Source organism: Trematomus bernacchii, unplaced genomic scaffold (assembly GCF_902827165.1).
Source record: "Trematomus bernacchii unplaced genomic scaffold, fTreBer1.1, whole genome shotgun sequence".
NCBI lineage: Eukaryota > Metazoa > Chordata > Actinopteri > Perciformes > Nototheniidae > Trematomus > Trematomus bernacchii.
The window spans coordinates 1440662-1709590 of record NW_022987803.1 but is presented as its reverse complement, the minus strand read 5'-3'; the positions used below and the strand labels follow the sequence as shown (position 1 = coordinate 1709590).

Sequence of the window (268929 nt, the reverse complement as noted above, 5' to 3'; positions counted from 1 at the left end):
CAAACATCATTCACCATGAGCCTCATTCTGTACTTACATGAAGCTGAGCTGGATCCTGTGTGTGTGTGTGTGTGTGTGTGTGTGTGTGTGTGTGTGTGTGTGTGTGTGTGTGTGTGTGTGTGTGTGTGTGTGTGTGTGTGTGTGTGTGTGTGTGTGTGTGTGTGTGTGTGTGTGTGTGAGCTGCTCTTATTACTCACAGGAGGAAGTAACTGCTCGTTGCTGAGAAAAACCAGCAACCTTCCGACCAGCAGCGAAGAGAACTGTGTGCATTAGTGATTTCTACTTCCTCATCAGGATCCTCAGGGATCTGTTTCTCCCCATGTGCTGTGCTGAAGTAAAGCTGTGATAAAGCTGTACACTTTTATTAGTCATTCACACATTTTATTTCAATTCTCATTTGTAGTTCATGTGTTCACTGGGACACATCCGTTACTGTAATTATTTCCAAGCCTAAGTTGTTGTACAGGTGCAACAAACAAGACCTAACATGTAAAGGGAGCTTCAGTGAAGATGGTTACAACTCCACTTAAACTATCTCTGCCATCTAAAGCTCCAGGCGGTTAAACTGATCACCTGTGTGTGTGTGTGTGTGTGTGTGTGTGTGTGTGTGTGTGTGTGTGTGTGTGTGTGTGTGTGTGTGTGTGTGTGTGTGTGTGTGTGTGTGTGTGTGTGTGTGTGTGTGTGTGTGTGTATTATTTAAATTGTTTGATGATGTACAACTTCACCATTAGACCACAAGTAAACACATTTCTGTGTTTTTCAGGAAGGACAAGGGAAAGTTTGATATGAAAGAACAAGGAAATAATTAAATGTGCATGATGTCATTGGAGATGAAGACATTTTCCACAATATAAAAAAGCAAATACGTTCCCTTTAACAGAACTTCTTAAAAATGGTCAATATGATGATTTGTAATGATCTACTAACGATACACACATGTATCCCTTATAAAACAGTATTCTGCAGCACTCATCCAGATAAGATGTGACTGTTAACTCGTTTTGCAAAGATAGCAGCAGAAATGTCATTGCTGCATGTGCAGGGATATTTAGACTTTAACATGCCGCTTGGTCATTCATTTTGGTCTCGGCTATTAGGAATCCTCTATTCAAACATAATATTCAGTGTCCATCGACATGAAAATAACAAAAAAGTTAATGCTGGACTCAAACCCGAGTCCCTGCGCATTATGAGTGCGCCACAGATCAATACGACATAGTGGCTCATTGTGTTAAAACAATTTCCCAATTTGGGATCAATAAAGTACGATCTATCTATCTATCTATCTCACCACAGCTCATTTTGTTACATTAACATTGTTAAAAAGTTCCAGAAAAATGCAACCCGACCATCATTTATAATGTGAGCGAATGTATGTACACTTTAAGCCATATAATATATAATGTAAATATTATAGGCATTTGCTTAGAAATAGTATACGGACTGAGGTCTGTATCAAGCCTCATTAAGACCCACCGAGATCAGATACCCTAGTTGATCAGCCTGCGAGTGCGAGCCCACATTATGTTGTGATAAGTGGTCATTTTACATATTACATTACATTACATGTCACTTGTTAGGTGCTTTTATCCAAAGCGACTTACATACTAAATACTGTGGACAATCCCCACAGGAGCAATTTGTGGTGAAGTGTCTCAGGGACACAACGACATGCTGACTGCAGTGGGGTTTGAACCTGTGACCCCCTGACCCCCATACCAAGGCTCTATCCACTGCGCCACACGCCCCCCCGTGTAAATGTATTCTAGTGCACACATAAAGTTCCAATATGCAAATCAGGCCATGTGTTTCGTTATGTAGTAGCTAGGTATAATCATCACCGACAGATGGAAAGAGAACAATAACAAGAACTTCATATTAATATATATATTACCAAGTTACACAGAAATAGATACAAAAAATATAAGAACAAAGACCACAAAGATAAAAGCATAAACGTTAAGATAGAAACGAAAACATGTTCACAGCAGTGTAAAAAATATGAATGTGTTTGTAGTTCTCAACGTATGTGAGTATCCTCGTCATTCGGTTTGTGTCGCTGTATCGATGCATAACCAAAGTAAATAGTCACATCTTATCTGAATAAGCAGGGCCGGCCCGTAGCACTGGCGTTATAGATGTTCGCCTAGGGCGCCAGATCTGGGGGGGCGCTGCGCTGGCAGCTCTGGTTGTGCTCATCCTAATTTTCAGCCTTGATGTAACAATATTCATAATTAAGTAAATGTAACACCCTTTTCACCCCGGTTACACTTTCCATTTGCCCTGTAGGCTTAGGCTACGGAAGTTGATTTGTCTGCGCCATCTTGAGTAGCGTCCCAATGGCCTTATTTGTGCCGGAGGACCGAGGAGCGAGGAGCGAGGAGCGATAATGGAGGAGCTATAATCGAGGAACCACCAGACCATCCTTCGATGAAATCCTCAGACACTCCTGCTCTCGGGGTTCAAGAATATCTAACAAATTGCATACACGCTATATCGCCCACTTGACAGTGAAACGCCACGCGTGAGGTTTAGATTATTTCCCTGTCTCAATCCAAATTGAACTGTATGAAATAAAAAGGCACATTTGTCTTGTAGTAAATAAAAAGGGCGACCTGGAGCCAATCCTGCAATTTCCCCACAGGTGAAAGAGTTGACATGCTGAAAACCCAACCCCTGCAGGGGGGTCTGGGGGGATTCTCCTCCAGGAGATTTTTTGAAATACTAACATAAAATACACATTCTGGTACCCTCTTGAGAAGAAAAAAAAAATCTATTACTACACGACATATTAATGCCATTTTTGTGTTTTGTTACTTTGTTCTGAAAGCTGAACCTGCTGCTCCTCACAGATGCCCCTTTCACACCGGCGCTTTTCCCGCCGGTTTTTCCTGTTCACACCGCAGCGGCGGCGCGTCATAGCTCCGGAATGCGGTTCACTTCCAGCTCCAAAAAGTTGTCGGTCCAGAGGCAAGAGCTTTGGAGCTATGACGCGGCGTCGCTTACGTCGAGGCGTGCAGGAAACCTTACTTTGACCATCCGTTCGCTGTTATTGATCATTGTGGAGAGCAGGCAGACGTTTTGTTTGTTATTATAGCAGCTATCGGATGGAATCAATACATGGGCTGTACAGGTTGTCATGTCCGACTATCACAAGTAGAATCATAATGAAAAATACGCCGGTAAAATGTGCCTGTAGAAAACGGCTTAGCAAGTAGTCAGTTTAGCTTCGGTTGCTATGCTAACATCACCCATGTTATACCAGAGAAACTTTCATAACAGCGTTGTGATGCCAAACAGCGTCAATTCAGACTGACACACATTCACTTAAGGGGAACTGGGGATATGTATCAGCTGCTTGTGTGACAGTCAGACAGTGAATACTTTAGAGCCGTGTGAGCTAACGGGAGAATAAACCCCCGTGGAAGTGCAGCCAGCACTGCAGCGGTCGGTAAATGCCGCTGAAACACATTAATAAACAATGAACCACGGCACTCTGGAGAAAAGTATAAGGTTGGAGAAGTCGTTATTTAATTTAATCTGGCTTCGTATGATTAAAAGCAACACGATCGTCGACCCGACGCAGTCCCCGGCCCGTTGTTGTTGTGGGAGAAAATCTCTCGGCAGCTCTGGGCGGTGTGAACAGAGCGGGAGCTGAAAAGGGAAACCGGAGCTGAACCAGAAAAGCGCTGGTGTGAAAGCCGCAAGAGAGAAGAGGAGAGAGGAGAGAGGAGAGAGGAGAGAGTCTGTGTGAATTACTTTACTTTGTTCTGAAAGCTGAACCTGCTGCTCCTCACAGAGAGAAGAGGAGAGGAGAGGAGAGGAGGGAAGAGGCTGTGTGAATTACTTTACATTGTGGATAAAGGTGGATAGCCCCCATTGTTCGCACACACACACCTATCAATCATCAAACCGTGGGGTCTTATTTCACGATAATGTTGTATCCATGGATATATAAAGAGAAGTTCTACCGCAAAAGTATTCTCCGTCGGGACTTCCTGCAACAACACCACGCCGTTATCGTGATTCTGATTGGCCAGAAGACATTAGCAAAGATGTTTTATTGAGAAGACGATCACTCCGTGACAAAAGTTTTCAAACCCGTTTCTAGTCTTCTGCATTTCCAGACAAGTGGCTACTGAAATCAATCTTACTAGCTGCTGTTTGTGCAATTTACTCCGCGCGAGTTGGCGGACTTTTTTTTGCTTACTTTAACATACATTTTCATGGTGGGGCTAAGCCATTTCTTGGTATGGCTGTAGCCTACCCCAGCCATACCATTTTATTTATATTGTGCACTCTAATCAATATTAATCAAACTATTGTTCGTTTATACATACAAAACATTGGGGGCTCCAAATAAGTGGGCCGGCGGGGGGACAGCGATCCCCCGCGTCCAACGACCACTACACCACTGGCCGTGTAATAAGCGGGATAATGTGCAGCGAGGCCGTCATTATGGGGAAAAGAACACCCGACAGGCTGATCAGGGAACCCGACCCGAAGCGGAGTGATCTTGATGAGCCTGAAGGGAAACACCCGGTTTACTAATCTACCCGCACAATTTTTCTCTGGTGTCGGAATCTCTCGCGATGTTGGAAAATTGTTAAAAAACAAAACACCAAAAAAATGTGTTGTAACTGCGTTACTGAGAATTGTAACGGGTAGTAATATTACCCAAATGTCATTAGTAATACATTACATTACTTCGTTACAGCAAAAAGTAATACATTACTGTAACTCCGTTACTTTTGTAACGCGTTACACCCAACACTGCTTAAGACATATATATAACTGCAACGAAAGTAACAAACACAATGTTTTCACATCCTTTTCAATTTCAAAGAACACAAATTGGGTTATATACAGTAACAAATAACTATAAAACAACAATACTGTAGAATAACAAAATGAATGCCTTGAATAAACCGAAATACACGTGTTGAAGCTTGCGCCGCGCTCGCCGAATATTCGCTGCAGATTACTACCGAATATTGGGGATTTTACAATAATGAGTGGTTTGCCCCACCAGCTTGCCATGCCCCTCGTTCAACCAAAAGACTTTGGACTAAACACGTCAACAATCAAGGATCTCCCATATTCTGCCTCCAACTACATGAGACTTGGTCTAGCCAACAGCATGAATCAAAGCATACAATTTAGCTTGGTACTTTTTATCTTCTTCCTGTACCAACCTCCTCCTGTGTCCTTATGCATTAGATATAATAGTTGTTCATGCATTCATTGTATTTTCATTTGAATCCTGCAATCTTCAAGTGCAAAGTATAAAGCCATGCTAGAGTTCATTCAACTGCTCCTCAAGGGCCTTAAGAAGGAACGTCCTCCACGCAATGATAAAGACTGCCTCTTACTATTTCACAGGTGCGTAAATTGATGTAATTTCAGGCAAGCTTGTTTTCACTATACATTGATGAATGTCAAAGGCACCGTCCCTCCCCGGGTGCCTTTGGGCAGCAGCTGAGGATGTGCAAATCTGGCACGCCAGGAATCTCAGGCAAAACACTGGCTTGTACGTTTTTCGCCTGGCTGGATAAAGGACTTTGTTGACACTGTTCATTGCCAGCCTGCTAGCCTCCAGACTGCTGGCCCCCAGATTGGTGGCCCCCTCTGGCTGACTCCTGCTCCCATTATTTCTACATTAGAAAGATTTTAGCACAACATTTGAAAATGACATTTTAGAAATAAATGTGTATTTAAATACACATAGTGCAGTAAAAATATTTTGTCACCGATGAATAGTCATAAATAATTGTGATCTCAATACTGATGAAAATAATCATTATTGTCATTTGACGGCTGCTTCATCTGCATCATGGCCCCCATCGCCTTTACTGTTTACTTCCTGTCTGTAGCCCATACTGTGTTCCTGTTAGTGTTTACTTCCTGTCTGTAGCCCATACTGTGTTCCTGTTAGTGTTTACTTCCTGTCTGTAGCCCATACTCAGAGCCGTATAATAGAAGAGTTACGACATCTCCGTTCACTCCAATGGACCAGTTTTTTTATAGCAATGGCGGATCGTGGAGCCGTCAATAGTTCCCCGGAAGTTAGCTTGCCGCTGACTTCCGGGGAACTATTGACTCGAGAGGCTCCACGATCTGCGGCAGAGTTGCAGCGTTCGTGATGGACTTTTAAAGGTAAGAAAACGTTTAAAGATTTATATTGCGGATATTATCAGCACATCTGAGTCAAATTAACATGTGTATTAAAGGATGTTAGTGGATTATCCCATAATCTACTGATTTAGGGAACGTTTACAGATAACAGATTAGGCTAGGATACCGGATAAAGTTAGCAACACACGTGAATCATGAACAGCTATTAATCCGTTCTCCTAATGTTATTTCATCCAACGTTGTGGAATTAGAGAAAAAGGGCTTCTAAACGTGATTTTTTTGTGGGGTGGAGGAATATAATATTAGTTAAATATAACATTGGGGCACGTGTGATTGTAATGAGTGGAGGTGGAGAAATTACGATTTCCATTTTGGAGTGGGCCTACAAGCTAGTATAATAAAGTTAACGTTACACAATAATAAGGAAGAGAGCTATTTGATATTAATTTAGAGTGCATATTTGAGACTTCCAAACAGTAAACAAAAACGTAACTCATGGGTGAGTGTTTTTAGTGTATTCTGTTGATTATTACCTGTCTGTATTATGTTGCAGCTCAGCTGATTTTGAAATGATGGCAAAGGGAGAGGGACCTAAGTGAGAGTGAAAACACAAGGTAAGTTTAATACTACTGTTGTATATAAGTAAGCATACTAAACATGTATTTCTATCACTGTAATCTTGTTAGTGTATATTAGTAACCTACTGTATGGCAGGTGGAGGGGCAGTGATGTTACAGGTGGAGGGGCAGTGATGTTACAGGTGGAGGGGCAGTGATGTTACAGGTGGAGGAGCAGGGATGTTACAGGTGGAGGGGCAGTGATGTTACAGGTGGAGGGGCAGTGATGTTACAGGTGGAGGAGCAGGGATGTTACAGGTGGAGGAGCAGGGATGTTACAGGTGGAGGAGCAGGGATGTTACAGGTGGAGGAGCAGGGATGTTGGCTGGGTGCTGGCAGGTGGAGGGGCAGTGATGTTACAGGTGGAGGGGCAGTGATGTTACAGGTGGAGGAGCAGGGATGTTACAGGTGGAGGAGCAGGGATGTTGGCTGGGTGCTGGCAGGTGGAGGGGCAGTGATGTTACAGGTGGAGGGGCAGTGATGTTACAGGTGGAGGAGCAGGGATGTTACAGGTGGAGGGGCAGTGAATACCTCACATATTTTGTTGCGGCTGTCTGTTTTGATTGTTAAATTGCTCCTGCTGACTTGAGCTAGCCATTTTTTCCTCCTCTCTGTGTCAGTGGGGAAGCCGTACATTCTGATTCTAACTCCTTTTTCGGAAAGATTGGAGCATCCCCAGGCAGCACAGCAAACCATGATGAAGACTATATGCCAGGACAACACGGAGGAAAAGGCACAGACAAACTGCATGACATGCTATTCAATGTTTATTGAATTCCATGTATTTACAATGGATGTTCCTAAAACAACACTTTTAACGTCATAATCATGTTGCTGCTAGTCCATTGATAGTCACCTGTTGGTCTCCTGTCCTTTCTGAAAGTCATAAAGAGTACATTAGTCATTTAGATCAGTGGTTCTCAACTGGTGGGTCGCGACCCAAAAGTGGGTCGCGGACCCGTTTCGAGTGGGTCGCGGATGTGTGAGTGAAGAAAAAAAAGTTGAAAAAAAAAATTTGAATCTTTTTTTTTTTTTTTGGGGGGAAAAACTCAAACTTTTATTTTGAAGGCCCGATTTTCTTCTCAGAGTGTACAAGAATGCGTAGTTTATGTTAGTATTTCTAAAAATCTCCTGGGGGAGAATCCCCCAGACCCCCCTGCTGGGGTTGGGTTTCAGCATGTGTGCCTTTTTATATAGTTCAGCTTTGATTCCATCATCTCATTAAACCTTTTTTAAAAGCATACTTTAGTTCTGTGAAGGGATATAAGGGATATATGCACTGTACTTCACTTTTATTAATATTGTATGCTCAAAAGCGTATATATTACAGCACGATATTTTGTTGAATAGATTTGAGTGCTTCAAAATGTTGGGTCGCGATGTATTGACCAAGTAAAAAGTGGGTCCCGAGGCCTGACCAGTTGAGAACCACTGATTTAGATTACTTATGTCCTCAAGTACCATGGGATTACTGAAACCACCATGAATTAAAAAAATGGTAGAAATTAATCTAATCTAAATTTTGAAGCATTCCTTGCCATCCCCTCCCTCTAAATATATCAATAAACATTAGGAAGTGATGCTCCTGACTACCATACCATGTTTAAGAAGATAATATTGGTTTTAAATAATTCAAAGCAATACACAACAGCAACAGGCTCTTTAACCAAGGCAACAGCCTAACATGTATGTTAACAAGTAAACTAGCTGTTCACACTATTCCTAATATTATCCATAAATATTAGCAGATTCTATTTTATTTTTAAAACATATTGATGTAAATACATACACATATCGGTATGTTGTATAAATATTGCAAATCAAAACCTTTATTCACTACTTATTACCAAAAATCGTAGTTCTATCTCCGGTAATCATGCATTCAAATGTCCCGCCACGAACTTCTGGGGAACTATTGACTCTCCCTGAACCACGTGACGATCAAGCATTTTGGACTTCCGCTGTCGTAACTCTTCTATCTATATGGCGCTGCCCATACTGTGTTCCTGTTAGTGTTTACTTCCTGTCTGTAGCCCATACCTGGGGCCTTTCTTATTTCTCTAATTTCCCCTCCTCAACTCCTCGACTCCTTGGTCCTCCGGTAGTGACCCGGAAATGGTTTTCGGCGCACCATGTTGAAGGACATCTCATTTCTCTCAATGCACATCGAGGACCGAGGTTCGAGCGTCGAGGAGGCTCTCTGGAGGAGCTATGATCGAGGATACACTGATGGATCCTCCGCGTATGCATTTCCGGCAACAGTGATGTTTAAAAGAGTCGTGACGCACGGCCGGACTTATCTCAGCCAATGACAGCTCTGCATGCATCCCCTGGATATTATTTTATTAACTGCTTTCATCGCAACGCGATGTTTACACATAGACTGTATATATAGTGTTTACAGTGAGAATAGCTGTGAGGTCCGTGCAAAAAGCAGAGCAGTGTGTATAATCAGTGGCGGCGCCAGGGTATGGCTGGGGTAGGCTACAGCCATACCAAGAAATGGCTTAGCCCCACCTTAGCCCCACCATGAAAAATGACGTTAAAGTAAGCAAAATAAAGTCCGCCAACTCGCGCGGAGTAAATTGCACAGACAGCAGTTAGTAAGTAAGATTGATTTCAGTAGCCCCTTGTCTGGAAATACCGAAGACTAGAAACGAAAACTTTGTTCTCGTAGTGATCGTCTTCTCAATAGAACATCTTTGCTAATGTCTTCTGGCCAATCAGAATCACGATAACGGCATGGTGTTGTTCCAGGAAGTCCTGACGGAGAATACTTTTGCTGTAGTACATCTCTATACATCGATACAACATTACGTGTTGATAGAAATCAACACGTAATGAAATAAGACCCCACGGTTTGATGATTGATAGGTGTGTGGGCTGTCTTTCATTTTGACACACAGAACAATGGGGGCTATCCACCCTTATCCACAATGTAAAGTAATTCAGCCTCTTCCCTCTTCTCTCTGTGAAGAGCAGCAGGTTCAGCTTTCAGAACAAAGTAACAAAAAACTAAAATGGCATTAATTTTTTTAAATGTGTAGTATGTAGTGCCGAGAGAAGGGAGACGGAGGCGGTGCATCGGAGGTGCAAATCTCTCTTTATTGGGGAGCAGAAATCGACATGCTGTCGGGTTGCAGGATGAGATGATAAGAGAAAGTGAAAGGGGGAACACACAGTAGGTACACAGTAGGTACCGTCAACACATGTGTCCGTGCGGAAACAATACCCCCAACCTGTAGTTCCTGGATTGAATTATGTAACCCCAGTGTATGAATCAGTGATCACTACAAGTAATAGATTTATTTATTTTTCTTCTCAAGAGAGTACCAGAATGTGTATTTTATGTTAGTATTTCAAAAAATCGACCTGCAGGGGTCGGGTTTTCAGCATGTCAACTCTTTCACCTGTGGGGAAATTGCAGGATTGGCTCCAGGTCGCCCTTTTTATTTACTACAAGACAAATGTGCCTTTTTTTGCAGTTCCATTTTGATTGAGACAGGGAAATAATCTAAACCTCACGCGTGGCGTTTCACTGTCAAGGGGGGCGATATAGCGTGTATGTAATTACATTGCAAATACTGACTTGAGCACCACCACTGTATGGGTTAGCCCTACCATAGATTACCCAACAAAAATACTCTGGAGCCGCCACTGTGTATAATATATATCACTCAGTATAACTGGCCTACATTACTCTCTTTATTTGCTTTAGTTGAGTAGATATCTACAAACAAAGAGTCGATATTTGTCTAAAACCATTTAGTGCTTCACATAATAAAATACACAACGGCTGTAGCCTGATATTATGCTTTAGGAGCTGTAGGTGCGTGTTGTACTGTGTGTGTGTGTGTGTGTGTGTGTGTGTGTGTGTGTGTGTGTGTGTGTGTGTGTGTGTGTGTGTGTGTGTGTGTGTGTGTGTGTGGATGCGGCGGACAGACAGGTCTCAGTTGGTTTGGTGTCCTATGCTTACTTGTAATACTTGTAAATAAAACTTTTGGCACGTAATTTCATTTCCTCATTGTAGCGACCGGAGAGGGGGGGGGATATATCCAGTCTCTGATAGTGTTACGTTATTATGCTGTGAGTGCTCTCATACTTGTTTGATTCTGAAATTGTATATATTTATATAAATATATATATATACCTATATATATATATTTATATATGTGTGTGTATATGTCCGCATCTGTAGCCTGTTATTGTCTCATTATACCGCACTGTGAATGAATTCAAAGTAAATATATAAGTCATCATGAACACATCTGTCCATCAGACAGAGGGCTGCTGTGCCTCCTGTCATCATTAATGGACGTCTCTTTCAAATGACCGCTCAGAGGAGAGGAGTTCTCATTTCTCTAACCGCCTGCTGCTTCCCCTCCTCTCTCATCGGTTCCCCTCCTCGGCTCCTCGGCTCGCATCTCCTGTGGGCGGGACTAAGACACGAGGATAGGAGTCGAGGAAGGGAAATTAGTGAAATGAGAAAGGCCCCTTGTTCCTGTTAGTGTTTACTTCCTGTCTGTCTTCTTCTGGTGATTTATCTGACGTCCAGCGCTCCATCTTTTAACCTCTTTACCTTTCTCTCCCTTGAACCTCCTTCAGCGTAATGAAGTTTAATTAAATGCAGTTGACCTCTGACTTCTTTGATGAGGCCTCTCAGAGTAAAGAAGCTTTTGCTTTCAGTGGGTGTTTCTCAATGTCGAGTAAAGCTGCTCCAGAGCCACTATTTCAAGCATACTACGTCATCGAGTGCCGCCGAAGTGCTGTTCCAATCTCCAGCATACTTGGAATTCTACCGAGCCCGGCGTACTCCGTTTGGAGAAATATCGAGGCTGCACATGAGTAGACTCCGCGGTCTTAAAATCCCCACAATGCTTTGCGCACGGACCAATTTCCCCAAATCTGTGGCGGAAGATGTAAGGCGGGGGCTCTCATATGACGCACACCTGCACACTTGCTAGCCTGTTCCACTCTTTGTTTTCCGAATGCCAGGAAGTATTCTTGCCTCGCTTCTGAAGCAAGATGCTCGGCAGACATGTGCTACCAAGCAAGCGTACTCGCGATTGAGAAACACCCTGTGTCTGTCCTCTCAAACTTCTGTTCATGGCTCTTTTGCACCACCTAGTGTTTATTTTGGCATCTTGCAGTTGCTGAATGTGTAGGCTATAGTATACATTGGAATGATTTCAAACCTGTTTTTATTTATCCTAATAATTATAAAGGTGTGCCTTAGAAATATTTGTTTACATAAATTGTGACCAAACCGTTTGAGACCCACTGAGATAACTTAGACTAAAGTGAACTATTTAAACACTCAGAGTCCTTTACCTCACTGAGCCTCTCAGGGGAAATGGAAAATGTAACCGGGGTGAAAAGGGTGTTATCTTTACTTAATTATGAATGTTGTTACGTCAAGGCCGAAAATTTGTTTTTTTTGTATTATATTTGTATTATATTTCCATTAATCTTGTGGACGTGCAGATTCCCTGTCCTCCATCAGGGGGTGCTGCAGCACCCTCAGCACCCCTACTTCCCATGTTCCGCTGTTCATTACAAAAACAGTGTCACTACCCGATTGGTCCACCTGCCCGTACTGCGCATGTGGATGGAGAAATGAATTTAACTTCTGTTAGACAGCTATATGCCATACATTGTTGCATACATTCAGAGTAAATATTTATTCAGTATGATAGCTGTCTAACAGAAGTTAAATCCATGTCTCACTTATTCTGACAATGTACTTAACCCCAAATAAAAGAACCCAATAAAAAGAGTTGTTAAATAATAGTGAAGTGACGTTGTAATAACAATAACTCATCTTTATCAGTTCTTTTTCTGCTTTGCCAAAAGCCACTGTGTCATCCACAAGCAGAGATTTGAGATCCACAAGCAGAAATGTGAGATCCACAAGCGCATTTTTGGTTGACAAATACAAAATGGATTCACAAATGCCTGATCGAAAGTTGTAAATGTTAAAGAGATATTCAAAGATATTTTTTTTATTTGTAAAAATATTTTGCGCATTTGCAGATCCGTTTTACATTTGCAAATGTATTTGTGAGTTTGCAAATCTTTTAAATGCATTTGTGGATGGTGTTTTACATTTACAAATCACATATTTACACACAAATTATTTTTCGGTTCACACAAATAATTATGAGACATATCTATGCCCATAAAAGTGACACTTGCACACTTTTGGCTGTCTGTGGAGACCGAGTTCCCCCACCTCGCCAAAAAGGCTGCTCATTCCCTTCACCTCCACCTACCTGTGTGAGTGCGGGTTTTCCGCATTGACTTTGATCAAAAGCAAGTGCCGGTCAAGGCTGCAGCCAGAGGATGATCTGCGTTTATGTGTGCATCAAAGACGCAGACTCATTGTTCCCACTAAAGTAGGGGTGAGTGTAATAAGGAGGCAAAGTTGACGTTCAGTGTGTTGCCGGGAGCATATAAGGATTTTATCCACGATGTTGAAAATGTAAAAAATGTTTGAAAACTGTCCTCTGTAAGAAGGTGTCGGCGACTGACATGCAAGGAAGAACGGCTGTCCACAGGCTGTTCCAACTTTAACAACTTTATTAACTTCCAGGGTAGTGAATTGAACATGCTATTGTAATTGGGTGTGTGGTATATTTTCGTGCATGGACACTGTTAGTTATTCTTGAACCCCGAGAGCAGGAGAGACTGAAAAGAGTCAAGGCAAGCTTATAAAAGTTAACAGCATTTCATTACACAAAAGATGCGGTGGTTTACAAATGAAATTGCAAGCGGGGGCACAGCCCCACCTAGTGTCAGCAGAAAGTATTACAAATAATGATTACAAAAATGCAAAAAAAAAAATAAAAAAATATATAAAATATATTTTAAGATCATGTATAATCATCTGATTCGTCTGTACATTGCTGTTTTAGTCTGTGTTCTTCTAATTAGTGTGTCTACAGTCACAGTGTGTGCCTATTGAGCTGTTTAGAGCCATGTGAGACAAAACCTGATTATGCCCCTTCCTCTCGCTGTGAAGTGAACGGTGACTGTAAAAACTTCACTGCGCATGCTCAGAGTATTTTGTAATGTAATGTGTGTGGCAAAAAAATAATGACCAGAGGGGCACGGAGCTACCATCCCCACCATACGTCATCTCAAATCATTCAGAGCTGATTGGCTGTAAGTACGTGTGCCGCGAAAAGTGTGGTGCTTGAAGAGGAGACGAGAGAGCTGCAGTGGCGCGTCCTAAAACCAGGAAGTAAGCACAAAAAAGCAATGAGATTTCTCCAGAGGATTTTAGAAAATAGCTCGAAATAAGATCTGTGGGAAACGTACCTGTTAGATAAATGCACGTTTTGATTAGCCGGATAACATCCACATGTCTACCCTACTTTTATAATTTTTTTATCATAAATCTATGGATTAGATTTATGATAGACTTTTGAAACTACAAGAAGATAAGGAGGACTTTTACAAAAAAGTAATAGAAATGTTTGTCCAGAAGGATAGGCAAATGGACTTCATCTTCAAGTCAAGGTAAGACCGCCATTTTATTGAAAATGGGATCTTACTAAGAGAGAACAATTCAATATTTAAATGATAAAATTACATTTTTTGGGTATCCTTTTGTTGAACTGTCTGTTTAAAATTAATCGAAGCATCAGACAAAAAAAGCTTTTGAAAATAATATTATATTTTGGTTTAGGTCAAAATATAATATTTGTAAACCTGAAGAGTCAGTGCCAGTGCCTCACCAGCCATGAACCTCACTGCACGTCACTGCAGAAGCTTATATATAGACATCTAAGTTTTTTGTGCCCCACCACTTTTGTACATATAAAAACGCCACTGTGTACAGTGCATTTGGTTCTCTTTTATTTACCAGTCAACAGACACAATTACAATAGTGCAGACCCACCTTAGTGCAAAGATTAAATGTCAGTATCAAAACAGTACTCATACTGTATATTTGTATATTAATGAGTATATTATGTTAAATGTGTGTTAAAGACAATGGGATGAGGTTGAAAGCTCTTTAAAAACGTTTGTATACATACATGTTAACATACATGTTAAGCATGCACACCTGAAGAACTACGTTACACACACACAGGTTAGTCTGTGTACCGCTGCACTGCTGCTGGTTTAAACAAAGACAGTCATGATGCTAGTGCCGTGCATGTAGGTTCTCTTTTATTTATCAGCAGCAGATCAATAAGTGTCAGTAGTATCAAAACAATATAATAACAGTGGCAATATATATATATATATATATATATATATATATAATAACAATAGGTAGGCTCAGCAGCAGACACACCTTTGTGCAAAGTTAGGTGTCAGTATTAATAACAGTGGCATATATATATAATCACAATAATACAAAATTAACTGTCACAGGTGTAGGCAATTTGGGGTGAAGTGTCTTGCCCAGGGACACAACGACATCCTGACTGCAGTGGGGTTTAAACCTGTGCTCCCCTGATCCGAACACCAACGCACCAGACCACTGCACCACACGCCTCCCAACAAGTCATTGTACAGTTTATCACCGACAAGTTTTTCTTAATTTTTGTATTGAAGGCCTGTTGGATTTAATCAGCTCGCTTAGCACTGCCAGAAGCCCAGCCTGAAAGGTATTTTGTTGCTCCACCTCGATTCCTGGGCCTTGTGTGAATGCAGCAGCCGTTCGTCGTGCATCTCCTTGGCACGCAGGTCCTCATTCTCCTTGCTGACCATGGCACGGCGGGCCATCGCCATGATGGTGTCAAGGAAGCTGTCATCGCGTGCCCACTTTCCTAAGGTGAAATATGCAAGATACAAGATCAGTTTAATCGCAACAACGACACAACATTGTCCAAATCTGTCTCTGCAGGCACACAACAGGAGGAACACAGGGAACACCTTTGATTTGACTATTAACATTTTAAATGGTGAAGGCACTAGCAATTGGGGGATGGAGGGCTCTCAGGACATGATAGGGAGGCGTCTGGCGCAGTGGATAAGTGCATTGGTGTTCGGATCAGGGGAGCACAGGTTCAAACCCCACTGCAGTCAGCATGTCGTTGTGTCCCTGAGACACTTCACCCCAAAGTGCTCCTGTGGGGATTGCCCACAGTATTGAGTATGTAAGCTTTGGATAAAAGCGTCTAACAAGTGACATGTAATGATTCAAAAAGCTTTTGAATATTGAATAACAAACTAATGTGGTTTACTTGTTATCCACAGTTTAGCTGCTAAATGTTTTTTAGCAATGCTTTTCTTTGTGCTCCACATATCTAAATGTATAAAGTGTGTTTTCACCTCCGTTCCCTCCTGTTTGCTGCAGTATGGCAGCAGCGGTCAGGATGGTAGTCCTGAGGGTGTGGAGCTGCCTACTCTCAGCGGGGGGGGAACTGAACATGGAAACTGTGTTTCTCTGAGGGATCCTCCATGTAGTCTGAGAAGCCTTTTGAGGAAACAAGGTCAAACTATTTAGGATAATACAAGGAACAATGTTTAGGCAGTAAATAGAATTTCAATTACATTTCTACTTAAATGTGCAAAAATATTAGAACATCAGTCTTTGTGGCATGCAGGTAATCAACTGTTTAAGCTTTTACCATTAACATGTAGAATGAATGTCGCAAATTACTTGAAATTATAGCAACTACAATCTATTGTTTACCTCAGTGTAGCCACAGAGGTCCAGCTAGCATGCTAATTGCTAACGTTATATTATCGTTTTATCCCGGAGGGGAAAACTAGTTTCTAATCCTGAGAGAAACACCTCGCCTGAAACACACGATTAGTGCCATGAGTTAGTGAAGCAAATTACAGAACATTGCACACTTATTCACAAGTCAATACGTGTTTATAGCGGGCACGGCTGAGAATAGCTAGCTAGCTAGATGTTGTTAGCCAGCTTGGACCTAACGTTAGCAAGTTCTAGCATGGCTAGCTCGATCTACTGAGCAAATAAAAGTACATCTAAGACCAGTATTGTGCAGATTAAAACAGTGCAGTGCATGTATTTTATTTTACCTTCGTAGTCGTCACGACATGACTTTGCCAGGTCTGCTAACTTTGCTGATCCACTGAAACTGCATGCAGTAGAAGCTTCTGAATGCCGCACTTCGCGTCCTCAGAGTAAATCGACAGAAGCGCCGAGACATCCTCATCAATTCCACCGCTCCGATGATTTATTTAGTGTTGCTATAATAACTGCTTTCACAAAAGTAATCTCTTCGGGTAAACGAGCAAATACAATGGCCGCTTCCAAAAAAAAAATCAGAGTCAAACGGGCGTGGTTTGCATTCCGCACAGCCAATCAGACGTACGAACTGTTTTCTCCCACAACAGTCCCTGCTCTGTAGCAGGGGCTGAAAAGCGGGTCGGACGAACTCATTTGAGCTACTTTAGTTCCTGGGGCTTTTTGGTGTGAACGCAAATATATCGTAGTTCTGATGAACTATTGTGGGAAAAGTACACCAAAGTACTCCGGTGTGAACGCACCTATTAAGTACAGTCCGCGGCACTGTGAGTGCAGACGTCGATGTGTCCCATTATCATTCATATCATATCACATCATAATGTATCATATATTTCCTTATCTGAGTCAGCTTCTTGAGCCGTATCTGGCCGTGCAACACTCACAGTGTCACATACTGTATGCAGAAGTATTATTTTAAGCAACACATTAAGTTGACGAAACACTCGAGTCAAATGTAATTAAAGTCAGATCCACTCGTGTCTTGGACGGGGCAGTGATTTCATAAACCTGTTAATGTACGCATTCAAACACTTTTTCTTTTACCAGCTGTATTCACCTTGCAGGTGCAGCTATGTGGCTTTTATCCTGGATAAAGTGTTTAAGTCATGGATGTTTAAAGTTTAACTTCTTCATATGTCTAATATTAAAGTTCACTTTTCATTCAGGAAGTATGACGCTGCGCTGTCAGTACGCTTGTCCGTGTTTGAGATTGGTCGAATGCTCCAAATACCACCCCTTTCATGTGAACGCGCACCTAACTAGATAGGACACGGCTGGCTTGAGCGATCCACTTGATAACCAGCGTCGTAGTACAGTTTAGCCAGAGCGCGTATGTTTTGGATTGGGCCAACCGGCTAACTCAAACATATCCAGGTTAGGTTGAACCAGCTTCGTAGTACAGGCCTCAGGTCAGGAGGAGCAGCTTGCTTCACGATTCTTGGCTTGGTCTTCCTGTTGTCATCTGAGGTCTTCTCCTATTGGCCAGCGTCGTCGGGGGGCGGGTCCAATGCAATTCCTGCCTTTTTTGTTGCTAAATTACATCCTTCTGGTGTCTGTGGTTATTTAAACATTCTCTGATAAACGTTATTCAGCGTCAATAAATGAGTGCTAATCCCAGTGTGTTTAGTGTACAACAGGGGTGCCCAACCTTTTTTGAACCGAGAGCTACTTTTAAAGTTGCCAGTCTGACGAGATCTACCAGTCCAAATAGAGAGGCGTAGCCATTACTGACAGCCTACTACCAGGTAAATACACACTTCTACTTGTATAAAACTGACCTTTGTACGATTAATACTTCATAAAATACTGCAGATCCTTTATCTTACCTCTTTCTAATCTACACACATACAAGTATTTAAAGTGGACCTATCATGCTATATTTAAATGATATATTGTAGGGCCATACCTATATAAGGTATATGTATACGTTTCTGTTTTCAAAATACCAAACAGATCATGCATTTTAGCCATGCCTCATTTCGCTCTATGTGCTGTTTGCTGTCTACGGGGCTGATTCTGTGAGCTGCGGCTGACCACGCCCCCCTGCAGGAGAGGGGAGCCGTGCTCTGATCAAGTCAAGAGGGGGAGAAAAAAATATCTCCGTCCTCCGTGTTTTATTATATAGAGTCGTTATTCATTTGTTTTAAAGCTCAATAAATAACAGGGAGGGAGAAAAAAAGCCACAGCGGAGAATAAACAGAAGGGTAACCATGGTAACTATGGGCGGGAAGTCTTCTTCGCTGCTTTTGTGGCAGACTACAGCGCCACTTACAGGCCTGGCATATGTACTACAGCGTCTCCAGCGCTTTCGAGCGGCAATGGCCGGCCGTGGCCCAACCCCACATTCCCCTGATAGGTGGAGAGTTGGCCCAATAGCCGTAGCGCCACTTTCCTGACGTCAGTAAAGTGTTCAAATCTGGATCAGTTTTTATCAGATCCGTTGCAGCCCCTTTTTTAGAGATTTGGGTATGGAGGAAAATAGAGAGGGTTGTGTTTTCTGACACTTGGTGAGTTCCCTGGAACACCGGGGACACATATTCATGTATAAAAGACGTACAAAAGTGCATTTTGCATGATAGGTCCCCTTTAACTGAAGTTACACAACAGTGTTGTTGATACAGAGTAGGAGTTTATTCACACGTCACAAACTACAGTGGGTCATGTTTTGAAGAAACATTGAACAGTGCTGCCACATATGACACAGGAAAAAAAGAAAAGACTCTGAACCCTTTCTTTGCCATTATATAAAAATAGTGTTGCTACAAAAGTATAAATTAGGCTTACTAATAAGACAACTCAGATCTGAAGCTACACAGGAATCTGCTGCCAAAGTGCAATAAAAAAGACAAAATTAATAGAATCAAACCCTTTTGTTGTTGCATTTTAGTAGAGTATAAAAAGAAATGCCTTTAAAATAGGATGCAAGCAACACTAGTTTCTTAACTTGAATTGATAATAGACTATAAACAATTTAAGTTTGCATTCTTATACCATTTTGTACAATAATTATAATGAATAAGTTCAAACAAACTAAAACTTACAGATGATTAATAACGGTATCTAACTTGAGTTTTTATTATATCAAAAACCTGTTGAAATGCTACTGTTATTTTTACTGTCAGCCAAAAAGTGCGTCGGCAGCCTCCAGGAATGCTTCTTTCACAACTTCGCCGTCTTTGAAAGACTTCATGTGTTTCGCAAGAACGTGCCTGACACGATAAGATGCTATGGTAGCAGCCTTCCTCTTGTTGTTGGGCCTGGTGAAGATGGACTGCTGTGCATTTAGCTGTCCTTTCAGGTCCCTCACCTTTTGGGAGCGTAGGGCAGAATTAGGAGGGAATTCCGTCTCGTAGCGTTTGTGCACTGTTTTGAAATGCCGCTCCTAAATTACCCTTCTTCGATAAAGCCACGCTCGCATTGCAGATGAGACAGATGGACTTTGAATTGGAATAGATCAAAAAATAATCATCCTCCCACTCGGAGTGAAAATTATATATTTTGGGCTTTTTTGCTTCTGCCATAATTGCGGTCTTGTGTGTGTGCGGACTGTGGGTGTTTCTCAATCGCGAGTAAAGCTGCTTCAGAGCCACTATTTCAAGCATACTACGTCATCGAGTGCCGCCGAAGTACTGTTCCAATCTCCAGCATACTTGGAAATCTACCGAGCCCGGCGTACTCCGTTTGGAGAAATATCGAGGCTGCACATGAGTAGACTCCGCGGTCTTAAAATCCCCACAATGCTTTGCGCACGGACCAATTTCCCCAAATCTGTGGCGGAAGATGTAAGGCGGGGCCTCTCATATGACGCACACTTGCACACTTGCTAGCGTGTTCCACACTTCGTTTTCCGAATGCCAGGAAGTATTTTTGCCTCGCTTCTGAAGCAAGATGCTCGGCAGACATGTGCTACCAAGCGTACTCGCGATTGAGAAACACCCTGTCACTCCTCTTGACACGGACAACGTCAGCTAACTAGTGCCCACTGCCCACCAGCCACGCCCCGACACATGGGGTCACGCCAATCACAAAGCTTTGATGCGTTCAAGTGCATTATTCTGGCACAGGAAGATTATGTTATAGGACATTAATGATAAAACAGAATATTGTTGTTCTATTTTTAGACACATCTCGCGATCGACTGGGAATCTCCCCGTCGATCGCGATCGACTGGTTGGGCACCCCTGCACTAGACAAAGAAACGCTCCAGAATATTTAATGGAGTATCAGTGTAAGGCTGATTGTAATGATGAAGGTGAAAATGTAGATTATTTCTACAGAGTTGCTTGTGACGTACCCAAATCATACATGCAGGCTGTAGGCTCTAAGAAATAAAAAAATGTGGGCTGATGCAATGAAAGAGGAGATTAACTCTTTAACAGAGAATGAGACCTTCAGTCTGACCACACTGCCAAAAGGCAAGCAAGCAGTGGGAGGTCGTTGGGTATATGCAGTAAAGGAAAGCCCAGATGGATCTGAGATTTTTAAAGCCAGATATGTAGCTAAAGGCTATAGTCAAGTAGAGGGAATTGATTACAAGGAAACTTTTTCACCGACAGCAAATATGACTTCTGTACGTACATTGATGCAGGTGGCTATACAGGATGATCTTATCCTACACCAAATGGATGTGAAGACAGCTTACCTCCATGCACCAATAGACTGCGAGTTATATATGGAACAGCCCGAAGGTTTTGAGGCAAAATCTAAAACAGGGGAACACTTAGTGTGCAAACTCAACAAGTCATTGTATGGTTTAAAGCAATCCGGGCGGAACTGGAACAAGTTACTGCATGATCATCTTACAGAGAATGGGTTTGTGCAAAATGATGCTGATCATTGTGTCTACAGAAAAGAGTCTGAGAACGAAAGAGTTATTCTGTTGATATGGGTAGATGACCTACTCATAGCAGCCAATAACAACGGCTCACTCGGTGATGTCAAAGAGATGTTGAAGAGGAAGTTTAAAATGAAAGATTTGGGTGAACTTAAACACTTCCTAGGTATCGACTTTACACAGAGTGAGGGGGAGATCAAAATGAGCCAAAAGAGACACATAGCAAAGATGCTAGAGAGGTTTGGCATGTCAGAGTGCAAACCAAGGTCAACTCCATGCGAGCAAAAGTTACATTTTGACACTGAGGGTGAAGTTATCGATTCAACAGGATACAGAGAGATAGTAGGTAGCTTGATATACATTATGACATGTACTAGACCTGATCTGAGCTGGATTGTGAGTAAACTATCACAACACTTAGCAGAACCAAAACAACAACATTGGGCTGCAGCAAAACAACTGTTGAGGTATCTAAAGGGTACTATAGACCAAGAGCTACATTACAAGAAAAGTGAGGAAAGCCTAAAGCTTGAGGGATACAGTGATGCTGATTGGGCAGCCGATCAAAATGATAGGAGAAGCACAACTGGATATTGTTTCAGCTTAACTGAAAATGGTCCAGTTATATCCTGGAAAAGTAGGAAGCAGCCAACAGTGGCGCTATCGACCTGTGAGGCCGAGTACATGGCATTAGCGGCTACTACTCAAGAGAGCATGTACCTTGTACAGTTATTAAAAGGGGTAGACCTTAATAGCCCACATGTACCAGTGAAGATATATGAGGACAACCAGGGAGCAATAGCTCTATCCAAAAACCCTGTATCCAGACAGAGAAGCAAGCATGTAGACATCAAATACCATTTTGTACGATCTGCACATGCTGAGGGGAAGATATCTATTACATATTGTCCTACTGCAGATATGGTAGCTGATGTCCTAACCAAGCCGTTGACAAAGGCTACATTTGACAAGTTCAAAAGGTATTTGTTTGGAGAGTAATGTGAATTGCAGGTGTACAAATTGAACACTGCTAGAGAAGTTTTTGTTTTGTTTATTTGGATTCTGTGTACCACTGTAGAGAGTTATTAACATGTCTTTGAGTGGGAGTGTTAAGCATATTTGTATAAGAACAAAGTCATGTTTCAGTTCATGTGTATGACATCATCAGAATGTGCCTGAAACGTGGTGATGCTAATGAGCATGTGCAGATGTAATAAACGGTCCGTACTCCAGGCCAAACTCAGTGCGATGTGGTCGTGTGTTTTTTCTGTCCGTTAGCATACTTACAAACTACTTTGGTTGACTGCAAACGTGGAGACTTTAAATGCGAAGTTAAATGCATCAATCTGGTGCACTTTGAAAGCAAAATGAAGAGATCTATGGATAGCCTACATCTCTCAATATCCATATGAAACAGAACTGTAAACAGATGTACTATTTCTTTATGGATATTTTACAAATCACTCACCTTTTTAAACTTTATTCTTTTTTTACTGGCATATAGTATTTCATACCTGTTTTTCATGTATTCTCAAAAAAATCTATAACTATAATGATCATATAAACGTGTGCCTCGGAAATAATTGTTTACATTAATCATGACCAAAACGTTTGAGACCTGGCCACTAGCCCGCTAGCACCAGAAGCTAATAACAACGATCTCCGGTACCGGTACGCTCTCTCTCTCTCTCTCTCTCTCTCGCTCGCGCACGCACACGCACACAAAATGGCTCGTTCCACACACACAGAGCCGAGCTTGAATGAAACACAGAGGCCCAGACGTACTTGTACTGTACTGTCTCATATTATTTTCGAATCAATACTTTTTCAAATTATGATTTTTTTTTTTTTTTTTAAAACAATTTTTCCTCCTGGTCTGTCATGTATGACAAAAATAGTTTGTCATACTTTTTCCTTACAATAGTATGTAAAATATCATAGTATAGCATCTCAAAAAGGTTGTCAATACAAATAATTGATAATATAGTACGTCATAAAAAACTCAGTAGTAAAGTATACCATAAAAAAGACAATTTAGTATATAATTTAAGAGTCCCTTAATAGTGCACCACAAAAAGGCCTTTATTACAGCCCCTGCCTAACCTCTGATATCAGGAATGCCTTTGCCTGTTACTATTCTCCGTTTGTCCTTAGAGGTATCACAGGAGCTGCAGATCAGAGCGCCTGGCCCGAGTCTCAGCTCCACTCTGACCTTTGTTGTTGTTACTGATGGACATACTGATAATCTGTGGCTTTAACAGCATTTTTTGTGTCTTCCTTACTTGGCACAATACATAAATCATCATATTACATTTCATCAGGGGCAGAATAACTATATTTCATGTTATAATATATAAGTGACCACAAGTGATTAAAAACATTTGTAGAGATTGTCTTGAAGTCTGATTGCTGCAATATTCATCACTGAAGATATTGATTCCAATTGTTTTCTACAAATATATTACTACCTTATCTTTCCTGCTGCAGGATGTGTGTTGAACTACAGTATATGCAAAGTAATATTATGTAAACACAATCAAATGAAAACGTTCTCATCATTTATCTCTATAGTATTGCTGTTAGCTTAGGGCGATTTCAGCTCTATGTTATGTTGTAGGCACATCACCTTAATTGAAATACATACACCTTTTGCCTGAATTTGCTTTATAACTTTCACTTTCTTTGGTTCAATACTTTTAGTTTTTGTTGAAATGAGTAGGTAAACCCACCAGAGGGCGCCATTCCCTCTCCTTGCTGCTGACCTGGTGGGTGTTTACTTCCTGTAGAGCACTTTTTATCACGCGTCAGCTGACTCAAGAGGAAGATAGAAAGAAATAGAGAGGTGTCACTCTGCTCTGCGTCGAGGGGTGCGTCTCACTTCGGCTGCGTTTCACTTCGGTTAAATGGATTCCTTGCGTCCCTCACTTGCGTCGATTCCCTGCGACTAGTCCCTCCCACCAGGGAAGCATGGAGAGACGCAAGGAAACCACGAGAAGCAGGGAAATGAGTTTTAAGAGCAATGGGACGTCCTTTCCTCCGGAGCGTCACGTGAAGCGACGTCCGTTTGTGATGACGCTGCACAGCTGTTCGTCTGACAGCAGCTCTGTCCCCGTTATTTTCACAAACACCCCCGCCTCTGCACATTTACTGACACAAACATTTGTATCATCTGTTGTAGACCCAAATAAATTAAATCAAATAAGAACTCATTCTCAAAAAAGATAAACGCCATTCTTAAAATGTATAAACGAACAATAGTTTGATTCATATTGATTAGAGTGCACACACAGTGGCGGCGCCAGGGTATTTTTGTTGGGTAATCTATGGTAGGGCTAACCCATACAGTGGTGGTGCTCAAGTCAGTATTTGCAATTGAATTACATACACGCTATATCGCCCCCCGTGAAACAGTGAAATGCCACAAGTGAGGTTTAGATTATTTCCCTTTCTCAATCAAAATGGAACTGTATGAAATAAAACGGCACATCTGTAAATAAAAAGGGATCACTGTGAACGTGACGTATGATAGTACACGTTGAAGATCCAATAGGGATACTGAATGGCGGTTTCGATTGATCTCAATCAGTAAGGCATGACGCAGACAACGTTGAATTGCTCTGATTGGCTCTAGGTCTATTCAAATTGCATTCGGAGGCATTTTGATCTGACCGCGGCCGCACTTAACGCCAGAGAATTTCCACACCTTTAGTGTTTAAAACTCCCCCACTACTTAGACTATTCCTTGCACCCCTCTTCTATAAGCCCGAATGGTCTCAACCATATTGCATCAGTAACGTCGTGCACTTGTTGTTACAGCAGGATCAGTTTGTGTGTTGTGGACACGACCCGTATATTTTCGCAATCCGTGTTCTCAACATTTTGCATTTTGCTTGTTATTTAATTGAATTTGCTTAATTTAACATCACTTTTCATGGTGGGGCTAAGGTGGGGCTAAGCCATTTCTTGGTATGGCTGTAGCCTACCCCAGCCATACCCTGGCGCCGCCACTGTCTGTTGCAGACCCAAATACATTAAATAAAATAAGAACTCATTCTCAAAAAAGATAAACGCCATTCTTAAAATGTATAAACGAACAATAGTTAGATTAATATTGATTAGAGTGCACAATAGAAATAAAATAATTGAGAGAAGAAAAAGAGATATGTTATCTATCAAAACCCAGTTAGATTAACATTCATTGGATTGCACACTTTGTTTGTTTGAGTGGATATGTAGCAAATTAACATTTTAAATAGCACTTAATGACTGACTGAATGGAAATGACAATAAATGAACATGTAAAACGAAAAAGCGATCATGAAAATGTTTCCAATAAATGAATAAAATAATTTTTGACCACTTTGTTGTTCAGATATATCACATATTTGTAACTGAATGATACATTAATTGAAACAAAACACAGCATAAACTAAGGAGTGAGTCCCGTGAGTTTCATGTGTTTTCTTCACTCCGCTGGGAAACTGCTCTCATGTCAAGAAGCATCAGATCAGTGCATGCGCTGCATCGTCCAATCAGTGAGCGATACACAGTAAGGGGGCGGGGCGAGTGTCTGAGGATTTCATCAAGGATGGTCTGGTGGTTCCTCGATTATAGCTCCTCCATTATCGCTCCTCCGGCAAAAATAAGGCCATTGGGACGCTACTCAAGATGGCGCAGACAAATCAACTTCCGGTGAGACCGAGACCGAGGAGCGAGGAAATGAAAAATAAGAGAAGTAAAACGCAGCCCCAGTGGCCTTATTTGTGCCGGAGGACCGAGGATCGAGGATCGAGGAGAGATAACGGTGGAGCGATAATCGAGGAACCACCAGACCATCCTCTGGTGAAATCCTCAGACACTCGCCCCGCCCCCTTACTGTGTATCGCTCACTGATTGGACGATGCAGCGCATGCACTGATCTGTTGCTTCTTGACATGAGAGCAGTTTACCAGCGGAGTGAAGAAAACACATGAAACTCACGGGACTCACTCCTCAGTTTATACTGTGTTTTGTTTCAATTAAAGGGGACCTATCATGCAAAATGCACTTTTGTACGTCTTTTATACATGAATATGTGTCCCCGGTGTTCCAGGGAACTCACCAAGTGTCAGAAAACACAACCCTCTCTATTTTCTTCCATACCCAAATCTTTAAAAAAGGGGCTGCAACGGATCTGATAAAAACTGATCCAGATTTGAACACTGTCCTGACGTCAGGACGGTGGCGCTACGGCTATTGGGCCAACTCTCCACCTATCAGGGGAATGTGGGGTTGGGCCACGGCCGGCCATTGCCGCTCGAAAGCGCTGGAGACGCTGTAGTACATATGCCAGGCCTGTAAGTGGCGCTGTAGTCTGCCACAAAAGCAGCGAAGAAGACTTCCCGCCCATAGTTACCATGGTTACCCTTCTGTTTATTCTCCGCTGTGGCTTTTTTTCTCCCTCCCAGAGGCAAGCGTTTGCTCCCGCTGCAAACGCTTGCCTCGTTCCCCTCGTTCCTTGGAAGAGGCGGAGAGGTGGGTGTTTGTCATCTGCTGGTGGACTAACCGGAGAGAATTAGGCCCCGGCTCCACGGGAACGCATACGGCAAAACGCATAGGAGTAACGCAAACGCAAACGCCAAAAAGCTTCCGCCCACACGCAATATACACCGGATTGTGTCAAGCTACACGAGACAGCTCCGTTTAGCTCCAACCGCTGGAAAAGCTGCAGTACATATGCCGAGCCTGTACGTGGCGCTGTAACTTCCTCCACAAAAGCAGCAACTTCCTCCACAAAAGCAGCGAAGAAGAATGGTTGTCATGGCTGCACTTCTGTTTATTCTCCGCGGTGGGGGCCGAGGGATCCGGGCAGAGTTTTTCGCCGGTCAACGTGTGTTAAAGTTTAAATCTTCCGGACAAAATTATAAAAGTGCCGGTCAAAGGTCTTCTTTGTTATTTATTGAGCTTTAAAACAAATGAATAACGACGATATAATGATATATAATAATAAAATACACGGAGGCTGTCTCTTTTTCCTCCCTCTCTTCTGACAGCGTCAGTGTCTGTCTCATGCAGCAGCTGATCCAGTAATGATGACTCGACAGTAAAAATAAACATATTTATAACTAGTTTAGGTAGTTTGAGAGGTAATTAAAATAGCTAAGGGTGATGATCTGACTTGAAGTGTGTGTTTTGCTCTCGCTGCATCACAGCGGGAGGAGCTGCGTGTCTCCGTCCTGTCAGATTAGACTTCACTCGCGTTTATGTCCATATCGAGATAAAGATAAATAATCTGAATTCAGTGTGCAGTGTACTTTGACGCGGGGGTGAGCAGCAGAGGCGGGGAGAGGCGGGGCTATTGCGTCATCATTATCAGAAACGGATGACCGTATAGGCTACCACACGGCCCCGTTGGACCCCCCAGAGCGCTCCGTTCCCAGATCTATCCACCTTTGGACCCGTTGTCGTTTGCAGGGTCCGTTTCTACCGTTCCGTTACGGCGTCGTCTAGCTTAAAGGGCTATACGCAAGAGAAATATGCGGATTCAACCCGTTTTCGTTCCCGTGGAGCCTGGGCCTTACAGTGCTTGCCTCGACGGGGAGGGATTGCATTGAGCAGGTCCCCTCTTCCAAGGAACGAGGGGACCGTGCGGCAGAGTTTCAGTTTCAGTTACTTTCGCCGGTCAAGATGTCCGTTAAAGTTTAAATCTTCCGGACAAAATTAGAAAAGTGCCGGTCAAAGGTCTTCTTTGTTATTTATTGAGCTTTAAAACAAATGAATATATAATAAAACACGGAGGACGGAGATCTCTTTTTCTCCCCCTCTTCTGACAGCCCAGCAGCTGATCAGAGCACGTCTCCCCTCTCCTGCAGGGGGGCGTGGTCAGCAGAATCAGACCCGTAGACAGCAAACAGCACATAGAGCGAAATGAGGCATGGCTAAAATGCATGATCTGTTTGGTATTTTGAAAACAGAAACGTATAAATATACCTTATATAGGTATGGCCCTACAATATATCATTCAAATATAGCATGATAGGTCCACTTTAATGTATCATTTAGTTACATATGTGATATATCTGAACAACAAAGTGGTCAAAAATCATTTTATTCATTTATTGGAAACATTTTCATGATCGCTTTTTTCGTTTTACATTTTCATTTATTGTCATTTCCATTCAGTCAGTCATTAAGTGCTATTTAAAATGTTAATTTGCTACATATCCACACAAACAAACAAAGTGTGCAATCCAATGAATGTTAATCTAACTGGGTTTTGATAGATAACATATCTCTTTTTCTTCTCTCAATTATTTTATTTCTATTGTGCACTCTAATCAATATTAATCTAACTATTGTTCGTTTATACATTTTAAGAATGGCGTTTATCTTTTTTGAGAATGAGTTCTTATTTTATTTATTTGGGTCTACAACAGATGATACAAATGTTTATGTCAGTAAATGTGTGGCGGGGGTGTTTGTGAAAATAACGGGGACAGAGCTGCTGTCAGACGATCAGCTGTGCGGCGTCATCACAAACGGACGTCGCTTCACGTGACGCTCCGGAGGAAAGGACGTCCCATTGCTCTAAAAAACTCATTTCCCTGCTTCTCGTGGTTTCCTTGCGTCTCTCCATGCTTCCCTGGTGGGAGGGACTAGTCGCAGGGAAACAACGCAAGTGAGGGACGCAAGGAATCCATTTAACCGAAGTGAGATGCAGCCTAGGGTAGGGAAAGCCTGCTGGCTCCTGTGGCCTGTACTACGAAGCCAGTCCAACAGACTCTGGATATCTTTGAGTTATCTAGCTTAACTAACCCAAACAAACACGATCTCGCTAAGCGGTCCTAACGATGGTTAGTGCTAGACATGGATGTATAACAAGAACTGGATACAGCATGGGAGGCGGGGTCTCGTTCTTTCCTATGAGAGCTGCTCATTGGCGCATGAAGACAAAATGGCCCAACTTTTGAGAGAGCGAAACGTCACAGATTACCCGTCATGCCTGGCTGTCAGAGCAGAAGAACCCGTATGTGCAGTCACAGAGCATGCGCCCCTTAAAGGGGACCTATCATGCAAAATGCACTTTTGTACGTCTTTTATACATGAATATGTGTCCCCGGTGTTCCAGGGAACTCACCAAGTGTCAGAAAACACAACCCTCTCTATTTTCCTCCATACCCAAATCTCTAAAAACGGGGCTGCAACGGAGCTGATACAGATTTGAATTTCTCTGACGTCAGAAAAGGGGTGCTCCGCCTATATGGGCAACTCTCCACCAGTGACGTGCGGTGAGGTTCATGGCTGGTGAGGCACTGACTCACTGAGTCAGATTTACAAATATTATATTTTGACCTTAATCGAAATATTCGGTTATTTTCAAAAGCTTTTTTAGTCTGATGCTTCGATTCATTTTAAACAGACCGTTCAACAAAAGGATACCCAAAATCTAAATATTGGATTGTTCTTTCTTAGTAAGATCCCATTTTCATTACAAATGTGGTCTTACCTTGACTTGAAGATGAAGTCCATGCTATCCTTCTGGACAACAATCTCTATTACTTTTTTGTAAAAGTCCTCCTTATCTTCCTGTAGTTTCAAAAGTCTAGTTTGTTGTTACGTCTACCGTCTCTGCGTAGAATTACAGTAGCAACAAGAACCTGTGGGCTCACGTGCGCCCCCTTCAGTGCGGCAGAGGTTATGGCTGCCTCCCCTGGTGCTTTTTTCATTGCCGTTGAGACCAGCGAGCCTAAATATCATATATACGTGAAATAAGTTATTTAGAGACTATGGATGGCGAGGATAAATGTAATAAAGGGATCTACATACATTACATTGGTGACCTACAGTGAGATGGTAACAGGCATGCGCTTAGGGCCCGCTTTCCAGCCAGTTTCTGTGGGGTGACGCATTCTGAGGTGAGGCAGATCTCATCTGTGCCTCACCTCACCCCACAGTAACTGGCTTAAGCGCGCTCACAAAATAAGTGCCCGCGCTAAATTAGTGCCCGTGCTCCAGCAAGTTACTGTGGGCTTACGTGAGGCAGAGCACGTCCCTGCCTCACTTGTCATCGCAGGTGAGGCTCTGCCTCCCCTGCCTCCACTGACTGCACGTCGCTGCTCTCCACCTATCAGGGGGATGAGAGGTTGGGCCACGGCCACGGCCATTGCCCAACCTCTCATTCGCATTTACAGTAGGCTGTCGGAAAGCTAAATCTCCCCCAGTCACATCTGTGGTTTTGCCTGCTCTTGCCAGGATGTCTAAGGGAGTTAAACGTTGTGCTGTTGTTGGCTGCAAGAATCGGGACAAGGGACTACATTAGGGCTGCAACAAACGACTCATTTGATAATCGATTAATCTATCGATTATTTATCTTATTTAGATTTAGCTTGAGGTTGTTTTAGGCATTTGGAAACTAACAATGAAGACAATTAAGATGAATACTTGATTCAAAAATACATATTTTATTAAACTTTCTGCTGAAAGATTAATCAAAAATCTGTCAGTCAACATTTTAAACCAAGGATAGCAGATCAGATCAGATAAAAGATAACCTTTTTCACATTGTCAAGTAGGGATGGGTATCGTTAAGGTTTTAACAGTTCTACTACTTTTATCGATACCGCTTATCGATCCGGTCTTTTAACGGTACTCTTAACGGTTCTTTTGAAAAAAAAGGTAAATGATATAAACAAATTGTGAACAAAATGAACATTGCTTTTTATTTAAATTAAATAAATAATATTTCACATCAAAAGAAACAACAATGTTTTAACAAATCGTATTAAATAATGTGACGACAGAACTGTAAACAGAATAGCTGAAACTTTAACAAAATAAATAACTCAGTTACCTCTAATCATTAGCCCATGTTTGAATAATTGAGTTAGCTCCGTGTGTTGCTGCTAGCATACATAACACCTGACGTGGGAAAGTTACTCGTGGATGGGGCTACAGAGCTACTAGAAAGACAGTCGAAAAGGGTGCATTTCTCCGTCTGAATGTGGTGCACTTTTGCTAAATGTTTAGACAAATTGCTCGTGTTACCGCCCTTACATGCTAAACTCTTATTGCACTTTTGGCAACGAGCATCGTCCACCTCAAGACGGGTAACATTTAACCACACCTTGGAGCGCTTCTCTCCGCCATCTCCACCGTGTGTGTGTTGCATGCATGTAGCAGTCGTGTGTGTGTGTGTGTGTGTGTGTGTGTGTGTGTGTGTGTGTGTGTGTGTGTGTGTGTGTGTGTGTGTTGCATGCATGTAGTAGCCGTGTGTGTGTGTGTTGCATGCATGTAGTAACCGTGTGTGTGTGTGTTGCATGCATGTAGTAGCCGTGTGTGTGTGTGTGTGTTGCATGCATATAGCAGCCGCCCCCTCGCACACAGACGGGGGAGAAAGATCTCTCGTCTGGATTGGAAAGATCGAAAATACATTATAGACGCATTTTGGAGTCTTATTGCATATTTGAAACGGAGTTGGCGACACTAAGACTGCGATATAATGTTTATGTAGACATATGACATAATGTTTTAAATGTCTCCAGTACCGATAAAAAGACAGATAACGTTGGAGCTTAACGGCTCGTAAAACACACGTTATGACGTCACCAACACTGAAAAAACTGATTCTGACCCCTTTTAGATGTTACATGTTTTAATCTAGCCTTTTTTAATAGATTTGAATGTGTTATAGCATCCTTCTTATCTTTTTTAATTAATCTTAACATATTTTGTCACTGTTTAAAACAAGTTCATTTCATTCATTTAAAAATAATTAGAAAAAATTATGTACCATTTAATTACCACATAATACTGTCCTGTCTGCGCATGTGCATACACAAGCAGACCGCCACTTTTCCCTCCATTTTCCATTCGGAATCGGAAGGACAGGACTGCCTGTGTATAGCTCCGCTGTCGTGAGGTGAACATTCTCCACGGCTCTCCGTTTTAAGTAAGTAGGCTAGCTAATTTATAGCATTGGGTGTATTATATTATACTTAAATAGGTAGCTTTTTGATAGATTAACATTAGCAAACGTTAACGTAGGCCTACAGCAGCTAGCTAACTGTTAGCCTAGCTTAGTTGTGTAGTAATGTTTAAGTAATTTAAATGAAGTGTAACATGCATCATTAACATTATAAGATAACTTAATACTGCTCTCAAGTTAAATACGTGTTAAATTCAATCTTTGTCTTGTTAGACTTTATTATTAGTTGTTGGCTAATACAAGTTGAATGTTAAACTGCCTGTTCCTATGGCTTTTTTTTTTTGTAGCTTCAACTTCCCCGCTGCCCAGCTTGTATACTGGCCATGCTGTCTTCCTGACCGACTGTAAGTATGTTTTATTTTATTCTTATCACTGTGGTAATATTAGGACACAACTAAACATATGAAATCACATTGGTAAGGGTGCTTTTGGTAACGTTACTCTCTGGCGGCAAGGGGTTAATGTTACCGCGGCTAACGTTCATATCTTGGTCTTATAAGCGCTTTCACACCGGACCGGAGTACTTTCCCCCCGAACTAGGGGGGAGGGGGGGTAGTCTTAGTTTCGCCAACACCGTATATAATATGCTATAAGACAAAATGCGTCTATGATGTATTTTCGATCTTTCCAATCCAGACGAGAGATCTTTCTCTCCCCCGTGCCCCGTCTGTGTTCGAGGGGGCGGGGCAGTTTACACACAGGCGGCTGCTACATGCATTCAACACACGGCGGAGAGAGAACTAACCGCTCCGAGGTGTGTTTAAATGTTACCCGTCTTGAGGTGGACTCTTTGCCAAAAGTGAGAAATAATTGATAGGTTTTGGCTATGGAATAGAATATTGTAACGACCCGGTATAGGGTGCTGTGTGGGTCACTCAAGCATCCCCCGGCTCTCTGCCAAGCACAGAGCGGCACAGTAATGCTGGTCGGCGTGCGGGCCTGTGGTTGGGGGAGCAAAGGGGTGTGTGTGTGTGTGTGTGTGTGTGTGTGTGTGTGTGTGTGTGTGTGTGTGTGTGTGTGTGTGTGTGTGTGTGTGTGTGTGTGTGTGTGTGTGTGTGTGTGTGTGTGTGGGTGTGTGTGTGTGTGTGTGTGTGTGTGTGTGTGTGTGTGTGTGTGTGTGTGTGTGTGTGTGTGTGTGTGTGTGTGTGTGTGTGTGTGTGTGTGTGTGTGTGTGTGTGTGTGTGTGTGTGTGTGTGTGTGGGGCCTGTTTCCGACTCCTATTGTGGAACGTTACAATATAATCATTTAATGTCATTATACATGTACAATGAAAGAAAAGCTTCTCCCTTTTTAAAAGGTGCCATCAAGTGCAATAACAGTTTAGCATGTAAGGGTGGTAACACAGGCAATTTGTCTAAACATTTAGCAAAAGTGCACCACATCCAGTAATATTTAGGCTCTATTTAAAAAGAAAAACGTAACATTGTTTGTCACAAAGAATTTTGTAGGATTTTGAGTCATTGGCCTAACACAAGTTAGTAATCATTAGCAATCAATTACCTTTTTTCATTTACCATTATTATTTTTCATTTCTGCTCATCTTTATTTTTATTGCAGGTTTTTCTATCTGATGTTGGTGTGATGTAGAACAGAACCTTACTCTTTGGGGACCGCATGTTGTTTTGGTAAGTCAATTTATCAAACAAATTCCTTACTCTTCAAGTTTTGAGCAAACTATTAGGATTTTCGTTTAGTTCACTCTGCTTAGAGATCCAAATTATTTGTAGATCACCATGACCCAAAGGTGACTGTGAAACACCATCACTAATGTTTGATTCCCCCCCCCCCCCTTTTCTCTCTTTGGTGTTTGTCTAGTTTATGTGGCAGTGTAAAGACTGTGGCGCTGAAGTGTCTAAGCGATCACAAATTCTCAAACATTACAGACTAAAACATAGTCATTTTGGGCGTGGCCATCATATTAAGTGTATATATCCTGATTGTCCATGCATTTTTAAGGCTTGGAATACTCTTTTGGTACACTTGTCAAGGAATCACACCAATACCTCAAAGCCCTCTGCTGACATATTTACTACATTTTCCTGTCATCTATGTGGCTGTAGTGAACTCGGAACAGAACGTGATTATTTTGTGCACATAAGCCATCATCTGAGAAACAATGAGACAGTCACTTGTATGTTTAAAGGCTGTGCATACAAATCCAACATATACAGCACCTTCAAGTCACACAAAAGACGGAAGCACAGCTTGCATTCATTGGTAGATTTTAAGGACGGTGTTGTACAAGGAACTTGTGTAGGTGAAACTGGAGAGCCTGGTGTTTCAAACAATGAGGACATTTGCGATGAAAGTCAGTTTGATGATGTTGATTTAGATACGTCGAAGGATCAGCCAGAAATAGAGCAAAAAATTGCGGCAGTGTTATTAAAGCTGGAAAATATTTTTCATGTGCCAAGTGCTGCAGTTGATGAATTGCTGGAAGAATTTCAATATTTGTTGAGCACAGCATCTTTGTGTAGTACAAGAAATGTGATCCATGACACACTAAATAGTTACAATCTACAAGTTGACCAGTCGGTCATTGAAGAACTTGCATCTGCTCTGTGTACATCTAATCCTGTGTACAAGGCTATTGGTAAAGGTTGTCCTTTGGCAACATCCTTTAAACGCAAGCAATACTATAAACACAATTTTAAAGTTGTGGAACCCATAGAATATATCTTGGATGAGAAAGATAAAAGAACGCTACAGTATGTTCCACTATTAAAGTTTTTGCAGCAGCTTTTCACTGATGGTCACATTCTTAACAAAGCATTAGACAGTCAACTCATATCAGAGGATAGAGGAGAAGAAGTGGTATACAAGTCTTTTCGAGATGGTTTGTTTTTCAAGGATAACCATTTTTTGTCAGGAGGTGAATTGCGAGTGTTACTGAATTTGTATGTCGATGACTTTGAGATTTGTAATCCGCTTGGCACATCTCGTAAAAAGCACAAGATCTGTGGCGTTTATTGGACTCTCAGCAATTTACCACCAGGTTGCCATTCTTCGTTATCTTCTATTTATTTGGCCTTACTCTGCAGGTCTGACGATGTGCGAACATATGGCTATGAAAGGGTCCTAGAGCCCTTGTTGAGGGATCTTGTCATTTTGGAAAGTCAAGGTATTTTTATTGCACAGCTTGGAGATTGTGTTAAGGGCACAATACAGTGTGTCATAGCTGACAATTTGGGAGCACATGGAGTAGCTGGATTTCTTGAGAGTTTTTCAGGTGGGTACATTTGCCGTTTTTGTGTGGCACAAAAGTCTGAAATTCAGGAGAGGGAAGTGAGTTCAGGTGCATTTACTCTCCGAAGCAAGGAGATGCATGAAACGCATGTCAGATCAGCACAGGAAAATCAAAAACATTGTTATGGTGTTAAAAGAAGTTGTGTTTTCTCTGCACATCTTTCTCATTTCAATGTCTGTACTGGCTACCCTCCAGATATTGCACATGACATCTTTGAAGGCATATTACCAGTCGAGTTGGCACACTGCCTCAATTTGTTCATTTCCAAAAGATATTTCACCCTTGAAAATCTCAATGAGTCCATTAAGAAATTCCCTTACAAGTGGACAGACAAGAGTAACCGTCCTCATGCTATTCCCAGGGCATTCACGGTGAAGAAAACTATTGGAGGAAATGCTCACGAAAATTGGAGTCTTTTGCGATTGCTTCCATTTTTGGTTGGACAGTTGGTGCCCCCAGATGAGCCAGCCTGGCAGGTCATTTTGGACCTTAAAGATATCGTCGAACTAGTTGTTGCACCAGTGCACACGACACAATCCATTGCTTTCCTTGAAGCCAAGATTTGTGACCATAGACATAGGTTACAAGAGGTGTTTCCGGGTATAAAGATCTTGCCCAAACATCATTTTGTGGAACATTATCCACAGATGATCCGGTCTTTTGGCCCACTAGTTGGGATGTGGACAATGAGGTTTGAGGCGAAACACAGTTTTTTTAAGCAGGTAGTCCGCCACACACGCTGCTTTAAAAACATACTCTTGTCCCTGGCGGTGAAGCATCAGTTCATGATGGCATATCATTTGGAGTCAGCCACAACCGAAAAGTCTAGCCTGACTGTCTCAGCTGTTTCAACGGTCTCTGTTGATATTTTGCATCAGGATGTACAGAAGGTCCTACAGCTGAGAGACCCTGATATTGCTCACATTCAGCTCACAAAGAATGCATCTGTTAATGGAGTGAACTACAGGGAGGGTATGGTTATTTCTCATGGCTCTGCTGGTGGCTTGCCAGAGTTTGCAGAAGTTATCCAGATGGTTGTTGTGGAACAGAGCTTGAGCTTTATTGTTAAAGAGCTGAGTGCTTGGTATAGGGAGCATTTTAGGGCATTTGAGTTATGTCCCACGTCACAAGTCTCTCTCATTCAACTTGGCGCCTTGGTAGACCAGTACCCCTTGGCAGATTACAGGATTGGAGGACGGCGAATGGTGACACTTAAACGATTCATACACATAAAAGGTTAGGACAGTCATTTGTGTTGTGTTCATGTGTTGCATGAGTTGACATTAAGACACTAAATATGGTAACAAGAGGGTTGCTTTACAGGAGGATTCATTTCGTTTTTAGTCAAATTGAAACTATAATCCTTGTGGGAATTTTTTTATGGAAGGTATCCAGTCCTCTGACGTCTTCCTTAGCTAAATTACCCTCATGTTGCCATGTATTATAGAAATGTGCATGTTAATTAAACTTACCTACTCTAACTTTGTTCATAATAAAAGTGTATACTTAAGTAACAACATTGTCAAATATTTATTTAACAACATGTTGTTTTGTGTCTTTTAACAATTAGATTGAAGAATGGCACGACATCTGAAGTTGAGGGTCATTGTGGACACGGATGACTGTAGAAGACTTGATCTCCATTCAGGAATGCCAAAAACTCTGACAGAGTTACACGATACAATTTGCCAAGCATTTGGAATTGAAAGAGACTTTCGTATTCAGTTCATGGATCCTGACTTCAATAATGATTTCATGAATGTTACATCAGTACAAGACATACAGGACCGAAGTACGATCAAGGTGGTGTACATACTTGATGATGTGGGTTCGAGTCCATCTTCTTCAGTGCAGAATGCTCCCAGCACTCCTGGATCATCTGGAGCACCAGTAAGCAGGCAAACATCTTCCAGTGTGTCGTCATTATCCTCAACAAACTCGGATAGCACCATTATTCTGCCACGTACAGACACTGAACTGAGAACACGTGCATGGCCACGCAAATTCCCCATTCCTCTCTTTCCATACAATGTAGAGGTGCAGCTTCAACGTGGAAATGAGAGCTTCAGAGAAACTGGCACTCGACTGCAGATCACACCAGGGCTGAAATCGGACATCTTGGAGAAGCTAGCCGAGGACATTTTCCAGTATACGGCATATCCACAAAATCTCCAAATAGAGGAGGTAGCAGGGGCACTCGTCCAAAAATGTCCCTGTTTGAAAGAACCATCTGCCACTGGTTACTATGGCTGGATGATTAGCCTAAAATATAAAATGGCTAATTACAGGACAAAGATGCGAAACCTTGGCTGTCCAGAAGTGACTGTAAATGCTTTGAAAAACAAATCAAGTGATGAATGCATCCCAGCCAAAAATGTAAAGAAACCTAAAAAGGCTGAAGTCAACTATTGTCCTTCACACCCTGCTGGCGAAACAGATGAAAGCCTAGAAAATCTGAGACTTGAACTATTGAATGATGTCAGACAAAGAAGCAATGCACCGTGTGTAAAACAGAAGATGTCCAAAACATTCTCCTACAGAAGAAAAGAGGTGGTGCAGGGAAATCTATCTGCTGGAGAGTTCAAAGCCAGGTGGCCTGCACTTTTCCATATTGATGAGGTAAGTTATATATTTCACATGGTGAATGTATGGTGAAATGTCTATTTATCGTACACATTGAGCTGATACAGAGCAACATGATCATACATTTGAAATGGTGTTTCTGTCCATCTGATAAGTCCAATATTCACTATCTTTTAGCTCTGTTTTTGCTCTCCACCAACTCCTTAGTAAAGTATTTGGCTCTTTAGCTGCTCAATGTTCCGCTTTCCTCACCATCTATTCTCTAACTGTATCTGTCTGCTGTTTGATTGTCTGAAGAAAACAGCTGCTGCTGGAATTGGGGTTTTCACTTTATACCTCAACATTTTACCCATTGTCAATTAAAAAAAGTATTAGCAAGGTTTAAACAACCATACAGCTTACAGGTCTAGTTTTAATTCCTTGCAATTACCTTAGATTAATAGAAATACTTTGGTTAGAACACACTGTACACCAATACACATCTCATCAAGGACTTGGTTAAAGAGGTCAAAATGAGAATCTATCCTTTAATTATATAGTAGATACAAAATATCATTACACCAATGGCTGAATGTGCTCTTTGTCGTTTTGTTTTTGCATAACAGATACATGCTGAATTCCAGCGCATAACAACTATCCCACTTGAAACGGCCTTCATGGCGCAGTTGGACAGCCATCTACCTCAGCTGACATCTGTCTTCCAGAAGAAGGGAGGAGTTGTTGGCCAGAAACTAGCCAAACATCTGGCGATTTTGCAAAAGGTAAATGTGTGTATACACTGTTTTATACAAATTGTCATATACTCTGTGGAGCAATTTTATGAAATGTACCTGTCTAGTACCGTATAGAGCCCCATTTGCCTAACAACAGCCTGGATTACTTGCCAGGTGCAAGAATGCAAGACACTTTTCTAAGGAAATCTGATCTTAATAATGCAATAGTGGCATACTGGTTAGAGAAGCAGGCTTGTGACTGTAAAGGTGCAAGTTCAATCCCCAGGTGGGGAAAGTGAAAAAGCAGAACCTGCCTTGAGCAAGTCACTTAATCCTCAGTGGCCAACAGATCAGACTGTGTTTGTACTTGGCAGATTCCAGGTGTGAACTGTGAAGAACAGAGCATTGCTCTTGGTGAAAAGTCCCTGGATGAGTAGAATTAGTAAACAGTGCTATCGCCCTAACACATTCAGACCTCTGACATTGTAATACATTTAAGTCACAATTCTTTAACATACTTTAGGCAGTCCATTTACATGTATAATGAAGTCATTGCAATATTGTTATTATTGATGTATTTAGAAATATTTTAATTGTAATTTTTTTACACAGGCAACAAGTGATGTTAACCTTAAAAGGGAAGCAATCCTCAAGGCACTTTGCATCCACCTTGGTGAGGATGATGGACATCTCATTCGGGAGTATATGGTGAGTCATTGTAATTGCATTTGCCAGTCACATGTAGTGTTTTAAGATCCTAGTGTCAGGCATCAATTTTAGATAATTATTTTTTACCTTATAAGAAGCATGAAGGTTGAGCATATTTATATGTATGAATGTTGATATTCATCAACAGACTAAAGCATTTCAAACCATCACCTTGTTTCTTTATACGATGAGGTTGGCTTTATTCATTGTTTTTCTTATTGTCCAATGGAAAGACCATAATCAACAATGTCTTAGTCCACCTGTCAATCCTCTCTGACTTCTGACACTCATCACCAAGCTTATTGGGTCGTACGTAAATCTTTAAAAACACCTCACACATATTTAGTTTGATTCAGAAATATATACAGTATGACCAGCTTTGTTTTAAGGGATTAATAGGTATGTGAGCAATATTACAAAAAATGTATAAGATAAAGTATGTCATTAAAATTACATATATTGAATGAATACATGTTTTTTCTTTAAATATACAGGACATCGGAGGAGATGACATCACCAGAGACCTGCAGAAATCTACCATGGGCGTATACGTCATCAACAAGGATGGTGGAGAACCTGGACATTATGACGACGTTGGGATTTTTGTTGAAGGACTAATCATTCTGGACAACATTGGATCTGTAGCCCGAGCTTGTGCCATCATGCTGGGAGTCATCTATACACTGAACATGGCTTACCCCAAAGAGCTAAGGTACTACTATGAATTCATTCAGAAAGTGCTCTTGCAAATGGATGGTGAAAGGCTTTCCCCCAAAGTCCTTGGACTGAAGAACAAGATACATGCTGGACTGTAGGATTTCTTCAGCCGCTCTTGTGAACCGATGCCACTAAAGCATTACAAAAACACCAGTCAAACCTCAAAGGTTGGGAGAAGAATGTGGAAATGTTGATGGACTTAGAAGACATGTATTACATGTATTAATGTGTAGGTTATATTCTCCTCAGCTGTGTAAGTCACATGCTTCATGTTACGTCAGGATTTATTCTCTGTCTGTTTCCACTGCACTTTGTTGCATTTCGTTTTGATCGAAACGGCAACTTTTTCTACCTTAGCCAAGCGTAAAACATTTTATTTTTTATATTGGCAATTTACATCTAGTTCTGGAGAAGAATGGGAAAATATTACATGTATTAATGTGTAGGTTATATTCTCCTCAGCTGTGTAAGTCACATGCTTCATGTTACGTCAGGATTTATTCTCTGTCTGTTTCCACTGCACTTTGTTGCTGTCATGGCCTCCACCTCTGCCTAGTCTGTCTCTCCCCATGCGTGTGTGTGTGTCCACAATCCAATCACCTCTGCTATAAGACTCCGGCCCTGACTCCTCCACTTCGCCATATCGTAGACTCTGTAACCACAGTCAGTCACGTCTCCTGTGCCTGCAGCTTCAAGCCAGCCTGACTCCTATCCTGTCTCCAGACCACCTCCAACGTTGGACCCTGTCCCGCTCCTCCAGGCTCTTCTCCCTGCACTCTCCAACCTGGTCAGACCTCCGTTCCCTTGGACTCCGTCTAGCTTCCCTGGCTCAGACCCCCCTGCCCAGTAATATTCAATAAACGTTATTATTGTGTTTGAAACTCCTGCCTCCTGTCTCTGCTCAGCTCCTGGGTTCCCTGCTAGCCTTAACAGTGGCCAGATTGTACTGTTAAGGCTAACAGGGAACCCAGGAGCAGAGAGTTTCAAGCAAAATAATAACGTTTATTGAATATTACTGGGCAGTAGGCAGGGGGGTCTGGGCCAGGGAAGCTAGACTGAGTCCAAGGGAGAGGGGACCGGAGGTCTGACCAAGTTGGAGAGTGCAGGGAGAAGAGCCTGGAGGAGCGGGACAGGGTCCAACGTTAGAGGTGGTCTGGAGACAGGATAGGAGTCAGGCTGGCTTGAAGCTGTGGTTACAGAGTCTACGATATGGCGAAGTGGAGGAGTCAGGGCCGGAGTCTTATAGCAGAGGTGATTGGATTGTGGACACACTCACACACGGTGGAGGCCATGACAGTTGCATGTTTTATTCGAATCAGAAGATGTTTTGTGTAAGACACATGCTTCATGTTACGTCATTTTGTACAAGATAATAAAGTAAGAGTATGTATCAAATATGATGTTTGTTTTTTATTTTAATATATTGAAAGTTAACATAGTAATAATGGCTGAAAATGTTTAATTAAATTCAACTTAATTTTTGTATGTAGAAATTAAACTATTGAATTGATCTGAATGTACAAAAAGAAAAAAGGTTACTGTTACATAATCCATTTTAGTATACTTAACATGGGTTTAGTGAGTACATTTTACTCGGAATAGTTGAGGTGAAAATTATCAGTATAATTAAATTGAAATTACTCAAAATAGTTTAACTGAAAATTATCAGTATAATTAAGTTGAAATTACTCAAAAATAATAAGTACAGTGAACTTAAAAAATAAATCTGGATTTAGATAACTTTGTTTTGTGCATCCACTTACCTTAATAAAATTAAGTAAATTCAACATAACAATTTTTTCAGTGAACGAATCGACGACTGAATTACTACATGCAATGCCATCCCTAGAAAAAGACAAGAATCTGTGGCTAGACTTCATTTTCAAGCGACATGTGCCAGAAGACTCCGGCAGATTTCTGCTTGTGTGTTCTAAACATTTTACCTCGGAGATATTTATGAACTAGATTTTTTTTCGCCAGACAACATGTCCGTTAAAGTTTAAATCTTCCGGACAAAATTAGAAAAGTGCCGGTCAAAGGTCTTCTTTGTTATTTATTGAGCTTTAAAACAAATGAATAACGACTCTATATAATAATATAAGAATAATACACGGGGACTCTCTCTTTTCCTCCCCCTCTTCTGACAGCCCAGCAGCTGATCAGAGCACGCTCCCCTCTCCTGCAGGGGGGCGTGGTCAGCTGCAGCTCATTTGCATTAAAGATACGTCACAGAATCAGCCCTTGCAAAAACAGGGCTGAGGGGGGGGGGGGTGGCAGGAGCTCCAACAAGCCGTTTAGGACAGAGAGTGAATACACATACTATACAGAGATGCTGTATGAGAAACCAATGTTATATAATAACTACCGTTACTGTAGTGCTATCAGGAAGCATCGACACCTGTGCAAGCACTTAGTTTAGAACTCGGATATATGAGATTTTCTGCAAACCTTTATGATCTAGTGTTTTCTGCATTCTGACCTGCAGCCACAAAGCCTTAAATACGAATAATATGAATGAGCTCCCTATCAGTCAGCAGTAGGTCTATTGTAATGTGCAGGAAGTGTCATTATATCCAGTCACCTGGAGTGAACCTGCAGTATCCTGCACTGACAGGACAAACTACATGCATAACCTGCTCTTCAACCAGGTTATCGGAAAACCTTCAGCATACACCAGTTTGTGTAGTTCTGGAATGTTCCATCCTGCATTAGAAACCAATGTGAGTTTGGAAAATTGCCCAATATAAATCTATTTTAGTAGACCTCAACAATGGAATTATGATCAGTGGAAATGGCCATGACATGGGACCTTTAACTTCATCAGGTCAGGGATATCGTGAGATGTTCTGTATGGGTGAAAGGATGTTATGTAGTAACAATTAAAACGAATATATGTTTTTCTGACAACCAGTTGAACGAGAAATTATTATATAATCAGTCAGACCATCATTCAAACAGCCCTCAAAACCCTTCAAACTTGCCTTCTCTTACTAAACCCCCTGCCCATTCCGCCAGGTTATAATGCGCTCTGTTCTTTAGTTTGTTTGTAGGCCTATTTTGTTTTATTTTTCCTACAAATTAAACGTATTATTTTTTTTGTATAAATATTATTATTATTGTTTTCTTTATGTTTTTGCAGAAGATGGAGCACGCGTTTTCACCGAGTGAGACTCCGTATGATTATACGATCTTTGCAGCCTGTGGGTCTGTGTTGGTGATGGTCGGCGGGTCTGCGGCGGCCTCCTCCGCACCATGCAGCCGTTTAAACCACAGGCTACGGTCTAAACATGACCGACCTCGTTTGAACGAGTCGACAAACTGCAAACAGGCAGAAAATCCACCAAAGCTCCGTTATCCGCCGCCGTTTCCGCTGTGTACTCCTGTTACAGCGTTCTGACATCATCATCGTCAGCACTGTCAAACTGACAGGTATGTCTTCGTCCGCCTCACAAGACACCGTCGTTAAAAAGAAGCACGTTCGTTTCGCCAGTATGGAGGACGACGAGGACACCCTGTTTGACAAGAGGAAGGACACCGGCAGAGGGCTGAAGAGCGCGTTGAAGGCAGGCTTGAGGACCAGCACCCTGAGGTGCGACGGCCGGGTGGAGGTGGTCGGCGGGAGGAGGAGGAGGGGCGCGTGCGGCCGCTGGACAGTCACCCTCGCGCTCTGTGCAGCTTTCCTGGGCCTGGTACATTTATTTCATAATTAAACCTGTATGGTTCTATAGAAAAATATTATTCAATGGAGACCTCATCCAGCCTTCTCTTCATTTACTAGCATACAACTGTGGCTCAAGTAGCCTCCCATATATCTTGTTATCTTGGTTATATAATAACTACCGTTACTGTAGTGCTATCAAGAAGCATCGACACCTGTGCAAGCACTTAGTTTAGAACTCGGATATATGAGATTTTCTGCAAACCTTTATGATCTAGTGTTTTCTGCATTCTGACCTGCAGCCACAAAGCCTTAAATACGAATAATATGAATGAGCTCCCTATCAGTCAGCAGTAGGTCTATTGTAATGTGCAGGAAGTGTCATTATATCCAGTCACCTGGAGTGAACCTGCAGTATCCTGCACTGACAGGACAAACTACATGCATAACCTGCTCTTCAACCAGGTTATCGGAAAACCTTCAGCATACACCAGTTTGTGTAGTTCTGGAATGTTCCATCCTGCATTAACGCAGCAAACACTTCCTGCAGCAACAATGAAGCAGCTGGCCCATCACTGTGCTCTATGGTTTAAGAAACAATTGGATTAAATATTAAAGGGATAGTTGAGATTGGTACTTCTACAAGTGTCAGGGTATCAGCTACAGGAGATGCAGCTGGAGGAACAGACAGGAAGCATAGTAACTACTGCTTTATACAGCCAGACGCGTGCATGCATTTGAGAAGTTATTCTGTGCATTGTTCTTTAGCGTGCAGCACACCTGTCACTCACAGTGACTCTTTGTAACTCCTGATCTCTTGTTGCTCCAGGGGATGAGTATCTCTGTTATCGGCCCCACGTTCGAGGACCTTGCTGTGAATGTGAACAAGAACATCAGCAACCTTTCTTACATCTTCGTGGGCCGCTCTGCGGGCTACATTGGGGGTTCCCTGTTCGGAGGCCTTCTCTTTGACTGCATGAGCCCCCACCTGCTGCTGGGTAACGCTCAGGCTCATGGCTTATATGTTGTACACATTTTTTGACATACCAAACTATACGTTTTTTTAAAACATTATTTTATGATGGACGACTATTATTACGACAATTTTGTGTGTGTGTGGGGGGGGGGGGGGGGGGGGGTGTTAAAATACAGGTCCAATGGGGGCAGGGGGAGAGAGTTCAGCATCCTTGTGGTAAAGCTGTTTTTGACGTACTATACATATTTTGACTTTTAAACATTGAAATCCCATGCTCTACTATTTTTACATACTTTATTTGGAGGATATATTATGCTATAGTATTTTTGGAATACAGTTTTTAATACATACTATTCTGTGACGAACTTTCATTACATTTGATCAAACAACGAGAGTAAAGGTTCTTCAAAGTTACGCAAGGATTGTGTCCTCTCCACTCTCCACTCGTCACATGGTTGTGCTCTGGTTGTCCTCAGGCTGCTCTCTGCTGGTCACCTCAGTGGGAATGTGTGCCATCCCGTTCTGTAGGCAGGCCCTGCTGCTCACCGGCCTCATGTCCAGCATCGGGGTGACCACAGGGATTCTGGATACAGGTGAGACCATTTATAGCTCGCAGTACAGAGTCAAAGGCATTCATAATGTGACACACACACACACACACACACACACACACACACACACACACACACACACACACACACACACACACACACACACACACACACACACACACACACACACACACACACACACACACACACACACACACACACACACACACACACACACACACACACACACACACACACGTGGTTATTCAAGTGTGTGTTTGTTTCTCTTGTGGTTGATGAGCTGTTTGACACTTGAATGAGTTTAATTCATGTTTTTGCTCTGTTCGACATCTTGCTCCTTTATGATTTTTAATAGATAGTTTCTTGCACATTGTGAGCTGTGGGTGTAGCTGTTAACATGCTAACATCTGAACACTGTCGTGGCGTATCCTAGATGAATCTGACCTCTGTTAGGTACTTTTAAACTTCAGTGTAATACTTAAAAAAAGAAAAGAAAAGAAGTTATGATGTAGCAACTGAGTTTGTGTTTTGCTGTGTTGAAAGGGAGCCTTTCAGAAATACCGAAAATGTGTATCAGAAATGTGTTAATGATGGTTTTACTGTCCCCAGTTGGTAATGTCCTCATACTGAACACGTGGGGGGAGCAGGCGGGCCCCCACCTGCAGGCTCTGCACTTCAGCTTTGCAGCCGGGGCCTTCGTGTCTCCCATCATCGCCAAGCTGCTGTTTGGGTCTGACAGCAACAGCAGTGCAGGAGTCCTAGCAGCAGACTCACTTCCTGTCCCCGCCGAGCAGGTCACCAGAGCGCCTGACGCCCACACACTGATCCGCTACGTCCACAGCAGCAGTAGCACCCTCAAATCCATGTGGGCCTACATCGTCATTGGCTCCTTCATCTTCCTCATCTCCTTCCTCTTCTTCATCCTCTACTGTCGCAGCAGCTCGTCACGTGAAAAAGCACGCAAGACATCGGGGGAGCCCCTGGTGGCCAAACATCACACGGCTCTCATAGCCCTGCTCTTCTTCTTCTTCTTCGCCTATGTAGGTGCTGAGGTAGCGTACGGCTCCTTCATCTTCACCTTCGCCAAGGACTACGCCCACATGCATCAGTCCCAGGCGGCTGGGCTCAATTCTCTGTTCTGGGCTGCGTTCGCTGCCTGCAGGGGGCTGGCTATCTTCTTTGCGGCCTGCATGTACCCGGGCACCATGATCCTGCTCAGCCTGGTGGGCTCCACCCTGTCCTCCCTGCTGCTCTGCCTCTTCAGCAGGGAGCAGGTGGCGGTGTGGGCCTGCACCGGTCTGTACGGCGCCTCCATGGCCACCATCTTTCCCAGCGGCATCTCCTGGTTGGAGCAGTACACCACAGTGACAGGCAACACGGCCGCAGTCTTCGTGGTGGGGGCCGCGTTGGGGGAGATGGTGCTTCCTGCTATTGTAGGCTTCCTGCTGGGACAGTTCCCGGAGCAGCCCCTGCTCATGTACCTGTCGCTCATCACCGCCACATTCACCTCCATCCTCTTCCCCGTCATGTACAAGCTGGCCTCAGCCCCCAGCAGCCAGAGCAGGAAACCCCGCGTCAGGGGCCGGCCTGATGCAGATGACAGCGAATATCGTCAGGCGCTGCTGGACTCAGGAGCCAATGAGGAGGAGGAGGAGGAGGAGGAGGAAGAGGAGAACGAGGCTGATCAGTGGAATGATGCAGACTTTGAGGTGATTGAAATGGATGACACAGCGAGTCTCATCAGTTCCCCCAGCAAGGCTCCCTCTCCCCCCGACATCACGGCTCTAACAGAGAGCGGCCCCCTGACGGAGGTGGCAGGTGGAGCCTCTTTCTCCAGCTCAATCTCCCTGGGTGGAGAGTCCCCCAGACGCAAACTACTGCTCTCCATGGACAGAGAGAAGAGAGACTGAGGGACTCTAGCCCTTACTAAACAAAAAGGATTAGCATTCAATGCAACACTCACTGCAGACCGGAACCTGTGTAGCTTAGAAAGCATCCTCAGCACCTCTGAAGCTCGCGGGCCATCAGGAGTGTTTTTCTCCTCAAGGTTTGAAAATAAACACAACATGGATTCTCTTCAGGGAGTCTGTGTCGGCCTGCTCCCTCCAGAGAGGTCAGAGGACCCAGGACTCGTATTGCAATTCAGTGCCTTGCTCAAGGACACACAACTACAATAATGAAAAGTATGTTTCAAATGTTTTGCACTACTGCAGTGTTGTCATTAACAGCAGGACATGATGTGATGATAGTTGTAAGATTTGAATGAAGTGGATTTTGTCTTTGTAAAGAATGTGTTGTTGTCATGTTCTGTAATGTGCTGTGCTGTATGGATCTCTACATCCTGTGTCGTCACTGCCAATATTTTTTTATAACTGAATCATTGACAGAAGACATTTGATTACATTGACTTTTTATTATATCAATCTCAAACCTCCACCTACAGCAATGTCCATTAAAAACAAACAAAAAACACCTCCTTCATTCATATTTTTTACATTTATACAAATACACAGATCCTGTATGGCTGTTTGAAGAATTGAAGATTGGATCTCAACATGGTTTAATTCTTTTGCGCAGAAAATGGAAAATGTTCACTTAACCACATGTGCACAAGGAAACCATAAACTCTTTATGACATCAATTATCAAAATACAGTATTGCAACAGTCCCAGATTCGTAGAAAAACCAAAATAGTTTCCAGTTCCTACACTGTAGTGTACAAAGTGTCATATCTGCCAAAATGAACATCAGTACAATCATGAACAATGGCATCCTTAAACAGAATGCACAATAACAGTATTGATTGCATTCATGGAGCTTTATGAGATTAGAGACAGAGCTCGACAGGAACTACCAACAGAGAGACTGCAGTCCATACAATATGAAGGGGAATCTATTAGTGGTCTGAATGTAGTGAATTCTGGAGATTTGTGAGGAGCTCCTTCACATTGCTACGAGACACAACAGGTCATTGTGCATCAGATCCAGGATCAGCTTCACTCGCAGCAGCTTATGCAGATACACAGTCAAACGAACAACAGTCACAAGACACATGAAGACCCACCAGGGTTCAATGAAACCTTTACAACTGAGTGGACAATTAAACACTGATATGGGGAAGGGGTGGGGCACCAAATAGCACCAAATGAGCAGGGAGCCGGGAGGTTCAGGAGCCAATCAGAACTGCTCCAGCAGCTGCCGCAGGTAGGGGGCCTTGGAGATCTGTCTGTTGACCCGGGACAGCTTGTAGAGGACAGGGCAGTCCAGGGACACACAGGACACCTGCCGCTCAGCACTGCCAGTGCAGTTCCTACACACCTGGACACACACACACACACACACACACACACACACACACACACACACACACACACACACACACACACACACACACACACACACACACACACACACACACACACACACACACACACACACTGTAGAAGCTCTCAAAGCAATCTGATAATAGCCTCACCCAGCCATCAAGCTAACCGTCTTATCACAGTTATGATCAAAGGTCACTTCAAACAGACTTGTACAAATGTAATTTGTTTTATATCAAAACACACAAACTCTCAACATTAATACATTCATTGTTTGAAATGTTACATGAAAGAAAAAGAGGAGCCATTACTTTAAGAAAACTTAGGTCATTATTTTTAATTAATAGTACTTTTTCTTATAAAAAACACATTGGACAAATGATTACTCCCTGTGTTTTTGCTGGGCGGGGGTCTCACCTTCAGCAGCTGCTCCTGCTGTCTCTCCCATTGTCTCATGTCCTGGTGGAGTGTGACTGCGACGCGCTGCGGCTCGGCGCGGCACCGCGAACACACACCGAGCTGGGTCAGCTCGTCACACACGGGGCAGTGAAGCGTGGTGAAGTACTGCGAGATGGTCCCCTTCCTCCCAACCTCATCTCCCCCCACCACCGAGAAGCAGGAAGCCTTCTGGATCTGTGTGCAGACAATCAGACATGAGTGTTGTGTTTATGGAAGACAACACAACATTAGAAAGAAGATAACAGAGAATTACAAGTAAGATCATACTGTAAATAGTTAAATGCAATCAATGGTCATGAATCATTTTCCTTAGCTATGCTTCACCAGCAGAGGGCGTGTGTGCTCCGTCAGGACGCAGACTGCAGCTTGATGAGTCTCACTTAACACATTCTCTTCCTCCTTTGTTCTCTCTGCACTAAATACACTGAATGGACTGGAAACAGCATCCGGAAGAATGCTTTTATTTTGAAGGAGAGAAGCAACAGACCAAAAATCATCTGTGTGCCCCTGGCATGCTCATCAGTCATTTATTCGTCAAAAACAGCCAATCATATTCCAAACTCAGCTGTGTGTCTTCCCTCCATGCCATTTCTTCTTCTATACGTTGATGTGGCTTCTCTAGCATCATCACTCATTTGCACTGCTCCTATGTTGCAGAGGTCAGATCAAAAAACATTTTGGATTCTCATTTCCCGCCGTCTCACCCTGGGCAGCTCCTGGTACCAGCTGAACACGTCCACTCCGATCAGCTGGAACATGCGGGCCAGTGGGGGCAGGATCTGCTTGGTGATGTAGTAGGTGGCATTGAGGCGGAGGCCGGGGTCCTGCAGCACCTCCACCGGCCGGCGCACCAGCTGGATGAGGGGCAGGCCGGGCATCCCGTACACGATGACGTAGGGAACGCGCTCACTCACACGGGGCTCCAGGCGCCGGTCGTACGCCATCATGCGCCTGAGACAGATGGAGACAGATGGAGACAGATGGAGACAGATGGAGACAGATGGAGACAGATGGAGACACAAACACTTGACAAACCATATCAGAACTTTTAGTCTGCCCTGTGTCTGCCGGGAAATATGACACTAAATAAATCATCTGTAAAACATTCAGCATCATCTAGAATCCACCTAGCTGATAAACAGGAGATAAACTAGAGCTCATGACTGACGCTGGATACTTCCTCTTACCATGCCTTCTTTGGAATCTGATTTTTCTCACCCATTAAGAGATGGGTTGCCTAGCAACAGACTCAGGTACTGTACATACAGGCCAGTGCAGCCAGACAATGAGCACTGTAGGGGGTGGGGGAGTAATTGGATTCACACTGACTCTGTAACTGTAGCTTACAGCAAGCTCTGCAGCATGCACCCCCCCCCCCCCCCCCACACACACACACACACACTTTCTCTGTCTTTTGGTGAGACATTTGTCTGCAATGTTCACTCACAATGTGCTGTCCCTCACACACACTGACACACACCTGCTGAGCTCCAGGGCGGGGACGCAGGCTCCGGGCCGGTACGAGCTGCTGCCCCGGTACTCCTTGGCGAAGGTCAGGTCCTGCATGCTGGCCCGGCCGTCCAGAACCTTCATGCACTGATGCTGCACAAACCGCTTCACCTGGCTGATGTCCCGGCTCTCAAACAGCAGCTTGATGGAACGCTCCAGAACCTGGATCACACAATCATGACAGGACGAGTGAAGAGAGTAAACATGAGAGCGGTTAATGCAAACACTCAACACCCCCCAGCCTGACTGACACGTGTGCAGCAGTCTGAGTGAACAAGAGCGGGAAGAAATCTGGCAAGGCTGTGATTGGTGTAGAGGCCAGTGAGGAGGTTTGCCTGTCACCTTGGAAACAGCAGGGCAGCCGTCGCGGCGCACTGTCTCGATCCCTTTGGCATCAAACACAGGCTCCTTTTGGTCCAGGCTTTCATACATGTAGCCCACATAACGCTTCTTTGTCTGCAACACGCAGGGAAGGTACACCTGGGAACACACGCACACACAAACAGATCAATATATATGTCTACAAGTGCACATTGTGGCTGTGTGTGTATGTGGCTGTGTGTGTGCACTACCTTCTCAAACTTGAGCTTGACAGGCTTGGGGTTGGTTGCGGTCACTGCCTCAGCGATCTCGTTGCCAATCTTGAAAGCCTGCTCTTTGGTGGCTCCCTTCAGCAGAACAAACAGGCTGCGAGACAGACACACACACATAGAGGTTCACTACGGTCCACTGCATGTCCCGTCACACACACACGCTTCCTGTCAGAGGTCACGCCGTTTGTGAATGACACTTACATCTCTGGCAACAATTACAAACAACCATGAGACTTCATAAAGAAAGGAAACAACAATGTGACAGAGTGCTGCTCAGAGAACATCTTCGGTGGGAGAAGTACTCAGATCTTGCACTTAAGTAAAAGTAGAAGTACCAGAGTGTGGGAATAGGAATAGAGTTTTGTAAATGTCCCTGCTGTGGGACTAGTAAAGGATTTCTGATTCTGATACTCTGTTACAGTAAAAGTCCTGCATTCAAAATGTTCCTCAAGTAAAAGTACAAAAGTATTCTCATCAAAATCGTGCAGAGTGGTCCATTTCAGAATAATATATATGATATGTTTTATAATGATTGATCATGAAAGTGTTCTCAAAGCTGGTAAAGGTGCAGCTAGTTTGAATGACTTTGTATACTGCAGGGTAGCTTGTGAATTTACTCCAGGTGGAACTAAAGTCTGATTTAACACTTGATTATATTTCACATCATTCATCCACATCTGTGAAGTAACTAAAGGTATCAAATACATGTAGTGGAGGAAAAGTACACCATTTACCTATGAACTGTAGTGGTATAGAAGTACAGAGTAGCAACACATTGAAATACTCAAGAAAAGTACAAGTATCTCAAAGTTGTAATTACATTACATTACATTACATGTTACTTGTTAGACGCTTTTATCCAAAGCGACTTACATACTCAATACTGTGGAGAATCCCCACAGGAGCAATTTGGGGTGAAGTGTCTCAGGGACACAACGACATGCTGACTGCAGTGGGGTTTGAACCTGTGACCACCTGATCCGAACACCAATGCACAACCCACTGCACCACACGCCTAAGCACAGTACTTGAGTAAATGTACTTAGTTACTTTACACCACTGAACATCAGACTCCTCGACATGAGCAACCTCAGGGAAGCAAACCTCCCAGCGGTGAATACAGCTAGAAGATGATGGGTACTTGTGGTACTAGTGGTGAGGGGCCTGCGTACAGCCCGAAGGATATTAACATGCGCTCATTCTTCTCACATGCATGTGACTGAACCACAGTGCTTCTATTTGATCAATACAGTGTCTACATGTGCATGGAGGGGGGGGGGGTCAGCCTGAACATCTGACTGAAACTTCAAAGTTGCCCGTAAGTTTTATGATAGAAATATATAGTAGGGGTCCCCAGCACATAGAAACTGCCGGATGCTAACCATTGGGCATTTTGCACAATTTGCATAAATTGAATTTATTATTAGCATTAATGGCATTATATATGTGGAAAATAGTCAAAAAATGGCATGGCCGATTTGGAAAATGTTGGAGTGGTTTTGGGGGTTATTGAGGATGCTGAGCCCATTCATAACCTTTTCAGGACCAACAATAACAGTTTTAACCAGGAAATTGCCATATTTGTACTCTTGGTTGTAAATTATAGGGTACTCAAAATGTCCGGGTTCACAATATGAATCTATGGGCTGGCCACTAGACTAATAAATGAAACACTACAGGAACAAAAATTCCAAATCAATGCGTTCTTTGTTAATACTGAAAGTGAATTAGAAGCTTCAAGATAGTTGTCAAAACAAAATAAAAGTAGTTTGATTGTAGAAAACGTTTGCAGTGCAGCTGGCACCACCGCAGTTAGCCTGACGCCATCTGAGCTGTGCTCCTGCTGCGCAGCTAGAATGATGTTTACCTGTCCGTGTCTCCGTACACAACACGCGCGCCCCATTTCTTGGTGTCATTGACCATCTTGATGGCTCTCTCCAGGGTCTCTCTGGCTTTGTGGACGATACTGTCTCCCACCTGGAAAAAGACAGGAGAGACGTTGATACATACTGCAGCACAAGCTTGAATAAACGTTGATGCAATGGTTCTGTAGGAATGTTTGTCTTTCACTCCAGACCAGGAAACCACTGCACAGATCAGCAGAGATTTGCAAAAACACTAGAAATAGTTCTCATAGAAATATGTGCTACTACATGTATTTCACATCTTTAGAAGGACTACAGCTGGCTTTAAATATGATGACACTATGATGACCCCCCCCCCCCCCCCCATCTGGTCCCAGTGCGGACAGCCGACTGTCAGCTTCATTAAGCTTACCTCCACGCAGGGCATGCGTCCAGAGTAGTTGGCGGCGGCATATCCGAAGGTCACGTTGGCGATGAGCTTGAGGCCCAGCTGGCGGGCGTGCAGCAGCTTCATCAGGGCTTTGTCCTGCTTGTACGTCTTCATGGACTGCTTCACCATGATCCTGGTGTTCAGGATTTCCTCCAGCATGCTGGGCATGATGCCTCTACGCACTGAGGACTACACACACACACACACACACACACACACACACACACACACACACCAAGGCCTGATCAGGAGCAGGAAGTCTACATTCACATGGAGTGCATTAGGTCCAATCAACAAGCTTTCATGTGGTCAGGTCAGTATGGCTGACATCTTTGCCAACTACTCTGTCATATTTGCCGTGGTCTTCATCAGGCTCGTGCAGAGGATGTTAGAGGGCCAGGGACCCACATTCAAAAAAGGAACACGCTGGCGATTTTGGTTACTTTCACATAAATCTATTCCTGGAATAACTACTTTTGTGAAAGGAGACATGTCATGCTTTTCCGGTTATTACCCGTCCCCTTGTGTGTTATGAAGGTTTTTATGCATGTAAACGGTGTGCAGAGTCACAACCCTCAAAGTACACCCTGTAGCGAGTAAAACTCTAACACAGAAAATACCTCCGCAAAACGCCTCGTCATTGTCCATTTGATTCTTCCGGGTACGACATGATGTCATGCCGTACCCGGAACGAAATGGACCAATCCGTGGAGCCGTTACGTTAAGCCCCCGCTGATTGGTCCAAATTGACCAATCCACGGACTTCCTCACACACACATCTGTGTGCAGGGAGCAGGCAGCTCAGCTGATTTCTCCTCCCTGGCTGCAGGCTGATAACAGACAGTTGGGATTCTCTCTGCAGACCCATTCTCACAGCGTTTATCAACCTTTTTCTTACTCAATATCAAGACACACTTATTGTTTTTACTTCGGCTGTGAGTTTGTGTGTGCTCAGGATGTGTTTGGATGTGTTTCACTATGTATCCTAAACAAGGAAACAACACCTCCACGGAGCTCAGCGCGATTCACAACGTCCCGACCAATCAGAGCACACTGTGCTCACAGGGAGGGTGGGGGCTGGAGCTATTGGAGCTACAACGAGCCGTTAAAGGCAGAGAGTGAAATTCAGTGAATACACGTAGTTTACAGAGATGCTGTATGAGAAACCAATGTGAGTTTGGAAAATTGCACAATATAAATCTATTCTAGTAGACCTCAACAATGGAATTATGATCAGTGGAAATGGCCATGACACCTCTCCTTTAAGGGATATTAAAATGTATGTATGTATTTAAATATACTATTACTATGTGCCAAAAAATGTGTTAAAAGTCATTCACATATCATGTCATAATTAGGCACAACATTATTAAAGCAAAACATAAGCTTTGGCCCCTAATGTATTTGTTGTTTTGTTTGTCTGACTGTCTGTCTGACTGTTTGTCTGACTGTTGTTTTTGTTTTACTCCTGTTTCTTCTGTAAAGCGACCGTGGGTCCCCTGAAAGGAGCTATATAAATGTAAGTTATTATTATAATGATTAATGTGTATTAGCTACAGTTTCTTTTTGTTGCTTTATGTTAGACAATGCCTGCACACACTGATTTTTAAATTAAAAAAAGAGGGCAAAAGGGCAGGTGCCCAAGCCACCCTTGAGGTGTATCTGTGCATGTGCCTGCTCTCTATAGTCATTATGGAGGTTGTATATTTATGGTGCTAACACATTGAGTGGTGTTAATATTTAGTCTACAGTTATTGATATAAATAGTGTGGACACACAAGCAAATAAATGTATCTTTTGGCTGTATGAACTAACGAGGATACCCCTTGCAGCTGAACAGATCCAACTGTGTCCTGACCTCAGACCTTTGTTTAGGCAGGTTTTCATATGCAGTTGGTTCACAGTTGAAAATGAACTGAATTACATTATTCTTCAAATTTAGCAGCAACACTCCAAAGTCAGTTTGACATTCAACATTATTATTGCATTGTTTCATTTGTGAGTATATCAAGTATACTGAGTTCCTGTGCAGTGTAGTATAAAGATTCATTTAGAATACATGCATGTACAGTTAGTGTGCAGTTTATAGAAAATGAATAGCGAGATGCTTGGCCTCGGCAGCAGCTCAAGTGCATTTCCAGAACAACCTTGAGTGACAGGTCCTCAGAGGGGCGGGTACCTTGATGAAGACGATGCCGTTGGGGGACACGGTGATGTCATTGCGCAGCTGGTAGAGGAGGTCAGGGGGAACTCGCAGGGAGGTGCAGCCAAACTTGAACTCATCGGGCCTGAAACAGAAGCACACAGGTGTAAGAGGAACAGAGAAAGTATATACACATATTTGGGCTGTCAATCATTTGGAAAATGTAATCGCGTTAATCTCAATAAATATACTGTGATTAATTATGAATAATGAACGATCACAAGTATAAAATACTAGTATCTACTTGTATTTTGGGGAGATATAAAAGAAATACATGTGTGGTGTTGTCATAAAGAAATGCATGAGACACTCCTGTGACACTGCAAAGACCTGCACATAGTGTTGGTAACAATCTTCTCTTTTCCTCTGGGTCATATAAAGGGTTGGGTATCGTCTAGATTTGAACGATTCCGGTTCTGCTTCTCGATTCCGGTTATTTTCAGTTCTTGATTTAGTTTCTTTGAGAGGGTAAAAATAAGTCCCACACCAATTTCACTGGGACAAAATGTATTTATGAAAACATTTAGTCAAATCAGTATTCATATTTACATATCACTCCATACTTTTTAGTTTGGTTGCTGTTATTGAATACAATTATATTCTGCATTGTTCTTGCATTCACAAGTTAGTTAATTCACGGTTTCCCAGTCTCCTCTGATGTTACGCTGCAACCTGCCTGTGGGACAGAGTCCAACCACACAGTCTGTGTCCAACAAATGTCCTGCAATACATCTGCTACAGTATTTTCATTTAAAAGATGTGCTTTCTAAACCCTGCTTCATAAACAAAACTGACTTCCCTGTGTTCCTCCGAGTCTGGAGGTAGAAGGAGAGAGAGACGCTGAGCACCGTGCAGTGATCAGCTGATCCGGAGCAGAGAGACCTGTGGTCCGTGGGGTTCCGCCACCTTTCCTCACAGCTCTTATTAATCCCGGTACCGGAAAATTGTTATTTGTTCTTACTCGTTGCTTCCCAACCCTGCCACTGTGCTCGCTATATTTCCCGCCCCTGCCCCGTCTAACAGTAGAAAAAGCAGCAAGATGCATTTCCTTAGGAATCGATAAGCAGAACTGAAATTAACATTTCTAAACGATACCGATGGAATCAAAATGTTGGTACCCAACCCTATATATATATATATATATATATATATACACACAAATGCTTGCAAATGTAATAAAAAAAAATCCAGCATAATGTGATGTGCTGAAGTTGAACCTCAAACCTCTTTCTACTGAGAATACAAATCATAAAGGTCTGTGTGTCTGGCATTGCTTTTTTTTATACCTTGGAGTAGTACAAATATGATGTAGAAAATGTTCATGTCTCCTGCTGTTGCTATGCAACTACAGTTGGTAGGTGAAAAAAAAAGAAATATAATGGAAGTTCTCTCTGAGCTGTGAACACCACACAGTCTGATCCATGAAAAAATAATGAGGCAGGTAAGGCAGACATGCAGCCTAAGCCAAGTGTGTGTGTGTGTGTGTGTGTGTGTGTGTGTGTGTGCACGCTTGTCATGTGCTTACGTTCCCAGGCTGTCCACGTGGCCCAGGCAGGTGGAGTAGCAGTAGTTGTACGCTATGACGATGGAAGGATAGAGAGACTGGAAGTCCAGCACCACCACTGAGTTGCTGTAGAAGCGCGACTCGGGCTCCATCACCAGGGGGATGCACTGAGGGGCCCTCTGCTGGGCCCGCTGCTGGACACTGGGGGTCACAGGGATGTAGTTCAAGGGCTTGGCCACACGGAGCATCATGGACTCAACACGGTACTGAAAGAGCAAAACAGAAGGACATAGAATAGTTTAGTATTGTAGTTATTACAGAATGTTAGTGGATATCCATAGCTGTTGAGGTATGACAGAGTGTGGGTTAAGTGTGACGTTTGTGTTGGTCCTGCACCTGAGATCCTCGGGTCAGAACGTGTAAGAACTGAATCCCAAACACCCGGGCCAGCTCGCTGGTTCTGCCGATGACATCCTGCTGCTGGAGGAGCTGCATGGTGCCCCGGACCCGGCTCACATAGTGGTCCACCGCCTTCCACCTGCCATACACACATGTTGATAGAGAAATGAAAACATTCAAACAATAAAACATGTCCACAGTTGGGGTGAAGTGTGTGTTGTTGGCACAGACCTGTAGAGGTGTGTGTTGTGGTCGAACCAATCGGACAGTGTGCGGGGGGTGTACAGGGGGAAGCGCTGGTGGAGGAAATGGAAGGCCACGTTCTCAAAAGTGTAGTTGTTCAACGCCGCCTGAAGGACGGAAATAAAAAAATCGATCATTATTCTTTCAGAGAGACTTTCAGTCAGGCTTTGATTCCTTTGCTGATGTTGTTGCAGCTCAACGTGTATGTGTGTGTCAGGGTTTCCGTTAGCCGGTAATTACCGGTTTTTAGCTGGTAACATTTATTAAAAACCGGTAAATTCAAAACCTGCTGGTCAAAATGTCCGGTAATAATTAGGGATGCTCCGATCGATCGGCTGCCGGTCATTATCGGCCGATATTCACTCCTAATAGTTTGATCGGTGCTCTCTATAAAGGCCGATCAGGAGAGCTGGATCTGATCCATATGGACATGAACGTGAGTGAAGTATAACCGGACGAGAGAGATCAGATCAGCTGCTGAGTCTGACGGAGACACGCAGCTCTGCATGATCACCTGAAGCCCCGCCCACTGTTTAGCCGGGTCACGCTGTCAGGAGAGAGAGAGAGAGAGAGAGAGAGAGAGAGAGAGAGAGAGAGAGAGAGAGAGAGAGAGAGAGCTAGAGATGGATATGAGAGAGATATAGAGAGAGAGAGAGAGAGAGAGAGAGAGATTGAAGACCAGAGAGCCCGAGGATGAGGAAGGGAGAAGGTTATGGCAGAGAGAGAGTTCTTTTTCTCTCTCCTTCCCTCTTAGTCCCTTTCTTTCTCCTTCTTCTTTCTGTCTTTCTTTCTTTAGGGAGAGGGGGGGGAGAGAGTTCTTCTTTCTGGGGAGTCCGAGGAGATCCGTTTCTCCCGTGTTATTATCCAAAGTTAATGTAAACTCTTGAATAATGTTCTTCATCTACAAGTAGTTTGTTTGAATGTAATAATGATGTTTGTTGAATCATGTATTGAAAAATGAATCTGAATTTTCAATCTGTTACGATTATAAACTAAGCAATATAAAAATGACTCCCATGAAGTGAGTTTTAAACATCATCATATCCGCTCCACTCAGAGTCCGGTGATTACCTGCTAACGGAAACTCTGCTACACAATTCTTATTATTATTGAAACATGACCCGGTAAGTTTCACATTTGTCCGGTAAAATAAATTCTGTGCGGACATTTGACCGGCGAGAAGAAATCCTAGCAGAAACCCTGGTGTGTGTGAGAGGTGATGAAGAACACCTGCCTCAGTCTTCATCACCCTCCACAGGTTGAGGGTGATGCGTCCGATGATGTTGATCTCAGTCATGGTGTCGGCTCCATACTCATCTCTCTCTGCAGCAAAGCGGTTCTCCTTGGAGTCACCTGAGGAAACGCAGACACACACAATTACAGGAGGACTCAACTGCCACACAATCACCCACGAGGAGGGGACACCATTCACCCACGAGGAGGGGGGGTCCTACCTGGCACTCGGGACAGCTGCTGACACAGATTGACTCCGAGCGCTGCGGCCCGCTGCAGGAGGTAGCCCCAGGAGCGCATCTGCACCTCGTAGCCCACCAGGACGTCCGGGTCAAACCTGAGGAGAAGAGGAGACATCTCTCTTATTTATTGAAAATATATGGAGCAATAGAAGAAGGAGCTGTGCTAACACCCACACACACACCTCCTGAAGACGGTGATGAGCTCCTGAAACAGCACCTTCTCATCTGTGGCGTATTTCACCTGCAGCCCAGAGACCCCCGACCTGACCAGCAGGGGCGCCGTCGCTCTGTGACCTGCGGAAGCATTTGAACACACCATCAGCCTGCTTCACATTTGAACATCTTGTACAAATGTCCTCATTCAGAGTAGGGCTGTGACAGTGAGCGCTACCTGGGTCACAGCTCTCATGGTCTCTGTCCACCACGATGGCTCCCGTCAGCTGGCTGCTGTCTACATTTGGCAGGGGAGCATCCGAACTGAGGCAGTAGAATAAGGCACATATGGGGTCAAACTCGGGGTCAGGCTCAAGGTCCCGCCGAGTTCTTGCATGGAGCTCCATGCCCATCAGTGTCAGGTGCTGGACCTGAGGGAGGAGTACAAGAAACAAAGGACAAGTTTTGATCACTGAAAAAAAAGCAATCATCACCCCCTCATGTTCCCCCTCATGTTCCCCCTCATGTTCCCCCTCATGTTCCCCCTCATGTTCCCCCTCATGTTTTATTCTTCTCTCTTCTGATCTGATATTTTTTAAGTCAACTTTAATGTCAATCTTTCAGTTTGTGTGTACAGACAGAGAGATCGAAATAACGCTTCCAACAATCCCGAATACAAAAATACAATAATACAAATATATATACAAATATATATACAAATATGTATATCCTACACAATCAACAGACACATTTACACATATGCACACATTAAGATAAAAACACAACAACTATCAATATATACAAAATAACAGTCACTTCAATATCTTTGGGAATATACATTAGTGCAAGGATGTCCATAGCAGCGTGAAAAGGGTCTGGGGCTGGAATAGAGTGTCTGAGTGTGTGGGGGAGTTATAGTCCAGTGGAGGCAGGGGGGAGAGGGGGGAGAGAGGGGAGGGAGGGAGGGGAGAGGGGAGAGAGGGGAGAGAGGGGAGAGAGGGGAGGAGGGGGAGAGAATTCAGCCTCCTGACAGCCTGGTGGACGAAGGTGTTTTTCGGTTGTGCTCGACCTCAGGCTGCGGAACCTCCTCGCTGAAGGCAGGAGGGTGAAGGGGCAGGTGGAGGGATGGGTGGGGTCACCCACCATGCTGAGTGAGGTGGGTGTTGTAGAGGTCAAGGAGTGACGGGAGTGAGGCACTGATGATCCTCTCAGCAGTGTTCACAATGCGCTGCAGGGTCTTGCGGTTGGATGCTGTGCAGCTTCCGAACCACACCGTGATGTAGCTGCTGAGGATGCTCTCGATGGCGCCTCGGTAGAAGGAGAGCATGATGGGGGGGGGGCTCCTGCTCTCTTCAGTTTGTGGACGAAGTAGAGGCGCTGCTGGGCTTTCTTGGCGAGTGCCGTGGTGTTGTTGCTCCAGAAGAGGTCCTCAGTGATGTGCACCCCCAGGAATTTGGTGCAGCTCACCTGCTCTACTGCAGTACCACCAATGGTCAGGGGGTGGGGGTGTTGGGTTGAGGTTCTCGACAACAATCTCCTTTGTTTTCTCCACATTGAGAAAGAGATTGTTGTCTATGCACCACGTGGCCAGCTGGTTCACCTCCCTCCTGTAGTGGGTCTCACCGTTGTTGCTGATGAGACCCACCACGGTTGTGTCATCCACAAACTTGATGAAGAGGTTGGAGCTGTGGCTGGGTGTGCAGTCGTGGGTCAGCAGGGTGAAGAGCAGGGGGCTGAGCACACATCCTCGGGGGGCCCCCGTACTGAGTGTGATGGTGCCTGATGTGTTGTTGCCGACCCGTACAGATTAGGGTCTGGCAGTGAGGAAGTCCAGCAGCCAGTTGCAGAGAAAGGGGCTGAGGCCCAGGTTTGTTAGTTTACAAACCAGCTGCTGGGGGATGATGGTGTTGAACGCTGAGCTAAAGTCTATGAACAGCATCCTAACATAAGAGTTTTTAGTGTCCAGGTGGGTGAGGGCTGGGTGGAGAGCAGAGGAGATGGCATCCTCAGTGGACCGCTTCGCTCGATATGCAAACTGCACGGATCCAGGGAGGGAGGGAGGGTGGATTTGATTTGCTTCATGACTAGCCGCTCAAAGCACTTCATGATGGTGGAGGTCAGCGCTACGGGGCGGTAGTCGTTGAAGCAGGAAGGTGATGACTTCTTCTGCACAGGTATGATGGTGGATACCTTGAAGCACGAGAGAACAACAGCCTGGCTCAGGGAGATGTTGATGATGTCTGTGAGGACATCTGTGTGCTCAGCTGTGCAGTCCTTTAGCACACAACCAGGAATGTTGTCAGGCCCAGAAGCTTTCCGGGTGTTAATCCATAACAGTGTGCTCCTCACACTGCCTGGGGACAGACAGATAGCCTGGTCGTTGGGTGGAGGCGTTGTTTTCTGCGCAGGTGTGCTGTTCTGTGCTTCAAAGCGTGCGAAGAGGCCGTTGAGGTTGTTCAGCAGAGAGGTGTCACTGTCTGTGGTGGAGGTTTGTAGTCCGTGATGGTCCTGATACCCTGCCACAGGCTCCGTGTGTCTCTGCTGTCACTGAAGTGTGCTGTAATCTTCCGGGTGTACTGTCGTTTGGCTTTACGGATGCCACAGGATAGGTCGGCCCTGGCTGCTCTGAGACCAGTTGGATTGCCCTCTCTGAAGGCGATGTTGCGGGCCAGTGTTAATTTTGGCAGCTGTTTTTGATTTAGTCTTAGTCTTAGTCTTTAGACGAAAATGGTTATTAGTTTTAGTCACATTTTAGTCATTTCTATCCTTCAGAGTTTTAGTCTAGTTTTAGTCGACGAAAACTCAAAACGTTTTAGTCTACTTTTAGTCGATGAAAAATTACATTTTAGTCAACTTTTAGTCAAAATGTTTTCTCTCTTTAAACTAATTCAGTTAGGCAAATACAGGTATCTGAAATTGGAATCAAGGTGACAGCATCAAGTGTTGAAATTCGTAAAGCAACATTTCACTCTCTTAACACTTTACTTGTGTAATATCTAGGGATGGGTATCGTTAAGGTTTTCTACGGTACTACTAGTCTTATCAATACTGCTTATCAATCCAGTACTTTAACGGTATTCTTGTAGGTACTTTTTGTTATTTTTTAAAGGAAAAAACTAACAAATTGTTAACCGAATTAATTGCTTTATTTAAATTATAATTATGTTAAAATATTGTACTGTACTTGAGTAAAATGTTGAGGTACTTGTACTTTACTGGAGTATTTAAATGTTTTGCTACTGTGTACTTCTACTCCACTACAGTTCAGAGGTAAATGGTGTACTTCTACTCCACTACATGTATTTAATACCTTTAGTTACTTCACAGATCTGGATGAATGATGTGAAATATAATCAAGTGTTAAATCAGACTTTAGTTCCACCTGGAGTAAATTCACAAGCTACCCTGCAGTATACAAAGTCATTCAAACTAGCTGCACCTTTACCAGCTTTGAGAACACTTTCATGATCAATCATTATAAAACATATCATATATATTATTCTGAAATGGACCAATCTGCACAATGACTACTTTTACTGTCGCTACTTTAAATATATTTTGATGATCATACTTTTACTTGAGGAACTCTTCCTACACTATGGTCTTTTTTTACTTAGCTACAAGATCTGAGTACTTCTCCCACCTCTGCACACCTGATGTGATAACGTTACTCGTAATTGGGGCAACAGAGCTACGAGTTAAGGAAGTCGAAAATTGTGCATTTCTCCGACTGAATATGACGCCTTTTGGCCGGCTGTCTGGACATACTACTCTACTCGTGTCAACGCGCTAACGCGAAAACATGGCAAACGAGCTTTGTCCACATCGAGTCTTGTAGAGTGTCTCTATACTCTCTGAACGCTCCGTCCCCGGCAGATCTCTGTGTGCCGCTGCAGCGTGTCTGTTAGGCCCTGCCCCCCGCACACAGAGAGAGAGTTAGGCCCCGCCCCCCGCACACAGAGAGACACAGGGAGATCGCTCTTCTGGAGTGAAGAGAGCGGAAATAATGATATTGCAAGTTAGAAATGTAAGATGCATTTTGACAGACAAGACGGACACTTGGGGGGAAATACCCTGCATTTTGAATGTCCGATAGTCCACCATTAACACCTTAGTCTCGTCTCGTCTCGTCACCGAAAAAAAGGTCGTTGACGAACATTTTTCGTCATAGTTTTCGTTGACGAAATTAACACTGTTGCGGGCCCTCAGCAGCCCGTGGACCTCCCCTGTCAGCCATGGCTTCTGGTTGGCCCTGATGGTGATCAGGTGTGGGTCACATCAATGCATTTGGTGATGTAGCCTGTAACAGTTTCTGTATATTCCTGGATGGTGGTGTTGATGTATTTCTAAGAGACAGATTTTAGAGACAATCCTAATGGCTGTGCAGACTCCATGGAAACACAGCTACAGCTCCCATAGTTCAACACAGCTCTTCAACTTCACAATAAATGTTAACAAAAAGTCATGTTGGGATTTTCCGTTTAAAAGAAAACATGGCTGTGGTTTACTTGTGCTCATTTGCATACATTCTCATAACAGAAATGTGAACATTGATAAAGCCAGGTTCCCAATTCTTATTCTTTTGGTTGACAGTAGAGTCAAAGGTTTTAACAGTTTTGGAAATATATGCGTATCAGCCCATAGATTGGAATGACTGTCAACAGCCATAATCTTCTGCACATTTTTAGTAATAACGTGTGTATGGATATATATTTTGGAAACAGAAGTTCCGTTAGTGTTATGGAAGCAAAATAGCCCAAAACCTCAAAACTGACCTGAGCATGAAAAACATGTTTAAGCATGGCGGTTCTCTCCCTCTTTGTTTGGTACAGATCCTCACAAACTAATCACATAGTGATCTTTTGAATCTAATTTCCATTACATTTTGAACATTGATGCAAAAATGAGCATTCCTCCTATTGCGGTTCCAATGTAATCAAAACAATCCCAATTACATAGTTTACATTCAAAATCATTCAGCCATGATAGAGCTCTTTATCATTTCAGTTCAACTGGAAAATTCACTGGCCACAAATTGTTACTTTGACGACCAACAGATTTCATTCCACAGCGAGCTCTCACAGCTAAGGCAGAACTGCACATTAAATAATGTGGACGATTAACAAATGTTTGTTGCCACTAAAGACGATACAAAACTCATTACATCGAACAGTTCACTGAAGAATTCTTCAGAATAAGATCAATCTAAAATATGCTTTCTAACCGCAGCCCTGACTAGCAAAGGCCACTCACCTCGTGCAGAGCTTTGGCCTCCTGGAGGTTCTGCATGCTGATTTTGAAGCCGTACGAGTTGGCTATGCTGGGTCCTTCAATCTGAGAGGTATCTTTCTTTGGCACATTCAAAGCAGCAAACTGATTCTGTGGAAGACAAGGAATGCATGATAAATCACATGAAGTCAAACTTCTGAAGTGGAACGGGGACACACTTTATTCACAAGCTGGAGGAATACTGTGGGCCGCATGTACAGGTCTACACTGCTGTTAAAGATGTTCAGGTTGCTTCCCTACTGTGCTATTAGATGAGGTGAGGTCTTCCCTACTGTGCTATTAGATGAGGTGAGGTCTTCCCTACTGTGCTATTAGATGAGGTGAGGTCTTCCCTACTGTGCTATGAGATGAGGTGAGGTCTTCCCTACTGTGCTATTAGATGAGGTGAGGTCTTCCCTACTGTGCTATTAGATGAGGTGAGGTCTTCCCTACTGTGCTATGAGATGAGGTGAGGTCTTCCCTACTGTGCTATTAGATGAGGTGAGGTCTTCCCTACTGTGCTATTAGATGAGGTGAGGTCTTCCCTACTGTGCTATTAGATGAGGTGAGGTCTTCCCTACTGTGCTATGAGATGAGGTGAGGTCTTCCCTACTGTGCTATGAGATGAGGTGAGGTCTTCCCTACTGTGCTATTAGATGAGGTGAGGTCTTCCCTACTGTGCTATTAGATGAGGTGAGGTCTTCCCTACTGTGCTATTAGATGAGGTGAGGTCTTCCCTACTGTGCTATTAGATGAGGTGAGGTCTTCCCTACTGTGCTATGAGATGAGGTGAGGTCTTCCCTACTGTGCTATTAGATGAGGTGAGGTCTTCCCTACTGTGCTATTAGATGAGTTGAGGTCTTCCCTACTGTGGTATTAGATGAGGTGAGGTCTTCTCTACTGTGCTATGAGATGAGGTGAGGTCTTCTCTACTGTGCTATGAGATGAGGTGAGGTCTTCTCTACTGTGCTATGAGATGAGGTGAGGTCTTCCCTACTGTGCTATTAGATGAGGTGAGGTCTTCCCTACTGTGCTATTAGATGAGGTGAGGTCTAAAGAAATTCAAATGTGTGGTCTGACCTTCATCTGTGTGGTCAGAAGCACTCTTTTCAGAGGGTCTGCATGACTTCTCCTTCGCTGCTGGAGTCTCTGAGAAACGGGGTCCTCTGCAGCAGGAATACAACAGTAAGAGCAGAAATGGACAATTCATCAAACAGCAGTGCATGCAGCTGGTCTGCCTCCATTCTATATGGATGAACACATTAGAAAGCTGGAACACATTGTGGGCACACTAGCACACATGACATTAGGGTGAAACAGCAGCTTTCTTACCCTCAGATTTGGGCGTGCTGCAAATTGGCTCCAGGTCCTCCTTGCTTCTCCGCCTCCGTCTTAAAAATGGGGTGCTGTGAAGGAGGTGGGTACTCCCCTCTTCTCTGTTACTGAGATTCTCCATGGAGTTACAGAGCCTTGGTGACAGTGCTTCCAGACAGTCTTCACTGAGCTGGTGTGGCCCTAAGGGGCTGGGCTGAGCAGACTGCTGCCAGGGATGCAGCTCTGGGGATTCTAGACACGTGCTTTTATCATCATCGTCAGCATTTCTTTGGCTGACCTCCTGATCAATATCCACTTCATGTGAAACTAGACTTAACTCTGATGATTCACAGTGAATGCCTTTATTCTTCATGGGTGCTATGATTAAGGACAGGTTGCAGTTCTTTCTCCTTGGAGTCCTGACCTTCTCTGCTGGACAGCTGGTAGCTGGGTTTCCCTCCACACCCAGCTCAGTCCTCCCATTCTTCAGCAGCCCTATTTGTAAACTCTCATACTGTTTTCTGGCTTCCAGCCACAGTTGCACACGCTCTCTGCTTGGTGGGTTTCTGCAGGGCAGGAGGATGACCTTTTTGTTGCTGCCGGAGGACAGGTCATACTTGGCCTGCTCTTTACTCGTGTCTGAGGCCTCAGATCCCTGGGCATGGGGAGATGAAGTGACATTGATGTGGGGGTGCGCCATGGCTGAGAAGACTGTCTTCCAGAAATGGAGGCCCTCCAAAGAAAGATCTCCACAGAACTCTGCTAGCTCCTTAGCCAGCCTAGTGCGCACCGTTAGCTTACGGCCGCCGACCTCCCTAAAGAGGAGACAGGGGAATGTGATTAATTAACTTTCATTTCATTAACTGCAATTAATTACACCTTCAGAAGTGGAGAACTATGTCAAACGGAGTGATATTAAATAATGCCCTGTAGATAATAATTATTAGTGCCAGACAGATATAGGATTTTGCGGCAGTCACTGATTGATATTTTGATTTTTCTTTTGTATTTTTAAAAAGGGACAACCTAATTTTGGTTACTTAAAACTTCCTTTAAGATCTTTAGCATTGTCATACTGCAAGTTCTGTTCTCTCAAAATGTACAAAGCTACTTTTCATATTGTTTTTAAACCTTGATTGTTTACAACCATGTTGACTATCTTGCAGTCTTCTCCTTCAGTGCTTCTCTAGTTTCTCTTTGGGCACCAACTGTATATGCATTCTTGCAGGTTTACATGTGCACAATTTAAGCAAAATGTACTTGTCACAATACTACAACTACTACAAAATGTACTTGTTACATTAATAGTGGTCAAAAACTCCACAGGGTACCTTTCAGTAATAATTTACTCATCTGCCAAAAGATATGAAACAATATCTTTGAGATGCTAAAATCTGCACAATCTATGATGCTGGTGTAACACTCAGATTACATTTTTTTATATTAAAAGCCTTCCAGATACAATTTAATGCATGTACATTTAGTCCACAATGTTCATTCAAAGGCCTATGCAAGATACCTTAAAATAATTATTACTTCAACATGTGGCCTTTGGTATATATAGTCTTACATTGGTTTCCCTGGCGCATCAGAGGGGTCGCTGCAGAAGGGCTCCTGGAAGGTGGCCTCCGACATCTCCAGGTTCAGCAGAGTACTGACGATCTCCTCCCGGTTTGGAGGGGACATGAGGGGCTTTAGAATGTGTGCTCCCCCTCCTGCTCCCCGCAGCAGCTGGCCCGCCCTGCCCTGGGATACAGAGCTGATGGAGCTCGGAGAGCTGCTGGGGGTGGTGGACGGCAGGCCATCACTGCCCTCCAAAAGCTCCCCGGTTGGAGAGCCCTCATGATCAACGAATGAGGCAGAGCTTAAAGGCAGAGGTAGGACAGGGTCGAAGACGGAGAACAGCAGTTCTTTTCTTTCACAGTGAAAGTCTTGAAAGGGGCTGAGCGTATTGGCTTTACCTAAATACAAGTCCCACTCCCTGCTCTTATGTTTCTCAGAGTCGAGGAATGTGAGGTGATTTGATACAGACTCCCTGTTCTCAGTTCTATCAAAGAGGTCAGGGCTGACGGGCCTTGCTTCGTGCCATTCGGAACCCTTTTGAAGCTCCTCCCCAGATGCAAACAGTCTATCAGGTTTCTTCTCAAATCCCAGTCCTTGAGTAGACACTGCTTCCTGGCTGACATCACTCAGAAACGTAACTGGTAAATGTTTATCAGTCAGCACAAACTGACTGCCGCTGTATGGGCTGGAGAACTCCGTCTGATCAATGGCATTTATATCAAAGGTATAGTTTTGTGGGAGCTCTGGTGACAAACTGTCCTCTATGAAATTGCATCTGTCCATGCCTGGGTCTGACAGGAAGAGGGGGCAATCATCTGACATGTTGCCATCCAGCTTCGTTGAGAGATTTGGCTGCGTGCTGCTTGCCTTGCCTTTCCTGATTCTGGGTTTTTTATCCTTGGGAGTGGTAGATTTTGGGGCCCTGGGTTTCCGTGGAGTTGTGGTGGGAGCTTTCCTGGGTTTGGCTGGTTTAGCTGAGGGATCTAGAAGTGCTGTGGCCTGAGCCATGGCAGTGGGGTTACTGTCTGCACCAACCACCTGAATGGGAAGAGCCTGCCCCAGCTGCCTTCTCTGGAGAAGCTGCTTGAGGACAGCCAAGCCAGAGGGTGTCTCAGAAAGAGGGGGGATCGTGCCATTCTTAGGGCTTGAGTGGGGGGTAGCTGGCGAAAGCTGGGAGTCTTTACTGTCTTCTAGTAAAGGACTCCCAGCCAGAGGAGGTGGAGGAGCCATGCTCTCCTCTTGTGAAGCCTCTGCCTTTACCACAGTGGTCTGGCAGCCTTGCTGCTTCAGCTGAGCCGGGGCTGGAATGCTTTGGTTGATCTCCATGATGGAAGTCTCGCAGTCTTCAACCTTTGGTTCTATAGACTGGCCTGCAGAGTTAGGGTCTGTTATTGATGTTGGGTGAGACGTGCCCTGAATGTTGCCATCTGTGCTTACTGGCTGCTGAAAGGAAGGGACTTCTTGAGATGAACTCTCAGAAGGAGGTAGCTCATCTTTTGGAAAAAGCACATGGGAGCTGTCTTTACTTGAGTCATGGCTTTTGGGTTCCTCCATCTTCTTTTTGCGAGACTTTGTAGGTCTTGTGGTGTTTGTAGAACTGCCAACAGTGCCTTCAGCTGTGTCTTTAGTTTGCTTCCTCTGCTTTGGAGCAGCAGTACTCCTTTGTCTGGATTTTTTGGGTTCCTCCTGAGGCTTGGTTACAAACTTGCTTACTTTGCTTTTAGTGTGCACAGATTTCTTAGGTTTGGCAGTTTGAAACTTTTGTTGTGCTCCTTTGGTTGAAGATACTGTGTGTGGCTTGGGAAAAGCCAAACTAAGACATGGGTCAATGAGTGGGTTTATCAGATGTTCAGAACTCCTGTTGTCCATTAGAGGGTCACTAGGGGACCAACAACGAGGGGGTGTAACGTTTGTAGGGCTTGGGGATCTATCAGATAGGTACCCTAACTCTACCATGACGTCATTATACCTCATTTCCTGGTCATCTACTAGCTCAGAGTAACATGGCTGAGGCGGCGGTAGAGAGGGTAGAATTGGACCTCTCTTATAGCCTTTAGTCCTTTTGACCCTTTCACCCTGTTTGACCAAAGGCTTGGAGGAGTGAGGACTGAGGACTGATTTCTTGTTTGTGGAGTTGCCCTTTGCTTTTCTTTTGGGTAGTTTTTTGGCCTTTTGCTCAGTGACAGGAAACTTGATGGCAGTGGATTCTGGCACCTTGGGCCAGAAATCCTTAAGAGGGGCTAGTTTATTGTACTGCTCCAGCTTGTCTGGCGTAAGCAAAACCAACTGCTCCTCTGCCTTCACTTTGGACATCTTCACCAGCATGTTCTTCAGTCCTTTGAACCTGTTGATAATAATGTACTTGATGATGATAGGGGGTTCCTTCTTAGGTCGTTTCTGGTGTCTTACCTCTTGCCCATCAGGGACATTGTCCTTGATCCGTTCTTTGACGGAGGCTGGATTTTTAGAACGAGGGGCACCGGAATATTCTCCATCTTCGCCGTCAAAGATCATCTTCCGCTTGGTCCTTAGGGTGTATTTACTACCAGGCAGTGCTGAAGATTTAGTACAGGTGATCATCGCTGATAAATTGTGCAATGGGCTGAACCTGTTCTCTTCTGAGTTTTTAGCTTCTTCAGAAAAACTGGAAACAGTGGTGGCATGGGATTCTGAAAATGGTTGCGATTGTTCATTTACTGATCTCTCCCCACTTTCTGGCTCCTCCCTTGTGATTGGCTCCACCTTTGTGACTAGCCCATCTTTAATTGGCTCAGGCTTTTGTATTGACTTATCCTCCAAAACTGGCATCTCTGTGTCCGATGTCACCGGACAAGCAGGTGTGGTTGGGGTGAGGGCAGTGCTAACCTCGCTGTCTGAGGAAGTGTTTTCAGAGGCTTCAACTATGTTTAATATATTTCTCTGTGCTGCCATTCCTAACCTTTTTTTATACACTTTAAGCTTAGATCTGCGAGGCTCGGCCTGTTCAAGCATGCTACAGGGATCGGCCATCTTTTTGCTCCCAGCTTTTTTCCTACTGAGGCAGTTGGAGAGGATGACACTGGGGAAGAACTTGTAGTGAGCTTCCTGCTGGGCTACTATAGTCCTCTCAGTCTTATTTTCTTGATAGTCCTCGTACCTGATTTTGAGTTCACCAACATCTCCTTCCTCACTGTCCTGGCACATTTCTTCCCCCTGAGGGCCAAGAAACTCCTCTTCTACCAAAGGTAAAGGGGTTGAAGAGATGTTCCTCAGGACTGGGCTTTTACCGTCCTTCTGGCTCAGTTCTAGCTCTGTCTTAGTTGAGCAGTTTCTCAGCTCTGAGTAACAGAGAGAGAAGGTCCTGTGGTTCTGAAGAATGGACAGGCAGTTTGTTTCTACATTCTTTATGCTGCCATACATCTTCCCATTTTTGGTGACCTTTCCGTTACCATACGGGAAACTTTCTAGGTCCGTCTTATCCAAAGCTAAGGAGGTTTTCTTGTCATAGGTGTATAGTGGTAGCATGTCCTGTTTGTCTAGGAAGATGGGAGACACCTCAGGGTTATTGGGTAACTTGCAGGGGATGGGATGTTTGACTGGCAGGATGTAGGGTATTTCTTTATTAAACTTGAATCCTGTTGAACATTCACTGATGCTGTCCTGGGTGCTTTTTGATTGAAAGTGCTTATCAAGTGGTTGCTCTGTGTCCAGCACAAGAATTGGTCTGTGCTCGGGGTGCTTGCACTCAAGAAGGATCTTAGCTGAAGAAGGTGGCTCCAGGCAACCCTTATCCCCAGAGAAGGGATTCCTTTTCCCCAGCATATTCTCTGTGACGATATGAGAAGACTGAGTCCTGGAGCCGCTGTCCGTTAGAGAGGAATCTATGGACACAAAAGGAGACACTTGAATAAGAGTCACCAGTAGCTGAGTGTCAGTCATTACATTAACACATCTTTGTTTTCTTGGTTAAAGAGTAATTCACAAAATATTTAGAACTAAAAGTAGCTCTAGAGTATGATAGTGACTAAGGAGTTCTGTCTTCTCTCTTCCAAGACCTACTCACAGTCTGTAATGTGTGGGTATGCATCTCATAGTGTGAAGTGAACTTTATAAACCATACTTTGAAAGTGGCAATAAAATAAAGATTCAATCATCTCACTAACAAATCCAACCAATCGATTAACACTGGAGATGTTGCTCAGTTTGCAGCGGTGCTGATCTCAGCCTCAGTTGTCGGACACCATTACTCATCAAACCAACAACAAAACATTCTTCCCAACCCAGGTTGTTTCTTAGTTCATTAAGTGAACATTAAATAATCCCCAACTGCAATAATACATACATAAAGATGATTGTATGGTCATCACTGGTCAATACCTTTTTTAATTAAATCTATCTTATCCATATCAATATATTGCATATTTAATTTGTTTCTAACAATACTGAGTATTGATTAAGAGTGTCTGTGTCATGGCGAATACAGTCGCTGCTTTATTTATGTCTGTAGGCCGTTGTTGTGAGTGTGGACGGTCGGAGCATATACAACGTTAGCTTAGCCGATCTCCATTTAGAAAACACGCATTTTAAAAGGTTTTTCCCCTGCCGTCTGTCTGCAGACTTGTCAAAGCATTAATTCATGGTTTTTACTAACCGGTATCAGTATGTTGTTACTTCGGCATTATTTTGAAACGTGTATTACAATCAAATCACGGTCAAATATGTTCATGTTGTTGTAGTTGTAGCCCCCTTGCCAGCGATTCTCTCACTAGTTTAGCATACTCAGCCCGGTTGTTGGCCCGGAAAGAACCTGGATTTTGTAGAGCCAGAAAAACTGTGAAACAGTACCCGTTAGCCGGAACTACCCCGGGTTTGGCACGGCACGCTTAAACCGTGCTCCGCGCTGCAGTGGAAATGCGCCATAAGTATGACAGTTCACTTCGTCTATTTCCAGGTCTGACATTTAAAGCAGACGATGGTACATACTCTCTCGTACTCTCATACTTTATGTTAGAGGCATCATGTACCTGCTGTTCAATAGATAGATAGATTCAAAGATTTGTAATGTCATATACACAGCTACAGTGTAGTTCTGTAATGAAAACTTGTGTCACAGGTTCCTCAAACAGACATTTAACAAATATTAAAAATAATCTCTTCATGTGGAGTTTATACATGTTGACAGTTGTTTTTTGAGTTGGTGACACCTGCAGCTCATCAGACAAAAGCCTGATGTGATGATTAATAACTACTTCCAATTGCACACAAACATTAATACACAGGTCTACTTAGGATGTCACTTAACCTGTTAAGCCCTGAGCCTGTTTTTCAGGTCTCAGGCTCGAAAATGACATTCCCAGAACAAATGACCATATCTTCCCTTCTAAAAGGGTTAAATTAATAATCTTTTTTCTCAAAGTAACGATAAACCTGTGAGTTGGATGTAGAAAAGTCAGAATCAATATAGATGTTTTTTATTTGAAAGAAAATTCAGATTTTACATAGTAAAAAACTGTAAATTATAGTGTCCGTCCAAAAATTATTTTGTACTTATAGTAAAAACCACCCTTGGATGATGGTAAGGTAGACTAAAAGCTTTAGGAATCCAAAGTACAACATATAATAAGTACCCTGTATCAAGAGTGATGCAAAACAAGTGACATTTGACCTTTTTAGAGAGATTTAGCAAAAAGAAACCACTTCTGGGGTCATTTGGGTGGATTTTCCATATCTCTGGCCCCCCTTGCTCAATTTTGATGGTTGACACCTCTTTCTGACAGTTAGAGCCAATAGAATCGAAGGGGGAGTCCCCCACACACACACGTTGTGAAGAGAAAAGGTGGGGGCTTCGCGCATGTAATTTTGCATCAGAGTGAACCTATCTCTAGCTTTGATATCTGGAAACGGAAAAGCAGTTTTAATGCTTATGGATTATCAGAAATCATTTCAAAGGGACACAGACACATTAGATTAACCTATGGATTAACTTCAGCAGCGTTTTTATCGTTTTAATGCCATTGAAGACCACTTTGGAGAGACTACAGAGCCAAGGTAAAAATGTTAGCATTTTTAGCTACCTAGCGTCACCTGTTTTGATGTCTGTTTTTGCTTATAACGTCGCCATTTCGTATAATTCAGTGATAATGTGAGTACCCATCGATTCTGTGTCACCTCACGATGTCATGGATGTAGAGAAGAGATAAATAATAAGGTTTTGTGAGTGATTTTCGGTGCAGTAAGGTGTTAGCATTTTTCGCTCGTTGCTAATTCAGAGGCTCAGTGTTAGCATTGTGGGTTTTATTTAATTTTTTTTTAAAAAAAAGATCAGTTCGATGAGTTTCTTCCCGTTACATGGATATAAAACATTCATAGTTTATTAAATGAACATGCCCTCAGACACTGTTTCCTGCAAGATGTTGCGGCAGTCCCCCGGTACCGGGGTCTCTCGGGAAGTATTAAGCATTAATACTACATATTACCGTTATAATGATCCTCATAATGATATCAGATTGTACAGCCAAAAGACTTCCCTCAGACTTCTATTGATCTGTATTGTGATCTCTTTGATGGTTCATCAGCAGTGGATACAAGATAAGCATTATCTAAGTGGTGTCTCAGCATGACATGACTCACCGCTGCTCTCGTCTGCGGCCCCGTCCAGCTGGGGGATGGACAGGTTGGCGAACAGGGAATTGTTCCCGCTCCAGTCCATGTCTTCATCAGAGGACTCGTGCTGCTCGTCACTGAAGCCCTCCTCTGGCTCCCTCACTCCGTGTCTTTACACAGGGAAGACAGGGAGGCAGATTAAACAATGCACCGGCATATTCTTTATATCACTGCTAATGTTTGTCCTGCTTGTGAATTATATTACTCTTTCTTGGTGGATGGGCAGTAATCCACTAAAGACCTATAGTGGATGACGAGTACTGATATTAGCCGGGCAGTGCATACCAAATTGATGGCCTGCCTACAGATATGTGCATCTTTTTCGTTTGTATTAAGGGTTGTTTATAGAAAATGTCAATAAAGTGTATGACAACATTATAAAGAAAATGTAAAGAAAGCAACCATATCTCCAATGTGTAACGAGCAGCCGTTAAAGAAAAATAAAGGGTTAGATTGGCAAAACACTTCTCAAATTGAAATCTGATTTGATCTGATCTGAAATTAACAGAATTGCTCATCTGAGCAGTCATTTCATGCCAGTTTTTATTCTTTACAATTAACAATAATGCTACAATTACATTTCTGTTGGTCACCCATTATTACATTATTACTGTTTGGCCATCATTTGCTATTAAATTGATTTGTATCCAAAAAAACGGGAAAAGTTTATTAGATGAATGCATTTCAGTGGAGACAGACACACTTGCCTTGGTGTGGGAGAGTGGTCGGGAGGCTCGTTGTCCCACCGCTGGGACATTATCACGCTGAGCTCGGCCTCGTCCTTCTCCATCTCAGGCTCTGCCTCCTCTTCATCACTGTTGCAGTCGTAGCTTCTGGCACCAGGGAGTGACTGGGACTGGGGGTTCTGTCTGACGGGGGTCCTGCAGAAGCCGTCGTTCTCCAGTCCTGCCAGCAGCTCGATGAAGGCTTGGTCCTGGCTGCTGTCTGCATGGACAACAAGGACAGGACATCACTAAGCGGCGAGCAATGACTTTAAATGTGGCTCCAAATGAATCAATTAAATAGAAGCTATAAAAGTTATCCTTTTTGAACCCTAGACTTCTTCACTTTTTTATTCACTTTATTTGCAGGATTTAGCATTGTCACCACATGTTAGGCAGCCATGCACAATCAGTCAGCCATGTCAGTGGGACACACAAAATCCCAAAGTCCCTATGGACTCAGGAGTAAACGAGGTTTGGGCTTCACCTGTTCTGTCATTTATTTACTTTTTGGCGAATATACACCATAAGAAGTGACGTTGAAATCGATTGAAGCATCTAATGTTTGCACTGTGACCATGATAACAATAACCTTGTTTTTTTTGGAGTATAACAACTTATATGTGCAGCTTTTTCTCCCTGTCTGTAAGCGATCAATTGAAGAAGCACAACATTTATGATTTAAATCAGATGTACTGAGCTGCTGTAGTACAGTCACAGTACCTGTTTCACCAGTCCCTATAACAATGCACTGTTATTGTTGTGTTCATGGCTCCTAGTAAGTGAAATGTTATTTAGCTTTTTGGTCAATAAAATGTCAATGCAATTATTTCGAGGGAGGCTGTGGCTCAGTGGATAGTGTGCTGGACTTCGAATCAGGGGATAGCAAGTTTGAGTCCCACTGTAGTCAGCATGTCGTTGTGGGCCCTGGGCAAGACACTTCACCCCAAATTGCTCCTGTGGGGATTGTCCACAGTACTGAATGTATGTAAGTCGCTTTGGATAAAAGCGTCTAACAAGTGACATGTAATGTAATGTAATGTAATTTCAAGAGAATTCTTAATCGAGAGGTGTAGACTGTAGTTACAGTCCACATTTTGCGTGAGATATAACACTAACTAATTATGTTATCATTTTATAAAAAATGTTGAGAAAGTAGAAGATCATGGACAAAATAGCATTTAAAAAACGAATAAACACAGATTAATGAACAATAAACGTATTTATGATAACAGCTTCAAGTTTCAATTACATTTTTAACCTTTTTGTTTACCTAACAGGGGCGAGTGGCTGGATGTCTGGGAGAGCGGGAGGAAGGTCTGGCTGTTCTCCAGCAGACTCAGGATAGCCTCCTCGTCCACCACCGCCTCCTCCGGGACCTTACTGCTGCTCCTCACAGGCTCTGAAACGCCACATTAATACGTCAGCAGGACCTCCATTGAGAGAAGCCAGGTCAATCAACACACACACTTTCCTTAGAGAAATAATAATAACTAGAGAATGCAATTCCTGAAGAAATTGCTAGTGGGAATGCTTTATGCTTAAAATCTGACGCTAAACTGCTATGCTGAAATGTAATGTGTAAGAAGAAAGTGAAGAATTTAGATTGAAATGATACATGAACACTGGGGGCTTGAATGTGTGATGAGAGAAGAAAAGAGAGTAAAAAGGCTTGGAAAAGCAGCAGAATATTTGAACTGCAAACCTTTGAACTAACTTGATGGTGAATGATCTGTCGCCATGCCAACGGCATTTGATGACATCCCATAATAAGATTAGATACGTTGATGGCTGCATCATTACCAAACCTGTGAAGTTTTGGGCCATTTGGAGCATTTTCACTGAAGTTATGAGAAAACCGTGTTTCATGGCGGGCATTGTGTTGCCATGGCAACGGCATGTCCCGTAGATGTCTTCACGGCTGGACTGTTAGCACACATGTGAAGTTTGAGCACTTTTTGAACATTTTCATAGGAGTTATAGCGACATCGTCTTTTATGGCGAGGGATGCGTTTCCATGGAAACGGCATATGGTGAGATCTCAGATTTGGCGTAGAGCTGTTGAGGCATGGACCGGTGATATACAAGTGAAGATTGGGGGACGATCGGACCGTGTCCATTGGACTTAAAGCGACATCGTGCTTCATGGCAAGTGGTCTGTCGCCATGGCAACGGCATTTGATGACACCCCATAATACGGTTAGATGCGTTGATGGCTGCATCGTTACCAAACCTGTGAAGTTCATGGTTCAAGATTCAAGGTTCAAGGTTCTTTATTGTCAAACTAACATAGCTAGAGTAATTATGTCGTTGAAAATCTTATGTCACAGGCTTCTCCAACAATGCAACATAATAATAATACAGATAGTAAAAGTAATACAAAAAGAAAAATAGTTCTAAAATAAAGTGAGTATGTGGAATAGTGCAGTACGAGTCTATATACAAGTTATTGGAATGATATATATTAGATAGTAGATATATATTACTAAGTAGCAGATGAATGTTTTGAAATTGTTTCAGCAGTTCAATTGTTAACAGTCTCACTGCCCGCGGGAAGAAACTGTCTCCGAATCTTTTTGTTTTTGCCAGGATGCTGCGGTAACGTCTGCCAGACGGCAACAGAAAGAACAGTTTGTGGCTGGGGTGATGGGGGTCTTTGATAATACGTAGGGATTTCTTCCTGAGCCGCTGGGAGTAAAGGTCCTCCATGGATGGCAGCTCCGTCCTGGTGATGTTCTGTGCAGTTTTCACCACCCTCTGTAAAGCCTTACGATTGAGGGCAGTGCAGCTGCCGTACCAGGCCGTGAAGCAGCCAGTCAGGATGCTCTCTATGGTGCACCTGTAGAAGGTCAGGATTCTCTCTATGGTGCACCTGTAGAAGTTGCAGAGTATCCTGGAATCCATTTTGAACCTCCTCAGCCTGCAGAGGAAGAAGAGCCGCTGTCGAGCTTTCTTGGTGATGGTGGTGGTGTGAAGAGACCATGTCAGGTCCTCGGTGATGTGGACCCCAAGGAACCTGAAGCTGCTGACTCTCTCCACCGTAGTCCCATTGATGGCGATGGGGGCGTGTCCCTCTCCCTGCTGCTTCCTGTAATCCACAATCAGCTCCTTTGTTTTGCTGATGTTGAGATGGAGGTTGTTATCCTGGCACCAAGATGTCCATTTTTCGACCTCCTCTCTGTACGCCGTCTCGTCGCCGTCTGTGATCTGGCCGATGACGGTCGTGTCATCAGCAAACTTCACGATGGTGTTGGAGCTGTGTGTGGCCACACAGTCGTGAGTGAACAGGGAGTAGAGGAGAGGGCTGAGCACGCAGCCTTGAGGGGCACCGGTGTTGAGAATCAGGGTGGAGGATGTGATGTTTCCCACCCGCACTGCCTGGGGTCTGCCCGTCAAGAAGTTCAGGATCCAGTCACAGAGGGCGCTGTTGAGCCCGAGCTCTCTGAGCTTGATGGCCAGCTTGGAGGGCACAATGGTATTGAATGCTGAACTGTAGTCAATGAACAGCATTCTCACATATGTGTTCCTGTTCTTCGGGTCCAGGTGTGAGAGGGCAGTGTGGATGGTGAGGGCTATGGCGTCGTCTGTGGACCTGTTTGCTCTGTAGGCAAACTGCAGGGGGTCCAGAGAGTCCGGGAGGGAGGAGGTGATGAATGATTTGACTAACCACTCAAAGCACTTCATTATGATGGAGGTGAGTGCTACTGGGCGGTAGTCGTTGGGGCAGGTGATTATTGTCTTTTTGGGGACAGGAACGATAGTGGAGTGTTTGAAGCATGTGGGCACTACAGACTGCAACAGGGACCTGTTGAAGTTTTGGGCTGTTTGGAGCATTTTCCCTGAAGTTATGAGAAAACCGTGTTTCATGGCGAGCGTTGTGTTACCATGGCAACGGCATTTGAAGAAACCACATAATTGACGTAGAGCTGTTGAGGGCTGGACCGGTGATATACAAGCGAAGTTTGGGGGACGATCGGACCGTGTCCATTGGACTTACAGCGACATCGTGCTTCATGGCGAGTGGTCTGTCGCCATGGCAACGGCATTTGATGACACCCCATAATACGCTTAGATGCGTTGATGGCTGCATCGTTACCAAACCTGTCAATGTGACATCATCGTGTTCCATGACACAGGTGTTTATATTTGAGCTAACGACGACAGCTGTGTGTCACCAATAATGTATAAAATAGGTGGAACATGTTGAAGTCAGTATGAAGTCTCCATCAGACAGAAAAGAATAGGCTCATACAGTCTGTTAAACTCCAGTGACCACGTCGTTCGCTCAAACACGAACACCTGTGTGTTATGACATCATCGTGTTCCATGACACAGGTGTTTATATTTGAGCTAACGAGGTGTGCAGAGATCAAAAGTTTAAAGTTAAAGTTAAGTTAAGTTAAGTTAAAGTTAAGTTAAGTTAAAGCCTTTTATTGTCATTGTACACAGAGTACAACGAGATTCAGAGTGCAAAAATACAAACACATACAGAACACTAAAAAACACGGCCATAGGACAGACACCATAAACAATCATACGGGGGAATAAATAGTTAAAAATATTGATATAAAAATAGTATATAAAGTGCATTAAAAGTGAAAACGTGAAGCATGTCAAGGAAGTTGAGTATCTGAAGTGTAATTTTTGTGTACTTTCGGGTTAATAATGTGGCCTTTTTGGCAGTTTAACTAAAAGGTGTGCGGTTGCTGCTGTGAGGAAATATCAGCCTGAAATTACAATGGGTTTTAATGGAGACATGTTGAACGTTTTTGTCACTTCATGCCCTCGAGAGGCATTTTGTTTAATTATTTTGCTTAATTATTTGTCATTTTTCAAGCTACGAGATGTTTTCCTACGTTTGTCATGAAAAATTATGTCTCAGGAATGTAGGGTTTGGGAATTATGGCAGTTTAAAAAAAATATATGAAGGCAAATTTCAAGATTTCCTACCCTCTAGCTCTGACATCACGCACTCTGCCTTAACGAGCTGCGCAATGTTAAAGTTCAAATGTTAAAAATGTGATGAATTATGGGATGTATCTCTGGAATTATGAAAGTTATGAATGATAAAAGTAATAGCCATCGATTCCCGACCGAGCTGAACGTTTTGATGTTTGAACGGAGTTTCTGCGATGTTGAATGTGGGAGGAGAAGAGGGCCAAAATAACTGTACGGAATAATAAGAATTTTGTCCGTAGCATAACATATAGTTGGAATGCTGTATCAGCATTCCCACTAAATAATAATAATAATAGACTTTCTTTTAAGAATGAGGGAACAGTGGCATACTACATTTAACTAGAATTACATATTACTATCCTATTAGACATTTGTGTGAATTCGTGAGTTATGGTCAAAACGATGTTATTATATCACGACGACCATGATCTTCTCTTTTTTAAACTCTCCAATAAAGAGACAGTATTTCAGCATTAGCAGCTCTCAGCGGTTGGCCTTACCTGGCTGGGAGGGCCTGTGCTCCTCCACAGCATTAGCTGGGGTGCAGGGCAGGGCTTCAGGGGTCCGGGGGGCCGAATGGAGAGTCATTTCATTGAGAAGGTCTTCTTGGTCCTCCCTGTCACTCACAGAAGAACATGTCTATTAGGCGCTTTCACACCGGAGTACTTTTCCCCGCATAGTACTAGTGCATAGTTTCAGTGCATAGGTACTTTCATGGGAGAAAAAGGTTCCCATTTCTGATTGGCTGGGCGGATTGCAAACCACGCCCCGTAAAACTCCCAAAAAGCCGCCATTTTATTTTCCTCGCATTAGCATTATTAGCATTAGCCCAGCGCACAAACGGAGAGAGACTTAAGGCCCGGACACACCAAGCTGACAACAAAGAACTGACACAGACGGACCCCGACTGTTGCGTCGCCTCACGTCTCTGCGTCTTGGTCATGTGTCGCACTAGAACACACCGCAAAGACTTCAGCCGACGGCCAAGAAGCACGTACGAACTGCGCATGCGTGAGTGGCAATAACTCTCCTTACCAGCAGGCGGCGGTGTGTGTAGTGTGTATTTGTCATTCAAAAGAGGCAACAACCGGAAGACAGACTGCGTGATAACCGAGAGAAGAAGAACAGACTGCGTGATATAAACAAACAACAAATAGCGTGTGCGTTCCATTTTCACTCTACAGCGAGAAGCTCATGGGGCTTTCCCCAACCTGTGTCGAGAGCTGGAGTTAAATGAAATCTCAGATTTGCCTTCTTAATAGTTTGTTTGGGTCCCTCACTTACGTTTCGCTTCTCATGCACTGATTCGCTAGCTGAACAGCCAATCAGAGTGATTTATTTTGCCGACTGCCTTTGGCCGACTGCCCGTTTCGGACGAAAAGGCGGCGGCCCGGCTGAAAAGACCCGACGGTGCGGGACACACCAATCTGAGTAGGGCGTGTCGACGCTCATCGACGGCCTGACGCCCACCGACGCCGATAATCGGCCTGGTGTGTCCGTGCCTTAACTTATGGCAACAAAAAAGAAAACATGGGAGCGGTGGAGATGAGGAGGTGTCGGTGTTTCTGGCGATTTACTCGGAAGGCTTCAGTAGAAGCTTCTACTGAAGCCAGTCCCCAACTCCGGGGACTTCCGGCCGGGGACTTCGGGTGGCAGTATACGCCATAGATATATATAAACACTAGATGGCTCAAGGGGGAGTCGCCAGCGTAGCTCACCGGTGGCCATCTTGCCACAGTCAACAATAACTACTGCTACAGCTGTTGTAAGGTGAGTGATCTGCACAAGAATACTCTTAACTCGCTGAAATCTTGACTGATTTACAAACGGTTGGTTTATTATAAACGTTATTAGCATGGCTATGATACAGGAGACAACAAGATATGTTGGAAAAAAAAGTCCATGATTATAATTATAAGTATGCAGTATCATAACTACATATTTGATGTTGATAACAAACCAAACCGTTTGAAAATTGGTTGAAAATTGAGCAATCTACGGTTATTTCAATAGTGCACCTAATGTTATGAACGAGCGAGCTGCCTGTGGCAAGATGGCCGCCATGTGGCAACGTCGGTCTCCATTGGCCAGCAGCGCGGGTGAGTCATCTAGTGTTTATATATATCTATGGTATACGCCGTGAAGTTGTTTGCGGCCTGCCAGTAAACCCAAAGCAGAAGAAGAAGAAGTGACGTCAGAGGCTTCATTTGCCTCAGGGACTTATTCCGGTGTGAACGCGATCTGCTCTTTAGTTCATCAGAACTAAAGAGTTCTGATGAACTAAGTACGGCAAAGTACTTGGTGTGAAAGCGCCTATTGTGTCCTGAGCAGAGAGACACTGAAATTGAGTCATGAAGATAATTCCTGCTGTATTTTCACATGATATAATTATTGATTTTCAGCTCAAGAATTCAGGGAAAACCTAACTATTCAACACAGAAAACACAAACTTTGATTCATTTATTAAAATCTTTAAAATTATTTTAGTGCTGCTTGCAGTCTTTAAGCTAAAGGCCGCTACACACCCACCTGAGACCAAAGAACGGCGTCCCGAGTTTTACGTCAGCTACGTCGCCTGCGTCGGCTACGCCGCCCGCTACGCCGCCCGCCTACGAACACACCGCAAATACTTCAGTCGACGAGTGGCAATAACTGTCCTTACCAGCAGGCAGCGGTAGTGTGAACAGCCAATCAGAGTGATTGCTTGGGCCGACTTTCTCTGACCTCCCGCGGCCGATTCAACATGTTGAATCGCCCGCGGGAGGTGTGAAAAGGTGCCGTAAAGAGACGACGGTGCGGGACACACCAACCCGAGTAGGGCGCCGCGACTGCCCGACTGCCTCTGACGGCCTCTGACTCCCAAAATCGGGTTGGTGTGTAGCCAGCTTAAGACACCCAGTTGAAGTTAAGCAAATACTCAGAACAAGCACACAGAGGCCGAGACCTGACCCCCCTGTGTACTGTATGTGTACACACAGGTGATGTGTGACAGCTGTGTGTGTGTATGTTGTGGAGCGAACGTTAACAGAAAAAGGGCGGGCAGCTGCAGATCAGCAACCCTCCAGATCGCTCTCCTTACCATCCTACTGCATCGACTAGCAACTCACCACTGAGGAACCCTGAAATATTCAAATGTAAACCAGCAGGCAGCCGCTCACATGTGAGAACATGAACACTACAAAAACTTGAAGATTTGCTAAGTTTATACCTCTAATATCTAGTCAGAATATGTCTTTACACTTGACATAAGACCTTAACTTAAGAAGTATCAAGCAGTGAGATATACAGTAGGGTCTTGTTTCTAGACAATGCATCTTAGGTATCTTTAAAGTCAAAGACTCTTGAAAGCATATTATATTATACGTTTTATCTCAGATGAAACGGTTTTGTTTTTTTTGGGGGGGAAATCACCAACTAATCAGAACATAGAACACTTTTGAGCATTTCTGGCTTATTCTGTAACACAACATTTCCTGATTCTGCAAAATATAGCTCAAAATAAGTTTTCCCGACTATTTACAAGAACTGATTTCTCTAAATATCCTGTCTTATTTCAAGAAATCTGACAAAGCAAATGTTCACTTGTTCTATTGGCAGATGCTTCGCTTATGACAAGGGGAAACACCTTCTTTTTTTATAATTTTTAGTTATTTCCAGTTAAATCAATGTTTTCAGAGTTTTTAAATCAGCTGACATCTTGCAGCTCTGAGGTTGGGCTGCCAGCCAGAAAGATGCTGCTGCAGCGGTCTCATCGTCATTCAGTCTGCTCTGCGGCTCAATGAGAGAGTGGGGGGGGCTCCAGGGAACAAAGCATCCACGTGCCACTGTCTGCCTGTCTCTTAATTAGTCTGCTAGCAAGCGACTGTAGAGGCAACGAGGGAGCGAGCCTGGCAGGCAACAGGAGATTCTGCAGCAATTAACACATTTTACTACCAAGCACTAAGTGTGTGTGTGTGTGTGTTATGTGTGTGTGTGTGTGTGTGTGTGTTTCCTCTTTTCCTGTCTCATATTAGAGGTTAGTGAATGGGAGCCATCTGGATCTGGTGCAGAGGAATGCATGGCTGCCAAGCCAACTGTACTTTTATTTAAAAGGAAATACTCTGCCTGTACATGGTGGGAGTAGAAGGAGGGGTGCTATCTCATCGACATCATTTCACCCCCCTACACCACAACCCCTCAAAATATCTGTTCGCAATTCACTTTCTCCATCCCTCCCCTGCCCTGCAAGCAGAGGGTGGGTGAGGACATGCTCTATGAAGATTCCCAGATGAGGAGCTCTGGATGCATGTGGACTGGGGCTCACTAATGTGACTGGAAGCATCTTGTGCTTGTTTACAAACGTTGTTTGTTTCTGCTTGCCAGGGAGGGGCAATCGCCAGTGAAATGGGATAATGTCCAAGAACAACTATTAGATTCAATGAGTTCAGAAACATCTGATTTCCATCAGTCCAAAAGCGATAGTAGATCGGAGGAAAGAAGAGGAACTTACACGTCAAAATCATTCTCCTTCAGAATCTCCTCGACTCTCTTCATGAAGAATTTCTCGCTCTCTGTTGAAGTGACAAACCCACGATCTGGAAAACATCAGACAAACGATTTTAATGTGCATTCATTATTCCCGGAAAACTGCAAACAAAGATTCCTGAGGGGTGCTCCGCCTATATGGGCAACTCTCCACCTATCAGGGGAATGAGAGACCGCTCGAAAGCTCTGGAGACGCTGTAGTACATATGCCAGGCCTGTAAGTGGCGCTGTAGTCTGCCACAAAAGCAGAATCAGCCCTTGCAAAAACAGGGCTGGAAAAGAGCAAATAGAGCGAAATGAGGCATGGCTAAAATGCATGATCTGTTTGGTATTTTGAAGACATGTTTTATATAGGTATGGCCCTACAATATATGTTTCAAATATAGCTTGATAGGTCCACTTTAACTTAAAGTGAGTGTTTTTATCATGATCTGTGATTTACTCTTATATCCCCTGGCTAGTGTCTTAGACTCTATTGTTGTTAGCACCATGAACACACACTGGGCTTTACTTTCACTCAAACACACACACAGGCTTCTATCTACACTGTCCTGCTGCCACAAACACTCACAAGTGAACCAAATGTGGATTAATCGGCAGCTGGAAATAGTCCCCAAGAAACGCACTATATCCTCCTGTTGAGTACATTTAGCTACAAAGTACAATGACCAGCTGTATTAGGTCATCATTTGGCCATAAGTAAAAATATAACAGTATTACGGACCCAAAAATGCACGTCTTCCATAGAGGGAAGTCAGGAAGTATTGAGAAACAAACCCATTGTTGGTGTTGATCTTTATGGGACACGTTGAGAAAAAAAGAAAAAAGCTTGCCTTATTCTTTAAAGTAAAAGCATTCTCGTAGGTTTCTGTCACTTTGAAAGTAAACTGTTCTGACCTTATTGGCACAACAAAGACTCTGTGGATCTGCTCACCTTGGGATTCTGGGGTTTCCATCTGGGACTCCTGGTTCTTCTCTCTCCTCCTCTGCTTCTCGTCCTCCCAGATGGCCTGCAGGCCCGGGTTCCTGCCGATCTGATCTGAACAGAGGAGAGTCGCAGAACAAAGTGTCAGCTAACAGAACTATCAAGCTGTACCTCTGTCAATGAAGAGTGTTTAACCTGCAACAAAGGCAAAGTGTAATGTTAAGCATAACTGACATTCTGTTATGAGTCCCATCACTGTCTGCCCTGGAGTGGCCTTTTTGTTCTCCTTTCTTGACACTCTCAACCAGATGCTTGATGTGGTTTACAGTTCTACATCCAGCCTGGTCTAAATCATGAGGAGTGGCTGCATACCTCCAGCCTCCATGCACATTCACTCATGAACAATACTTTCAGCCTGGTTAACATGTTCGCTGAGCTGCTCTCTAAAGCTCTAACACACTTGTGGCTTCAGATCCCAGCAAAAGATGAACGGCTGTACGTACCAATAGCCGCATTCACACCGCAGTACTTTTCCCACTTTAGTTCCGATATAGTTCCGAAATGTCGCGTTCACACCAAAAAGAGCCGGAACTAAAATTAGTTCATGAGAACCTTTTTACCCCCTTTTCCGTCCCTGCTGGAGAGCAGGTACTTTCGTGGGAGAAGAAGGTTCCTATGTCGGCTGGGCGGATTGCAAACCACGCCCCGTAAAACTCAAAAAAAGTTTTGTGAAGCCGCCATTTTATTATCCTTGCATTAGCATTATTAGCATTAGCATTCGCCCAGCGCACAAACGGAGAGAGACTAACTTATGGCAACACAAAAGAAAACATGGGAGCGGTGGAGATGAGGAGGTGTGGGCGTTCTGGCGATTTACTCTGAAGGCTTCAGTAGAAGCTGCTGGGAGTCCCAGCAGCTTCTACTGAAGCCAGTCCCCAACTCCGGGGACTTTGGGCAGCAGTATACGCCGTGAAGTTGTTTGTGGCCTGCCAGTAAACCCAAAGCAGAAGAAGAAGAAGTGACGTCAGCGGCTTCATTTGCCTAATCCTCCCCCAGGGACTTATTCCGGTGTGAACGCGATCTGTACTTAGCTCATGAGAACTAAAGAGTTCTGATGAACTAAGTTCTCATGAACCTTTGTGGGAAAAGTACTGCGGTGTGAATGCGCCTCATGTGTGAATGTTTTATCAAGAAACCACAACAGAACACTGCAGCCTTGTGATTACCTGCCAATCTGACCTGCTTTAGCTGAAGGGATAAAAAAGGCAAAAAGCCACATTGTGACTTTACGAGCATGGTTCAGATTGAAACCCTGGACGAGGACATTTCTGTGTTTCCCAGAGAGGGAGACGATAGCCTACAACATGAGTGTTTTTGTTAATTAAAGCATGCCATGTTTTTCAGCTTTGGTTTGGACTCTTCCTTTTAAAATCTTTTTAGAAGTACAAGCATGGGCATATGTCTTAGTTACAGTCTTCAGAATCAGAATTCCTTTTATTCTGAAGACTGCAAGTAAGAAATAGTAAGCCCATGATGAAACCCAGAAATATATTGCCTGAACATTTAGAAAACTGCAACAAAAGGCAAAGACAAAGTGACTTAATATGAGGTGTTCATATTGTGCAGAAAGGAGCAGAACCCCACAGAAACAGTGGTTGCATTTGTTGCATAGCTTTGTCAGATAATGCCATGGGCTTAATGGGTTTTGTTTAAATGTTGTATATTCCATCCTGTGTTCCCTCATCTCGCTTAACCTATCCCCGCCACACAGTGTTTGTGTCTCATGAATTTGATATGTGGAGATGGTGTGAGATGAGTGAAAGTCAGCCAGACGAGGTGCATCTCACACTGAGTCGCACCCTCAGTCATCTTACTTTCAATTTCCAGGCGGTTGAGGACATCTACTGCCACTGCATCCACCTCCAGCTCACAAGTGCTCTGCCTCTCCACCTCATCCAACATCAGGGAGCTGCAGTGGACACACACACACACACACACACACACACACACACACACACACACACACACACAACACACACACACACACACACACACACACACACACACACACACACACACACACACACAACACACACACACACACACACACACACACACACACACACACACACACACACACAAGAATCATACTAAAGTAGCAACAAAATGCTACAAGGCATCCTATACAAAATGATGTTGTACCACTTGTTGGAAAGTTAGACTGTTGTGACTTTCTTTTTTAAGGGAATAACTGCAGATAGACAAGATTAAATGGTTTAGAGAAATTATATATAATTATATTTTAGCTTCAAGGTTGGTTATTGCTATTATTAGGGGGTATCAGCATTTCAGTAAGAGCTCCTTCATTTGACAGACTGGGGGGGGGAACTTACCAGGGCAGAGCGCTCTCCTCCCAGCGGACAAAAGTGCCCCCCAGGGTGCTGTCATTGAGCTTGGCGGTGCAGGGGCTCTTCAGAAGGCTGATGCTGGGAGTGTGCCTGTGTGGGGCTGCTGCTGCGTCTCCTGCAAACACACAGCAGAGAACCTGGTACTGTACACTCTGAGAGGAGCTGTCATCACCTGGCAAGACTATGAAACAATATACAGTTTGCTCACGTGGTAAATGTGATGTCAAATATAAGTGGGATAATTTAATCATCTGCAATGATTGAGAAAGTAATCTCAGAACTGTGGAAAAAGCTTAAGATTTCTCTTTGCGTGTCAGAATGAACCGCCATGCTCAACTCTTGAAGTGGTAGACATGTGTTCTTGAAATGAATCTTGTAGCTGGTGAAACTGGCATTCAGGAAATATTCTAATTTTTAAAACGATGTGGGTTTCCTTAGTTTTGTTGACATTATAACATTGCAGGAAATTGGATTATGAATCATCATTGGAGTTTACAATGGTTAGATGAGGATAATAATAATGTGTTTTTATTCCAAATAAGATAGGCTAACCTCGGGTTTGCCTAAGTTGGCCTTTTTGTAGCAGAATGTCTCTTATCTTAGTGAGGATAATGGTGGTTAGAACTACAATAAGATAAAGTATTTGAAACAGTGTAGTGCAGTGGTGGGGGTACGCAGACTCCTAGGGGTACGTTGGAGTACTGCAGGGGGTACGTGAGATTTATTTTATGTTAATGAAGAAAAACAACATAAGTAATACATTTAAACAAACTATTAATAGTAGATTAACTACTTTATTCAAAAGTTTACAGTAATTCTGGATAATAAAATGGGAGAAATAAACGGAGCGGTCTCTCTCCCTCTCTCCTGACAGCCGGTCAGCTCACTGAACCTGTAATAAGTGACCCGACAGTGAAGAATAAACATATTTATAACTTGTTTAGCTAGTTCCAGAGTAGATCAAATAGCTAAGTGTGATGGTCTAACTCTTAGTGTGTGTTTTGCTCTGCTCACCGCTGCAGGTGATCATGCAGAGCTGCGTGTCTCCGTCAGCAGGAGCTGATCTCTCTCTCCCGTCAGATTAGACTTCACTCGCGTTTTCGCCATATCGATCAGATCTAGCTAGTTCTAGCTAATGATATGACTGCCTGCTTATCAAAGGACAGCTAAACAATAAGCGCTGCTTGGCAACGGGGTGTGGCCTCAAAGTATAGAGCAGCATTATGCATTTGTTTATATGAGCGGTTATAGGTATAAATGCTCATATTTTTTTCTCTTCATTCCCCACGCCCCAAAATAAATAAATAAATATACCAATTTTAGGAAAAGTAACGAAGTTTGAGCAGTGTGGGTTTTTATATTTCAAAACGCGAAGTATAATAACTGCACTTCTCACTAAATTGTAATTACAACTTATTAAAAAGATCAGTTCAATGCAACTAATGTCGTCTTAGTGTTATTGCATGATGTTAAAATTGGTTTGCCATGAATTTAGTGATGGATTGTAAACATTTGAAATGTAGCATTTAAGTGTTTCTCAGTTACAAGGTTGTTGTTTTAATAAATCAGACACTGATGATGCAGCGCTGTACTGTACCTCTTTATATAGGCATTTTTTCCACAAACAAAGTTTTTGCGCTGTTCAGGGGGTACTTGGCTGAATTTATTTTTCAAAGGGGGTACATTATTGAAAAAGGTTTGAGGACCACTTGTGTAGTGAACCAGGCTTGAGCAGGTATGAACAGCTGTGTCGTTTTATCAAGGATATACTCTACATGTAGTATTGACAGTTGTACAGGCAGTGTATTGAACTTTTAAACACACTAATGCTTTATCCACCTCAAACTGGCCCATTATACAAAGCCAGTCCCTTTTATCATTCTCCCTCTCCATCCCAGATTAACAACTTGCTTTCAAGTTTGAGCTTGCAGGGAGAAGGAAGTGAAACAGGGGTCCCTCTTTTGGGGGTTATTCAGGATCTTTGTTGTACAGGGCATTGGAGCCTCTTTTCTCTGCTTTAGTAGGAAGGGAGTCAAGCGTGAGGATTATAAAAAAAAAACGTATTTAGGGTATGTGTGTAATTATTTCCTGAATCATGAATGCCCCCATCTATGAAAATGGCCCTGCTGTGTGTGGGGGGAGAGGTCTGATCCGCAGTGAGGGTGTGGGGGACTAAACTGTGATCAAACATAGTTTAGTCTCTATAAGCAGGAAGTAGAAATGGGCCTGTTAGAGCCAGGGTCCCCCAGGATCTGAGGAGGTGCCACTTCAGAGCCTTTACACACAGACAGCTGTGTGGCTGTGACAGATTCTCCTTTAGTTCAGGGACACCAGCACCTTTTGTTGAGGTAGCAGCTTATGTTACCATGAGGCATAAATGACAAATTAAGTCTCAATCAGTTAACCCAAAATTGTCTGGAGTCATTTATTCTAAGACTCATCATTAGGCAACTTGACCAAGAGCAAGGGGAAACCCACAACAAACAGGAAATGACCAGTATCTCTCCTGTTGACACACAGTGGGTTTACCTCTTATGCCCCTTTCCCACCAAACCAGTTCCAGTTCTAGCTCCGTGTTAGTGCTCTTCTGGTTCCAAACTGGTTCGCCTTTTTGGAACCGGTTGTGTTTCCACTGCCGTTATACTCTTTCCCAGAATGCAGTGGCTCATTGTTTACCAATAGGCGCTTTCACACCGGAGTACTTTTCCCAGGAATAGTTCCGATAGTTCTTATAGGGATTTTGCATTCACAACAAAAATATCTGGAACTAGAACTTAGTTCATGCAAACCTTTTCACCCCTTTTCAGTCCCTGCTAGAGAGCAGGTACTTTCATCGGGGAGAAAAAGGTTCCCATTTCTGATTGGCTGGGCGGATTGCAAACCACGCCCCGTAAAACTCCCAAAAGGTTTTGTGAAACCGCAATTTTATTTGCTCGCATTTAGCATTATTAGCATTAGCCCAGCGCACCAACGGAGAGAGAGTAACTTATGGCAACACAAAATAAAACGTGGGAACGGTGGAGTGATGAGGAGGTGTCGGCGCTTCTGGCGATTTACCCGGGACTCCGGGTGGCAGTATACGCCGTGAAGTTGTTTGCGGCCTGCCAGTAAACCCAAAGCAGAAGAAGAAAAAGTGACGTCAGCGGCTTCATTTGCCTAATCCTCCCTCAGGGACTTATTCCGGTGTGAACGCGATTTACTAGTAAAGAGTTCGGCGGGACTAAGTACTGGGAATTAAGTACGGCAAAGTACTTGGTGTGAAAGCGGCTAATGTGGTTCAGCGGCATTTACCCACCGCTGCAGTGATACGCTAATCTCGCCCCAGCCTTGGACGTATGCCTGACGTATTCGGTTCTCTGTTCTTGACGAGCATTTTTTGGGTGCCAGATAAGAACCGGTTTTCGGGGCTAAGAGCCGGCCCCGCTGCAGTGGAAACAGGAAGAACTGGTTATTAATCGGTCACTAGCTCCGAACTGGCCCTGGAACCACTTTGGTGGGAAGGGGGCATTATTGAATTTTTTTAATGAAACCATTATAATGTTTACCTGAGAAGTGCTAAGTCATAAACATAAACAGTAGACCAAGAACAGGAGAACGTGACACAGTAATATCAGCTACACAAAAATACATATGAGCTGTACGTATAGTTTGCTGACATAAACTAGCATAGGCCACTGTGTTTTATGGCTAATGAATGATCATGAGTGTGAATACAGGTACATTCAGACAGTATGAGAAAAACAATGTGTTTAAACATTAAAGCATGTAACCATGTATTAGTACTAAATTAGAAAAAGTCAGAGACAGCTCAACGCTCAATCTTTCCCTTTCCACACAACTTTTCTCCAGGATTATCACTCATCCCTCTGATTATCACACTTGCTGAAACTACAGACTTACAAGTAATTGTTTGTAATAGTGTCGGAGCGCCCTGACAGTATATCTGCTAGTTTGTTTTTGTTCTGTTCTCGCACCTTTTGATTGTGTATAAAATGTTTCTGTCTGTGTTTCCCTGTTAAGGGTTTTCAGGAGGCAGTGTGCCAGTAGATTATACTTTTGCCTCATTGCTGAGCAGCAGTGAGAGCACCAGGGTGACCAAATAAGGAAAAAACAATGCAAGTAATATAGAGACTAAACAAGAGGGAGGAAGTGGCACACTGCGCAAAACATGAAAAATAAATAAAGGGTGAAAAGAGAGAAAGAGCCTTAAGAAGTCAACTGAGGCTTCCTGAGGCTGAGGAGAGGCCAGGACTACCTGTAAACAACACACTCTCCAGCAGGGACTGAACACAGAAGAGTGTCCTCCTGGGAGACAGCAGGAGAAGCAACTAGCTCCACAGCACAGGGCATACAGGGTGTGAGGGCAAATGTGAGAATTCATTCAAACAATTTCTTTTTATGATTTAATTAAACAATAAAGAATTAGAAAACAATGTGTGATCTGCAACAAGTACTGTAAATCTAACTAATAAACCAAAACAAAGATAAAGTCTCTTGCAACTTCACATCAGTCGTGCACTTACTGTCACACTCGCAGTCTAACTGGCACTGAAGAACTGTGAACGTTGTGGAGTACAGGGCCACATATAAAGCTGGGGGGGTGAAGCTTTACCTTTGGGGTGGGAAGAGCGGAACTTGACAGCCCCCAGGTTCAGCAGGTTCATGCCGTACAGGTTGAAGTCTATGAAGAGCTGCAGAAGGTAGGGGATGTGGCCCTCGTGGGGCTGATACATCTTGTTCATCACGGCTCCACTCTGTAACAGCTCACACACCCTACAACAAGCAGAGGTTACTCCATATTCATCCAGCAGTCTCACCCCCCCCCCCCCCCCCACACACACAAGAAGGTCAAGGTTGTGATATGATGTTTCTAACAGTTACTTATATCATATTTATATTATCACATAACATATTATTATAAGCTACTTATAATTACTAGCTACTATTACTACTGGCTGCTACTTCTTAGGTAGTCCATTCCAACAAAATTATGTATGCTATTATTAAAATATTTGATTTGATTTACTAGTGCAATCTACCCGCTACCACTCTATAATGTTACACTATTTTATAAATACTGCTTACTTACGTATTTTCCCTGAATGTGAATTTCTGTACATTCTTTTGTTCATCATCTCTATCTATCTATACTTTGCTGTAACAATGTAAATGTCCCCTCTGTAGGACAAATAAAGGAATTCTGATTGGGATGAAAGAGCATCATTCTGCAGTGAGCTTACCGTTTGACCATGCGAGGATTGTACAGGTAGATCTTCATAAAGCGCTTCTCCTTACTGTGGTAACCATAGAAAGGCCTGTAGGAAGAAAGACTGCATTAACACACTGCCTTTAACGCTTTTCATGTTTTAAAGCCTTGTCCTCATTGTTATCTTATTCGTGTCTGTTGCACTGCTTTTTTGATCAGATCTTTACTCCATCAGCTCAGTGTGTTGTGAACAAACGGTGGATCACTCACATGCCAGAGACCAGCACCACCTTGAAGACATGCTGGTCGGAGGAAGCGGGGTTTCCCATGGCAACGTTCAGGGCCCTGTCGATGCTGAAGGCCACCTGCCGCAGGTAGCGCTCCGGCTGCTGGCCGTAGCCATCGTACGGCACGTAGATGTAGGGGAACACTCCGTGGAGGTGGAGGCACGTTTTCTGGCCTGCAACACAACACCAACGTCAGGCATACAAATGTCATTTATCCATAACCTAATGCGTTTAACATTTTAAAATGCAGAAACTAATTAAACATTTTATTCACAGAATCTTTGGCCTTTACATCACTCTTTTAGTTTGACTTACATTTATTACCATATTTATGTATCACGTTTCTTGTTTAGTGGCTCAAGTTTTAGCTTAAAACTCTTCATATCATTTAATTAAATTGGTGTCTCATAAAAAAATTCTGTAAGAAATACAACTTTGTCAAGACAGCATAAGTTCAGACTTCAATCCATTTTTGATATAGAAGTTTGAAAATATTGTCAAATTATATAATTTCATTACATCAGGCCACAACACATGTTCTGCAATCATTTAAAACACATATTAAAAGCTTTGCTTGACCCGACATGATGTTGAGTTTGTACAACATCATCTCACATTCTAATGCACTGCTCTGACACTGCTGCACTGAACACACAGATGGCCAGTCCGCCCTTACCCTGGCTGTATTCCACCGGGTCACCGCGGCGCAGACGGACCCGGTGGAATACAGGGTCTACCGCGTTTAGGAACCGTTCAGCAGAACCGAAATTGTGTATTTTGTATGGGTACCTGGTACCCGGCATTTTCTTATCGGTTCTCATCTGGAACCGAGTTTCGGTTCCCAACCCTAGAGAGGTGGGTGTTTTTCATCTGCTGGTGGACTACCGTGGAGATTTACAGCAGGAGGCGAGCACACGCTTGCCTCGGGGAGGGAGAAAAAGAGAAACAGCCAGAGCCCTGCCTCTCCCCACCTCTGCTGCTAAATCCACCGCGGAGAATAAACGGAAGGGCAACCATGGCAATCATGCTCGGGAAGTCTTCTTCGCTGCTTTTGGTGTATTTTGTGGCGGAAGTACAGCGCCACTTACAGGCCCGGCATATGTACTACAGCGTCTCCAGCGGGTCGAGCGGTCTCGTGTGAAAGGACACGTTTCTGGTGCCTATTGCGTGTGGATGGAAGACTTTTTTGATATCGAATTCGGTTCGTTTTCGTTTCCGTGTGGCTAGGGCCTAAGAACCCTCTCAGCAGCATAGTGAGATAACTAACAGAAGTACAGACAACAAATCAGTGCCAACAATCTGTGCTGGGCTGTGGACTGAGCCGGGTCACAGCAGAGGGGGCTGAGGTTCATGCTGGGGGGGGGCATCTTTGTAACATATCTGTGACTTCAGGGACAATTCTTTGTGCTGAGCTCTGTGTGGTAGTTTGTTGGAATTGACAAAGATTCCACACAGTCATCTCTTCCTGCCTTGTTTGCACTGCACATTTCAGCATCAGTCATACATGAGCATTTTATTTGTCTTTTTGTCCACCAATAAAGTTCCCCCTGTGTTTTCACCAGGATTTCAGCGGACGGTGGCCATTGCAGATTCTAACTACAACTGGTTCTACGGGCCAGAGAGCCAGCTGGTCTTCTTGGACCGCTATGTGTTGCGTAACGGCAGTGGGAACTGGCTGGCAGATCTGATCCATCAGAACAGGGTGATGGAGGGACTTCTTATTTTTACCCGTTTCGTCTCCGTGTAGACGGGGTCTAAGACGGCTTGATTTTTTCTGTAATCAGGTAGTCTTTAATCAATAGGCCATAGTGCATCTCAAACATCAAGCAAAACTGTTAGAAAAGAAACCAAAACAATCACATTTCCAGAATAAGGTAATGATTATATTGGGCTAATTTCTACCATGTTCAATATCTGCACTTGGAAAAAGAGAAAGCCAACTGAGACAACAAAAAACCAAATGGAATTGAGAAATTGAGGACACGCCAAAAGAAAAATGTCACACTTCACTAATCGGATTTTATGTTGTCACATCACAATATACGGTAGTATTACAGGCCAATTTGACTCAATCATCTGCACTTTTTTTCCCAGCATGCAACCAAAGTGTCTGTTGAACACACACACATAAGCTGAGCAGCTGAAGCCTCAGATAGGCCTCTGAGCATCCCTCCCTGACACTTCCTGACCCAGGCAGCACAGATGGTGAGAGGGACACAACTGAAACACCATGATTTATGACAGACATGCAGGTGCCAAAGCAGCCCTTTAGCTTAATTCCTAAACAGAGAGGATTGTGGGTGGACGGAGTCAATTGGGGTCTTGAGAGATGTTAAGTGAGGTGAGCCGCTGGAGAGAGAGAGGGAGATACAGTATTTATAAGAAAAGTGGTGTGACATCATCACTCCCAGACACATTGCTTAGAGTCATCCGAGGTGAACATGCTGCAGACAGACTGCACCGTCCCATTCTCTCTGTCAGCCTGGCACAGAGCTCTCATCTGCAGACCGCTGGAGGAGCCTGCATGTTTCATCAAGTTACATAAGAGATAATAACAGCTGCAGCAAAATGAAAACAAAGGCTTACAAATGTCTGAGCTGCTTACTCACTCCTCTCCTCCTGTAGCAGAGAGGCTAGCAGCAGGACAGGAGGAGGCAGTGTCGAGCAGGAGAGGGGCTCTGCCTGCTTTATCTCAGCATTGACCTACAAAAACTTGAAATCTTGTTCAGTATATTTGTCTAATATCTAGTGAGTGAAACATTTTCTTTCACATTTTCATTGGACAGCAACATTTCCTGATTCTGGTCAAATATAAACCAGCTAATTACAAGATTTCATTTATCTAAATATCCCATCTCATTTCAAGAAATCTTACCATGCAAATGTTCACTTGTTCTATTGGCAGAATTATTTTTATTTATTACAAGCGAAAACACCTTGTTTTCATTATTTTTGTACTTATCTTTGGAGCAGCATTTTTTCCAGTGTGGTAGCAGGGCACTGCTGCTCCATTGCACACACACACACACACACCTCCATCCTGCTGCTAAGGTATGACAGATGATGTGATGCTGCAGTCCCGGGGTCACAAATGCAGAGATGACAGGACCCAGAGTGGAAAAGAAATATTCTCAGCATCTGTACACAACTCCATCTGATACAGGCTTCCACACAGGAGAGGGTGATGCAAGATGAGACGTGGTGGTGAAAAACAATGAGCGTGTCAGAACAGGCCTGCTGTGAGTCTGTGAGTCTGTGAGTCAGTCTGTCTGTCTGTGAGTCAGTCTGTCTGTCTGTCTGTCTGTGAGTCAGTCTGTCTGTCTGTCTGTGAGTCTGTCTGTCTGTCTGTCTGTCTGTCTGTGAGTCTGTCTGTCTGTCTGTCTGTCTGTCTGTGTGTGTGTGTGTGAGATCTGTCCATAACGCTGAGATAAAACAGGAACATTTACATTTGTCTTTCTGTCCTTTGAGTGCCTGCTGCCTGGCTAAATGAGGACTCGTTCAGAAATGTTAAACCTATGAAGCACTGTGAAGCCAATTTAGCAAATACTCTCCTTGAGGTCCCGAGTCAGTATCTGACCTTGAAGTTGTCTTACATATTGATAATGGAATGTCGCATATCAGCAGTATCTAATGCAAGGGTCTGCTTTTGACTATCTCTGGAAACTGATCATAAATGTTAAATAACCCCAATTACTACTTTTATTATTACTGTTACGTAATATATATATATATATATATATATCGCCACACACACACAATGTTGGATTCTGCTGCAGTCGCTAAGCAACGGCAAAGCAGAAGCCCCTGACAGACAGCAGGAGATAAACAAGCTAACCAACACCTTTCTGAAACAGACATTTTGAATCTCCATACATGACAGACTTCAATCAGAGCAGATTGTTTCAATAGAGCGAGGTAGGAATCAGCGTAGGGAGCTAGTTTTCAGCGTGAGGGGGGGCTGCTGTGTGTATTCCCTCGCCACATGTGCAGTTTCCTGTCTGCCTTTGGGCTGGAAGATTTGTGAAGGAGGGAGGCAGGGGCTTATCTCAGGGGGAGGAGCGCTGAGGTAGAGGAGGTCCACTCTGCCAAGTGCCAGCCTCCCCACCCCCACTATTTTTGTTGTTATATGTTCACTTACTTTTATAATACTTCATTTAACATGTTAGTCCACTCATTGTATGTATGCATTACCTATCTATAATGTCCCCTTTGCTGTAACACTGTAAATGTCCCCACTGTTGATAAATAAAGGATTTCTGATTCTGAAGCAGGCATAATCTTAGTGGTTTTCTTAAGAAGCAATTTCCCTCGCATCAGTCCTGACTGAGTCTTGCTGCTGACTTTTTTCTTGGGAGCCAAGTTGAATTTCTCTGCCTGGTAACCAGCCATAGTTTACACTGCAATGCAGTTAGACAGCCATACCTGTTATGGGTAAAACAAGGTAATTTACTGTCAGCGCTGGTGCTGAATGACCGGAGGGCTGCACCCAGCTCATGAGCTGGAAACATATGCAAAGAAACTGAGAACATTTGCAGAACTTGTTGATTTTTTTAAGCAGCAAATCCTTATCCCTGGTTGTGTCCTGCTTTCAATGGATACTGGTTTGCACAGAAACTAAAGAAAACAATGGCTGAGCCACACTTAAAAGTGGACTAACCTTTTTGATGGACCAGCTAAGGGGGACAACTGAGCAGCCTACCCCAGCCCCCAAAAGGTAAATCCTTGATAGAAATCTCACTCTAGCACTTCTCTACACAACAGAGCATCTCTAGGGCTTTCAGCTGAGCCTACCAAAGGTCCAGCTGGCCACACTTCACCTGATAAAACACCACAATTGCAGCTTATTTGCACTTTGTTTTCCCACCACACAACCATCAGTCCACACCTATCTGCTGCTTCACCTTTAAATCTTTGAGCTGACAACTACAAATGAGTAGCCTCAAGCTGCCATTGTTAGCGATGGTGTTACATCTTGAATCAAGCCTAAAGGCCCTGACACACCAGGCAGTCACCAGAGAACTCGCCGACATCCGACACCGACAGATCCATCGACGAGTTCTCCTGCGTCTTGGCCGTGTGTCGCACTGAAATACACCGCTTTACTACAGCCGAGCACGTACGAACTGCGCATGCGTGAGTGGCAATAACTCTCCTTACCAGCAGGCGGCAGTAGTGTGTATTCGTCATTCAAAATAGGCAACAACCGGAAGACAGAGAAGAAGAACAGACTGATATACAAACAAATAGCCGGTGCCGTTCCATTTTCACTCTCGTCCATCGAAAACATGTTTTAGAATATAAAAATACATGCATGATGAAATGAGCACATAAAGTGCAGACATACTATAAAAGCACAGTTAATAGACCTGCATCTGATGATCGCAGTGTTCTGGCGGGTGTGTAGTTTATTGAGTCAGCAATGTAATAATGGCCACTTCTTGCTAAATTTACGATGAGATGAAAAACCGGACTTGACCAAACAAATCACAGAGCTCTCAGCAGAGGACAGCCGGGGACGCTCCCGCCGATATCAGAGATGTCCCTGCTATGTGTGGGAGGTAAGAGAGGACATTTAAGGGCTATGTTTGATGTCTTTAAGTATCACCTGCTGGGGTTTAGCTGCTGTCTTGTGCCTTAAATCGTTTGTTTACGTCCCTCACTTCCGTTTCGCTTCTCATTTGCTAGCTGAACAGCTGATCAGAGTGGTTTCTTGGCCCGATAGCTTGTGTCCAACACCCGGCCGATTCAACATGTTGAATCGGCCGGGTGTCGATCGTGAAAGGCCAAATAAGGCGTGTCACGGCCGAGGGTTCGGGACACACCAAATTGACTTTGGGCGACAAGGAACCCGTTTTCGCCCAACAACGCAAGACGGCCGATATCGGCCTGGTGTGTAGGGGCCTTAATACAGAAATAAGTTCATTCTGGGGCTGTCAAACATAAGACATGTCATTATTCAGCAGTTTTGATTTTCAGAGGATGTGTTAAACATTATAAGGGAGGCAAGGTAAAAGTTAAAGCAGCCACAGCCACTTCAATACATGAACAGCTCCATGCAAAAAGTGTGTTTTGCAGTCGGTGCAAAACTGTGACAGGCATAGCAGTCCCTGATCAGGACTTCCAATGGCAGGTTTTTTTTTGTGCCTGGAAACAAAAATGTGAACACAAATATGACATGCAACATATTTCAGTCTCAGCATCATATTTCCTCAGAATATCGAACAACGATTATCTCAAAACCACCAGCAAATCTATGCTGTAGTAGACAGCTGCTAGGTTGTTTCCCAAGCCTGGAGCAGACTATGTCTGGGCTTTGTTCCCTGGACTGTGCACCCCCCACCCATCCGCTGAACAGCCAGGTCTGTCATGGCTGGTTGCCCGAGCAACAAACCAGGCGGCAAGGAGAAATGACATCCCAGCTTGGTTATTCCTCAACAAGCTAGAGAACGTCCTTCTTTGCTCCTCTGCACAGTGCATAAGGCCTCAACGGAATGTTTTAGTCAAGGTAATAATGGTAACTTCAACTAGGCACACTCGTTCTACACAGAGTAGTAGAGTTTGGTACAGAAACCCGGTGCATACATGGCGCTGTTCCTAGACAGATTTCTATGATTGTGACATGTCATGTGCCTTCTCTAGCAAACAACATAACACTGGCTCTGATGACAGCAGGTAGCATTCCTTAGATAGGCAACAACAATTCAGAAAACTAAACGGTCTAAAGTCTGACTGTTCTAAAATATTCCATCAGTGGACGTGCATCATATGTTTAAGATCAGTTGAGTGTAAAAGTTGGAACAAGTCCAATTTAATGAAGCAGCCGTCAATGTGCTGCCTCTGACTGCTTGTGTGACCGTATGTAAAGAAATGATTGATCCCGACACTGGCTTTGTCAAATCATTGTAATTGTGACAATGCAAGAAGGTAGGTACAGTTGCACCTGGGTCCAACATGAAGCCTCTGATGGAAGTAAGCAGTTGAATGGAAACCAATTCATTGTCCCCCTGCCCCAGTTTCATGACAGGGAACAGAACCAGCCTCCCAATTTTCTTAATGACCACTTTGTAGCCAGCATTTCCCAGTTGCTGGAGGATTGGCATGGATGTGTCCCGATGCCAGCTATCCCCCGGCATCTCTCCGGCAGAGCAGACAGGCGGCACAGGAGAGCCGTCATGTGAGCAGACAAGGCCGGCTGACCACATGGAAGATGCTTCATGCCAGACCTTTCTTAAAGGGGACCTATCATGCAAAATGCACTTTTGTACGTCTTTTATACATGAATATGTGTCCCCGGTGTTCCAGGGAACTCACCAAGTGTCAGAAAACACAACCCTCTCTATTTTCCTCCATACCCAAATCTCTAAAAAAGGGGCTGCAACGGATCTGATAAAAACTGATCCAGATTTGAACACTGTCCTGACATCAGGACGGTGGCGCTACGGCTATTGGGCCAACTCTCCACCTATCAGGGGAATGTGGGGTTGGGCCACGGCCGGCCATTGCCGCTCGAAAGCGCTGGAGACGCTGTAGTACATATGCCAGGCCTGTAAGTGGCGCTGTAGTCTGCCACAAAAGCAGCGAAGAAGACTTCCCGTGCATGGTTGCCATGGTTGCCCTTCTGTTTATTCTCCGCTGTGGCTTTTTTTCTCCCTCCCCGAGGCAAGCGTTTGCTCCTCCTGCTTTAAAACAAATGAATAATGACTCTATATAATCATATGTAAGGGATAATGTGCAGCGACGCGGTCATTATGGGGAAAAGAACACCGACAGGCTGATCAGGAGCCCGACGCGAAGCGGAGGGATCTAGATCGGCATGAAGGTGTTGATGTCTATGTCTGGACCGCTGCGTAAAAAGGAGGGTTTCTGCCCCGTTACTTCTCTTCTTACTTCTATAAGAATAAAACACTGAGGACGGAGATCTCTTTTTCTCCCCCTCTTCTGACAGCCCAGCAGCTGATCTCAAAGCACGTGGTCAGCTGCAGCTCACAGAATCAGCCCCCTGCAAAAACAGGGCTGGAAAGAGCAAATAGAGCGAAATGATGCATGGCTAAAATGCAGGATCTGTTTGGTATTTTGAAAAAAAAAAACTATATTTATATACTTTATATAGGTATGGCCCTACAATATATTGTTCAAGTATAGCATGATAGGTCCCCTTTAAGCAGACAAAGTCAAAACGCATCAATCCTCAGAAATGCAGACCCTGAAATGGAGGTTGGCTGCAGAGTGTTGTTGGGGGCCACGCTGTGATTATGCACTCTGGTCTTCCCAGCTTTCCTTATATTCAGTATCCAGTATGTCTGCCTGTGTGTGAATGGAGCTCAGAACAGGGTAGTACACTCAGACAGATCTGGACTGGAACAAGCTCACATCAACAGCAAGATTGGCATTCATGGGCCACCATATAGCTCAGTGGTTAGAGCTGGCAGACCTGTCGCTAAGCTCCAGCTGCAGCAGACGCCTGCTATTCCTTTGCATGTGTCAATCCATTCATGACATTCATGGAAAGGGATTAGCACAGCAGTCTTCTCTGCTGGCAATAAGTTGATCGTGAATATGTTTTCACCTCTAGCATCAAGAATCCATAAATGCCTTATAAATTGTATGCTCAGAACATACTTGAATCAAACTCTCACTTATGAAATGGTAATTTCATTAAAACAGTGAACAGAAGGGATAAGGAGAGTGCTCCTATACGTCTTTGAGTGAAATCTCTTTAGTGACTCTCCAAGACCCTTTCGTCACCTGGCATTAACCTGCGTTAACAGGGAAAGGGAATACATCATAGAAGCAGTGGCCTTTGCTTAGTTCCTACATTGTGTCATCTGCAGTTTGTTCTTAACACAGACTAACACAGTAACAAAGAGACTCTGTAGACCTGTATTTCTTCCCATATTGTCAACAGCCGTTTCAGAGCATTACACCCTAACCTCTTCCACGATTACTTTTCACAATAAAAGCCTCAGAGGACACTTAAATATAAGTCAGAGCTTTTTGCTTGGATGAAACAATAAGCTTACACTGACCAAGTCCAGGAGGTCTGAACATATCAAAAAGCCTAAAAGGAAATACTGTAGTGATTTGAATTGATTTTTTCTTGTTTAATTTCTGGCAGACAAAGAGCTAGAAGTGCATTGCCTTCTCAACAGTTAAATACAGCAATTCATTTGGTCTTTGCAAACAGAAATGTTGTTTATGTAGAGAGTTAACCAGTTCTCAGTTAACACCAGTGCTGTCAAACAATTAGAAAATGTAATCGTGTTTAGAGATGTCCCGATCCGATCACGTGATCGGGGATCGGAGCCGATCACGTGATTTTCAAAAGATCGGAATCGGGAGGAAAAAAATCGGGGATCGGGATTTTTTTTTTTTTTTTTTTTATAAAATATTTTTATTATTTTATTTAATGTTACAAAACAAAAATGACCATGTTCACGTCTTAAAGTCATCCTGAGGCCTTAGTTTTGGTTTAAAATTACACAATCACAATAGTACCAATCTAATACGCCACCTGAGAAACAAACACCAACAACAACACAACGAGTACACAGCGGCCACTCGGGTAACAGCACTGAAACAACCAACACTTTCAGAGACTTTTAAAAACAGTGAAAAGGCCAAAAAAATAACAGCCAAGATAGCTGAATTCATCGCGTTGGATGACCAGCCGTTATCTGTGGTGGAGAACGTGAGGTTTAAGGGACAACTTGAATGCTTTTCTCCTTTTTTTTCTCTTAATGCATTGCATAAAGATCGGATCGGGAAAAATCGGTATCGGCAGATTGTCAAAATCAAATGATCGGAATCGGATCGGGAGCAAAAAAAGGTGATCGGGACATCCCTAATCGTGTTAATCACAATAATAATGTTTGATCATTAATCACAAGTTTAAAATACTAGTATTTTCTTGTATATTGGGAAGATATAAAACAAATACAGGTGTGGTGTAATAATAGACAAACTGGGAAGAGAAATCCGAGGGTTTTGTAAGAACATGATTTATGTAATATTGGCATGATGTTGAGGATTGTGAAACACTCGAGCTGCTCACTAGTCCAATTAATAACATCTCACCTGAGGAGTGAGAGTCTGCTACAAAAAACATGATCCTAACTCCAAATTGAGCTGGTCCAGCCTAGATGCCCTGTTACCACGGCTACTGCTCATCCTGTGTGGGTCAGACTGTAGTGAGGGCAGCACACAAACACCTCCTGGAGGGAGGGATGCACTCACAGACAAGTTGAAAACCTCCTCTCACACAATTACATCGGTCAACAACAGATTTTCAGGATTGGGAAAAGTGAATCAGCCATTCACGATGTGTCCATTTGCATTTTCTAGTAACTTCTGCGACACATTTGACAAATGACAATAATATTGAGGGGGAAACGGCATTTAAATGCAGGATTACACATAAGTAGTCTGCTGGTGGTCTGAGAAAGCATCAAATGATCAGATAGGAAGATTGTGAGCAACCATTGAAACGCTACAAATAAACCTCTCTGTATCTTAAATATAGGTGCAACCTCAAACAAACCTAAAGAATCATTCCAGCAGCCAATGGCACTTGTGTGTGTAAGAAACTCTCAAGCTTGAATGAGTAAGAGCAAAATGAGTAAGTATGTATGTGCAAACAGGCCTAAATAATTCTACTGAATTGTATACCTAATACTGGTAAATGTTTCTATTGTGTTGTTCTTGTTGCAATGAACGCAATAACAACAGCAATAACCATCTGTTTTCATTGTCAGCACCAGTTTCACATTGAAGGTCTCCTCCTGCCTTCACACTAAACTGCATTACTTTGAAGAACATGCAGCAAAGGAGGCATAGAATGAGCCCATCTCCTTCAATTCAATCTATAATGATAAAAACATACGTAAGGTGGTCAAAGCCACACAAATAAATGAGATTCATTCGTAACAGGAGAGTGTCCTGCTAGGTTGGAAGCAGTCATGAAATATAAGTTACTAGTTAGTTCAACTTTGCTTTTTATTTCCTCTGAATTGGATTGATTGAAAATCTGTATAAAACGTCAGCATTCTAAAACAAAAGCAGTGTGTGTGTACTGAGCAGGAAGAACCCTGTGAACCAGGACACTTCATTCCCCCATCACCTCAGCTGAACTCCTCTCAGCAGAGACAGAGGAAGAGGAGCAGCGGTGTGTTCGCCTGCACACTCTGCAGGAACAGAGGGAGCATCGGGGTAGGCCATGTAGGCCAGGCACAGCCCAGGAGGGGGGGGGGGGGGGGGGGGGGGGGGGGGGGGGGTCACACATTGGCCCTGCAGCAAGTCACAAGAAGGAGGGCGAGGAAAACAGCAACAACAGTGAAGAGAAGCAGATGCAGTGAGATGTACTGGGAAGAATGAGGCGGAATAAGAGCTTCATCTGCATCAACATGAAATGAGAAAGAAATGGAAATGCCTTTCTACACAAGAGAAGACAAGTGGATGTATTTCTGTAAACCAACAATCAAACCTTTGCAGCAGCTTCAAACCCTGGCTCCTTGTTACATAACAAGTGCAACTGGAACAGACGACACGGAACAATGTATAAAGCAGTTTGCTCTGCCGGCACTCAGCAGGAAGGCTTACAAATGTTTCCCTGGAATCCCCCGGTCCCTCAAAGGACCTGTCCATTTCACTTGCCCCCTGCGTGCCCTCCCCCTCATTTGTTGCCCCCACAAATGACTGCCAACATGTTCAGGCAGTCGAGTGTGGGTCAGCAAGATAAGAAGGAAAGGTGAACGTGGAGGCCAGAGAGGGATTTAAAGGGTGTGGGAGGTATTGAGTGGAGGGGGTCAGCGTTGACAGGGTGAGGAGTTGTAAACACCCCTCTGTGAGCCTGCTCTCCTGTGGAGGCCGTGCAGGACAATCGGAGGGCAGTGGGGAGTGAGGGGGAGATGAAAGGAAATGCTGATGTGATTCAGGGAGAGAAGGTGAAAACCCCCGAAACTGGAACAGCATGTCGAGGAAAACAAAGGAATGTGGAGGACAGGAGGAGAAGAAGAGGCGTGTGGCGCAGTGGATAGAGCCTTGGTATGGGGATCAGATGGTCACAGGTTCAAACCCCACTGCAGTCAGCATGTCGTTGTGTCCCTGAGACACTTCACCCCAAGTTGCTCCTGTGGGGATTGTCCACAGTATTGAGTATGTAAGTCGCTTTGGATAAAAGCGTCTAACAAGTGACATGTAATAATGTAATGTAAAAGAAGGGGGGGCTGAGTACAACAGAGCGAGAGACTGGGCCCAGCAGAGGGGAATCCTCAGGGGGCCTGCAGACAGTCACACATGCATGGGGAGCCTCTCTCTCTCACACACACACACCAATGTGTTGGATGTGATGCTGATCAATAACACAGCAGGCTGGCCAAACCAGCCATAAAGGAATAATTGCAGATCCTCAGTTACTGGAGATTTAGATCACTGGGATCTAATTAGGCAGATCTAAATGGAGCACCTTGACAGAAGACTGTGGGATAAACATGAGTCAATAAGGAACACCAACATTAAGAAATATTGGAAAGGAAAAAGTGTGAACGAAAATATCCAAAAGGAAATGGAATAATCTCAATGATCCAAACAGGTTACATACACTTTGGGGGGTGTTCCAGTGCTTATCTGAGGGCAGGGTAAAAGCAGTAGGTGTAGTATTCTCTACAGATTGTATATACAATGGACTGCTCTCGATGGAATTTCCAAGCTCTACCTGAACTCCTTTTCTTGGCTCTAAGGACTAGCACTTTGCCACACATCACAACAGTAGAGAGGGCAGCTTGGCTGGTGCGTTGGGCAAGCGAGGTTCACACGCATGCTAACTCTCCCTGTTCTTCTTAGCATCCCTCCCTCCAATGTCCTACTCTCCCACTCACAATGGAACACAGCGACAGCCATAAAGACACAGAGAAACACACACTAAAGTACAGCTGAGATATTGCTGTGACTCGAGAATGCCTGCCAAAACTATAACATAATACTTATTAAGTAACTGTCTGATTGTGATGATTTTAAGTTGACGGCGATCATTTCATAATCATGTAAAGGCAATTGTAACTCTTTCTTTAAGAGATGTACATGTTTTTTTGGGGCATAGCCAGATTGTGATGCAGCCGGGAAGAAAGGAACACTAAATTGTCTAGTGGTTGTGATGTACAGTGAAGTGAGCATCAACCTTTCTGAAAAAGGGATGTCAGTTTATTTTTACAATCCACGAGGATCTGGGAGGCTGTGGCTCAGTGGGATAATGCCCTGATCCTAGGATCAGGGAGAGCAAGTTCGAGTCCCACTGCATGTCGTTGTGTGCCTGGGAAAAGACACTTCACCCCAGATTGCTCCTGTGGGGATTGCCCACAGTACTGAATGTATGGAAGTCGCTTTGGATAAAAGCGTCTTATAAGTGACGTCATGTAATGTAATATAGAGGTTATTGTGTCCTTTGGATTTTAACACGTCACCGTCTAGGTGACGTGTTAAAATCCAAAGGACACAATAACCTCACTATACACTAGATAGAACATGTTCCTGACACGCTTTTCAAACACATTATATGTCAAGTTGCTACCTTGTTGGAGTCCCAACACGGTGATCACGTATGTCAACAATGTTTCTATATGGAATCCCATCGTTGCACAACAAGCTTTCCTCTGCCTGCTAAATTCTTTCATTCTCTTTCAACAAGGTTTTAATCTGCTCTGAAACACTGCAGAGGTCTGCAGAAGCAGTGCCAGGCCCGGGGGAAAGTCTCCCTCTAATCGGCTCTGTGGACAGAATGGGTCCCTCCTCTTTCTTTCTGAGGGGACAATGGTGCAAGAGGACAGAGAAAGAGCGAGGACCTGAAATGACCCAGCCCCACGTGCCAACTCGGGCCTCGCTCTTCAGAACCACATCACAGATGCCTGCTTTGGAAAAGATTAGGTTTTGCTACATGAGCTCCGATCAGCAGCCTGCTGCAGGCACTGCATCAAAGAAAGAAACAGCAACTACAAATCTTTGGGGGAATTACTGTGTCACAACTTTAATGTCCTGGTGGCTTATTCTACACGACATATTCAATTTGATTTACAGACAAGCCTGTTACTACATGCAGACCTCATTCAGAGGACACTGTAGTCCTGTTGCTCAGGGGAGCATGGAAATAAAGGACAAGCACTGGCATTCTAGTGAATCTGTGCTTCTGAATAAACGTCTTTCTGTTTAATAGGGTTAACCCTCTGTCTTATATTGAAATACACAAAGATTAAAATGAAACAATGATAATATAGCTGACATCAGAGTGCAGATCCATTGACTGTTAGTTCTGTTTTTTATGCTCACCCTGCGGGTGTTTGTGGGCGGGGTTATCAGACTACTGGTTCATTCAGAGGATGGGAGGGGGCAGGGTACTCAGCACCAACCCCCTTCACTCCATCTCACTGATGTAACCATCACTCTGGACAACAACAAAAAACATGTCAACTGGACAACAGATCGATAGTAGAGTGAGTGAGTGTGAGTGTGAGTGTGGGTGTGGGTGTGTGTGAGTGTGGGTGTGTGTGGGTGTGCCATGCTACAGTCGGTTGGATTCATCACCGTCACCAGTCTAGCCAACGTCATTTTGCATAGCCAAGATAAAAGAGTAGTATTGACCTCCTTATACCTTCAAACTAACGCAGCGTCCACACGGCAGCGTGCGTTGAAGCTTGCCGGCGGGCGTATCTGAAGCTCGACCAACAACCAATCACATGAATCTCCCGCCCCGGACACACAAGCACGCGGTTTGATTGGCTAGAGCTTGTACTAGCATATGATTTGATTGGCTGACGCTTCCGTTGAAGCTTGAAAAGTTGAACTTTTCTCAACTTTTGAAGCGAGCAACGGAGGCAAAGCGCCGCAACGGAACCACAATGCAGTTCGGCAAAGCGTGACATCACCCCATTCAAAGTGAATGGGAAGCTGAGTTGAAGCTTCAACGCACGCTGCCGTGTGGACGGGCCGTAAGAGCTCAAGATGTTCCTGGTGTCAAACTAGCAATTCTGATAATTCAGGGTTGCTGGTTGAAGTGCCTAAAAAGCTGCCCAGCTGCAACAATAACCAATTGTTGTATGCTCAAAATAAGCAACTGAGGCCCCAGTTCACTCACGTGGTAGTTTAAGCAACCATGATTTTACATGCACTGTCGTGGACACAAGCAGCCATTTTTCCTGAAAGCCTCCATCACTGCTGCAGGGCTGTCAGCAGTCTGTTTGCCTAGCAATCATTGATCAGTCTTTGTTTATGTCAGTGCATTGTTATAGCTGTGGAAGTATGGGATTAGTTTTGTTTCATAAAGATAAAGCAACACTTTCTCAGAATCAAGCAAAACTAAGAGTTTAAGAGAAAAAAAAACTGAGTCAAGCAAAATAAATGTAATTTCAAAAATAAAACTATAAATTGCAAACAAATCATTTGTGTAATCATGTAAACTATAAGTATTTTTTCTTTGTTTGAACACATCTTTTTGTTTGCAGTTCTCTTTGCTTCTTTCTCAATGATCAGACTTTTGCTCTCGCTGCAGCTCTTCTCATTTGCGCTCCCTCATTTTTTGTTTTCAATTCTGACACAAACGTCCCAGGTAGGCGGGACTTTCAGGGGTGCGTCCCCATTGGCTACTCAGTTTTTGAGTGACAGCCCAGTCCTCCAGCGATTGTACAGTGCAGGCAGCTGCGGTGAGGTAGCTGAGCGTGGACAGAACACCCCCAGAAGAACCAGCATTTCAATTATTATAATACAAGTGAAAATATATGTAAGTATTGATCATTTGTGTTGTTTGTGCTGTACTATACGGTCTGTTTCTTTATTGTGTTAGTTAAGTGAGAAGTAAAGAAAAGCTTTGTTATGAAAGTTAGCTTTTGCTAACTTTAGATCCATAACAATGCTAGCTAAGTAGCCTAACAGCAGGGACAGTTAGCTACAAAGCGAGCAGTGAGTGATCGTTCAGACACCGGCGCACACACTCAAACGGACTCGTGTGCCTGACTCTACCAACATGCTTTCATGATTCTGTTTAGATATGAAAGTATAAGCCATGATAGCTTATTTTATTAACACGCTAATTTGATGTGAAAATCAATGGAGGCTGAGTTAACTTTGTAGGAAAGCCTACCGTCCATGATGCCCCTGAGCTGTGTTTTATTTGTTAACTTCATATTTTTCATTTCCTAAAACATTTATTTTCCTCTCATATTAACAGTGGATCATTGAGACAGCGTGGTGTCCAGAGGTCTTATCCCGTTTTCCCACTTCCTCTGAGGGGACAGCACGGAGGGGGGGCATGAAGAGAGACCTGCACCAGCTTCATCCACGCCTGCGTTGCTGTTATCACTTGCTCAGTGTCATTTCATTTGACCAAATGTCTTTACATATACATTTAATAGATGTTATTATTATCCACCTTTTAGTTTTAGGTCCTTTTATTTAAAACATTCTTTGAGACTTCATCTTCTGGTTCAAATTTCAATAAATGTAATTTGTATAATCACTCTTTTGTCTTTATTCTACATGAAAATGTTAGAGATTCCATTCAAATCTGTTGATTATTCATATCTTCCTCAGGAATAGTATGTCGAGTTTTGAATGCTAAATGTATATCATTTTCTCACAGGATATAGAATGAGACAACACAGTTTTTATCCATTGTGTATGAATGCTTCAGCTCGTCAGACCAACATAGTAAGATGTGAGCATGTTCCTAATTGTGTTGCTATGCAACCTAGGTCTGGTCTGTTTAATAAAGCAAATCTGCCACTTTTATATTGTAGAATTTGTTAAATTAAAGCAGTCTTTAATTGTTTGTCCTAAACATAGCAATATATGCTTTTGAAATGTAACATGTCTTTGAAAAAATAACAGTATACAGTTTGTGTATCACCTTTAGCTTGAAAATACATAGATGTGTTTTTTTAATCTATAAAATAAATAAATAGACAGACAGACAATTGGGAAATTATTTTACAGCAGCAGTGTCATGGGCGTAGGAAGCATCCTGAATGTGGGGGGGACATTTTTAACGGGGGGTGTGGGGGTGAAAAAAAATATAGATTTCCTGTATTCTGGTGCATTTTAACAGGTGGTTTGATACTTTTATGTGGCTATACTAGCATGAGGAAAATGATGGGTACATTTTGTAATTTCATCCAGTAGTAAAGAAAGGAAACATATTTGATTATTAATTTAGAGCTGTCTTTGAATTAATAAAAAGCAGTTTAAATGCCCATTTTTTGTACATTTATATACAACAATAAATATTTGTGAGTGCATTGAGAGATATTGTTGTGGAGAGTCATTTATATATAAATCGCAAAATACTTTTGTGAATCCTTCTGTGAGCATTTATTAATATTGAGACTGATCTGACTCCATACGGATGTTAAGTTCACCTAGGAATGGTATCATTGACTTAAATGTTCAAATAAATGTTGCTCTTCTGTCTATATTGGTCATATGATGCCTCTTGACTGAAATGTTTCCTGTTCAATATCCCCACTGATTTCCTTAAAATCCTGGGATGAGAGTCCACATCACAATTTACTCTCAACTGTCATTTCCCTTTCATCACTCACCTCAGCAATGGACCTCTCTCGACTGTCCCTGTATTCTGCCTCTGACTCACTCTCAAGTGCCTAGATGTCAAGAGAGGTGGTGAAGTGATAATTATTTATTGAGCAGTATACTCTTTCACATTGAATCATAACAAGTCATACTGAATGTAAATACAACTGACTCTAAAGTAAGTCCCAGTCTGTGACATTAGACATTTTGAAGACTCAAAGTCCCAAGCAGTAGGTAGAATATTAGCTAGTCTATGTAATGTGCACAGAAAATAAATAGTTAACTGAATACTGGGATGGAAATAGCCTATAAGCACTCAGTAAAACATAAACACACACAAAAAGCTTCTGAATGATAAAAAGTATAATTAAAACATAATGCACATTACCATTTTGAGAGAGAGTACCTAAGTTAAAGAACTCAGAAAAGAATCTCTTCAGGCTCCAGTAAAACACACTGACTGCGTCTCTACATGGACATCAGTAAGCCGTTTATGAGTATTATCCTGGTTATGATCATATTGGGGATATGGTGTTTACATGAGCACAGAGAGATCGGGTTATTCATGTTCCCTGTTTACATGATAAATACTAGTAACCTGGCATTTCGATGCCTTTTCTCATCTAAACTATTCAGTATTTGTATCTCTCTATCATGACATAAAGACGAAACTCCTCTCCAGAAGTGAGACGCCGCCATCACTGTTAACTGATTAACTGCTACCAGCTGATGACTTACTTTCCTCTTCTTTGAAAAAAATGTTCTTATGTCCATGTTGTCTGGGGGAGAAAACATATCAAACCAAGAGATCGTCAGCTTTGATTTTCGCTGTCTTAACCATTTCCTGAACATTTGGTGTGTGTGCCTTACCTCCGCTACCGGCATCGCTTCATACAACAGATCTGAGCTGTCCAACTATGACAACACGCTATGTGAGAATCTGCCTTGGTACAAAGTAGCAGTGAAAACATGGTATGGAGTTTCATTGATTTGGGCATTCTCTCAATAAGCAAGTGGAATGGATTTCATTTGATAGTGAAGCACTGACACAGCGCTCTACAAAGTGCGGCGAGTGGATAGACCGATTCACGGACTTTCCGCATAGTAAAAGTGGGGGGGTCTAAACTAATCATTTGAAAAAGTGGGGGGGACTTGTCCCACCCTCATATAATGGCTGCGACGCCCATGAGCAGTGTGTTCAGGTATTAAAATATTTAAAGTTGGAATAAAGTATAAACTACACAACACAAGTATAATGCACAGCAATCCATAAGATGAGTCCGATATGTTCATGAAAACCCCCCAGGAGAGGCACCAACACAAACGTGGCCGAGTGGACTCCGGAGTTTGCTGCATGAGTTGCACTGTATGATCTGTGGTGTAGTGGCCTGTCACTCAAAAACTGAGTAGCCAATGGGGACGCACCCCTGAAAGTCCCGCCCACCTGGGACGTTTGTGTCAAAATCGAAAACAAAGAATGAGGGAGCGCAAAAGAGAAGAGCTGCAGCGAGAGCAAAAGTCTGATCATTGAGAAAGAAGCAAAGAGAGCTGCAAACAAAAAGATATGTTGAAACAGAAAAAATACTTATAGTTTACATGATTACACAAATGATTTGTTTGCAATTTATAGTTTTATTTTTGAAATTAAATTTATTTTTGCTTGACTCAGTTTTTTTTTCTCTTAAACTCTTAGTTTTGCTTGATTCTGAGAAAGTGTTGCTTTATCTTTATGAAACAAAACTAATCCCATATGGAAGGAGCAATGCAATGTCTGAATAGTTTATTAACAATAAATCTAAACTAGATTAAATCGTGAAACCCCTATTCTCAGATTGCAATTGAAATAGTCTCTGCTGGATTTTGCTGGAGCTGAGGAAAAGGTTGGTGACCTAACAACCCGTCCATATTTTTCCTCCTCGTTCAACCTCGTGTTTTAATTGGCAGACTTTTAGAACAATTTGAAATAACTAATAATCTTATGGGCTGGAATCTTCATTTTTTTTTTATCAATAGGACACAAAGAGTGAGGTTGAATGGGATCCTATCTGACCAAGTTAGCTCCCCCTCAAGGATGTGCACGTGTAGCCATAATTATTTATACTCTACACTAATATGTGTCAAAGTATGTTGGAAAATAGGACTGTATTAAAGTATGCAAATGACTGTATGTTAGTAGGCTCCAGGACAATGAGACCAGCCACGGCCCTGTCATCGACGACTTTGTCAGGTGGTGTGGAGTCCTATCTACAACTGAACATAAGCAAAACCAAGGACATGATCATTGATTTTGGAAGACATCCCCACATACATGAAGTCTTATCCATCGTGTATCGTGAATCAGAAAGTGGAATTTGTGCAATCATACAAATATCTTTGGACAATTACTGACTCAAAATTGAGCTTTGAAGCAAATTGTGAAGCTGTGTGCAAAAGGGGTCACCAGCGTTTGTATCGTCTTAGGAAACTGTCCTATTTTTACTTGGACAAAACCATGATCATCATGTATTATCCTGCTTTTATTGAGTCCATTCTAGAGATGTCCCGATCCGATCACGTGATCGGGGATCGGAGCCGATCACGTGATTTTCAAAAGATCGGAATCGGGAGAAAAAAATCGGGGATCGGGAATTTTTTTTTTTATAAAATATTTTTATTATTTTATTTAATGTTACAAAACAAAAATGACCATGTTCACATCTTAAAGTCATCCTGAGGCCTTAGTTTTGATTTAAAATTACACAACATCATGTATGTGTTGCTTCTTTTGGGCTTGTTTTCATAGACCTGGTTGCTTATTTCTCTCAAATCTGGCAACAGAGTGGGCAGGGCGCAGTGTCTAATAGTAGCAGTAAGCTAACGAGAGGCTACGTTCAGCTGGTGACTCGGGAGTCGGGACAGAGAAAATGTCAGGAGTTTGGAAGTATTATAAAATTGAAAGCGAAAGCAGTGTAACAGCCAGATGCAATGTTTGCAAGGCGGAGGTTCCGCGTGGTGGAAAGAACAGAGCTACGTTCAACACGACCAATCTAATACGCCACCTGAGAAACAAACACCAACAACAACACAACGAGTACACAGCGGACACTCAGGTAACGGCACTGAAACAACCAACACTTTCAGAGACTTTTAAAAGGAAAGAGAAACTGCCCCAGAACAGTGAAAAGGCAAAAAAAATAACAGCCAAGATAGCTGAATTCATCGCGTTGGATGACCAGCCGTTATCTGTGGTGGAGAACGTGGGGTTTAAGGGACAACTTGAATGCTTTTCTCCTTTTTTTTCTCTTAATGCATTGCATAAAGATCGGATTGGGAAAAATCGGTATCGGCAGATTGTCAAAATCAAATGATCGGAATCGGATCGGGAGCAAATAAAGGTGATCGGGACATCCCTAGTCCATTCTGTCCTTTTCTTTAATGTCATGGTTCGGTAACCTACCTTTAAAGAGCAGAAACTCTTTACCTCAGATCATAAAGAGGTCCAGCAGACTGATTAGTGAGCCACAGCTAAACCTGGAGACCCTGAACCTCAGGCAGTTACAGTGGTTATCCAGCTCTATACTGAATAGCCACTTTCACACCAAGTACTTTGCGGTACTTAGTTCCCGGTACTTAGTGCCCCCGAACTTTTCAGTCCCTGGAACTGTCCTGTAGATCGCGTTCACACCGGAATAAGTCCCTGAGGGAGAATTACGCAAATGAAGCCGCTGACGTCACTTCTTCTTCTTCTGCTGCTTTGGGTTTACTGGCAGAAGTGATCCTTCGTTGTGAAGAGTCTGCTTTATGCGCTCCGCAGCACAGCAGTAGCCCCGCTGCGACAGAGTCCAACAGAGAGGCAGGAGCTGTGTGGACGGAATACTTTTTTGATATCGATTTCGGTCCGTTAGCATTATCGTCCTTGTGTGGCTCCAGCCTTAGTAGCACCAGAGACGTGTGAGAGTACTGCCTAGCACAGTGTGTTGGTTACAGACTGACTGGGACAGGTCTGAAGTCACACCTCTTAAACTTTAACAAGCTAACGGAAAAATAAAATGCATGAAATCCCCCCAAAAACAACTAATTTGTAGATTTAGTGATCCCTTTCACTAATAGTTGATAACTACAGCTGCTGGTGGTGTGTGGACCTCACATAGGGGGGTCCAGGAGCAAGCTCCCCCGGGAAGATTTATTTTTAAATATTGAAGTTAAATGCATCAATCTGGTGCACTTTGAGAGCAACATGAAGAGATCTATGGATACCTCTCTCAACACCCATATGAAACAGAACTGTAAACAGATTTACTTTTTCTTTATGGATATTTTACAAATCACCTTTAAAACTTTATTCTTTTTTTACTGTCATATAGTATTTCATACCTGTTTTTCATTTATTCTCTTATTTTTTTTATAACTATAATGATCATATAAACGTATGCCTCGGAAATAACTGTTTACATTAATGGTGACCAAAACATTTGAGACCCACTGAGATAACACTGAGAGAGTCCTTTAGCTCACTGAGTCTCTCAGTCTGACAGGAGAGGACTCTCCTCCACTTTGTTGTTGAAAAAACTCCTTATATCCGTTAGCGTAGCTCGCTAGCACCAGAAGCTAACAACAACGATCTCCGGTACGCTCTCTCTCTCGCACGCACACAAAATGGCTCGTTCCACACACACACAGTGCCGAGCTTTAATGAAACACAGAGTCCCAGACGTAATAGTACTGTACTGTATCATATTATTTTCGAATCAATAATTTTTGCTGTTTCATTCTGCCATGTGCTTTAATGCATGGCCCCCTCATTCAGGTCAATTCGTCATGCACTCCCTCCCTCGCTACTCGTACACACACCCAGTAAACACTTAGGTGCATGTGTCTGAGCAAAGAACTAAAGAGTGCAGCTACTGCTGTCATGGGGCCCAGGGGGGGTCAGTACACCTGGGCTGGGCTTGTCAGCATCAAGGGTGAAGATCAATGCTGTCAAATCTCAAAAGGTTGCAGCCCCCTTAACAGCAAGCCTTAGCAGTGTGGAGAGGGGCTTGAGGTTTACCTCCCTGGGAGATCTTCTACACAAAAATAATGCCCATGGAGCTGGTTATTAATAAGCCTAAAACAATACTATTTAAAAGTGTAATTTTCACAACAAAGAGATGCCTTTCCCACATTTCTTTGAGCTATGCAGGTACAGTATTGTGCAACCCAGGCGGGCGGGCTACCAGATGCCAACAAAGAGGGGAGGGAAAAAAAGCAGGAAGCGTGGCGTTGAATTACACAGGGCTGATTGGTGGGAGGCAGGGCTTAGGTCAGGGGAGGACAGGGAATACGAGGCCTGGGGTTGTAGCCAGAGCCACATGGTGCATTCACTGCTGACCCCTTACAGCAGGGTAAACACGCTGAAGACATAAAAGCCGACACACACAAAGTAAAACTGCTCATGAATTCCTCCCTTGGGAAAGAAATCACTATGACAAAAAACTGGAAATAAATAATATAAAAGCAAATCCTTTTTGGTGGGTGTGGCCCGTTTCAGGGCTACAGCCAAACAGAACTCTGCACACTTCAATGTGTTCCAGATGGTGATGTCATTTAATTTCTGGAAATGCAGAAATCTGACTACAAGTGATATATTAAATGAGAACCGAGAAGACATGCAAACGCTCGAGGGGCAAAATAGGTGATACCCTCTTGGGGTTAAGGACATTTTTGGATTGCATTTTATCTTCTATAAATAGTGCAATTGGGCCATGATTTTTGTACCTGGCAAATGCATCAATTTAACCATGGAAAAGCAAATAAACCTTCAACTTTAAAAACTACACTATGACTCATTTTTCTCTCCTTACTGAAATAACTTATTGTACTCACTACTTAACTATCTATCTAAATGGTTGAATAACAATAACACACATATATGTACTTATCAGCTCAATCAACGTAAAAAGGCAACTAGAATCTGTCAGTAAAAAGAAAAAAGTTTGAATTATTGGCACTTTCATGTTAACATATGTGACTGCACACAAACAATCTTAAAGGTCCCATGTCATGCTTTTCTGGTTATTACCCGTCCCCTTGTGTGTTATGTAGCTTTGTATGCATCTACACCAGGGGTGGGGAACCTTTTTCCTCTCAAGGGCCATTTACATTTTTCAACATCCTCCGAGGGCCGTACAAATTATTGACCTCTGCTTAAAAATACTAAAATCACAGCCCATTAATTTCGCCTTTCTTTCATGCTGTGCAAAGAAAAAGCAACCTCTTAATCCAGATATCTTACCATGACTCGCGCATGCATGCACGTGCCCGACAATGCAAACATGTTGGTGTTCCTTGCTCGAAAACTTTGAAATACAGATTTGGATATGGCCTGTTGGGCATCTGGGGTCTTTGTACAACAGTGGACTGTACACATATATGTATATATATATATATATATATATATATATATATATATATATGTATATATATATATATATGTATAGATATATATATATATATATATATATATATATATATATATATATATATATACACACATATATATATATATATATATACACACATATATATATATATATATATATATACACACATATATATATATATACACACATATATGGGACATTTTCATATTGTTTGTCGCCGACCAACAGTGCGAAATACAAAGTTATGTCATTTATGATGACAAAAGACATCAAACGCTACACTTTTCTGCACTCAGCAATATTGCAGCCATTAATACCGGCCAGAAACATAAATAAAATGATGCTATTAGATGTTGAACCAAAACCAAATGTCAAGACCCTGTACCCTGCCTTCAAACATAAGATTGATCTCATATCACCCTAAAGTACACATCCTCACTGTCAAGATACCAGGGCTGCTGCTGCAGAGTGTGTGTGTGTGTGTGTGCGTGCGTGTGCGTGTGCGTGTGTCATATCAGCACAACAACATGCAAGCGTGCATACAGTACTTGACAGAACCAAATTAGACCTGCCAGTGCCACCCCCCTGACCCACAGTGCCTCAATTCTCTGCTATAAATCCTTTAATCCTTACTGAGGGACATCCTGTTGGACACTGCCCTGGGTCCTTCAGAGGAGCATTGTCATAGTTTGGGGGGAAAGTCTGTGTAATCCTGCTATAATGATACACAATAACTTTACTATTATTATTTTCACCTCGCATATGGTTGAATACATGGCACAGCCTTCGCAGGAGGACTTGTCGGGGTGACAATGATGTGAATGAATCTTTTGTTTTGCGGCTTGGGGATTTAGGTACCCAGAGTGCTTGGCTGTAATGGCTTTATTATTATTAGAGAGCTGGGCATGTGCCACATTTCAAAGCCATACTCTTGATATAATTCCTCCCTTTGCAAAATGTGTGTATGCATATTATGATTTACAAATTTGAAATCTGCAAGCCATGACCGTTTCTCCATATATAGCCATAGTCTTGCCTAAGCTTATGAAGTCAATATGCACTGCACATGTATTTTTACACAATGTGGGATTCTGTTCAACAGGTCTACCTCGTTATATCCATTTGTATGTACAGTCATAATGGCTTCTACATATCTACCGTCTTCACAATTGAAACGTTGGGCTTTTACATAACCTTCAATGTATCTTAAGCTCTGCTAATTATACAATGTATAGCCGTTTATCTTGCTGCAGTCACACACTTGGCATTAACACAGTTCCGTTGTCTTTCGTCTACCACTGTAGTTTTCCATGTATTGCAGAGGAATGAAGGAAAGCTGAAAGAGGAGCAGCATGTTGTGAACCACTCCACAGGTTGCTTTCACCACAACAGAACCAGCATAAGGGGCTGCTGTTAGCGGTCCCTTAATGCCACATGAGGCAGGTAAAGGCTCGGGTCGAGCCATGAGAGCAGAGCTTTCCGCCGCCACATGCCATGATGGAGCAGGGGAGCGAAAACAAAGCAGCCTCGTGAGGAGGGGGGGGCAGAGGAGGAATCCCACCGCTGCACGCAGCCCGCAGCCCGCGTGCATGCAAATCAATAGCGGCTGCTACACTGCATCACCCGACATTACCCTCCTGTTGACATGTTATATCAGACCCGTTACATTTCCTTCACCGTACAGAACGGACGCGTTAGTGTGCGCGTCTCGGCGGCCACAAACACACAACATGCCACGAGGACCGCTGCCAGAAAGCACAGCCACCATTAGCGAAAATAAATAAAACACTTATAACAGAAGAGCCGGCTAACCTGCAGGCGTAGCTCCAAATATCCGCACCACCGGCACTTTCTTTACGACGCTCTCCCTGAATTCAGAATAGCAGACGTCCAGGTCTTTAATGGGACTCGCCAGATAGAAGTCTGCGGTGACGATGCGCACAGCAAACATGACTGCCGCGTCCGACAAACAGGGACCGACCGTCAAAAAGCAGAATAACTACAGCTCGGTGTCCATAAGATGCAGGCACCTCGGTGGCCAGTCAATACCAGCCAAAGGGAGTGTTGTCACGGCGGTAAAACAACGACAGCGCAGAGGTGGAGCCCGGCTTTTTCCCATGAAAAAATGCCAACAAAGATTCCCGTGGCTCCAGCGCGCGACGATGTGCCGCCGTATAGGTTCTGCGGCGGCTGGGGGAGCTACACTCGACGGAGGCGAGTCACTGGACGTTTCTCAGCTGTCAGGTACATGTTGAGCTTGTGATTGTGGCTGATTTCAGCTCTCTATGGTGTTTTTGTTTTCAGCCAGGAAGACGGTGCCCAGGCTTCCGGTAGCGTTAGCTGTCCAATTCACGCCTCAGAACGAGTCCCAGCCAGTCCCGCTGTATCAGCCCCTCAGCTGCTGCTGCTGCTGCTGCTGCTGCTGCTGCTTCCATAACAGGCTAGCACCCGTTAGCCAACATATGAGCGAGGTAAGCTGCTTACAGGGCATACGAAAAGAACTTCCGACCACATTTTCAGAATAAAACGGGGGAAAAACGTGTCAGTCACAAAAAGCACCTCAGTGATGATAACTTTTTTTGTTGAAAGTTGTACATGATCTGGCACGTCTGTTTTGTGGCCAGTTGTTAAAGACTGTGACCAGTTTCAAAGTAGATTCAAAAGTCTATCATAAATCTAATCGATAGATTTATGATAAAAAAATTATAAAAGTAGGGTAGACATGTGGATGTTATCCGGCTGAACAAAACGTGCATTTATCTAACAGGTACGTTTCCCACAGATCTTATTTCGAGCTATTTTCTAAAATCCTATGGAGAAACCTCATTGCTTTTTTGTCGAGGGAAGCCATGCGCAGCTTACTTCCGGGTTTTAGGACGCGTCACTGCAGCTCTCTCGTCTCCTCTTCACACACCACACTTTTCGCGGCACACGTACTTACAGCCAATCAGCTCTGAATGATGTGAGATGACGTATGGTGGGGATGGCAGCTCAGTGCCCCTATGGTCATTATTTTTTTGCCACACACATTAAATAGGAAAATACTCTGAGCATGCGCAGTGTAGTTTTTACAGTCACCGTTCACTTCACAGTGAGAGGGAGGGGCATGATCAGGTTTTGTCCCACATGGCTCTAAACAGCTCAATAGGCACACACTGTGACTGTAGACACACTAATTAGAAGAACACAGACTAAAACAGCAATGTACAGACGAATCAGATGATTAATATATTATATATATATATAATATATATTTTTTATTTATTTTTTGCATTTTTTGTAATCATTATTTGTAATACTTTCTGCTGACACTAGGTGGGGCTGTGCCCCACCTGCCCCTAATGACCAGTCGCCACTGACTGTGACATATAGCCGTTGTCTTTATCATACACGTAACACGGCTAACGGGAAGTGTGCAGAAGTGTGGCTCCTATTTATCCAGCAGGAGACATCTTCGTGATGGCGGCCCTCCTTCGAATCATTTACCACAGGTTAGGGTTGAATTGGGTTGAATAGAGAAACTGTCTTTTGGTTTTGTCCTCTGCTATAACCGGTTCAAATCCAAATGAAACAAAACAAACAAAAACGTTTATAAAGAAGTAAAATATACAATATGGTCGAGCTCAGCGGTTTTCAAAGTGTGAGGCGCGCCTCCCCTGGGGGGCGCCAGAGAGCTTCAGGGGAGGCGCAGCGTGAGAAAAAGAACAACGAGAAAAAGACGAGTAAAGTGACACTTGCACACTTTTGGCTGTCTGTGGAGACCGAGTTCCCCCACCTCGCCAAAAAGGCTGTAAAAGTGCTCATTCCCTTCACCTCCACCTACCTGTGTGAGTCCGGGTTTTCCGCATTGACTTTGATCAAAAGCAAGTGCCGGTCAAGGCTGCAGCCAGAGGATGATCTGCGTTTATTCCTGACTCATTGTTCCCACTAAAGTAGGGGTGAGTGTAATAAGGAGGCAAAGTTGACGTTCAGTGTGTTGCCGGGAGCATATAAGGATGTTGGAAATGTAAAAAATGTTTAAAAAATATGTGTTGAGAACGCGGCGTGCGAAAATATACGGGTCGTGCTGCAGCTAGATTTGCCTGTCCTCTGTAAGGCCCAGACACACCAGGCCGTCACCAGAGAACTCACCGACACCGACACCGACAGTTGCATCGGCGAGTTCTCCTGCGTCTTGGCCATGTGTCGCACTGGAACACACCGCAAAGACTTCAGCCGAGCACGTACAAACTGCGCATGCGTGAGTGGCAATAACTCCTTACCAGCAGGCGGCGGTAGTGTGTATTCGTCATTCAAAATAGGCAACAACCGGAAGACAGAGAAGAAGAACAGACTGATATAAACAAACAACAAATAGCGTGTGCGTTCCATTTTCACTCTCGTCCATCGAAAACATGTTTTAGAATATAAAAATACATGAATGATGAAATGAGCACATAAAGTGCAGACATACTATAAAATCACAGTTAATAGACCTGCATCTGATGATCGCAGTGTTCTGGCGGGTGTGTAGTTTATTGAGTCAGCAATGTATGTAATGTAATAATGGCCACTTCTTGCTAAATTTACATTTCCATGTGATGCTTTTATCCGAGGCGACTCACAATAGGTAAATGAACAGCAGTAGACAGTATCTCATTTACTTAGACACTGTACTTAAGGACAATGTTGAGGTACTTGAGACTAATCCTGCAACTTTATACTGACAAATAAACCGATGAGATGAAAAACCGGACATGACCAAACAAATCACGGAGCTCTCAGCAGAGGACAGCCGGGGACGCTTCCGCCGATATCAGAGATGTCCCTGCTATGTGTGGGAGGTAAGAGAGGACATTTAAGGGCTATGTTTGATGTCTTTAAGTATCACCTGCTGGTGTTTAGCTGCTGTCCTGTGCCTTCTTAAATCGTTTGTTTACGTCCCTCACTTCCGTTTCGCTTCTCATTTGCTAGCTGAACAGCTGATCAGAGTGGTTTCTTGGCCCGATAGCTTGTGTCCGACAAATGGCAGATTCAACATGTTGAATCGGCCATGTGTCGACCGTGAAAGGCCAAATAAGGCGTGTCACGGCCGAGGGTTCGGGACACACCAAATTGACTTTGGGCGACAGGGCACGCTTTGTCGCCAGACAACCGAAGACGGCCGATATCGGCCTGGTGTGTCTGGGCCTTAAAGAAGGTGTCGGCGACTGACATGCAAGGAAGAACGACTGTCCACAGGCTGTTCCAACTTTAACAACTTTATTAACTTCCAGGGTAGTGAATTGAACATGCAATTGTAATCGGGTGTGTGGTATATTTTCATGCACGGACACGCATGTTCCACAACACACAAACTGAACAACACTCAATTGTCCGATCGCTACCAGTGTCCTTGCGATCTTGTTATAACAACAAGTGCACGTTACTGATTCAATATGGTTGAGACCATTCAGGCTTATTCTAGAGGGGTGCAAGGAATAGTCCAAGTAGTGGGGGAGTTTTATACAATATGTTTAAAACATAAAGATAAAAAGGTTTAAAAAAGTTATTGTTTAATGTTTTAAGGAGGTGACGCTACTCAGCCAATCAAATCGGTGCAGTCAGTGAGTCAGCGCGATAGATTCAAACACACACACAGAGACGAGACAAGAGGAGAGAAACAGTCTTCATTTTCTCTTACTGGACCTCTTTGAAATACAATTGAATACCCCTGCATTATAGCAACAACAACAATAATAATAATAATAGCAATAATAATTGGGAGGGGGGGGCGGCTGTTCTTATGTTCTCTGAGGGGAGGCTCACCTTCCCACACTTTGAAAACCCCTGGTCTAGCTGCAGCTGCAGCAAGTACACGACACGCCCCGTACACGATACGCCCCCTACACGACACGCCCACCTGACACGACACTATGGTGGCTGAGTGACGTTGATACCGTACATGGCAGATTAAAAACAAATTGCAAATGTTATTGTAGCATTTTAAGCAACTATTAGGCAAATTAATTAATAATCTAGTCTATCCGTTTGAGACACAACAGCATATGACTTTAAGCACAAATCATTTTGTCTAATTAATAAATTAAAACAAAAAGGGGGCTTAGTAAACTTTATTTTTTAGTACACATAAAATAGGTAATAATGAGATAATCTATTAATTATGTTTGTCTAACTGCTACACATGTATTTATACATAAATGTAGATATTTATGAACATCTAAATATAGTTGTTACAGGTTTTAAGATATACATAATCACATCATGGGGTCATTAAGGTTTCAAACAGGTTCATGTAAGGTAGGCCTACTATAACATGAAAACATGATTTTTAAAACTAATTTCTGAATCTCACATTAGCCTGTAGTTTGGTATGTTATTGATATGGGCTGGACACCTCTTCACAATGATCATCATTGACTTTTTTTAGACCAAATTAGGAGGGCCAGTCAGGCCACTAATGAGCTCAATAATTCACATGTATTATTACTTTATAAATTAAGAGTACTAGGGGTCCATTTCAAAACCTTTGAAGGAATCGTCATGCATTCTGAATGTTTCTGTACTTTAAAAACAGGCATCATGGCTTAAGATCCTGTTCTTGTTTAAGATTATTCATACTCATTTGTGAATTTAACATCCATATTCACTCCTCAAAACTGAAACACCAACATTTTTTGTTAAAGCATTGCAGGCCTAAAGCTCCACGTCAGTGACCTATATTTTAATTTCTTCCATCAAACTTTAAAAATGGCAAAGAGCATGTTTTTAAAGATTTAATCTTTTAAGAAACAAAATATCAACTTTGAACAGAAGGGTTTAAAAACACGTTTTGAATGCAAATAAACTTGAAACATAAACCTATTTGTCATTTCAGAATTCACTTTTATTGTCTGCGTGAAAGGCACAGTAGGCTATGAGCGAATACATATCAACATTCAAAAATTACAAAGTCGTACAATATATAGGCTACCATGTGCTACTGTCTAGGATTAAGTATGGTGAGACTTTTCAGCCCGCGACCCCCAAAATAACAGTGCCAGAGACTGGCGACCCGACGGGATAGTGATCTCCAGTGTGCTGGGCAGTGTTGCGGCGGAGGGAGCCGAGGGCACCACCGGAGGAGAGGCAAGCGATGACCGCAGCATCACCGTGGTGCAGATAGGGCAGAACGGGGAGTACCTGGGCACGGCGCGGCTCCCCGCACAGACTTGTTACACGGAGCCCATCACCGGGGAAGCTGCCGGACCGAGAGTTTGATCCTGCCTGCGGCGGCAGAAGGCGGTCTGCTCGGCCTGCCTCTGGGGTCCCTCCTTAAACAAATAAATAAAAACCTTTTAAATAAAACATTCATCTTAACAGATAAGATTTGATCATTTATTTTAAACGTCAGGCCTACAGCATGGCCACAAACCCCATCTACAAACAGAGGCTCTGTCCTAATTACCTGATTGCATCCACCTGGGTTAACTTTATATAAGTTTACTTTAAACCACACTTAAAATAATAATATAATTATTATACATATGTAGGCCTACATGTCTACAGTATAGCAACTAATAAATGTTTTAAATAAATAAACATTCAAATGTGAAAGACTCCTTCAATGAATATTTAAAACTTACACAAAATCAGATTCTTGTAAAGATTAGAGTACATGCATTGTTCCATCTGTCAAGCTAAGATATACATATATCTTAGCTAAGATATACATATATCTTAGCTAAGATATACATATATCTTAGCTAAGATGTATATCTTAGCTCTTAGCTTGACATGCTCATCCAGTTAGCATGTATGCTAATAGGACATGCTCGCTCAGTTAGCATACACCAGGGTTGCCAACTCTCACGCATCTGGCGTGTGACACACGCTTTCACTCTCAATCTCACGCTCTCACGCTGCCCAAACTATTCTCACGCCAAAAACAAGAATACCGAAGACTAGAAACGGTTTTGAAAACTTTTGTCACGTAGTGATCATCTTCTCAATAAAACATCTTTGATAATGTCTTCTGGCCAATCAGAATCACGATAACGGCGTGGTGTTGTTGCAGGAAGTCCCGACGGAGAATACTTTTGCGGTAGTACATCTCTATACATCGATACAACATTACGTGTTGATAGAAATCAACACGTAATGAAATAAGACCCCACGGTTTGATGATTGATAGGTGTGTGGGCTGTCTTTCATTTTGACACACAGAACAATGGGGGCTATCCACCCTTATCCACAATGTAAAGTAATTCACACAGCCTCTTCCCTCTTCTCTCTGTGAGGAGCAGCAGGTTCAGCTTTCAGAACAAAGTCACAAAAAACTAAAATTAATTAATTTGTTTAAATATGTCGTGTAGTAATAGATTTATTTATTTTTCTTCTCAAGAGAGTACCAGAATGTGTATTTTATGTTAGTATTTCAAAAAATCTCCTGGGGGAGAATCCCCCCAGACCCCCCTGCAGGGGTTGGGTCTTCAGCATGTCAACTCTTTCACCTGTGGGGAAATTGCAGGATTGGCTCCAGGTCGCCCTTTTTATTTACTGCAAGACAAATGTGCCTTTTTATTTCATACAGTTCAATTTGGATTGAGACAGGGAAATGATCTAAACCTCACGCGTGGCGTTTCACTGTCGGGGGGAGCGTGTATGTAATTACATTGCAAATACTGACTTGAGCCCCACCACTGTATGGGTTAGCCCTACCATAGATTACCCAACAAAAATACTCTGGAGCCGCAACTGCCGACCCGTATTGCGCATGCGCAGATCTAAAATCCAGTAGAAATGATAAAAAAGTAAAAGTCTGCTGCTTATTGTTCTACTAGGCCAAAATAGAGTCAAAGAGTATATGAGAGTGAGAGTGTGTTAATTAATATATTTGGCAGTTTGGAGTAAGTCTGTAGATTTGTTTGTGTGTGTGCATTTTTATTTATCGTACGATAAGTCAATTAATTGCTTATCGCGACAGGCACACAATAAAACAGTGGAAACAAACATGTTTGACTTTCATTAGTGAATGAAACTGTGTGCCCTTTATAGTCTGTGTCCATTATTGTGTATTTGTATATATTGTATATATATCCTATATGCTAAGGTCCCGCTGCTGACACGATAGCAGTCATTTCGTGCGCATATGTGTAATTAAACCGAATTAAACCCATGATATCAAAATCTCACTCCAGCCAGGTACCCAAAGTTGGCAACCCTGGCATACACATATATATTATTTATGTATTCCATTCCTTTAACTTGAATATTTAAAATACAAATTAGCTAAATAAACACAATTATACTGTGCTAAACAGCCAAATCGACAAACAACCGAGAACCTAAATAGAATGTAATTATATCTAAATCCACAAGACGTTAATTACCTGTACTCGGTGCACTATATTGTCTGTTGTCTGTTCTCTGTAAACCTCCATGTCTGATTACATATCCTTGCGTCAGCGTCTCACGTGTTGGGCGAGCTCTCTTCTGACCATATTTGGAAGTACAACTTCCTACAACTTCCTACAGGTTCAACCTCCACCGGCTGCGGCTGCAGCTGGACCCTTCTCAAAATATAGGCAAAACATTTATTTGTTCAATTCAAAAAAGATCTGTCCGGTGTTTAAAACGATGAGCAGGTGCAAATAAGTAACCAAGGTAGGTGCTCCTTTCTACATGATAAACACAAGAGGCTCATCTCAATTGAATATTTCACCTCCTCCTTTCCCTCACTCGCGTCCCTTCCTTGCGCCTTAGCTCCGCCTCTAATGTCGCGTTTCCACTACACGGCCTCGCTCGGCCCCGCTCGGTATGGCTGGGCCTCGTTAGGACTGGCTCACTTTATGGCGCATTTCCATTACAGTTTAGGAACTGGGGCACTATCTATAGCAGGGGTCGGCAACCTTTTTGATATGAAGTGCCATTCTAAAAAAAAAAATGTATCAGCGTGCCGACGATCGTGAATTATCAACGGGGGGGGGGGGAGAGGGTGTTGAAGAGCTCGACGAAAACACTCGTGAAAAGTGATGTTTAAAACTCAGTTAATGGGGCTCATTCACTGGCGCTTCCACAAACAACAACCAACATAATTGTTACATTAAAATGAAGTAGCCTATATTATTCAAGTTTACATTAACTTTGGATAATAACACGGGGGAAATGAGCGGAAGCGCTCTCTTTTCCTCTCTCCCCCTCTCTCTCTCTGACAGCCTGTCAGTATCTCATGCAGCTCACTGATCCAGTAATGAGTGACAGTGAAGAATAAATATATTTATAACTAGTTCCAAAGGTAGATCAAATAGCTAAGTGTGTTAGGTCTAACTCTTGTGTGTTCTGCTCCGCTCACCGGTCCGTCACAGCGGGTGGAGCTGCAGGATTTATGCTTCACACACGTTGCATACCGCTATTTTATTGTCTTTTTCGGACACCTTAAAATACTGCCAGACTGGTGAAGCGATTTTGGCGAGCTTGTTTTGCCGCACACAGAGAAAAGTGTCATGTATGTTACGTCTCGCGATCGGCCTTTTTGAGTGGGGCTGCGTTGCGCGCATGGCTTCCTTCTGCAGGTAACGGGGAGACGCGCTCTGGCGGCGGTCTCGTTCAGGATCCGAAAATAAAATAAATATTTTGTACACTTATTCCACTTATTCCTAGTGTGCCACTGGTTACGGTGCCGCGTGCCATTGGTGGCACGCGTGCCAGGGGTTGCCGACCCCTGATCTATAGTAACGCAGTGTAGGCGGAGCCGTGACGTGATCTTCAGAGGACCCCAGAAAAACAACACAGCCGTTAGCTGTTAGCACTCAGAGCTCACAGCTCCTCATATATGTTCAGAAACTAGACAAAAGTTAAACAAGTACAAACCACAGACTGCCTGTGTCATGGTGAATACAGTCGCTGCTTTATTTATGTCTGTATAGGCCGTTGTTGTGAGTGTGGACGGTCGGGGCATATACTGCGTTAGCTTAGCCAATCTCCATTTAGAAAACAAGCATTTTAAAAGGTTTTTCCCCTGCCGTCTGTCTGCAGACTTGACAAAGCATTAATTCATGGTTTTTACTAACCGGTATCAGTATGTTGTTACTTCGGCATCATTTTGAAACGTGTATTACAATTAAATCACGGTCAAATATGTCCATCTTGTTGTAGTTGTTGCCCCCTTGCCAGCGACGCTCTCTCTAGTTTAGCATACTCAGCCCGACTCAGCCTCGTTGCCTCTGGCCCTGGCCCCACGATTTTATGAGGCCAGAAAAACTGTGAATTAGGACCCGCCGGCCGGTACTAGGCCAAGTGGAAACGCAACCAAAGACGGGCCGCTGACGTCACAGCCCTCTTAAACCGGGCTGCGGGCTGTAGTGGAAACGCGCCATAAGAGGCGAGCGAGAGATGCGAGGAGGAGACGCGAGGACAGAGGAGTCCTCAGGTATTAATTGGGATGTCCTCGTTCACTCAAACGTCACTCTTAAACTTCGTCTGTTAATGATGACATGTGCACAGCTGTATCCCCTCTCATCGGGTTTAACTGAATAACCCTTTAGAACCGGCCCATTTCTTTGTAAATATTTATTTAAATGAATTAATCTTTCTCTTGTTAATCAAGGAATTCAATGTATGATGGTTGGTCCTGCTTTTGTGTTCCGTTGTGGTGTAAAAGGTAGCCTACATTTAAATACAAATATAATTATTATAGTCATGTGAAATCCTTTACTTTAAATGTGTGTCCTGTCGATCCCCACATTCACCACAAACCCACATTCAGGACTGAATTTTAAATAATTTAACTACTGAATATTTTAACACAAAACTATAAAATAATTGTTATTTATCAAGATCTAGCCATTTATGAAATAGCTTTCTTAATAGCTATGTTTTAGTGACGTTCAAAATCTTTCAACATGACTTAAATAGTTAGTAGGTTATAACCTTAAGAAATGAATTGCACATAATAATTCCCACGGAGCTGTGAGCACTTATACATTTATGTGACGCTTTTCCACTCATTCTTCCAGTTCTCCGTTTTCCTCTCTTGAAATCAAGCGGCAAACTCTGGGGAAGAGCCGGGACGCCAATACGGAAGTGCCACAAACTGCAGTTCATATATTGGCCGATAGGCGATGACTGCAGAAAGGAGCAATTTCCATATGCCAAATTTTACAGCAGAAAAAAACATGTTTCTAGCCCTGGCTGCAATAAATATTATTATGGATATAGTTAGATTCCACCTTCATGATTATGAATCTGTGAGTGAATTGTTTTCTAACGCGACCCTTTTATTTATATTAGGTCTTAAAGGGCCCATGTCATGCTTTTCCGGTTATTACCCGTCCCCTTGTGTGTTATGAAGGTTTTTATGCATGTAAACGGTGTGCAGAGTCAAAACCCTCAAATTACACCCTGTAGCGAGTAAAACTCTAACACAGAAAATACCTCCCCAAAACGCCTCGTTGGAGATACGTCATTGTCCATTTGATTCTTCCATTTCGTTCCGGGTACGACATGATGTCAAGCCGTACCCGGAACGAAATGGACCAATCCGTGGAGCCGTTACGTTACGTCCGCGGAGCCGTTACGTTAAGCCCCCGCTGATTGGTCCAAATTGACCAATCCACGGACTTCCTCACACACACATCTGTGTGCAGGGAGCAGGCAGCTCAGCTGATTTCTCCTCCCTGGCTGCAGGCTGATAACAGACAATTGGGATTGCAGCGAAATTCTCTCTGCAGACCCATTCTCACAGCGTTTATCAACCTTTTTCTTACTCAATATCAAGCCACACTTATTGTTTTTACTTCGGCTGTGACTTTGTGTGTGCTCAGGATGAGTTTGGCTGTGTTTGGCTGTGTATCCTAAACAAGGAAACAACACCTCCACGGAGCTCAGCGCGATTCACAACGTCCCGACCAATCAGAGCACACTGTGCTCACAGGGAGGGTGGGGGCTGGAGCTATTGGAGCTACAACGAGCCGTTAAAGGCAGAGAGTGAAATTCAGTGAATACACGTAGTTTACAGAGATGCTGTATGAGAAACCAATGTGAGTTTGGAAAATTGCACAATATAAATCTATTCTAGTAGACCTCAACAATGGAATTATGATCAGTGGAAATGGCCCTTTAAAGTTTTTGCATAAATTAGGGCGTGGTCACTTTGATAGACAGGTCCGTGCCTGACTGTCAGCTAACAGCAACTTGTCCACTCTGCTAGGCTACAATGTTAGTTAGTTGTAGTTAACTGTACATGACCCTTTAGCCGTGTTCGTGGTGATTGTGACTTTTAGGGAATATTGTTACAAATACCAGACAATTAAAATGTCGTGCTGTGCGCTTGAATGTACTAACAGAACTTCCAAGAAGTCTAAAATGATAATATTATACATGTTAACCCCGTTAGCAGGTGTTTGTGTGCTTGTTAGCTTAGCTTGTTATGTAGCTTATTAGCCAGCCAAGGACGTAACCCTTATGTATATATATATATATATATATATATATATATATATATATATACAGTTTAGTTTATGATTCAGCCTTGGGTAAGACTATATATATATACTATATCTATATATATATATATATATATATATATATATATATATATATATATATATATATATAATCGTTTTTAATGCTAAACGGGAGCAAATGTTAAAAGGGGACCCAATTATCCCAGTGGTGGCTGCCGGAGCTAACGGAGCCGCAGGGGGCTAGCTCCAGCCGGCGTCCAGCCGGCGTCCAGCTCCAGCCGGTGTCCCGGAGCCCCCTGCGGCTCCGTTAGCTCCGGGCGGTGGAGTCCGGTGTTATTACTGGAGATCAAGGAATGCAGCGAAACGCGGACTTGGTTCGCCTGCAGCCCGCTGTAGTATTAGCTAAATAAATTATGTTGAACAAGGCTTATTAAGCTGAACATCGCCACAATTGTTCTGCTATGTATCGGTACTTCTTTTATTTTATTAACGTGATGACAAGCATTAAGAATAACAAAAAATAGCTAATTCTCTTGCAGATTGTCTCGTTTGATTATGAATGTAACGTTTGTATAGGGGAACTACACTGTTTTATCCAAACCAAAGTGCCACGCAGTAACTTGGTATGCTTGTATTTCATGTTAGCTTAGCTTCTTAGCCTGAGCTAGCTCTGTTTACTTCCAGTTCGCAGGCAGCAGGTCCCGCCTCGGCTCCGCCTCTTTGCCCTTATTTGGAGCAGGCTGGAGCAGGCGGGAGTTAGACTCTGACGTCACTGTCGAGCCGTTAGTGGCCGACTCCGCCTACTAAGGGCTTCTCGGCAACTCTGCAGAATCCTATGGGTGACGTCACGGACACTACGTCCATTTATATATACAGTCTACGGTTGAAATCGACCAGAGCTGTGAAGGTGGGGGCGGGGCTTTTATACGCGAGTAGTAAAAACACTTCCGCGTAGTCTCCTCTCATGTATCCTCCCTTTCGTCTCCTCCCGCACCCCTCCTCCCTCACCCTTCCTCGACTCCTCCGTGTGCATTTCAGCTATTGGGGCTGCGTCTCAGGTCGGTTATTTTCATTTCCTCGCTCGTCGGTCCTCGGTCTCACCGGAAGTTGATTTGTCTGCGCCATCTTGAGTAGCGTCCCATGGCGCTTATTTCTGCCGGAGGACCGAGGAGCGAGGAGCGATAATGAAGGAGCGATAACCGAGGAACCACCAGACCATCCTCCGGTGAAATCCTCAGATACTCTCCCCGCCCCCTTACTGTGTATCGCTCACTGATTGGACGATGCAGCGAATGCACTGATCTTTTGCTTCTTGACATGAGAGCAGTTTACCAGCGGAGTGAAGAAAACACATGAAACTCACGGGACTCACTCCTCAGTTTATACTGTGTTTTGTTTCAATTAAAGGGGACCTATCATGCAAAATGCACTTTTGTACGTCTTTTATACATGAATATGTGTCCCTGGTGTTCCAGGGAACTCACCAAGTGTCAGAAAACACAACCGTCTCTATTTTCCTCCATACCCAAATCTCTAAAAAAGGGGCTGCAACGGATCTGATAAAAACTGATCCAGATTTGAACACTGTCCTGACGTCAGGACGGTGGCACTACGGCTATTGGGCCAACTCCACCAATCAGGAGGAGACAGCCACGGCCATTGCCGTTCGAAAGCGCTGGAGACGCTGTAGTACATATGCCAGGCCTGTAAGTGGCGCTGTAGTCTGCCACAAAAGCAGCGAAGAAGACTTGGTTAACATGGTTACCCTTCTGTTTATTCTCCGCGGTGGCTTTCTTTCTCCCTCCCCGAGGCAAGCGTTTGCTCCTGCTGCTTTAATTCAATGCAATCCCTCCCCGTCGAGGCAAGCACTGTAATTCTCTCCGGTTAGTCCACCAGCAGATGACAAACACCCACCTCTCCGCCTCTTCCAAGGAACGAGGGGACCGTGCGGCAGAGTTTCAGTTTCAGTTTCTTTCACCGGTCAAGATGTCCGTTAAAGTTTAAATCTTCCGGACAAAATTAGAAAAGTGCCGGTCAAAGGTCTTCTTTGTTATTTATTGAGCTTTAAAACAAATGAATAACGACTCTATATAGGCTATAATATTTTATTTTTTAATAATTTTCTCCCCCTCTTCTGACAGCCCAGCAGCTGATCAGAGCACGTCTCACCTCTCCTGCAGGGGGGCGTGGTCAGCTGCAGCTCACACAATCAGACCCGTAGACAGCAAACAGCACATAGAGCGAAATGAGGCATGGCTAAAATGCATGACCTGTTTGGTATTTTGAAAACAGAAACGTATAAATATACCTTATATAGGTATGGCCCTACAATATATCATTTAAATATAGCATGATAGGTTTCCTTTAATGTATCATTCAGTTACAAATATGTGATATATCTGAACAACAAAGTGGGCAAAAATTATTTTATTCATTTATTGGAAACATTTTCATGATCGCTTTTTCGTTTTACATTTTCATTTATTGTCATTTCCATTCAGTCAGTCATTAAGTGCTATTTAAAATGTTAATTTGCTACATATCCACACAAACAAACTAAGTGTGCAATCCAATGAATGTTAATCTAACTGGGTTTTGATAGATAACATATCTCTTTTTCTTCTCTGAATTATTTTATTTCTATTGTGCACTCTAATCAATATTAATCTAACTATTGTTCGTTTATACATTTTAAGAATGGCGTTTATCTTTTTTGAGAATGAGTTCTTATTTTATTTAATGTATTTGGGTCTACAACAGATGATACAAATGTTTGTGTCAGTAAATGTGTTGGCCTACTAACAGAGGCGGGGGTGTTTGTGAAAATAACGGGGACAGAGCTGCTGTCAGACGAACAGCTGTGCGGCGTCATCACAAACGGACGTCGCTTCACGTGATGCTCCGGAGGAAAGGACGTCCCATTGCTCTTAAAACTCATTTCCCTGCTTCTCGTGGTTTCCTTGCGTCTCTCCATGCTTCCCTGGTGGGAGGGACTAGTCGCAGGGAAACGACGCAAGTGAGGGACGCAAGGATTCCATTTAATCGACCTGAGAAGCAGCCAGAGACGTCCTTCAACATGGCGTGTCTTGATCGATTTCCGGGTCAAGTCCCGGAGGAGGGGAAGAGAGGAGTCGAGGAGGGGTATTGAGATGAACCTAGTGGCGAGCTGTGACTTTTATACCTTCAAGTGCATTATTCTGGCACAGGAAGATTATGTTATAGGACATTAACGATAAAACAGAATATTGTTCTATTTTTAGACACATCTCGCGAATCGACTGGGAATCTCCCCCCCGGTCGATCGCGATCGACTGGTTGGGCACCCCTGCTCTATACACATGCATAAACTTCACAGCGGGCGGAACTTGTCATAAAGTCCGCGAAAATAAAGCCCACCCATTTAGAGGGAAGATATGATTGGTCAATTGTACTGTCATTTGACATTACTCTCTCGTTCAGTTACTATAGCTGGCCCTCTGTGAATTTACAGCTGGACCACCAATCAGCTCCTATCTTCACAGTGGGTGTTTCTCTGGGTGTTTCTCAATCGCGAGTAAAGCTGCTTCAGAGCCACTATTTCAAGCATACTACGTCATCGAGTGCCGCCGAAGTACTGTTCCAATCTCCAGCATACTTGGAAATCTACCGAGCCCGGCGTACTCCGTTTGGAGAAATATCGAGTCTGCACATGAGTAGACTCCGCGGTCTTAAAATCCCCACAATGCTTTGCGCACGGACCAATTTCCCCAAATCTGTGGCGGAAGATGTAAGGCGGGGCCTCTCATATGACGCACACCTGCACACTTGCTAGCGTGTTCCACTCTTCGTTTTCCGAATGCCAGGAAGGATTCTTGCCTCGCTTCTGAAGCAAGATGCTCGGCAGACATGTGCTACCAAGCAATCGTACTCGCGATTGAGAAACACCCTCAATGTCGAGTAAAGCTGCTGCAGAGCCACTATTTCAAGCATACTACGTCATCGAGTGCCGCCGAAGGACTGTTCCAATGTCCAGCATACTTGGAATTCTACCGAGCCCGGCGTACTTCGTAGCGAGAAATTTCGAGGCTGCACATGTGTAGACTCCGCGGTCTTAAAATCCCCACAATGCTTTGCGCACGGACCAATTTCCCCAAATCTTAGGCGGAAGATGTAAGGCGGGGCCTCTCATATGACGCACACCTGCACACTTGCTTGCCTGTTCCACTCTTCGTTTTCCGAATGCCAGGAAGTATTCTTGCCTAGCTTCTGAAGCAAGTGACTCGGAAGACATGTGCTACCAAGCAAGCGTACTCGACATTGAGAAACACCCAGAAACTTGCAGAGACGGCTAAAGGAGCTTCTTTCATTTAACCCTTCACATTCCAACAGAAACTGAACAGGCAGATTCGAAGGATTTATTTATTTTGAAATGTTATTTTAAATACAATTAAATCAAGTTATTTTGGTAAAACTAATGAAAAATATAACTACAAAAATATTTTAAAAATCAATCAGCAGGCATCTGCTTATATTGGCCAGCAGAGGTCGATGAGCACATGGACACATCAAACTGATCCAGAAATATAAAATATGCTATATCTAATGCACTGTTTGGTGGGAGATTTTATCTAAAGTGCTTTACACTGAATGCATACAGTACTTATATGGTGCTTTTCTAATTACTTATTTCATGAAAAGGGTGTGTTTCTCTCCTGATGTTGATGGTGATGAATTAATGAAAAAAATGATGTAAAATTAGTAATAGCTGGGAGTGTATTTTTCCAACAACAGGTCATATAGACAGGTGCCCCAGTCCTCTCGTTGTTTGCATCTGGGTGCTTTGACTCACCAGATAAGGCAGATTCAAGTGGACACGCAAGTCCTGGAACCATAACAAACGGAGGGTTGGTATACGCAGACAGCACCCTCCTGCAGGGGCTGATAAGAGCCTGGATATCACCAGGGGCTCGAGAGAGACGAGAGAGAGAGAGAGAGTGAGAAGAGAGAGAGAGAGAGAGAGAGAGCGAGCACGAGCGCGAGCAGAGAGGAGAGAGGATGAGAGAGAGTAGATAGAGAGAGAGAGGAGAAGATGAGACGAGAGAGAGAGGAGGAGAAGAGCGAGAGAGAGAGAGAGAGAGAGAGAGAGAGAGAGAGAGAGAGAGAGAGAGAGAGAGGGCGATCTCTCTCTCTCTCTCTCTCTCTCTCTCTCTCTCTCTCTCTCTCTCTCTCCTCTCTCTCTCTCTCTCTCTCTCTCTCTTCCTCTCTCTCTCTCTCTCTCTCTCTCTCTCTCTCTCTCTCTCTCTCTCACACACTCACACACACACATACACATACACATACACATACACACTGATGAGGTGTAGGGTGAAGGCCGGAATAGTTGCTATGATCATGCTCTGATCTTTTGTGGCTCAGGATGGTCTTCCACCAATCAAAAGGTCGGTGGTTTGATCCCAAGTCCCTGCAGTCAATATGTTGAAGTGTCCTTGGGTAAGAAACTGAACATGAAATTGCTTCCAATGGCTGACGGTTTGTGAGTATAGTCTCCATGAGCAGGTGCAGCCCCTGTCTCTGTATGAATGTGTGTGTTCTGACTTGTATATCTAAAGTGCTTTAAAGTTATACATGCAGTCCATTTAACATTTATAACCATTGTCAACATTATTATTGTCAGTCATATACTCAGACTATTTAGTTAAAACATGACATTTATTATGTTATTATTTAGGGCGTGCTGCCCCCTTCTGGTCAATCCGAGGCTCTACCAACACACACATACACCCACACCGGACTCGTTTTTTTCTCAAATGTCACATCAAAGAAGAACATTGAGTGGTATTCAGTGTGATTTTAAATATTGTTCACATTTTAGATCAACATAACAAAGAGTAAAGCTGTATCTGAAAATGAAAGGAAACAACTAATCTGCTGACAAACTAGCAGTCCTCATGGAGGCATATTCCAAGTTTCAAGGCTTTTATTGTCATGTGTAGTTATGACAATGAAAATCTTAGTTCACAGGCTCCTCCAACAGTGCAACACAATAAAACAGATAAGATAGTACAAGTAAATAAAATAGAATATAATGGAAACAGAATATGATAGAAACTGTGCAGAATAGTCTTTATACAGTAATTGGAATATTGATATATATGATGTGAGTTGCAAACAGATGAATGTTATGTATGTTCTTTCAAAGTTCAGGTGTTGGCCTGTGGGATGAAACTGTCCCTGAGTCTGGTGGTTTTAGTCCTGATGCTACGGTACCGCCTGCCAGACGGCAGCAGACAGAACAGTATGAAACAAAATGTGGCTTTGCCAAAAGGAACCATTTATTTAAATTGTTTATTTTCCACATTTGCATGTCCTTGTCAGTTTTTCTCAGAGGGGCCGAACAGTGAGGGTGAGGTCAGCCCCCCGCTGTGGGATGATGTAGCGCTCCTCCCTGAGCAGGCGCAGCAGCAGGTCCTGTGTGTCCTGAGGCCAGCGGTAGATCCTGGTGCTCTGCAGCCAGCTGGGGACATGTCCCTGTCACACAAACACAGAGACACAAACACACAGACACACAGACACACACAAACACAGAGACACAAACACACAGACACACAGTCACACATAGACACAAACACACAGTCACACAGACACACACAAACACAGAGACACAAACACACAGACACACAGTCACACATAGACACAAACACACAGTCACACAGACACACACAAACACAGAGACACAAACACACAGACACACAGTCACACATAGACACAAACACACAGTCACACAGACACACACAAACACAAACACACAGTCACACAGACACACATAGACACAAACACACAGACACACACAAACACAAACACACAGTCACACAGACACACACAAACACAGAGACACAAACACACAGACACACAGTCACACATAGACACAAACACACAGTCACGCAGACACACACAAACACAAACACACAGTCACACAGACACACAAACACACAGTCACACAGTCACACACAAACACATAGACACAAACACACAGTCACACAGACACACATACACACAGACACACAGACACATAAACACACAGTCACACAGTCACACAGACACACAGTCACACAGACACACAGACACATAAACACACAGTCACACAGTCACACAGACACACAGACACACAGAGACACAAACACACAGACACATAAACACACAGTCACAGTCACACAGACACACAAACACACAAACACACAGTCACACAGACACATAAACACACAGACACACAGACACATAAACACACAGTCACACAGTCACACAGACACACAGACACACAGACACATAAACACACAGTCACACAGACACACAAACACACAGTCACACAGACACACAGTCACACAGACACACAGACACATAAACACACAGTCACAGTCACACAGACACACAAACACACAGTCACACAGTCACACAGACACACAGACACACAGTCACACAGACACACAGTCACACAGACACACAGACACACAGTCACACAGACACACAGACACATAAACACACAGTCACACAGACACACAGACACACAGTCACACAGACACACAGTCAGCGCTCAATCTCAAAGGCTATGAAATAACATTTGAGAAGTTCATCAATGTATCCAAAATACAACATGGGTCTTCGCCATAGCGGCTGTGCTCTTTCAGAGACTTGCATTTTCAAAATGACACCATGCTCCATGCTCAAATCGTTTTTTCTTTCTGTAATTTGGGTTAACCGTACTGTCATGTTCTGGCTGTTTATTGCTTGTACTTACCTTTGTTGCATTAGGGAACAAAACAGGAACCAGTCTGAAGTTCAGGCAGCCTTGTTGGATGAACTCATTCTGGATCTGTGCCAACAGGAACACATGCTTATAGTTCTCCATACACTTATACAAGTGATATTTTGACATGTTTACTGTAGGTTGAATTGAATTGGAGCGAGCAATCCACTGCAGGTTGGATTTCATTTTAAATGTTCCATGTAGTCTGAAAAGGAAATGAATACTGGAGAGATTTCTCAACTCAAATTTGGGTGAACTCATTTGTTGCATTACTTTACAATAATGAAAGAAAAATGAATACCAATAACACTGTGGGACAATGAAATACCCTTACTTTAAGTCGCAGGAGGATGCTAACAAGCGACTGAATGAGACATCTTGTCGAACGTTAGCCACCTTTAGCCAAGCGGAGGGTGATATCCTCATTTATTTTAATTTTATTTAATAGTTTATTCAGCAGGGACAATGCACAGTAATGAACACTTAAAACATTCAAATGTGTCAAGCGTAATAGTGCCAGATTTAGCTTTAAGCTCATTTCCATCCTCGGAAATTTAAGAAAATTACATTTTACAAACATAGCAAAAACAAAATACATGTTATGCAAAAGGTGCAAAAGAGCAAGAGCAGCATACACAAGTATTTATTTATTTTGCAAGTTGAATTTAATAGTATTGGATACTTTCTTAATGTGTTTCTTAAAAGTCAAGTTTGAGTCCAGTATGACTCCAAGATACTTGAAGTGGGAGACTAGTTCTAATTCTGCTCCGTTTAAAAACACGTTGGATCCTTTGATTTTGACTGGTCGTTTACTGAACATCATGCATACTGTTTTTTTTACGTTTAACTGTAAACAAATGTTGTTCAGCCAGTGTTGAACCTTGTCCAAAGCATTGGAGAGACAGGATGTGATTATTTCAGTGTTTTCCCCGTGTACAGTGTACGCAGTAAGAAGTAACGGTACGCAGATGGGTAAAAATCAGAAGTCCCGGTACTGCGTACCGGTGAGTACCGGCCCAAGTCAAGCACTGGAAAACAGTAATGGTCCAAGAATGGAACCTTGTGGAACCCCAACAGGGTTCACAAGGTAGGGGGATTTGGCACCGTTGACCAAAACACACTGTTTTCTGTTCGATAAGTAAGACTTAAACCAATGTATTGAATCTGCCGAAAAATAATGTCAGCTTTTTACTTCTTGCTGTTGCTTTTACACTTCAAAAATCATGAAGTGGTGTTTATATGTGGAGATTATCAGTCAACAAAACCACTGTGTGGTTGACAGCTGTCTTTATAGGAGTCCTCACCTGGTTGTGGATGTACTTGGTGTGCAGGCCGTGCTCGTCGTCCCCATCTCCCTCCACGTCCTCCTTATACTTGGGACTGATGACCACGATGATGAGCACTGATTTCTGTAATGATACATCTCACTGTCAGCTTTTACTGAAGACAGCATTACAATTTGGATTCATACTCTGCTCAATGGAAAGACTTACGTCATTCAAAAATCTGTCCATCCATTTGGTGATGTCCATTCTTCGGATTGGATTGTCAAAGATATCAATCTGTAGACAACAGGCAGAATTTGAATGTTTGAATAAAAAATCAGTGGGATCAAAGGTGTGGGAGACATGGTATAACTTACTGCTGGTTTGAACCCTTGATCTGTCAGAAATGTGGTGAAAGGTATGATTTCTCTGGCAGTGTCCACTGAATATGTGATGAAAACATTCCCTGTCAACAAGAAGTCAGCGAAACATTCTTATCTTTGGGTATTAGTCCACTGCTGGCAAGTAACTTGCAAATGTTGGGCAATTTGTACAATTAGCATTAGTCACATTAATTAGTAGTAATTATCCTAAGAAGACAATAGCTTAAAAATGGCTTGGCCGATTCAGAAAGGACCATGTACATATGTGACTTACTGCACTCCTCAGGCAGGCTGATGGTCCTCCTCATCTCCTGGGTGGCTGGCCCTGGATCAGGCTGGAGGGAGCGATGCACACTGACCTCACGCATCACATCCCAGGCAGGGGCTGCACGCTGAGCCACAGATCCATGGGGGGGGCTTGGATCATCTTTAAGTTGTAGTCTATTATGGGGGTAATTCCTGTGGAGGAGTTCATTACGTCTGTGAAGCATCATATGAATCAATGTTACAAAGATCAGATCATTATGACAAACAGGCCATACCTTGACTGTTGGGGGTGTTGAGGCTCCCCGCATGGATCTGCTGGGTAATCATACTTATAAAGATGATCATTGTTAGTATGATGGTGCAGTTGTGCTGGAGGGCAGCATGCACGCTGTCTGCCATGACGCCACAGACATTGGTTTTGGCCTGCAGAGAGATATAAAGGAGCTGACATTAAACAGCAGTGAGGTCATGAGGTCACAATGAGAAGCCAAATGATTCCTCACAGGGTCAGCAGAAACATACTAAATCCATCACAGATGTAGTGATTACTGCATATAAACAAATGAGCTCATTTTAGCTTGTAAAAGTATTTTTCTCAACATTTTAAACACTGATTTAAATGGCATATTTAGGTTTGTACTGCAGGCTGTAGTCTCATAATATTCAACAATATTCAATTACTGTGATATATATCTTCATAAAATCCCAACATGACTGCACTGAAGAAACTGAAACGTTTACTTTAATTAAATGTATTATGTCATCAAATTTCACATAACTATTCGGTTAGTTGAAAGCAGTGGCGTCGCCTGGCCTGGGCATCCGGGGCTTTAGCCCCGAATGTTTTTTCTGTAGCCCCGGACAATTCTCCCTCAATAATATAATACATTAACCGTGCTTTACGTGAACCTCATCATGACACAAGAGAGGACGGCAGCACTGTAATTTCCCGTGTTCAGTGAATGCAACAGAGGCATGACACCAGACCAATCAGAGAGTTGCATGGAAATAAACGTGTGCTTGTGTCATTCAAGCTCGGCTCTGTGTGTGTGTGGCAATTAGTGATGGGAATTCCGGCTCTTCTTGGTGAGCCGGATCATTTGGCTCGGCTCACCAAGAAGAGCCGGCTCTTTCGGCTCCCAAACGGCTCTTCAGTTTACCACATATTATACCTTTTATAATTCAATCAAATGTAACCCTTTTTTGACTAATGATTTATATGTGTACACATATCACTTAAATTATTCAATACATCCTTTGTACTGAAGTATTCAAAAGTAAAAATTACATGTTTAATATCAATTATTTGCTGTGGCCAATTGTTTTCATTGCATTTACAGACCCTTGTATCTCTCTGATACCACCCAATGAATGCACAGACTTGCTTGTCGCTACACAAAGCAGATAGCAACACCTATAAAAACTTAAGCATAGACATTTAAAAAAAGGGCTACTGTATCGACATTTTAAAATTATATTTAAAGAAAGGGCCCTGACAAAACAGCAGGGCTCTATTTCAGTATTAACTATAGAAAAAAAGACAGCAACAGCTGACATCAAATCTTTGCTGAGCCCAAGGATAATCATAAATAAATAACATAGTGAAAATAAATATATTGCAATGCTCAGTACAGCAGCATCCAACCGTCTCTAATCATAAAAAAACATAATAAAAATAAGTGTATTGCAATGCTCAAAACAGCAGCATCCAACAGTCTTTAATCCTTGGATATTACATGTCACTGCATGCATGCACGGAGCAGCTGTAGCGCGGAGATCATCATATCATTCTGTCTTGTATTACTTAACAAAAAATAACAAAAACAAAAAAACGGCTCGTTCGCGGGCGCGAGCCGGCTCCCGTCGTTCACTTAAAAGAGCCGGATCTTTGAGCCGGCTCGTTCGCGACCGACACATCACTAGTGGCAATAGCGCATTTAGTGTGATAGAGAGAGAGAGAGGGAGAGAGGGGGAGGGAGGGACCGGTGCCAGCATGGACCGTGTTGTTAGCATCTGGTTAGCTAGCTGCACTAACGGACATAAGGAGCTGTTTGTTCCACAACAAGCTGGAGGAGAGTCCTCTCCTCTCAGACTGAGAGACTCAGGTGAGCTAAAGGACTCTCTGAGTGTTTAGATAGTTAACTTTAGTCTAAGTTATCTCAGTGGGTCTCAAACGGTTTGGTCACAAATTATTCAAAAGGTAATTTCCGCGGCACACCTTCATATGATCATTATAGTTATTAAAAATAAGAGAATAAAGGAAAAACAGTTATGAAATACTATATGGCAGTAAAACAAGAATAGAGTTTAAAAGGGGAGTGATTAGTAAAATATCCATAAAGAAAAAGTACATCTGTTTACAGTTCTGCTTCATATGGGTGTTGAGAGAGGTATCCATAGATCTCTTCATTTTGCTCTCAAAGTGCACCAGATTGATGCATTTAACTTCAATATTTAAAAAAAAATCTTCCCCGGGGAGCATCCCCCCGGACCCCCCTAGAGGAGGTGAGCCCCCCACTCATAAAAAATACCACTTTACCCCTGCCTATATGCCGTGAGCTGATTATCGATCCTTCATTGTAACAGTCGCGGGTGTACTGTGTGTGTGCGTGTGGGGAGTGTTGCAGTAGAAAATTCCACTGTAGTGCCGCCGCCACTGTGGGCTAAGCCCCGAATGTTTTCAGGTCCAGGCGACGCCCCTGGTTGAAAGCAAAAGCTTTATAACAACTTCATATTATTGCTTTCAACTAACTAACCTAGTACAGTTATGTAATTTCTTTTGACATAATACATTTAAATAAAGTAAATGTTTCAGTTTTTCAGGTATAATGACCATTATTTCTAATGTACCATGGGACTCAAAATCTCCATTTATAAGGATTGTTTCTCTTTGTATTTATTGAGATACACCATACTTTTATTAATATTATTAGTATCTTCATCATTATAATTATTATGTTCCTACTTGTTTATTTGTGATTCTCACTTTAAAACTCACATTCTTTTCTTTTTTGACATATCGTTGCATCAAATATTCATCAACAGCAACTTGTCATACCAAGCCAAGCAAAGCTGCCTCGCTCATGAGTTCCCTCTTTCTTTACCCTGATTCAGGCTGTGCACATCCTGTTGTTACTGCACCCATACTAACACAGTACAATTGAATTAAACCCAATTTGTGATGTTTACAATAACATTTAAGAAAAAATGCAGGAATGATGCATAATCCATAGACCTTGAACACTACTTTTTATCATCAAATATGTGACCTCATCAAACATGTCGTCCACAGAAACATCTTATAAATCTGGTTTCATCTTATAAATCTCAGGACCACTGACAGTAACAGAATGTAAAATGTTCCATGTGTCACTGACCAGGGTGTGGTGGAGGGACGTAGTCGGTGAAGTTATCTCCAGACCTGAGTGTGAGGGGGGGTTCCAAGCGTTCATCCTCCACAGAGTAATGCTGGGGCCAGTCTGAATTACCCACAAAGCCTCTGGGGTGGTTAAGCAAGTCCCGCCCATACAGTGGAGACTGCTCTCTGAGGCCATGCAGCCTAACATCTGCATGGTGGGGAGGCATTAGATGAAGGGGGGGCTCTGCTCTGGGTTGAAGCTGCAGCTGTTTCTCAGGGAGTCTCCATGGGCCCTCAGTGTGTGCCGCCCCCCCCACCTGCTCATGGCTGGCTTGTATCTGAGACCTTGTGATCACTGTATGTCCACTGCACTGTCTGCAGGGGGGGGGGCAGGCCAACTCCAGACTGGAGGGTGTCATTCTCTCGTCCATCTCTACAGGAACACTCTGGTGAGGGCAGCCCCCTGACAACAAGAGGCAACAGAAAAACCTGTTCACACTTCCCAGCAGACTGTGCATACTGCTGACTCATCACGTTTGGTTTCCTACCTTTCAAACAGTCCATTGATCCAACAGTGTGATGCCTCTGCTGAAGTGAACACTAAGAGAACAGTACAGGACATGAATAGAGCAGGACAGGTTAAAGACACAGACTGCACAGCTGGCACGTAAACAAATGAAGTCTCAACTGAGGGATTCAAAGTCCATTTTACAGTCACGATCAAGTCAAAACCGAAAATATAAGTTGTATGTATGTGCAGGGTGAATAGACAAATATAAACATGAGTACATAACATATATACAAGTACAAACCGCATTCTCACATTCTTGGTTCCTCCTCACTGAATAGGTGTGACACATTACACGTAACTTTAGAGGAGCGTCAGAGTTTAACACATTCGCTGCAAACTAGTACAAAGGTCAACATCACAGAACTAAAGGTATGCTAGGTATGGCTTCTTAGATTACAAATCAAAACAATTTGTGAAGTTTTAGTATGTTTTCCATTATAAATGTACATACAGAGAATAAAGTGTACTCCTACGCCTACCTTTCCTTAGAGCTGCTTCTCTCACCCACAGCACAGACCTGTTCTGAAGCAAACAGGAAGTATTCCCACTATGCAAAGCAGGGAAGTGTCGTGACCCATTTATGCAAATAATGTGGGGCATTAAGACTGCAACCGCCTGATGGGTTCTTCAGCAAGGTGAGCCTCCTGTGGCTATTCAGCTTTCACTCCTTCTATTTGATCCAACCCTTAGTAAAGAGCACATGTAAGTCTTGAAGTAGTACATTACAATGTGTCAACAAATAAACAGTTGACTTGACAGGCACATGAATAGCACTGCAGCTATGCTAATATTTCCTTTGGAACCGTTTCATAAGATGTGACTGTTTGTGATGAGCGAACATTTTGAGGTTTCAAAGCAGATGTCCTTTTACAACTACCTATGACCTGGACCACTCCGAACCTACTATCACCTACAGACTAACCCTATGGCCACTTATTCACATACATTGTTACAATAGTTCATCCACATTCATCATTAGTTTATTTCATATGTTTGACAAGACAAATCTACTGTGAGGTGGTGGTTAGTGTTTCATGCTAATGTTATAATGCTAACATACTCAAAATGTCAATACAAACATCCCGATGTTTAGCAGGTCAAATGTTTACCATGTTTGCTAGCATTTATTAACACTCAATACAAAGTACAGCTGAGGCTGATGGGACGATCAATAGTAGAAAAGGTATTTAATCACATACCATCACTTTTCAGTATTAGTATCATCACAGCTTTGGTGGGGATAGCTTAACATCGAAAGGTCATCATACATTTAGTTGGAATCCCTGAACAATTCTGGTAAGTGGGCTTTTATGTGAGATCTTTTTGTCAAATTTATATTTAAAAAGTCAAGAAGGAACATTAATGTTTAATGGATTACATTTTTGAAAGTCTTATTCTTGTCCAATCTTCCAGATGGGTTCTACTCCGTCAGTTTGAGATTGGTCAGCACCACAGTCACAGGGTCAGCGGATCGCAAGGCCTTATGATTGGCCACAGAGAAGACCCTCATGGTGGTGTGGGTGAGAACAGAGCCCAGCTCACGGGCCTTCACCTTACAGGTGGCCACTTGGAGCAGCTCCCGGCGGAAGCGGCGGCTCACCATGCAGTAGAGCAGGAAGTTGGTGGTGGAGTTAAGGTTCTGCAGCATGTTGGCCAGGTCTCCGGCCACATTGATGGGGATGTTGTAATCGTTCCTGTTGAAGTTCTCATTGTTGTACTTGGTCCTCAGGATGCAGTATGTGACAAAGCGGGGCAGGCTGAGGACGACAAAGGTGACGGAGACGGTGCCCAGGAGCAGGATGGTCCTCCTCAACATGCCCCTGGTGCTCCGCCCACGCATCACACGACGCTCCTCCTTGGTGAAGAGGTTGCTGGCGCGGCACAGATGGTAGCCGATGAGGTAGTTAAAGATGATGACCAACACGATGGGGATTCCCCCTGAGAGGAAGGTAGTTATCCACACTATATACGTAGAGTAGGCCTCGTCGCGGTAGCGACACCGGGGCAGTGTCACATTGTGTCCGTCCACAGTAATGTTGACAGGTGAGACAATGTTGATCCAGCCCAGCGGCACAGACACAACATGGGACACCAGGACGATCGCCACACATGTGAGTTTAGTGACGTGGGCCTGGGAGAAGTGCTGCTTGGCCGCTGTGCCAACAACAAGGTAGCGCTCGATGGTGAACACCACCACGATCCAGGAGGAGCTGTAGAGGGATCCATATTGCAGCACTGCCAGGATGGAACACCAGGGATTGGAGTTCCAGAAGGGCTGCAGCAGCCAGAAGGTGAGGGTCAGGTCTACAAGGATCACCCACACCAGGTAGAAGGTGTCCATGATGGCCAGGCAGCTCAGATAAATGATGGCCGTGTCTGACATCCCGCACTTACGGAAGCAGATCATGTAGAATGTGAAGAGGTTTGCTGGGAGACACAAAGATTATTATATTTTCCTGGCTGGTCCAACTTTTAAGTTACAACCAATTTATGCTTAATAATTCAGTAATAATCAATGTTGGTGCATATTGGGGTTTGTCAGAACTTTTATCCTGGTTCAGCTAACATTTTTCTAAAAACTCAGAAGCTGTCAAATATATGTGTTGTAGCATGCTGGTACACCATACACCCATGTCGCCAATATTTTGAGGTCATATTTTGAGCCTATATTTCTAAGTTTGACATGTATCATATTATAAAATGTGTAACTTTTTCTGCATGTTTATTTTGTAACCCTTTCCCCCTTATTCCAGTCTTTGAGCTAAGCTAGGCTGCACATTCCCTAGGCCTACCTGTATTTGAACACACAGAAGTGAACCTTATCTGTTGAATGCCAATGTGTATCCCAAATCACAGGACTATTCTTTAACAGACTGTAGATATTGCAGTTATGTTAGTAACCAGAGGTGGGAGGTGTACTTAAATAAAGTACCAGAGTGTAGGAATACTCTGTTACAGTAAAAGTACTGCATTCAAAATGTTACTCAAGTAAAAGTAGAAAAGTATTATCATCAAAATATAGTGAAAGTAGCAACAGTAAAAGTAGTCATTGTGCAGATTGGTCCATTTCAGAATAATATATATGATATGTTTTATAATGATTGATCATGAAAGTGTTCTCAAAGCTGGTAAAGGTGCAGCTAGTTTGAATGACTTTGTATACTGCAGGGTAGCTTGTGGATTTACTCCAGGTGGAACTAAAGTCTGATTCAACACTTGATTATATTTCACATCATTCATCCACATCTGTGAAGTACATGTACATAAAGTACACGATTTAAGTGTGAAGTAGCAAAACATATAAATACTCAAGGAAAGTACAAAAACTCCAAATGGAGTAAATACTTAGTTACTTGTCATCACTGTTAGTCACTTATAGAATAAGATGTGGATGCTGTGAGGGCAGTGGGTCAAACTGCCTGGTTACTGCCTGGTTACTGCCTGCAGGACACAGTGAGCTAAAGTGATTGGTTCAATGTAATACTGTCACTTGTGCCTGGAACAAGAAGAAGATAGAGACCTGGGATGCCCACGACGCAGAGCAGAGGGTAGTAGACCCTCTGGACGGTGACGAGCACGGTGGCGCCGGCCCCCTCCATGCTGCATTCAGCGCCGCTCAATAGCTCACATAATAATACCTGCAATAAAGCCATTAGAGAGGTGAGGACAAACACTGTTGAAGCAGATCACAGCTGTTACCTCTTTAGAACATTGAGCCATTAAGCTTTTAGAAGGTTATTATGAACTACTTGGAGACACTTTGGTGAAAGTATCACCAAAATGACTACATTTAAAAAGTCAAGACAGTATTCAAAAACATTACAGATGAAAATGATTTTTTAATGTTCACTGAAAAAACTGAAATGTATGTGAAATGTAGTGTATATGTGAAATCTGTTAACATAATACATTTCATTAAAGTCAACGTTATTTCAGTGTGGATATTTATTTTGTATTTTATTTACTAATGGTTGTAAATCAGAGGTCATCGAACCAACTGTTTAGCCGCTTTGTTTGTACAACTAATGTGTCATCACTTTCAGAGCGTTTTTGTTCAACTATGTTTAAGCTAGAACTTGATTTAGCTCCAAAGTGAAAGTGAGACATCCAGCTGACTAATGATGGCTGATCTGAAGAGATGGAGACATGTCCGGTGAAACACAATAACACTAAACTGATGTATGTTATCTAGAGATCACACAGAAGTCCTAGAGCTCTCTGGACAATGGATGTTTTATTGAAGCCTTCACCCTTCCACAGTGCATTATCAATCATCTGGATTATTAATGCAGATGAATAATGTTCATCTGGGTAGTCAATACTACAATAGTTGAAATAAAACCTACCTGCTCTCTATAGATCCTCCGAGCTGTTCTCTATAGGTGACACACAGGAGTGACTTCCTCAAAGTGATAGAGCTGGTGATGTCTGGAGACCACGAGAGCGTCCATAATGTGAGGAGGGAAGGCTTCAGGAGGAGGGAGCGAACTCACTGGTTTTCAATAGGATGCAAATAAACTCAAGGCAATAACTGATGGCACACAAGACAACGCACAAGTATTAATATGTATCATATTGTGTTTTTATGAATAGAAATTCAACTTGTGATTTGTTTCCAAATCATCCGTTTGAATAGCAAGCTTGATCAATCATTTCTCAAGGACACAGAATGCATGTCTTTTTCCACTGCAACAAAAACAAAGTTATAGGATAAATAAATATTTCTAGAAAGATACAAATGTTTGCGTTATGGAAGAAAAAGATAGTCCAGAGTGCCTGTAATGATGTAAATACTACAATCTTCTGACAGCAAGTGCCTCTGACCCCGCCGGCTCACATCATGTCACTGGGTTACGGTATTTTCTTTTTTAAATTGCCAAGACATTTGTGCAACTCCAGTACACCTGAAGGATCAACTAGGGTGGGCCTGTCTGATGGGATACCAGGGGCTGATCGTGTGCCCCTGGTATCACCATAGGAACTGTATCCAACAGGAACATCGGCACAATAAAGTAGACACATTGTCACCTGCTTCTGGAGGAGGGGACCATACATATCTAAAAACAAATGTCAAGGCTAGATGTGAAATAGTTGCTTTATCTTGACATTCACAGTCACTGATGTCCTCTGGGAAACATTCTGTATCAAATGGATCTGCCACCCACAAAAGGAACATCACCTTTAATATACTAGTTTCAGCAATCAGATTTGTTTTGAAATGAAAAATACTAATGATGTCAAAATGCATTGACAGAAAGGAGCCTTAACCAGGGTGTAGGATTGTGAAGGACCAGGGTAGGCAAACAGGCGTGCAGGTAAAGGTGTGTTACGACTGAATAAACGGGTTTGAACTCAAATGCACGACTCACACAGGTTTTAACAAAAAAGGTTTATTCAAACCAAAGCTCTACTACAGAGGTCAAAAAACTAAATAACTCTTAACGAGGAAAAACAGATTCAAAACAAAGTCACTCTTAATGAGGAAAAACACTAACAAAACAAAATCACTTCAATGAGACAAAAACACTAGGAGCATGGATAACTAAATACTCAGACAAGACGTGGCTCAAAGCTCTGCTTGAGATTTTACCTGGCATGATACACTGGTAGTTAGTCACAGGAAACGAAACGAACTGGCACAGGACAAAGGGAGACGAGGACAATAAATACACCAGGTAATGGGGAACAGGTGGAAACAATCAGGGGCGGGGTCGACAATCACAGGTGTGGGAGACACACAAGGAAGGGAGGTCAGAGTATCTGAAATGAGAGGGGAGGTTACTATTAAAAGATAAAGGGGAAAATCACTAGACAAAGACAAAAACACTAAACTAAACTAACATAATTTGCGAGAGATGACAGTACTCCCCCCTCTAGGGCCGACTCCTGACGGCCCAGGAACCTGAGGGTGCTGGCGAAAAAAGTCATTAATGAGAGTCTGATCCTCGACAAATCTTGATGGGATCCAGGAGCGTTCTTCTGGTCCATAACCCTCCCAGTCAACCAGGAACTGTATCCCTTTGCCTCTGTTCCGGACCGCCAACAGGCGCTTGACCGTATAGACCAGGCCGCCGTCGAGCATTCGGGGGGGGAGAGGGGGTTTGGCTGCGGGAACCATGGGGCTTTCCTTTACCGGCTTCAGTCGTCCCACATGGAAAGTGGGATGAACCCTCAGAGACCTGGGTAGACGAAGGCGGACAGAGACCGGGTTAATGACTTTGGTCACTGGGAATGGGCCTACGAACCTAGGTGCCAATTTTCGTGACACCACATGAAGGGGAAGATCCCTGGTAGAGAGCCAGACCCTCTGGCCGGGTCTGTATTCCGGAGCAGGACGACGCTTCCGATCTGCCGCCACCTTCATGCGTTCCCCACTCCTAAGAAGAGCCCTGCGGGTGGCGGACCAGATCCGGTGACAACGCCGAACCAGGGCGTGGGCGGACGGGACTGTGACTTCCTTCTCGAGATCCGGGAAGGTAGGAGGTTGATACCCATAGGCAGCCTGGAAGGGAGTCAACCCAGTAGGGGCCGTGGGGAGCGTGTTGTGGGCAAGCTAAAACACTAAACTAAACTAACATAATTTGCGAGAGATGACAAGGTGGACATTTTATCAATTTTATTTACCCAAAATATATATATATACATATTTTTAGGATGGGTAACAAAATCAATTAGGATGAAAACAAAAAAGGTGAATTCTTTATTATCTAAACAGATACAATCTGGAATCCAAGCATTAATTAATAAAGAAAACTTGAACATGACATGCTGTGCTCTTCTTCCCAAGAGCCAGCCTGCAGTGAACCAATGCGGGCCAGGGGAGAGAAGACTAAAGTTAAACACCCCTTAAGGTTTTAAAGGTCCCCTATTATCCTGTGTTTCATCAACATATCACAGCTCTCAGGTATATACAGAACATGTCTCTGGAGTGTTTGGCTCCAAACACCAAACAGATCATTGCAGCATTACCCATAATCCCCTCTGTTTCAGCCCTGTTTCCAAAGTGCTGATTCTCTGTCTGTTACTTTAGATGAAAATAAGGAGCCACGCCCCTCTGAGAGAGATTTGGTTAAAAAGAACACAATAGTGCTCTAGAGGAGATTCAGGTGATAAGGGGGGGGGGGGTTACACGAGCCAAAACATCGTTATGACATCATAAAGTGGCCAAAATCTGATCAGCTCATTTTCAGACAGGTTTTTAGATAAATGGATCAGGACCAGAAGTGAGAGAAGCTTCTTTCCTGAAACTTTTAGAATCTCTTTACACAGAGGGGACACAAAAGGTCTCAATGTCGAGGACGCTTGCTTGGTAGCACATGTACCTCCGAGTGAGTTCCTTAAGAAGCGAGGCAAGAATACTTCCTAGCCTCGGAAAACAAAGAGTGGAACAGGCTAGCAAGTGTGCAGGTGTGCGTCATATGAGAGGCCCCGCCTTACATTTTCAGCCTAAGATTTTGGAAATTGGTCCGTGCGCAAAGCATTGTGGGGATTTTAAGACCGCGGAGTCTACTCATGTGCAGCCTCGATATTTCTCCAAACGGAGTACGCTGGGCTCGGTAGATTTCCAAGTATGCTGGAGATTGGAACAGTCCTTCGGCGGCACTCGATGACGTAGTATGCTTGAAATAGTGGCTCTGGAGCAGCTTTACTCGACATTGAGAAACACCCAAAGTAGATTTTGCATAATAGGTGACCTTTAAGGGAATGGCAGAGTCCAATTAGCATGCTACATAAACAGTTACTGTTCATCAGCTCAGCCTTTGCCAGTCTCAAGGCGGGCTGCAACACACATAGGACAATAGGATTGACACAGCACACAGCGGACAATCACTCATTTGAACTAGATAGTGTGCACTCAATCTAGTTCAAATGAAGTTGTTTAAAAAAGATGTCTGTGTATGTGTACTGTTAAACAAAAAGCATAACCTTTAGGATGTGAGGATGGTTGTGAGGCTTAGCCTTCACAAAGACGCACATTTGACAGGACTGCATGTGATTCAATGGATAGGTTGACTTTTTACACTGAAAACAAATTGAAACGTTAACTTAAATAAATGTATTATGTCAACAACAAATGACACATAAGTGTATAGTATTAGATTAGTTGAAAGCAATAATATTACGTGTAAATAAAACATTGTAGGTTCAACTTAATAATATTGCTTACAACTAAACTAATAGTTATGTGGAATCTGTTGACATAATACATTTCATTAGAGTCAAAGGTCATTGTTTTCAGCAAGAGGTGTAATATGTAAAGCTCTTAAAGATCAGCAGCACCTCTGCAACAGAACACCACATGTGGATCCTAAGATCTCTATCATCCAAAGCTAATATAATGTAATATTAATATCATCATCAGATTGATGTTATGATTTATATATGTCAGCATAAATCAAACCACCCCAGCCAGTTATGTTAATATTCCTGTTCCTCGAGCTACAGGCTGAGGGGGGGGGGGGTCCTAGCCATCTTTGACTCAATGTTCCTAATCAACTCATCTTCCTCAGGAAATACTCTGCACATCCTCTTCCTGTACAGAACACATCCTCTTCCTGTACAGAACACATCCTCTTCCTGTACAGAACACATCCTCTTCCTGTACAGAACACATCCTCTTCCTGTACAGAACACATCCTCTTCCTGTACAGAACACAGTCTGTTTCCCATGTGACTCCTACATCCCTATAGTTATGATCAAGTCTCTAAAACAGATCAAGTATTTCTTGTTGGTGACTTAAAACCCCTGTTGCCGTGGCAATAATAGCCTTTATAACCCTCCGCCTTGTTCGGACATCCTGAGTCGTGGTCCTGCGTGACGCACCTTATTCATTTTTGCCGCCACCTGGAAGATTGTTCTGATCTTCCTGAATCCAGCTGGTTTACACGTTCTCATGATCATTTGGATCATTTGGGTTGTCTATGTTGAACATGTATTATCTCTGATACTGTCGGATGATGTCCCATGTGAGGGTCGGAGGGTACTGTCAAACCTCTGAGACAAATATGTGATACTTAGCTAAATACTATGTCTGAACAGTAGTACTTAGTTGTAAATCCTTTGCTTGCAATAACTGCATCAATCCTGCGACCCACTGACATCACCAAACGTCTGCATTCTTCTTTGTGATGCTCTTCCAGGCTTTCACCGAGCCTCTTTCAGTTGTTCTTTGTTCGAGGGGGTTTCTCCCTCTGGCTATGGCCAATGTTTGTGCAACGGCTCTGATTTCCTTCTTCTCTCAGTTTCAAAATGGCTTGCTTTTCTCCCGTAGGCAGCTCTCTAGTCTTCATGTTGGTTACACCGTTGTAACTATGAATGCAGTCTGCACAGGCAAGGCCCAACGCTCAGACTGAGAGCAGACATGCAGTGCATTGGATTGTTTCAATAACAATGTAGCAGGACGCACCTGGGCAACAAACACACCTGTCAGTCACATGGCCCTATACTTTTGCTCACTTGGTAAATGGGTGTGTTTAAACAAAAGGTGCTTTCTTCTCAGTTCACAGATCTAGATGTAAATACCTGGAGTTAAAAGCTGACCTTTTGGCTCATCTTCATCTTTTGATGTCAAACCTAATTGTTTTCAGTGTACAGCAAACATAAAGCAATTGGCCTCGCTGCTCCAGTCGTTTTGGAGGGGAGTGTATAAACACACACCTCACTATCAGCTCTGAATAAGAGTGTGTTCTCATTCGTTCTGAGTAACATGGATTGTTGCTCTTTTTTAAATAAATCCATAAATGCATGTTCATTTTGGATGTATCATTTGTCTTGTGTCACATTTGTTTTTGAACTCCTCCAGTGCGGCTGTCTTTCAGAGACAGGGATCATGTTAGTGTGAACAGATCAGAGACTGCACGGACCCCCCCACCTTCAACACGCAGACCACAACTCCCTTTCTGAGCTCATGCCTGTATTCAAACATTAGATTTGATGCTTTCTTTGTATTAGAAAGTATTGTTCATGTTAGGAATCATTAGGGTAGGTCTGTGGTCACTGCTGTCCTCCGTCTGCAGGAGTGTGCACGTGCTAACCGGAGGCAGACATGTTTATGAGCCAGCCAAGAATCAGTAGAATATGCTGAAGAAACAGTCAGCATATCAGACAATTCAAGTCTGTATATATCTGGCTAATCTCCTGACTTTATGGAAGTGCAATATGAAGGCAGCAGCTCCTCATTACCCTGTGCTTCTCCTCAGCATGTCACGGTTTAAGCACACAGACACTGGCATGTGGAAAGAAGTGTGTTGGGAAGAGTGTAAAAGGTTTATTGTTCTTTTCTGAAATTCAAATGCCAAATCACTGAATGAACAAAACAAGTTATGTTAAAAATGGAAATGAAAAAGTGTAAAGAAAGGAAAGTAAGCGACACTTAAAACCATTTAGCTGTAAAACTGAACAAATAAGGGGTTTCCATGGCAACAAAACCATGTGCATTGAGACCTGATCAGCTCATCTTCATTCAGTGGCTTCAGATCCTGACTTCTGTTCTGAAGTGTTGAAGCCTCCTCTGAACACACAGTCCAAGTGCCTTTCATTTGAAAGGGTTCTCAAGTCAAATAGTCCAAATGAAACAAGTGGAACGTAAAGAAGGAATCAGGGAGGAGGAGAGCGGTCCAGGTCCAGCTGCAGCACTCTACACCACCTGACAAACATTCAAGATAACCCAAGCTTTCTTCTTCCAGCTAACAGAAACAACACTTGCAGTAGAACCAAGACATATCTTTCATCCAACTGTTTTCAAAGTGATGAGGTCTGCTCGTCTGAGAAGCCTCTGCAGTTGAGAAGAAGTTAAGATTAAAGAAATCATCTGGGCCTGAATTATTTACACAATTTGAAAATTAGAAAAAAATATATGTTGGCATCCAATGGAACCTCTGGAGAAGGCTACAGTCTGATCCAGGGTCAGGTCACACGCATCCTTCATCGCTGTGTGCAGGAGAAAATACAATCTTAAAGCAAACACACAAAGTAAAACCAGCTTTCTTATTTACATTGAATACATTGCATTATCAGTTAACTCCGTCCATCATCCACCCCCCCACTTCCCTGCTTATAGCATTTGCAGAGTTCAGACATGGTGGGGGGGATTCGGGGGGGGGGGAGGGGAGTTTTGTAGGTGGAACTGAGGAAGCTGTACAGATCATTCAACAAAGGCTGGGAAGGCTCCAGAGTTTCTACCAGTTTCCGACCCGGGTCTGGAGGTTGTCCCCGGGTCTGGAGGTTGTCCCCGGGTCTGGAGGTTGTCCCCGGGTCTGGAGGTTGTCCCCGGGTCTGGAGGTTGTCCCCGGGTCTAGAGGTTGTCCCCGGGCTGGTACTGAGGCTCCGTGGCTGTGAAGTAATCCTCCAGGAAGGCCTGCAGGTACTCGAAGGTGGGCCGCTCCTCAGCATCCTTCTTCCAGCACTGCAGCATGAGCTCGTGCAGGGAGACGGGGCAGTCCTGGGGGATCGGCATCCTGTAGCCCCGCTCCACCTGCTCCAGAACCTCCCGGTTATTCATGCCTGAGAAGAAAACACAAAGGTGAGAGAGTGCACCCTGGCTCTCAAATACATCAGTATATCCCACCTCTACATATCAAACACACCGTCTGAACCAAAGAGTTACATTTACGCCTTTACACACAGACACAACGGAAACGTTGACTTTCATGAAATGTATAGGTCTGCAGATTTCACATAACTGTATTACGTTAGTTGACAGCAATTATATGAAGTTTAGATAACAAATATTAGATCCAACTCATAAAGTTATGTGAAATGTGTTGACATAATACATTTAATTTAAGTTATTGAGAAAAATGAATTATTTAAACTATGATTTGCATTAGTCCGTGTATCTTAAATTCAACTGTTTTTTCTTTCTTCAACCAGTACATTTCAAATGAAAAGATGTATGCTGTTTCTGGATGTGGTGGAAAGGGTTCAAAGGGGCTTTCCTGTTGTCTCAGAGTCTTTACTGATGAGACAAGTTTTGGCAAACAGGATGAAACCATGTGTGGAGAGAGGGGACAAGGAGGAATGAGACCTTCCTCTGCAGCGTGATCTACGTCTGTTTCTGCTCTGCCAGCCGCTTAAACAGAGTGTCTGTGGACATGTGCTCTGTGTTGATACCAGCTGAAGTCACAGTTATCACCAGAGCAGCAGCAGCCTTTACCTGTGAAACAAATACCCTGCCCTCTGTATGGATGCTGTGTCCTGCTGAGCGTCACACCGGACAGAGTGCGTTGAAATCAGACGACTAGCCCTTTATTTCAGGTGCTCTCATTGTTCTCATGTTAGCTCTCATTCTGGAAGGGTTTCTGTTTTCATAGCTATGTGTGTGTTTTCTTTTTATAAGGCCACTTTATGTAGATGCCCCAAGTGTGAAGCCCCCCCCCTCACCTGGGTAAGGCACACGACCCTTGGTGGCCAGCTCCGTCAGCAGGATGCCGAAGGACCACACGTCAGACTTGATGGTGAACTTCCCGTAGAGCGCGGCCTCGGGGGCCGTCCACTTGATGGGGAACTTGGCCCCTGAAGGAGAGCACACATCAGATGAGCTTCAGTGACCTCCTGACCTCTCAGATACACAGCAGTACATATCCCACCTCTGTAACATCCAGAGTATTTACATGTATGTCTACACGGATGCACTCTGGCAGTCCTTCCTAATATAGTCACACCACTAACGGTCCTGTGTCCTGTACACTATTATTCTGGTCTGCAAACACACAGGAGCGTTCTTCATCACACCCCGTCACTCATTCATAGCTCATAGTTAGAGTGACGTGTGCATCGTTGTGGACGGTAGCTCCTATTTGTCGGAACGTGTTTTCATTGTGGTGCTCCCTGGGTCTGTATGTATGTGAATGTGTGTGTGAGCATGAACACTGTGTGTGTGTGAGACGAGCCCCACCTTGCCGGGCGGTGTATTCGTTGTCCTCGATGAGTCGGGCCAGGCCAAAGTCAGCGATCTTGCACACCAGGTTGTCTCCCACCAGGATGTTGGCGGAGCGCAGGTCTCTGTGGATGTAGTTCATCCTCTCGATGTAGGCCATGCCGGCGGCCACCTGTGGAGCACACTCTACTTTATTCTTTTACTCCACTACATTTATTCTACGTTTTTAGCTACTAGCTACTTTAGATTTAGATTATTAATACAGAATATAAATCAACTAATACATTATCATATATTATGAAAGGTTAAGCCACACAGTAGTTATTAAAGTCAAGTGAACCCCACTTTTACCAAGTGCAACATTGAAGTGCTGAACACATTAATGTATCAATAATTATAATACAATAATGTCACATATAAGCTGCTTAGATGGGCCGTTCTGCATAAGGAGTACTTCACTTTGATGCTAGTACTTTTACTTGAGTACAATTTACACCGTCGTTTTGCTACCATTACTTAAATAAATAACCTGACCCTTTCTTCCACTTTTTCTGAATATGGAATACTTTGTTTACAACTTCCAGAAGGTTCAAGTATGGATATATATAAACTGGCAGGGAAGCTGTGTGAAGGTGAGTGTGCAGAGCAGGTGTGTTAGCGATAAGCCTCCTCTACCCACAGTGCTTCATGGTAGCTCATTGGGACATTTGAGGGAAACAGAACATCAAAATCTAAATCTAGGTCTATCATTAAGGGAGGGATTAATGCCGGTTTTTCATGTTGGATATCGATAGAGCAATTTATAACCAGTTGCTGATAGCGATCCTTTTCCCTCTCCAAACTTCTACTCTGTTAACCCATTTGTACAGATGTGTTTGTCTTTCTTTCATGTTAACTGTTCACATCAATCCACAGCTAAATTGGTAATAACGTAATCATTTGAGTTATTTTAGTAAGTAAAATAGACAAACAAATGTGTTGGGTTCATCTTAAATGAGAAGATTTAACATTTTCCGTTGTGACTTTGGATAGGTAGCCACATAAAAGATTAAGGATATGTCACGTTTAGTTTTAGAAAGTATTGGAATCATTATCAATAATTTTCACCATGTACAAAACACATAATAAACCTGATCATTCTGTTTCTGATAGGAAATGATAGCACTACTCCAGCTCCACGCAGCAGAGCGGTGTGACGGAGCTGTACCTGAGCGGCCATGTCCACCAGGTTGGGCAGCTTCAGCCCCCGGCCTTCTCCGTCCTTCAGGAACTCCAGCAGGCTTCCTACAGCACACAGAGACACAACACACACACACTGTGTGTCAGAGAGCCATCCACCAATCAGTGCAGCCCAATGGACCCCGCCCTCCGCAGGAATGACCAACCACATGCAATTATCTCCAGCTGAATGTGGGACAGGAGCTTTGTAATTTGCCTGTTCACTTATATCATCACCAGTAATTAGTCGCAGGATGGCGGATATGATAAACACTTGGACATTCATCAGATTTCACAGGGGCTCTGCTGTTTGGAACACATCCTCCTCTCCAGTTAATGAGCGGACCCAGACGTGCCTCAAAGCCCCTGTGTGTGTTCTCACATGTTTGATGCGTGTCTGCAGCTCTTCGTTGTGTGCTTTCTGAATTCATTTCATTTCATTTCAAACCTTTATTTAACCAGATGGTCCCATTGAGATCATAGATCTCTTTTTCAAGGGAGACCTGCAGCATATAGGTTCCACATGGAACATAAAACAATAAAGGACTTCATACATTATATTTACAGGATACATTTACATAGTTATAGACATTTACAAGTACCCATAGTATCAACGAGCATTTCATTTAGCCTAGCTTTAAAAACATGCAGAGAATTGCTCAGTTTCAATTCTTGCTGAAGATTGTTCCAATCAATGATCTCCATAAAACCAAGATAAAAATAAGACCATGCAGTTTCTACATCAGCACACAGATCGATTTTACCCCAATCAAACAGATCATGAACAAAACCCTGCTCCACAAAATGTTTTATGTCTCTCTTAATAATAATACAAGGTTTAACCTTTTGGACCTTAGTGTCCCTAATTGTGGCTACAACACAGTGGTCACTCACATCATTTGCAAATACTCCCACAGATGGGTATTTATAGGGAACATTAGTTAGAATGAGATCAATTAGGGATGATTTATTAGGGGACTTAACGTTAGGGCGAGTAGGACTGTCAACAATCTGAGTAACATTCAGAGAGATACAAAGGTTTTTAAAATCCTCTGATACTGCAGTTAACCAGTCCCAGTTCAAATCACCCAGTAGCACTATTTCCTTATAGTCTAGTTGTGATATAAGTTTTGCTAGTGAAGACAAGGAGTCCTTGACAGCTGAGGGGGGTCTGTAACACCCCACCACCATGACTTGTTGCCCCTTTGCCACTTCTATATTTAAGGCTAAACATTTGAATTGCTTACTGACAGATTTGGAAACCAATGTGGTTACACTGAACTTATTCTTAACATAAATGGCAACTCCACCACCTTTATTAGGCCGGTCGGTACGATACACATTATAGCCATTTAAGGATATGTCAGAGGCCAAAATAGATTTTTTTAGCCATGTTTCTGATAACACAATGACGTCAGCGTCAGTCGAGCTCGCCCAAATGCGGACAAAATCTAGTTTACCTAACAGACTGCGCACATTCAAGTGGATGAAACCCAACCCAGATCTAGCTTTAAAATCAGCAGGAGTAGCGATCTGACTACTACTACTGGGCGGACCAGGGTTAGGTTGAACATTTCCTGACAGTAATAACAACAAAAAAAACAGGCATCTTTTCCTCTTAATCGACACACACACATTGTCATCTACTTTAGAATCACCGGAAAAGTCTGCGAGAGTGTGATTAGAGTTTAAGAAGCAGTCCTGAAGAACCATCATCGCAGGCAAAAAAGAAAGACAAACATATTTTGTCGAGCAGATTGTCTGCGACAAGGCAACCGGTAACTGTTTGTGTAACACATCCGAACCTTTGCAGGGGATGTCCACTGCGGGTGGCAGAACAGACCTGAATCCAGTAGGCTTCTCAGGATGACTAGAGATCTTCTCATAGTCCAGAACAGTTAACAGGCACAGCAGAATCCCGATATGGGCCATCCTCCCAGACCAGCACACAGTATCCGCCATGTTCCTGGAGCAAATTAGCACAGCAGCAAAGGACAGGCGAAAGCAGCAGCGTGGAAGCGCTCCGGTCCCTCCATGGTATCCCCGGGGTGAAAGGTCTCCTCAGCAAAGCAGCACACGACACTGCAGCACACGACAGGTGGGAGCAGGCCTCCGCAACAGCAGAACCAGGACAGGTGGAAAGCAGGCCCCAGCCGCGGTAAAATCCTCCTCCGCACAGCAGCACACGCCCGGTGGAAGCAGGCCAAGCCCGAAGCGTGGAGCCACTCCGTCTCTCCGTGACGACTCCGGGGTAAAATCCTCCTCAGCACAGCCGTACTCTACAGGTGGGAGCAGGCCTCCGCAGATCGCAGACACCAGACAGGTGGAAAGCAGGCAGCAACAGGTGGAGCCGCAGTGTGTGAATGCCAGTGTTTTGGAGGATTGTTGAGAAGGCCTTAATCATTTTCAGTCTCTTTGAAACAAAGGCTTTGGAATGACTATATTCAGTCGGAAAAAAGGTTTTGTGAAATTGAAGTGAAATTGAGCAAAGCACAATCGGTCCCTGATCAGATCCTCTACAGGACGAGCGGTCCCACAAACTGCTGGCTCGAGAGATGGATTTACGCCTTTTTGTTGCGTAGAGCTGCAGGTGTCTCTCCGTCTGTGTCCATGAGCTGCGAGTAGATACCCAACTGGCAAATATGGAATGAGACCGAGTGTAGCTAAAGTGTTGCATTCGCCTGGAACCGTCATGTCAATAGAGCAAGACAAAGAGCTAAAAGGTCAACCAGTTTTGGTCCCGAGCTGAGCAGTACGAGTTGGGATCAAAGAGTCTTGAAGGTGCTGATGCAGCTGGAGACGTCTGCTGCTACTTAGAAATGATTTATTATTTATCTAACATATCATATTCCAATAACTGGCATTTAGACTCTTATTGCACTATTTCACTATTTCACTTTTTTAAACTATTTTTCTTTTTGTATTTACTATTTACCTGCACTATATTTGTCTGTTTATCTGTGTTATTGTGTTGCACTGTTGGTGGAGCCTGACCTAAGATGTTCATCGTCATAACTACACTGAAGCTATGTTCGTATGACAAATAAAAACCTTCAACAAACTTTTTTTTATTCTGGAATAATAATTGTGTTTACATTTTAATACGACTTTCTAAAGTTCTGTTGGATAAAATGTAGGATTTTACATTTACCTTAAAGGTAGGGTAGGTAAGTTTGAGAAACCGGCTCGAGATACACTTTTTGTTATATTCCATGGAATGCTCTTAACATCCCGATAGCAATGAATATCTGAAGTGCTTTGACAAAAAATCCATAAAAAAATATCATCTGTGGAAGCCGTAGTACTGTAAAAAGTACGACCAATCATTTTAGCCGGCCCGGCTAAAATAACTGGATGGCCTACCTGCCTGTCAGCCTTCCATCTGTGCACAAACTTATCTCGTGCCCTCATTGGTCATGTGCGCGTTCGTGTGTGTTGGAGGAGGGGCTCTGTAAGGAAGTGGCAGATTTTCTCCGGTCGTGTATTTTCAAATTCTAGCGATCTCGAGCCGGTTTCTCAAAAATTACCTACCCCACCTTTAAATCATGAATCATTTATCATTTATGAGCAAAGAACTGTAGTCATGGCTGTGTGTGTGTGTGTGTGTGTGTGTGTGTGTGTGTGTGTGTGTGTGTGTGTGTGTGTGTGTGTGTGTGTGTGTGTGTGTGTGTGTGTGTGTGTGTGTGTGTGTGTGTGTGTGTGTGTGTGTACCTTGGCCCATGTACTCTGTGACGATGTAGATGGGTTCCTCCGACACCACGGCGTAGAGCTGCACCAGCTTGTCGTGGCGCAGCTTCTTCATGATCTGAGCCTCCTCCAGGAAGGACTCGGGGGACATGGTGCCGGGCTTCAGGGTCTTCACCGCCACTTTAGTGGTGCCGTTCCACGTTCCTGCACACCACACATGCTGCCATCAATACAGGGGGACACATTCAAATCACACCAAGTCAGTCAGACAGACCCTGCTATCTCACTTGAGAAGAAGGTTGAGAGGTGACTGTAGTCTCATACAGGGAAAGGACGCGAGGTGAACGTGCTGTACAGAATGAGATCAGGAGACGGCACGAGAAGCAGCTCGTCGCTCATCCAGTGATGTAAAGTAACTGAGGACAGTTACTTAAGAACCGTACTTAAGTAACATTTGGATGGACTTGTACTTTAATCGAGTATTTATATTTTTTGCTACTTTGTACTTCTACTCCAATACAGTTCAGAGGTAAATGATGTACTTTTACTCCACTACATGTATTTAATACCTTTAGTTACTTTACAGATCTGGATGAATGATGTGAAATATAATCAAGTGTTAAATCAGACTTTAGTTCCACCTGGAGTAAATTCACAAGCTACCCTGCAGTATACAAAGTCATTCAAACTAGCTGCACCTTTACCAGCTTTGAGAACACTTTCATGATCAATCATTATAAAACATATCATATATATTATTCTGAAATGGACCAATCTACACAATCACTACTTTTACTTTTGGTACTCTAAGTATATTTAGATGTTCATACTTTTACTTGAGGAACATTTTGAATGCAGGACTTTTACTGTAACAGAGTATTCCTACACTCTGGTACTACTAATTTTACTCAAGTACAAGATCTGAGTACTTCTGCCACAGAGTTTGTTTCTGAAGGATAATCAAATGGATACGAGCTTAGGAGTGGACATTGATTTGTGAGTTTGGAAAATTGCACAATGTAAATCAATTCTAGTAGACCTCAACAATGGAATTATGATCAGTATAAATGGCCATGACATGGGACCTTTAAGATGGCTTTTAAAGCCAGGAGAGGGTATAGATAATCCTTCGTAGGACGATTAACAAAGGCCAGCCTGTCAGCCTCTCAGGCCAGTGACTGTAAGGCAGCGGCTGAGCCTCTGCTGTGTCAGGGCATGCACACTCACTGATCACTCAGTGGGCTCCATTCATCTCATTCTGTGCCAGGACTGCAAGACAGCATATTAGAGTGACCCCAAGGGAAGACATTCACTCTACGGAACGTGTGCATGCTTTGATATATAATGAAGTCCATAAATCACATATGGGGGGGGGGGGGGGGGGGTATCACCTTCTGTGAGGAGCCCTACACTGTTGAGCCGGAGTATGATAAGAATGCACAGCCTTGTGTTCTGACAATGGCCAATACTAGACTTCATTACCTAAACACGAGTAAATGATTTACATTTGAGGTAAATAAGTAAATAAATAGTGAGATTATTTAGTGCATTTTAAAAACCTTTGCATTCAAAAACAATTACTGTGAATTTGTAGTTTATTACTGGACAGTTTAAAACTCCACACTGCTCCTCTCCCTTCAGATACAGAGAGCCAGCTGACAGCGAGTTGAAACTTTTACTCACGATCAATGTTAGGAGCTCATTCCTGCAGGTAGCCCGGTCATTTATTCAGCTACTCCGAAAGTGTTTTTATATTCCTTTGTTTCCTTGATTTTATTATTTTTTTTAATCTATAATAATTGTAAACCTTTATTTAAACTTGACCATTTTGGAGTGTCGTACTGCACGTAAGGCTGTACTCAATTCATTACTGTATTTCCAAAGTCTTAGTTATGGATGATGTTTTACAAGAGACACTCAAACCTTGCAGGGGTGCTGGAGAGGAATGACATTACTGTTCCTTTCACTCCCAGGAGAAAACTCAATTGCAATTCTTGGCACATTACAGAGTGCAGGTAAAAGGATCAAAGAAAATCTTCACATTTATTCCCAGGGTGGCCCGGGGGGGGGTACCTTTTGGGGGGAGTTTTCTTACCGTAAAACACATCAGCAAAACATCCCGTGCCCAGCTTTATTTCCATCACAAGAGTGTCTCTGCTGATCTCCCAGGCATCATGACTCAAGCCCACAGTGTCAGGGATGTGGTTCACACACACGGCCGTTAAATTAAAGCACAAACCATCCGCACTCTCTACATGGGGAGGGAAGGGAAGGCACACAGGGTTAACTACTGGGGAGGGGAGCATGCAGAGAGGGACATGGAAGGGAGCCATCTTCAGACTGTGAAGCAGAGCCTCCTGACACACTGGATGTCTTTCATTTGGGAAGGGAGGGGTCAGAAACCAGAAGAATGTTCCTGGAAAAAGCCCCAAACAGAGAATTGTCTAAATGTTCTCCTTTGATCCCCTCCCTTAGAGGCCAGATTGTTGGCTTGTGTCTGGTGTCTCTGCTGGCTCAGTGTGGCCCCCTCCATGTGGCCTCTTCTTCCAGAGGCGATCCGTACCCATCCAGACCTCCCCAAACTGCCCGTTCCCAAGACGCTTGATGAGCTGCAGCGACTCCCGCGGGATCTCCCACACATCCTTAGTTTTAACGGACAGGTCTGCGAGGCGGGGCATCCCCTTGTGGCAGGGGACCACCAAGCGGCAGCAGAGCCCGGCAGCCCGGTCTGCACGGAGCACAGCGAGGCAACAGGAGGACAGAAAGAGACGTACAGAGAGTTAGCAGAGAGAGGGGGGGGGGGGGGGGGGGGGCTCAAAGCAACACTACAAACAGAAGTGAACAGGAAAGGTGAAAATCAGCCTGCCTCAGGGTCAGGCCTCCAGCAGGCATCAGTCTGACCTTTCAACACCTCAAAACGACACTAACAGGAGCTTATAACCTGGCGTCAGGGGGCTGTGTGTGTGCCCACAGGATGTTTTCATGATCTTGTGGATTTTGGGCTTGGACATGGACAAATGTCTGATGGGAAGCCTGCGTCACAAACTGGGAGCATGGACATCTGAAGTGAGCTAAGCATCCTTGAGTTGCATTTACAGGAACTAGGATCAGGCACTTTTGGATCGTTTGGATCATTTACTTTTGGACATGTTGAGGATGAATGTCATTCAATCATATCCACCTATAATCTTCTATTAGACTAATGTATGAAGGTGACCCTGATATGATGGTGTTTAATGAAATGTGCTGAAGCCTTCTCTCTTTGTGTTTGTGGATCATGGTATGCCTCACTTTGGTTCTTGTTCATGTCTAGCATCTGTAATGCCACACAGAACAGGCCAGGGGATATATGTGGCCACTTCAATAAAGCAGATGTAGCTTTGGTATTGTGTCTTATTGATAACTGGAAGTAAACAAATATAACTTTTCTCCCTTGAACTTGGTCTTTATGTAGTCTGAATGAATAAGCAGCAAAGTGCAGATGAAGCTGGAGAGCCTGAGCAGCAGTCTGGGAGTCGGTCACAGAAACAGCAAGGCTCTGTGGCTAATGCCATCTACGACTCACACACTTTACCATAATGGCAGTCATTTCTATAAAGGGAGAGTTTGAAATGTGCATGTAGAGTTGTGGTTAAACAAAAGGTGGAGCACGTGGGAGGCATTAAGGAGCGGCTTGTTGGCAGAGTGCAGCTCCAGATGCTCCATGTCCACCCTGGGCTGTGTGCTCCTCACTTTATCTGATGCGTACTGAACTGAAACAGCTTTGACTCTGGAGGAAGCGCTCATGTTTGCTTGTGATTGATTAAGCCAGTGGATTAGGGGAGAGTTTCCGTTTGTGCCTTCATGCTGATACCTAGTGAGACCACCCTCCCCTTTAATACTGCAGGGACAAAGTGACCCCCCCCCCTCCTGCCCCCGGGTTGTTTGCACGAGGCAGTAAAGACCAGATAAAGGCTGTCTCTCCTGTGGGGGGGGGTTCAACCTGCAACTCCACCATCAGAGTCCATCTGGCTGCTCACTCCGCTGAGTGTTCATCCTGCTGTCATAAAAGCTGTCACGATGTGGACCCTATCCTCACACCACAAATCAAAACAGCAGCTTTTTCCTAGAAAGGCGTGGCAGCTTCAAATATGAATTCTGTGCCCTCCGTTTTGACCTCATCCATTACTCACACACTGTTGGATTAGATTTGAAAGAAAGGATCTGTCAGCTGTGGCTCTTTGAGAGGGAGCAATTCTTTAACTTGCTTAACAAGATGTTGTCTTATATTCATTTAGTAGCCACGAGCTACACGTCACTAAGTGTGATCCACAGGAAGCCACTGTGCCTTTCACAATAAAACACTCATGGTAAGCCAAATCATTACTTTATACAAAAATGAGATAGTAAGTCAAATATGTTATCTTCATTCTGGAAACATCTTCGTTTCACATTTGATAACTTTGATTGAATAGTTCATAAAGAATAATTGAACGTTGCTATCTCAAAATAAGAACAATCTGGGGGGGGGACTGTTTTTCTCTTCTCAGACGTTACGTACTCTCACTTTAAATGTGATGTGCATTCAGATGGGCAGTGGACCCCCTCACCTGGGGTCTTTACACACATGAAGACAGAGGGAAGCGCAAAGCAATACAAGCACAAGCCCTGAAAAGAGTCACGGTTATTTGAAGACATGTCGTCAGCTCCATGTGCCGTCTGTAAAGGTGATGAATGAAGCGTGATGTAGAAGGTTAGGGATCATGTGACATGGGACAAACACACAGACAATCCATGGTGCTGCTTTTAGGGTAAATATCAATATGTCAATGGGCCAATCACAGCATGACAGGAAACATGTCCTTTCTCAGTGAGAAGACACAGAGGAAGAGGGGGATACAGAGTCAGAGGAAGAGGGGGATACAGAGTCAGAGGAAGAGGGGGATACAGAGTCAGAGGAAGAGGGGGATACAGAGTCAGAGGAAGAGGGGGATACACAGAGTCAGAGGAAGAGGGGGATACAGAGTCAGAGGAAGAGGGGGATACACAGAGTCAGAGGAAGAGGGGGATACAAAGTCAGAGGAAGAGGGGGATACACAGAGTCAGAGGAAGAGGGGGATACACAGAGTCAGAGGAAGAGGGGGATACAGAGTCAGAGGAAGAGGGGGATACACAGAGTCAGAGGAAGAGGGGGATACAGAGAGTCAGAGGAAGAGGGGGATACAGAGTCAGAGGAACAAAGGGAACACACTGAAGAAAGAGGAGACACACCGATAACATGAGGACAGCTGAAGACAATAACCCCCATCCCATCCTGTAAATATACATCTGGAATGTGTGTGTCAGGGAGTCAGAGTTTGCGTCTAGAGAACGAGATGCAAACTCTGACTCCCTTTGAAGAGCTGCCTTTCCGTTGGAACAAAGCAATCATTATGTTTCTGGTTCACTGCTCTAAGAACTGAAGCAACACATGACTTTGATTCATAATGAATAAAGAAGCGTGCACGGTAGAAGGTGGCAATAATGTGACATATCTTAGTTTTGCATTTCTTTCTGGTGCCTCATGGTAATAGCCATCTTTCATGGTGACCATGTGCTGGCAGAGCAGATGCAGCCACAGCGGCACGGTGTCTGCTTCATGCTTTCTGGATCAATTCAAGGAGAAGGACAGCGGACTTTGACGTTGCTGTTTGGACTGATACGGGGCCATTGTGCCAATGCTCCGTCTCCATCATAACTTAGGTCTCCATGGCAACATCTGTCTGTTTCCTCTCTTAAATGGAGTGTGGGCTATGTAATGCTTCATGTGCCACACTGCAGCCAGACCTCAGAGGATCCACACTGTATTCTCTCAGTGCTGCAGGTTAGAAGCTGCACAAGGCAATCACAAATATAGGCTTTGTGCTCAAAGGTAGGTTCTTGAAGTAAGTCAAATACATGAACCGGAATATGTCCTTGCAATAACCAGAATAAATACATTTATCAGAAAATATCCTTAAATAAAAAGGTAACACACTGAAATGAATCACAAAAAGTCATAAAACGAACTTGATTACAATAATACTAGTACTGTATTATGTGGTGTTGCTTAGTGAGAAGTGGTCAAATCAACACGGGGTTAGCGGCAGTGTGGATGTCTGACAGTGATGTACCTGAGTAGTGCTGCACCAGCTGCTGCAGAGTATCAAACTGAGCCCTGGTGGTGATGTAGTAACCGCCACTGTCCAGCTTTCGGATCTTATAATGCTTGACATGGTCCCCTTTCACATCGTCCCAGTCCCGTATGGACAGAGAGAAGGCACCTGGGGGACACACAGTTCATAGACTCAACATCAGGAACCTGACTCTGATTTCAATCAGGGAATGTCTGAGTGACGCAGGTTGATAGTGTCAGTGGGCTCACCCTTTGTGGTTTCACTCTCCCGGATCAGATAGGTTCCTCGAGGGTTGCCAGTGGACAGCAGCTGCCTCTCTGCATCCTTACGGCCCAATTTACCAAAGTACCAGCTGCAATGAGAAGAGAAACCATGGTAACCCAACAGCAGATTGATAAGAAGTAGAATTGACTGCAGGAACGTCCTCTTGCTCCAGTCTTAGTTTTGTTTAGTTCTCACATAAGGCAAGTTTAAGACTTTCATTGGGTCATTGTGGGATCCAGATAATCGTAGGAGATGTTTCCTGATAACTCATTAACAATCCCTGAATAAGGCCCCCACTGATCCAGGCACCATGTCAAACATCACAGCCCCATTTAGTCATGACAAGTTACATTGTCTCTTTCATTCAAAGAGCTCTGACAAGTTTTGGATTTTGAGTGCAATAAAAAGTGATCCCGAACACGGGAAATGTTATTGTGAATCACCCCAAGCATAGTGTCTTCTCCTTTGTAATCTTTAAAGCCAATATTTAGCATTTTGGCTGATACAAATGCTGATTACAATAGATCAGTGAAAGGCCAATATCAAGGAAGTAGACATACAATTTACTTGATACTAATTATCATTTATATGCTTGTATTTTACCACTAGATCTCAGCTGTAAATATTGCACTTTTCACTACACACACACACACACACACACACACACACACACACACACACACACACACACACACACACACACACACACACACACACACACACACACACACACACACACACACACACGCACACACACACACACACACACACACACACACATATATATGTGTATATGTATATATATGCACTACATATGTCTGACTTACTTTAGATTTGTTTTACCTTCAGCTTTAATGATAGAATACAAAGAGGGAACATTCTACTGCACCTTATGTTCGCTGATAATACTGTGACATAAGAAATGTTTTGAATTGTGGATTTTGACTTGTAGTAGAGTACTTATTATTACTGAACTATGGGATATTAATAATACTTCACCAACATAAAGCATGTGCTCTTTTTGTTTCAGTTGCTACAGCTGTTACATGCTGCTCTCATGTTCTCATTTAGCTTATGTCTGTCCTGCTCCAGAAGAACCACTGCCTGCTCTCGACTGCCTTCCAAAATGTCTTTCAGAGGATTCCTCTGACATAATCAGGATGTGTGATGTCACTATATTAACACATTCTAGTCTTTCACTTTTCTCTCGCTTCATTTGAAGTTTTGCCACACTCAATGTTATGCTCATTGTTACAGAACTTGTATTGTGTAAGTATTATTTTGGGTTAAGTTGACAAAGGCAATAATGGCTACATAATGCTGACTGTGCTCTTTGTCCTGTATTTATTTGTACTTTGAGAGATTTAACTTATAAAAATATGTGAAATAATGTGAAAGAGACTACTAGAAAATGAGGAGTCCTAATGGCAGGGATGTTTAACATTTGGAAATGTAAGTTAAGATGTGTATATCTTTGTCATTAGGCTCATGGAGAAACCCTTGTGTGATCAAAGAAGGAATGCAGACTGTTGATTGGACAGGAAGGCCCTCTGCCTCATGTGGCTGTGGTGGGGGAAACCATCGTCCTCCATGACCTCCAAGACGTGAGCAATGGGGGACATTGTGTTCGCTGCCAGTCTCTACCTTTAATCTCCTCAGGAGTTTTAGTTATGATTAAGACCACAGATTTATCTTTTTGTTGTCATATTTTTCACACTGTGGTCAAATAATATAACATTTCATCCCCAAATGTTAGTTTAATTGGCTTTTTAATTTATTTGTCCTTGAAATTACTTTCTTTCTACAGCCTCAATCTCAAATACCCCAGCAATATGAAGTACTCTTTCAAATCTTCAGAAAGTCAGCATCAAAGCGGACCAGTGCTGAGCAAGAATCCATAGGCTCAGAAATACACTGCTGAGATATGAGCTGTGTCGTTGGTACAGGGCAGGTCTTATCTGAACGCAGCTACTGACATCCTCAACACAAATGAATGCACATTTCAAGCCCTTACTGAGAGGACGCTGCTTGTTTGGAGTCTCCTGCATTGTTCTTATGTACATGTCCTATTGTCAGTTACAGTTTTGGAAGTATGTGGTAACCATTTTACAATGTTCCCTTTTCTTCCTATTCAGTAAATAGATTATGATGAAACTTTTAGAAAACTGGAACCAATGTGTAAACACTCAAATTCATTGATTTGAAGGCATTTGTAAGAATGTGCAACATTGCTATTGTTGATCTTATGATATTATCTGTGTTGTGAAGGCATGATTAATGTATAACATTGTTTGTATTAAATAAATGTTATATTTCTCAACATATGGCTGCAAGAATGTATTGTCATTAGAAATTATAAGTCAATATAACTAATACATCTGAGTAGAAACACATTTAAAGTTAAAATCCTCTTAAATTGAAATGGCAAGTTTTTACATGCAGAACTTGAAAATGTGAGTTATAATAATACCAAAATGTGAGTTATAATAATACCAACATGTGAGTTATAATAATACCAAAATGTGAGTTATAATAATACCAACATGTGAGTTATAATAATACCAAAATGTGAGTTATAATAATACCAACATGTGAGTTATAATAATACCAAAATGTGAGTTATAATAATACCAACATGTGAGTTATAATAATACCAACATGTGAGTTATAATAATACCAACATGTGAGTTATAATAATACCAACATGTGAGTTATAATAATACCAAAATGTGAGTTATAATAATACCAACATGTGAGTTATAATAATACCAAAATGTGAGTTATAATAATACCAAAATGTGAGTTATAATAATACCAACATGTGAGTTATAATAATACCAAAATGTGAGTTATAATAATACCAAAATGTGAGTTATAATAATACCAACATGTGAGTTATAATAATACCAACATGTGAGTTATAATAATACCAAAATGTGAGTTATAATAATACCAACATGTGAGTTATAATAATACCAAAATGTGAGTTATAATAATACCAAAATGTGAGTTATAATAATACCAAAATGTGAGTTATAATAATACCAAAATGTGAGTTATAATAATACCAACATGTGAGTTATAATAATACCAAAATGTGAGTTATAATAATACCAACATGTGAGTTATAATAATACCAAAATGTGAGTTATAATAATACCAACATGTGAGTTATAATAATACCAAAATGTGAGTTATAATAATACCAAAATGTGAGTTATAATAATACCAAAATGTGAGTTATAATAATACCAAAATGTGAGTTATAATAATACCAAAATGTGAGTTATAATAATACCAACATGTGAGTTTGTTTGACTAGGAAAATAAGGTTTACTTGCACTGATAACGTTTTTTACTTGGAGTTTAGAGTTCAATCAACTTAGACAACTTAAAAAACAATGTTGACACAACTAGAACTTTTAAGTCATATGAACTTGATGAACTTGAATCAATGAGTTAAAACAAAGAACAAGCTAATTACATCAACTTGAAGACAATCTTTGTTTTAACTTCAAGTTGATTTAATTAGCTTTTTCAAGGCAGCAGGTCTGACTGTGGCGTAAAAATCTTCAACTACCATTATTATAGCAGACATGTTTCTCAAGAAGCTGCGACTGAAAATACTGATAAGAAAGAAAGAGATCATAAAGAAGTGAAGGTTAAACTTTCTGAACCTTAACCTTCAAAGTTTCCCTGATGCGCTGAGACACAGGAAACGTGAGCAGTGTGACACCAAGGTGTATTTCACAGAGGAAGCTCCGTGTCGATTAGCTGCACCCACACCTTCACACTGCCTCAGAGTCAACTGAAGGAATCCTCATTCAAAACATTATAAAAAACCCATTATCATATGTGAGAGTGAAACTTAATGAAGGAGCATACGCATCTTAAAAAGTGACCCCAATAAAAACATCCCCCACCAACTTGGATGTAGTGACCTCCCAGCCAAAGTCTGTCTAAAAACTCCAGACCCTTCCCTTCAGTGCGGCAGAAATGCCTTTTCATCAGGCCAGGATGAACGCCCCCTGCAGGCAGAGGGGAACCTTCTGGATGACTGTGCCTCCTGAACCTGTTTCTGAACGGGGGCTGAGATGGCCGTCTGCAGCACGTTCTACATGAAGTCCTGGATCAGGGCACTGTGGCTCTCTGAGGAGCGTTCCAACAGACACACACACACAGACACAGACACAGACACAGACAGACAGACAGACAGACAGACAGACAGACAGACAGACAGACAGACAGACAGACAGACAGACAGACAGACAGACAGACAGACAGACAGACAGACAGACAGACAGACAGACAGACAGACAGACAGACAGACAGACAGACAGACAGACAGACAGGACAGACAGACAGACAGACAGACAGACAGACAGACAGACAGACAGACAGACAGACAGACAGACAGACAGACAGACAGACAGACAGACAGACAGACAGACAGACAGACAGACAGACAGACAGACAGACAGACAGACAGACAGACAGACAGACAGACAGACAGACAGACAGACAGACAGACACACACACACACACACACACACACACACACACACACACACACACACACCACACACACACACACACACACACACACACACACACACACACACACACGCACACACACACACGCACACACACTACTCACTCCTCAGCCTGGATGGAGTCCACTGGAGCCACGTAGTTACTGGGAATGTAGCCACTGCCCCCGCTGGTGAGCGAGCGAGCATCCCACCAGTCCCCTTCACTGAGAGAGAGAGAGAGAGAGAGAGAGAGAGGGGATAAGAGAGAGGAAAGAGAGAATGAACAGAAGAACAATAATACACTTTATTTGATCAGCAGACAAGATCAATGCCATTCAACCAATCAAATTCATGTCTTCAATTGACTTTCTCCCTGCTGCTGTGTAAAACAGAAAGAAAGAGCAGCTACCATCATGAACTGTAACTCCACATCTGAGCCGGCTCCATTTCCTTTATTTTAAAAGCTGGACAGACAGAATGTGAATAGGACAAATTGTGGTAGTAGGAGTTCTATGCTGTGACTGTTTCTAAACAGCTGGTCACAGAATTCTGCTTTAACAAGAGATATTTTACCTGCGTCTAAATCAACCAGGAACAACATGAGAAGTCATCTGAGGTGTTGTTGGTAGAAATATGTATCACTTTGGAGCGAGCCATGCTTCCAGTCTTTAGGCTAAGCTAAGCTAAAGCTGTCCTGACTGCAGCTCTGTGCTACATCAGCTCTCACACAAAGCACAGCAATATTTTCCAGTAAATAGTCAGATCTAGAAATTCTATGGGAGTTGAACGTTTTAGAGAATAGATGAATGGACAATATGAACTTAACAGGTGCTATTTAAGTTCAGTGGACTATTTCTATCTTTTTTGAATATTTAATTTGGCCAAAGGCTCGCTGTCCACATGCTAGGCTAGGTTAACCACACCCTGAATCCTAACAAAATGTGTTCTCCTATCACTATTGTTACAAAATATAGCTTAAGTGAAACACACTAACAATGTTTAATATTGTTGATAATGTTGTTTCAGCCTCTGCACTCCAGTGCTGATGTGTAAGGGTTGTGATACATGAACTGAAGTTGAGCTGCTTTTAAAAATGGGTGACAGCTTAATGTCTCAAAGGTGAAACAGGGTAGACCTCACAGCCGTGAGTGTCTCTCTGATGTCCCCGGTGTGTCTCTTCCTCACTAACCAGCAGCTCTCTCTGGGCCCATCCAGACCTCACATTGCCTCAGACTCTCTCAAATACTCGTCTTCCATCCATTCCACATTTCTCACTGTTCCCCCTTTTCATCCTTTCATATTTTCACACTGCATTCCAAAAGACCCTCACATCTCCATTTTAAAAGCAAATATTCAGTCTGTCAGCCTCACAAACATCAGATATATATGGAAGTACATCCATTATCTGCCACAATATGGATTATTGAGTTATTTAAAACAGGAAAAGGGTAATGAACTATGAGTCCTTATAATGTAAAGACCAGTAGCAGAACTTTTGTGAATTGAGTCATTTGCAGCTTAGAGGAAGACAACCTTCAAACAGATATGGTATTTCCGAACACTGTAAGTTGTGTCATCATTGAAAGTGAACTGTAGAGTGTTCCATGTGTCATCCATTTATGTGTTATCACAGTCCTACAAACATGTGTACTTGTCCTTTTCCCTCTCTTTATTTGCCCCCTCTCTTCTTCACATGCCTCAGTATCCAGCTGCCCTTAGGGACAGCTAGCAGTTGTGGTTACAAATCTTTACCAATGTTTACACATTAACGCACAATTACATCCCTGCTCTGACGTTTCTCTGTGACTCATTGTACCACCCTATGCTTGTTTCTATCACATCCCTGAGGCTCCAGGAGGGGGGGTCTTTGGGTGTATGACAGGGATGCTAAAAACAGAGGAGGATCCCTCAGGAGGGACCCATAACAACTGGCTTTCTTAACGAGAGAAAAGTATGCAGGAGTGAGAGAATGTGTTTGTTGAGTGAGATGTGTTGGTGGAGCCGAGACATAAACACAGGGGCGGGGCGGCCTCCGTCTGTCCCGCTGCCTCTTTTGTCTCCTCCTAAAAACAACTCTGCTCTGCCTCAAAAACACAGAGAGAAACAACCAGAGTAAACAGAGAGCCTCCCTCCTGTCTCCTCTCCCCCCACTGAATGCTGGGTAGAGAATCATTAAACACAGGACTGTGATGACTGACAGGAGGCACACTGTGTTTATTCACAGCCTGCAATCCCAACAATGACAATTTCATTTACAAACAGCACAGACTAAACTCAGGAGCTGTTTCCTGATTATGTCGCACAAAGCTTCACAATGCATGCGTGCAGCAGCTTATAATAGCCTGAGCTGAATTCAGGGCATTTCAAACATTAGGGATGGAGACCTGTTTCCTGGAGGGACCGCAGCCTCGTGGCTCTCTAGTGCCCCTGCATCACTCACTTCCTGCCAGCTCTGATGGGCTCTACCACCTGTGTCCAGCAGGGGGCAGTGTGGCCTGCTGGAAGAGGCAGTGAGGCCTGGGCAAGAGGTGGAAGTGAGAGAGAGAGGAAGGGAGAAGATGCAGCTATTTCTGAGCTGGAGAAGGAGGGACAGGAGGAGGAGGAGGAGGAGGAGGAGGAGGAGGAGGAGGAGGAGGAGGAGGAAGAGGAAGAGGAAGAGGAAGAGGAAGAGGAAGAGGAAGAGGAGGAAGTCTCTCTGCTGTAATGACAGTGTGTTCCTGCTGTGGCTGAGGCCCAGCGGGGGCTGAGGTGTGTGGAGGAATGTGCCGCTGGCTGGGACAGGAAGTAGACGGGTGTGGTGAGGAGGAAGACAGCCTGGCTGTGCCAAAGGTGATCGTGCAGCCATGCAGGGGGGGGGGTCATTTGAATTAAGCATGAACCTTTTTTATCTGCGACTCTGTACATTTGTGTGAAAGAGCAGTTTGTTGGAAAGCATCCATAGATCACTAAAAATCAACCCCAGCACCTTTCGTGCAGCATTACTGTAATTGCATTATTTGGACTAATATTAGAGCTGCATGCATCCATACAGCCAGGGGAGCATGTGCCCTTCATGTCTTTCTCCTCTCAGGCTGCATGGCTAACCTCATGTTTAGAAATACCTGACTCAATATTCCAAATCAATACAAATAGAATACAGACAGAAAATGAAAGAAAGCTGTGTTTTCTGTCTCATTTCTGATGAAGGCTTCCTGGATATAACGCATGCAAGAATTTCCTAGAATAAATATTGGCATTAGTTACAATTTATTGCGAGCAAACCATCAACTTACTTTCAGATGTTTTCATATGATTTAAAATCAAATCTTTGTACTGAATTTTTTGTGAAATCAAAATATATATGTTCACATTTCATGTATGCAGTTTACTTTTCAGTGCTATTTACTTTAAATATTATTTCCTAAAAATGCTGTTTTGTATCCTGATAGCCTTCTCCACAAACATGGCGTCCTACTTTTGTTTTTGCATACGTATTTTTTTTTTTTACATAATAAATCTGAAAATACTGAAATCAGCCAAAAACCAATACACCACTTTGAAATTGTAATTAACTCTTTCCAGGTTGCTAAAAAGTTTGGCCTCTATCATTCTCCCGATAATGAAACTGAAACACTTCATTTCCAGGAAAGCAGCTACTTTTACCTCTGCTGGAAAGCGATTATTCTCTCCCCCCCTCAGCAGCACCTCCCGTGCAGCAGAGAGATAAAATAAATGATAAATTGCTCTTATTGTCATTTCACAGTACAGGTACTATGTAACAAAATTGTTCCTCTGCATTTGACCCATCCTAGTGTTAGGAGCAGTGTGCTGCCGTGGACGGCGCCCGGGGAGCAGTGTAGGGAACGGTGCCTTTCTCAGGGACACCTCGGTAGCACTTGGTCTTGCCGGGACTCGAACTGGTAACCTTCCAGTTGCCAAGCCAAGTCCCTATGGACTTCGCCACCACCGCCCGAGATGAGCAGCTGCAGAGACTTACGTGCTGTTGATGATCTGGAAGCGTTCTCCTTTCCTGAAGCTGAGGTCGTCTTCTGACCGCGCCTCGTAGTCATAAAGTGCCACAAAGAGGGTGACTCCTGCAGGGGGGAGGAACACAGGGTCAGGGTCACTTTCGCAGGAGGAGGAAAAGCTCACAAAACGTGGACCTGAGGACATGTGCAGCAGTCTGAGGACATGTGCAGCAGTCTGAGGACATGTGCATCAGTCTGAGGACATGTGCATCAGTCTGAGGACATGTGGAGCAGTCTGAGGATATGTGGAGCAGTCTGAGGACATGTGGAGCAGTCTGAGGACATGTGGAGCAGTCTGAGGACATGTGGAGCAGTCTGAGGATATGTGGAGCAGTCTGAGGACATGTGGAGCAGTCTGAGGATATGTGGAGCAGTCTGAGGACATGTGGAGCAGTCTGAGGACATGTGGAGCAGTCTGAGGACATGTGGAGTAGTCTGAGGACATGTGGAGCAGTCTGAGGACATGTGGAGCAGTCTGAGGACATGTGGAGTAGTCTGAGGACATGTGGAGCAGTCTGAGGACATGTGGAGTAGTCTGAGGACATGTGGAGCAGTCTGAGGACATGTGGAGTAGTCTGAGGACATGTGGAGCAGTCTGAGGACATGTGCAGCAGTCTGAGGACATGTGGAGCAGTCTGAGGACATGTGCAGCAGTCTGAGGACATGTGGAGCAGTCTGAGGACATGTGGAGCAGTCTGAGGACATGTGGAGTAGTCTGAGGACATGTGGACATGTGGAGCAGTCTGAGGACATGTGGAGCAGTCTGAGGACATGTGGAGCAGTCTGAGGACATGTGGAGTAGTCTGAGGACATGTGGACATGTGGAGCAGTCTGAGGACATGTGGAGTAGTCTGAGGACATGTGGAGCAGTCTGAGGACATGTGGAGCAGTCTGAGGACATGTGGACATGTGGAGCAGTCTGAGGACATGTGGACATGTGGAGCAGTCTGAGGACATGTGGAGCAGTCTGAGGACATGTGGAGCAGTCTGAGGACATGTGGACATGTGGAGCAGTCTGAGGACATGTGGACATGTGGAGCAGTCTGAGGACATGTGGACATGTGGAGCAGTCTGAGGACATGTGCATCAGTCTGAGGACATGTGCATCAGTCTGAGGACATGTGGAGCAGTCTGAGGATATGTGGAGCAGTCTGAGGACATGTGGAGCAGTCTGAGGACATGTGGAGCAGTCTGAGGACATGTGGAGCAGTCTGAGGATATGTGGAGCAGTCTGAGGACATGTGGAGCAGTCTGAGGATATGTGGAGCAGTCTGAGGACATGTGGAGCAGTCTGAGGACATGTGGAGCAGTCTGAGGACATGTGGAGTAGTCTGAGGACATGTGGAGCAGTCTGAGAGACATGTGGAGCAGTTCTGAGGAATGTGGAGTAGTCTGAGGACATGTGGAGCCAGTCTGAGACATGTGGAGTAGTCTGAGGACATGATTCGGACTGTGAGCAGTCTGAGGACATGTGGAGTAGTCTGAGGACATGTGGAGCAGTCTGAGGACATGTGCAGCAGTCTGAGGACATGTGGAGCAGTCTGAGGACATGTGCAGCAGTCTGAGGACATGTGGAGCAGTCTGAGGACATGTGGAGCAGTCTGAGGACATGTGGAGTAGTCTGAGGACATGTGGACATGTGGAGCAGTCTGAGGACATGTGGAGCAGTCTGAGGACATGTGGAGCAGTCTGAGGACATGTGGAGTAGTCTGAGGACATGTGGACATGTGGAGCAGTCTGAGGACATGTGGAGTAGTCTGAGGACATGTGGAGCAGTCTGAGGACATGTGGAGCAGTCTGAGGACATGTGGACATGTGGAGCAGTCTGAGGACATGTGGACATGTGGAGCAGTCTGAGGACATGTGGACATGTGGAGCAGTCTGAGGACCATGTGGAGCAGTCTGAGGACATGTGGAGCAGTCTGAGGACATGTGGAGCAGTCTGAGGACATGTGGACATGTGGAGCAGTCTGAGGACATGTGGACATGTGGAGCAGTCTGAGGACATGTGGACATGTGGAGCAGTCTGAGGACATGTGGACATGTGGAGCAGTCTGAGGACATGTGGACATGTGGAGCAGTCTGAGGACATGTGGAGCAGTCTGAGGACATGTGGACTTCAGAGGGAACTCATCAGATTTGACATGTGATAATAAACCAATGGAATGGAAGCTGGCCACATAGAAAGGGTTTCACAACGATTCAACTCTAGTGCGTTCAACTACTCATGTTTCTGCATAAAACAATGGCCAAGCTAGCAGCAGGGCTTTATGGACAGCAATGTGGGTCAATCCATTACTGTATCTCAACTCTATAGTGTAGTCTCCAGCTCATAGAGTCCTGTAGTGAACCCAGAAATGTTGAGTTCCCCAAAGTGTTATGTTAGAAATGTATAGTAGTAGTACTTGTGTTATTGTCAGACAATACATTTTACAAACAAGTTACATTAAATCCCACTAAAGTCTTCAGTCTTGTAGCGCTCTAAGCCTTTGCCACTGCAGCGGTCCTGTGCCTTTCCTCAGCCTTACACTCCTCAGGCTCACTGTACATCTTTACAGACCACAGCAGGAGGTTCACAATACAAATACAATGCTGAGTTGAATACAAAGTGTTCAACTACCCTCTCTGATGAGGTGCATAAAACATAGACAACAGAGGAAACACTTGAGGAACATATTATAAGCAAACTCATAGGATCCTCAGGGCCAAACTCATAGAATCCTCAGGGCCAAACTCATAGGATCCTAAGGGCCAAACTCATAGGATCCTCAGGGCCAAACTCATAAAAAGATTAATCATTTCAATCAATCAATCAAAGTTTATTTATATAGCCCAATATCACACTTATTGTCTCAGTGGGTTTACAGTTTGTAAAGAATATGAATACGACACCCTCTGTCCTTGGACCCTCACATCGGATAAGGAAACACTCCCATAGAAACCCCCCAGTTAATGAGAGAAACCCCCCAGTTAATGAGAGAAACCCCTCAGTTAATGAGAGAAACCCCTCAGTTAATGAGAGAAACCCCTCAGTTAATGAGAATAAGAGAAACCCCCAGTTAATGAGAGAAACCCCTCAGTTAATGAGAGAAACCCCTCAGTTAATGAGAGAAACCCCTCAGTTAATGAGAGAAACCCCTCAGTTAATGAGAATAAGAGAAACCCCCAGTTAATGAGAGAAACCCCTCAGTTAATGAGAGAAACCCCTCAGTTAATGAGAATGAGAGAAACCCCTCAGTTAATGAGAATAAGAGAAACCCCCAGTTAATGAGAGAAACCCCCAGTTAATGAGAGAAACCCCTCAGTTAATGAGAATAAGAGAAACCCCCAGTTAATGAGAGAAACCCCTCAGTTAATGAGAGAGACCCCCAGTTAATGAGAGAAACCCCTCAGTTAATGAGAGAAAGCCCAGTTAATGAGAGAAACCCCTCAGTTAATGAGAATGAGAGAAACCCCTCAGTTAATGAGAGAAACCCCTCAGTTAATGAGAATGAGAGAAACCCCTCAGTTAATGAGAGAAACCCCCAGTTAATGAGAGAAACCCCCAGTTAATGAGCATGAGAGAAACCCCCAGTTAATGAGAGAAACCCCCAGTTAATGAGAGAAACCCCCAGTTAATGAGAGAAACCCCCAGTTAATGAGAATGAGAGAAACCCCCAGTTAATGAGAGAAACCCCTCAGTTAATGAGAGAAACCCCTCAGTTAATGAGAGAAACCCCTCAGTTAATGAGAATAAGAGAAACCCCCAGTTAATGAGAGAAACCCCCAGTTAATGAGAGAAACCCCCAGTTAATGAGAGAAACCCCTCAGTTAATGAGAGAAACCCCTCAGTTAATGAGTGAGAGAAACCCCCAGTTAATGAGAGAAACCCCCAGTTAATGAGAGAAACCCCCAGTTAATGAGAGAAACCCCCAGTTAATCAGAGAACCCCCCAATTAATGAGAGAAACCCCCAGTTAATGAGAGAAACCCCTCAGTTAATGAGAGAAACCCCCAGTTAATGAGAGAAACCCCTCAGTTAATGACAGAAACCCCCAGTTAATGAGAGAAACCCCCAGTTAATGAGAGAAACCCCCAGTTAATGAGAGAAACCCCTCAGTTAATGAGAGAAACCCCCAGTTAATGAGAAAAAACCCTCAGTTAATGAGAGAAACCCCCAGTTAATGACAGAAACCCCCAGTTAATGGGGAAAAATGGAAGAAACCTCAGGGAGAGCAACAGAGGAGGGATCCCTCTCCCAGGACGGACAGACGTGCAATAGATATTGTGTGTAAATTAAAAAGAGAATACATTTACAACATAGGTAGTCCCAACGCTTGAAAATGCATGTGTAAGAAGAAGATGGATCCAGGTGGATGTCAACAACCCTGTGGGAGCCATCATCTATTTTTCTTCTAATAGCTTTATATCAGTTGAGGACTCTATTTGTGAATGAACTCTCAAGGCTGCGTGCTCAGCCCTCTCCTCTACTCCCTGTTCACACACGATTGCGTGGCCACACACAGCTCCAACACCATCGTGAAGTTTGCTGACGACACGACCGTCATCGGCCAGATCACAGACGGCGACGAGACGGCGTACAGAGAGGAGGTCAGAACCCTGACATCTTGGTGCCAGGATAACAACCTCCATCTCAACGTCAGCAAAACCAAGGAGCTGATTGTGGATTACAGGAAGCAGAAGGGAGAGGGTAGTCAATGGGACTATGATAGAGAGAGTCAGCAGCTTCAGGTTCCTCGGTGTCCACATCACTGAGGACCTGACATGGACTCTTCACTGAGGACCTGACATGGACTCTTCACACCACCACCATCACCAAAACAGCTCGACAGCAGCTCTTCTTCCTCCGCAGGCTGAGGAGGTTCAACATGGACTCCAGGATACTCTGCAACTTCTACAGGTGCACCATAGAGAGGATCCTGACCTTCTACAGGTGCACCATAGAGAGGATCCTGACCTTCTACAGGTGCACCATAGAGAGGATCCTGACCTTCTACAGGTGCACCATAGAGAGGATCCTGACCTTCTACAAGGGCACCATAGAGAGGACCCTGACCTTCTACAGGTGCACCATAGAGAGGATCCTGACCTTCTACAGGTGCACCATAGAGAGCATCCTGACCTTCTACAGGTGCACCATAGAGAGGATCCTGACCTTCTACAGGTGCACCATAGAGAGGATCCTGACCTTCTACAGGTGCACCATAGAGAGGATCCTGACCTTCTACAGGTGCACCATAGAGAGGATCCTGACCTTCTACAGGTGCACCATAGAGAGGATCCTGACCTTCTACAAGGGCACCATAGAGAGGACCCTGACCTTCTACAGGTGCACCATAGAGAGGATCCTGACCTTCTACAGGTGCACCATAGAGAGCATCCTGACCTTCTACAGGTGCACCATAGAGAGGATCCTGACCTTCTTCAGGTGCACCATAGAGAGCATCCTGACCTTCTACAGGGGCACCATAGAGAGGATCCTGACCTTCTACAGGTGCACCATAGAGAGGATCCTGACCTTCTACAGGTGCACCATAGAGAGGATCCTAACCTTCTCCAGGTGCACCATAGAGAGGATCCTGACCTTCTACAGGGGCACCATAGAGAGGATCCTGACCTTCTACAGGTGCACCATAGAGAGGATCCTGACCTTCTACAGGTGCACCATAGAGAGGATCCTGACCTTCTACAGAGGGTGGTGAAAACTGCACAGCACATCACCAGGACGGCGCTGCAATCCATGGAGGACCTCTACTCCCAGCAGCTCAGGAAGAAAGCCCTCAGGATTATAAAAGACCCCCATCACCCCATCAACAAACTGTTCTGTCTGCTGCCGTCTGGCAGGCGGTACTGCATCAGGACAAAAACCACCAGACTCAGGGACAGTTTCATCCAACAGGCCAGAAGACTGTTACACACCTGAACTCTGTAAAGAACATCCATAACATTCACCTGTTTGTAACTTACAAATGATGTATCACTTGTATATAGACTCTTATGGCACTACTTCTATTCTATTTTATTGTATTTACTTGCACTATTTCTTCAGTTTTATTGTGTTGCACTGTTGGAGGAGCCTGGGACCTAAGATTTTCATCGACATAACTACACTGTAGCTATGTACGTATGACTAATAAAAGCCTTGAATCTTTGGAGAAAAAACCCACTGTCCAGGCTTAAGGTCTGTTTCTATCAACAGGAGCATCAGCGAACAAAGCTTCAGTGACTCTGGGAAGCAGCAGCATCTTCCCTCAGGCTGTCACTACTCTAGAGGAAGGAGAACGCTTTGGAAAGTTCTACTCTGCACTAAACAGAGTTGTGGTAGGAAGTAACTAAGTACATTTACTCATAATGTGCTTAAGTACAGTCATAAGATACTTGTACTTTAATTGAGTATTTTCATGTTATGCTAATTTGCACTTCTACTACACTACAATTAAGAGATAAATGATGAACCTTTACTCCACTACATCTATTCAATACCTTTAGTTACTTTGCAGATTTTGATTAATGATGTGAAATATAATCATAACATTTTGATTGCCGATTTATTTGTAAAAGATTGTCCACAGTAGAGATAATAATGTTCATCTTGTGCTCTCTGTATCAGATGGTTGCAACACTGCTCATGGTAGTCAAAATAAGTACTTTACATTGATCATAAAACGTTGGTGTACTCAACATATCCGGGTTCACTATGCTGTTCTGCACATACACAATGAGATGAGGATAAAGCTATGGGTAAAGATAGTAGACCTTGAGTCAATATTGTTCTATCCAACATATAGTTCTATCAAAATACTTCCTGACGGTTCAAACTGAGTGCCGTACACAATGATACTCTCACTGCCCCACTGAATATTTAGTTAACTTTATCTTTCATATTTCATTATATTAATATGAACTTTCATCAGTTTGCACTTCTAGTTTGACTAATCTGTAGCTGCGACCCGGGTTTATTGCACCATTAAAATGTCCGATAGCAAAGTTTTAGATCTCAGTTCTGCTCTTACCAATCGATTATAGCTTAAGTTGTGAAAATGTAATAAACTGGAATGACCCTTGAAGAGCTTTGGATCGGCCAGGGTCGCTGTGTTCCTTTGATTTGTCTCCTGGGTCTGGAGAGGATAATAAAGGCTCAGTTTACTCAGGTCTGAGGTGACTACGTTTCTGACGAATGGAACTTCTTCAAAGCACTTCAACTCTCTTGATCACATTTTTCAGACGCTCTCAGCAGACTGAGGCATTCCTGGAAACCGTGCTGATGTAAGGAGGGTTTGTGAGGCTTGTGCTGATCTGACTGCAGATAGAGGACCTGCTGTTCATTTGACAACTAAACTTCACAACATAACAAGACCCTGAATGCATCACAGCTGTGTTTCAAAGCTCCATCAGGTATATATATGGGTGTCAGGTATAAACTGATGATTGATTCATCTTGTGCACTACACAAACTTGAAATCTTGCCAAGTATATTCGTCTTTAAACTTGATATAACATCTAATAACCTAAGAAGTATCAAGCAGTGAGGGTCTTGGTTTTAGACAATGCATCTCAAGTATCTTATTAAGTCAAAGACTCTTGAAAGCATCTTATTTTGAGTTGGATCTCAGATGAAATAAGTTTTTTCACATTGTTATTGGAGAATCAACAACTAACATCAGAAAACAGAGAACGTTTGAACATGTCTGGTTTATTCTGTAACACAACATTTCCTGATTCTGCTAAATATAGCTCAAAATAAGTTTCCTGACTATTTACAAGAACTGATTTCTCCAAATATCCCCATCTCATTTCAAGAAATCTTACCAAGCAAATGTTCACTTGTTCTGTTGGCAGATTTGTTAACTTATTACAAGCCGAATCACCTTGTTTTTATTATTTTGACTTGTTTTTGGAGCAGCATTATTTTCAGTGTCTGCAGAGATCCTTTCAGTTACTTACATAAAGTCATACAACTGGCTGTGCATTTCCATTTGGGGAAAGGACATCAGCAAATGATCCAATAATAATCAATAAGATGCCTGCTGCACTGTCTGTATGGTGGGGGGGGAGTTAGTAATATCAGTTGTCTTATAGCAGAGGTTGAGAGAGAAGGGTGCTTTATTTCTCCACCAGGAGAAAATTAAAAAGCCAAAGCTCGTTCTGCTCCTCTGCCACAGAGTGGATTTGGATTATGGAGCAGAGAAAATAATCCACACAATCTCAGCCACACATAAAGGATATCCTGAGTAGCAATATACCCTACATCAACAAGGATCAGTGCTCACAAAGCCCCCGCTGATGCCAGCCGGACGTTCCTCTCAGAGCAGAGGAGCGGTGTGTGTGTGTGTGTGTGTGTGTGTGTGTGTGTGTGTGTGTGTGTGTGTGTGTGTTTGTTTGTGGGGGGGTCATTCTGGTTATTCTGTGGTAACTGCTCTTTTCTTCATGTGATGCTGTCAGTCTCATTCACACCTGGAAGCTGTCCCCTCCTCTGTTCCCTGATACTGCTGTGGGTCAAGGGCCTTCCTCACCGGGCCCCTCAGTGTGAGTGATGGGGGAGTATTCTGCCAGTCCACAGAGGTGGGAAGTAACTAAGTACATTTACTCAAGTACTGTACTTAAGTAACATTTTGAGATACTTGTACTTTACTTGACAATTGCCATTTTATGCTACTTTTCAATAAATATATTGTATTAATGTGCTGGGGAGTGGGAGGTTAATGAAGGCAGGTCAGCGGGGGGGTAACCCAGAGCATGGTTCATATGCACATAGCATACGTATATAAACACTGCAACCACACAGAGCAGTATTAAAAGTCCCATTTAAATATTTAACATAATACTCACTTATTCAACATGCCGCAACTTACAGTAAAATCTGTGAATCTATTTATCAGCAAAAACATTAGATGTCTGTTTTTATTTACTTAATTTGTTACCTAAAGAATCCTGCAAGCACTTGTACTTTTTACTGATAAAGGTTAATGTTGATTATTTTGCTCAAATGTAATCAAAAAGTATTGCCATGCTGCTCGATGTGGTACTTGTAGAATACATTTCAACTTTGCATGCAAATGGGGTGTGATCTTTATACAAGATCAAATGTATGTTTAATGCTATCTAATGCCTCCTTTTGATATTTCTAAATTATGCTTCACTCAAGTGCCAACACGATGTCATGTTTTTGAGTTGTTTATGTAACGGCTTTTATAAGCAACATGTAAGTACATTTGCAGTTAACCTGAATAAAGGCTCATTTACACCTCTGCTCTCCTGTCTTTGGTGGAGCATGCATAGGCAGCAGAGACAGAAACTAGGTAAACACTGCGGTCCATCCATCCATCCATCCATCTTCTCCCGCTTATCCGTGGTCGGGTCGTGGAGGTAGCAGTTCCAGCAGAGAGCCCCAAACGTTCCTTTCCCCTCATCAACCAGCTCTGACTGGGGGATCCCAAGGCGCTCCCAGGCCAGCGAAGATATATAATCCCTCCACCTGGTCCTAGGTCTACCCCTTGGTCTCTTCCCAGCTGGACGTGCCTGGAACACCTCCCTAGGGAGGCGCCCAGGTGGCATCCTTACTAGGTGCCCGAACCACCTCAACTGGCTCCTTTCGACGCGAAGGAGGAGTGGTTCAACTCTGAGTCCCTCCCGGATGACTGAACTTCTCACCTTATCCCTAAGGGAGACGCCAGCCACCCTGCGGAGAAAACCCATCTCGGCCGCTTGTATCCGCTGCGGTCCCAAAAACATTATTAATAAAACTGCTGAAAAGATCAGATGGTATGGTTAGCTGGTTCTACTGATCCAGCCTTAGTGCCCTTGAATTAAGTAGACACCCCTCCTACCCTGGCAGCTTCCAGGGGGCAAAACACCCCATACGTTCAGCCCCTTACACTACTACTAGCAGTATTACAACCAGAAACCTTCCTCCCAAGAACAGCATCAGTCACAAAGGACTAACAACAGTATATGTTCATGTCTGAGCAGGTCTGTGGAGACCAGGCTCTGTCTCCAGTCTGGAATCAAGTCCTGGGGCCTCATTTATGAACGTGGCGTATGCCAATTTATAAGCAATCTTTGCGATTTATAAAAAACAGTTGACGGGAAAAGATGCGGTGCTCCACGGACACTTTGACCCATCCGTACGCACAAAAACAGGAGAGATGAGAAACTGCGACACCATTGGCCGAAGGAAGAATGGAGAGAAACATGTAAAATAATAACATAAATCTAAATATTACCTCTCATGAATCATTATGAAGAATTCATTTGCAAAAATTGATAAAAGCCAATCTTAAAATGATTAAACAAATGCCGGTTTGATACTCCTGAGTGCACACAGTAACATACCTTGGAAAAATAAATAAATGCGTGCAGTGTTTTATAAATCAGAATATCTTTGTGAGTAAGCACTTTCTTTGTCCTACGTACGCCATCTTTAAACGTGAATCCTACGCAAAGTTTTATAAATGAGGCCCCTGGACTTGTGCCTTGTTAGACTTGGACTTGCTGGTCTCAGGTGTCAAGCTTAACGCGAATGAGAAGGTATTATGGACCACTTTTACATTTCTATTTATCATTTCTGTGTAGTATTTTGCAAATTAGGTGTAATCCAAGTTTAGAGGAGAGCAGTCACCTACACACAGTCCTCTCCTAAACCTAATCCAGCTGTTTATCAGTCAAACATTCATCCAACATTAATAATAATAATAATAATACATGTTATTTATATAGCGCTTTTCCTGGTGCTCAAAGCAAAGTGTTGTCCTATCAGACACAATACATCACACACACTGTTCCCACATGCTGCTGTGGTCCGTCTCTTTAAAATCCCTGCTAACAACATGCTGTGTGCCCATGAGCAGCTTTGTCTCTCCTTCCCTAGGGGGGACATCATGAATAACAGCCAGCTGACAGCCTTCTTATGATAATAACAAACTATAAAATATACATTTTATATAACATTTCATTATCTTTGTGTGTAAAAAGAATGACCAAACTATTTCAGATGGACATGAAAACATATCTTCCGACTGTCCTAACTTTGAACATCACACATCTCTTACCGGTCCCTCCACGAGTCCTCAGGGTTCCAGTGTGAGAGGAAGTGCTGACCCCCCCGAAGACAGTCATCCCCTGTCCGACGGGGGTGTTGAAGTTGTTGTAGTTGGGGATGGCGGCGCCCCCCAAGCTGGGGTAGTGCTGCGGCGTGGGGTCAGCCCCATAGCGGTAGCTCCCCCCCTGGGAGAGGCTGGTTTCTCTCTCGTCTGTCAATTTGGTTGCTTCCTTATCCTTGCATTGCACACAGCCCATTCTCTATAATCTGTAGAAAGAAAAACCATAGTGTTTGGAATAACTCAAACGCATATATAGCATTAGACTGCTGAGTTCTACAGGCAGCTGGTTGACACTTATTTAAAACTTTTTTTATATTTGTTGGGGCTCCCAGTGCCATTATTCAAGTGACAGCCATGAAAGGTAGAGGGGACGGCACATGGTCCCGGGCCGGACACAGCCCCAGGACATGGCCGTTAGGTCTACCAACTGAACTACACAACGGCCTAGGGTGACACTTAAAGGTCCCATGTCATGCTTTTCCGGTTATTACCCGTCCCCTTGTGTGTTATGAAGGTTTTTATGCATGTAAACGGTCTGCAGAGTCACAAACCCTCAAAGTACACTCTGTAGCGCAGCGTTTCTCAAAGTGTGGGGCGTGCCCCACTGGTGGGGCGCAGAGATGTAATAGGTGGGTCGCAAATGGACGCGATGAACGGGAGATTTTATTTTTTTAATAACATTTTTGGACCTCAGGCCGCAATCGAACCTGGGTCCTCGCGGGCGGTAGTGGACTGTTACAGCCGGAGATTCGAAACGGCGGTGGACTTTCACAACGCCGCTGCGCCGGAGCCGCCGAGCCTCGCAACGGCGGGTGTTTGCAGCGGCGGGTGCGGTACCGGCGCAGCGGCGCTGTGAAAGTCCACGGCCCACCTATGCCAGAGCCAGCGGCCCACCGAAGGCAGCAGCCCACCAACGGCAGCGGCCCAGCGGGAAAAGTCCCGAATCTCCCGATGGCCAATCCGAGCCTGCTCACACACACACAACTGAAACCAAAATAATTTACAGACATATGTAAAAATCTTCCATACACACATGTGAAACACTCTCTCACACACACACACACACACACACACACACACACACACACACACACACACACACACACACACACACACACACACACACACACACACACACACACACACACACACACACACACACACACACACACAATCAATGGAGCGGAACCTCACCACTTCATACGGAGTTTAACCGTGACACTTTTCGAAATCCCGTTTGTGTCCCCCCACTTTACAAATAGGCCTATGTTTATTTTATTTTTTTAACACAGCCGTCATCGCCACGGAGGAGCACACAGCCTCTGTGAGCGAGCGAGACCCTTAAACCCTTAAATTGAATACATGTTATTTTAGTAAACACTGAAAACGGGCCAAACAGCACACAAAGGTTAAAGGTCAGCATATAATAATGTTAAAATGTGCTAAATATATACACTGCAAAAAAACAAAAAAAGAGGAGTAAAAGTAGCTCACGACTTGTTTTATTTTTTGAAAGTAGCTCTCATCCTAAAAAAGGTTGGAGACCCCTGTTATAGAACGATACATTTGACAACATTTGTTTAAGGCCTACCATTTTATTGGAGCGATGAGGAACAGGTGGGGCTTGAAAAGGCCCACCTGTTCAAAGTGGGGAATGACAGGAAAAGTTTGAGAACTACTGCGAGTAAAACTCTAACACAGAAAAGACCTGTCTATGCTGCGAGCCGCAACGTCCTGCCAACACGGCACCCAGACCCCACGCAGCATTCTCATCTGTTTGTCATTACTGGTGTCATTTTCTGGTTGCTAACGCCATTGTAACACATAATCACTGATGTTCCGCTGTAACGGTGGTAGACCATAGTGGTAGATTCATCAGAACAGAGTGGGCGAGCTGACCAATCAGAGCACAGTGGGCTCACAGGGGGGGGGGGGGGGGGGCAGGAGCTCCAACAAGCCGTGTAGGACAGAGAGTGAATACACATACTTTACAGAGATGCTGTATGAGAAACCAATGTGAGTTTGGAAAATTGCACAATATAAATATATTCTAGTATACCTTAACAATGGAATTATGATCAGTAGAAATGGCCATGTCATGGGACCTTTAATATCAGGAGAGACTTGATAATAACTTCCTATCATGACATGATATCAGTTATGTGCGTTGCCGTTTTGATTGGTTTAATTTCTGAGCTTTATTGTGTGATCAGTTGTATTAAGCTAGTATAGCTGTATTAGCAAAAGACACATAGAGCTCTATTTCTCTGGTCTCCACAGACCAGACGCTCACAGGACCATACACACATTCCTTCAGAGGGCTCGGAGACACACTCACCTCTCTCTCTTCCACACCTACATATCTCTTTGATTGTTCTATCTGTATCTTTACAAAAGTTGCTTTTGGAATGTATATCCTGGTGTGTTTAATATTGTAAAAGCCTGAGTTCATTTTGTTTGGTATATGTTACATTATTAATCAGATGTCCTTATTCACAGTGCAGTATGTGGAGAAAACGAAATCAGAGAACCTCACTTGTGAGTCCTCTCCTGTCTTCCACATGTTGGATGATTAGAAAAAAACACTGGTCTCTGTGGTTTTACTGTTTTTTTTATTTGACAGATTTATACCCTAAAACTGGTCTCCATATGAAAGTTCGACTGCATTGTGTGAGAAGCTGCACATTCTTTTTGATTTTCCGAATGACCCGCTCTGAATCAGTCCGTGTCACTGCGGCTCAGAGACAAACATGGATTTATGTTTAATTTTGTTTTAATCTTGCGTTACCATCATGTCAGGTTTTTGGTGGATTAAAACAAAATTAAGTCTTGGATTGCAGAGTATGAAAGTATTTTTGCTATTTGCAGAAGATAAATACTTGTGTTACGTGTTACGCTGCAGACAGCAGCGTGCATGCAGACAGCAGCGGGCAGACAGCAGAGTGCAGACAGCAGAGTGCAGACAGCAGAGTGCAGACAGCAGCGGGCAGACAGCGGGCAGACAGCAGCGTGCAGACAGCAGCATGCAGACAGCAGCGTGCAGACAACAGACAGCAGCGTGCAGACAGCAGCATGCAGACAGCAGCGTGCAGACAACAGACAGCAGCGTGCAGACAGCAGCGTGCAGACAACAGACAGCAGCGTGCAGACAGCAGAGTGCAGACAGTAGACAGCAGCGTGCAGACAGCAGCGGGCAGACAGCAGAGTGCAGACAGCAGGGTGCAGACAGCAGAGTGCAGACAGCAGCGGGCAGACAGCAGAGTGCAGACAGCAGCGGGCAGATAGCAGAGTGCAGACAGCAGAGTGCAGACAGCAGGGTGCAGACAGCAGCGGGCAGACAGCGGGCAGACAGCAGCGTGCAGACAGCAGCGTGCAGACAACAGACAGCAGCGTGCAGACAGCAGCGTGCAGACAACAGACAGCAGCGTGCAGACAGCAGAGTGCAGACAGTAGACAGCAGCGTGCAGACAGCAGCGTGCAGACAGCAGCGTGCAGACAACAGACAGCAGCGTGCAGACAGCAGAGTGCAGACAGTAGACAGCAGGGTGCAGACAGCAGCGTGCAGACAACAGACAGCAGCGTGCAGACAGCAGAGTGCAGACAGCAGCGTGCAGACAGCAGCGTGCAGACAGCAGCGTGCAGACAGCTGACCTTCTTAATAACACAGCTGTGTCTAAGGCCTGACTGGCAATGAACACTCCTTCCTTTCCTGAGCTCTGGATGAATCACAACACTCTTGCTATCTTCATTCGTTTCTAAGATGCATCACGATGCGGAGTGGACCATTCTGCATCGATGCAGTGACAGAACATAATCGATAATAGCGTAGTAACGTTGCTTTTTGATTTTCCGAATGACCCGCTCTGAATCAGTCCGTGTCGCTGCGGCTCAGAGACAAACATGGATTTATGTTTAATTTTGTTTTAATCTTGCGTTACCGTCATGTCAGGTTTGTGGTGGATTAAAACTAAATGAAGTCTTGGATTGCAGAGTATGAAAGTATTTTTGCTATTTGCAGACGATAAATACTTGTGTTACGTTTGTACGGCAGCAGGAAAACTTTTCGATCACCGTCTCTCCTCTCTATTCCTCCTCAAGTCATGTTTGCCATATTCAGAAGACAGTTGCTATAAGCTGCAGATGAAGAAGTATTGGAACAATTTACAGATAGAGAGACCTAAACCATTTATTTATTTTGGTTTACAATTTCATGTCAAGACATTTATATTATTGATTTCTGATGCACTTTCTAAATAATAAAAGAAATGGAGGTTATAATGATTTGACTGGTTGTATTAATTGATGAAAAAGTAGGCATGTGCAGTAATATAGACAATTGAGGATGCAACGCATAGTTATGCTTCGTGGTGCATCGTGAAATTGAATCAAATCGTTGACAGAATAATCGTATTCGAATCGAATTGTGAGACCAGTGAAGATGCACAGCCCTAATTGACTGCACACTTAAGAGCGGCAAAATGCTGTGAGTGATCAGTCTGGCGTACCCTGGGTCTTGGAACAAAATAGCAAATGAGCACAAAACATGGGAAACACCTCCAAAATCCCTTTGTAGACAACGTACACGGAGAGTTTGACACAAAAATATAAAGGCAACACTTTTCTTTCATGAACTATCAAAGATCTAAGACTTTTTCTATGTACACAAGAGGCCTATTTCTCTCAAATATTGTTCACAAATGTGTCTAAATCTGTGTTAGTGAGCACTTCTCCTTTGCCAAGATAATCCATCCACCTCACAGGTGTGGCATATCAACATGCTGATTAGACAGCATGGTTATTGCACAGGCAATAAAAGGCCACTCTAAAATGTGCACTTTTATCTCACAGCACAACGCCACAGATGTTGCAGGTTTTGAGGCAGCGTGCAATTGGCATGCTGACTGCAGACCACCAGAGCTGTCGCCTGTGAATTGAATGTTCATTTCTCTACCATAAGCCGTCTCCAAAGGCGTTTCCGAGAATTTGGCAGTACATCCAACAGGTCTCACAACAGCAGACCACGTGTAACCACAGCAGCCCAGGACCCCCACATCCAGCATCTTCACCTGCAAGATCGTCTGAGACCAGCCCCCCGGACAGCTGGACACCCGGACAGCTGAGGCAAATATCGGTTTGCATACCCAAATAATTTCTGCACAAACTGTCAGAAACCGTTTCAGGGGGAGCCCATCTCCAAGCTCGTTGTCCTCACCGGGGTCTTGACCTGACTGCAGTTTGTCGTGGTAACCGACTTGTGGGCAAATGGTCACCTTCGATGGGGTCTGGCACTTTGGAGAAGTATCCTTTTCACGGTTGAATCCCGGTTTTCTCTGTACAGGGCAGATGGCAGACAGCTTGTATGGCGTCATGTGGGTAAGAGTTTTCTGATGTCAACGTTGTGAATCATGTGTTCCATGGTGGCGGTGCTGTTATGGTATGGGTAGGTTACGGACAACGAAAACAGGAGCATTTTATTGATGGCATTTTTAATGCACAGAGATACTGTGAGGAGATCCTGAGGCCCATTGTTGTGCCGTTCCTTCACCAACATCACCTCATGTTGCAGCTACTCTGTTCCTACAGTAGTAAATGTATTTTTCAAGATAATAGTGAACATTTTAGAGTGGCCTTTTATTGTGACCAGCCTGTGCAATAACCATGCTGTCTAATCAGCATGTTGATATGCCACACCTGTAAGGTGGATGGATTATCTCGGCAAAGGAGAAGGGCTCACTAACACAGACGTAGATACATTTGTGAACAATATTTGAGAGAAATAGGCCTCTTGTGTACATAGAAAAAGTCTTAGATCTTTGATTTCAGCTTATGAAAAATGGGAGCAAAAACAAAAATGTTGTCTTTACATTTGTGTTCAGTGTGCTGGTCCTCACAAGAAAAAGAGGGAACATGCTGAGATAGAGAAAGACAAAATCCTACATTGAAGAGCAGCTTCAAACATCAGTTCCTTCAGTTCTCAGAGTCAACACTAAACAACCCTTTCTATTTATCGTAGTGAGTGAATTCTGCAGGGCAGCCCTATTGTAAAATCCACATCTGAGACTGCTGCCATGCTGAATCAGGATAACAGGAGGAAATGAAGCATTGTTAGAATTCATTGTTGTAATTTCCAATGATCTCCAATATTTAACATTGATCTTCAACAAACACTGAATTCTAATCACATGTTATTAGTAAAGACATTGATGAGCATTTCAAAGTTAATGCTTTCATTGATACTGCTAGAGATATATGTTGGGTACAAAGGCCTCAGGTTTATCGTTACAAGGCTAAGGAAATACCCTATGATACAAACTAGAGGTCTAAAGTGACAAAGAACAGACGCTTTACCAACTGTGGATTTCAGATTGTGGGTTCTGCATCTTTCTGCAAATGTGCAGATGTGAACAAGGTGCAACACGCAGATGAGCCCCCCCAGCAGTGAGCCCACAGCTATCTCTGCGTCATCATGATATGACTTCCAGGATGTGGTTCAAAGGCTCAGACACACATTTGGTGTAAGGGTGTTTATTTCCATTGAACAGTAGAATGGCACAGCCCCGGATGCTCTGATAACCACTCAGTTCTTCTATCCAGAGGTGAGCAGTTTTGCTGATGCAGCGCCTTACTGTATGCCAAGTCGACCAGTCATTCTATAAATAGGCCGAGGAGGCCTGTGTCCTGTGTTTCATATTCACAGATTAACTTCTAGAGTCAAACGAGGCTGCAGCACTTATATTCGTTAGCATAGCTAGCTAACCAGATGCTAATAACAACAAAGGTATTGACTGTATGATCAGTATGACAGATGAACAGATCGCCACTGGGCTTTCAACTAAAGACACAGCCACGCAAAAACTGCGGCATGTGTACGGCTCCTTATGGGTACTGACATTTCTGAAGTGCCGGAGCAGCGTTCTGGTGCTCTCCGTCAGAACTACACCCCTGTCAGACGAGACATATACCACGTGATGACACGTTAGGCTCGTGTTGTGTTCAAGGACCCTGACCTTGGCCAGGAAAAACAGGCACTCGCTTGTTTAATTCTTTTGCGCTCCAGATTTCTTTAATTTTTGCGTGTGTTTATAAATTACCTCGAGGGCCGTACCAAATGGTCTTGCGGTCCGTATACGGCCCGGAGGCCGGAGGTTCCCCAACCCTGCTCTACAGCCTCCAACAGCAGAAGAAAAACACAACTGCCCTCAGATATAAGGGATAATGTGCAGCGATGAGGTCATTATTAAAAATAGAATACCCAACACGAGGCGTAGGGATCTTGATCAGCCTTATTATTATTATTAGTATCATTATAACAACTTGTTACACAAGCACATACTAAATAAACGAACGACTTGACTCCCAATATGAATTGAAAATTATTTTATTGACTTAAAAGTGATCGTATTGCTTCCACTAAGAAAACAAACTCCACAGCGGCTGAACTGCGACAACAACAACATAAGTTAAAATGAAAAGCAGCACTGATTGAGGGTTTTCTGTCACTGTAACCAAGTCTGTTCACAGTTTCTGTTCCACTAACAAGTCCTTATGCTTAGCAGCGGTGTGTTATCGACTATTAATAACCTTTAAATGTCTGAATTGACCAATCAGAATCGAGTACTCAACTAAGCTGTGTAATAATAATATATAACACAGTCCACTTTTCCAGCAGCACCATGCATTAATGTTGGTCCATACAGGAAGCATAAATTAGAAGAGCATTTACTGCTAGGTGCTGCAGCAACTTCCTCCTGGCCACATCATTTACGAAAATCGATGCCCTGCATCTGTGGGGAAATCTTTTCAGTGGCGGAAAAAGGTTACTAAGGAGTTTTGATATATTGTTGCACAGTGTTTCCTGATGTTTAGCTTTGATGACCCATCAGATTCTTTTTTAAATTATTTTATTAAAAGGTTTAGTAGGTTACCACATTCCAGAGCACATTGAACACTATGGCTCTGCTGGCAGTAGCCATGGCGATCTAAGATCCTACCAGTGATGGAGGGGAGAGACAGGCAGCGCTCCTTCACTGCACTACGTCTGTGTCGCCCTGAGTGTGTGTCTGCTGCACACAGAGCTGCGTCTAGACAGCCCCGCCTCACACACAGACACACACACACACACACACACACACACACACACACACACACACACACACACACACACACACACACACACACACACACACACACACACACACACACACACACACACACACACACACACACACACACACACACACACACACACACACACACACACACCTGGGGGTAATCTTTAAGGCTCTATATCATAACTGGAGGATACGCGTGCACATACAAGTTTTTTACTGAGCTGAACAAAGATAAGTGAGTGCATTGATGGGTTAGTGTTGTTAAAGTGCCTCCACAGAGGATACAGCCTCCATGTTCTAAGTTTATCTGTGGGCTCTGACAAACTGATTATATGGTATGTTTCCTAATTACTATGTGGTATATACTATATATATATATATATATATATATATATATATACACACAGTGCCTATTAAGGGTGTAACGGTTCACAGAATTCACGGTTCGGTACGTACCTCGGTTTGGGGGTCACGGTTCTGTACGGGTTCGGTACAAGAAGAAAAAGCAAAAAAAAGTCCCAAATGCATAATTCCAGGCACAGTAGTGCAATTTCAGTATAAAAATAAGGAACTCTAACATTTTGAATAATTAACTGTATTACACAGTTAAAAACAAACCACAAACAGTACCACACACACTCAGATGGCCATATTATCTATAATGGCTGATGTCAAACAAAAAGGTTTCATCAAGTTGTAAAACTAAAAAGAATGTCTTGAAAATATTACAAAATAAATAATAAGAAAGTGTTTCAAGGGCGCATAGCCGTTGAAATATATATGCCAATATCTTCCGTTATTTCTTTTGGTCTCTCGGCTTTCATGTCTATTGGCTTCTTAAAAACAGCGGGGATAAGCTGTTGAACTGCTGTTGTCTTTTGCCGGGCTCCGGTGATTGGCAAATCTGTGATGCCTTCTGATATGATTTAGCATGTTTGGCGTGTGTTACCATTAGCATACCGCACCGCTGTCGAACAACGCCGACACACCGTCCTCGTCCGATCCACCACACGCACTCCATCGTTATTGTAGTCCACAGGGAACCCGAAATGTTCCCACACAGCTGATTTAAAAGAAGCAGGTGGGTCTTCTAGCTCCTGTGTGTTATCGGAAATCGCCATTCTAACTTTTCTTCTTCTTGTATTTTGTTCGTTTTGTTGTGTTCATTTGTTGTTTAACCTGTTAAGACCTGAGCCTGTTTTTCAGGTCTCAGGCTCGAAAATGACATTCCCAGAACAAATTACTATAACTATAAAGGGTAAATTAATAATCTTTTTTCTCAAAGCAATGATAAACCTGTGAGTTGGATGTAGAAAAGTCAGAATCAATATAGATGTTTTACATTTTAAAGTAAATTCAGATTGAACATAGTAAAAAATGTAAATTATAGTGTCCGTCCAAAAGGCTTCTTTTCACCCAGCACCTTCTTTTCAAACTGGTCTATCCTTTCACCCTCCCCTTCCCCCCATCCCTTCCCCAACACCCACATGTTTTTCCTCCTTGTGCAACCAGCTACACTCTAGCCACAGCAACACCACCCATCCAGCCAGCCAGCCTCCTCAGTTTATCGCCCTTCTCCCGTGTCCCCCGTCTTGCGCCAGCAGATTCTCCTCGGTAACTACGTAGACTTAGCTCAGCTACTACAGCCATCAATCATCGACACTAGCCAGCCCAGGGAAATGCAGACCAGCTTCGGTTTAGTCCAGTTTCGCAATCCATCACCTCTGAGGTCTAAGGACTTAACCCCTGCAGAGTTCGCCCTAGCTTTTTCCCTTTACCGCAACGTCATCTGCTCAGTCTATCCCACACGCAGAACTGAGTTAGACGAGTACCTCTTCATAGAGCTCGACATGGCCTTACGCTTCGGAGGTTCAGGTTTTCTACACCTACCACGTCCACTTCGCTAGCCAAGCCGCATTAAACAGTTTAACCAGGGAACATACTGGGGCACTCTAAAGGGATGCGCACAGCATGCGCATCCCTTTCTTGCCAATTATGCGAACCCCCCTTCCCACCCGGCCTCATCATGCTCAGTCAGCACCCCACCACCTGAACCACCCCGCTCACACCCCTTTTCATCAAGAGGCAACGCCTCAGCCTTCAACCGTCTATCACCCGCCGCACCCACACCTCCCATCATCCCTAGGCCCGCAAACAAACGTTTATCAGCCAACCCCCCCGTTTCAAAGGGCGTTGACAGACGCGGAAGGCCAATCCTCTACCAGGGAGGCAGGATGGTGTGTAACAACTTCAATGACCTAGGCTGCTCTCTCTCTAGCTGCCGCCTAATGCACATCTGCTCTTTCTGCGGCGGGACTCATGCCAGGAGCACCTGCCCCCACAACCCAACCACACCAGCAGATTGACTAGCACGGCACCTCAGCACACCCGTCAAGGTAAACGACTTAGCTACCGCCTTACAAAATCATCCAGATAGACAGTTTGTTTACTTTCTCACCAATGGCTTCACCCACGGTTTCCACCCAGGCATAAAGATACTGCCTGATACATCTCACATCTGCCACAACCTTCAGTCCGCTTTAACAGAACCTCACACCGTCGACACCTTACTGGCCAAAGAAGTCAAAGAAGGATTCATGATAGGCCCATTCCATAATCCCCCCTTTCCAGTGTTCCGCATCAGTCCAATAGGCATAGCATTCGGAAATACTCCGAAAAAAAGAGGCTCATAATAGACCTGTCTTCTCCACACGGCGCAGCCATCCCGAGCATTAACAGCGTCATTCCAAGCCCAGACTTTTCGATGCAATACGCAAACATCGACCAAGCCATCACCCTCATCCGCTCAGCAGGCTGCGGAGCATGGCTTTCTAAGGCAGACATCACCAGTGCATTCAAAATCTTGCCTATTCACTCAGACTTCTGGCGTTTCTTCGGAGTGTACTGGAAGGGAGCCTATTACTTCTCAGTACGCCTCACATTCGGCTGCAGAAGCAGTCCCAAAATCTTCGATTCCCTTTCAGAAGCTCTGTGCTGGATCTTGCCAAACAATCACAGACTCCCCTACATGCTCCATCTTCTCGACGACTTTCTCATCGTCACTCCACCATCCTCACCCCCTGCCATGGGCTGAACACACTCATACAAACATTTTCAGACCTTGGCATCCCTCTGTCTGAAGAGAAAACCTCAGGGCCTAGAACCTCCATCGAGTTTCAAGGCATCACCCTGGACTCGGCGCAGCGTCCACAGCAGCGAGACTGGGCATCTCTGATCAAACCATCCAGGTCCTGGGCCGCTGGTCATCCCAAGCTTACCACACCTACATCCGCAACAATCTTAACGATCTCAGACAGGCACACGCTCAACTCAGTTCCATTTACTTGACTCTTTTGGGGGCCCGTAATCAGCCCAAGCAGATCATGCCGGAGACGGAACCCCCACTCTGAGTCTCCCACTGCACGGACCACAGCACGTCCTCCCAGACTAGAACATCCCTTCGCCCCCCTCATATCATTCATTTGTTACTTCTGCAATAAACCTACAAACATCACACTGTTTTGGCGTGGTTCCTGCTTGTGAAATGAAGTTAACTTGTTAACATAGGTTCAGGAGCATGGCCACGCCTAAAACCCCGTCTCTAACCACGGCCACCCCTATTTATATCCGGCCAAACTTCCGGCTACTGTTTTGGCGTGGTTCCTGCTAGTGAATACATTTTTTATAATTGTCCAGAATTTTTTTTAATGTTCATTTTGCTTTGATTATGAGGGTCATAATGTGTACATAAAGCTAAAAAAAGTAAGATTTAATTTATTTTAATTTCCAGGGTGTAATGTGACAAAAGGTTAAGATTGTCACAGGGTATGATTACTTTTTATAAGCACTGTATAAACTTAACACAAAAAGTAAGGCAATTTGAGTTTGGTAGATGATTTCTATGTTGTAACAATGCTTGTTGATACCGTTGGAAAGCTTGTTTTCTTACCTTTCCAATGGTAACACATTTGTGAGGAACAAGCATTTGGGGGATGAGCAGCAGAGCTGAGTATGTGGGGTGCGCCCATGGAAATGTGACAAATCTCCTCTGCCAATGCCAAACTGCTTTTTTTGCTGCTGACTCTAGTTTGGTGTTGTTTGGTGGATTGGATGATTGAAGTCTGATAAATAAAGACCAGTGGCGAGCCGTGACTTTTATACCTAGGCCCTCTGACCCCCACCCCTTCCCTCAAAGAAAGTGATTACGTCACAGCGTATACTTCAGCGGAATATCAAAACAACGGCCCGGGGTGCAAAACGCATCAATGAAAGCGACCCTCTACCACACAAAACAACACCTGTAAATAACCCAATTTGTGTTCTTTGAAATTGAAAAGGATATTGCATTGTGTTTGTTACTTTCGTTGCAGTTAAGTGTAATTTGGCATGCTTTTATTTTGAAGGCGAGTTCACGCTGTTGACAGGAAGTTGTTGTTGCTATGGAAACAAGAAAAGCTTCACAGCGGGTGGAATTTGTCATAAAGTCTGCGATAATAAAACCCACCCATTTAGAGGGAAGATATGATTGGTCAATTGTACTGTCATTTGACATTACTCTCTCGTTCAGTTACTATAGCGGGCCCTGTGTGAATTTACAGCAGGACCACCAATCAGCTCCTATCTTCACAGTAAGTCGCAGAGACGGCTAAAGGAGCTTCTTTCATTTAACCCTTCACATTCAAACAGAAACTGAATAGGCAGATTTGAAGGATTTATTTTGGTAAAACTAATGAAAAATATAACTAAAAATATATATATTTTTAATGTTTTTAAATATTATTTTGTAGAATATCTTAGGCCCTCAGAGAGGGCCTAGAGGGCCCTGACGGCTCGCCACTGATAAAGACATATTGGCAACAATTGATTTATTAACAATTGATTAATTTAACAAGCAGCCTCAGTAGCATGTGGAAGAACCAAACACAGCCACAGCCTCTCCTCATGCTGGTCACCAGCCTGCTCACTCTGCTGTGGGATGGCATCCCATTCTTCAACCAGCATTTGTCCCAAGTCAGCCAACGTGGTTGTGTTGGTCACTCTGGCACGGACAGCAGGGCCAAGTTGATCCCAAAATGGGGTTTAATGGGCTTGAGGTCAGGACTGCAGGGGGCCATCCCATCCTCTCCACTCCTACTCTATCGGTGCAGCAATCAGCAAAGCGTTCTCTGCGTCTTCTCCACACTGTGACCCTACCATCCATGTGCCGTAGGCAGAATCTGGACTCATCGCTGAACATAATGTTCCTCCACATGTTGAGGTTCCAGTGTAAATGGGCCTGATGGTGAAGGGCAGTCATGGCAAGCCTCCTGGCAGCCGTACGAGGCCGGAGAGTGGCTGCTGTTTGGCATTGGCAGAGGAGATTTGTCACATTTTTCATGGGCGCACCCCACATACTCAGCTCTGCTACTCATTACATTACATTACATTACATGTTACTTGTTAGACGCTTTTATCCAAAGCGACTTACATACTCAATACTGTGGGCAATCCCCACAGGAGCAATTTGGGGTGAAGTGTCTCAGGGACACAACGACATGCTGACTGCAGTGGGGTTTGAACCTGTGCTCCCTTGATCCGAACACCAACGCTCTATCCACTGCGCCACACGCCACACTACTCATCCCACAAATGCTTGTTCATCACAAATGTGGTACCATTGGAAAGGTAAGAAAACAGGCTTTCCAACGGTATACGATTTATTGCCAAAAAGCATTGTTACTACATAGCAATCATCAACCAAACACAAATTGTCTTACTTTTTGTGTTAAGTTTATATAGATGTAGGAGCCATGAAACGTGTATAGTAATGCGTTTTGTTTTAATATAAGATATTTGTTTGATCACTATTGATTGGTTGGCATGGGTCACATGGATATGGGCGGCACTCATTATAATCCTGTTCACCTGTGTGAGGTGTGTGTGTGGAAGAGAGGGTGACACAGGGCCGTTGTACTCTTTGTTGACCGCAAGATTTATGATTGCTTTGATTATTATTATTACAATATCTATGTCTGATCACTGCGTATTCTCCATTAAACTACATTATTATTCAACAGAGTTTTGATCTCAGCAAGTACTCTTTTTTAGCGTGTCATACAATATCAAACAGGCCCGACCTCAGCCTCTCAGCGACTTTGTTAGTTTCCTGCTGTCGCTATAATAGATATATATATAAAAAGAGAGAGAGAATATATATATGCTCCACTGCTCTGGACACCATTAATATCCATATTACATTTCATGTCAATCTGGCCAGTATGTTTAATATCCTGGTATTCAGTGTTGGTCAGACTGACTGACTGCTGACTGACTGACTGACTGCTGAATGACTGACTGACTGCTGAATGACTGACTGAATTGGCGCGTTCACACCGGAGTACTTTTCCCACAATAGTTCATCAGAACTCAGATATATTTACCAAAAAGCCCCCTGAACTAAATTAGTTCATCAGAACCATTTTTACCCCCTTTTCAGTCCCTGCTAGAGAGCAGGGACTTTCGTGAGAGAAAAAGGTTCCTATGTCTGATTGGCTGGGCGGAATGCAAACCACGCCCCGTAAAACTCCCAAAAAGTTTTGTGAAGCCGCGATTTTATTATCCTCGCATTAGCATTATTAGCATTAGCATTAGCCCAGCGCACAAACGCAGAGAGACTAACTTATGGCAACACAAAAGAAAACGGGGAGCGGTGGAGATGAGGAGGTGTCGGCGTTCTGGCGATTTACTCGGAAGGCTTCAGTAGAAGCTGCTGGGAGTCCCAGCAGCTTCTACTCCCCCGTCTGTTCAAAGTGGGGAATGACAGGAAAAGTTTGAGAACCACTGCTGTAAAGCCTCCTGCCTCTCAGACTTGATCATGAAAAAGACAGATTTCCGCTGTTCAAAGTGGGGAATGACAGAAATAGTTTGAGAACCACTGCCATAACTCATGCCATAACAGTGATAAGTGTGTAGGTCACAAGTTTTGCATATATTGCAAGTGTTATTTATTCAAATAGTGTCATACAAAGTGGGATTCCTTTCCCTTCATTTTTTTTGTTTGAATTCAGACCGTGGTAAAGAATATATGTTTCACTCCTCTATTCAGCCCACATGAAACAACAGGAATAGAACAACCAGACAGCAGCCCTAGAATGTTTCAGGGTAAAGCTTTCACCGATCACTCGGCTCAGAGCCATTCAGACATTTAAAACTATTGTCTTCAATCTTTAATGCTACAATGCTTTAATATTTCAATTTTACTGCTTATACAACATCAGGTTTTCAGTACTACTTGTGAAACTAATTCATCTTATACCTTACTTTTAAATATTATCATGTTTCTCTACAAAACCCTGTTTAAACTCAACAAAAGAAGCCAACGGTCACAGCTAAGCCGCTGTACAAGAACTAGCCAAATTCAGATTCTAACATCCGCTAACAAGTAGTTTTAAGGAGAAACATGACCATAGTGAGGCACACAAAGTAGACATGAGAAAGTGAAAGGGTGAATAGTAAAAACGGTGATATGGCTGTAGACATCCACAGCACAGGGAGGAAGCTGAATAAGTAAATGTGGTGCATTCAACAGCTCTCTGTTCTGCCATGGATTTAACAAACTCTTAATTTCAAGACTTTACTCTTCACACATGTAACATCACACCATGACTCAGTTCTGAATGTATAGAAACGTTTGAAGCATGAAGAAAACACAGGAAGCAGGATGTGAAACAGAGGCTCTCACGCTGAGCATCTAAAGCACAAACAGCCACAGCAGAAGAGAACAGAACGGCACTGTAATCTAACCTGTCACTTCACTTCTCATACCAGTACTTACAGTTTGAAATGACTGATTACAAATACAGTGATACAGAGCAACACAGGTGGGGCATACAGGTATGCTGCAAAAGGCCTAACGGTTCTTCTGGAGGAAGATTGAGGTTGTGGTGGAACATTACGGGACATAATGTGTTGTTGTTTAGACAAATTGCTCGTGTTACCGCCCTTACAGTACATGCTAAACTCTTATTGCACTTTTGGCAACGAGCATCGTCCACATCGAGACGGGTAAAGTTTAACCACACCTTGGAGCGCTTAGTTCTCTCTGCCATCTCCGCCGTGTGTATGTGTGTGTGTGTGTGTGTGTGTGTGTGTGTGTGTGTGTGTGTGTGTGTGTGTGTGTGTGTGTGTGTGTGCGTGCGTGTGCCCGCCCCATCACACACAGACGGGGGAGAGAGATCTCTCGCCTGGATTGGAAAGATCGAAAATACATCATAGACGCATTTTGTAGTCTTTTTGCATATTAGAAACGGAGTAGGCAAAACTAAAACTGTAGCAATAATACATATGACATATATTTTTTAAATGTCTCCACTACCGATAAAAAGACCGATAACGTCGGAGCTTAACAGTACCACTGTCTTGTACCCGTTTAATACCAGGGCTCGGTACCCATCCCTAATCACACATGACAAAGAAGGAAACGTAAAGCGGTCGCAAACAACAATGGCGGACACGGACAATTTGCAAATGAGTTCTGCCTTTTGTAAGCTGAATTTATCAATAATTTGTCAATAAATATGGGCGAAAAACGTCACTTGTCCGTCGGACACGTCAATGGAAAGTTGTACTTGTCCGATATTGTAAATAACACGCCCCGGACGATCGGATGTGTGCTTTTTCGCACACTGAAGCCCTTTAACATGCTCTGCCTTTGACGGCCAAGGTTGTTTCCATGAATGACTAAATGGTGCATCACTTTAAATGTTGACGCTTCAGGGTATTGTGGGACAGCATTTTCTCCTTTCCTTTCCTAAAGGATGGTCCAGTGTATCCTAAGCTAAAGGAGATGAAAAAAGCTCCTTTCCATCATCTAGAGCAGGGGTGCCCAATACGTCGAAGGTAGTGTGGGTAGATTGCATGGCATTGAAAAAAAACAACAACAAAAAAATTTAATTTCCAAAAAAAAAAAAAATTAAATTAAAAGAAAAAATAAATAAATTAGCCTATCATCCATCCTTATTATGGCATTTGCCACTTGATTGCCGTACAGGTAAGCCAGTCTGAAATCTCATATTTTCTAACACGCAGTTCACCACGTATGCGCGGTCAACCGCGCTAGCTGCAAATCACCGGCGAGCTGATTACCTAGTTAGCCTTCCAATTTATACAATTATACTAAAGAAAGGGTATAAGGGGGGCCTCACCTCCTCATCTGAAGCGCAAATGCGGCACAATAAGTGTAAGCGCGCCACAGTTTCTCCGCCGCTTCGAGGTTCCGGTGCTCGCAGTCCACTAGCCCCTGTGTGTGTCCCTCGCGACACACAGGGCCTCACCACATGACTTTGGGCAGTCATTTTAAAAGTAGCTCCCAAGCTGAAAAAGTGTGGGCACCCCTGATCTAGAGGATTTAAACAGCTCTATCATGGCTGCCACTTAGGCGCCGTTTACACGAGGAGAAAACTGCTTGTATCTGCATAGTTTCACGTGCGTATAGCCCTATTATTTACACGAGGCCGATAGAAACTGACCCCACAAACGATAACGGGTCCCAAGGTGGATAGATTTGCAAACGAAACGCTCTGGGGGGTCAACCGAGTCCGTGTAATCACCTCTATACAAATATTTCCTGAAAAAATAGCGAAAAAAAAAAAAAATAGCACCTCTCCTGCTCATTGCTGTAGCAACTATCAAAAATAGCTGTGTTAATTAAACGCACAAGGGGTTCTTGAATGAAATAATATTATAAAAGGCAAACCAGAATAGTTAACGCCCAATATACTCCTTAAACAAAATAAACAGAGTCAGATTTCATGCATTGATCCATTATATTGACAAAGGAGGATCTCACCCGGTGTTTGTAGAGAATATCTCTCTTTTCTGAGCGGGTCCTCTCCACGGAGACGTCGGTCGATGCAATATCAACAGATTCGGTTTCTTTCAGTTAACTTCCCCGTTGCATTTATCCATAGGCTGAGGAAATGACTATATCCCGCTGAATACCAGCAATCACCACACACACTTCCTCCTGTCAGTAGCTACTGCTAGTGCTACTGCTACTGACCATGCTACAGATATTAGTGCAAAAATATACAGCTCCTCTACCACAACCATCAGCAACAAGTGGACATGGAGAATTACATGAACTACATGTTGCTAAATACACGGCGGGGCATGAACAGAAGGGTAGCCATGGCAACATTGCTGCGAGGCTGCTCCGGGCTGCTCTTCTTCGCTGCTTTTGGTGTATTTTGGCGGAAGTTACAGCGCCACTTACAGTCCCGGCATATGTACTACAGCGTTTCCAGCGGCCTCGTTTGAACAGACACGTTAAATGAAACAAATGCATGTGAACGGAAGACTTTTTTGAATACGCATACTGTGCATAAACGCAAACGGTCCCGTGTGAGCGGGGCCTTAGTGACTTCAGGGTAATTTCACTCTGTTAGGAACCTTCCTGAGGGACTATTCAACTGAAACCTACATGTCTGCCAACAGACACGAAGCGGCTGCTCCTCCTCTACCTTCAGTTTCTGTAAATCAACCCCCCCCCATAGCAGTCACAACACTAAGGTTAAAGCAGCACTAATTCCTGCGGGCGGCTCATTAAGCTGCTGGTTTAATCCCTGGGGTCCCGAGGCTGGCCTGCTCTCTGTCCTGCCCCATCCTCTCTCCACCATTATAATCAAAACCACGTCACAGCTTAACCTCCAACATGTGGAGCACTGATGGAAATGGTTATTGACCAGCCACACCGCCTCGGGCAGAGGAAGCTGTTGCAACATCAAAAGTGCTCTCTTCTGAGCAATGGTGTCGGCACCATTTAACAGCTCTGAACCGCTTGACAACCTTCAGGCAGTAAATTGTTAAACAAGATATAATGACAAAACCCAGCAGGAAGTTAGAGCGTTTGGGAAGTGAAGTACACCAGCGATGGGAGAAGTACTCAGTAGTACCTTAGGATGAGTTGAAGGAGCTGAGCCTCTGTGCAGCAGGACTGATGGTGTTTCTGCCCCACAGGGTTTCTATGCAGGTCAAGATTAGAAATGTTTTTCCCCCCGGCCAAGTGAAGCACTCCATTGTTAGCCATTGTTATATCTCTCACAGGCTCCGCCCTCTACTGGACTCTATGGGTACTACCTTATCCTGCGTGCATTCTCCCACTGAGACTTCTATAGACGTAGCCGGCCTAGGGCGGGCCTACCTGAATGCGCGTATCACACCGTATAAAAGGAGGCCTCGCCTCCTGACTATCATTCTTTTTCTCTTCAGCAAGCGGAAGTGATTCCACGAGCTTCGAGACGATTGAGAAAGAGAGAGTAAAGTGAGAGTATGGAGTCAGTGCTTGACCTTAGGACCTGCCCGAAATGCCCGAATCTAATTACCCTTCTGCTTCACGTCCTTGGGGCCTGACCACGCGGTGGGTAATATGGGCCCGACGCCGACATGCCCAGACTGCCAGATGATCCCGCGGCTCACACGAGAGCATCGTGGGCAGCACTTCCTGGCGAGGGCTACCCCGCAGGAGGAATCGGAGGATCTGGAGCTCGACGTCGTGGACTGAGGGCGATTCGGGGAGCGAGGTGACGTCGTCCCGGTTCTCCCTTCCATGGGACCAGGCGGGCTTGGTTCCGATGGAGGACGCCTCGCTGACCGGAGGTCCAACTCTCAGGTCTGCGCGGATCGATTTCCCGGCGGTGATGACTCTGGCGGCGGAGCGTGGAGGCTTAGCGCTCCCCCCACCGCTGCCACCGAGGCCTGTAAACCGCCTGAGATCGTGGATTTATGGCCCGGTGCGTCCGGCGCAGCCGACCTTCGTTTCGCCCTAGCTGCCAGAGGTATGGCGGTGTGTGGAGGCAACATGGCAGCAGCCATTCAAAACGAAGGCCCCAATAGCCGCCATGGCGGGTATCGTTAAGGTGGTGGATCGCTCGGACACGACATGTCCAGGTGTGCCCCCCCCTCAATGAGAGCCTGGCGGCCCATCTGCTTCCGCGGCTGGTTGGGCGGAGGGTAAACGTCCTCTGCCCCCGCTGCCCCGGGACCGAGACACCCTGGAATATCTGGATAAGATGTTCAAGCTCGGTACGCAGATGGCGGCTGCGGCCAATAATCTTGGCGTGTTGGTGTCTTCCTGATCACCCCTCACGCAGACGCCCCCGCCCTCCCGTCTCAGGACGAGAGCGATTATTCGGACCGCGCTGTTAGTCAGATGAATAATCTGATTTATGGCGTGGCCACTGCAGCAGGGCGGATGATTTCCCTGGCCACAGTGGCGTCTCGTCACGTGTGGTTAGGACTCACGGCCCTATCTAAGAAGGACCGAGAAGATCTCCTCGGAGCCCCCATGTCCACGGAGGGGCTCTTTGGGTCGATCTCCTCGGTCACCCAGCGCTTCAGCCGCCTAGAGGAGGAGAGAGTCCAGCTTAGCCGCATGCTACCGCTGGCTCCCCCTCAGGCCCCGCTACGTGCCCCCCCTCGCGTTTCCATGCAGGGGAGGGAGCGTAGTGCGACAGTGAAGCGGAGGGAGCGGCGCCCTCTACCTCTACGTCCCATCCCGTGGCACCGGCATACCGGCAGTCACGGGGAAGGGCTGCCCGACCGAGGCAGGCTCCGCGACAGCAGAGAGCGCCCGGGTGGGGAGCTCCATCTTCGCAGAGTTGACTAGCGGGGGGAGGTAGCGCCTCGGTGGGGGGGGAGATTCTCTCTACCGGGGACGCAAGGGCGAATCCCGCCTCCTTCCTATTTAATGCCCAGATCCCTGTCAAAACTTTTTTAAATAAAGATGGTGTTGATCTGTATCCAAGTCTGAGTGTCCTTTGTTTCCACAATACACTTGCACATGTTGATGACTGTACAAATTCCCCACTCGCCGCCCCAGCTGTAGCTCCTGTTAGGGAGGAGGCTAGTGGGAGTGCGCAGATGAGAGTGATAAACTGCAGGCAGCGCTATTATGGTGCGATGCAGGTACAGGGACATTATGGCCGACGTTTTTCTGTTAGAAAACACTCTATGCCTGAAGCTAAGACTCCAAATAATGCTGTTTACCATAGTGATAGAGGCTGCATTATAGCAACGCCCACACTTGTTAAAGGGCGCGTGGCGGCGCGTTCAGGGGCTTTAGTAAAACACACTACGCCTGTAAAAGCTCCGGTTAATGCTGTTTTCCATAGTGATGAAAATAGCATTATGATGGAGCGTGCGCTCACACGTGAGCGTGCGGCGGTGCGTTCAGGGTCCTCAATAGATAATCGGCCCTTTCTGTTTCGACCCCCCACGGGCAAATCTTCCCTTTACGGGGAGTTTTGCGGTGGAGCGCGTCATCAGAGAGTATCACAGCTTTATAGCTGCGGCCCCACAGCTGAGGGCTTAGCCATTAACACAATGTTATGAGGAATGGAAACTCAGCTGTGTACTGACAAGGTGGAGGGACAGGACGCTGAAACGGGGCTATTCACTCCAGTTTTGCAGCGTCCCACCTCCTTTTATGGGCATGCGAGAGGTAAATCTGTCTTCCCAGGAGGAGATGGGTTTCCTCTCAGCAGAGATTCAGGCTCTGGTGCAGAAACAGGCTGTGTCTGTTGTGCATCCTCAGCACAGAGAAAAGGGTCTTTATTCCATGTATTTCCTGGTTCTCAGGGGGAATTCAGACCTATTCTAGATCTCCGGGGCCTGAATCGTCATATTTCCAGCAGGAAATTCCGCATGTTAACTGTGAAACAGTTACTAGGGCTTGTGCAGCCAGGCGATTGGTTCACCACCATCGACCTGAAAGACGCGTACTTTCATATGGATATTGTTCCAGAGCACAGAAAGTATCTGCGTTTTGCCTTCCAGGGAATAGCCTACGAGTACAACAGGCTGCCGTTCGGTTATTCCCTATCCCCACGCACATTCAGCAAATGTGTGGCCACAGCGCTTCAACCGCTGCGCGCACACGGCATGAGAGTTTTATTTTACATAGACGACCTCATAGTCATGGCTGGGTCCCGGGAACAGGCAATGTTTTGCACAGCACAGTTGATCACACACCTAACCAAATTAGGTTTTGCGATCAATTGGATAAGAGAGCACCCCCATACCTCGCCAACAGGCGTTGTATTTGGGTGTGGTGCTCGATGCAGACGCCACCCTGTCAGAGAGCAGACGTGCGTCCCTTCTCAGGGCGGTGCACAGGCTGCGACAGGGGGCAACAGTGACAGCTTTAACTGTCATGCAGACTCTGGGTCTCATGGCGGCTGTTCACATGGTGGTCCCGCTGGGGTTATTAATTCGGGGTGACCAGAGCGGCGCGACACTTAGACCGAACCCCTCCTTTGTGCCTGAAGACCTAAGGAGTGCGTTCAGGTCGAGGGCTATTCAGTTAGAGGGTTTTAGTCTCCCCCCCATGGGGGGCCAGGGAGGCTAAACTGCACCTCCTCTGGCCGGTGCATGCGCTAGCATGTTATGTGGAGCTCACGGCTGCCCTTTGACGCACCGAACAGCTGTGCTTCGGGGGCGGGGTGATCGGGAAAGCTCTGTCCAAGAAACGCCTGGCAGGCTGGCTCTGCGAGTGCATTGCACATGCCTACGGACAGGCAGGGAGAGCCTGCCCCACGGGGATTCGTGCGCACTCCACACGGGCTGCAGCTGTATCAACAGCCTTATTCAACGGTGTGAGTGTGGAGGATATATGCACAGCGGCGTCTTGGTCGACGCCAGGCCCCTTTATAAGGTTTTATCTCTTGGACATGTCTGGCTCTTTCTCCTCGTCTGTGCTTGCTGGGGCAACACAGGATTTGTAGGGGGGGGGGGGGGTTGTGGGTCAGTTGGCATCTGACCCCCTCCCCAGACGTGATGCGCCTTCGCCTTTCCTGGGCCCTCTGAGGGTCCCGGGATAGGAAAGGGGCCCGTTACGGGACGGAGGGGCTACCCCCCCACATTTTTAGTCCTCTCACACTCTGCACGGGGTCAGTGCTTGAGTGTGAGGCATAGGGATTCAGGAAGGCAGGTGCGTAGTAAGCCCATACGGGGCCGAGGGGGGTTTTCCCCATCCGTCTATGGGCGGGGGGGTCCCCCGGCACTGTTTTTTGAGCACACTTTCTGCGAGGTAGGTGCAGCAGGGTGTGCTCTGTCAGCCGCAGCCCAGATTTCTCCTCGGTCACAACCGGGTTAAAGGAGAAGGTGGGGCAGCAGCTGCTGACCAGAAAAGCCGGTCAGGGGCAGTAGGGTGGAATGGTGTTGGATGACAGTGCGCGTATACATCAGGGCTCCACCCACTGTACCCATAGAGTCCAGTAGAGGGCGAGCCTGTGAGAGATATAACGGGGGGGTTACGTATTGTAACCCTTGTTATATTAGCACAGGCGGAGCCCTCTACTCAGGGAACTGTCTGTCCTATTCCGCTCGCTGAAGAGAGGTATAGGATGATAGTCAGGAGGCGAGGCCTCCTTTTATACGGTGTGATGCGCGCGCATTCAGGTAGGCCCGCCCTAGGCCGGCTACGTCTATAGAAGTCTCAGTGGGAGAATGCACGCAGGATAAGGTAGTACCCATAGAGTCCAGTAGAGGGCTCCGCCTGTGCTTATATAACTAGGGTTACAATACGTAACCCCCCGTTTCATCTCACAGCTCCGGTGACAATATACCTGTCACAGCTCCCAGGGCAGTAAGTCTAAAGTCATTGAAGAGCTACAGCTGCTGTTGTTCCAGCCTTCGGATTCCCAACCCCTGCCTGATCAAGCAAGCCAATAAAAGTCTGTGTTCGTTTTCCTCTCCCAGCCATATGGTGGCCTCTAAACTTCATGTGCGTGCATATAGTCGCCAGGCTCACTTACTGTTAGGGATGGGTATCGTTAAGGTTTTAACGGTACTACTACTTTTATCGATACCGCTTATCGGTCCGGTCTTTTAACGGTACTCTTATCGGTTCTTTTGGAGAGAAAAATGAGGTAAACTAACTATATGTTGTATGTCAGGGACGACGGATGGAAATTAGCTCAAAGCTAAAATCCGGCATATTTACACTTGAAGCTAGGGTGACCAGATGTCCCGCTTTGCGCGGGACTGCACAGCATTTTCACGACTTTTGGTGCGTCCCGCAAATTGAGACGATGTCCCGCATATTTCATTTTGATTGGCCAAAACGCTTTTCTGCCATTATGATTATGTTTTAAACGGCATTATGTAAGTTGCGCTGACAGGCGACAGAGGTCCACAGTGTACCCCCCCCCCCCCCCCGTTGACAGTTCATGCGTCAACATTACATTTACATGTCCCACATTGTCCCACACAAATATACTCTCTGTCCCACTTGTGGCTTTCTGTCACCTGGTCACCCTACTTGAAGCATTATTTGTCTAAAGTGTTCATTAATGTGCATTGTCCCTATTCAAATAAACGATTAAATGAAAATTAACAAATTGTGAACAAAACTAACATTGCTTTTTATTTAAATGAAATGCATAATATTTCACATCAACAGAAACAACAACGTTTTAACAAATCATATTAAATAATCTGATGACAGAACTGTGAACAGAATGGCTGAAACTTTAACAAACTAAATAACTCAGTTCCCTCTAATCATTAACCCATGTTTGAATCATTGAGTTAGCTCCGTGTGTTGCTGCTAGCATACATAACACCTGACGTAGAAACGTTACTCGTGGATGGGGCTACAGAGCTACTAGAGAGACAGTCGAACCCGGTGCATTTCTCCGTCTGAACGTGGTGCACTTTTGCAAGATGTTTAGACAAATTGCTCGTGTTACCGCCCTGACATGCTAAACTCTTATTGCACTTTAGGCAACGAGCGAGACGGGTAAACGTTTAACCACACCTCGGAGCGCGTTCTCTCCGCCATCTCCTCCGTGTGTGTGTGTGTTGCTGCATGTAGCAGCTGCGTGTGTGTAAACTGCCCCGCCCCCTCGCAAGCAGGCGGGGGAGAGAGATCTCTCGTCTGGATTGGAGAGATCGAAAATACTAAAAATGACGCATTTTGCAGTCTTTTTGCATATTAGAAACGGAGTTGGCGACACTAAAACTGCAATATAATGTTTGTGTAGCAATAATACACATGACATATTTTTTAGATGTCTCCAGTACCGATAAAAAGACCGATAACGTCGGAGCTTAACGGTACCACGGTCTTTAATAATTCAGCCCCGGGGCCCGTTTAATACCGGGGCTCGGTACCCATCCCTACTTACTGTAGACACTTATTTTTCTGAAGTTGTTAGCAACACACAGTAGAGACTAACAGGAAAGACAAGGCAACAGATGAGGGGGTGAAGTGAGAAATCTTATTTTAAGTTTCCTACGCAGATCCTGGCCTCTTTTATCTGATGTTAGATGGGAGGGTGGTGTACGGTAGAGAAGAGGAAACATCATGAGATCATTTGTGGGTTAAAACCAATCGGAACAGGTGGTCATTTTCCTCTCCAACCCTCTTGATGTTAATTCTTGAGAGGGGTGAGGTGGGTGAGGAGGGCATTCATGGCACACAAACTCTAACCTCAACCCATAACTCTTACTGTACAAGCCTGTCCTGTCTACTTAAATACTAATGGAAAACAAACCTGCATTTTGTGCCCTTTTTGCAGCTTGGGTGCATATTTCTATTGTGGGAAATGACTCTCACACTGCTGTACATTCTTGCATGATGATGCTCTGATATAGAAAAAGTTACTTTACCAAGTTTCCACTGACAGTCAAATCAATAGACCAGAATATAAGGCAGCCACCACAAACTTTGAGCAAGGCGTGTGACCTGTTTGCAGATTTATTGCACAAGAGTGCACAGTCTGTAGTGTACTACAGACAGATGATACATTAAAAGAAAGTTCTTATAAGTAAAACATAAAAAAACAGATATGGGCTGTTCAGTATATCCTTTGTTGTGCTTCGAAGGTTCAGTGGGTATAACTTGAAGGCTTTGACCTGGAACACCTGTTCAGTGCAGGTCTCATAAAGTGTGCATGAAATTAAGAGTGAATAACAAGCACAGTGAGCCAACACACAGCACATCCTGTGGGAGCTCTTTAGTTTACATCCTACACGGATCACTTTATGTGTCAATATAATGAAGTGAAGCTTAGCTAGGTTCATTAGCAGCAGCACTTCTGCCCACTGTCTGCGTCTCCTTAGCATCAGGCAAACTAAGAACCACAGTGGAGCAGCACTCACATTTCAGTTGCACAGCCCACACTGGCCCAGTCATTATGGTGGAGGCAGCCAGCTGGGAGAAGGAGAGCAAGTATGTGTGTGTCTCATGGCTGCAGATGAATTTAGGAATGAATATCAATGTCTATGATAATATGAGGATAATTACAGCTGTGCTGTTTACATCTCTTCCTAAAACTCTCAGAGACAGAGAGATGTTGAATCATGAAAACATGATTGGAATTAATGACTCATTTTCTGTTTCTCACTGGCCTACAATCCCTCCCACCCAGCAGAGAGCATAAGCGATATACTGTGGCATTTCTTCCACGTCATGGACACCTCACAAGCTGAAGAATAGGCTCAGTCACACGCAATCTTTACAATGAGGCCTCTCTGCCGGCTCTATCTGTAGCGACACATGCAGGAGCACCATGGGAAACTGGAGCACACATAATAAAGGAGCGATGACTGAGCCTGCATAATGAACACATTTGCTATGAATATGGGATGCTCAGCTGACATGTTTCCTGGGAGAATCCCTTGTACAGCTTGTCTCCACTCACCCATTGATGAATTCCACCAAGAACTCCTGCTCTCCATTTATAGCTGTTTGTCAGTGGCTTGTCTTTAGGTTTTAACAATGAGCCTCCTGTGTCAGCAGGCTGGGTGTTATTGATGGAGGCTCTGAGCTCAGAAAGCTACTGACTGCCTCGGCCAGACATGGACACCCCCTTCGCTTCAAAATAAGGTGCATCAAACACTGGGTTTATGATTCAGCTGCACTTCCCAACTCAATTATGACGGGCTCGCTGCTAGCTGTTTACGTACAGATGGCTGACACACCATTGTCCATGCCATCAGGAGCACATTCAGGTATTTGCCCAAGAATGCATCGACATGTTGACTGCAGTGGACTGGGATCGAACCCCGACTGGCTTTACGACCATAGAGGAGGAGCGGAGGGGTGACATCACTCACTCTTCACGACCCTACTAGTATAACACATGTCTGAGTGTACAGGCAACCACCTTTTACTGCTGTATTTCCACATTTACCTCCTGCCTGTAGAGTGATGCAGTGATGATGTATTTTTGTACGCCGACCCGGAAGTGAGCATAGCAGCGGCATGTTTTGTTCAGGGGGATATTCTCCACATATTAACACCTCTATGATTTTTGAAGCGTAATTCCAATCTACATGAGTAAAAAGAGATTGTAACGGCCCGTCTACACAGCGGCGTGCGTTGAAGCTTGCTCCATTTTTTGGAATATGAGGAAATTACCTGCGGTGTGTCTCTCCCAGCATACACGCGGTTTGATTGGCTGCATAAACGGGATTTGATTGGCTGACGCTTCCACCGAAGCTTCAGAAGCTTCAAAAGTTGAGCAATGTTCTCCGCTCTGCTTCCCACAATGCAGTTCGGCGAAAAGAGAGGCAGAGTGACGTCACCCCATTCAAAGTGAATGGGCAGAAGCGTTGGAAGATTTTTTTAACGCTGCTGTGTGGACGTACCGCTAGGCTACAAAGGATCTACATTGCATGGCTGCACCGCTAAGCTAAAGGCTGCTAATGTTTGGCGTGATGACTTCAAGTAGTCTCATTTAGACACTTGTTAGCAGCCACATTTTTTGAGAAAGATAAAAGCTTTGGAAATTCACCAGTCGGGTGGTGCAGTGCATAATGTATCTCTTGATGCGACCTTGTGCTCATCCAAGAAAAGACAAACTGTTCTTTGACTGTGAGTTATGTGATATCAGTGCCATCCCGCTAACACTGCATTATAAATCAAATTTCATCTGCTGCAATATGTATATGGGATAAGAGAAAAACAATAGTGATGGTGGGGCATGAGAAATCACATAGTGGCATAGCTTCACAGTGAACTGGCTGACCTCACATTAACCCCTGCAGGGATCTTAAGGCGGCTCATTCTTCGTCCTTTTTGCTGCTTAAAGTACTGTTACCATGACAGCACGAATGCACACACATTCAAATCCCATTTGAAAAAAGTGAGATGTGTGGCAGGTGAAATGTATCAATTATCAGTCCTGTGAGTTCCTTGTGATATCCTTGATCCTAATGTTATTTTAAACCGCTTTTAATCTATATTTGTGGGGCGACTAGTGTGAGTGTATTTTTTTATTAATATTGTTAAATAAAACAAAACCATGTGCATGAGTCTTATCCTGAATGCATGAGCGTTGGCAGCTCTGATTTATATGCACCTGTGCACGTAGAATCACGTGGTACACTTACATAAGTTATTTCAAACCCTGCAAGAGTTTCATTTTATGAGGGAATACACATGCAGCCCCTGTAGAAAGCACGGCCCATGCTAATGCACCAGGTTTGTGTGAGAACAGCAGGCCGGCCTCTGGCATCGACCTCAAGTGGTGGAGGCCAGCTGGTGGGTGGAGTGGTTTAATGTGTATGTGCTCCTCTATCCTAGTGATGCTCATGCACTTCCAGACAAGGGAAATCCTTCAGCATGAGCATGTTGTGCATCTGCTGTCAGTGTTTACATGAGGTTGTTGTAACAGCCCAGCTAGCAGGGAACGTTCTCACAACTTTGGCTAACGTTACCTACAGGTTCTAATAATGTTTTAAAGAAAACGTTGTTTCTAAATTGACCAATCAGAATCGAGTATTCAACTAAACCATGTAATACAAATTTCAGTTTGTTACTGATGGCCAGCTCCTTTTCTAATTAAAATAAAAAGTACTTTATTTGGCCTCCGTATTGTTTATGGTTGAATGTGGGCCACGAAAAATGTTTAGATTCTTAAAGTGGACCTATCATGCTATATTTGAATAATATATTGTAGGGCCATACAGAGTTCCCATTAGAATATTTTCTTGCCGGTCAAAATGTCCGTTAAAGTTTAAATTTTCCGGACAAAATGAGAAAAGTGCCGGTCAAAGGTCTTCTTCTTATTATTATTATTTATTGAGCTTTAAAACAAATTCATATGATTCGATATTAAACAAACTAATTACTAAGTACAGTAATTTACAAAAACACGGGAATAATAAACGGAGCGCTCTCTCCCTCTCCTGACAGCCCGCCAGTATCATGCAGCTCGCGGATCCAGTAATGAGTGACCCGACAGTAAAACTAAACATATCTATAACTAGTTTAGGTAGTTTGAGAGGTAATTCAAATAGCTACGTGTGATGTTCTAACCTGAAGTGTGTTTTGCTCTGCTCACCGCTGCAGGTGATCATGCAGAGCTGCGTGTCGACTCGTCAGCAGCAGCTGATCTCTCGCTCCCGTCAGATTAGACTTTACTCGCGTTTATGTCCATATCGATCAGATCTAGCTAGTTCTAGCTAATGATATGACTACCTGCTTATTAAAAGACACCTAAACAATAAGTGTCGCCACAAAGTATAGCGCAGCATTATGCATTTGTTTACATGCCCACCGGAACCCCCGAGGCATTACCAACAGATCAACGCACAATCAACCCACACTGAAAAAAGGTTTTCGAGCTGTACTCCATCCAATTTATAATTGTCCTTTCATTCAATTCAACATTATTTGTTTTATTTCTTCAACTAATAATTTGTTTATCAATATATTTTTTTAATGTAAATATTTTTCATTCAGAGCTCAACTAAGAAATATCCGTTTTGACGAATATACAATCTTAAGGTTACGCATAGGCCCGCACATGCGCATTAAACAGAAAGCTATAAGACAGGACCGTCTTCAAACAACCCAGGCCGCCCAGGAAGAGAGCCTCAACACGACCGATCTTTTCCTGCACCGGAGAGACAGAGAGCAACCATTACATTGTGGTAAGTGAAAACAACAATTTAATTATGCTGCTGTATTTCGTAGCATACTGTTATTTCCATGCTATATATTTTGCCATTTCTCTGCAAACGTACTTGGTAACATTATTTGATGTCGACGTTGGTAAATGTTAAACTTAGTTTAGTTTAACGTTACACTTGCTAACATTACGTGATGTCCACGTTGGTAAGTCTTAAACTTAGTTTAAAGTTACACTTGCTAACATTACGTGATGTCCACGTTGGTAAGTCTTAAACTTAGTTTAACTTTACACTTGGTAACAATACGTGATGTAGACGTTGGTAAATGTTACATAAATTAACTCATTTTATCCGTGACTTATTTTACAGCGGTAAAGTTAATTGGCTAGTTATTAGCTAGCTAGCAAGCAGCTAGCATACCACCATGTTATTAGCTAGCTAGCAAGCAGCTAGCATACCACCATGTTATTAGCTAGCTAGCAAGCAGCTAGCATACCATGCGGGCCCGGTGGTTCTAATTCAACTTCAAGTTTTATTTTTGCATGCTATATATTTTGCCATTTCTCTGCAAACATACGTGGTCACATTAGATGTCGACGTTGGTAAATGTTAAACTTAGTTAAGTTTAACGTTACACTTGCTAACATTACGTGATGTCGTTGGTAAATGTTACATAAATTAACTCATTTTATCCGTGACTTTACAGCGGTACGTTAATTAGCCCGGCCCGCATGGTGGTATGCTATCTGCTTGCTTGCTAGCTAGCTAATAACTTGGTAGCAGTTGGTTCAAAGACTCCTGCATATAATGTAATTATCTTAATAAGATGCTGTGTGGTGTGATTTCCAATATAATAAATGCTGAAAAATAAGTGCACAGTATGTTTTATTAATTTAATTTAGTGATACACTTAGCAGTTACTCCTGAGTTTAATTTGTTTGGCACCCTGTAACAATCTGGGTTTCTCATTTTGCCCCCCAGGAAAAGTAATTGCCCACCCTGCTAATAATATTAACAACTAAGATGGGAGGTGAGAAGGGTCTGCTCTGATCTGAGCATCTCAAAATGATAAAGACAATGGCGCACCCAGCAATTTGTAATGTAATGTCAATTTGACAAACAAGATATGAAATTTCCAATCGAAAAACACTGCTAACCTTACTATAGGTGTGTACAATCGTAGATAAAAAATATAGCTAGATGACTTCATCCTAAACTAAGCCTTAAACAACTATATTGATTGCATTAAAGTTAAATCATATTCTGCCATTGATTTGAGCATTTCTATTGGTGATGTTTATGAAGACTATGAGTTAATCTCTCTTTTTTTCTCCCTCTTTCAGACTCCTCTCACTCTTATCTAGGATATTGGTTTCCTCGGGTGGAAACATCTATATCTTCAGCCACAACCCTCTCATTGCTGCTGTTACGGTTGGACATACAGTAGAAACTTTGTTGGGATTTTTGCTTTTTTGGGGATTTCATTTTTCAATGGTGGGGGGGGAGTTATTGGTTATTTGATGGATGTGGAGATGCAAGGACTGTGGCTATTCATGTACCAGAAGATCTGAACTGCTAAAACATTATAGACTAGATCATCAACATTATGGAAGGCACCGTTCTTATCCCTGCCTATATGAAAACTGCCCATTTTCATGTAAAACATGGAATGCACTACTGAAGCATCTTTGTACACAACACCCTTCTCAGCAATCCTCAAGAGCAGAGATCTCACATTTTAAGTGCCATCTTTGTGACGACAATCAACTTGCTACTGAAACAGACTTTTTTCACCACATGTATGTTGATTGTTCATATCAAACCAACATATATGGAAGTTTCCACACTCATAAATGGAGAAAACACAAAGTATGTACAGTTAGAGATTTAAAACCTGCACTCGAAGTTCAAGAGGTACACTAACTTTACTCATAGTATGTATGTATATGTGTGTGTGTAATCAAATGTACGTAAAGCTAAATCACATGCTTTTGCATGAGGCACATATCATTTGTCTGTCTTTGATATATATATATATATATCTATACTACCTATATTCCCTAGGTGAATGAAGAATTCCTCAGAGTAACCACAATACCCCTTGAAGCAAGGTTCATGCAGAAACTTGACGAGAAGTGCAGTGAACTAATTCAAGTCGTCACAAAGAAGGGTGGAGCTATCCGGGAGAAGACAAAGCTCCTGCCAATTGTGGAAACGGTATGTACAGATGTTTTTTACTTTACTGCTCACTTACATATATGCCTCAATAACAATAGATATATTTTTCAATACATAATCAATTATTTATAGCATTGGTCACTGATCCGACACAGCAACCTTTTAGCCGGAGGTTTCATAGACTTGGCACATTCATTCTTCATGTTCATGTTTTTCTACATATTTATAGGTGCAGACATCCATTTTGGCGTAATGGGAATTCTTGGCTGTTTTTTCATGGCCTTAATATGGTTGACACACTAATTGACTGATATTGTAATCATTATTTTATCGACTGATATGAAAAAGTGTCCAGCCCTAACTTCACGCCAAACTATGCTCTTTTTTCATGTCTCTACTGTCTAAATGCATCCTTACTCATTTATCACCCAAAGCTCATTTGCATTTATGACCATTCCCATGCATTCATTCCTACATACACTAGCTCTCAATCCCACATTAACAAACCGTGGCACACTCACACTGATTGAATGGACGAACTGAACAATTAACATTAATTATTGTGACTGTCTTCATGCAGGATACTGACACCACTACAAAGAGGGAGATTGCTCTCAAATGTCTCATCGTCAACATGGGAGAATCGGTGGAGGACCTGATCAAAGAATTCCTGGTAAGGCAAGATTACTGTTGAGATGTTAAAATTCTAGCTAAGGCTGTCCACTTTATATGATGTGTGTTACATTTTAGTTATTTAGCAGGTGCTCTTATCCCGAGTGACTAACAACAAGTGTAATAGGAGTACAAGTGAAATTCAAATGTCACCAAAACAGCGAGTAACCAATAGGCAGTCCTAGTAGTGTTTAAAGACGTGCTCAGGCAATAGCTACAGACAAGAGCCAAAGCAATGCATCACGATACAATTCCTTCTTACAGCCAATTATGGCCTTCCAGGATGTCCACGATATGTCTTAACAGTTATTCATCTGGGGGGAAACCCGAGCTATATTGATTTCAGATTCTTTTTTCCTAAATTATTTTCCAGGTGTCGGAGAAGGAAGAGGCTGGACAAATTCTTCAGCGGGAAACTATCGCAATCTTCGTCATCAGAGATGCACAAGCCGCAACCAAAGACATTGGCATCATACTTGAGGGACAAGAGGTTGTGAATAAGTTGGCGTCTGTTGCAAATGCTGTCGCCATTCTCCTGGGCTTCCTTTATGCTCTCAATCTGGAATATCCCAAGACATTAAAATTGACATTTGAATATATCCAGAAAGTCTTCATGGAGCTGGACCCGAAAGGCATGGCCACCAAGGTCAAGAAGCTCTATGACCAGCTCTACAATAGAGCTTAGTTCAGGTTTCCTACACGTCCAAGTTTTCCAGTCATGGAAAATGATAACAAGTCACAGAAAACGTATGTGACTGTCCTGGAGAATGAAAAGGTTACACACCTGTGTGTAACTAGATATGGTTCGTCATTCTGAAGTAGAACTGTTAGAAAATATAAAAACTGTCCTAGCAATTACCCTGTGGCACTGATGGGCTCTGCTCTGGCTGGTCGAGTACGCAACTGTTTTGCGTACGCATTTGATTTCAAAGGTCAATAATATGTTTGGCTGCCAGCTCTTCAAAGTTCCAAATCTGACCCTTGAGAACTAAGCTTACTGGCTAACTTAAGACTTGACTCACTTTTACACGATTTTTCAAAATGTGTAGAATGTCTTCATGTCTGGTCAGCTCAATGTTAACCTCACTTGAGGATTTTACATTTCAGCACGTTTGGGATTCCAAAGTTAATGTTATTGGAGTTGTACAATGTTAAGATAAATCAGGGTTAGGCTGTGATTTAAAGCACGCAAAACATAACTAATTTAAGGAAAAGGGCTTAAAAATACAGCTAAATTGTTTTACCCTTAAAGGTAATATTTATTAAAATGATAATTTAGGTATTTTTCTCACTGTAAACTGGTGGTCATATTTTTGCTTGCTTATATCACAGCATAAGTCTGAAAGATGTTTCATTTTCAAAAGGAACGGTCACTTTATAGTATGAACGTTTTTCATTTGTTTTCTTAAATGTTTTGATATGTGGGGCTGACAATCAGACCATTGAAACTTGACTGTTTTCTGGCAAGAATTATTTTTCATTTTTATGCCTTTAGGCATACAACCGAGGGGTGGTTTTTCTATGTATTATTTTAAATTGTTACATTTTATTTGAACAATGCAGATGCCCTGTAAATATGGTTGTTTTATAAGTAATAAACCCGTTATTAAATATCACAATGTGTAATGAGAATTATTGATGTAATCTATATTTTTTGGATTAGATTAAACATTCAGTTTATGTTCCTTAAATGAGAAAAATATAGTTTAACAAAATGTATACATTTTTGATTGGATAAAACAAATAATATTTAGTTAATTTTAACGAGAAAAAACTGTTTGATAAAATCTATATTTTTTTGTTTGGATTAAATATAGAATTTAAATTAATTGACTTCCTTCAACAAGACAAATATACTTTGTGCCAAGTCTTATATAATAGTTTCCATGGACATAAGAAATATTGTTTGAGGCAAGTTATTTATTTTTCATTGGCTCAAGCTATAGAGTATAGATGTGAACCATTACCCTAAATTTTTTTAATTGGTTGAACGAAATACTTTTACCAGTGCATACAGGACATCTCTTTATCCACATTAAGTGTTAGACATTAGAATTGACTATTCTTGTCTGTCACATACTCTTCTTGTCTGTCACATACTCTTTTGTCTGTCACATACTATTCTTGTCAGTCACATAAGTGGCGCAACTGATGCGGTATTGCGCTAAGGGGAAATTATTTTGACCGGACATTTTGACCGGAGAGATTTAGATTTGCCGGTCTTCAGCATATTTTACCGGTCATAGTCCGGTAATTACCAGCTAAAGGGAACTGTGGGGCCATACCTATATAAAACATGTCTGTGAAGTTTTTTTTTCAAAATACCAAACAGATCATGCATTTTAGCCATGCCTCATTTTGCTCTATTTTGCTCTCCTCCACCCCTGTCTTTGCATGCGCTGCAGCTGACCACCTCCTTTGCAGGGGGGCGAGACACGAGCGTCATGCTACCATGCTGTTACCATGCCACGGCAACCTCTCATTCCCCTGATAGGTGGAGAGTTGGCCATATAGGCGGAGCTCCTCGTTCCTGACGTCAGAGAATTTTCAAATCTGTATCAGTCTGTATCAGATCCGTTGCAGCCCCGTTTTTAGAGATTTGGGTATGGAGGAAAAGAGAGAGGGTTGTGTTTTCTGACACTTGGTGAGTTCCCTGGAACACCGGGGACACATATTCATGTATAAAAGACGTACAAAAGTGCATTTTGCATGATAGGTCCCCTTTAAGTGGGCCCTGAGTTGAAAAAGGTTGGGAACCGCTGATCTAGAGGAAAAACATCAAGCTTGTACCCAGCTAGCAGGGAACTTTCTCACAACTTTGGCTAACGTTACCTACAGGTTCTAATAATGTTTTAAAGAAAAACGTTTTCATCTGATGCTAACCTGCTAACATCTCAGTAAATGAGCTAGTAGATCATTTTAATTCAAAAATTAAAAATGTTATAGATACCATTGCTCCAACTAAGGTAAAGGAAGTGATTAGCAAGAAAATATCTCCATGGAGAAAGGCCATGACCGTGAGAACAGAAAAAAGAGAGTGTCGAAAAGCTGAACGTAGGTGGCGAAAAACAAATCTCCAGGTTCACTTTGAAATCTATAAAGAGAGACTTGGCCTTTATAATTTGGAATTGAAAAACGCACGACAGTCTTTCTTCTCTGACATCATTACCAAAAACAAAAACAACGCACGTGCCTTGTTTGCTACCGTCGACAGACTAACTAACCCCCCAATGTCAGTAGCCTCTGAATTTCTATCCACCAGGGCGTGCAATGATTTTGCCTCCTTCTTCACTGACAAAATTCAGAAAATTAGACAAGCAGTCAGTGCCTCTACATCAGGTACAGCAAATGTTTTGTCCCTATGTCCACCTAATATCAATTCAAACACCATGACACAATTCCATCAGATTAATGGTAAAAACTTAGAGGACATTATTCAACTTCTGAAATCCTCCTCCTGCTGCCTTGATATTATTCCAACAGGATTTTTCAAAGATGTTTTTCCTTGCATGGCCTCAGATCTACTTCATATAGTAAACACATCTCTTCACTCAGGTATTTTTCCAGAGGCCCTGAAAACTGCAGTCATTAAACCGCTCTTAAAAAAGAATAATCTAGATGCCTCAGTAATGAACAATTACAGGCCAATATCAAACCTGCCATTTCTAGGTAAAATCATTGAAAAAGTAGTATTTCAACAGTTGAGTAACTTCTTGCATTTAAATAACTGTTTGGATGTGTTCCAGTCAGGATTTCGTCCAAACCACAGCACTGAGACTGCTCTTGTAAAGGTCTTCAATGACATCCACTTAAACACAGACAGTGGCAGAACTTCAGTGTTAGTATTATTAGATCTCAGTGCTGCATTTGACACTGTTGACCACAACATATTACTAGACCGACTAGAAAACTGGGTGGGACTTTCGGCAACAGTTCTAAATTGGTTTGAGTCCTACTTAAAGGACAGAAAAAACTTTATTTCTATAGGTAAATACACATCTGAGTTGACAAATATGACATGTGGGGTACCTCAAGGCTCCATCTTGGGGCCTCTTCTCTTTAACATCTACATGCTACCACTGGCTCAGATAATGAAAAACAACAAAATAAGTTACCATAGCTATGCGGATGACACACAAATGTACGTAACAATTTCACCAGGAGATTATGCTCCAATTCAAACACTGAGTAAGTGCATTGAACAAATCAATGACTGGATGTGTCAGAACTTTCTCCAATGAAACAAAGATAAAACTGAGGTAATGGTTTTTGGAGCCAAGGCAGAACGTATAAAAGTTAGCGCTGAGCTTCAGTCTGCAATGTTCAAAACAACAGATAAAGCCAGAAATCTAGGTGTAGTCATGGACTCTGACCTGAGTTTCAACAGTCACATTAAAACAGTTACTAAATCAGCCTACTATCACCTAAAGAACATATCTAGGATTAAAGGACTAATGTCACAGCAGGATTTGGAAAAACTTGTCCATGCTTTTATCTTCAGTAGACTCGACTACTGCAATGGTGTCTTTACAGGCCTCACTAAAAAATCTATTAGAAAGCTGCAGCTAATTCAGAACGCCGCTGCTCGAGTCCTCACTAACACTAAGAAAGTGGATCACATCACTCCAGTTCTGAAGTCCTTACACTGGCTTCCTGTGTGTCAAAGAATAGATTTCAAAATATTGTTGCTGGTTTATAAAGCTTTGAATGGTTTAGGCCCAAAATACATGTCTGACCTACTGCTAAATTATGAACCATCCAGAACCCTCAGGTCTTCAGGGACTGGTCAGCTTTCTGTCCCCAGAGTCAGAACTAAACATGGTAAAGCAGCATTCAGTTATTATGCTCCGAATATCTGGAACAAACTCCCAGAAACCTGCAGGTCCGCTGCAACTCTTACTAGTTTTAAATCCAGGCTGAAGACTTTTCTTTTTGCCGCTGCTTTTAATTGAACTATTCACATCTTAAACTGCACTGTAACTTTTAACTTTTATTCATGTATTTTTTCTTTTAATGTTTATTTTATTATCTTTCCTTTTTAATGACTGATTTTAAATGCCATTTTTAAAATGTCTTCCATTTTTGTAAAGCACTTTGAATTACCTTGTGTTGAAAGGTGCTATATAAATAAACTTGCCTTGCCTTGCCTTGCCTTGATGTTCAAAGAACCTTTTGAGGATGTTTATTATTTCAAATAATGTTCCTATATGGTTTAAGGTTAACTAAGACATAACGTTTTAACTGCAACATACAGAGGATGTTTTGAGGATGTTATTAAGGCCTGAGATGACAGAATGTTTTTTATAAAACACGGCCAGATAGCTTATCTAACAGTTAGAACCTACATACGAGACACAACCTTTATAGTCAGAAAAAAAGTGTGATTATTTTCTGATATTTTACACATATGATATTATGAATACTGTGGGCCTACATACCTTAGTGTGATTATAAGTGCATGTGAGTGAATATTGGCATGCAAATTTGTTTTTATACGTCCTATTCATTGTCTCAATGCGCTCATACATCTTAAGAAAGTTATCACCGAATATTTTAAGAATGTTTTTAGAGAACGTTATCCTACCTTTCAGAAGAACATTCTGGGAACCAAAAGACAACTTCCCGCTGAAAACATTCTTAGAACAGTGAATGGTAACATTCTCAGAATGTTTTTAGAACCAAAAATGTCTAGCTGGGAGAGCATGCAAGAATAATCTGTCTATGAGTGTTTGTGTGAGGGAGAGCCGTACCTCTGGTTTTCAGCGTATCAGGATTTTTATTTCCTCCACATTGCTTTGTGTGCCGCCAAAACAGAGGCCTGCAGGGACACAGAGATGCTTAATTATTCATCTTCCCATTCAATCAAACTTCAAGATCAAGTGCATGTGCCAGTCGTCATTCACACTTCCTTGCGAAAATAGGTCTTAGAAATGTAATAAATATAATTATTTGTGAGAACAAAATGGGGAAAACTTCTTGTTCGCCCATAACATGGTGAAAACATGGAGACTGACAAACACACGTTTTACTGTTGGAAAGAATGACCCCAATACACTTCTCATCTCTTCTGACTGACAGACACATGTCTTTGTGTCTCTAATATTTCAAAAAGTACACATCAGGTTGCCGCCTGCTTGAATCAAAGCCTGCGTGATGGGCCCTTTTACTGCACTGCAGGTTTTTTGGGGCATCACAAGTAGACCTTAATTTTTTTTATTGCCATACAGTAAAGGACTTAAACAAATAATCTTCATATTTCATGCAATCATTGTTGTTATGCGCACATTATGTGCTTTACATGCAAGACAGACTGAAATGTGTCCGTGCTGCAAAACAAAGGCACAGAAATCTTCCTTTGAAAAGCAGCTGTCAAATGAATGTAGAACAGTTAAATGCACAACAGTCCATCTTTCCAGCGTAATTATAGGTAGACTTTCATATATCCACTAAGAAAAAAGTCTGGAGAAAAAGGTTTTTCTGCAGAATGAGTGCGGGTAAACCCTGCGGCTGCCAGCAGCTCTGTGACTGACAGCAGAATGTCACAATTGAGTCATTGTGTGGCGGGGGGGTGGCCGGGGTTAACTGCATGGCGCGCCTCCGAACTGCCCTTTATTTACAAAGGACACGCTGTCACCGCTGCCAAATATGTTGGAACCCATTAGCTGCTGATTTGACTTTAAAGCTCAGCCCCACTAATCTAATTGAATCTGTCTGTGCAGCTTCACTGACTGCTGGAGCTCAGAGTGCGTCTCACTGTGATGCAACGGTGTGTTGTGCAGCAGCAGACAGCAGCGCATGGTTTGTGTATGTGGGGACAGTAACATCATCATTTCCTGTTATTGGTTTGAATGAGGCCAACAGACACAATATGGTTTCGCTGATCAAATTGAACTGATTTTAAAATCACAAGATCAACACATCAACAACCTAATATACATTATTGTGTGTATAGCGAGGAGTATTCTTAAAGTCAATGGTTATTAAACTGTAACAGCAAATGTCATCTAGAAAAACGCAAACACAAACGCAAACACAATGCAGGCCAATGCAGACACAAAGGGCTTACTATTTTGGTTTTTCTGTATCTATAAAAAATATTGGAATAAACAAGACAAAAAAGAAGAAGAGGCAGAGGAAATGAGAAAGGAAATGAAGCAAGGTAACGAGGACAACAGCATAAGGAGAGATCGGCTCTCACACTCATACTTTCCAGATAAGTCTGAGCTGTTGTTATGTCACATTTCTGAATCTTACTCCTGTACACACACACAATTATTCAGCAGTTTGGAAAGTTAAAACAACTTTTACTTCAGTGTGATGATATCCAGTATTATTTAAACCAGGAACAGCACTGCTTTTTACTGGCAGGTTACAGCCTGTGTATTTTGGGATCTGTGCATAGAACAGTGAGGCTGCCTTAAAATACTGGAGCTGACCTCAGTGTGAGTGAAACCTGTGATTTAATTCTTCTTTAGCAGCACAAGATTGCCATTTGCATGTGGCGTGCTCCCTCTACTCGCTCTCTGTCGCCCCATGCAGCCATGGCGACGGGCTCCCAGCAGGCATTGCTGTGAGTTTGAGGAGCCCCTGGCCCTGGAGGGACGGCTGACTCTGTTTCCATCAGCAGCCCCCTCTAATAAAACATAGTGGCACTGAGGCTGCGGAGGAAGTGGTGACGGGGGACTCCACAGGCTGCTGAGCCACCAACACACAGGACAGGAAGTCAAACACTGCACATCCTGTCCAACACAGCCAGAGTTAACGCAGAAAAGTCAGGCTTTGTGCTTTTTTTAATTTCAATTTCTATAACCCTTCAGTGAGTCACTACCACTCAAAATCAATGCAGCAAACATATTGACTTTTTTAATCCACACATTCTTCTTCCTGTCAAAGACCCAAATGACCCATTACTTTACATTACAGTTAATTGAGTGATTATAGCAGCAGAGATGAGCAGCGGGCTGCAGCGGTCTGTCAGATCTCTTCTTTCTGACGCCTAACATTCACACAGTTCAGTCTTTTAACAAGGCTGATATAACTTGAGGAGATGTATCTGACTTCACACTGCTTCCTATGGAGACACTAAAGGCTTTAAACTATTTTTTTCCAATAATTTGAGGATTTAAGATCATTCTTTTACAACACAGAGTCGACAACAAAATGAAGCTGTAGATAAGTCCACTATTCTACACTAGAAAACACATGTCAACACAAAACGGGAGAAACTGCATAGTAGCGTGGTGAATTTTTCAAGGAGAAATACTATTCTTGAGTAAATGATTAAACTATATATTTACAAAGAAAAAAGACAACCTGATAAAACGTATGAACTTGGAATAAAAAATATGAAAGGGTTACGGGACCTCCTGATAGAAGATGAGTCCGACATATCTGCAGAATTTTGTCAGCGATGCACAATCCCTCACTACATTCCCACCTTTAAACAAAGCCATAGCATTGGGGGCCTCGGCAGAGCCAGGGGGGCCCCTGCTGGGATATGAACCCAAGGCTTAGGCAGGGGGCGCTCAGACACACCACGCCTTGTTCAGTTTAACACAATATTGCCCTTAGCCCGCAATTCTGGTTCATTTAAGGCCCCTCTCTGGGGTAAGTAGGGCACTTTGCCTTTTCAATATTTAGCATTTGCTGTATTTGCAAAGCTCACAGCTCCAGGCCGGAGCCGTTACATGTATTCAGTCCAACCCTGCAGACAGCGGGGGGGCGGGGAGTTCAGCAGGAGTAACACTATTCAGATGCCTGAAACATTGTCATGGAGTTCATGGTTAAGATATGACATGCTAAAACACTAATTTAACCACAATATTACAGCCCCATGAGCCCTGGCTGATTAGAGAGGTGAGGATAAAAATGTCCCCCCCCCCCCTCTGCTGCTCCATGCATCGGAGCATCTAAGGGACACCCTGAAGGAGAGGCTGATTCAATCTGCTATTACTGTTGATGGCTCTTTACACTGCATTATTTGTATTTATCATCATGTAGAAAGGTGTCATTGACACTGGGGGGACCACTTTTTGAATCAGACGGTTTTATCATCATCCTATTTAGCTTTCTTATTGTGCAAATGTAACTGTTGTTCGTTAATAACAACAGTTCTATTTCATTCCTACTGACCGCCAGAGGCAGTGCTTAACACTGGAAGTTATCCATCTCGCGCACGCGCAGGTCGAGTATTTAATATCAACAAAGTCATATGTGACCTGGGGTGGCATAGGGCAGCCCACCTATATCAGCCCACGACACCATCAGAAATGTCTCTATTATCTTCTCGCAGACGCGAACACAGGTTGAATACAGAGCTTGGGAAATAACATAGCCGGTGGCTCTTCGTTGGTAGCCCTGTAACCGTAGTGTTGGAGTCTCGGTTTCGTCCTCCAAGGGCTGCGATTGGTCACGAACGGCTGAACACATTAAGCTGACAGACCGGTGTTTTTCGCCAGGTATGTTCGGCAAATTGCAGATGCCGCTAGGCTAACGCTGTGTCTTCCCGGCTGAGGTAAATATCTCATTTAGTGGGAATGCTGTTAACAGCATTCGAACTATCTGTTCTTCTACGCACAAAATTCTTTATTATTATTCCGCCCGTTATTTTGCCGGTCTTCTTCTCCCGCATTGAACATCGCAGAAACTCCGTTCAAACATCAAAACGTTCAGCTCGGTCGGGAATCGATGGTTATTACTTTTCTCATTCATAACTTTCATAATTCCAGAGATACATCCCATAATTCATCACATTTTTAACCATTGAAGTCAATGGAGAAAATCTTCAGACTTGAACAAATCTTCATGCGACTTCAACTGCTAACTGTTCATTCATACTTTCACTCAGAAACCTCATTCCAACTTTAAAATGTTACACATCTTTCTGACATTATTCGTGTAATACAACTTTTAAATCTGATTCTTACTTTTAGAGATATTAAACATTGTTCAGACCTTGGTAAAGAGGCTTTCTTCAGATTTTAACATTAACTAGAGTGCGTGATGTCACAGCTAGAGTGTAGGAAATCTTGAAATTTGCCTTCATATTTTTGTTTTAAACTGCCATAATTCCCAAACCCTACATTCCTGAGACATAATTTTTCATGACAAGCGTAGGAAAACATCTCGTAGCTTGAAAAATGACAAATAATTAAGCAAAATGATTAAACAAAATGCTTCTTGAGGGCATGAAGTGACAAAAACTTTCAACATGTCTCCATTAAAGCCCATTGTAATTTCAGGCTGATATTTCCTCACAGCAGCAGCCGCACACCTTTAGTTACAGTAATCTGCCAAAAAGGCCACATTATTGACCCGAAAGTACACAAAAAGCACACTTCAGATACTCAAGGTCCTTGAGATGCTTCACGCTTTGAAATTTCACCGATATCTGTTACGGTTCTTCAACAAAACGTTCACATGTAACAGGTTTATCTCTCATTCAGAACAATGGAAACCTTTGATCTCTGGACACGTCGTTAGCTCAAATATAAACACCTGTGTCATGGAACACGATGATGTCATAACTCCAACTGACATGCTCAGAGCAGCAGACTTCAGATAATGGTTAATGGTCCTGCCCTCAACAGCTCTACGTCAATTATGGGGTGTCATCATATGCCGTTTCCATGGAAGATCAAGAGAAGAGAGAGAGGGCGATAGAAGAGTGAGAGGGCGATCAAGAGAAGAGAGAGAGGGTGATAGAAGAGTGAGAGGGTGATCAAGAGAAGAGAGAGAGGGCGATCAAGAGAAGAGAGAGAGGGCGATCAAGAGAAGAGAGAGGGCGATCAAGAGAAGATAGGGAGGGCGAGCAAGAGAAGAGAGAGAAGAGAGAGAGGGCGATCAAGAGAAGAGAGAGAGGGCGATCAAGAGAAGAGAGAGAGTCAAACTAAAGTGGAGACATGGCAGAAACCCTACAGTGAAGTGTTCTCCTGTGAGAGGGCGATCAAGAGAAGAGAGAGAGGGCGATCAAGAGAAGAGAGAGAGGGCGATCAAGAGAAGAGAGAGAGGGCGATCAAGAGAAGAGAGAGAGGGTGATAGAAGAGTGAGAGGGTGATCAAGAGAAGAGAGAGAGGGCGATCAAGAGGAGAGAGAGAGGGCGATCAAGAGAAGAGAGAGAGGGCGATCAAGAGAAGAGAGAGAGGGCGATCAAGAGAAGAGAGAGAGGGTGATAGAAGAGTGAGAGGGTGATCAAGAGAAGAGAGAGAGGGCGATCAAGAGGAGAGAGAGAGGGCGATCAAGAGAAGAGAGAGAGGGTGATAGAAGAGTGAGAGGGTGATCAAGAGAAGAGAGAGAGGGCGATCAAGAGAAGAGAGAGAGGGCGATCAAGAGACAGTCCAGCCGTGAAGACATCTACGGGACAGTTTTCAGATTTCTTCAAATGCCGTTGCCATGGTAACACAAGGCTCGCCATGAAACACGGTTTTCTCATAACTTCAGTGAAAATGCTCCAAACGGCCCAAAACTTCACAGGTTTGGTAATGATGCAGCCATCCACACATCTAAGCGTATTATGGGGTGTCATCAAATGCCGTTGCCATGGCGACATATCACTCTCCATGAAACACGATGTCGCTGTAAATCCAATGGACACGGTCCAATCATCCCCCAATCTTCACTTGTATATCACCGGTCCATGCCTCAACAGCTCTATGCCAAATCTGAGATCTCACCATATGCCGTTTCCATGGAAACGCATCCCTCGCCATAAAAGACGATGTCGCTATAACTCCTATGAAAATGTTCAAAAAGTGCTCAAACTTCACATGTGTGCTAACAGTCCAGCCGTGAAGACATCTACGGGACATGCCGTTGCCATGGCAACACAATGCCCGCCATGAAACACGGTTTTCTCATAACTTCAGTGAAAATGCTCCAAATGGCCCAAAACTTCACAGGTTTGGTAACGATGCAGCCATCAACGCATCTAAGCGTATTATGGGATGTCATCAAATGCCGTTGGCATGGCGACAGATCATTCACCATCAAGTTAGTTCAAAAGTTTGCAGTTCAAATATTCTGCTGCTTTTCCAAGCCTTTTTACTTTCTTTTATTCTCTCATCACACATTCAAGCCCCCAGTGTTCATGTATCATTTCAATCTAAATTCTTCACTTTCTTCTTACACATTACATTTCAGCATAGCAGTTTTGCGTCAGATTTTCAGCATAAAGCATTCCCACTAGCAATTTCTTGGTGGAATTTGCCGGTGCCTGCAAGGTGGGTTTTACTCAGTTTATATATTTTAATTCCAAAGAAAGAGGGTGGGTTTCGCCCTATACTGGACTTAAGAGGGCTGAACAGATTTCTGAAAGTGCTGCCCTTACACATGTTGAGGACAGCAGATGTATTCCAGGCCGTGACTCAGGAAAGCTGGTTCACATCCATCAATCTAAAGGATGCATATTTTCACGTCCCAATAGCACCCCATCACAGTCAGTACCTGCACTTTGCATTCAAAGGGCAGGCCTATCAGTTCAAGGTGCTCCCATTCGGCCTATCTCTAGCCCCACGGGTCTTCACAAGGTGCATACAGGCAGCTCTGGCCCCAATACAAGCCAAAGGCATACAAGTCCTCCCATATTTGGACGATTGGCTGATTTGCACTCCAACCCAGGAACAGGCAGAGCAGGACACCACAGCCCTACTGGGCCATGTATCACGGTTGGGTCTGGTAGTCAATTATGCAAAGAGTTGTCTTGTACCCAGTCAAAAGTTGGGTTCCTCGGCATGTCCCTGGACTCCATCCAGATGCTGGCCTCTCCGGCTCCAAGGCGGGTACTCCACCTTCTACGTCAATTTCAAATAGACAGGAAGGTGAAATACAGCGTTGTTCTCAGGCTGTTGGGGATGCTGACATCAGTGACGGCAATAGTGCCACTGGGCCTTCTCCACGTGCGGCCATTCCAAATTTGGACCGGGGTTCTCCACTTAGATCCGCGGTTGCATAGATCCAGGAAGGTCAGGGTGTCCAGCCGATGCCTAATGGCGTTGCGGCCATGGAGAGACAGGGCGTACCTGGTCAGAGGTGTCACATTGGGGTCAATCCCCTCACGCCGTGAGGTTGTGGTGACAGACGCTTCACTCTCTGGCTGGGGGGCAGTTTGGCAACACAGAGCAGTGAGCGGGCTCTGGAGTGCTCAGGCACAACACATAAATGTGCTCGAGCTCCGTGCTATACATTTAGCGCTCCGCAAATTCCTGCCATATTTGAGAGGCAGACATGTATTGATACGTTGCGAGAACAAGTCAGCTGTCTACAATGTCAACCACCAAGGGGGCATCAGGTCGACACAGTCATTACAGGTTGCGGGCTTTCCCTTATTTTTACAGCCTCAGGGCTGTGTATCTGCCAGGGCCACAGAACGTTGTGGCGGATTTTCTCTCCCGCCAGAAACCTCCTTCGGAGGAATGGCGACTCCACCCAGAGGTAATGGAGGCAATATGGGGCAAGTATGGCATGGCAGAGGTGGATCTGTTTGCTTCGGAGTCCACGACACATTGCCCCCTCTGGTTCTCACTGATGGAGATGACAAGTCCATTGGGACAGGATGCCCTGGCTAGATCGGCTCCTTTATGCCTTTCCACCGTTTCCGCTGATAGGGGCTACTGTACACAGGGTTCACCAGGGCAACCACAGGCTTCTGTTGGTTGCCCCAAACTGGCCAGGGAGACCCTGGTTTACAGCAATGTACAGGCTGCTGGAAAGAGATCCATGGCCCAGGAGATGGGACTTGTTCTCCCAGCTGGAGGGCCACATCTGGCACCCGAAACCAGAACGCCTGCAGCTATGGGTCTGGGCCCTGAAGGGCATGATCCACTCTTAATGGCAAGTGGGCTCCCTCTACCAGTGCGCTTTATGAGATGGTAGAGATGGAAATTATTTTCAGAGTGGTGTGGGTCTTGCTGAGAAGTGCCTGAGAGTTCCTCAAGGTTCCCTCATGGGACTTGCCAATGGTGCTGGAAGCCCTCCTTTCCCCACCCTTTGAACCTCTGGACCAGACAGAGCCTAAATGGCTTTCGGCAAAGGTTGCTTTTCTTTTAGCGATGGCATCAGCCAAGCGTGTGAGTGATCTTCACGCCTTGTCAGTGACAGTGAGTGAAACGTGCATACACTGGTTCCCAGGTGGCACAGGGGTGACACTTTGGCCTAACCCATATTTTTTACCAAAGAGGCTGCCTTCGGCCCACTTAAATCAAGTCAAGAGCTAGCAGCTTATGATGCCACAGGCTTGCAGAACGTAGAAGCTGCTTCGGCATAGCTCCTCTGCCACTCTGATGCCCTGTTTGTCTGCTACGGGGGCCCTAAGAAAGGGCGCGCTCTGTCCAAACAGAGGCTTTCTAGGTGGATTGTTGAGGTGATTGAGGAGGCATACAGATCAAGAGGTCTGCCTTTGCCTCTTAATGTTAGGGGCCACTCCACCAGGAGTGTCTCAACCTCCTGGGCAGCACTACGAGGGGTACCTCTAAGTGTGAGATTTGTGCAGCGGCCTCTTGGGCTTCACCGTGCACCTTTGCCCGGTTTTACCGGGCGTCTGTGTATTTTGTTTGTTCAAACGGTGTATGAGGGATGATATGTGTATGTATTTTAATGTTTACTATGTTTGTATATGTACATGTATGTGGAACTGCAGGACGGAGTCCAGAACGAATTTCCTTACGGGGAAAATAAAGTATATCGTATCGTATAATGTTGCTGCCTCCCATGCAGTTGTCTTTCAGGAACCCTCAGGACACTCCCGGTAAGGTGGGTACTGGATTCCTCGTGACTATGTTGGTAATAGTCATCCAGTGTTAAGCACTGCCTCTGGCGGTCAGTAGGAATGAAATAGAACGATAATTACGCATGTAACTACAGTTCTATGAATTCTGGATGACCGCCAGAGTTCTCTGTCACTCGGAATCTTGGCGAGAAGATTCCATTGAGACATTTCTGATGGTGACTTAGGCTGATATAGGCGTGGCTGCTCTACGTCACCCCAGGTCACATATAACTTTGTTGATATTAAATACTCGACCTGCGCATGCGCGAGATGGATAACATCCAGTGTTAAGCACTGCCTCTGGCGGTCATCCAGAATTCATAGAACCGTAGTTATATGCGTTACTATCAGTACATTTGCACACTAAGAAAACTTGCCATGCAATACAAATGCAGAGAAAACAAATCTGCATTGTTCAAAAAACCAAGCTTAAAATTAAAATAAAAACCCCCGTAGCCTTTTCTACAAATATCCCATAACATGCAGGGCCAATCAATCACGTCATGATACAGTTTCCTCTTGTCCGAGGGAGGCCAGACCACTAAAACATAAAATTAAAGGTAGGGTAGGTAATTCACTTCAGAAACACTTTTTGTTATATTCCATGGAATGCTCTTAACATCCCGATAGCAATGAATAAATTAAATGCTTTGGCAATAAATATATACAAATATTTCATCTGTGGAAGCCGTGGAAGCCGTGGCGCTGTAAAAAGCAAGTCCAATTATCTGCCTCGGCCCGCGGCAGATAATTGGATGGCCTACCTGCCTGTCAGCCTTCCATCTCGTGTTTTATTCAGCCCAATGTCACATATTACATCATTAGTCAGTGTGTACAGCATATGACCCCCTCTGTCCTTAGCGCACAACGGAACCTCCCCAAAGGAGGAGGGATCCCACTCCCAGGCAGACGGACGTGCGATAGATGTTGTGTAGACTGAAAAAAATCACTATCACTTTAAAATAATGAAAGAAAAAATAATGTGAATGTATATGGGAAGGAAAGATCCAGCAGGATGTCATAAAGCTTCCATGTGTGACACCAAACATGAAAACATACATTTTTCATGCACCTTAATAGGCTTTATTATGTATTAATGATATGTTTACTATGGTGGCAGGCTGACTGTGTTTGTATTTAGATTATTACAGGGCTTTCTGTGCGTTTGTTAAAGGCCTGGAGAGATTTCATACATATTTAACTTCCAGCTGTGTCTAATGTCATGTTTGAGGGACAAAGGCTATATTCTACCCCAACAAAGTCTCCTTGTGCCGCGCCTGCATGATGCCGGTAAAAAATCTGCAATTGAAAGTAGCAATTGTTTCATGGTTTCTATGAATTTCTAAGTGGCCCTTTCCCGTGATATGCATATGACAGTGGAGAGTGAAGGACGAGTTGAGGAGAGGTCTCCGCTCTGAACTCTGTCAGCTGCGTCATGCCTCTGCACTGCTGATGCAGCTGCACAATGCTGAGGAGAGGATCTCTCATTCTGGCATCATGCTGGGCCTCACAGTCACAGGGCTCGCCTTTACCAGGATCTGTCACGTGTTATAGCCCCAAAGCCGGAGTCGCTATTCCTATTGCAGCCATTTTGATTATAGTATATATACTAGGGATGTGCATCTCCATCACTGAGGCTGATGCGATGCGCATCTCGATACGTTGCCAATTATACGATACATTAACGATATATTTGAAACACCAGGCGATGCGATACGATACGATTCACCCCTGTTGCGATACAGTTCGATACGATTTGATTCAACATTATGCGATTCGAGGCGATACGATTCAACACGATGCAAAATAATGATACTTCAATATGGTACGACAGAGGATTTTGTTGTATTCCTTATATGCAGCAAATCATAAATTAACAAAAAAGTGCTTCACATATTTGGTTCTCTCTACTAGTACTGCGCATTCCATTATGCTGTTTCTTTTTTACCTTTTTTACCTTAAAAAACTCTCCAGAGTACAGTACAATTGTATAACACCTCACAGTTAAACAATTTAAGGATGCATTGCCCATGATTAACAATGTGCAAATAACAACTACCATAGTGCAATGCCCATACAACTGCCAGCCTGATGTGCTTAAAGGCCCAGACACACCAGGCAGTCACCAGAGAACTCGCCGACGCCGACGCCGACTGTTGCGTCGGCGAGTTCTCCTGCGTCTTGGCCAACGTCGCACTGGAACACACCGTAAAGACTTCAGCCGAGCACGTACGAACTGCGCATGCGTGAGTGGCAATAACTCTCCTTACCAGCAGGCGGCGGTAGTGTGTATTCGTCATTCAAAATAGGCAACAACCGGAAGACAGAGAAGAAGAACAGACTGTGAAATAAACAAACAACAAATAGCGTGTGCGTTCCATTTTCACTCTCGTCCATGGAAAACATGTTTCGTGCGGTACTGGAGCTATCAGCCATTGGAGTGTTGCTTGTGGAAGACATTCTCAAGCAACAGTCTCTCAAGAGCTTATATATACAGTCTATGCTCAAGAGGCGGAAGCGAAGAATTAGGAGAAACCGCACTAAATGGGTGAAATCATGGATACTACAGCGAGAAGCTCAAGGGGCTTTCCCGAACCTGTGTCGAGAGCTGGAGTTAAATGAAATGCCAGATTTCAGATATTTTCCTCAAGCTTTGGTAAAGTGTATTCTTTGAATGCAGATTTGGGTTCTGCCCGCTCTGTATTAATGTCATGTGGATTTTCCTGTCATGTTGACAGGTTATCATCATGTAGGCGTTGATAAAAGCTCATTCTAATGTTGTGTTATGTGTGTATGAAGGTACGAAATAAAGTTTTGCATTGCCTATCCTGCTATTTGTTTATTCTTGTAATCACACAGCGATAAGAAACAATAACAATGTGCCTACATAACTGTCAGTTGCAGCCCTAGCATTAGTATTGGTTATAGTAACAGCTACAACATTACAATACTGTAGATTGAGGAGGATAAAGGGAGAATGAACAGAGGGGCAGAAACATCCATCTGAATAATAATAATAATAACTTTATTTGTATAACACCTTTCATACAGGGGATTGCAGTTCAAAGTGCTTTACATCAGTAAAAAATAAGACATAAAATCAGTGTAAAACAAGCAGCAAGAGCAAAGCATAAAGTGGGATAAAATAATGCAGATATATTATATATATATATCCCAACAGGCCACCTTGTTTATGGTTAGATTCAGTTTTAGTAGAATATAAAATACATGAATGATGAAATGAGCACATAAAGTGCAGACATACTATAAAATCACACTTAATAGACCTGCATCTGATGATCGCAGTGTTCTGGCGGGTGTGTAGTTTATTGAGTCAGCAATGTAGTAATGTATGTAATGTAATAATGGCCACTTCTTGCTAAATTTACATTTCCATGTGATGCTTTTATCCGAGGCGACTCACAATAGGTAAATGAACAGCAGTAGACAGTATCTCATTTACTTAGACACTGTACTTAAGGACAATGTTGAGGTACTTGAGACTAATCCTGCAACTTTATACTGACAAATAAACCGATGAGATGAAAAACCGGACTTGATCAAACAAATCACGGAGCACTCAGCAGAGGACAGCCGGGGACGCTCCCGCCGATATCAGAGATGTCCCTGCTATGTGTGGGAGGTAAGAGAGGACATTTAAGGGCTATGTTTGATGTCTTTAAGTATCACCTGCTGGTGTTTAGCTGCTGTCCTGTGCCTTCTTAAATCGTTTGTTTACGTCCCTCACTTCCGTTTCGCTTCTTATTTGCTAGCTGAACAGCTGATCAGAGTGGTTTCTTGGTCCGACTGCCTGTGTCCGACACACGGCCGATTCAACATGTTGAATCGGCCGTGTGTCGACCGTGAAAGGCCAAATAAGGCGTGTCACGGCCGAGGGTTCGGGACACACCAAATTTACTTTGGGCGACAGGGCACGCTTCGTCGTCAGACTAACGAAGACGGCCGATTTCGGCCTGGTGTGTCTGGGCCTTAACACTCATTCATAGGCTAACTCACCAGTGAGCAGAAAGCAGTGGTTTCTATATGAACAATAAAGAAAATAACCTTTCACAAATAGGTAATTCATAACTGCTTACAATTGTAAGGAAGACATTTAAACTATTATTGGCAGTCACAGGCTGCTGTAAACTAAACATCACTCTCACTGACAGAACACCTCACTGACTGATTGAACTCATATGTCTAACTTTCAGGTTTTTCTTTTCAGCCGCAGACCCCATGTCGCCTCTTTATGTGCGTCGCTAAGTTCCGCGTACTACTTGTGTACTTTAAAGCGGCACGGCATCGTTTACAATTTGCGAGCGATTTTTCAAGTTGTCCGTCTTTCTTGAAAAATCCGAAGTGTTGCCAAACGTTTGATTTGTAGGTATTTTCGGTGCGCTGTGTTTCGCTTTCTCCTCGACTTCCATGTTTGTTGATAACTGAGACTCTCGGCCTCCGTAGTGCGAAGCAAAGATCAAAGATCGTCTCTGCTGAGTGCTGACAGGATGAGAGGATATTATATGAATGAATCGTTTTTTTACCGATGCAAAGACGCTACAATCGATGCATCACTAGTTCAACCCAAACTGTAGCCGATGTGCACTCTTTCAACCGGTGCACTCGCATCTTGAACGTTTATGCCGGTGCACCGATGCGAATCGGTGAATCTTAACATCCCTAATATATACTGTTTCCGCTGGTAACGCTCAGGAGAGAAAGAGGATCCGAATGATGCAGCTAAAGGCGACTAATGTCTGGTGTGATGACATTTAGTTTGTACGTCCCGTATAAGCTTTGGCATTTGCAACAATCTTTCTGTTAGCAGGTAATTACCAGACTTTGACAGGAGAAATCTGTAGAAGTACAGTAAATTTAAATCTCTCTTGTGAAATTGTCCAGTAAAAATAATTTGCCATTAGTACAACTTAAAATATAAAAGTCTAAATAGAGCACTTATCATGGAGCCGTAGAGAGGCCATCACTGTGAGGACACGGCTCACAGTGCATCGGAACTATGCTTTGGGAAATGTTTCTCTGAGCAGAATACAATTTGCAGTTTGCATTAGTAACCAGGCTGCCTTTTAGCATGCTCACATCTACTGGAACAGTGGATTTGACGAGCCATTCGCGTCATAGGTGTGCTTCGGCACAAATAACACTACAGTTCTGTTGGTATGCAGGCTTGAATGAAATATCGATAAATATACATGCCTTGATGATGTAATTCTTTATAAAGCCTTCTTTTTCAATTGTTTACCAGCATAGTATTAAACAAAGATAATATCTATGTCTGGGAAATATATATATTTTTTTTCTCCAGGATTTCATTCCTGCTGCTCTCTATTGAGACACACAGCAGACATATACAACACACACCTGATGCTTTGAGTCTCTGTTTGTTAATAATAATAATAATAATAATAATAATAATAATAATAATAATAATAATAATATTAATAAATACATATATTTAAGTTTAACATATTATTTTAAAAGGTCATGGAAAATGTCTTATGCAAGAGAGATACAAATATTGGTTTAACCATGTCTACTTGTGATCCTGGCCATGTGAACAGGTTGCATCTGCTGAGTGCTTTATTTGTTTTTTGTTATCAAAAACGAGAACTATCCAATATGTCCTGAGGCCTGTACGACGAAGCCGGATTTTCGCTTAGCGAGGTAACTTCAGGGTAAACTCTGGGTTTCCGGTCCTACAGTACGACGCTGGTTCTCTTCTTACCGGGGTAGATCTCCATGGTAACTTATGCTGAACGGCAAACCTGCTCCGGATAAGAGACCAACTCAGTGAAAGCACCGCCTGCTGACCAATCAGAGCTCAGTGTGCAGAGTTTAAAGCGATCAAGTCATATTACAGGAGAAAGGAAATACAGAAAAACTGCCGTTGCAGGAAAGACGGCCGGCAAAAATCAACTGACTGTGTGAACGTGAAAATTAATAGAATATCCCCTCCCATCTTCAGAGCAATCTGACTATTATAACATTAGCGTTAAGAAAGCTTACTTAAATATCTGCCACAACATAAGTAACCGGATCAAAGTAACATTACGTACAGTCCGCGGCACTGTGAGTGCAGACGTCGATGTCTCCCATTATCATTCATATCACATCATAATGTATCATATATTTCCTTATCTGAGTCAGCTTCTTGAGTCGTATCTGGCCGTGCAACACTCACAGTGTCACATACTGTATGCAGAAGTATTATTTTAAGCAACACATTAAGTTGACGAAACACTCGAGTCAAATGTAATTAAAGTCAGATTGTGTCAGCTATGTGGCTTTTATCCTGGATAAAGTGTTTAAGTCATGGATGTTTAAAGTTTAACTAATATTTGTCTAATATTATATAATATTATAGTTTTCTTTTTATTCAGGAAGTATGACGCTGCGCTGTCAGTACGCTTGTCCATGTTTGTAATTGGTCAAATGTTGCTAGCCCCGCCCCTTTCATGTGAACGCGCACTCAGCCGGACAGAGAAACCCTGGCCTGAGTTACCGAGTTGATAACCAGCGTCGTAGGACCGCTTAGCGAGATCGCATTTGTTTTGGGTTAGTTAAGCCAGATAACTCAAACATATCCAGGCTATGTTGAACTGGATTCGTAGTACAGGCCTCTGGTTAAGAAGCAAAGTGTACTAAAAGAAAGAACAACACTTGTTTTGTAATTAAAGCCAACCGTTAAGATGAATCCTCCGACCAGTTGGGGGCTGTGGTCTGTTAATGTAGGATTATAAATCACATGGCATACCATTCACACTTCTATCAGCCATTTCCCAGAGCACGGGCTGTGTTATCCACATGTTCCAGGCAACAACTGTCTTGTTAATTGATCACCACATAAACTTGGCAGACACTGGACCTCATAAGGATTCATCTTCATTCTCTTAGATTAAGCATTTGGCAAGAAAATCTGGTCCATCGACAACAATTTCAAACACTCAGATTTCATCTTAAGTGAAACATTTATATAATTTGGACTTTTGTCAGACAAAAACAATGGGAAGACTTCATTGTAGACTGGGTTTATTTGAATTATTTCTGGTATTTCATATGCTAAACAATAATGAAAAGGTACGAAAATAATGACTAGTTCAGGGGTGTCCAAACTACGGCCAAGGGGGGCCAACTGCGGCCTTGGGTTTATTTTTAATTGGCCCAGCCCTTCTTATATTTTTCTGTTAGTGGCCCTCAGTGAAAAAAAGTTTGGACACCCCTGGACTAGGTGATCCTCTTTACATGATGTGTACAAACCATATTTAAACACAGCAGCATGCTCTGGAAGAGTGTTAGCAGTCCACACAGTGTGTGCTGACAGAGGAACGTCTGGCATGGTGCGTGTAGGTTCAGTTCTAACACCACATGCTGCCTTTTCCTCCTCACACCGGCACATGGAGGAAACCTGTTACAGGACCCTGCCATCGCTGCTCCTCTGCTTCAGCAGCAGAGTCCTCTGAAGGGTTGGGGGCGGTAAGGTTTTAAATACAGGCCGCCGCGCTTGAGTGCACTATTGAACTTCTGAATAAAGGCTAAATGGACCTAAGAGCTAAATGGAATTTGAGAGATTAAGCAAAAAGCGAGGAAGATTAAAAATGAAAATAGAGAGCAGGATAAAAGAGAAAGCCAGGTCTGCTGGAGCTCTCACGCCTGGTCTGCACTCCAGATGTAAATGAGAGACTGTGATTCTCTTCAGGGGAAATTAAGCCACACTTGACGACCAGCAACTGCCCCAGCACGTTACCAGCTAACGCGCTGGAGCCGTGGCAGGCTGATAAGACTTTGTGCATGATGCTATCAGCTGAGAGGATCTGTGTTACACCCCTAAGATGGACATCTCCATGGGCCCTGTGCAAGTGTATCACTCTCACACCTCATTTCGTCCCTTGACATCGCAGCAACAATGACCCAAAGGCATATGCTTGGCTCGCAAACATTCCTATTTGTTTTTTAATGAAAGCTGATGGATTGTGAAAAAAAGCCAAAAGGTTTATAATGAGGGTGTTAAAAGAGAAGCAGTTGTGATGTGGATATGCTTGTGATCATGTGACCAACAGGGAATGGAAGTGTGACGTCATCAATGGCAATGCGTCCTGTACCCACCCGTTTGTAAACCTGACATGGGTCCCCGAATATTTAATATTTTTAAATTGCCGACAGGTGTAGACACCAACTCCCAACACTAGAGAGGACCGACATCAGTGACAGTGATCGGTCAGACAGATTCATCAATTAACTCTTTTTTTATAACGCTCCTCCATTTGTACCTATTGCTTCTCTTTGTATTGACGCTATCGTTCACATATGGCCATGACGCCCCAGAATGCACCGCGGTTCCCACTCCCTATAGCTCCGCTCTCACATGTCAGTGTTCGTCTGTCTGTCATGGCCTGCATCCATCTGGGCTTTAACATTTACTCATCTGTAACAATAAGTGCGTTTCTCAGGAGAGAGACATGTCCTCCCTCTCCTCTGGAAGCGTGACACAAAGGCAGACACTGTTGAGACGTGTCTCTGCGCTGCGAGGTGGAGGCGTGACGCTGAGCGGAGGAGCAGCTGACTGTGAGCCGACCAGCTGACCCCCCGCCAGCCCCTCGTGATGTCACCCACTGCTGCACTCTCCAACTTCAACTGATGAGACATTGTGGGGGCTACATTTAATCAATTATGTGAAAACACCGTTTCAAAAGCAGACTTATTTTACTTTTTTAAAGGATAGAGCACACAACATGTTTTGGTTTACACACAATCCTGTACGTACAGTTTTCCCTAATACATAAATGCTATTGTTGTTCATTTTTTTACCATGAAAGTAAAAAAAGGACATTGGGCATCATGATAGTACGATTGTGTTTGGTAGTGTATTTGTATATTTGTGTACACTTGTTGTGTATGTCAGTTATACTGAGAGCTACTGATACACACATCTTTTGCTCACTGAAATACTTTGTAACTACATCGTACCACTATTCTGTTTGTCATGGATTTATCTATTTTCTAACTATCTCAATTAAAAAATGTATTAAAGGGCACTTTCATTTGCAGAAATGATTGTAAAATCCCTATCATGATTTCCTGGCACCAAAGTGGACATACTCATGTGGGCTTTTGTCTGAGCCACAGTGTTAAAGCAGGGTATATGCAGGAATCCTGAAGTCAAATGTAATACCTTTTAAGACCTTTTTTAAGACCCTTTCCATACATTTGAAGACCTCATCGCCACTTTGAGTTTTAACCGGTTAAATTGGCGACACACTTTACCTCACATTTAATATATACAGTATTGATTGTCCTTCTTCCTTATCTTCCAACCATTTGGACGCAGACTTGCATTTCCCCATAACGATGTTGTTTAACAACCGGCGTAAACGGGCCTTCGCGCTATCAAGCAGTGAGCGTGCGATGTCCTGTTCAGATGACGTCAAATCCAACGGGATGCCATAAATAAACTACACAGAATCACGCTACACACCTACGCAATGATTACATTCAGGCACACTGTAGAATACAACCTCTTTGGACAATTTATATACTTATTGAAAACAAGCTACAAAATGTAATACCTTGGAAAATGCCCTTTAATACTTTTTAATACTTTTGAATAGCCTTAATATTCACTAAGTTGATTTATCAACTTTTAATACTTTTTAAGACCCCGCGGACACCCTGTAAAGCCAAATATATATACAACAGTTTCAATACAAACTTATTGTCATCTTAGTGTAAACTTATTGTCTCGGAGCTATTGATTTGTCACAAAAAAGTTGACAAAAATGTAACCATTGGCTAAAGAATACTGCTGTTTCCAAAGGTTAGGAATGAATTAAGAAACAACAAATAACAATGCATTTATCGTTCAAGTAATTTGTCAAGCTAACTCCTGCTGCATTTGCTCCATTTCTCCTGTACATTCCCTGTAAATGTCATAAGACAAGGAATGTACTGTAAATGATTATTTTCAGGTATAGCCCATAAGGCTATCCAAAAAAAAAGATTGTTCGAATCTCAGCTCTTCGTGCCGATACAAATGCTTCAAAATAAAATCATATGGGATGTCAGAACCTGAAATCTGGGGTCACAAGTTGAAATCGTCTCATTTGAGAGTTCACAGTGGTTGGGTCAGTACAGTGTACTCAGAGACTGAAACAAGCCCCTTAGCATCAAGCAGAAAACATCAAGCCCAGATAGCACCAAGTAGAGCAGGGGTGGGGAACCTCCGGCCTCCGGGCAGTATACGGTCCGCGAGACCATTTGATACGGCCCTCGAGGTCATTTATAAACACACGCAAAAATCTAGACCGCAAAATAATTAAACAAGCGAGTGCCGGTTTTTCCTGTCCAAGCTCCTTGAACACAACACGAGCCTAACATGTCATCACGTGGTATAAGTCTCGTCTTACAGGGGTGTAGTTCTGACGGAGAGCACCGGAACGCCGCTCCAGCACTTCATTTAAAATGTCAGTACCCATAAGGAGCCGTACACATGCCGCAGTTTTTGCGTGGCTGTGTCTTTAGTTGAAAGCCCAGTGGAGATCTGTTCATCTGTCATACTGATCATACAGTCAATACCTTTGATGTTATTAGCATCTGGTTAGCTAGCTATGCTAACGAATATAAGAAGCTTTTTCTACAACCAGTGAGGTAAAGGCACATCTTTATATGATCATTATAGTTATAAAAAAATAAGAAAATAAAGTAAACAGGTATAAAATACTATATGACAGTAAAAAAAAGTTGTTATTAATAAACAAGAATACAGTTTGAAAGGGGAGTGATTTGTAAAATATCCATAAAGAAAAAGAAATCTGTTTACAGTTCTGTTTCATATGGATGTTGAGAGATATATCCATAGATCTCTCCATGTTGCTCTCAAAGTGCACCAGATTAATGCTTTTAACTTCAATATTTAAAAAAAATCTTCCCGGGGGAACATGCCCCCGGACCCCCCTCGAGGAGGTTAGGTCCCCCCCCCCCCACTTAAATCATGTTCACATGGATAAGAAACTAAATACATTTGCACACATCTTGTGTCCATATCTTTCTGTTGTGGTGGTCATGCCACAACCGTGCACGTGAATGCATGCGCGAGTCATGGTAAGATATCTGGATTAAGAGGTTGCTTTTTCTTTGCACAGCATGAAAGAAAGGCCAAATGAATGGGCTGTGATTTTAATTTTTTAAGCAGAGGTTGAGTTCAATAATCTGTACGGCCCTCGGAGGATGTTGTAAAAATTGAAATGGCCCTTGAGAGGAAAAAGGTTCCCCACCCCTGAAGTAGAGGGACCAACATGCACTAAAGTGAAACAGTAACAGTACAGAGTGGGCCTGTCTTTGTAAACATGTTATTACTCTGTATGTGTACATGAACACTGCCATGTCCTGCACTGTGATCACTTCTGCAGTGTGTGAATTTAGAACGTATAAAGTTGTCTCATATAGCACACGGTTGCTGGGTTCTCAAAGGAAGTTACTTTGTCCACTGCTAGCTATCTAGCTAGCAACGATCGTTAGGAGTACTAAACCATGACAGCCTTCTGATCCAACCTTTTAAAATGAACTGTGGCTCTTTTTTCCACCGTTTAGGAAAAGTCCAGTAGCAAATACTAGACTTGTGTCATTAAAAATGCGTTTGTGAATATGTACCATTTAACACAAATATCAAGACTTGTGTGCTTACATGTTGTCAAGTCCTCTAATTGTTTGTGTTTGTCAGATTACCACATAGCAATATTTTGTTATTACCTACCTTTCAAAAGAGATCATCCCTGCAACCTGAGGACAGATCCAGCCTAAAGCTTTACACCATTCTATGTTTCCATGCACCTGCAGGCAGTATCCTCACGAGGTTATAAAGCAGGCAGCTTTGTGTTCTAACACTAAGTGGAACATGCATTCTGCCAGCTGCTTCCACTGCTCAAAACATAGCAAGCTTGCTTCTGAAAATAGGAATAATATATCAGTGTAAATTACAAATCTACATTCCCGGCGATATGATTAATTACACTATTCTTGCTGACACAATGTGTGCAACGGATGGCTGGTTCGGACTCTATCAGGTTTTATGGGATGAAGGCATGATACCCAAAAATACGTCATCACTGCACCGCTCTACTCAGCACAGGTATCTAACCTGAAGAATACACAGAGGGGATATATCATATACGTCTATGTCATCGTCCAGAAAATACATCCAAACAACACCTCTGGTATCAAGGTAGGCCAACACACTTCCCCTGTTCTGTGTGGAGGAATGCAACCTGGTGCTCAGAGGGAACTGAGCTCAATGGTTCCCCTACTGGAAGTATAAGAGCCTGAATGCACCCCAGAGAGAGCCACTGTCCATCATGAGAGCTGATGTCCTTGGTGTGACTGTCAGCCGCTTACAGATGCTGATGGTGACAACAGGAAGTGAAAGCTAAGCGTCAGGAGGATAACAGCTCACACACACCGTTGCCTGTCTGACACCACAGTCACAGAGGGTGTGTGTGTGTGTGTGTGTGTGTGTGTGTGTGTGTGTGTGTGTGTGTGTGTGTGTGTGTGTGTGTGTGTGTGTGTGTGTGTGCGTGTGCGTGTGCGTGTGTTTATATTTCATATTTCACTGAGAACACGTCGCATTAAAATAGCCAACCAGAAAGCCTTTCATATAGGGGAAAGTAAGCTAGCTAACAGGCTAATCACCTTTACATACAAGAGATGTCGATAATAATAATAAAGATAATAGAAATAGCTGAAAAAAATCAAAGTAAGTAATTCCGCTTCATATAGAAGCGAGCAGAATGATGGGTAAAATGGAAACAGTGTGTCTTACCAGTTTACACGCGTCTAGTGACCCGCAGCTCTATATTCCATTCCGTTATGTAGAAACGCTCTGACAGGACGCCGTGCTCTGCTGTGATGGCGTTAGCTCTGCAGGGCCACAATGAACTGCTGCTGCCTTCACGGGCTGCCGGAAGTATCAAACTCAGCCTACCGAAAGCACAGGTTGTAGATTAAATAGAATATCTGTGGAAATAAGACAAGGAACGTTCGTATTGTTCTTATGAGACAAGCTGCCGACTGTGATGTTAATGGGACATGGGACTCTCAAGTAATGATAATGATTGATGCTGTATTTGCGGATTTATTTATCAGTCCATTCCCTATGACAGGAAACGCTCAATGTTAATGTCTCTTTTGGTACATGTCTTAAAAAATCAAATACCTGCCGCTTTATTACTTTTGTTTGGTAATGTGTTGCTTTCATAAGCCCATTTGATTTGTCCTGACCACTCAAAATCCCGAGCTTTTCAGAAGCGAATGAACAGCGCATGACGGGGCCGGTCGATTGATTAACAGGACGCCCGTCCAATCAGAGGACAGGGGAGATAGACGGTGGGTGGGACAGGGGTGGAAGTGGTAAGCGTGTAAACTGATTTTTTTTCAATGTTTATTTGATACAAAATTCTATAACTATAATATCCTAGACTTTGACGAACTTATAGAGGCTTTATAAAAGAGAGGATAAAACAAACAAAATATCAAGTTGCCATAAAGGTCTCTAATAGAAATATAGTAAGACATAAACTACCTAGGCCTAGTTCATTTGTGTTGCGAGGTTTAAAAGTTACATTCCTGAAAAGTCATGATATATATTTTGGACTAGATTCCACTTCTCTTCTTATGCAGTGACCAACAGCTGGATGAGCTGCATTGCATATTCAGTTGTACTTAACGTTGGAGCGCCTTCTTCTGTTTACTTCAAGAAACTGAAAACTGTATAGCTTACTTGTCCGTTTTCTTTCAGTGGTTGTTATTTGTTCATAGAATCATCCAGGCTGGGGGAGTAACGGATTACATGTAACATGATTAGGATCACTGTTACATTTCTAAAAAAGTTTTCTTATAATATCTGAGCAGAGGACACTTTCATGATACTAAATATCTTGATTTCAACTTTTCTAAGGTCACAGTATCCTCCTGGACCTTGAAAAAGTCCATAAGAAAATCATAAAATCACCATCACGAATCAATAATACAGTTTGTATTCATATATCATACTTGATGTCGGCAAACCTTTTTTACACATAATTATTGGTGCACATTCTAGCATAAACCAAAAATATCAACAAAAGAGGCAAAGTCAAAACAAGGTTAATTTTAATTATTTATTTAGGTGCAAAACGCTCTAAGGTCTACGGTGGCCGGCAGGTGCAAACGCTGAACAACGGCCAAAAACGCATACAAATATAGAGAAGACATTCAAGGAGAGAGACAAAACACAGATTCAACAGTAAACATGATGTATCTTTCTATTTATTTAGCTAACCACTACAAACATTTTTGGCAGAAGTTGAATACAACAGTAAGTTCACTTTTTTTATTGTATCTGTTTCAAATGCAAGAAATAAGGATTCAACACACTACTCTGTTTAGATTACTAATTGGCAGATGCATACACTAGTTATCAGCATGAAGGACACATTTGTTCATTGTCTGTTTATGTGAAATATGTAGAAGCCATCATTAAATTGTAGACCAATGCATGATTAAATACACAAAACAGCTTATATTATACATTAATAATTGTGTATTAGTTCTATCTTTATAGAGAACATTATACATTTAGAATCAGATTTTGAGACAGTGAGCGGCTGGGAAAGTCACATCGCCATGGAGCACAAACAGTTGCTATGACATGATGTTTTCTTCGCATTCTCAGGCATTCCATAAGGAGGGTCAGGAACTCACGCTTGGGACCACCAGTGTCCACTCCATCCTCAGTTTGTCCCTCATCCTCAGTGAACTTAACTGACGTCGAATGAGAGGGGTCGAATGAGGCACCTTTGAAGCCGCGGATTGCTCCATCCCATACATTGGCTCTATTAATATTGAACCTGCTGCAAGATGTATTTGTTATTTTTGCAGAGAGTTCTGCAACAATGTCCTCCGCAGTCAGGTATTCTGTGGTGGGAAAGACACACTGATTTATTGTAATATTAAATGATGAAGCTAGTAATAAGATTTACAGTATAGAATAGAACAATTAAGTGGTAATAGTAGCAATTAATACCTTTCCTCTGCAGTTTGCTCCATTTTGTCTTCTGGCTCAGACTGGCTGTCAATAATGATAGGTGCATACACATTTGTGTAGTTGCTGCAGTGAGAAGACAGTTGAATAATTACTTTCAAATACATCATATATGCATGACAGTCATATTTACAAAAGGATGTCGATCCTTTTCCTGTTTTTTTTTTAACAGCACTTTTGTCATACTCCTGCACAATCCTTGTAAACATTTGAAATGGATGCAAGAAACAATATCTGATCTTTGAAAAATATTTGTGGGTGTTTTTTGTATCGTCTTCACTAAGATGTAAGATCTTGTGGGTGTCATTTAAATGTATAAAAGTATAATTTTTCTGCTTCCTGGCAATGTTACCCACTGTGATTAGAGGCATATACAAACAAACAAATGTACAAATAAAGATACACACCAAACAACTGTGTCACGATGCAACTGTCAACATCGTTTACCTATAGAAGTTGTCTGACCCGGGGCAGATAGGACCTCTTCCTGGAATGGGGTTGGTGCTCCATCCTATTTTTACCCAGGAAATAAGTGCAGTTGATCTAATGACAGTGTCATTAGCACACAAAGGTATTTATTGATTTCATGTTCACAAATTCAAACCTACACGGTATAATTACATTTTTAATTATGATCAGACGCTGGTTGTGGGTGCCTGAGAGGTCTGATAAAGGTAAACAAAAAATATGGATTAAACTACTGTACTTTTAAAACATTCTGCTTCTTGTGGCACAAAATAATATGTTGACAATGTTTTATTTGACCCTGGGAAACTGTTGTCCATTCTTGGAGTGCTCACTTTTGGAACATTTGGAATGTCCCACACCTGCATACACACAAATGACTGACTGAAATAAAAATAAATTCACTTTAATTAAGAATAAATGCCACGATAAATCCAAACTGACCAAGGTGTCAGAAAGAGGACTGTCTCCAGATGGCAAATTGACATGGACCACACTGTCCTCTTCACTTGAAGATGTTCCAGTGTCACTTAAGAAGAACAAAAAGTGTCATGATTGATACAAGTATAAAATTAAAAATAAGAATTCCTCTCCCTCTGTACCTATCATCAAATGTTGGTTTGAATCCTTAATTATTACATTGACATAAATCAGAAAGGATTACATCGAAACACAACATTTGTGTGAGAAGTACATTATATTGTTGACCGTCCTTTTAACTCCCACATTAGGATTTACATTGGGGCACAATAAACCAACTCCTCTCTGCACCTATATCTATCTATATGATGTCAAGAGTTACATTTAGGTGCACAATGCTGTCTCTTGACTTGCAAGCTCTTTTACCAAACAAGCTAACGCGACTGTAGCTGCGTAAATATGACGCTCTTTGTATCAAAACAAAACAAAACGTACCTTCTTATATACCAACTTTGTCCACTTCAATCAACTTTCTTTCCTCCGGCTTCAATTTCCATCACTTGTTCGTTCTCTCTATATATCTGGTCAGACATCAATCTGTTCCTTGTAGCGCGCCCCCTAGAGGCCTGGAGGCGGAGCACTTCCGGTATGTTTGTTTTTTGTATTTGTTTTTGGGTTTGTATGTGTTTTTGACTTTGCATATCGTTTTTGTATTTGCAAAGTTTTTCTGTTGCGTTTGTTTTCGGGGTTTGTGTGCTGTATTTAGTTTGCATCATTTCTGTAAATGCAGCGTTTTTTTGTTGTATTTGTTTTCAGGGTTTGTTTGTTTTTCATTTCATTATTTGCAGGCGTTTCCTGCTTACAGTATGTATGCGTTTTTGGCCATTGTTCAGCGTTTGCACCTGCCGGCCACCGTAGACCTTAGACCGTTTTGCACATAAATAATTAAAATTAACCTTGTTTTGACTTTGCCTCTTTTGTTGATATTTGTGGTTTATGCTAGAATGTGCACCAATATGTGTAAAAAAGGTTTGCCGACATCAAGTATGATATATGAATACAAACTGTATTATTGATTGGTGATGGTGATTTTATGATTTTCTTATGGCTGCTTATCCTCCAGGACTTTTTCAAGGCTGCAAACAGAAGGAGAACGTTTTATGTTAGTTTAGTGGTTCCGTCCTGGAGAGATGATCATTTTACAAAATACAGTTACTGTTACGAACTCAGACACTTAGGATGTAGGACCCAATTGCACGACCCGGGAGACAGAGGTAAAGTATTAGTAAGATACTTTATTTTCCAAAATACAGCAATGAACAACAAAAAAGGTAACTATCAAATCTCTAACCGAGATGACAAAAATAGAGGAACAAAATGAAAGCGCTCACGTAGTGAGGAATCAAACTTTTACAAGAGTACAAAGAGCATAGACCTGACCATAGCAAGAGACAATACGAACTGACAAAGAACACTTGGGAGACAGGGGAATATAAGCACAGGGTAACTAGACACAGGTGGGACCAATCAGGGGCGGGGCTGACATTGATGAGCACAGGAGACACAGGTGAAAATAATCAGGAAGCCTGGAATGAGAGAAAGCAAACGTAAATAACATGCATCTCTCTAGCATTTCTGTCGGTGCACAACAGTACCCCCCCCCTCTAGGGCCAACTCCTGATGGCCCAGGCTGATTGTAAAAATCGTGGATAAGCGTCTTGTCTACGATAAATGACGCAGCTACCCAGCTTCTAGCCTCAGGACCGTAACCCTTCCAGTCTACCAGGAATTGCTTCCCCCTCCCCCTATTACGGACCTCCAGTAGCTTACGGACCTTGTAAACCTCACCCCCTTCAAAGAACTCGGGCGGTGGAGGGGGCTTGGAGGCGGGAACAAGTGTGCTCTCGTACACCGGCTTGATTTGACTGACGTGAAACGTCGGATGTACTCTCATAGTTCTGGGGAGTTGCAAGCGTACAGACACCGGGTTGATGACTCTGGACACCGGGAAAGGACCCACAAATCTCGGAGCCAGTTTCTTTGAGGCGACATGGAGTGGTAAGTCCTTAGTGGAAAGCCAAACATTTTGGCCTGGTCTGTAGGAGGGAGCGACCCTGCGATGGACGTCTGCAACAGCCTTCATCCGAGCTGAACTTCGGAGAAGAGCCTGGCGAGCACCAGCCCAAACTCGTCGACAACGTCTGATCATGGCATGAGCCGATGGAACCCTCACCTCTTCCTCGTTGTTAGGGAAAAATGGAGGCTGGAAACCATTGACACAATGGAATGGAGAGAGACCTGTGGCTGCCGTAGGAAGAGTATTGTGGGCAAACTCGACCCATGTCAGGTGGTCACTCCAGGTAGTCTGGTTCCGGGAGACGAGACAACGTAGCGTAGTCTCTAGTTCCTGGTTCAGACGCTCCGACTGTCCATTTGACTGAGGATGATATCCTGATGACAAGCTGACGGTGGCACCTATGAGTCGACAAAACTCCTTCCAGAAAACGGAAATGAATTGTGGACCCCTGTCGGAAACAATGTCATCAGGGAATCCATGGATCCTGAATATGTGATTCATCATGACCTCTGCGGTGACTTTGGCAGAGGGAAGCTTGGTCAATGGGATGAAGTGAGCCATCTTTGAAAATCGATCCACCACTGTTAGGACCGTAGTCTTGCCTCTGGATGAAGGAAATCCTGTCACAAAATCCATTGAAATGTGTGACCAAGGACGTTGGGGAATCGGCAGGGGCTGGAGCAAGCCCATCTTGACTTGTGATGAGGTCTTATTACACGCACACACCGGACAAGCCGCTACGTACTCTGCCACATCTTTCTTCATGGCTGGCCACCAGAAACGTTGTTGTATCCTGAACATTGTCCTTGTTACCCCCGGATGGCACGAAAGCACAGATGAGTGAGCCCAGTGGATGACCTTGGAGTGAAGAGCCTCAGGAACAAACAGCAGATTGTTGGGACACTCGCTAGGTGCTGGATTCTTGACATTCGCCTTTTTTACGTCCGACTCCACTTGCCAGGAAAAGGCTCCGATCACACGGTTAAGTGGAAGGATGGTCTTGGGCTCTACCGCAAGTGGTTCCGGATCATAAAGACGAGACAAAGCATCGGGTTTTTGATTCTGAGACCCGGGACGAAAAGAGAGGGTGAAATTGAACCTACTAAAGAATAGTGTCCACCTGGCCTGACGGGAGTTGAGACGCTTAGCCTTTCTTATATATTCCAGATTCTTGTGATCTGTCCAGACTAAAAACGGCTGCTCTGCACCCTCTAACCAGTGTCTCCATTCCTCGATGGCAGCTTTTACAGCTAACAGTTCCTTGTTCCCCACGTCGTAATTCCGCTCTGCCGTTGTCAGTTTCCGCGACAGGTAAGCACATGGATGCATCTTGTTGTCTTCTGCAGAACGTTGAGACAGTACTCCTCCAATTCCCTCATTGGAAGCATCAACCTCGACCATAAACTGGCGCTGGGGATCTGGAATGGTGAGTATGGGGGCTGATGTGCATCTCTCTCTGAGACGTTGGAAAGCGAAGTCCGCCTGGGGAGTCCACTTGAAAGGAACCTTAGGAGAAGTCAGAACATGTAGAGGGGCAGCAACAGAACTGAAATTCCTAATAAACTTCCTATAGAAGTTAGCAAACCCTAGAAACTGTTGGACCTTCTTCCTGGAGTCTGGTGTAGGCCACTGGGATACTGCACTGATTTTAGCCGGATCCATTTGCATATGATTAGGTGAGATTATGTATCCTAAGAAGGATACCTCTTTTGTGTGGAACTCACACTTCTCTGCCTTGACATATAACTGATTCTCTAGCAGTTTCTGCAAAACCTGACGGACATGGTTAACATGAGACTTAGTGTCTGGGGAGAAAATCAGAATATCATCCAGATACACAAACACTGAAATATTCAAAAATTCCCGTAAAACCTCATTCACAAGAGCTTGAAACACAGCCGGTGCATTGCATAGTCCAAAGGGCATTACTAGATACTCATAGTGACCACTCTGAGTGTTGAATCCTGTCTTCCACTCATCCCCTTTTCTTATTCTAACCAAGTGATATGCATTTCTTAAATCTAACTTGGTGAATATTTTGGCAGTTTGAAGTAGTTCAAAGGCAGATGTCATGAGTGGCAGAGGATAGCGGTTCTTCACCGTAATGTCATTTAGTGGACTGTAGTCTATGCAAGGTCTCAGAGACCCGTCTTTCTTTCCCACAAAGAAAAATCCCGCTCCGGCTGGAGAAGATGAAGGATGGATAATTCCTGATTTGAGTGAAGAGGAAATGTATTCGTCCATTGCTGCTCTCTCAGGTCTCGAAATCGAATAAAGTTTCCCCTTGGGAATGGGGGCTCCCGGTAAGAGATCAATGGGACAGTCAAAATCTCGGTGAGGAGGTAGCGACATGGCTTTGGATTTGTTAAAGGCTTCCTTTAAATCATGGTAACAGGAAGGTACCTTCTGTAGATCAGGATAGTCGGGGTGATCTATAATGATTTTACGAGAGTCTGTTGGTGCATTAACAGGTTGTGAAAGTTTACACCTGCCCATACAATCCTCTCCCCATTCCTTAATTTTCCCTGAACGCCAGTCAATGTGAGGATTGTGGATCTTTAGCCATGGAAACCCCAAAATAATCGGGTGCTGAGCCGACTCAAAAATATGGAATTGCATGCTCTCGGTATGGTCCTTATTCACAGTAATCTGAATGGGCTCAGTGCAATGGGTGACTGTGGACAACAAGCGGCCGTCTAAGGCACTGGCATTAATAGGATGAGATAGCGGAACAGTCTTTATTTCTAGCTGATTTACTACGCCCCAGTCCATAAGACTTTCGTCAGCCCCTGAGTCTATTAACACACCCTGGTCAATGGTTTGATTGTTAATACAAATGTTTACCTGTGTAACAGGTCGAGGAGGAAAGTCTGCGGGAAACTTGTTCACCAGCGCCCTCCTTTTGACTGGTGAGCACGATCTTTTCCCGGGCATGAAGCGAGTTGATGATCCGACTGGCCGCAGTAGAAACAACAACCCTCCCGTAGACGGCGCTGCCTTTCCTCCAGAGAAAGCCTGGTTCTTCCCAGCTGCATGGATTCCCCGGAGTCATTCGGAAGTGTAATCCTCTGACGGTGTGGTAACATGGGCTGGACATCCTCGGCTGGCGGCGCGACCCACCAAGATGCATTCTGGGAGCTGGGAATAACGTCTCGGTTGCGTCGACGCTCCCTCTCTCTTTCCCGAAGACGGTTATCGATCCGGATGGCCACGGCGATGAGAGATTCCAGATCCCGGGGTGTCTCCAGTGGAGCCAGCTGGTCTTTTATCGGTTCCGAAAGTCCCGTCATGAAGGCGTCACGAAGAGCCGGAACATTCCATCCGCTGTCCGCTGCTGCTGTGCGAAACTCGATGGCGTAATCAACCACCTGGCGGTTGAGCTGGCGTATATGAAAAAGTTTTCTGCTGGCCTCTGTAGCAGGCGATGAGTGGTCAAAAATACGACTCATAGTCTCTATGAAATCGGTCAATGAGTAACATAGTTCAGTTTCTCTTGACCATTCTGCAGTAGCCCAGGCTGCAGCTCTTCCCGTTAAATGAGACACAATAAACGCCACTTTACCATGGTCCGATGAAAAGGCTCCTGGGTTGTGTTGAAAATGCAGATCGCACTGTACCAAAAAGGCTCTGCAATTAGAAGAATCTCCGGAAAATCTCTCCGGAAGAGCCAGCCATAAAGGGGAAGAAACAGCCTGACTTGGGAAATCAGCTGGAGCATTGACAGGCAACCTCTCAGTTGTGGATGACGTCACCGGAGGAGCAGTCTGTTGGTGAGTGAAAAAATGATTCATTTGGACAGCCAGTTGTTGCATCTGTGTGGATAATGCTTCCTGAATCCCGGCCTGGCGTCCTCTTAGTTCTTGCATTTCCTGGTTGACTAGGCCCAGCTGTTCCTCGTGATGAAAGATCTTCACGCCCTGTGCTGACAGCGCTGCGTGAAGCGTTCTTGGGTCGGCTGGGTCCATAATGGTCAGTTCGTTCTGTTACGAACTCAGACACTTAGGATGTAGGACCCAATTGCACGACCCGGGAGACAGAGGTAAAGTATTAGTAAGATACTTTATTTTCCAAAATACAGCAATGAACAACAAAAAAGGTAACTATCAAATCTCTAACCGAGATGACAAAAATAGAGGAACAAAATGAAAGCGCTCACGTAGTGAGGAATCAAACTTTTACAAGAGTACAAAGAGCATAGACCTAACCATAGCAAGAGACAATACGAACTGACAAAGAACACTTGGGAGACAGGGGAATATAAGCACAGGGTAACTAGACACAGGTGGGACCAATCAGGGGCGGGGCTGACATTGATGAGCACAGGAGACACAGGTGAAAATAATCAGGAAGCCTGGAATGAGAGAAAGCAAACGTAAATAACATGCATCTCTCTAGCATTTCTGTCGGTGCACAACAGTTACATAGTACATCTTCGCGAATCAGTTATGAGTCTTCAAACAAATCGCGCTCAATTTAAGGCGGGGCCTCTCATATGACGCACACTTGCTAGCCTGTTCCATTCTTCGTTATCCGAATGAAAGAAAGGATTCTTGCCTAGCCTTTGAAGGACCTGACTCGGAAGGACATGTCCTACCAAGGAAGCACATGTCCTACCAAGGAAGCGTCCTCGACTTTGAGAAACAGCCGAAGAATGGAACAGGCTAGCAAGTGTGCAGGTGTGCGTCATATGCAAGGTCCCGCCTTAAATTAAGCGCGATTTGTTTGAAGACTCATAACTGATTTGCGAAGATCGAAGATGTACTTGAGTAACTGTATTTTGTAAAATGATCATCTCTCCAGGACAGAACCACTAAACTAACATAAAACGTTCTCCTTCTGTTTGCACCCAGGTAAAAAAATAGTATGCTTAAATTATACTTTTTAAAGAATGTACTAAGTACACTTTTAGGATAAATGTGCTTTTTTTGTCGCCTTCAAGTATACTAAAGTGTACTCAATGTAACCGCGGCCGTGCACACGGCCTAAAGTTTAGCTGTTCTACTGATCAAATTTGCCCTTTAACTCAAATGATCAAATTGATCAAAAACTCCACAGATTCAATTAAAAAAAACACGATACAGTTGGCAGTCAACAAAAAGGTTCAAGACAAGGATTTACTCCCAAGAGTATGATATTTATTTATCAATATCAGACACATTTACAAACAATACTTTAACCAGTAAAAACAACAATTTATTACGAATTCTTCTACACCAAGAATGCTATTTAAAATGGCATCCAGCGTATAAAAACTGACTAAATGAGCACAGAAAGAAAGAAAGTGATAAATTAAGAAAGGTGCAAAATTAACTACACACACACACACACACACACACACACACACACACACACACACACACACACACACACACACACACACACACACACACACACACAAAATTATTTTTTTATTTTTGACGCGACGCAGCCGTAACGTAATGTCGGGCAGGCAGGAAGTGGAACGTTCAGAGCATATATAGCATATATATATAGATATATACACACACACAAACTAATTTTGCAGACCCTATCCCTCCGTAGTCTTTCAAGTAGGAGGAGAAATGCCAGCGTTCTCCTCCGGTTTACAGGCACTGTGTAAATTATATATAGAATAATTATGATGATGAATGCATTTTTTTACCACTAAAATACAGCAACACATCTTTGATTCATGTCGTTTATAACTGGAATATTACAGTTATTATTAACTTTGTCTGTACAAAGTAGCCTGTCCAGGAAATATGCCCAAATCAACAAAAACTGCGAGCCTACATGCACGACGCTCCGCTTCTGAAACGCTTCTGGAACGCTTCTGGAACGCTTCTGGAACGCGCCCGGTGGGTTATGACGCTAGAGGAGGTCGGACCAAAACCGCGGCGCAGCCGTAACGCGACGCAGACGGACCAGGTGGAAACTAGGGGTAACCCCGCTGAATCCCAACTCCCAAGGCTGCCACTCACGTCAGGGGTGCTGGATCCCTCAACAAAAGACACAAAACACAACAGTATATCAATTCATATGAATCTTATCCAATGAATCCAATGAATTCAGAATTCAGAATTCAATGAATTCAATGAATTATCCTAATCTCCCAAGACTATTAGTGTTTTTATTATCTGTATGAATTTCATACAGATAATAAAAACACTAATAGTCTTGGGAGATTAGGAATTGGAGCAACAATGTAAACAAAAGCATCAAAAACGAACTACTATAACAAACCAAAATAAGGGAAACAGAACAGTAAAACAAAACAGCAGTGGCGGACAATCTATAAAAGAACAAAGCACATGTTACAGAGATGCCGCCATAAACATTAACTTTGTAAAAACCATGATCGCTCATACCTTATGTCCCTCGGACATAACGGCGGTATTACACTTCCGTATAGGTTGCTGGGCCCGGAAACACTTTTTCCCATTGACTAACATTGGGAAAGAGACGTCTGTAAATCGTTGGATAATTTTTTTTAAACTAAATAAACTACCCAGTATGAACATTTGTATAGCCCTTATTAAAAACATTCGGTCCTCAAGTTGTAAAATGTGCTAATAACGTTATTCTGAGAGTTATTTTCCTCGGCATTATGAACGCGGATCTAACCCACGGGACAAAACGCATCAATGAAAGCGACCCTCTAGCGACGGGATCCGGAGTCGAGGTTGATCCTCTTGCTGTGGTCCTGTGCCCTGGATCCTCTATCCTGAGTTCTGGATTAAGTCGTGGACTTCGGGTCGTGGCTGGGCCTGTCTCTGCGGTCCGGCCTGGGTCTCGTCATGCTGCTTCCCTGATGCTGTTGTGTAATGCCCCTTCTCCAACAGATTGCTGCAGCTCCCCTGTCTCAAGGACAGATACTGGAAAACATTCCTGCCCACTGCAATAACACTGTACAACAAATCACCTCTGGCTGGAAGAGAACTCTCTGCTCCATAGTTTCTCAAGAAATAAAACCACCTTGTACATTTTACTCATACATAATCTGTTTCATATTTAATACTCCATAATTCCATATATTTTGAATATATATATATTTGTATATATATATATATATATATAATATCTGTATGTATATTTTCTATTTTGTATTTTGACATGTATATTTTATATTTTATTTTATATTTTATTTTATTTTATTTCTATTCTTGTATATTTTGTTTTATTGTAAAATGCCTTTTATGCTGCTGTAACAAAAACAATTTCCCAATTTGGGATCAATAAAGTACGATCTATCTATCTATCTATCTACACCGGCGCTTTTCCAGCGGCGCCGCGTCATAGCTCCGGAATGCGGTTCACTTCCAGCTCCAAAAAATTGTCGGTCTAGAGGCAAGAGCTTCGGAGCTATGACGCGGCGTCGCTTACGTCTCTCTTACGTCGAGGCGTGCAGGAAACCTTACTTTGACCATCCGTTCGCTGTTATTGATCATTGTGGAGAGCAGGCAGACGTTTTGTTTGTTATTATAGCAGCTATCGGATGGAATCAATACATGGGCTGTACAGGTTGTCATGTCCGACTATCACAAGTAGAATCATAATGAAAAATACGCCGGTAAAATGTGCCTGTAGAAAACGGCTTAGCAAGTAGTCAGTTTAGCTTCGGTTGCTATGTTAACATCACCCATGTTATACCAGAGAAACTTTCATAACAGCGTTGTGATGCCAAACAGCGTCAATTCAGACTGACACACATTCACTTAAGGGGAACTGGGGATATGTATCAGCTGCTTGTGTGACAGTCAGACAGTGAATACTTTAGAGCCGTGTGAGCTAACCCGGAGCTAACGGGAGAATAAACTCCCGTGGAAGAGCAGCCAGCACTGACATCGCTGAACTAGTAGCTCAGTGTATCTGTGATTTTTAGGTAGCACCCATGGGTGTTTCTCCCTAAAACTGAAATCAGAGTGCTGTGGCCTACCTCCTACACTCATAAGGCCATTTTCATCCAAGAAGGGTTTCAAGTCTTTGATTTTCGAATCTCTCTTTATGTTTTGTCCAGATTTCAGCTGACACATTTCCTGGCTGAAATGTTGCTCTTGGGTTACCTTTGCCCAGTACACTTCTGCTGCTGTGAGCTCTTCTGAAGTTAGCTCTCCCTGAATCTTTTGATTAGAACGGGCATTAGCTATGAACCTTTTCACCCATGCAGTTATCCTCAATACAGTTTTTAACCTGCTGTACTTCTCTAGGTCTAGTAGTGGCTCAGCTTCTTCAGTGCTAGTAAACTGTACTACAGCCTGAAACTTAGACCTAAGCTCAGCGTTCACCTCATCTGCATCACAGCTCTCATCAATGACTTCTGCTCCATCTGTGGATAACAGTGAAGTGGGTCCACTCCACCACAGCTTGCTTTGGATGAGGTTCTCGACGCTCTGGCCTCTGGTGGGTAAATCAGCAGGATTGATGTTGCCGCTGCAGTGAGCCCACGACTCTGGATTTGTGAGTCCTTGTATTTCAGTCACTCTGTTTGACACAAACGGCTTCCACCTTTGAGCTGAGCTGCGAATCCAATGGAAAACGATCATCGAATCTGTCCACATGTAAAGTTGAATCTCTTCCATGTTGAGTGGCTTGAGAAGATTATTCCCTAACCTTGCCCCGATTAGTGCACCCATAAGCTCCAAGCGGGGTACTGTCATTTTCTTCAATGGAGCTACCTTTGACTTGGAGGCCACAAAACTTGTTACAACCTCTCCATCTTTGTTTTGTTCTTGCAGATAGGCAACAGCACTGTATGCCTTTTCGCTGGCATCGCAGAAGACATGCAGTTTGATTGTCTGTGAGTTTGGTTGGATCTCAATTTGGTACCACCTCGGAATGGCCACCAGGTGGAGCTTTGGCAGCTCTGCACACCACTGATCCCATTTTTCAGCCAAGTCTGAAGGCAGCTGCTCATCCCAACCGATTCCCCTCTCCCACAGTTCTTGAAACAGACACTTTACTCTTATAGTGAAGGGAGTCAGAAAACCGATAGGGTCAAATACTCGAGCTGATGTCTGTAGTACACTTCTCTTTGTATTTTCTTTCCCTTTTAAAATGTCCAGCAGTCCCTTTAAGTCAAATACAAAATGATCCATCTCTGCTTTCCATACTAACCCTAACACCTTCAGTACATTTCCACAAGTGGCTGTTTCTGTTGTGTGCTCCACTCCACTTTCTGTCCACTTGGCTCTCAGATCTGGTGAATGTGTCACCCATTTGCACAGGTTCATGCCGGCGTGAGACAGAATCTCCTTTGCTGTTGTGGTAAATGCAAAGGCTTCATCCACATCACATGAGCTGGAAATGAAATCATCAACATAGAGAGACTCTCTCAGCGCTTCCACTGCTATAGGCTGCTCTGATTCATACTGCTTGATATGATTTCTTATTATTGCAGCTAACAGGAAAGGGCTGACACTCCAAATGTCACTCTATTCATTCTCATGATACGCAGCTCATCTTTACAGTCTTTGGTTGGAGGCCCATGTAGCCACAGGAACCTAACAGCATCTTTATCCTTTTCTGCTAGAGCTACCTGCAAGAAAGCCTTGGTAATATCTGCAGTAAAGGCGATCTGGTGGAGTCTGAACTTAAAGCTCCCATGTCATGCTTTTCCGGTTATTACCCGTCCCCTTGTGTGTTATGAAGGTTTTTATGCATGTAAACGGTGTGCAGAGTCAAAACCCTCAAAGTACACCCTGTAGCGAGTAAAACTCTAACACAGAAAATACCTCCCCAAAACGCCTCGTTGGAGATACGTCACTGCCCATTTGATTCTTCCGGGTACCGCCTGATGTCATGCGGTACCCGGAACGAAATGGACCAATCCCGAAGAGCTATGGCCACACCAGCAGCGGCGTGTTCCTCCTCCAGAGGTTCGAAGAACCGGCATTTCACAGACGAAAGCTTCCAAAACATTGCCCAGTTTGAGGCCGGATATGCACAGCTTGTTTGGACTGTTTGGAGCAGGGGAAGATCCGGGTATACAACCTGTAAGTTTGCATTGTTATTTGTGTATTTATCAAACAAGACTGTTTAAATGTGTAAACTGTGTTGGACTGCTAAGCCATTGACACAGTGCTAACTGTGCTAACTAAGTTGCTAGAGTTTCCATATATCAACTCTAATATCAGCAGATGGCCTTGCATACATGTATCTCATAGCAGGAGAATGTCTGCATTCACACACAAAATACCTATTGACAGTATACTCCGGGTGATTTGCCGTGCGGTCAGTCGCGAAACGTAATTACATTATAGCTGGCGTAGCGTGTATGCAACCGATCTAACACACGGAGCTAGAGCTAGATTTGGTCGGAAAAACATTTTTGTGATGCTACGTTGCTAGCGTTTAAATATATCAACTACAATGTCAGCAGATGGCCTTACATGTTTGTCATGGCAGGAGAATGTCTGCAGTCACACACACGGAATACTCATACAGTATAGTCCGGGTGATTTACCGTACATTGTGACAGTACATATACTGCATGTAGCTAACGAGGCTAGCTGTATGCTAGCGCAAAACAATGTATTCATGCAAGTTACATTGTATGGTAGCAGAATACCCGTATACGATTGCAATTATAAACACGTTATTGCTAGCCTAATATGAACCACTAGCTTTTGTTCATAGTAGTTTTATTACACTGCATTATAGTTGCCTTTCCTCCAAGCTAACGTTCATATCGTGTTAGCTACCAGGGTAAACAAAGCTAGGTTAGCATATTAGCAGGCAAGCTGTTCATTACACAACTACTACTAACGAATCTAAAACAACTAAGTTTCTCTAATATTTTGTGATTTGCATTTGATTTCGTCCAGCCAGATCCTGGCGGACAATCCATGGCGGGGACGGGACTTCTACTACTACTGAGGCCTCGTGCTAAAAGGCACCGCACCGCACCGGCTGTGCGCAGGCAAGAGGAGGAGGAATGGATGATATACCGTGTGTATATATGTATATTTATGTTCATTTTGTACATTTCTAAAAATAAAGTTTAATGGAAATACTAGGCCTATCCTTTCTTCCCTGAATTCATATATTAGCAAACCATGATTTGATTTCTCATCAAACAGTAGGAGTTTATTACAGGTAAAAATAACTTACTCTTTGTTATGCCCGGCTCGTAGGCCACAACGGAAAGGCAAGGAGACATACACGAGTTTACAAAACCACGGCACATTTATTGTGGTAAATGCAGAGATAGGTGGTCGAGGGGAGAGGGTCGCTCAGTTCGTCCTTCTGCAGCCGCTTTGGAGAGAGACTCCGGGCCGCTGGGATTAATAGCACCGGCTACGGAGGTGTCCGTGATCGCGCTGATTACCCTCTTCAGCTCCACCCCACCGTAAGCCCTGCAACACACCTGCACAAAGGCCCTGGGGCCGTCACACTCTTCTATAACAACAGTTGTAGGTTCAGTTCGGTTAGTTAGTATAAAATATCAGCTGTACCATTACACTGATGTTCCCCGAAAAAAGCGGGCGGAGCCTCTCTGGTGGTTGACTAATCAGAACAGAGTGGCCGAGCTGACCAATCGGAGCACACTAGGCTCACAGGGAGGGGGGGGCAAGAGCTCCAACGAGTCGTTTAGTGGAGAAAGTGAATACTGCTGAATACACATGCTTGACAGAGATGCTGTATGCGAAACCAATGTGAGTTTGGAAAATTGCACAGTATAAATCTATTTTAGTATACCTCAACAATGTAATTATGATCAGTGGAAATGGCCATGACATGGGCCCTTTAATGAGCACATCTAACAGATTTGGGTTAAGGTTTGGACCTGTCAGCAAACAGTCATTTAGTGAGGGGCAACCCTCTTCAGGTTATTTTTTTAACACAATTCTTAGTTTAGTTGTTGCTTTATCTTCTCGGATAACAGCATGATGTGGCATGTGATATTTCACAGCCTCCGGTTGCTCTTCTGCTGATGTGTTCACTGGTACATCCTCACAGATGCCCTGCTGCAGGTAATCCTGTATGACATCATTGTACCTTGTGTACAGGGTCACATTTGTTTTAAGTCTCCTCTTAAGACCTTCAAACCTCCCCTTTGCTACTCTGAAGTTGTTTGGGAGATCTTGTCTCTCTGGTCGCTATGGCAACTCGACTTGAAAGCAGCCATCTTTGTATTTTACAGTCTGTTCGAAGTTTTGAAGAGCCTCTGTTTCCTCTGGGCTCTGGGTTTTTTCCTGAACAATGCCTCCCAGAAAGCGTGTAGCTGTTTGGAGATCTGAGTGTCCTCTTCTAGACTTATGTGTATACAAGTGGCTTCGGTGACACCTGAGGTTGTTACTGGCCCTTGCAAAGCCCATCCAAAGCTGCTTTCTACAGCGACCAGCGATTCTGTTATCCTCTGGACCTTGCCTGTCACTACTTTCCAGTAATAGTCTGCTCCTATTAACACAGACATGTCCTGGATCATCAGCGCCTTCCAGTGGAAAATCAGCAAGCTGCAGACCTTTTTTCTTTAATTCGTTTTGGACTGGCACTTTTATCACAGCACTGCACACTTGAGGGGTTTCCACTGCTTCGATCACTATTCCTTGCTGTGAATTCCACACATTTTTTAGGGACACTTTCACAACGTTGCGCTGTACTATTATTGGAGAGGTGGCTCCAAAAGTGTGAAGATGTAGCGTCTCCTGCCTTACCACTGGTAGTCTTAGTGCTTTAACAACATTCTCATGAACGAAGCTTCTCTGGCTGCCACCATCCAACAGACAGCGTATGATTTTCTCCCTGCTGGGCCCTCTGTCCACGCCTTGACTGTCTGGAGCAGGACTGTGTTCTGGACATTAGCTTTCATTTTAACTGTGCTTGACACAGCGGATACCACAGCATCAGTACTTCCACTGTCGGCACCTGGTTTAGCTTCACTTTGATCACAAACTGACTGGTGATGTCCGAGACTACACAAGGCACATGAAACACCCTTGACTTTGCAGAATTTTGCTATGTGTTTTGGGCCAAGGCACACATAGCATCTTCCCAGTTTTCGCAGTTTATCTTTGCGAGCAGCAACAGAATTGTCTGGACAATGTTCTGGTTTATGGTTGGCACTGTCACAATATACACATGTCTGGTAGTTATTACTTGCTGTGTGCAATGCAGTCGCTGATGGCACATTCCAACTTTTAGGTTTGTTTTCAGTAAGGGTGTGTGGCTTACCAGTTCTGATATTTGGCAGAAAGTCCTTTTTAGTGTTACCCGGTCTGGTGAGCTGAAGGTGTTACGGTTTTGTATTTATGTTTTCATTTTCCACCTTTGTTTTGAAATGTTTTCCTCCTTGTGTCTTCTCTGTTCCTTCTTCCTGTGTTTGCCTTCCTGTCGTTAGTTTCCCTGGTGTGTCTGATTGTCTGATTGTGTTCACCTGTTGCCCTTGTGTTTCTGCCTCCCTTACCCCAGCTGTGTCTTGTCTTGTGATTACCCCTCTCTGTATTTAGTCTTGTCTTCCCCTGTGTGCCTGGTCGGTTCATTGTTGGTTTTTCCTGTCTCCCTCCATGTTGGTCACGATTATTCCTAGTGCTACCCATGTTATCCATACCATGCTTTTTTTCTCATCAGCTTTGTAAATAAAGCAAATTTTTTGTTTCTAGACCTGTTACCTCTTTTTGTTCTGCATTTGGGTCCTACCTTTTCCACGCTACCTAACAGAATGAACCGACCAGAAATGGACCCAGCAGACAGCTTGTACGAGGTGACGTACAATTTAACATGCTTGAGGAATGACTTTCGATATGCCTCCAGTAGTGAAGAGAGGCAGTCTATCATTTCTACGGCACGCCAAGAAGTAACCTCAAGGCCCTGGTTAAGGGAGTTACTACCCAAGTGGATTGAGGACTTTTTTGGTAGCGTTGAGGTCAAACCTGTTTCCCGGCCTGCTAGCCCCAGGCATGCTAGCCCCCTGCCTCCCAATTCCCAACCTGACACCATACGTCTCGGTGTGTTCCGTCTGGAGTCAACCCCTGCTTCTTCCCCATTTCCTGCTCCTGTCCAGGAGCCGTTCTCGGGTACTCGTCTGGCTTTTGGAGGTCCAAGGAGTCTCCAAAAGGCTCATAAGAGAAGGAGTCGCAAGTCCAGGCTAGCAGCCCGAGCCCCAGAAGCCATGCTTTGGGCTCCAGTACAGGCCCCAGCAGCCATGGTTCCGGCTTCAGTACCAGCCCACACAGCCATGGTTCCGTGCTCCAGTGCCGGCCCACACAGCCATGGTACCGTGCTCCAGTACCATCCCACACAGCCATGGTTCCGTGTTCCGGTTCCGTGCCCAGCAGCCATGGTGCCTGCTCTAGTACCGGCCCACACAGCCATGGTTCCGGCTCCAGAACCGGCCCACACAGCCATGGTTCCGGCTCCAGAACCGGCCCATACAGCCATGGTTCCGGCCTCTGTTCCGGTCCCAGCAGCCATGGTTCCGGCCTCTGTTCCGGTCCCAGCAGCCATGGTCCCGACTCCAGTTTCGGCTCCAGTACTGGCTCCGCGGCCGACGCCAGCCCCCCGGGTTTTGTCAGTGGTTCGGCCCACTCCAGCCCCTCATGTCCTGTCGGTGGTCCGGCCGACTCCAGCACCTCGTCTCCTGTCGGTGGTCCGGCCGACTCCAGCACCTCGTCTCCTGTTGGCTCTCCGGCCGACGCCAGCCCCCCGTGTCCTGTTGGCTCTACGGCCGACGCCTACCCTATGTCCTGTGCCGTTGGAGGTCCCGCCGACTACTCTTCTGCCGGGGGTCTTGCCAACCCTATGTCCTGTCCCGTTGGGGGTCCCGCCGACTACTCTTCTGCCGGGGGTCCTGCCAACCCTATGTCCTGTCCTGTTGGGGGTCCTGCCGACTACTCTTCTGCCGGGGGTCCTGCCAACCCTATGTCCTGTGCCGTTCGGGGTTCCGCTGAGGGTCCTGCCAACTCCACGTCCAGTATCGTTGGGGGTCCTGCCGACACCTGTTCCGCTGTGGGTCCTGCCAACCCCATGTCCTGTCCCGTTGGGGGTCCCGCCGACTACTGCTCCGCCGGGTTTCCTG

At 43.6% G+C, this 268929-nt stretch overlaps 6 protein-coding genes across 16 annotated transcripts; 2 read left to right on the top strand and 4 right to left on the bottom strand.

Annotated features, from left to right (window-relative positions):
* Nucleotides 1-31919: 31919 nt before the first annotated feature.
* Nucleotides 31920-40536, top strand: LOC117498317. Of its 5 annotated transcripts, XM_034150335.1 has the most exons (8): nucleotides 31920-32249; nucleotides 32573-32629; nucleotides 32922-33039; nucleotides 33843-33910; nucleotides 37103-38151; nucleotides 38721-38882; nucleotides 39441-39536; nucleotides 40031-40536. In XM_034150335.1, the coding sequence occupies exons 5-8, from the start codon at nucleotides 37111-37113 to the stop codon at nucleotides 40349-40351; spliced, it is 1620 nt and encodes a 539-aa protein (XP_034006226.1). In that variant the 5' UTR covers nucleotides 31920-32249; nucleotides 32573-32629; nucleotides 32922-33039; nucleotides 33843-33910; nucleotides 37103-37110; the 3' UTR covers nucleotides 40352-40536. The 5 variants fall into 5 exon arrangements, with proteins under 5 accessions (XP_034006226.1, XP_034006228.1, XP_034006225.1 ...); XM_034150337.1 differs by lacking the exon at nucleotides 32922-33039 and having other exon boundaries at nucleotides 38721-38876; XM_034150334.1 differs by lacking the exon at nucleotides 32922-33039.
* A 2909-nt stretch (nucleotides 40537-43445) lies between these two features.
* On the top strand, nucleotides 43446-47931 carry mfsd4b (major facilitator superfamily domain containing 4B). The gene is made up of 4 exons (XM_034150329.1): nucleotides 43446-43942; nucleotides 44741-44909; nucleotides 45364-45480; nucleotides 46069-47931. Exons 1-4 carry the CDS (start codon nucleotides 43685-43687, stop codon nucleotides 47367-47369), a joined length of 1845 nt encoding a protein of 614 aa, XP_034006220.1. The 5' UTR covers nucleotides 43446-43684; the 3' UTR covers nucleotides 47370-47931.
* rev3l (REV3 like, DNA directed polymerase zeta catalytic subunit) lies at nucleotides 47904-119807 on the bottom strand. The gene is made up of 32 exons (XM_034150328.1): nucleotides 119212-119807; nucleotides 93417-93606; nucleotides 93181-93255; nucleotides 92553-92713; nucleotides 87926-88055; nucleotides 87407-87501; nucleotides 85542-85646; nucleotides 84573-84657; nucleotides 80584-80699; nucleotides 76398-76526; nucleotides 75110-75347; nucleotides 74370-74512; nucleotides 67768-71620; nucleotides 66216-67012; nucleotides 65964-66049; nucleotides 64869-64994; nucleotides 59854-60046; nucleotides 59645-59756; nucleotides 59442-59557; nucleotides 59222-59340; nucleotides 57976-58094; nucleotides 57742-57883; nucleotides 57367-57611; nucleotides 55818-55926; nucleotides 53621-53827; nucleotides 53211-53320; nucleotides 51323-51437; nucleotides 51093-51230; nucleotides 50722-50912; nucleotides 49946-50192; nucleotides 49200-49415; nucleotides 47904-48777 (listed from the first exon to the last, which is right to left on the bottom strand). Exons 1-32 carry the CDS (start codon nucleotides 119348-119350, stop codon nucleotides 48637-48639), a joined length of 8988 nt encoding a protein of 2995 aa, XP_034006219.1. The 5' UTR covers nucleotides 119351-119807; the 3' UTR covers nucleotides 47904-48636.
* Nucleotides 119808-137112: 17305 nt separating this feature from the next.
* On the bottom strand, nucleotides 137113-144987 carry traf3ip2a (TRAF3 interacting protein 2a). Of its 5 annotated transcripts, XM_034150756.1 has the most exons (11): nucleotides 144927-144943; nucleotides 144689-144717; nucleotides 144425-144476; nucleotides 143896-144339; nucleotides 140794-140941; nucleotides 140526-140710; nucleotides 140246-140334; nucleotides 140097-140165; nucleotides 139908-140012; nucleotides 138595-138669; nucleotides 137113-137330 (listed from the first exon to the last, which is right to left on the bottom strand). In XM_034150756.1, the coding sequence occupies exons 3-11, from the start codon at nucleotides 144438-144440 to the stop codon at nucleotides 137184-137186; spliced, it is 1278 nt and encodes a 425-aa protein (XP_034006647.1). In that variant the 5' UTR covers nucleotides 144441-144476; nucleotides 144689-144717; nucleotides 144927-144943; the 3' UTR covers nucleotides 137113-137183. The 5 variants fall into 5 exon arrangements, with proteins under 5 accessions (XP_034006647.1, XP_034006645.1, XP_034006644.1 ...); XM_034150754.1 differs by lacking the exon at nucleotides 144689-144717 and having other exon boundaries at nucleotides 144927-144987; XM_034150753.1 differs by lacking the exon at nucleotides 144927-144943 and having other exon boundaries at nucleotides 144689-144912.
* An 817-nt stretch (nucleotides 144988-145804) lies between these two features.
* On the bottom strand, nucleotides 145805-148269 carry LOC117498570 (probable G-protein coupled receptor 139). The gene is made up of 2 exons (XM_034150752.1): nucleotides 147968-148269; nucleotides 145805-146874 (listed from the first exon to the last, which is right to left on the bottom strand). The coding sequence occupies exons 1-2, from the start codon at nucleotides 148098-148100 to the stop codon at nucleotides 145868-145870; spliced, it is 1140 nt and encodes a 379-aa protein (XP_034006643.1). The 5' UTR covers nucleotides 148101-148269; the 3' UTR covers nucleotides 145805-145867.
* A 6431-nt stretch (nucleotides 148270-154700) lies between these two features.
* On the bottom strand, nucleotides 154701-248824 carry fynb (FYN proto-oncogene, Src family tyrosine kinase b). Of its 3 annotated transcripts, XM_034150398.1 has the most exons (14): nucleotides 248714-248824; nucleotides 226877-226944; nucleotides 188215-188471; nucleotides 177137-177233; nucleotides 173286-173384; nucleotides 168613-168716; nucleotides 168362-168511; nucleotides 164794-164958; nucleotides 164326-164481; nucleotides 162255-162434; nucleotides 158533-158609; nucleotides 157344-157497; nucleotides 156830-156961; nucleotides 154701-155950 (listed from the first exon to the last, which is right to left on the bottom strand). In XM_034150398.1, the coding sequence occupies exons 3-14, from the start codon at nucleotides 188459-188461 to the stop codon at nucleotides 155742-155744; spliced, it is 1770 nt and encodes a 589-aa protein (XP_034006289.1). In that variant the 5' UTR covers nucleotides 188462-188471; nucleotides 226877-226944; nucleotides 248714-248824; the 3' UTR covers nucleotides 154701-155741. The 3 variants fall into 3 exon arrangements, with proteins under 3 accessions (XP_034006289.1, XP_034006287.1, XP_034006288.1); XM_034150396.1 differs by lacking the exon at nucleotides 164794-164958; XM_034150397.1 differs by lacking the exons at nucleotides 164794-164958; nucleotides 226877-226944 and having other exon boundaries at nucleotides 248714-248820.
* Nucleotides 248825-268929: the final 20105 nt, after the last annotated feature.

What these genes read in the sequence shown, in the direction of transcription:
- LOC117498317 (XM_034150334.1), top strand. Translation starts at nt 37,111, where the DNA reads ATGGCACGACATCTGAAGTTGAGGGTCATTGTGGACACGGATGACTGT. An exon ending in CACTTTTCCATATTGATGAG is followed by an intron (nt 38,152 to 38,720) that starts GTAAGTTATATA and finishes TTTGCATAACAG; the next exon opens with ATACATGCTGAATTCCAGCG. An exon ending in CGATTTTGCAAAAGGTAAAT is followed by an intron (nt 38,883 to 39,440) that starts GTGTGTATACAC and finishes TTTTTTACACAG; the next exon opens with GCAACAAGTGATGTTAACCT.
- traf3ip2a (XM_034150753.1), bottom strand. Translation starts at nt 144,736, where the DNA reads ATGTGTCACACCTATTCAGTGAGGAGGAACCAAGAATGTGAGAATGCG. An exon ending in ATCAAGGGTTCAAACCAGCA is followed by an intron (nt 140,166 to 140,245) that starts GTAAGTTATACC and finishes TGTTGTCTACAG; the next exon opens with ATTGATATCTTTGACAATCC. An exon ending in TGGACAGATTTTTGAATGAC is followed by an intron (nt 140,013 to 140,096) that starts GTAAGTCTTTCC and finishes GTATCATTACAG; the next exon opens with AAATCAGTGCTCATCATCGT.
- rev3l (XM_034150328.1), bottom strand. Translation starts at nt 119,350, where the DNA reads ATGTTTGCTGTGCGCATCGTCACCGCAGACTTCTATCTGGCGAGTCCC. An exon ending in GACCACTCTCCCACACCAAG is followed by an intron (nt 74,513 to 75,109) that starts GCAAGTGTGTCT and finishes CCCTGTGTAAAG; the next exon opens with ACACGGAGTGAGGGAGCCAG. An exon ending in GTGTACGGAGACACGGACAG is followed by an intron (nt 51,438 to 53,210) that starts GTAAACATCATT and finishes TCTGTCTCGCAG; the next exon opens with CCTGTTTGTTCTGCTGAAGG.
- LOC117498570 (XM_034150752.1), bottom strand. Translation starts at nt 148,100, where the DNA reads ATGGCTTTATTGCAGGTATTATTATGTGAGCTATTGAGCGGCGCTGAA. An exon ending in CTGCGTCGTGGGCATCCCAG is followed by an intron (nt 146,875 to 147,967) that starts GTCTCTATCTTC and finishes TGTGTCTCCCAG; the next exon opens with CAAACCTCTTCACATTCTAC.
- mfsd4b (XM_034150329.1), top strand. Translation starts at nt 43,685, where the DNA reads ATGTCTTCGTCCGCCTCACAAGACACCGTCGTTAAAAAGAAGCACGTT. An exon ending in GTGCAGCTTTCCTGGGCCTG is followed by an intron (nt 43,943 to 44,740) that starts GTACATTTATTT and finishes TTGTTGCTCCAG; the next exon opens with GGGATGAGTATCTCTGTTAT. An exon ending in GAGCCCCCACCTGCTGCTGG is followed by an intron (nt 44,910 to 45,363) that starts GTAACGCTCAGG and finishes GGTTGTCCTCAG; the next exon opens with GCTGCTCTCTGCTGGTCACC.
- fynb (XM_034150398.1), bottom strand. Translation starts at nt 188,461, where the DNA reads ATGGGCTGTGTGCAATGCAAGGATAAGGAAGCAACCAAATTGACAGAC. An exon ending in GTTTGGGGAGGTCTGGATGG is followed by an intron (nt 164,482 to 164,793) that starts GTACGGATCGCC and finishes CTCCCCATGTAG; the next exon opens with AGAGTGCGGATGGTTTGTGC. An exon ending in TTTTGCTGATGTGTTTTACG is followed by an intron (nt 162,435 to 164,325) that starts GTAAGAAAACTC and finishes TGTGGTGTGCAG; the next exon opens with GAACGTGGAACGGCACCACT.